General features: G+C 43.6%; 1 long non-coding RNA gene across 2 annotated transcripts; it reads left to right on the forward strand.

The window, feature by feature from the left end:
* The first annotated feature begins 81,451 nt into the window (after positions 1-81,451).
* LOC134340750 (uncharacterized) lies at positions 81,452-211,742 on the forward strand. Of its 2 annotated transcripts, XR_010016629.1 has the most exons (6): positions 81,452-82,054; positions 115,681-115,742; positions 119,325-132,235; positions 151,581-151,696; positions 152,640-153,541; positions 211,646-211,742. It is a non-coding gene; the product is annotated as an uncharacterized LOC134340750 (long non-coding RNA). The 2 variants fall into 2 exon arrangements; XR_010016628.1 differs by having other exon boundaries at positions 151,581-153,541.
* Positions 211,743-220,222: the final 8,480 nt, after the last annotated feature.

Here is a 220,222-nt window from a genome sequence, read left to right on the forward strand (position 1 = left end):
GGATGTAATTTTCACGGACATATTTTTTAAACTCATTATAAATATCCTCACCTCTCGTTCTCTCCTTTAATTGCAAAAGAGTGAGGAAGACCTCATTGCTGTAAAATCCTGGAATGCCATTCTGACAAATACAACAAGCTGAGCTGTTTGCATTACATCCAGGGATTCATCGAACTGTAGTGAAAAATATCCATGTCCTCTGACAATGACTCTACCCTCCTTGTCACTGTTGCAGGGCCAAGCGGTATATTATGTATTGCGGTTGTGATGTCCTTTTTGTTTTTAAAGTCATTAAAAACAGTCTCTGCGGTAATGGCTATTGCTTCCTTGAATAAAAATCGCCATCTGTAAAAGGCTTCTTGTGTTCCAGTGGTCCCCAACCTCTGGGCTGCTGACCGATACATTGCCACGAAGAATGCAGGGGTGCAGCGGTAGTCGGAACACACCCAGCACTTCTTTAAGAAATAAGCCAAAATAAAGATCATCTGGGCCGATATTAGGACATTAATTAAGGCGGCACTTAATTAATTAGCTTGTTTATTTTGGCTTTTTCTGGTGGTTGGTGTTGTGGTGCCGCTCCAGATTCCCTCTTTTAGTCAGTGCTTGTGTTTGGTGGCACAACATACATACACACTTGTCTTTCACCAAGGTAAATTGAAATTCCTCTTCCCATTCTGGATGGGATTTGTAAGTTGTTGCCTTCTTTCGCGTAGCCTCCGCCATGCTATCAGGATATCACCAGCTAGTGTTGTATATTGATGTTTGCGACAGTTTATACTCTTATCTAATCTAACTGGTCACTTTGATGCAGCACAAGCTACGCTGAAAATACGGTGCATGGTGGGGGAGCTACACACATGCACACTGGGGAGAAAAAACTCCACAACCTGGAAACAATCTCTCTTTACAAACAGCTTTCAGTAGTGAAAGGATTGCTATATTACCATTATCCTAATTAGTATTACTTATTTTTATAATGCTCACATTACAGCACTATTTGTGTATTTATTTTTGATCTTTTTCGGGACCGACTGGGAAAGTCTCAAAGATCGACCAGTCGATCACGATCGACGGGTTGGCGACCATTACTCTACACCTTCTTATCCTTTGTCATCCCTTTCTAATGATTTAATATTATTTCTTATAAACGTTTCCACACTCCCTCCTCTGTCTATTAACCTATCTTTCCAATACACTGTATATCCTTGGATGTTCAGCTCCTAATGGCAGACATTCTTTAGCCAAGTTTCAGAGATGGCCACAACGTCATACTTGCCACCCTGTAGATGAATTTCAAGATCGTCTATTATATTAGTGTCAAATATAACACTTTGACACAAATATAACACTTTCAGTCCAGCATTTGTTGCTTTCTGTTGTAAATCATTCCACCTACTGTGATTATGCCTCATTTCCTGCCTAGCCTTTCTATCATCTCTGCTGCACGCCATCTTTGATTTATTTATTTTCCCCTTCCTCAGCCCGATCACTCCAGTTCCCATCCCCATGCCAAATTAGTTTAAACCCTCCCTGACAGCTCTATTAAACCTGCGTGCTAGGATATTGGACCCCTTTGGGTTCAGGTATAACCCGTTCTTTTTGTACAGGTCATATTTCCCCCAGAAGAGGCCCCAATGATCCAGGAATCTGAAGCCCAGTCTCTCAGCCACGCATTAATATGCCTGATCATGCTATTCTTGCACTCATTAGCATGTGGCACAGGCAGCAATCCTGAGATTACTACCCTGGAGGTCCTGCTTTTCAGCTTCCTGAATTCTGTCTTCAGGAACTCCCTCCCTCTTTCTACCCATGTCATTGGTACCAATGTCTACCAAGACATCAGGCTGCACCCTCTCCCTTCAGATACGCTGCACCCGATCCGAGACATCCCATACCCTCGCGCCTGGGAGGTAACACACTATGTTACCAGCCAGCTATCTATCCTGGAAGGCAAGCTTTCACAATGCTGTGGAAGGACTAAGTCTTAAACTTAGTGAAGAGCTGGGCCTTCTCTGTAATTGGCTTGGCTTCCAACATGCCACAAGGGTTAAGGCAGTGTACACTGCTAATGCAGCTCTGGGTCTAAAAATGCTGGGGCAGAGGCTGGTCAATCGAAGAATGTCTTTTCAGCAGTCTCGACAACTTTCCAAACTCTCACACAGAACGGTGGGAGCTACTGGAACGTGCGGATCTGTCGTTGGAATTACAACCAACAAAAAATGAGGGTTACCTACCAGGACTGAATTTCTCAGATGCTGTAAGAGGAATGAACCCCACAGTGGAGAAGTGAAACAAGATGAAATTCATCTGCCGACACACAAACTTTGAAATTACCCTAGTTTTATCCGTTTAACTTCTGGCAACACCTCATTCAAAGAGAGGTCATCAGCAGAAAGACGGAAAACCAAAACCCCTATCACGATCAATAAAAAGAAATAGAAAACTCTGGCACAGACCATTACCCGTCCATAAGAAACTTCACTCCCTAAAGGAAATGCAGCGAAAAACCACTGGCAGCCTGGCAGCACTCAGTCTGTTTCACATGCTGTGCTTCAATGGGACACCAAAGGACGGAAAGGCTATCGTACACTGCACCGACAGCAACAGTGACCAGGACATATCAGTGCTACATTTAGGGCCAGCACCTTGGCTTCTACCGGTTCCAGCATACCCACAGCAGAGTACGGTGAGGAGCCGGATGATCGTCCGTCAGGTGTAGCTACTTCTCAGCCACAGAGGTATCTGGGACAGGGTTCCCAGCATCGCAGAAGCTCTAAAGCAGAGGTTCCCAACCTGGGTGTACAGACCCCTCAGTTAATGGTGGGGGTCCGTGGCATAAAACCCCTGATCTAAAGTGAATCCATGCACAGATCCAGGGCCGTCACGTGGACTGTCAAGGGCTGCACACACACAGTCATCCGGGACTCCAATACCCTCCCTGAGTTTCCACATTGCACAGGAGAAGCACGATACAGAACTGAGCTCATCTGCAATAACTAAAAAAGTTTTGAGGGTGGAAAGAAAGACAAAAAGAATGAACCTACCCTCACCTCAATGCTACTCATCTCCTCACCAAAGTCCACACTATGACAGCCATCAGGACTCAGATTAGAAATCAACCCTCTCCAATGGGCCACTGTGCGTGACCCTACTTCTTTTTATTGGCTGTTAGTACTTAGCCAATCATCTATTAATTGACAGGTGACATGGTAGCGTACCAGTTAGTACAAGGTTATGACAGCTCAGGGCATTGGAGTTCGGAGTTCATTTCTGGGCACATTCACCCCGTGAACTGCGGGCGGCTCCTCCCACAGTCCAAAGACGTACCGGATAGTAGGTTAATTGGTCATTGATAGTTGTCCTGTGATTAAGTTAGGGTTAAATAGGTGGGTTGCTGGGTGGTGCAGCATATTGGGCCGGAAGGGCCTGTTACGCACTGTATCTTTAAATAAATAAAATTAACAATTAGCTGACCCACCTCTTTTCCTGCGAGTGAAATTCTCGCACAAGCAACAAGAATCACTTCTTTTCAATTTTCCTGTTCTTGCTCTGTCCCGGGTCCTGCGAATGAAACTTAATAATAAAACAGAAAGAAGTTCACCTTAGCCTTGGCCTCGGAGCCAAAGCCTCAGCTCCCTCCTCTAACCCTGTCCACTCAGACTGCAGCTGCTCCCAGAATAGCTGTGCCACTTAATCCCAACTTTTTATTGGCCCTAGTGAAACACACAACCAAGGAGGCTTGTTCTTTTCAATGTTTTCCACTGCTATTCACAATCCTTCAAAGTCCTCAGGCAACATCTATGGGATGAGAAACAGAGTTAAAGTTTCAGGTGCAAGAACCTCTACCTCAACGAGAAAAGAGCAATAACAAAGAAAGTTAAGATGCAGAGAAGGCAGCAGGATGAATGAGAAGGACAAAGGTGAAGGTCTGTGAAAAAGGTGAAGCCAAGCTCAACCTGCCGCAAAGAGTCATAGAGCCCTTCAGCACACAGAAGATGAACATGGACCATCTAGTCCATGCCTAACTTAGAAACCATAGAAACTACAGCATAGAAACAGGCCTTTTGGCCCTTCTTGGCTGTGCCGAACCATTTTCTGCCTAGTCCCACTGACCTGCACACGGTTATATCCCTCCATACAACTCCCATCCATGCATCTGTCCAATTTATTCTTAAATGTTAAAAAAGAACCCGCATTTACCACCTCGTCTGGCAGCTCATTCCATACTCCCACCACTCTCTGTGTGAAGAAGCCCCCACTAATGTTCCCTTTAAACTTTTCCCCCTCACCCTTAACCCATGTCCTCTGGTTTTTTTCTCCCCTTGCCTCAGTGGAAAAAGCCTGTTTGCATTCTCTCTATCTATACCCATCATAATTTTATACACCTCTATCAAATCTCCCCTCATTCTTCTACGCTCCAGGGAATAAAGTCCTAACCTATTCAACTTTTCTCTGTAACTGAGTTTCTCAAGTCCTGGCAACATCCTTGTAAACCTTCTCTGCACTCTTTCAACCTTATTTATATCCTTCCTGTAATTTGGTGACCAAAACTGAACACAATACTCCAAATTCGGCCTCACCAATGCCTTATACAACCTCATCATAACATTCCAGTTCTTATACTCAATACTTTGATTAATAAAGGCCAATGTACCAAAAGCTCTCTTTACGACCCTTTTAGAGAATTTTGTATGTGTATTCCCAGATCCCTCTGTTCCACTGCACTCCTCAGTGCCTTACTATTAACCCTGTATGTTCTACCTTGGTTTGTCCTTCCAACGTGCAATACCTCACACTTGTCTGTATTAAACTCCATCTGCCATTTTTCAGCCCATTTTTCCAGCTGGTCCAAGTCCCTCTGCAGGCTCTGAAAACCTTCCTCACTGTCTACTACACTTCCAATCTTTGTATCATCAGCAGATTTGCTGATCCAATTTACCATATTATCATCCAGATCATTGATGTAGATGACAAATAACAATGGACCCAGCACTGATCCCTGTGGCACACCACTAGTCACAGGCCTCCACTCGGAGAAGCAATTCTCTACTACCACTCTTTGGCTTCTTCCATTGAGCCAATGTCTGATCCAGTTTACCACCTCTCCATGTATACCTAGCGACTGAATTTTTCTAACTAACCTCCCATGCGGGACCTTGTCAAAGGCCTTACTGAAGTCCATGTAGACAATATCCACTGCCTTCCCTTCATCCACTTTCCTGGTAACCTCCTCGAAAAACTCCAATCGATTGGTCAAACATGACCTACCACGCACAAAGCCATGTTGACTCTAATAAGTCCCTGTCTATCCAAATGCTTGTAGATTCTGTCTCTTAGTACTCCCTCCAATAACTTACCTACTACCAACGTTAAACTCACTGGCCTATAATTTCCCGGAATACTTTTCGATCCTTTTTTAAACAACGGAACAACATGAGCCACTCTCCAATCCTCCGGCACCTCACCTGTAGACAGCGATATTTTAAATATTTCTGCCAGGGCCTCCGCAATTTCAACACTAGTCTCCTTCAAGGTCCGGGGGAACACCCTGTCAGGTCCCGGGGATTTATCCACTTTAATTTTCCTCAAGACAGCAAGCACCTCCTCCTTTTCAATCTGTACAGTTTCTATGATCTCACGACTTGTTTCCCTTAATTCCATAGACTTCATGCCAGTTTCCTTAGTAAATACAGACGCAAAAATCCTATTTAAGATCTCCCCCATTTCCTTTGGTTCCGCACATAGCCGACCACTCTGATCTTCAAGAGGACCAATTTTATCCCTTACAATCCTTCTTATACTCCTCAAGCACTTTAATTACTCCCTGCTTCCTATACATGTCATACAACTCCCTCTTCTTCTTTATCAGAGTTGCAATATCCCTTGAGAACCCAAGGTTCCTTATTCCTATTCACTTTGCCTTTAATCCTGACAGGAACATACAAATTCTGCACTCTCAAAATTTCTCCTTTGAAGGCTTCCCAGCTACCGATCACATCTTTGCCAGAGGACAACCTGTCCCAATCCACGCTTTTTAGATCCTTTCTCATTTCTTCAAATTTGGCCTTCTTCCAGTTCAGAACCTCAACCCTAGGACCAGATCTATCTTTGTCCATGATCAACTTATTCTGCTTGGTCTCATCAACCCACACCTGGGCCATATCCCACCATATCTTTCCTTCCATGTACTTATCCAAACTTCTCGCGTGTTAAAATCAAGTAACACTCTGAGTGAAGAGGTTCTCCTGAAATATTTCACCTTTCACCCTTAGCCTATGACTAGAGCTCTAGTCTCACCCAACTTCAGTGGAAGGAGCCTGCTTGCATTTACCCTCTCTATACCCCTCATAATTTTGTATACCTTTATCACATCTCCCATCGTTCTCCACATTAACCTGAGAATTCCTAGTGTATTCTTACCATGTGGAGAAAGATATCAAGTTGACTTCATTCGAGATCGTTAAGCTAAGTATTGTACTGTGGTGCAAGATATGAACAAGACTCTTAATACTAAATACTGCGACTGTCCTCAAAAAAGGGGGCAGTAAATCATAAATACAAGAGACTGCTGGAAATCGAGAGCAACACATACAAAATGATGGAGGAACTCAGCAGGTCAGGCAGCATCTATGCAAATCAATAAACAGTTGACATTTTGGCCCGAGACCCTTCATCATGGTTGGAAAGGAAGGGGAAAGAAAAAAATGGGGGGAAGGGAATGAGTACAAGCCAGAAGGTAATACAGGTTTCCCCCGCCATCCGAAGGTAGAGCGTTCCTATGAAACGGTTCGTAAGCCGGAATGTCGTAAAGCGAAGAAGCAAATGCCATTTATTTATATGGGAAAATTTTGTGAGCATTCGCAGACCCAAAAATAACCTACCAAATCATGCCAAAAACCTAAAATAACAGTAACATCTAGTAAAAGCAGGAATGATATAATAAATACACAGCCTATATAAAGTAGAAATACTTTTCCACAATCATTGCCGGCACTGTTCCCCATAGCGAAGATCTCACGCAAGCACTCTTGGCAGAAAATCTCACGCAAGCGCTGTTGGCAAAAACACTCTCTCCAGTAACCTTTAAGCTATGAAGTTGCCAAATCATACCAAATAACACGTAAAAATACACAGCTGATATAAAGTAGAAATAATGTATGTACAGTGTAGTATCACTAACAGGAACCGTGAAGACATCGAGCACACTTATGTGTGTTAGACTGAGTCATTGGAGTTTGGGGTGGTGTAGTGGCCCCCACCCTCCGGGCCGCCGACCGATACCGATCTGCGAAGCATGCAGGGCTACAGTGGTAGCCGGGAGGCACCCAGCACATCTTTAAGAAAAAAGCAAAAAAAAACATGCCAATTAATTAGGTGCCGCCCGGCACGTAAATGTCGGCGCAGATCAGAGGCGACGCAATCGGCAATCCCCTCTGATCTGGACCGACATTTACGTGCCCGACGGCACTTAATTAATTAGCATGTTTATTTTGGCTTTTTTTTTAAGATGTGCTGTGTGCCTCTCGGCTACCGCTACATTCTCCGCGAATCAGTATCTGTCCGCGGCCTGGGGGTTGGGGTGATGGGACACTGGGGTGTCATCTCATCGTCGTCTGTTTCCATCAGGGCAGGCAGCTCATCTTCTCCTATGACTGCCCGCCTCGACGTCGAAAGTCGAGGTTCGTCGTCTGCTATGGCTGATGTGGAAGTCTTGCTTGACTGCTGAGCCTCGCGCATTTTTCTATCATACAGTTCTTTGTAAGGACTCAAACCATCTTGCAAATATGCCCTAAACGGGCGTATCCTTTCAAAATTAAAGTCGTACTTTATCATTGCAGCAAAAATCTCACACAGTTGCTTCATGTTCAGTTCCTGGACGACTTCACTTTCGCTGCTGAATTCGGTTTTGATTGTTATCCTTTCCTCTTGCAATTGCAGCAGCTCTTCATCTATCAGTTCTTGGTCATGGGGTGCCAAAACCTCTTCAACATCATCTTCGTCAGCTTCCACAAGCCAAACTCACTTTGTCCTTACTTCGTTCACCATGATCGAAACGCTTAATTATGTCTAGTTTTACACTAAGTGTACCACCCTTACGAGTTCTTTTAGGCTTTTCCGATACCTTAGAACTCATCTTGCTAACGGCTGCTCACAGGTACGTGTTTAAGCAATGCCAGCGAGAATGCCGTTCCGAATCCGGGGAGAGCGGCTGCTCGGGGTGCGCGCTGATTTTTTTCACCGCATGCTGATTTTTTTCGCGCGCTGATTTTTCTGCACGCTGCCTTTCTTCGTAACAGTGAAAACACCTTCTGTTAGCGAAAACAGGTAACTAATGTAGGCCTTTCGTAACAGTGAGGTTTCGTAAAGCAGAAGTTCAAAAAGCGGGGGACACCTGTAGGTGAAGCCAAGTGGGTGGGGGGGGGGGTGAAATAAGAAGCTGGAAGGTTATAGATAGGAAAGGCAAAGGTCCAGAGAAGTAATCTGATAGGAGAGATTGGATCATGGAAGAAAAAGAATGAGGAAGGGCCTGGGGGGAGGTGACAGGCAGGTGACGAGACTTGAATTGAATTGACTTTATTTCTTACATCCTTCACATACATGAGGAGTAAAGATCTTTACATTACATCTCTGTCTGAATGTGCAATGTGCAAATTAGAGTAATTTGTAATAAGTAATATGATTAACAACACAACATTAAGACATACAACAGAACAGTCAATATAGCTAAGAAATACGATTCTGTCAGTGTGAATTAGTCAGTGTGATTGCCTGGTGGAAGAAGCTTTTCTAGAACCTGTTGGTCCTGGCTTTAATGCTATGGTACCATTTTCCGGATGGCAGCAGCTGGAACAGTTTGTGGTTAGGATGACTCGGATCTCTAATGATCCTCTGGAACCTTCTTACACACCTGTCGCTGTAAATATCCTGAATCATGGGAAGTTCACATTCACAGATGTGCTGGGCTGTCCACACCACTCTGCAGAGTCCTGCGATAGAGGGAAGTACAGTTCCCATACCAGTCAGTGACACAGCCAGTCAGGATGCTCTCAATTGTGCCCCTGTAGAAAGTTCTTAGAATTTGGGGACTCATGCCAAACTTCGTCAACCGTCTGAGATGAAAGAGACGCTGTTGAGCTCTTTCTACCACACAGCAGGTTATGTACAGACCAAGTGAGCTTCTGGGTGAGGTGTATACTGAGGAAACACAGAAACATAGAACACCTACAGCACAATACAGGCCTTTCGGCCCACAATGCTGTGCCAAACATGTACTTACTTTAGAAATTACCTAGGCGTACCCTTAGCCCTCTATTTTTCTAAGCTCCATCTACCTATCCAGGAGTCTCTTAAAAGACCCTATTGTACCATCGCCGGCAGCCCATTCCACGCACTCACTACTCTCTGCATAAAAAACTTACCCCTGACATCTCCTCTGTACCTACTTCCAAGCACCTTAAAACTGTGCCCTCTCGTGCTAGCCATTTCAGCCCTGACTGAGGGAGGGAGGAGAAGATGGCAGCACGACATAGCTCGCAGCGGCCACTCCGGTGATGAATATCTGTTATCTGTCAAGTAGGGTGCCGTGCACAATTCTGATTTGATGGAGGCAGACGTGAGAGCACAGAGGAACATCTGGTGAAACTTTTGCCTGCTTTGCTGCCGCTGCTCCTGTGTGATCCAGAATCTCCGGAGGAGAAGGCCCCTAGTCCTCGGCTTTGCTTGATGCTCGGCGGCCGTGGCAGGGTCGAAGCGCTCAGCAGACGATGGTGCTCGGTGTCGGAGAGCTGGTCGGAGGCTCGAAGTTTTCGGACGGACTCAGAGTCCGCTGCGGTCGGGTGCTTCCAATGGCGCTGCATCGGCAAGTTTGCGGCGCTTGGAGGTTCAGGGCAGGGAGAGTTTCTCTCTTCTACCACCTGCGTGAGATGATGGGGCTATCAGGACTTGAGACTTTTTTTATCGTGCCCATGGTCTGCTCTTTATCAAATTACGGTATTGCTTTGCACTGTTATAATTATGTGGTTTTGTCAGTTTTAGGCTTGGTTTGTCCTGTGTTTCTGTGATATCATTCTGGAGGAACACTATCATTTTTTAATGCATGCATTTCAAAATGACAATAAACGAGGACTGAGTGTCCTCATAATCTAATCTATCCATGCAACCTATCATCATCTTATACACCTCTATCAGGTCACCTATCCTGCTCCATCGCTCCAAGGAGAAAGAACACTGATCATCTGGAGTGGTCAAAGAACACTGAGGCTGTCAACAAGAAGGGTCAAAGCCGTCTCTATTTCCTGAGGAGACTGAGGTCCTTTAACATCTGTTGGACGATGCTGAGGATGTTCTACGAGTCTGTGGTGGCCAGTGCTATCATGTTTGCTGTTGTGTGCTGGGGCAGCAGGCTGTGGGGAGCAGACACCAACAGAATCAACAAGCTCATTCATAAGGCCAGTGATGTTGTGGGGATGGAACTGGACTCTCTGACGGTGGTGTCTGAAAAGAGGATGCTGTCCAAGTTGCATGCCATCTTGGACAATGTCTCCCATCCACAACATAATGGACTAGTTGGGCACAGGAGTTCATTCAGCCAGAGACTCATTCCACCGAGATGCAACACAGAGCGTCATAGGAAGTCATTCCTGCCTGTGGCCATCAAACTTTACAACTCCTCCCTTGGAGGGTCAGACACCCTGAGCCAATAGGCTGCTCCTGGACTTATTTCCTGGCATAATTTACATATTACTAGTTAATTATTTATAGTTTTATATTTCTATATTTATACTCTATTCTTGGTTGGGGCAACTGTAACGAAAATCAGTTTCCCTCGGGATCAATAAAATATGACGATGACTATGACTAAAAGGCCAAGTTTACTCAACCTATTCTCATAAGGCATGCTCCCCAATCCAGGCAACATCCTTGTAAATCTCCTCTGCACCCTTTCTATAGTTTCCACATCCTTTCTGTAGCGAGGTGACCAGAACTGAGCACAGTACTCCAAGTGGGGTCTGACCAGAGTCTTATATAGCTGTAACCTTACCTCTCGGCTCATGAACTCAATCCCACAGTTGATGAAGGCCAATACACCGTATGCCCTCTTAACCACACAGTCAACCTGCGCAGCAACTTTGAGTGTCCAATGGACTCAGACCCCAAGAACCCTCTGATCTTCCACACTGCCAAGAGTCTTCCCATTAACATAATATTCTGCCATCATATTTGACCTATCAAAATGAACCACCTCACACTTATAGACAATTGACAATAGGTGCAGGAGTAAGCCATTCGGCCCTTCGAGCCAGCACCGCCATTCACTGTGATCATGGCTGATCATCCACTATCAGTATCCAGTTCCTGCCTTATCCCCATAATCTTTGATTCTGCTATCTTTAAGAGCTCTATCCATCTCTTTTTTGAAAGCATCCAGAGACTTGGCCTCCACAGCCTTCTGGGGCAGAGCATTCCATATATCCACCACTCTCTGGGTGGAAAAGTTTTTCTTCAACTCTGTTCGAAATCGCCTACCCCTAATTCTTAAACTGTGGCCTCTGGTTCTGGACTCACCCATCAGCGGGAACATGCTTCCTGCCTCCAGCGTGTCCAATCCCTTAATAATCTTATACATTTCAATAAGATCCCCTCTCAACCTTCTAAATTCCAGAGTATACAAGCCCAGTTGCTCCAATCTTTCGACATATGACAGTCCCGCCATCCCGGGAATTAACCTTGTGAACCTACGCTGCATTCCCTCAATAGCAAGAATATCCTTCCTCAAATTTGGAGACCAAAACTGCACACAGTACTCCAGGTGTGGGCTCACCAGGGCCCTGTACAGCTGCAGAAGGACCTCTTTGCTCTTATACTCAATTCCCCTTGTTATGAAGGCCAGCATGCCATTAGCTTTCTTCACTGCCTGCTGTACTTGCACGCTTGCTTTCAGTGACTGATGTACAAGAACACCTAGATCTCGTTGTGCTTCCCCTTTTCCTAACTTGACTCCATTTAGATAATAATCTGCCTTCCCGTTCTTACCACCAAAGTGGATAACCTCACATTTATCCACTTTAAACTGCATCTGCCATGCATCTGCCCACTCACCCAGCCTGTCCAAGTCACCCTGCATTCTCATAACATCCTCCTCACATTTCACACTGCCTCCCAGCTTTGTGTCATCAGCAAATTTGCTAATGTTACTTTTAATTCCCTCATCTAAATCATTAATATATATTGTAAACAGCTGCGGTCCCAGCACTGAACCCTGCAGTACCCCACTGGTCATCGCCTGCCATTCCGAAAGGGACCCGTTAATCGCTACTCTTTGTTTTCTGTCAGCCAGCCAATTTTCAATCTATGTCAGTACTCTGCCCCCAATACCATGTGCCCTAATTTTGCCCACTAATCTCCTATGTGGGACTTTATCAAAGGCTTTCTGAAAGTCCAAGTACACTACATCCACTGGCTCTCCCTTGTCCATTTTCATAGTTACATACATCCTCAAAAAATTCCAGAGGTTTAGTCAAGCACGATTTCCCCTTTGTAAATCCATGCTGACTTGGACCAATCCTGTTACGACTATCCAGATGTGTCGTAATTTCATCTTTTATAATTGACTCCAGCATCTTTCCCACCACCAACGTCAGGCTAACCGGTCTATAATTCTCTGTTTTCTCTCTTCCTCCCTTCTTGAAGAGAGGGAGAACATTAGCCACCCTCCAATCCACAGGAACCGATCCTGAATCTATAGAACATTGGAAAATGATTACCAATGCGTCCACAATTTCTAAAGCCACCTCCCTAGGTACCCTGGGATCCAGACCATCAGGTCCCGGGGACTTAGCCTTCAGACCCAACAGCCTATCCAACACCATTTCCTGCCTAATATAAATTTCCTTCAATTCATCCATTACCCTAGGTCCTTTGGCCACTATTACATCTGGGAGATTGTTTGTGTCTTCCCTAGTGAAGACAGATCCAAAGTACCTGTTCAACTCGTCTCCCATTTCCTTGTTCCCCATAATAAATTCACCCGCTTCTGTCCCAATTCAAGGGCCCAATTTTGGTCTTAACTATTTTTTCCCTTTTCACATACTTAAAGAAGCTTTTACTATCCTCCTTTATATTCTTGGCTAGTTTACCTTTGTACCTCATTTTGTTCTCCACGTATTGCCTTTTTAGTTACCTTCTGTTGCTCTTTAAAAGTTTCCCAATCCTCTGGCTTCCCACTCGTCTTTGCTATGTTATACTTCTTCTCTTTTATTTTTATACTGTCCATTACTTCCCTTGTCAGCCATGGCCTCCCCTTAGGATCGTTCTTCCTCTTTGGAACAAATTGATCCTGCACCTTCAGCATTATTCCCAGAAACACTTGTCATTGCTGTTCCACTTATCTGGGTTGAACTCCATCTGCCACTTCTCAGCCCAATTTTGCATCCTGTCAATGTCCCATTGTAACCTCTGACAGCCTTCCACACGGTCCAAAACACCTCCAACCTTTGTGTCATCAGCAAATTTACTAACCCATCCCTCCCCTTCCTCATCCAGGTCATTTATAAAAATCATGAAGAGTAGGGGTCTGAGGCACCACCGACCTCCATGCAGAATATGACCCGTCTACAACCACTCTTTGCCTTCGGTGGGCAAGCCAATTCTGGATTCACAAAGCAAGGTCCCCTTGGATCCCATGCCTCCTTACTTTCTCAATAAGCCTTGCATGGGGTACCTTATCAAATGCATTGCTGAAATCCGTATACACTACATCTACTGCTCTACCTTCATCACATCCTCAAAAAATTCAATCAGCTCGTAAAGCACGACCTGCCTTTGACAAAGCCATGCTGACTATTCCTAATCATATTATGCCCCTCCAAATGTTCATAAATCCTGCCTCCCAGGATCTTCTCCATCAACTGAAGTAAGACTCACTGGCCTATAATTTCCAGGGCTATCTCTACTCCCTTTCTTGAATAAGAGGACAACATCTGCAACCCTCCAATCCTCCGGAACCTCTCCCATCCCCATTGATGATGGTCTTTGCCAAAGCCTCAACAATCTCCTCCCTCGCCTTCCACAGTAGATTGGGGTAACCTCATCTGGTCCTGGCGACTTATCCAACTTGATGCTTTTCAAAAGCTCCAGCGCATCCTCTTTCTTAATATCTACATGCTCAAGCTTTTCAGTCCACTGTAAGTCATCCCTACAATCACCAAGATCCTTTTCTGTAGTGAATACTGAAGCAGAGTCTTCATTGAGTACTTCCGCTACCTCTTCCAGTTCCAGACACACTTTTCCACTGTCACACTTGATTGGGTTCTATTTCTCACGTCTTACCCTCTTGCTCTTCACATACTTGTAATCCTGCTTGACAAGGCCTTCTCCTGGCTCTCCTCATTTCATTCTTAAGCTCATTCCTGCTAGCCTTATAATTTTCTAGATCTTTAACATTAACTAGTTTTTTGAACCTTTCGTAAGCTTTTCTTTCCTTCTTGACGAGATTTACAACAGCCTTTGTACACCATAGTTCCTGTGTATTGGGGGTAAGGTATTGGTGTGGGTGGAGAATTGGTTAGCAGACAGGAAGCAAAGAGTGGGAATAAACGGGACCTTTTCAGAATGGCAGGCGGTGACTAGTGGGGTACCGCAAGGCTCAGTGCTGGGACCCCAGTTGTTTACAATATATATTAATGACTTGGATGAGGGAATTAAATGCAGCATCTCCAAGTCTGCGGATGACACGAAGCTGGGTGGCAGTGTTAGCAGTGAGGAGGATGCTAAGAGGATGCAGGGTGACTTGGATAGGTTGGGTGAGTGGGCAAACTCATGGCAGATGCAATTTAATGTGGATAAATGTGAAGTTATCCATTTTGGTGGCAAAAATAGGAAAACAGATTATTATCTGAATGGTGGCCGATTAGGAAAAGGGGAGGTGCAACGAGACCTGGGTGTCATTATACACCAGTCATTGAAAGTGGGCATGCAGGTACAGCAGGCGGTGAAAAAGGCGAATGGTATGCTGGCATTTATAGCGAGAGGATTCGAGTACAGGAGCAGGGAGGTACGACTGCAGTTGTACAAGGCCTTGGTGAGACCACACCTGGAGTATTGTGTGCAGTTTTGGTCCCCTAATCTGAGGAAAGACATCTTTGCCATAGAGGGAGTACAAAGAAGGTTCACCAGATTGATTCCTGGGATGGCAGGACTTTCATATGAAGAAAGACTGGATGAACTGGGCTTGTACTCGTTGGAATTTAGAAGATTGAGGGGGGATCTAATTGAAACGTATAAGATCGTAAAGGGATTGGACAGGCTAGATGCAGGAAGATTGTTCCCGATGGTGGGGAAGTCCAGAACGAGGGGTCACAGTTTGAGGATAGAGGGGAAGCCTTTTAGGACTGAGATTAGGAAAAACTTCTTCACACAGAGAGTGGTGAATCTGTGGAATTCTCTGCCACAGGAAACTGTTGAGGCCAGTTCATTGGCTATGTTTAAGAGGGAGTTAGATATGGCCCTTGTGGCTACGGGGGTCAGGGGGTATGGAGGGAAGGCTGGGGCGGGGTTCTGAGTTGGATGATCAGCCATGATCATAATAAATGGCGGTGCAGGCTCAAAGGGCCGAATGGCCTACTCCTGCACCTATTTTCTATACCATCCTTTCCCTGTCTCATTGGAATGTACCTATGCAAATATCCCAACATTTGCCACATTTCTTCCATGCATTTCTGAGACCATCTGCCCCCAGTTTATGCTTCCAAATTTCTGCCTGATAGCTTCATATTTCCTGACTCCAGTTAAACGTTTTCCTAACTTGTCTCTTCAAAGGAGATAAAATTGTGATTACTATCTCCAAAATGCTCTCCCACTGAGAGACCTGACACCTGACCAGGTTCATTTCCTAATACCAGATCAAGTACAGCCTCTCCTCTTGTAGGCTTATCTACATATAGTGTCAGGAAACCTTCCTGAACACACTTAACAAACTCCACCCCATCTAAACCCCTTGCTCTGGGGAGACACCAATCAATACTGGGGAAAATAAAATCTCCCATCACGACGACTCTGTTACTACTGCACCATTCCAGAATTGTCTCCCTATCTGCTCCTCGATGTCCTTCACCCTCTCAACTCCAGATCCGTTGATGTCAATAGGCCTGTCTCTATTTCTCCTGTAGCCCACAACCACCTTCTTTGTTTTTGCAACATTGAGGGAGAGGTTGTTTTCTTGACACCACTGTCAGGCTGATGGCTTCTCCTCTGGAGGCTGCCTCATTATTATTTGAGATAGGGCCAATCAATGTAGTATCATCTACAAATTTAATTAGCCAGTTGGAGCTGTGGATGCCAACACAGTCATGCGTGTACGGACAGTAAAGGAGGGGGCTTAGGACACAGCCCTGGGTGGCTCCTGTGTTGAGGGTCAGAGGGGCAGAGGTGAGAGAGCCCACTCTTACTACTTGCCAGCAATCTGACAGGAAGTCCAGGATCCAGCTGCACCAGGCAGGTGAAGGCCGAGGTCTCTGAGCTTCTTGTCAAGCCTGGAAGGTATTATGGTGTTGAATACTGAACTGTAGTCCAAGAACAGCGTTCTCACATAAGCATCCCTATTCTGCAGGAGTGTAAGGATGGTGTGTACAGCTGTGGCTATTGCGTCACCTGTCCATCGGTAGGGAAATTGTAGGGGGTCCAGTGTGGCTGGTAGCATGCTGCAGATGTAGCCCTTGATCGGCCTCTTAAAGAGATAAGAGACCAGAGTGGGGAATAGAAGAGGGAAGTGTAAAGGAAAAAATAAAAATCGCAGAAGGAGAACTCGATGTTCATGCCATCAGATTGGAGGATACCTAGACAGAATCTGAGGTGTTGCCTCTCCACCCGGAGGGGGTCTCATTGTGGCAGAAGAGGAGGCCGTGGGTCCACGTGTCAGAATGGGATCGGGGATAGGAATTCCAAAGGAAAGCTGGGAAATACTGACTGAGATAAACAATCTAAGAGAGAAAATACTGATGGTGTTTGAAGGCAGATAAATCACTGGGCCTGCATGAAATCTAACCCAGACAGCAGAGGGGCACGTTCCACAAGAGCAGAAGGACCTCTCCGGACCTGCCTGCCTCAGTTTTTTTTGCACTACCTTACTTCCCATTTTTCTATTTATGATTTATAATTTAAATATTTACTAATTTTAACTATGTTTAATACTTAATATGTGTAATCCAGGGAGTGTGAAACGCAGAACCAAATATCGCCGTGATGATTGTACGTTCGAGTACCAATTGTTTGGTGACAATAAAGTATCATGGGGTAAAGAAGGTGCGGACGGTCACAAGTTCAAGTTTATTGTCTTTCAACTGTCAGTATGTGTACCACCAAACAATGTGATGTCTGTGCAACATAGTACATATAACTCACACACCTAACACTTCAAATAACATTACCACAAATAAATTAACAAATAATAAGGTGCATATATGATACAAGTTAAAAAGTAAACAGTATAATGCTGCTGGCACTTCATATGTGAGGAAACCTGGGTGGTGACAGGGAGATCTGTAGTCCTACGGGTTGGGTGGAGGGAGATTTTCCCATCCTAATTCCAATGCTGTGGTATCTCCTGCCTGATGGTAGGTCGAAGAGATTGTTGGACAGATAGGAGACCAATGGCAATGCTAAGGGCCCTGCGTACACAGCGCTTCCGATAAATATCTCTGATGGGTGTCAGAAAGGCCCGGATGGTCTTTGATGACAGGGTGAAGTAGAGGAAAGGATGCCACGGGGCAAGGAGTGGGTTATTGAAGGACGGGCTGGAGGTCCATAGAGGGGAGGGTATCACAGTATGGGAGGGTCATAGATTGTAGGGGGTAGCCACAGGGTTGGAGGGAGAGGCAAGATTGGAAAAGGCTGTAGAAAGTGGTAAACTCAGCCAGTATTAACTGTAATTGTTTGTTATATTTTTCACCTATTACATTGTACTACTGACGTAAAATTAACAAATTTCACGGCATGTGCTGATTCTGCATTGTGATTCCAAAGGTGATGCCTCAGAAAGGCAGCATCTATCATTCAGACATGCCCTCTTCCCCAATGCCATGAATGGAGAATAAACTATCTCACTACTTTTCTTTCTCTTTTTGCAACGTATCGCAATGCACTGCTGCAGTAAGACAACACATGGCAGTGACATTAAACCTGATTCACGGAGAAGTGGATTAGGTTACTCAGAGAGTGAGAGGGTCACGGGTGAATGAAGTGATATCGGGGGTGAGAAAGTCACAGGTCGACGAAATCGGCAGCAGTAACCATGGCAACAAAGACTTGACTTTACAGGCACCGCCCACTCCTCTAAGGCGACATCCTCATCTTCATCCTTATCCTCTACTGCCGTCCAAAGCTCACCCTCCGACCGCCGTCCCTCTGATCCCGCACTCACTCTGCTCACTCCCTCAGGCGTCGCCACACTGAAACTTCCCGCCTTACGCCACCTCTCCCACTAACCTGATAGCTGGGTCTAGGTTCCGCCCACACCTCAAGACAATTGGCTCTGTCACCACAGCTCCACGAATAGGAAACCAGGGTGCTGCAGATCTATTGGTCCAACTCTCCCGTCAATCACCAGACGCCGGCGGCCGCTCGCGATCAAGTGTGGTTGACACCTTTAAAAGGACGAGCGACTTTCTTTTCAAACTGGCAGTGAGACGCTTTAAAACATATATGTTGTTTTGAATTTGCGTGACACAAAGCAAAACGCTGACGTTTATGTTTTATTGTGCTGCTCATTTGCATGAACAGCCACTGCTAAAGGCATTTTTGAATCATCTCGGCTGTAAATTATTAAACGTACCATTTAATTTTACTTAATAGCTCTTTAGAGGTTTGGTAAGCGGATTCTTGGCTGTTCTAAATTTGTAATAGCGACATCCAGTTCTCATTTGGGGGCCGGGGGCATTAACTGAAAGGCTGTCACAAACACACATATCCAAGGTACAAATACCATGACAAATGGTTTTTTTACAGCAGCAGCACGCTAGATTACAAACATAAATGTTGCATGAAATTATGGAATCCCTCCAAAAGTCTCTTTGAACCCCAACCATCAGGCAGGAGGTATTGGACAAGGGCTGTTTTTTTATATTTCAAAATAAACTTTATTCAAAAATAAAATTATATACAATAAACCATTCAATAACTTTCCATCCTTTACATACGTTTCCACTATAGTCAGTACATATCCATACTTATGGCCACCCACGTGGCACTCCAGTTATTCACCTTACCACATCCTTGTTGAGGGGTATACTCCCCACCACCCGACCCCTCCTACTCCAGCGGGTGTAGAAACCTATATCGTGGTCCTTCCCCACCGGGCCCTTGCGGTGGCTGCACCGAGTCTCTGTTAGGATGGGAAACAGGTTCTTCCTCCAAGCCATGAGACTACTGAACTCTCTACCACATCACATATAAATAAAGCACACGTACTTTTAAATTGCCTATACACATGCCCTATTGTTTGTTAATTTATTTGTGGTTGTGGAACTTCATGTGTGAATGATATGTATGGTGTTTTACAGTTTGGTCTGGAGGAATATGGTTTTATTTGTCGGTATACATGTGTACAGTTGAATAACAATAAACTGAAATTGAACTTAAATTTGAATTATGAAATTATGGATCTGGTGCTCCCAACATAGTGATACAATTATGAAGAAGAGTTGCAGGGGAATGGGAACCAGAGTGCCAGAACAGATAGGGGAGAGGTTGGGGAGACAGATGTTGATAATACATAAGTCTAAGTCAGGAATCAAAAGGTTGAGCAGAGTGCGACTACAATCCTAAACTGCACATATTTCAATGCAAGAAGTATCGTAGGAAAGGCAGATGAGCTCAGTGCATGGATCAACACATGGAATTATGACATTGTGGCCATTAGTGAGACTTGGTTACTGGTAGGGCAGGAATGGTGGCTCAATATTCCGGGGTTCACTTGTTTCAGATGCGACCGACAGGAGTGATTAAATGGGGAGTGGTAGCAGTCCTAGCCAGGGGAGATGTCACGGCAGTGCTCAGTCAGGACAGGCTGGAGAACTTGTCCAGTGAGGTGTCAGGGGTGGAAATGAGAAATCAGACAAGCATGACCATGTTAATAGGCTATATTACAGACCACCCAACAGTCCGAGGGATTTAGAAGAATGAATTTGTAAAGAGGTTGCAGACTTGCAAGAATAATAAGGTGATTTTAACTTTCCACATATTGACTGGGACTTCCATACTGTAAAGGACTGGATGGGATAGAGTTTGTTGTATGTGTTCAGGAACGTTTCCTTCCTCAGTACATAGAAGTCCCAATGAGCGTGTGCGATACTTGATCTGCTATTAGGGAATGACAGGGAGTTTGTGTAGGGGAACAGTTTGCATCTAATGATCACAATGCCATTCGTTTCAAAACAAATATGGAAAAAAATAGGTATGGTCCACAGGTGAGATTCTAACTTGGACAAAGGACAATTTTGGTGATATCAGGAAGGATCTGGTAAATGTGGATTAGGACAGGCTGTTTTCTGGCAAAGGTATACTTGGTAAGAGGGAGGCCTTCAACAGTGAAAATTTAAGACCACAAAACTTGTATGCTGTCAGAATAAAAAAGGGAACCTTGGTTTTCAAAAGATATTGAGGCCCTGGTTAAGAGACAAAAAGGGAGGTGCATTGCAGGTATAGGCAAGTCGGAACAAATGAGGTGCTTATGGAGTACTGGAAATACAAGAGAACACTTCAGGAAGAAATCGGGAAACTAATTCCTGATGAGGTTTCTGCCAGCAGCCAAAGTGAAGGAGAATCCTAAGAGATTCTACAGTTATGTTAAGAGCAAAAGGATTGCAAAGGACAGAATTGGTCCTCTGGAAGACCAGAATGGTAATCCATGTGTGGAGCCCAAAGAGATGGGGAGATCTTAAATGAATTTTTTTTGCATCTGTATTTACTCAGGAGTTGGAAACCCCCAAGTGAGGCAAAGTGACACCAGCTGCATGGAGTCCACAGAGGAGGAAATGTTCACAGGCAGATTAGGGTGGATAAATCCCCAGTGCCTGACAAAGTGTTCCCTCAGATCCTGCGGGAGAGAAATGCAGAAATTACCAGGACCCTAGCAGAGATATTTAAATCATTCTTAGTGACAGCTGTGGATCTGTCAGAGGATTGGAGGATAGCCATAGTTTAACAAAAGCTCTATAAATGAACCAGGAAATTATAGGCCAGTGAGTCTGACATCAGTTGCGAGAAAGTTACTGGAAGGCATTCCAGGGGACAAGATATACAGGTATTTGGATAGACGTGACTGATTAAGGGTAGTCGGGATGGCTTTGTGCACGGTAGTTCGTATCTAACTGATCTTACATTGTGTTTCATGGAAGTTATCAGGAAACTGGATGACAGCAAGGCAATGGATGTTGACTACATGGATTTTAGTAAGATACTTGACAAGTTCCCCCATGGGTGGTTGGTCAAGAAAGTTGAGTGTCTTGGCATTCAAGATGAGGTAGTAAATTGGATTAGACATCGGCTTCGCTGAAGGAGTCAGAGAGTGGCCAGAAGGGCTTACTCCATGCTGTATCTCTGAATAAATAAACTCTTTGCACATGTAACTGTCTGTGATGTTTCCTGGTGGTCATCATTGTACATGCCATTGTTCAGTGTGTGCCCCCTAGTGGTCATCATTGTACATGCCATTGTTCAGTGTGTCCCCCTAGTGGTCATCATTGTACACGCCATTGTTCAGCATTTCCCCTGGTGGTTACATTTCTTTGAATGATTCCGGAATCTACTCTGGTACCGAATTACAGTATTTGAACTTGGATTATCGGATTGATTAACTCTTATTTACAAATTTGAATGGAGTGTTTATCACCTCTGGGTGTAAGTAGGGCTGAACATGTTGGCCTGCCATCCTTTTCTCCTTTTTCTATTTAGGTCTTAGCTACCGTACTTTAACTCTCGACATTCCTGGTTCCCTTTGTTCTATCAGCACTTAATAAAATTATGAAGAAACAAGTTCAAAGTTCAAAGTAAATTTTTAATCAAAGTACGTATATGTCAGCATAAACCAATCTCCATATCCATTTTCTTGCAGGCAATCGCGATTTTATGCCTTTATCTTGAGAGAATGAGACATAAAACTTCGAAGAACCTTGAATGAGAAACATCAGAATCCAGCAACACGTATATCTAAAAATGAATAAATAAAAATAGAATAAAAATTGTTAAGACTACAGCTGGAGGTCATGGGTTAAGAGTGATAGGTAAAATGTTTAAGGGGAACATGAGGGGAAACGTCTTCACTCAGAAGGTCGTGAGAGTGTGGAATGGGCTGCCAGCACAAGTGGTGGTTTTGACTTCAATTTCAACATTTAGGAGGTTTAGATGGGTACATGGTTGGGAGGGGTATGGAGGCCAATGGTTCGAGTGTAGGTCAATGGGTCGAGGAAGTTTAAATGGTTCAGCATGGACTACATGGGCAGAAGGGCCTGTTTGTGTGCAGGTTTTCTATGACAATAAATGAATGTAGAAGTTGGCAGGATATGTTGCGATTGTACTTGGTGAGGTCTCACTTGGAATATAGTGTTCAGTTTTAGTCACCCTTTAATAGCAGATATCCCACTTCTCTTGGAAGTTCCGGGACTCTCCTGCACAGTGGCAGCGCCAGAGATTTTTTCTTGCTGGTGCTACGGAGGGGCTGAATTATTCAGTGATGGTGCTGAGGGATGCACTGTATGGTAATATGTATTCGCAAGGTCAGACGCGAGGCGTTAAAAAGCCAGTTTCAAGCATTATGTGCCTACTATAAATGCCTCTGTTGATTCACAAGCAACAACAATTGATAAATCTAATATAGAAGTGAACTATTACAGTGTCAACAGCATCGGAGACAACCTGGGCTACACAGAGCATAAACAAACAAACAAACAGAACATTCGAGCAACAGCAGACAACGTCAATCATGTACCAATTCCGCAATCAGCGTCAAATGCGTGCTTTTCAACTGAAAAACACAAAACGAACCCACTGCTATTCGCAGTACATAGACAGCAATGCCAAAAGATACACCGTTAATAAGGTGTACAAATAAGGCAAACAACAGATGCAAGGCTTTGCCAGGAGTTGGACAAATCGTACTCTGACCATGCAATACCTCAATTAATTCGGCTATTGAATTTAAAACAAAAATCAACAGAATCATCGCTTGGAAGTCTAAGCAAAACCAGTAGGCTTAATAGCAGTAAATGTAATATTTTAGGATTTGCAGGAAACATAAGGACTATGGAATATCCACCACAAAATAATAACAATAATCAGCATTAGTCTTGGCCTAAATTTTTAAAAAAAACCAACTGCACTCACCACTAATGTTTTCAGAGAAGCACAATCCGTCTGTTGTTGTGATTGGTGGTGAAAGCATCAATGATTTTCTGGATGGCAAGTGCCTGGTCCTCCGGCTGTTCATGGCCAACAGGGCCAAGCTGCTGTTCCGAGCATCGCCGCTGCTATTCCTTGGGTAGTTTTTGAGGCGTCTGAAGCAGGAGAAACTCTGTTCGCATGAGGCAGCTGTCACAGGTAGAGTCAGTGATATGCAGATTAGTTTGTATAAATCTATAAATGCATCGCGGTAGGGTCTCATTACAGCTAGAAATTCCACTGTGTCATTCACTGTCTGTCCTTGCTTTTGTTTTGTTTCCAGCAGTCACTGAACCTGATGTAGCTCTGCAGTCAGGTTCACTTCAGTCACTCCATAGTATTGGGCCATTGGCCAAAGACAATTCTTGTCTAGGAAGAACTTGTGTTTGGGACTCAATGCTGAGACTCCAGTCAGAACACCCCCAGTCTCAGTTGAGAACCGTCTTTTCATTTCAGTCAGAAGTCTGTCTATAACCGGATAGAAACAGTGATTGCGAAGGTCATCAGAGTATGTGACAGGTGTGCATTCAGTTTGGGCCTCAACAACAAAATCATGTAGGAGGTGGGGTGGCTGGGCCTGTCTCCTTTCATGTGGTCTGCTCTGTATACCGGCCTTGATGCACAGGTCCCTGGCTCTTGTCTGAATTTCACTCTATGATTCCTCTCCCCGTTTTGCTGAGATTGCATGGATAACAGACTGAGCCAAGACCACAGCGGATGAAAGCTCCAAACTGGGAGATTGTAGCTGGTCTGACATGAACTTGGTGACTCTGAATAAATCCTCAAACAGAGTGAGAAGTAAAGCAAACTGCTTGTCAATCAGTCTATTTACAGCTCTGGCCTCCATTTTCCTCTGTGCATTTGGTTGACCCATAATATCCTGTAGTGTAGTTAGAATGGCAGGGAGTGATTTCCTTATAGCCCACAAAGCTGTATACTGCCATGCCCAGCGTGTATCTGACAATTTCTTCAACTCCACGGGCTGTGCAGTTGATTCCAGTTCTCTCTGTTTCTTCATTAAAAGATCGCGAGCAACAGAGTTTGGAAAGAAGTTGTAAAGCAGCTGCACAGATTCAAAAAACTCACCCACTTGTGGTACATTGCTCACAACATCCACTAAAACAAGGTTAAGTCTGTGAGCATGGCAGGGTATATATAATGCTTGTGGGACCTCTTTCCTGAACCTCTCTTGTACCCTGTTATTGCACCCGGACATCACTGCCACCCCGTCATAACACTGACCTATACATGCGTTCTCATCAATAACACACTGGGCGAGTGTCTGTTCAATGCTTTTAAGAAGCGACTTTGTGTCCAACCCTTCTGCTGGAGTGAAGTGCAAGAATTCTTCAAGCACTGTTTGGTTATTCAAATACTGCACCACCACTGATATTTGCTCCTTTTTACTCAAGTCTTTACTTTCATCCACCATGATGGCAAAATATCCAGCCTCCTTGATTTCTGCACTTATTTGAAGTCTGACCATATCTGCCATAATACCCATGATTTCATTTTGGATATCGTGATGGGTGATTTTGCATTTCCAGGATTGTCCTGTTTTTTTTAGCTACAGTCTTATCAAACTTCCCAATTACACTGAGCAACTCAACAAAGTTTCCCCTATTGCCAGATCCATCATTCTCCCGGTGTCCCCGCTGGGCAATGCCTTGGGACGCAGTATAGCGTAGAGACTCAACCACTGCTCTCATATGCTCACGATTTTCTTGGACAGTCTTTGCATGTCCTTTATCAAGCATATTTCCCAATCTTCAACTGTCTTGTTTTCTCAATCTGAATTCGGTTCGTGCCTCCATCGCAAACTTATGAGCTGCACCTACATGGTGGGTTTTGAAAGCTGTTGTAGCTTTCCGCCAGTTACGGTAACCGGTGACAGTGAAGGTAGACTCAGAATGGAACCCATGTCCTCCACACAGGAAATGCCTGCATGCGAAGCAGAATGTAGCATCTTTTGTGATTGAATATTCCAGCCAGGAGTACAGGTCAAACCAGCCACGAATAAAACTCCTTTGCTGATTGCCAAATGGTTGCAAAGGGTACTTTTTCAATGCTGGCCGATGGAGTCATTCCTCAGGCTGCTGGCTATCATCGCTAACAGTATTCCCACTCGCACTAAGAGCAGCTTTTTCCACGTTCTCTTCCGAATCCCGCTCCATTTCTTGTTCCTCTACTTCGCCCTCACTCTCCTTCGATGAACTGCTGTCGTCCTCATCCCCACTTACTTCTTCCTGCATGTCACTTTCAATTAAGACAGGCTCAGGCTGATTCCTCTGGATGAAGTCGCTTTCTGACTAAAAATTGATCCATTTTTCACGCCGGCCAAAATAATGCACGTGCCAGGCCAACGCTAGCTTGTAAAAGCACAATGTGCGTGTGGCATCCGTTAGTCTCGCGAGACCACGGATCTGCGCCTGGATGTATACTATCAATCTCTCACGTGAGTGAGAGTGAGTGACATCACCACCTTGAGTGATCTTAGATCAGCTTAACTGATCTGAGGACAGCAATGGCAAGACATTGATAACGAATGAATAAGCAGAAGTGTAGAGTGGATCTGACAGAGTTTATAACTTTATTGCTGCGTGGGTGCTATGGTAATTGGGGGCACTGTTTCACTAGATCAGCTGGAGAAACAAGCTGTGTTCAAAACTATACAGAGAAAGCAAAGCAGCTGCAGTTAATTTCTTGGTGGTGCTATGGTGGGGCTACTGCAATTTCTGCTGGACCTTAGCGCCGCCCCTGCTCCTGCATATTGATAGTGGTTCCTTGACGCCCGCAAATTATACACAATATTCCCGAAATGATTTTTTTTGAGAGCGAGTGAGTGAGAGGGGGAGGGGGGTGGGGAGAGAGAGAGAGAGGGGGAGAGAGAGAGAGAGAGAGAGAGAGAGAGAGAGAGAGAGAGAGAGGAGGGGGAGGGAGAGAGGGGGAGAGAGAGGGGAGGGGGAAGAGAGGAGGGGAGAGGGGGAGAGGCGGGAGAGGGGTGGAGAGGGAGATGGGGGGAGAGAGGGAGACAGAGAGCGAATCATAGGGGTCGAAAATAATGACAGTGTTGATCGCTGCACTGTTTGCAACAGTGACTTTTCTGTTGCCCATGGTGGGTTAAGACTGTAAAAGACATGTTGAGGTGAGTTTAACAGGTGTCATTTGTTCATTAGTATAGCTAACGTTATTTAAACTAGCTGGCTAGCTGCTAAGGAGCTACTCTATTGATGTCCTACGTGATGAGGCCAAATTCCCTGTAGTTAGAGGAAGGAGGAATTCACCTCCCAGTTTCTCACTTCATCCACCCACCTACCTTACCCCTCACCTGGCTTCATCTGGTCGGCCAGCCTGTCCTCCTTCTCCTCCACCCACCTTATTATTCTGGCTTCTTTTTCCTTCCTTTCCAATGCTGATGAAGGGTCTTGGCCTGAAACACTGACTGTTTATTCCTCTCTGTAGATATTGCCTGACCTGCTGAGTTCCTGCAGCATCGTGTGTGTCATTATATCTACTACCTCTTGTATAACAAAGAAGTTTCCCCTCAGGTTCTTATTAAGCTTTTTACTCACCCCTGCACTATTTTTCCATTCCTCATTCTGGTTCCCCTCTCACCCATTCTATTCTCCTCACCTCCCTCTGGGTCCCCTCCTCCTTCCCTTTTTTCCATGGTCCACTCTCCTCTCCTATCAGATTCCTTCTTCTTCAGCCCTTTACCTTTTCCACCCATCTACTCATTTATTCTAGTTTCTTTCCCCTTCCTTTCCAGTCCTGATGAAAGGTCTCCACCTGAAACATCGGCTGTTTACTCCTCTCCATTGATGCTGCCTGACCCTGTGAGGTCCTGAGGTATTTTGTGTGTGTGAATATGATTTTGCAGAATCTCTTGTAGAGCCAGTTACCAGAGTCAGTGGATGAGGCAAACACATTAGATACATCTAAGAACGATGTGGACAGGTATATGGATGTCAGGAATTTAGAGGGATGTCGACTAGGTGTCGTGTTAGGGTAGCTAATAGCACAATGCCATTACCCCCTGGGGCACCGGAATTCAATCTCAGCATCCTCTGTAGTCCTCCACATGGAATTAATAAAAATTATTTATTTTATAAATATACTTTTAAAACATGGTGAGAAATGGGATTAGCTTGAATATATTCAAGGAAGGTTAGTTAGGAAGGTTCAATCATTAGGTATTAATATCAAAGTAGTAAAATGGATTCAGTAGTGACTGGATGGGAGACGCCAGAGAGTTGTGGTGGATAACCTTGTGTCAGATTGGAGATCGATGTCTAGCGGTGTGCCTCAGGGATCTGTACTGGCTCCAATGTTGTTTGTCATATATGTTAATGATCTGGATGATGGGGTGGTAAATTGGATTAGTAAGTATGCAGATGATACTAAGATAGGTGGAGTTGTGGATAATGAAGTAGGTTTTCAAAGCTTGCAGAGAGATTTAGGCCAGTTAGAAGAGTGGGCTGAAAGATGGCAGATGGAGTTTAATGCTGAAAAATGTGAGGTGCTACATTTTGGTAGGACTAATCAAAATAGGACATACGTGGTAAATGGTAGGGCATTGAAGAATGCAGTAGAACAGAGAGATCTAGGAATAATAGTGCATAGTTCCTTGAAGGTGGAATCTGATGTGGATAGGGTGGTGAAGAAAGCTTTTGGTTTGCTGGCCTTTGTTAATCAGTTCTGGTCACCGAATTATAGGAAAGATGTCAATAAAATTGAGGGAGTGCAGAGGAGATTACTAGGATGTTGCCTGGGTATCATTTCTTAATGCATGCATTACTAAATGACAATAAAAGAGGACTGCGTGTCTTCATAATCTAAACCTTCTACATTCCAAAGAACAAAGACCCAACTTGTTCAACCTTTCTTTGTAACTTAGGTGATGAAACCCAGGTAACATTCTAGTAAATCTGATCTGTACTCTCTCTATTTTGTTGACATCTTTCCTATAATTCGGTGACCAAAACTGAACACAATACTCCAAATCTGGCCTCACCAATGCCTTGTACAATTTCAACATTACATTCCAACTCCTATACTCAATGCTCTGATTTATAAAGGCCAACATACCAAAAGCTTTCTTCACCACCCTATCCACATAGAGTTGACATGGACTTCAACTACTGCACAGAGTTTTGTCATCTTCAGAAGTTTTCTGATGACTCTGCCATAGTTGGATGCATCAGCAAGGGAGATGAGGCTGAGTACAGGGCTACAGCAGGAAATTTTGTCACATAGTATGAGCAGAATTATCTGCAGCTTAATGTGAAAAAGACTAAGGAGCTGGTGGTAGACCTGAGGAGGGCTAAGGCACCGGTGACCCCTGTATCCATCCAGGGGGTCATTGTGGACATGGTGGAAGATTACAAATACCTGGGGATACGAATTGACAATAAACTGGACTGGTCAAAGAACACTGAGGCTGTCTACAAGAAGGGTCAGAGCCGTCTCTATTTCCTGAGGAGACTGAGGTCCTTTAACATCTGCCGGACGATGCTGAGGATGTTCTACGAGTCTGTGGTGGCCAGTGCGATCATGTTTGCTGTTGTGTGCTGGGGCAGCAGGCTGAGGGTTGCAGACACCAACAGAATCAACAAACTCATTTGTAAGGCCAGTGATGTTGTGGGGATGGAACTGGACTCTCTGATGGTGGTGTCTGAAAAGAGGATGCTGTCCAAGTTGCATGCTAGCTTGGACAATGTCTCCCACCCACTACATAATGAACTGGTTGGGCACAGGAGTACATTCAGCCAGAGACTCATTCCACCGAGATGCAACACTGAGCATCATAGGAAGTCATTCCTGCCTGTGGCCATCAAACTTTACAATTCCTCCCTTGGAGGGTCAGACACCCTGAGCCAATAGGCTGGTCCTGGACTTATTTCCTGGTATAATTTACATATTACTGAAATGCTGGAAGAATACAGGCCAGGCAGCATCTATAGAAAAGAATACTGTTGACGTTTCGGGTCGAGACCCTTCATCAGGATACTTTACTTTTTTCCTTTGATGCTGCCTGGCCTGCTGAGTTTCTCCAGCATTTAGTGTGTGTTGCTTGAATTTCCAGCATCTGCAGATTTTATCTAGTTTATGTATCTATGGGCAATGTTACGATAGTCATGGGGGATTTCAGTATGCAGGTGGACTGAGACAATCAGGTTGTTGTAGGATTGTAGGATCCCAAGAGAGGAAATTTGTAGAATGCCTACATGATGACTTTTTAGAGCAGATTGTGGTTGAGCCCACTAGGGGAAAGGCAATTCTAGTTTGGGTTTTGTGTATGTAATGAACCAGATTCGATTATGGAGTTTAAGGTAAAGGAACCCTTAGGAGACAGTGATCATAATATGATAGAATTTACCTTGCAGTTTGAGGGGGAGAAAATGGAATTAGAGGCATGAGAGAGGAGCTGGCCAAAGTTGACTGAATGGGATCACTAGGGATGTTTCTAGTGTTGAAGTGGCTGAAGTTTCTGGGGGCAATTCAGATGATGCAGGGTAATTAGAAACCAAAGATGAAAAAGTATTCTAAACGGAGAATGAGGTAACCGTAACTGACAAGGGAAGTCAAAGACAGCATAAAAAGAAAAGAGAGGGTACATAATCTAGCAAAAATTAGTGTGAAGTTAGAGGATTGGAAAGCTTTTAAACACCAAAAGAAGGCAACTAAAGAGGTCATAAGAGTGAAGATGAAATATGAAGGCATGTTTTATTCTTGTATATAAAAAGTAAGAGAGGCAAGAGTGGATATTGGACCACTGAAAAATGACGCTGAAGACATAGTAATGGGGGACACAAAATGGTGAATGAACTTAAGTATTTTGTTTCGGTGTTCATGGTGGAAGGTAATAACAGTTGAAAAGAGAAGTTGAAAGGGGAAGCTGTTAAGTAGATAAGTTTTCTGAACCAGATGGACAACACCCCTGGTTTCTGAAAGAGGTAGCTGAGGAGATTGTGGAGGCATTAGTAATGATCTTCCAAGAATCACTAGATTCTTGAATAGTTCTAGAGGGCTAGAAACTTAAAATGTCACCCCACTCTTCAAGAACAGAGGAAGGCAGAAGGAGGGAAATTATAGGCCAGTCAGCCTGACTTCAATGATTGGGAAGGTGTTAGAGACCATTATTAAGGATGTGGTTTCGGGTGCTTGGAAGAGCATGATAAAGTAGGCCAAAATCAGCATGGTTTCCTTGAGAGGAAAACTTGCTTGACAAATCAGTTTGAATTCTTTGAGGAAATAACAGGCATAATAGACAAAGGTGAGTCAGTGGGTGTTAGATTACTGACTGGCAGAAGGCAAAGAGTGGGAATAAAGGGGGCCTATTCTGGTTGGCTACTGCTGACTAGTGGTATTTTGCAGGTATTGGAACTGCTTCTTTTCACATTGTGTGTCAACAATTTGAACGATGGAGTTGATGCCTTTATGACAAAGCTTGCAGATGATACAAAGATAGGTGGAGGCTCAGGTAATATTGAGAAAGCAAGGAGTCTGCAGAAGGACTTGAACAGTTTGGGAGAATAGATAAAGAAGTGGTAGGTGGAACATGGGGAAGTGTTTGTTCATGCAATTTGGTAGAAGGAATAAAAGCGTAGACTATTTTCTAAACATGGAGAAAATTCAGAAGGCAAAGGTCCAAAGTGAGTCCTTGTGTAGAGTTCCCTAAAGGTTAACGTGCAGGTTGAGTCAGTGATAAATGCAATGTTAACATTCATTTTGAGAGGAATAGAATATACGAGGGATGATTGTGAGCAGTTTTGGGCCCTTTATCTAAGAAAAAATGTGCTGGCATTGGAGAGGGTCTAAAGGAGGCACATGAGGATGATTCTGGAAATGAAAAGATTAGCATATAGGGAGGGTTTGACGGCTCTGGGTCTGTACTTGCTGGAGTGTAGAAGAATGGGGAAGGGGGTGAAAGGTGGAGGGTTGCATTAAAACTCTTTGAATATTGTAAAGCCTAGATAAAGTGCACGTGGAGAGGATGTTTCCCATAATGGGTGAGTCTAGGACCGGAGAGCATGGCCTCAGAATAGAGGGCCATCCATTTGGAATGGAAATGAGGAATTTCTTTAGCCAGAGGTTAGTGAATCTGTGGAACTCATTGCAACAGACAGCTGAGGAGGTCAAGTCATTATGTACATTTAAAGTGGAGGTTGCTATGTTCCTGATTAGTCAGGACATCAAAGTTTATGTGGAGAAGGCAGGAGAATGGGGTTGACAGGGATAATAAATCAGCCATGATGGTATGTGGAGCCGACTCGATGGGCCAAATGGCCTAATTCTGCCCTTGGGTCTTATGGTCTAGTCGCCCAATTAAGCAGCATAGTATTTCAAATAAATGAAGGGAATTCCACTATTTTCTCAATTCATTTTCATTCTTTGTGTTGTCCCAAATAAATGGTTGTCCCGATTAACCAGTAGCCCAATTAATCGGAATCCAATATGTGTAACTTGGCATGCATCCTTATTTCACCTCTTTATTCTGTCCTTTTGTAGTTCATTGTTTGAATGGTCTGATGATTTTATAAATTTGAGTTTGAGCCATAAGCATCTGAAGGCATCACTGACTTTATACCCAATGAAAGATAATTGTGAGCTATTATTCCTCAGAAGAATCCTATCATTCTACACTTAGTGTAATCCCAAATTATGTACTTTGGTTTGACATTAGTACGGTAGACCCACACGTTACAGAGGAGTTGAATTTCTCCAAAGCAAACCCTTGCCATAATTTATCCCTTCTTTTACATTTTGTGATTTCATTATTTTTCTCAAATTCCATGATCAAATTTTATTCCATATCTCAGGGATTTATGCCTTCTGTAAGGGGGATCTTCCATTAATAAGGGGATCTTGTTGCTGATTGGTTACACGGTGAACTTTGTGTGTTGTGGTCTGGAATTTTGTGTGCATTGGCTCATAAATAGCATCAAGGTCTACATGCCTGTTTACAGAATTGTTCACAGAAAGCCATGTTTCAAAGGATTCTCTTACGTGCCACGTGTTTGTTCAGCATGCAACCAATCAGTGACAAGATACCCTCTCTACATCACAACTGAGTTTCCATAATGGCGACCAGTCAGCTGCTTGATAAGTATGTAAAGATCAAGTATTCGGAGGACACACTCCAATATGGTGACAATATGTTTGCGAATGAATTGCCAAGATGAGAGAACAACTCAACCCAACCATTAACCCCCTGATGTACACATTTTCCAAATTATTTCTAACTTGACTTTTAAGCATCATCAGAGACGTTAAGTGTATACAAATTGTCAGCTCTCAATGGTGAATTAGAGGGAGATTCTGTCCTGTGTTTAGAATGTGGGTACACTAGACAGAGAATGCCTGTGCTTTTGTCTGTATGTGACTGTTGCTTACAGTATAAAGAAATGTTTGTTACTACTGCTGCTATCATAAAACCATGCAAACAGTGCTGCTTTCTTTTGTAGAGTCAAAATAAAGGTAGTTTAAAATTTGTATTACTATTGAATCTGTCATTTAACCAAATGATGAATGAATTAAATGATGGTTTAATGATTAGGTATTAAACATTGACTTGTCAATATAAGCTGTCAGTACCAGTCATGTATTTGTATATTCTGAATATTAGCACATATTGGGTCAGTATCTAGTGTAATACACCCTGGTTAAGAACATGTTTTATTGTATTACTTCAGTTAGGCTGTTGAGTATTTTATTTCCTGCAGCTTTTCTGTAAAATGCAGTGTGTTCTGTTAATCAAACTTTGCAGTCCAGTATTTCGGTTTCTGTTAAGATAAGGAGTCATTTGATCCACTGCAGAATGTTGTGTCGGGTTTGTCTTTATAACATTCTGTCCCGTGGGAGCCATGGAACATTTGAGGGAGATTGGCGGCATCACATTTCAAGGAGAACGGGGGTTTCTTTTGTCTCTTTTGCCGGATTGGTGAAGAAGTGAGGTGTGGAGAGGAGCACAATTGGAAGATGTTCGTGGAACCCTCCCCACCATTATAAGAAGTTCCTGGTGCAAATAAATGGTTCCACGAAGGAAGTGCCAATACTTCTGAGTTAGCCAGTTAATTTGTAACGGGCATTGAGGAAAGTTTGAATTGTGGCTGGTGTCTTTCGCGCAGAACGTGGATTCAGTGCCGTGAGTAATTAAAGCGGAGCACCTGACCACCCAGCAATGAGCTCCTACGTTTTTGTGCACATTATAGACAGGTTTAACTGTAATGGGCCACTTTTCTTGTTAACTGGTAAAGTTGAAATAATTGTAAATACACTTACACTTTAAGTTTATGCTGGTGTGAGTTCCATTATTTCTAGGCAAATGATACTTGTACTTGTACAGCATTCACCATAACTTTTGTTCTCTTAACGGAATATTCCCACTTTCCTGTTTGGTTGAACCTGAACCTAGATGTATGTCACTTATTGGAGATGGCCATCTCACCATTACCCATCCGTTATTGAGTCACTTGGCTGTTAGCCAGAGACAGCTAACGAGCCTAATTTGTTAATAGTAATAATAGTGAGGGGGGTACACTAGTAATTCACAGATGGGAACTATCTTTGGTGAATCTCATTTATACAATAGGAACAGGAGTATGCCACCATGTCCTTCAAACCTCGCAGCATTCAATATAGTCATAGCTGAACTGCAACAAGTCTCTGTGCCTGTTCTCCATATCCTTCAAATTGCTCTTCTTTTGAAAAATTATCCACCACTTTAAATAATTGATGTCCTACCCCACAATCCTTCGGGGTAGAGAATTCCGAAAATTCCAGAGATTCAATACTGCCAAGAAGTTCCTATATGCCTTTGTTTACATGAACTCCTCCTTATTTTGTGACCGTCCTTTTGTTCCACTCGTGGAAACGTTCCCAGATTTTGTACACAAAATATTGGAGGAACTCAACAGGTCAGGCGGCATCTATGGAAAAGAGTACAGTCAACATTTCGGGCTGAGACCCTTTGGTAGGACTGGACAGAAAAATTCGAGGGGTGATGGATAAGTTTGTGGTTTAAGGTAGCAGGAGTCAATTTTAGAAAATCTAACACATTTATTTTCCTACATTTACACACTTAGTCCAGCGGTCGTGGAGCATATGGATCTTGGACCTCCAGAAAGTGTCCACAGCAGGGGTGATTGATAAGTTCGTGGACTAAGGAGATGAGTTATACAACTCTCATTACAAGCACATGCAGTTCAACTCTTTGAGTGATTATGCAGAAAGTTTGATTAATAACTCATCAGGGGTGATTGATAAGTTTGTGGCCTAAGGTAGAAGGAGATGAGTTATTAAGTTCAAACTTTCTGCAAAAACTTTCTCAAAGAGTTGAACTGCATGTGCATGTAACGAGAGCTGTATAACTCATCTCCTTCTGCCTTAGGTCACGAACCTATCCATCACCCCTGCTGTGGACACTTTCTGGAGGTCCAAGATCCGTATGCTCCACGACCGCTGGACTAAGAGTGGAAATGTAGGAGGGCACTATGACAAAAAATAAATGTGCTAGGATTTCTAAAATTGACTCCTTCTACCTTAGGCTACAAACTTATCAATCACCCCTCATAAAACTGAGGAGCAGATTTACCAATCTACATCAATTTCTTGAACATCTGGTAATGCCCCCCCTCACTATTTCCTATCCCTTTTCCCTCTCTCACCTTATCTCCTTGCCCATCTATCACTTCCCTCTGGTGTTCCTCCCCCTTTTCTTTCTTCCATCAGACTCGCCCTTCTCCAGCCCTGTATCGCTTTCACCAATCAACTTCCTGGCTCTTTATTTCACTCCTTCCCCTTCATATTTCACCTATCACCTTGTGTTTCTCTCTCCCCTCCCACCACCTTTTAAATCTAAGACCATAAGACAAAGGAGCAGGTCGGCCATTTGGCCCATCCAGTCTTCTCCGCCATTTTATCATGAGCTGATCCATTCTCCCATTTAGTCCTACTCCCCGGCCTTCTCACCATAACCTTTGATGCCCTGGCTACTCAGATACCTATCAATCTCTGCCTTAAATACACCCAATGACTTGACCTCCACTGCCACCTGTGACAACAAACAAATTCCATAGATTCACCACCCTCTGGCTAAAAAAATTTCTCTGCATCTCTGTTCTGAATGGGCACTCTTCAATCCTTAAGTCATGCCCTCTCATTACTAGACTCCCCCATCATGGGAAACAACTTTGCCACATCCACTCTGTCCATGCCTTTCAACATTCGAAATGTTTCTATGAGGTTTCCCCTCATTCTTCTAAACTCCAATGAGGACAGTCCAAGAGCGGACAAACGTTCCTCATATGTTAACCCTCTCATTCCTGGAATCATTCTAGTGAATCTTCTCTGAAACCTCTTGAATGTCAGCGCATCCTTTCTTAAGTAAGGAGGCCAAAACTGCACACAGTACTCCAAGTGAGGTCTCACCAGTGACCCTGCTCCTATACTCTATTCCTCTAGAAATGAATGCCAACATTGCATTCGCCTTCTTCACCACCGACTCAACCTGGAGGTTAACCTTAAGGGTATCCTGTACGAGGACTCCCAAGTCCCATTGCATCTCAGAACTTTGAATTCTCTCCCCATTTAAATAATAGTCTGCCCATTTATTTCTTCTACCAAAGTGCATAACCATACACTTTCCAGCATTGTATTTCATTTGCCACTTCTCTGCCCATTCTTCCAATCTATCCAAGTCTCTCTGCAGACTCTCCATTCCTCAGCACTACTGGCCCCTCCACCTATCTTCGTATCGTCAGCAAACTTAGCCACAAAGCCATCTATTCCATAATCCAAATCGTTGATGTAGAAAGTAAAAAGAAGCGGCCCCAACATGGACCCCTTTGGAACGCCACTGGTAACCAGCAGCCAACCAGAATAGGATCCTTTTATTCCCACTCTCTGCTTCCTGCCAATCAGCCAATGCTCTATCCACGTATGTAACTTTCCTGTAATTCCACGGGCTCTTATCCTGTTAAGTAGCCTCATGTGCGGCACCTTGTCAAAGGCCTTCTGAAAATCCAAATACACAACATCCACTGCATCTCCCTTGTCTAGCCTACTTGTAATTTCCTCAAAAAATTGCAATAGGTTTGTCAGGCAGGATTTTCCTTTAAGGAAACCATGCTGAGTTCTGCCTATCTTGTCATATGCCTCCAGGTACTCTATAATTTCATCCTTGACAATCGACTCCAACAACTTCCCAATCACTGATGTCAAGCTAACAGGTCTATAATTTCCTTTTTGCTTCCTTGTCCCCTTCTTAACTAGCGGAGTGACATTTGCAATCTTCCAGTCCTCTGGAACCATGCCAGAATCTATCGACTTTTGAAAGATCATCGCTAATGCCTCCACAATCTCCACAGCTATGTCCTTCAGTACACGAGGGTGCATTCCATCTGGTCCGGGAGATTTATCTACCTTTAGACTTTTCAGCTTCCCGAGTACTTTCTCTGTCGTAATTGTGACTGCGCACACTTCTCTTCCCTGTCACCCCTGAGTGTCCGGTACACTGCTGATATCTTCCTCAGTGAAGACTGATGCAAAATACTCATTCAGTTCCTCTGTCATTTCCTTATCTCCCATTACAATTTCTTCAGCATGATTTTCTATCGGTCCTATATCTACTCTCACCTGTCTTTTGCTCTTTATATACAGGTGTCCCCCGCTTTTCGAATGTTCGCTTTACGAAACCTCACTGTTACAAAAGACCTGCATTAGTACCCTGTTTTCGCTAACAGAAGGTGTTTTCACTGTTATGAAAAAAAATCAGCGCACGATAAAAGGCAGCGCGCGCCCCGAGCAGCTGCTCTTCCCCGGATTCGGAACTGCATTCTCACCGGCATTGCTTAAACACGTGCCTGTGAGCAGCCGTTTGCAAGATGAGTTCTAAGGTATCGGAAGGGCCTAAAACAGCTCGTAAGGGTGTTACACCTAGCGTAAAACTAGACATGATTAAGCGTTTCGATCGTGGTGAACGAAGTAAGGACAAAGTGAGTTTGGCTTGTGGAAGCTGACGAAGATGATGTTGAAGAGGTTCTGGCATCCCATGACCAAGAACTGATAGATGAAGAGCTGATGCAATTGGAAGAAGAAAGGATAACAAGCGAAACTGAATGCAGTAGTGAACTGTACGTGAAACAACTGCGTGAGATTTTCGCTGCAATGATAAAGTATGACTTTAATTTTGAAAGGGTACGTAGGTTTAGGGGATATTTGCAGGATGGTTTGAGTCCTTACAAAGAACTGTATGATAGAAAAATGCACGAGGCTCAGCAGTCAAACAGGCCTTGCACATCAGCCACAGCAAACGACGAACCTCGACCTTCAACATCGAGGCAGGCAGTCATAGGAGAAGATGAGCTGCCTGCTCTAATGGAAACAGACGACGAGATGACATCCCAGTGTCCCACCACCCCGCGATTCGTGGAGAATGCAGCGGTAGCCGGGAGGCACACAGCACATCTTTAAGAAAAAAGCTGAAATAAACCTGCTAATTAAGTAGGTGCCGCCCGACACGTAATTGTCGGCCCAGATCAGAGATGATGCAATCGGAAATCGGCACTGATCTGGGCCGACAATTACATACTGGGCGGCATCTAATTAATTAGCATGTTTATTTCGGCTTTTTTCTTATAGATGTGCTGTGTGCCTCCCGGCTACCACTGTACCCCTGCATGCTTCGTGGATCAGTATCGGTCAGTCGGCGGCCTGGAGGGTGGGGGCCACTGCACCACCCAAACCTCTGACGACTCAGTCTAACACACCATCATCAGTGTGCTCGACGCTGTCCCAATTCCGGTAAGTGATACTACACTGTACATACATTATTTCTACTTTATATAGGCTGTGTATTTTTACGTGTTATTTGGTATGATTTGGCAGCTTCATAGCTTAAAGGTTACTGGAGAGCGCTTGCGCCGTGTTTTTGCCAACAGCGCTTGCATGAGATTTTCTGCCAACGGCGCTTGCGTGAGATTTTCGCTACCGAGAACAGTGCAGTAATGATTGTGGAAAAGTATTTCTACTTTATATAGGCTGTGTATTTATCATATCATTCCTGCTTTTACTATATGTTACTGTTATTTTAGGTTTTATGTGTTATTTGGCATGATTTGGTAGGTTATTTTCGGGTCTGTGAACGCTCACAAATTTTTCCCACATAAATAAATGGTAATTGCTTCTTCGCTTTACAACATTTCGGCTTACGAACCATTTCATAGGAACGCTCTACCTTCGGATGGCGGGGGAAACCTGTACTTGAAACAGCTTTTAGTAACCTCTTTGATATTATTTGCTAGCTTCCTTTCATAGTTCATCTTTTCCCTCTTAATGACCTTCTTAGTTTCCTTTTTTAAGCTTTTAAAAACTTCCCAATCCTCTGTCTTCCCACTAATTTTTGCTTCCTTGTATGCCCTCTCCTTTGGCTTTGACTTCTCTTGTCAGCCATGGTTGCATCCTTTTTCCATTTAAAAATTTCTTCTTTTTTGGAATATATCTGTCTTGCACCTTCCTCACTACTCGCGTAAATTCCAGCCACTGCTGCTCTGCCGACCTTCTCGCTAGTGTTCCTTTCCAGTCAACTTTGGCCAGTTCCTCTCTCATGCCACTGTAATTTCCTTTACTCCACTGAAATACCGACACATTGGATTTCGGCTTCTCTTTCTCAAATTTCACAGTGAACTCAATCATGTTATGATCACTGCCTCCTAAGGGTTCTTTCACCTCAATCTCTCCAATCACCTCCGGTTCATTACACTATACCCAATCCAGTACAGCCGATCCCCTAGTGGGCTCAACAACAAGCTGTTCTAAAAAGCCATCTCGTAGACATTCTACAAATTCTCTCTCTTGAGATCCAGTGCCGATTTTCCCAATCCACTTGCATGTTAAAATCCCCCACAATTATCATAACACTGCCCTTCTGACAAGCCTTTTCTATTTCCAGTTGTAATTTGTAGTCCACATCCCTGCAGCTGTTTGGAGGCCTGTCTATAACTGCCATCAGGGTCCTTTTACCCCTGTGATTACTTAGCTCAACCCATAAAGATTTTGCACCTTCCAATCCTATGTCACCTCTTTTTAATGATTTAATATCATCTCTTACCAATAAAGCCATGCCACCCCCTCTGCCTACCTGCCTATCCTTCCGATACACAGTGTATCCTTGAATGTTCAACTCCCAGAGACATGCATCCATTAGCCATGTCTCAGTGATGGCCACAATATCATACCTGCCAATCTGTAGCTGTACGACAAGATCATCCACCTTATTCCTTATGCTGCATGCGTTTAACTATAACACCTTAAGTCCAGTATTTGCTTTGATTGCACTGCAACTCATCCCAGTGTCTGCACATTTGCCCCATCACCTGCCTGTCCTTCCTGACATCTTTGCTGCTCACTATCTTAGATATATTTCTGTTTTTCCCTTCCTCCGCTCTATCATTCCGGTTCCCATCCCCCTGCCAAATTAGTTTAAACCCTCCCTAACAGCTCTATTAAACCTTCCCGCTAGGATATAGGTCCCCTTCGGGTTCAGGTGTAATCCGTCCTTTTTGAACATGTCACACTTCCCCCAGAAGAGATCCCAATTATCCAAGAATCTGAAGCCCTGCCCCCTGCACCAGTCTCTCAGCCACACATTCACATGCCTGATCCTACTATTCTTGCCCTCGCTAGCATGTGGCACAGGTAGCAATCCTGAGATTACTACCCTGGAGGTCCTGCTTCTCAGCTTCCTTCCTAACTCCCGGAAATCTCTCTTCAGGACCTCCTCCCTTTTCCTATCAATGTCATTGGTACCGACATGTACCAAGACAGCTGGCTGCTCGCCTTCTCCCTTCAGAATATTCTGGACCCGATCCGAGACATCCTGTACCCTGGCACCTGGGAGGCAACACACCATGCAGGTATCTCTATCAGGCTCACAGAATTTCCTGTCTGTTCCCCTGACTATGCAATCCCCTATGACTACCGCACTCCTCTTCTCCCTCCTTCCCTCCTGCACAACAGCGCCAGGCTCAGTGCCAGAGACCCGGTCACTGTGGGCGTCCCCTGTCAGGTCGTCCCCCTCAACAGCATCCAGAACAAGATACTTGTTGCTGAGGGGGACAGCCACAGGGGCCATATTGTGGCCATCACTGAGATGTGGCTGATGGATGCATGTCTCTGGGAGCTGAACATCCGAGGATGCACAGTGTATCGGAAGGATGGGCAGGTAGGCAGAGGGGGTGGCATGACTTTATTGGTAAGAAATGATATTAAATCATTAGAAACGGGGATGGTGCCGGAGGATTGGCGTATGCTCATGTGGTTCCATTGTTTAAAAAGGGTTCTAAGAGTAAACCTGGCAATTATCGGCCTGTGAGTTTGACGTCAGTGGTGGGTAAATTGATGGAAAGTATTCTTAGAGATGGTATATATAATTATCTGGATAGACAGGGTCTGATTAGGAACAGTCAACATGGATTTGTGCATGGAAGGTCATGTTTGACAGATCTTATTGAATTTTTTGATGAGGTTACTAAGAAAGTTGATGAGGGTAAAGCGGTGGATGTTGTCTATATGGACTTCAGTAAGGCTTTTGACAAGGTTCCACACGGAAGGTTAGTTAGGTAGGTTCAATCATTAGGCATTAATATCGAAGTAGTAAAATGGATTCAGCAGTGGCTAGATGGGAAATGCCAGAGAGTAGTGGTGGATAACTGTGTGTCAGATTAGAGGACGCTGTGTAGCGGTGTGCCTCAGGGATCTGTTCTGGGTCCAATGTTGTTTGTCATATATATTAATGATCTGGATGATGGGGTGGTAAATTGGATTAGTAAGTATGCAGATGATACTAAGATAGGTGGCGTTGTGGATGATGAAATAGGTTTTCAAAGCTTGCAGAGAGATTTAGGCTAGTTAGTTGAGTGGGCTGAAAGATGGCAGATGGAGGTCAATGCTGAAAAATGTGAGGTGCCACATTTTGGTAGGACTAATCAAAATAGGACATACATGGTAAATGGTAGGGCATTGAAGAAAGCTGTGGAACAGAGGGATCTAGGAATAATGGTGCATAGTTCCTTGAAGGTGGAATCTCATGTGGATAGGGTGGTGAAGAAAGCTTTTGGTATGCTGGCCTTTATTAATCAGAACATTGAGTATAGGAGTTGGGATGTAATGTTGAAATTGTATAAAGCATTGGTAAGACCAAATTTGGAGTACTGTGTACAGTTCTGGTCACCGAATTATAGGAAAGATGTCAATAAAATTGAGAGAGTACAGAGGAGGTTTACTAAAATATTGCCTGGGTTTCATCTCCTAAGTTACAGAGAAAGGTTGAACAAGTTAGGTCTTTATTCTTTGGAGCATAGAAGGTTGAGGGGGGACTTGATAGAGGTGTTTAAAATTATGAGGGGGATTGATAGAGTTGACGTGGATAGGCATTTTCCATTGAGAGTGGGGGAGATTCGAACAAGAGGACATGAGTTTAGAGTTAAAGTACAAAAGTTTAGGGGTAACATGAGGGGGAACTTCTTTACTCAGAGAGTGGTAACTGTGTGGAATGAGCTTCCAGCAGAAGTGGTTGAGGCAGGTTCGATGTTGTCATTTAAAGTGAAATTGGATAGATATATGGACAGGAAAGGAATGGAGGGTTATGGGCTGAGTGCAGGTCGGTGGGACGAGGTGAGAGTAAGAGTTCGGCACGGACTAGAAGGACCGAGATGGCCTGTTTCCATGCTGTAATTGTTATATGGTGCTCTCCACTATCCGGGCATTTTCCTTCCCTCTCCTGATAGTCACCCAGTTTTCTGACCCTTGTAGCCTAGGGATGACTACCTCCTTGTTCCTATCTATCATCTCTTCACATTCCCTAATAAGCAGGAGGGAAATCTATTCCTCAGCTTTTTTTCTCCAGTTCTGCTGAAGGCTCTTGGCCGGAAACATCAATTGTACTCTTCTCCATAGATGCTGTCTGGCCTGCTGAGTTCCTCTAGCATTTTGTGTGTGTTGTTTGTATTTCCATCATCTGCAGATTTTTTGTTTATGTTTCCAGATTTATAATTTTCATGCATCCTTAGGATCTTCTGAACTCCAAAGAATGCTTTAGCTACTCGTGATTTGACAACCATCTCTTCCCAGAAAATAGCTTGGTAAATCTCTTGGACTGCCTCCAATAGAATCAGGTATATTATCACTATCCATTGTTTTGCAGCAATGGTACAATGTAAAGGGAAAATTACTGTAAATTGGGACACCACTCAATCAGCTAATCTGCCCTACTCTCTACATCTCTTTGTTGCCATATTACCAACATCAGTGTAGTCATTTACACATTTTTAGAAGGGCATTTGAGTTGTTCTTAGCCACGGACTCTTAAGTTCTAAGAAAATAGGTGCTGCTGTGCCGTCATTGTGATGACACTTGTGTACAGGTCCAGGACACATCCCCTGATATGGTAATACTTCAGGATTTAAATTGAAGATTATTTGTTTTTCAGTCCATTGGTACTCTCTTAGAACTCAAATCTATCCACTGAGCCCCGGTTGAGAACCCTTGGTTTAAAAGAAACCTGAGAGAGGCCTTTGCTCAGAGCATGGTGCAAGTGTGGAATGAGTTGCTGGCAGAAGTGATGGATTCAGGGTAAATGCATGGATGTGAGAGGTATGGAGGGCTATGGTGCATAAGACACAGGAGCAGAATTAGGCCATTCAGCCCATTTAAACTGCTCTGCCATTCCATCATGGCTGATCCCACTCAACTCCATATACCTGCTTTCTCGCCATATCCTTTGATGCTCTGACCAATCAGGAAACTATCAACTTTCGCTTTAAATATACCCATGGATTTCACCTCCACTGCAGTCTCTGGCAGAGGATTCCACAGATTCAATACTCCAGCTAAAACAAATCCTCCTCAACTCTGTTCTAAAGGGTCACCCCTCGACTTTGAGGCTGTGCCCTCTAGTTTTTGATACCCGCACCATAGGAAACATCATCTCCACATCCACCTTAGCCAGTCTTTTCAACAGTTGGTAGGTTTCAATGATCACCCCCACACCACTCCCCCCCCCCGCATTCTTCTAAATTCCAGTGAGTACAGGCCCAAAGCTGCCAAATACTCCTCATACGTTAACCCCTTCATTACTGGAATAATCCTCATGAACCTCCTCTGGACGCTTTCTAATGACAACATATCCTTGCTGAGATATGGAGCCCAAAACTGTTAACAATAATTCAAAGTGTGACCTAACTAATGTCTTATAAAGCCTCAGCATTATCTCCTTGCTTTATATTCTACTTCCCTTGAATAAATGCCAACATTGCATTTGTCTTCTTTACCACAGACTCAACCTGTAAATTAACCTTCTGGGAGTCTTGCACGAGGTCTCCTAAGTCTCTCTACACCTCTGATTGAACTTTCTCCCCATTTAGATAATAGTTTGCACTTCAGTTCCTTTCACCACAATGCATTAGTTTCCCAACCTTCTACCATCTGCCACTTTTTTGCCCATTTTTCCAATTTGTCCAAGTTCTGCTGTAATCGCATTGATTCCTCAGCACCACACAACCTCTCCACCTACCTTCGCATCATCCACACACTTTGCCACAAAGCCATCAATTCTACTACCCAAATAATTGACAATGTGGAAGGTAGTGGTTCCAATACTGACCCCTAAGAAACACCACTAGTCACTGGCAGCCATCCAGAAAAGGCCCCCTTTATTCCCACTTGCTGCCTCCTACCTGTCAGCTATTCCTCTATCCATGCTGGTATCTTTCCTGTTATGCCACAGCATATTATTTTACTAAGCAGCCACGTGTGGCAGTTTATGAAATGCCTCTGAAACGCCAAGTAAATGGACATCCACTGCCTTTCCTTTGTCCACCCTGCTTGTTACTTCCTTGAAGAACTCTAACAGATTTGTCAGGGAAGATTTCCCTTCACAGAAACCATGCTGACTTTGACTTATTTTATGTTTAAACTGCACTGTCTGTACTAATTCTTTTTGTATTAATATCTCTTGTAAATTTATATTGCAATTGTTTATCAGTGCTTATATGGTTTACCTTTTGTGTACTAATTCAATAAAAAGATTTAAAAAGAAAGACTTATTTTATCATTCGTCTCCAAGTATCTTGAAACCTTATCCTTATCCTTAATAGATTCCGACACTTTCCCAACCACTGCGGTTAGGCTAAGTGGCCTATAATTTCCTTTCTTTTTCCTTCCTCCCTTCTTGACATTTGCAATCTTCCAGTCCTCTGGGACCATGCCAGAATCAAGTGATTCTTGAAAGATCATGACCAATGCATCCATTATCTCTTCAGAAACCTCTCTCAGAGCTCTGGAATGTAGTCCATCTGGTCCAGGTGACATATCCACCTTAAGACCTATCAGTTTGCTGAGCACATTTTCCTTTGTAATAGCAATAGCACTCACTCCTGCTCCCTGACTCTCACAGATCTCTGGCTAGTGTCTTCCACAGTGAAGATTGATGCAAAGTACTCATTAAGTTCATCTGCCATTTCCTTGACCCCCATTACAACCTCACCAGCATCATTTTCCAGTGGTCCAAAGTCAACTCTCACCTCCCTTTTACTTTTTATATAACTGCAAAAACTGCTTTGTATGATTAGCTAGTTTGCCCTGAGTTTTGTTTTCCTTTCTTATAGCTTTTATAGTGGCCTTTAGTTGGATTTTAAAAGCTTCCCAATCACTTTAGCTATTTTAGATGTCCTTGGCTTTTATGCAGTCCTCAACTTCCCTTGTCAGCCACAGTCGCCTACCCCTGCCATTTGAAAACTACTACTGTACTTCTTTGAGACATATCTGCCCTGTGCCTTGTGAACTATTCCCTGAAACTTCAGCCATATCATTGCAGTGGGCCCGAGTCCTAATGGGAGGCATGATCCTGTGTTTGGCCAATTTAAAAGGTGACCTGGATAGACTGGAAAGGCAGGACGTTAGGACTGGAGGTGAGGGTTAGGCCCATTCCGCTTGCTCTCTTGCAATGTTCACTCCTCTGCTGTGCTTCATGTCTACGAGCTTAGCAGTGATTTCCCCACTAATATGATGAACTGAGACAGAGGTTTTGGCCCTACTATGGCTACTCCAGGGATTCAGATCTAAGGACTCAATGTGGTTTGGAGTGCTGTTGCTTGCTGCTATTGTTTGCATGATGTTTGTTTTTTCTCTTTCTCTGTGCATTGGGTGTTGTTTTTTTTTAAAAATTGGGTTATTTCGTGTTTCTTGCTTTGCGGGTGCCTGTAAGCAGACAAGTCTCAAGGATGTATAATTTGTACATATGTTGATAATAAATATACTTTGAATCCTTTGTTGCCCTTTGTACCTAGTACTGATAACTGGGAACAAACTGACTAGATCTGTGCCCTCTCATCACATTTTAAAAAATTGAACTATACTCTGTTCTTAGGCTTCCATTTAAAAAGAAAACTTATTTCCTGTGCATCAAACGTTGTTTTGTTCCGACACATTCAATTTTTAAATTAGCATACCTCATGATGGTTGTCAATGTTGGGATTATTCCCTTGCTACCTATAGAATGAGTTTAGGGTCATTTATGTCAGTCTAAAGATGAACAGCATAATGGTGATATCTTACCCAGAAGACCAACTCTGTGCATCACTCTCAGCCTACACTAATTTCCCTGGTTTGAGAAGACAATGCAAGTCTCTGTACTCCACGTTTCTCTTATAACACTTGTTATACAAAGCTGATACAAAATCAAGAGTTGCATAATCTGTTTGTAAGACAATTACTTTTTGGTATTCACTATTTGCATTTCCTTTCTTAAAGTAAAACAAACAACAGTGATGGGAAGTGCACACACAAATAAGATATGCTGAAAGCAACAGCCCAGCTGTTTGATTAACCACATATTTGCAATGCAAATTAGGACCAGGTTGCACCTGCAGCTATAAATTCAAAAAGCATTATTTAACATGTTGTAGCCTAAATTTATATTGAATATCTTCCAAATAAAGATTACAATACATGTGCAAACATTTAGTTTTTCAGTGGAATATGGTTAGTACTTTTCTAACCTCTTAAGTGTGTATAGGGGAACAGTGGTGAGCATAATTCCATTAGATTCAAGATAATTATGGAAGATAGAATCTCAACCTAAGGACCAGTCCCAAGTTGTTGAAAGGTCAATATTGATGGCATCAAAAGGGATTTGGCAGTTGTGGATTAGGATAGGTTGTTTTCTGGCAAAGGGATGCTTGGCAAGTAAGTGGTCTCCAGAAGTGAACTATTGAGAGTACAGAGTATATATGTTCCTGTTAGAGTAAAAGTCAAGGCTAACAGGTTTAGCATACTTTTGTTTTCTAGAGATATTGAGGCCCTGGTTAAGGCCAAAGTTAATTGGAAGGGGACAACAGCAGGGATGATCGTGGAACAGCACTGGCTAGAGTTTCCAGAAGCCATTTGGTGCAAGATAGATTCATCCAAAAAGTAGTATTCTGAAGATAGAATGAGGCAACTGTGGCTAACAAGGAAAGACAAAGACAGCATAAAAGCAAAAGAGAGGGCATAAAATATAGCAAAAAAGTGGCAGCTAGCCAGTAATATAAACTAGTTTAAGAGGGCGCTGGTGATGCTCAGTGACTACTTACCAGTGGCAAAATACAAAACTATACACTTTATTAATAACAGTCACTGCCAGCAATGGAGAGGCATGCAAAGGCAAGACTAAGTGAATGGAGTTGGCAGGAGGCAGGAGTGAGGGAAGTTCCAATGTCTGATTGACAATCGCTAGGCTGAATTGGAGAGTTCAGGTATGGGTGGAATTGTGACGGTGGGGTCCTGGCCCCAGAGCTGTCCAAAAGTGAGGAATGACTCAATGTTTGTACAATTTAAGCACTAGGCCAGATTGAAAAGGTTAGGATGTTGGGTGTTTGGTATTTTTTGTAAATGGGTTCTTTGGGTTTCTTTGTTTTGTGGCTGCCTGTAAGGAGATGAATCTCAAGATTGTATAATGTATTTCAAAATTTGAATAGCTTTTTCAAATGCACTAAAAAATAAAAGAGAGGCGAGAGTAGATATTGGACTGCTGATAAAATGATTGATGGAGAGGTAGTAATGGGGGACAAAGAAACAGCAGACTATTGTCGAGGTTGATGGGACTAAGCAGAATAGTTGGCATGGTTGAGATGGGTGGGAGGGCCTGCTTCTGTACTGTAGTGCTCCATAACTCTTCTATCAATTAGATTAGTGACTGTTTAGTAGAAACTTAGCAATTATATAAGGTGCAGATCAAACACTAAATATGAAGTAATAGTACAAGCTTGTTTTTCCCTATTTTGTGCTCTTACATTATAGTTAATTAGCAAACATAAACAAGTTACCAATTACAAATTGCAGGATAATATTCTATAAATTGTATTACCTCGTGAACTTAGTGTTCAATGCTTTTATATCTTGGAAATAAAAGTTATAGCAGTCCTCAACTCTGCCTCTCATGCAGAAAAACCACAAGTAAAGAAACACAATGTGCATTTATTTATCACTCACTACTGTGACAACAAACCAAGTTATCAGAAGATTGATGCTGATGAGAGACATAAGTGAGACAATGGAGAAACATTCAAAATGCTAATAAGAGAGAAGAGATAGATTAACGAGAAAGAAACACATTTCAGAATATTGACAGACCGGTTGCTTTAAACCTGAACTGTTTGAAGTCTGATGGACAGACAATACCCCAACAGGGGGATAAAAAGAACAGGTTCGCTAAGGCACGACACACACCATGAGATCACGAGATAACGAGACCCTGGAAGTGCAGTGTGCCCCCACAAGTAGGGGGGAGTTTGGAGGTCTGGTCGCGGGAACCGACCATAGACGCACAGGGTGAAAGGGTACGATCGGCGGGAACTTGGTGTGTGTGTCCGCCCTTGCCTGGGTGCCGGGTTCACCGCGGAAGAACGGTCGTATCCGGAGCGGAGGGGTCACAGTCGGTGACCACAGAAGACATAACAAAGGGTCCGCCCGAGAGCTAACTGCGAAGAACTTCAAAGGTCTGCTGAATCAGATTTGCATATCTCTATCTCTTTCTCCAACGGCACAACATCGATTACTGCGAACTGTACTAAGCTGAACTGAACTCTGCGTCACTTGAGACTGATCTTTTTACCCCTAGACCGCGATAGAGCTTGGTTGATTCCTATTACCCTAGTTCTGTGTACATGTGTGTTTTATCATTGCTAACCTGTTGCATTTATGTCCTTACGATTACAGTACTGTGTTACTTATTTCTTTAATAAAACTTTATTAGCTTCTGTTAAACCAGACTCCAACTAAGTGGTCCATTTCTGCTGGTTTGGCAACCCAGTTACGGGGTACGTAACACTACAAATACATTTTCAGACCGTGGCCCTTCAAAGTTCACTGCCACAGACCACAAGGAAATATCAACAGATCAGTGGTGTCTGGGCAGAAAGTACACCTGAACATTGAAATGCAGTGCTTCCATAAATAAGTCACAAGCACAACATAGTATGTGCAGCATTTTCTATAATAGTTTAAAATATGTAAGTCAAGTTACAATATCAGGAATGAACGCAGTGTATGTTTCACTAGTTTCTTTCTCAGCTACTGCAGTGCAAGCTTAGTGATAGGTCAGTGGTTTATGTCTCATGTTCAGTTAGTAAAGATGCTTCAGAATTTGATCTAAAGAAATTACCTCAAATCATCAAGTTTTAATATAAATTATTTTTAATTTGGAGACAAAACAAATGCAGTTGTAAAAAAAAAAATTAAGCATCCCAGCCCCAGACAATGCTCAAGTTTTCCTCGATCTACTGCTTTTAATTTGGGACTCACTGGTGTCAAGCATTCCTGCATCAGGAAACTCACAGATCATATGTTAAGCTCCTATACCAGTCCATCAAGCACAGTACAGATGTAGAATGTTTCTCAACAGTTATTCCATTCACCTCACTTTGCTCATCAATTTAGCTATATTAGTTTGAGAAATTGCTGATTGTCCTTCAATACAATGAATTTTCCATTTTCAAATGAATAAAGGTTTACATTGCAGTGCCATACTGGCAGATTAAAGTGCACCCACTAGATTAGGATAACTCCAAAAATTCTAAAGAAATTTAACATTTAAATCATTTAAGAATTAGTAAAATTACTTCACTGGACAGTTATACTGGCTACAAAGGAAATCAATTGCAGTTGTTGGGAGATCTCAGCTCCAGACATTGCTATAGGATATTATTAGGGACTTGATAGAATTTTAGCATCGATGAATAACAATTGTACCATTCCATGATTATTTTCATCCAAAACATCTGTAACCGTTGCCTGTCATTTGGTGGCATTTCATCAAGAATTTGTTGAAATGTAATGGAATGAATTTAGTTAAGTTAATTTAGCATTATCATTGTCCTTGAGAAAATCCAGGACATAGGAATATACAAACACTGCTAATTCAAGATACCTTTACTAGCACGTTGTTCTGACTTGAAAATACTTTTTTTATTATTCGGGTGGGGTCAGAATCACAAAAATTCTGTACCTAAAACTCTGGGAATTCCTTAATAACACAGATTGCAGCAATCAAGGCAGTAGCTGATAAACTTCAGAGCCAATTAGGAAGCAACAAAAAATATAGGCAACATACTGTGAATGAATTAAAAACAAATCCCCAAAATGTTAACTCAGACATATTTATTAAGCTATATGAAGCACAACTGGACCCTCTCAAGCTTCCCTGTTTATTAGCACCATCTCCTGTTTTAGTCTTTGCTCTTTTCATTCAGTGGTTTACTTCCATGTACAGCTAACCTGAAATGTTGGGAGTTGAAAGGTCATCTTTGTGTACATCCATTTATAGTGAGAATGTTGTGGTGCGATCCAAGAGAAATAGTTTACAACTGGAACTGATCCTTTGCCCAAAACCATTATACAAAAAAAAAGCATTTTCTGAGTTCTTGTCATGGTTCGGACGGTGAAGTCCGTATTCCGGTTCACGGTCCGGTTCATCGACCCTTGCTCCAGGTTTTCCTGTCTACCCTGTTTCTGTTCTTGTTGAGCTCTAATTGAGGCAGCTGATGCTCATTGGGGCTGGCTGCATAAATACCTTCAGAGGCCAGGGCGTGGCTGCTGGATTGTTCTTGTCCTTACTCCTTGTATCCCTTCCTCTGCCTTCTGTTTCCTCGCCTGAAGCCCTGCCTTGTCTTGCCGGTAACTCTCACCTCGCCTGACTTTCTCGTCTCGCTTTGCTTTGCCAGAAGCCTTGCCTTGTCTTGCCGGTAACTCTCATCTCACCTGAAGTTCTTGTCTCTCCTTGCATTGCCTGAACCCTCGCCTCGTCTCACCTGCAGTCTTGTCCTGGAGCCACCCTGTACCTAGCTCCCTTCCTGTCCCTTGCCTCCGCCCAGGTAAGCCAGGCCATCTTGCCGTTACCTGCAGTTGGTTCTGTCCCTTCCTGTCCCTTGCCTCCATCAGGTAAGCCAGGCCGTATTGCCGTTACCTACGGTTGGTTCTGTCCCTTCCTAACCCTTGCCTCCGTCAGGTAGCCAGGCCGTCTTGCTGTTACCTACGGTTGGTTCTGTCCCTTCCTAACCCTTGCCTCCGTCAGATGGTGTACTGCACCCTGCCCAGGAGGAGCCTCTGGCCTCAAGTCTCTAGCCCCCTGCCAAGCCTCGCCTCAAGTCTCTAGCCTCAAGCCTGAAGAGTCCAGCCTCGCCTCAAGCCTGAAGACTCCAGCCTCCTGCTAAGCCTCGCCTCGAGTCTCTAGCCTCAAGCCTGTGGACTCCAGCCTCCTCCTGCCTGCCAGCCAAGACTCGTCCTTGCCTAGTTCTGGGGTCCAAGCCAGAGGCAAGACCCAGGTACTGGGTCCTTGTCCAGTCTCTGGCTCGAAGTCCAAGCCTGGGCTCCTAGCTCTCTTGTCCAGTCCTGTTCCGGGTTCCCGGTTTTCGTGTCCATGTCCTTGCCCTCAGCCTGTATCCTAGTCCTGTCCCTAGTACTTCAGTGTCTGTGTCTTGCACTTGGGTCCGTTCCTAGCCACCTCCCTATGACAGTTCTATGCCCATCTGCCTCATCACTTAGCTAGTTATCCCATGGCTTTGATCTGGATGGTCTATTGGCAAGTGAATGAGAAAAAAAAATCACCCGAGGAAGTTATAAAGCTCTGTTGATTTAGCCTGAACCTAATGTTTATTTGACCACCTGTCTTCTACCTGGTTCAAAACAGTAACACCAGGTTCATTCTGTATAGAGAATAGTACAGGAAGTACTTCCCTAATAGACAAAGCCATTTAAAAAAAAATAGGTTACTTAAGAGCCTTTACTATTCAACACCATACTAAGTGCAACTTCAAGGTTAGGCTTATGAACTTGAATATATTAGGTGCTCACATTCAGGACTGAAGTGCAAAGTCAGAAAGAACAAGTATGTTTCTGTAGGATTATTATTAATATGAGGCAGTTTCTTTACTGTGAAGGTGCAGATATGGCCTGAGGCAATGATGTAGCATTCACTTCTTATTCCTGGGGTTCAAAAAGTTTCGTCCGCTCTTGCACCATGAGACCTTCTTTCAGACTCTGAAAAATAAAAGACATAGTTAATTGTTATTTCTGTTTTAAAATAAAAGGATGCTTGGGGCTTGGGTTTTTAATCTGTAACATAGGCGGGATTGTTGTTAATTGTGATTCATTGCTGCTGATGGAAGTGAACAGCCTTGAATGATAGAATTTGGGAATTAAACATTCATTGACAATTAATGCAAGAACCACACAACATGCACCAGTTTTTTCCCCATTACAAATTATTATATGAGCTACACATGAAGCAAGTCTATTGCTGGGGCATATTAATTACTGCAAAAACCATGTACAATGTAGTTCAGTCACTTAATGTCCATATTACAACAGCCATCTATGAATAGATTCAATGATTCCACTCCTATATATTAAGGTCTTAAATCAAATTACTGTGCAACAACTAACAGTGTAGCTTCTACACTGGTCTAATATTACAATAACTGCATTTGCCCCACTAAATCTATCATTGTTGTTTTTATGGCTTCATGCACCTATAAATATATCCAGATAAAAATTTGAATTAAAGCTCAAATTCTAGAATGTTGAACTCTTATCTGAGGGAACGACTTTGAATCACCACACTGTCTGAGATCAAGAAGATGTATAGTTACTCAAATGTTTAATTAACATGAGCACTGGCTCAACCATTCCTCATTGTATCCAAACCACATTCTGCAACAGTTGTTCACAACATACAGATAATTATTTTTCTCAATCACAAAAGTTTAAACTTAACAACAAGGGTTGATAAAAATAGTAGGTCCTATAGTCAGTTCGGCATCCTATCATTTATATTAGGGAGCTGAAGGTAAAAGAACCCTTGTATTGGTAGCCTGTTGTTTCTGATGATGGTGTAACCTGTGTGGGAGGATTTTTATAGTGAAAAAGCCATTGCACTGGGACAGTTCCACTCTTTAGGCCTCAAAAATCTTGGTCCAGTGGTACGAAAAATCATCACTAGTGGAGACTTCCTCGGCTGCAGTGCATGGCCATGACGCCTTCTGTGTCTTCGCTCTTCATGCCATTGGATCTTGTAGTTGATCTCATCTGCCAGTCCACTGGAACTAGCTTCACATGCTGGGATAGGCATATCCCTATCTCACTGGGGTCGGAGGTTCCCGGCTACCCTCACCTGGTCTAGCCCGCCTGTCAAGGCAGCGTACTAGGGTGTGGCCACTAATACATGCAAATAATTACTTGGAGCCACAGATGAGAACTGGGTGGCAAGTGGGTGGACAAGCTGCCCCTGGGTGGAACACAACAAACCTGCCGCCAGAGGAGCTACCCCTCCCTGGACAACCCCAAAAAAATCCCTTGGGGCAAATGGTCATAGTATGATAGAAGCCATCCTGAAATTTTGGAAGGAGAAGCAGATGAGAAGGGCTCTGGGAAACTCAAGACATTACAAAGCATTTGGACCAGGTGGTGTGAGCCCAAAGATCCTGAAGGAGTGTGCTGAGCAGCTGTGTGGAGTTCTCCAGCACATTTTCAATCTGAGTCTCAGTCTGGAAAGGGTCCTGTTTGGAAAATATCATTTGTGGTCCCATGACCTAAGAAGGGACAATGCAAAATCTTCAATGACTACCGTCCAGTGGCCCTGACTCACCTCTGATCCTTGGTCAGATCAGACACTGATAACCTGCAGTTTGCCTACCAAGAGAACAATGGAGTTGATGATGCTGTCATCTACCTGCTGAACAGAGCCTACTCCCACTTGGATAAGCAGGGCAGCCCGTTTGAGGATCATGTTTTTTGATTTCTTGAGTGCCTTCAACATCATACAACCCTCATTGCTGGGAAAAAGCTCCTGTATTCCGTGCAGGTTGGCACTTCCATTGTATCCTGGATAATGGACTACCTGACTAGCAGAACACAGTTTGTGTGGCTTCAGAGCTGTGTGTCAGACATAGCTATGAGCACAGGACTGTATTGGTTCCCTTCCTATTTACCCTGTATACCTCGGACTTCAGATATAACACCAAGTCACCTCATCTTATGACTCAATAATTAGGTGTATAAAGAGGGGACAAGAGAATGAATACAGGGCCTTGGTGGAGGATTTTATGGAGATGGACTTTAGGAAGACTAAGGCTGTACTGCTCCCTCTTACTATTGATGGTGAGGATGTGGATGTAGTGAAGGCCTTCAAGTACCTGGGGGTGCTGACAGAACCTACTCTTCTCAAGAAAGGTCTGTTTATGTGCACTATGCTTCAATCAACACATATTTCAGAGGACATTAGAAGAATTGTAGAGATGCATGAAGCTGGAAAAAGCCATAAACGCATTTCTAAAGACCTGGGTGTTCATCAGTTCAGAGTAAAAATTGACTACAAATGAAGGAAGATCACACCAAGAGCACAACGTACAATACTGAAGGAGGTGAAAAAGAACTCGAGTAATGGCAAAGGACCTGCAGAAACCTTGAGAACTTGCTAAAGTCTCTGTTCATGTGTCCACTATAAGAAAAACACTGAACAAGAATGGTGTTCATGGAAGGACATCATGGAGGAAATCACTGCTCTCCAAAAAAAAACACTGCTGCATGTCTCAAATTTGCAAAAGGCCACCTGGATGTTCTACAATGTTTCTGGAACAATGTTCTGCGGATAGATGAGACAAAAGTTGAACTTTTTTGCAGAAATGCACATTGCTATGTTTGGAGGAAAAAGGGCACAGCACACCAACACCCAATCCCAATTCATCCCAACTGCGAAGCATGGTGAAAGAGGCATCATGGTTTGGGACTGCTTTGCTGCCTCAGGCCCTGGACAGCTTGCAATCGTTTTGGGACTCAAAATTTGTATCATGACATTTTACAGAAGAATGTCAGTGTAGCAGTCCATTGCCTGAAGCTTAATAGAGGTTGGATAATGCAACAAGACAATGATCAGAAAGCCAACAGTAAATCAACAAAATGGTTTAAAGAGAAGAAAATTCGTGTTTTGGAATGACCGTGTCAGAGTCCTAACCTTAATCCTATACAAATGTTGTGGAAAGACATGAAGCAAGCAGTTCATGCAAGGAAGCCTACCAACATCACAGAGATGAAGCAGTTTTTTTTAAAGGAGGAATGGCCTAAAGGTTCTCCAAGCTGATGTGCAGGATTGATTAACAGTTTCTGGAAACATTTGGTTGAAGTTATTGCTGTACAAGGGGGTCACACCAGTTCACATACATTTTCCAACAAATAGTGGATAATTTTTCACAATAAATAAATAAATGAACAACTATAATGTTTTTGTATTATTTATTTTATTGGGTTCTCTTTATCTAGTTTTAAGACTTAAGTGAAGATCTGATCACATATTAAGGTCATATTAATGCAGAAATAGACAAAAATCTACAGGGTTCACATACTTTCTAGCACCACTGTATACTGCATATCCCAAAGAAGTATTCTAAAGGCAAGATGACACAACCATGGCTAACAAGAGAAGTCACAACCAACATAAAAGCCAAAGAGAAGGCATATAATAAAACAAACATTAGAGGCAAGTCAGAGGATTGGGAAGCCTTGAAAACCAATAGAAGGCAACTAAAATAGTCATTAAGGTAAAGATGGAATACAAAAGTAAGCTAGCCAGTAATATTAAAGAGGATACCAAGAGTTTCTTCAGGTACACAAGTGCAAAAGAGAGGTGAGAGTGGATATTGGACCACTGGAAAATGGTGCTGGAGAGGTAGCAATGGGGGGGGAAAGGAAATGGTGTACAAACTGATTTAAGTATTTTGCATCAGTCTTCACAGTGAACGTTACTAGCAGTATGGTGGAAGTTCCAGATTCTAGGGCACGAAGTGTGTGAAGTTACCATTATTAGAGAGAGGCTTAGACGAGTCACCTGGACCAGATAGTGTACACCCTAGGGTTCTGAAAGAGGTGGCTGAAGAGATTGTGGAGGCATTAGTAATAATCTTTCAAAAATCACTAGATTCTGGAATGGTTCCAGAGGACTGGAAAATTGCAAATGTCACTCCACTCTTCAAGAAGGGAGGGAGGCAGAAGGAAACAAAACTATAGGCCATTTAGTCTGACTTCAGTGTCTGAGTAGATGTTGGAGTCAATTATTAAAGATGAAGGATGCAGGAACATGATAAAATAGGCTGTAGTCAGCACGGTTTCCTCAAGGGACAATTTGCCTGACAAACCTGTCGGAATTCTTTGAAGAAATAACGATCAGGATAGATAAAGTAGAATTGGTTGATGTTGTGTACTTGGATATTCAGAGGGCCTTTGACAAGTTACAACACATGAGGCTGCTTAACAAGCTACGAGCCCATTGTATTACAGGAAAGATTCTAGCATGGATAAAGTAGTGGCTGATTTGCAAGAGGCAAAGAGTGGAAATAAAGCGAGCCTGTTCTGGCTGGCTGCTTGTGACTAATGATGTTCTGCAGGAGTCTGTTGGGACCAATTCCTTATATGTTATATGTCAATGATTTGGATGATGGAATTGATGGCTTTGTTGCAAAGTTTGCACAGCATATGAAGATAGGTGGAAGGGCAAGTAATTTTGAAGAAGTAGACAGGCTACAGAAGGGCTTAGACAGATTAGAAGAATGGGCAAAGAAATGGCAGATGGGATGCATTTGTATGGGAAGTGTATGGCCATGCACTTTGGTTCACTATTTTCTAAATGGAGGGAAAATACAAAAACTGAGACACAAAGGGACTTGGCAGAATTCCCTACAGGTTAATTTGCAGGTTGAATCTATGGTGAGGAAAGCAAATGCGATGTAGAACAGTTAAGGATGTAATGTTGAGGCTTTATAAGACACTGGTGGTGCCTCACTTTGAGTATTGTGAGCAGTTTTGGGTCCCTCATCTTTAAAAGAATATGCTGAAACTAGAGAGGGTTCAAAGGAGGTTCATGGAAAATGATTCCAGGATTGAATGGCTTGTCATATGAAGAGCGTTTGATGGCTCCAGGCTTGTATTCTCTAGAATTCAGAAGAATGAGGATTGACCTCATTGAAACCTACCAAATGATGAAAGGGCTTAATAGAGTGGATGTGGAGAGGATGTTTTCTTTGATGGAAGAGTCTAAGACTAGAGGACACAGCCTCAGAATAGAGGGGTGTCCGTTTAGAATGGAGATGAATAGGAATTTCTTTAGTCAGAGAGTGGTGAATCTGTAGAACTCTTTGTCACTGGCGGTTGTGGTTGTTAAGTCTTTATGCATATTTCAGGCAGAAGTTGATAGATTCTTGTATGGTCAGGGCATGAAGTGATACAGTGAGAAGGCAGGGGTTTGGGGCTGAGAGGAAAATTGGATCACCCATGAAAAAATGGCGGCGAAGACTTGATGGACCAAATAGCCTAATTCTGCTCTTATATCTTATGGTCTTATCTTGAATGTCTTTATGAAATTGTTGAAAGCATTGTGTGAAAGCAGTACATGATCTGATGTCAGTGCTGGTTTTGTTCAGTCACAGTCAAAAGAACACAACTCTTCAACTATTTCCATGACACGTCTGCTAATTGGGGCAGTTGCTTAATTGGTTCAAAATGTTATGGTCCCAATGTGTCCCAATGAATTGGAATCTACTGTATACTGAAAATAAGAAAGTAACCAGGGAAAGAGAAGACCCATTGGTCATACTTTATTGATCCCGGGGGAAATTGGTTTTCATTACAGTTGCACCATAAATAATTAAATAGTAATAAAACCATAAATAGTAATATGTAAATTATGCCAGGAAATAAGTCCAGGAGCAGCCTATTGGCTCAGGGTGTCTGACCCTCCAAGGGAGGAGTTATAAAGTTTGATGGCCACAGGCAGGAATGACTTCCTATGACGCTCTGTGTTGCATCTCGGTGGAATGAGTCTCTGGCTGAATGTACTCCTGTGCCCAACCAGTACATTATGTAGTGGATGGGAGACATTGTCCAAGACGGCATGCAACTTGGACAGCATTTTCTTTTCAGACACCACCGTCAGAGAGTCCAGTTCCATCCCCACAACTCACTGGCCTTACGAATGAGTTTGTTGATTCTGTTGGTGTCTGCAACCCTCAGCCTGCTGCCCCAGCACACAACAGCAAACATGATAGCACTGGCCACCACAGACTAAAAAGACAATCTGTACTTCTACTTCCAGTTTACAGGCAGAGAATGAGGAACGCAGCACCAGTGGTGAGGACCATGAAGGTATGGTCAAGGGAGGTAGAAGAGCACTTACAGGACTGCTTTGAATTGGTAGACTGGACAATATTCAGGGATTTATCCTTGAATCTGTATGCCATAGCTGTCTGTCATTGACTTCATCACGACCTATGTGGAGGAGTCTTTATACTGGATATACCCAAACCAAAATCTGTGGGTGATCCAGAAGATTTGCAGTCTGCTGAGGGCTAGATCTGTAGAATTCAAGAGTGGTAATCCCAAACTATACAAGAAGTCCAGGTATGATCTATGGAAGGCTACTTCAAGAGTGAAAAAACGGGGGGAGGGACGTCACGTGATGACATGGGATTGAGACGTGTAAATCCAGCTCTCCTGTAAAAAATCAGCAAAGTACCGTTTAAACAAAGCAAAGTTAATAAATACTTTCCAAAAACTACTTATAAATTTCGCAAGACTACTTTACGATATGCCTCATAAACCACAACAGAAGAAGTCTGTTGTTGTAAAGTAGCCGCAAGACGGGAAGAAAAAAGGGCCTACTGCAGCGATGGAGCCTCGGATTCAGGTTGGATCTCCTTCGGAGGAGACGCATTTTATCTCTGGCGTAGAAGAACAGGGAGCAATGGCGGCGGTAGCAGTCTCTAGGAAGAAGATGCCGGAAATGCGCATGCGCAAAGCGCGAGTCAGCTCTGCCATTCAATTATGGGCTGATCCAATTCTTCCAGTCACCCCCACTCCCCATGCCCTTTGATGCCCTAGCTAATCAAGAACCTATCTACCTCTGCCTTAAATGAACCCAGTGACTTGGCCTCCACAGCTGCTCGTGGCAACAAATTCCACAGATTTACCAGCCTCTGACTAAAGTAATTTCTCTTGATCTCTGTTCTAAATGCACGTCCTTCAATCCTGAAGTTGTGCCCTCTTGTCCTAGACTCCCCTACCAGTGCAGATTGGAAACAACATCTCCTCCTCATTGAGGACCAATATCGGCACACGTCAAGGATGTATGCTTAGCCCACTGCTCTACTCTCACCACACCCACAACTGTGTGGCTGGGCACAGCTCAAACAGCATCTATAAATTTGCCAAGACACAACTATTGTTGGAATAAATTCAAATGGTGGCAAGGAGGTGAGATAGGTCAGCTGGTTGAGTGGTGCTGCAACAACATTGCACTCATCATCAGTAAGACCAAGGAACTGATTGTGGACTTCAGGAAGGGTAAGTCGAAGGAACACAGACTAGTGGTCATTGAAGGATCATCTGTGGAAAGGGTGAACAGTTTCAAGTTTCTGAGTGTCAACATCTCCAAGATCTATTCTGAGCCCAACATACTGATGCACTTACAAATAAGTGGTTACACTTCATTAGGAGTTTCCAAAGACTAGCAAATTTCTATAGGTGTATTGGGGACAGCATTCTAACTGTCTGATATGGAGAGGCCACTGCAGATTGCAAAAGCTGCAGGAAGTTGCAAACTCAGCCAGCTCCATCATGGGCAAGAGCCTCCCCAGCATCGAGGACTTCTTTAAAATGCAATGCCTCAAAAAGGCATCCATCATTAAGGACCCCCATCACTACCATCAAGGAGGTGCCTGAAGACGCACACTCCGTGTCTTAGGAACAGCTTTGTTTTCTTATTTCTGAATGAACAATGAAGCCATATATACTACCTGACATTTTTTTGCTCTCTTTTTGCAATACTTGTTCAATTTAATTAATATATATCTATACATATATGTGTGTGTGTATGTATGTCTATATATTTTTTTGTAATTGAAAACTTTTTTTGTATTGTACTGCTGCCACAGAACAACAGGTTTCACAATATCTGCCAGTGATATTAAACCTGATTCTGATGCTGTGCATAGAAACAGAGAATGTGGGCAAGGTCTTAAATAAATTCTTCTTGTCTGTATTAAGAAAAATATTGTAGTTAGAATTCAGGAAGGGCGAAGATGGAATTCTCAAATTAGTTCCCATTAAGCAGAATGAGTTAGATGCATTAGTGGACTTAATGAGATGGAAACTAGGCCGTACAGGAGGCAAGGAAGACATTGCCGTGGCTTGATATCTAAGTATCTCAAGCCATAATGAGGGACAGATAACTAAAGGATAGCAGGTATAGTATCTTTATTCAAGAAGAGTAGTAGGAATAAGCCAGATGTCTGTGTGTCAAAATTGAGCAGTACAGAAATTATTGGACAAAATTCTGAGATATTGGAAAGGGAGGGCTTAATCAAAGATAGTCAAATAAGGTAACCTGAGGAACTTGAGTGAATTTTTCAGAGGTAAAAAAATATATTGATGAGGGTACTGTGGTTGCTGTAGTCTGAATGGACTTTACTCAGGCCATTTACAAAGTACCACATATGGGTTTTAAGGTAAGTTGGATCCAGACTGCTTTAGTAATAGAGGATTGCTTTTCTGATTGTATCAGCATGCAATCGAGATTCATCAGAAATGGAGAGCTTTAGTTATGAGGAGAGAATGAGTTTGTTTTTCTTGGAACAGAGGACTTAAGGTTGATTTATCCTTCTGCGTAGTAGCCTACGCAAGTGGCCTACGCTGTCGTGAGCATTTATACTTGTGCATTGGAGTGTCTGCATCACTCTGCAATTCACCGCCAAAATGCTAGTTGGCAGTGGGGTTTCTATGCCACTGTGTTGAATTCCTTCGTGTCGAAACTCAACAAGAAGAAACTCAAACTTCAAACAATGGCAACTGAAACTAAAGGAGGGTGAATTTTCTGTGCTTGTCCGGCCATTGAGAGACATGGATGAGGAAATGCATTTCAAATATTTTCGGATGTCGGCAGGTAGCTTTGTCGATTTGGTTTATCATCTCTAACCATTTATTTTGCATCAGTGTATGCACAGTATACTCAGAGACTGGCAATCACCATTCGAGTTTTAGCTTCAGGTGGAAGTCAACAGGCTGTAGCAGCTAGCTACAAAATGGCGTCAAGCACAGGGTCCTCCATAATTTCAGAGGTCTGTAAAGCTTTATGGAAAGCATTGCAGCCAGAGTTCCTTCCCTGCCCCTCAGTCGCCCAATGGCAAGCTATTGCAGCGTAGGAGGAAATGCAATGCTACCAAGCGGACCAATCACAGTTGTCGCGGTCTGCGTCCTCGCGACACGTAGTTACTATTTTGTGGAGGTGTGTGTCAGGCTACGGCGTAGGGTACGTAGCTATGCCATACCTATGGCGTAGATTTGATGCAGAAGTATAAATTGACCTTAAGGGGGAAACAATGGAGGTATATAAAATTATGAGGGGCATAGTAAGAAACTTATTCTCCCATAGCAGAAGTACCTAGAAATAGAGGGCATAGCTTTAGTGTAAGGGGTAAGAGGATAGAAGGGATCTGAAGAAGAATTCTTCATAGCCAGGAGGTGCTTGAATCTGGAACATGCTAACTGGGAGGGTGATAGATGCAGGTACAGTACTCTCAGACATTTAGCAAGTATTGAGACAAACAATGAATTGCCATGGCACAGAGGGAAATTGCCCAAGTACTAGTAAATATGATTACTATGGATAGGTACTTGATGGTTGGAATATATATGGTTGGCAGATAGGCCTGTTTCCATGCTGTTTGACTCTTCCCATTATGATATATTTACCATCTATGACAGAAAACTCTGAAATGGAACATAATCTTGTCAGGGGTCTATGATCAACCCTCTCCCCCATCACTTTCAATTCTGGACACACCTTATAACAACACACACAAAATGCTGGTGGAATGCAGCAGGCCAGGCAGCGTCTATAGGAAGAAGTACAGTCGACGTTTCGGGTCAAGACCCTTCGTCAGGACCAACTGAAAGAGGAGATTTGAGAGGGGGAGGCCCGAAATTATAGGAGAAGACAGGAGGGAAGTTGATTGGCAAAAGGGATACAAGGCTGGAGAAGGGGGAGTATCATGAGACGGAAGGCTTCGCTGAACACCTATGCTCTGTCCGCCAGAGAAAGCAGGATCTCCCAGTGGCCACACATTTTAATTCCACGTCCCATTCCGATATGTCAATCCATGGCCTCCTCTACTGTCGAGATGAAGCTACACTCAGGTTGGAGGAACAACACCTTATATTCCGTCTGGGTAGCCTCCAACCTGATGGCATGAACATTGATTTCGCGATCTTCTGTTAATGCCCCTCCTCCCCTTCTTACCCTAGCTGTTATTTATTTATTTATTTATTTTTCTCTCTCTTTCCCTCTCACAATAACTCCTTGCCTGTTCTCCATCTTCCTCTGGTGCTCCCCTCCCCCTTTCTTTCTTCCAAGGCCTTCCATCCCATGATACTCCCCCTTCTCCAGCCTTGTATCCCTTTTGCCAATCAACCTCCCAGCTCTTGGCTCCATCCCTCCCCCTCCTGTCTTCTCCTATCATTTCGGATCTCCCCCTCCCCCTTTCAAATCTCTTACTAGCTCTTCTTTCAGTTAGTCCTGACGAAGAGTCTCGGCCCGAAGCGTCGACTGTACCTCTTCCTAGAGATGCTGCCTGGCCTGCTGCGTTCCCTCAGCAACTTTGATGTGTGTTGCTTGAGTTTCCAGCATCTGCAGATTTTCTCGTGTTTGCGGTTTTAAACACCTCATAACAGGCCATTCTACCTGCGTGCCAGTTATGAAGCAGGCTAGACAGGAACATCTGTTGGCATGTGGCCCATGTTAACTGTTAATAAATGCCTATATACAGTGCCTTTAAAAAGTATTCCCCTCCCCCTAGGAAGTTTTCATGTTTTATTGTTTTTCAACATTGAATCACAGTGGATTTAATTTGTTTTTTTTTGACACTGATAAACAGAAAAAAATTCTTCTGTGTTAAAGTGAAAACAAATCTCTACTAAGCGATCTAAATTAATTACAAATATAAAACACAAAATAATTGATTGCATAAGTATTTACCCCCTTTAATATGACACACCAAATCATCACTGGTGCAGCCAATTAGTTTTAGAAGTCACATAATTAGTTAAATGGAGATTACCGTGTGCAGACAAGGTGTTTCAATTGACTGTAGTAAAAATACACAGGTATCTGGAAGGTCAAACTGCTGGTAAATCAGTACCCTGGCAAAAACTACACCCTGAAGACAAAAGAACACTCCAAGCAACTCTGGAAAAGGTTATTGAAAATCTCAAGCCAGGAGGTAGATACAGGAAAATTTCCAAGTCACTGAATATCCCTTGGAGTACAATTAAGTCAATCCTTGAGAAACCGAAAGAGTATTCTGAAGGGAGAGGGTGAACAGCCAGAGGTCTTGGTACATGTTGGTATCAATGACATAGGTAGAAAAAGGGAGGAGGTCCTGAAGAGAGAATTCAGGGATTTGGGTAGGAAGCTGAAAACCAGGACCTCCAGGGTGAATATTTCAGGATTGTTGCCTGTGCCACGTGCTAACAAGCGCGAGAAGAGCATCATCAGGCGTATTAATGCGTGGCTGAGAGACTGGTGTAGGGGGCAGGGTTGCGGGTTCCTGGATCATTGGGGCCTCTTCTGGGGGAAGTATGACTTGTACAAAAAGGACAGGTTACCCCTGAACCTAAAGGGGTTCAATATCCTAGCATGCAGGTTTAATAGAGCTGTTAGGGAGGGTTTAAACTAATTTTGCAGGGTGATGGGAAATGGGAGTGATAGGGCTGAGGAAGGGGAAAACAGAAATAAATCAAAGATAGCGTGCAACAGAGATGATAGGAAGGACAGGCAGAGATGAGGCATAATCACAGCTAGTGGGATGAGTTACAACAGAAAGCAACAAATACTGGACTGAAAGTGTTATATTTTAATGCACGCAGCATAAGAAATAAAATGGACAATATTGAATTCAGCTATAGATTGGCAAGTATGACATTGTGGCCATCTCTGAAACTTGGCTAAAGGATGGCTGCCATTGGGAGCTGAACATCCAAGAGAAAACGGTGTATTGTTAAGATAGGTTAGTAGGCAGAGGTGGTGGTGTGGCCCTGTGTATAAGAAATAATATTAAATTATTAGAAAGGGATGACATAGGATTGGAAGGTGTAGAGTCTCTATGGGTTGAGTTAAGAAATGGCGAGGGTAAAAGGACCTTAATGGCAGTTGTATACTGGCCTCCAAACAGCAGCCAGGATGAGGGTTACCAATTACAGCAGGAGACAGAAAAGGTGTGTCAGAAGGGCAATGTCATGATAATAATTGGGGATTTTAACATGAAAGTGGATTGGGAAAACCAGGCCAGTACTGAACCTCAAGAGAATTTGGAGAATGTTTTTTGGGATGGCTTTTTAGAGCAGCTTGTTGTTGAGCCCACTAGGGGATTGGCTGTGCTGTATTGGGTGTTGTACAATGATCCGGAGCTGATGAGAGAGCTTAAGGTTAAGGAGCCCTCAGGGAACAGTGATCACAATATGATCGAGTTCATTTAGAAATTTGAGAAAGAGAAACTAAATTCCAATGTGTCGGTATTTCAGTGGAATAAAAGAAATTACAGTGGCATGAGAGGGGACTGGCCAAAGTTGACTGGAAAGGGACACTAGCAGGGAGGACAGCAGAGCAGCAATGGCTGGATTTTCTGTGAAAAATGAGGGAAGCGCAAGACAGATATATTCCAAATAAGAAATTTTCGAATGGAAAACGGACACTACTGTGGCTGACAAATGAAGTCAGAGCCAAAGTAAAAGCAAAAGAGAGGGCATACAAGGAAGCCAAAGCTAGTGGGAAGATAGGGAAACTTTTTAAAACTAGCAAAATGAAACTAAGAAGATCATTAGGAAGGAAAAAATGAATTATGAAAGGAAGCTGGCGACTAATATCAAAGAAGATACTAAAAGCTTTTTTAAGTATATAAGGGGTAAAAGAGAGTCGAGGGTAGATATTGGACCAACACAAAATGATGCTGGAGATATTGTAATGAGAGGTGCAGAGATGGTAGAGGAACTGAATGCGTATTTTGCAACAGTCTTCACAGTGGAAGACACCTGCAGTACCAGAAATTCAAGAGTGTCAGGGAAGTGAAGTATGTGCAATGAAAATTATGACTGAGAAGGTGCTCAGGAAGCTTAATGGTCTGAGGGTGGATAAATCTCCTGGACCTGATGGAATGCACCCTCGGGTTCTGAAGGAAGTAGCTGGAGAGATTGCGGAGGCATTAACAATGATCTTTCAAGAATCGATAGATTCTGGCATTGTACTGGATGACTGGAAAATTGTGAATGTTACTCTGCTATTTAAGAAGGATGGGAGGCAGCAGAAAGGAAACTATAGACCTGTTAGCCTGATATCAGTGGTTGGGAAGTTGTTGGAATCGATTGTTAGGGATGAGGTAAGGGAGTACCTGGAGGCACATGACAAGATAGGCCAAAGCCAGCAAGGTTTCCTGAAAGGAAAATCCTGCCTGACTAACCTACTGCAACTTTTTGAGGAATTACAAGCAGGGTAGACAAAGGAGATGCAGTAGACGTGCTGTACTTGGATTTTCAGAAGGCCTTTGACAAGGTGCCACACATGAGGCTGCTTAGCAAGATAAAAGCCCATGGAATTACAGGGAATTTGCAAGCATGGGTGGAACATTGGCTGATTGGCAGAAAACAGAGAGTGGGAATAAAGGGATCCTCTTGTGGCTGGCTGCTGGTTACCAGTGGAGTTCCACAGAGGTCGGTGTTGGGACCGCTGCTTTTTACAATGAATGTCAATGATTTGGAGTATGATATTAATGGATTTGTGGCTAAATTTGCCAATGATACAAAGATAGGTGGAGGAGCAGGCAGTGCTGAGGAAACAGAGAGCCTGCAGAGACTTAGATAGTTTAGGGGAATGGGCAAAGAAGTGGCAAATCAAATATAATGTTGGAAGGTGTATGGCCATGCACTTTGGTGGAAGAAATAAACGGGCAGACTATTATTTAGATGGGGAGAGAATTCAAAATGCAGAGATGCAAAGGGACTTGGGAGTCCTTGTGCAGGATACTCTAAAGGTTAACCTCCAGGTTGAGTCCGTGGTGAAGAAGGCAAATGCAATGTTGGCATTCATTTCTAGGGTATAGAATATAAGAGCAGGGATGTGAGGTTTTTTTTTTATATAATTTTTATTGAATTTTCAAAAAGAATACATGAAAAGATAAAATCTACCCACCTCCCCTCCCCTTAACCCTCCCCCCCCCATTTATGTAGTCTACCTAAAAGAAAGAAGAGAAAAAAAAGAAGAGCCGCCTGGGTATTGGAAGGTTTCCACATGCTCCATGGGATTCAAAATAAATTTGGTATAATTATTCGTTACTTTCCCCAAGTAACCAAATTCCTTGTCGGAGCACTTAAATATGACACCCTATCTTTTGTAAATAAGGGCGCCAAATATTCAAGAATGTTAGATAATTATCTCTTAAATTATAAGTAATTTTTTCGAGTGGAATAGAACTAGCCATTTCATTATTCCAACGATCCATACTTAAATACAAATCAGATTTCCAAGTAACTGCTATAGTCTTCTTAGCTACTGCCAATGCAATTTTTATAAATTCTTTCTGATATTTATTCAATTTAAGTTTCGGTTTTATCCCTTCAATATCACCTAATAGAAATAATACAGGGTTATGTGGAAGTTGAATTGCAGTAATTTGTTCCAATAAGACTCTTAAATTTATCCAAAAGGGTTGAATTTTAAAACAAGACGAAGTAGAATGTAAAAAAGTACCAATTTCTTGATTACACCGAAAACATTTATCAGATAGATTTGAATTTAATCTATTTATTTTTTGTGGTGTAATATATAATTGGTGTAAAAAATTATATTGTACTAATCTAAGTCGAACATTTATTGTATTTGTCATACTGTCCAGACAAAGTCTTGACCAATTTATTTCATCAATATTAATATTCAGATGTTTCCCATTTTTGCTTTGACTTATGGGTTCCTTGTTTAATTGTCTGTTCTTGAATCAAATTATACATACAAGAAATAAATTTTTTAATTTTCCCTTTTTGAATTAAAATTTCAATTTCATTAGGTTTTGGCAAAAACATTGTTTGACCCAACTTACCTATTAAGTAAGCCCTTAACTGAAAGTAGCAAAAGAAAGTATTATTAGATATTTTATATTTATCCTTTAATTGTTCAAATGACATCAATATACCTCGCTCAAAACAATCTCCTATAAATTTAATCCCTTTTTGGTACCAATTATATAAAAGTTGATTGTCCATTGTAAAAGGAATAAGTCTGTTTTGGAACAAAGGTCTCCTTGCTAATAGAGATTTCTGTGTTTCCTTATCAACATTCATCTTATTCCATAGATCAATCAAGTGTGTTAATATAGGAGATTCTTTCTAGGGATGTGAGGTTGAGGCTCTATAAGGCACTCGTGGGTATTGTGTTCAGTTTTGGGCTTCTTGTTTTAGAAAGGATATACTGACATTGGAGAGGGTTCTGAGAAGGTTCACAAGAATGATTCTGGGAATGAAAGGGTTACCATATGAGGAACATCTGGCAGCTCTTGGGCTGTATTCCCTGGAGTTCAGGAGAATGAGGGGGGATATCATAGAAACATTCCAAATGTTAAAAGGCCTGAACAGACCAGATATGGCAAAGTTATTTCTCATGGTAGGGGAGTCTAGGACAAGAGAGCATGACTTCAGGATTGAAGGGCATGCATTTAGAACAGAGATGCAGAGAAATTACTTTAGTCAGAGGGTGGTAAATCTGTGGAATTGGTTGCCACGAGTGGCTGTGGAGGCCAAGTCATTGGGTGCATTTAAGGCAGAGATAGATAGGTTCTTGATTAGCCAGGGCATCAAAGGGCTACTTATGCTCCTATGTCTTATGGTCTTAATATGGCATAGCTGTAAATCTGCCTAGAGCAGGCTGTCCTCAAAGACTGAGTGACCAGGCAAGAAGGGAACTAGTGAGGGAGGCCACCAAAAGACCTATGACAACTCTGGAGGAGTTACAAGCTTCAGTGGATGAGATGGGAGAGTCTGCACATACAAAAACCACTGCCCAGTTGCTTCTCTAGTCGCAGCTTTATGGGAGAGTGGCAAAGAGAAACACAGTGTTCAATAGAGCTCACATGAAATCTCGGCTAGAGTTGTCCAGTAGGCAAATGGGAGATTCTGAAGTCAGCTGGAAGAAGGTTCTATAGTCTGATGAAACCAAAACTGAGCTTTTTGGCCATCAGATTAAACACTACTCATCATCAAAAACACACCATCCCTACTGTGAAGCATGGTGGTGGCTGCATCATGCTGTGGGGATGCTTCACTGCAGCAGGCCCTGGAAGTGTTGTGAAGGTAGAGGGTAAAATGAATACAGCAAAATACAGGGAAATCCTGGAGGAAAACCTGATGCAGTCTGCTAGAGAATTGCGACTTGGGAGAAGATTTGTTTTGTAACAAGACAAAGACCAAAGCATAAAGCCAAAGCCACAAAGGAATGGCTTAAAAACAAAGTTAATGTCCTGGAGTGGCCAAGGCAGAGTCAGACCTCAATCCAATTGAGGATCTGTGGCTGGGATTGAAAAGGGCTATTCACTCACAATCCCCTGCAATCTGATAGAGTTTTTGTAAAGAAGAGTGTGGAAAATTGTGGTGTCCAGATATGCAAAGCCGATAGAGACCTATCCACAGAGACTCTAGGTTGTAATTGCTACCAAAGGTGCATCTATTAAATACTGACATGACGGGGGTGAGTAATTATGCAATTAATTATTTAGTGTTTAATAACTGTAATAAGTTTAGGCCAATTTGTAGAAATTTGTTTTCACTTTTGAAACGAGAGTCTATTCTGATGATCAGTGTCAAAAAAGCTAAATTAAATCCATTGTGATTCAAAGTTGTAAAACAATAAAACATGAAAACTTCCAAGGGATTAAATACTTCTTATAGGCACTGTAAACGCACAGCACATCTTATAATTAATTAATCCTACTAATGTCAGCAAAACAGAAGAGTTGGTCACTGACTTCCGGAAGCGGGGCAGAACACAAGCCCCTGTACGTATCAATATTGCTGAGGCGGGAAATATTGAGAGCTTCAAATATCACCAGTAGTTTGCTCTGGTCCAACCAGACACTATAGCCAAGAAAGTATACCAGTGCCTCTGCTTCCTCAGAAGGCTAAGGAAAGCTGGCATGACCCCATTGTCCCTTACCAATTTTTATAGATTCATCACAGATATCACCCTATACAGATATATCACAATTTGATATGGAAACTGCATTGCTCAAGACCGCAAGAAATCACAGAGTAGTGGACATGACTCAGTACATCACAATCACCTCTATGAACTCTGTGTACAGCTCCCCGCTGCCTTGCGAAAGCAGCCAACATAACTAAAGACCCCTGTACCCTGATAATTCTCAAGGTAACATGTCTGATCAACTGGTGTCCTGTCGCACTCACCTCAATAATGAGCAAATGCTTTGAGAGGCTGGTCAAGGACTACAACTGCAGCATGTTACCACCCACACCGGTTCCCTACAATTTGCCTACCGACACAACTGATCGACAGATGATGCAATTGCCACAGCTCTACACACCTGGAGAGGAAGGATGCTTACGTGAGAATGCTGTTCTTGGACGACAGTTCAGCATTAACACCATAATTTCCTCCCAGGGCTGTGTCCTAAGCCCTCTCCATTACTCTATGTACATCCATGACTGTGTCGCCACCCAGAGCTCCAATCTGTTAATTAACTTTGCAGATGATACTACATTGATTGGCCTTACCTCAAATAATAACAAGGCGGCCTACAGAGAAGTCATCACCCTGGCACAGTGGTGTCAAGAAAACAACCTCTCCCGCAATATTGCAAAAGCAAAAGCAAGGGAGTTAGTTGTGGACCAAAGCAGGAACAGAGACAGACACACCCATATTGACATCAATGCATCTGGGGTTGAGAGGATGAACAGCTTTAAGTTCCTAGGTATACACATCACTGAAGAACTCACATGGTGTGTAAGTACTGTCTGTGCGATGAAAAAAGCACAACAGCACCTCTTTCACCTCAGACAGTTGAAGAAATTTGGCAGGAGTCCCCAGATCCTAAGGACTTACTACAGAGGCACAATTGGGAGCATTCTGACTGGCTGCATCACTGCCCGGTATGGGATTTCCAGCATCTGCAGATTTTTTTCGTGCTGGTATGGGAACTGTACTTCCCTTAATCGCAGGATTCTGCAGAGAGTCCCAGCGCATCTCTAGATGTGAACTTCCCACTATTCAGGACATTTACAGTGACAAGTGCACAAAAAGGGCCTGAAGGATCATCGGGGACCCATGTCACCCCAACCACAAAGTGTTCCAGCTGCTACCATCTGGGAAATGGTACCGCAGCATTAAAGCCAGGACCAACAGGCTCTGGGACAGCTTCTTCCATCAGGCCATCAGACTGATTAACTCACACTGACATCATTGTATTTCTGTGCTATATTGACAAATTAGTATAAATTGCACATTCAGACGGAGAAGTAACATAAAGATTTTTTACTCCTCATGTATGTGAAGGATGTAAGAAATAAAGACAATTCAATTCAATTCTCCTCCCCCCCCCCCCTTGTCCCCAACCCTTCCAAAAGATACAAAAGCTTGAAAGCACATAGCACCAGGCTCAGGGACAAATTTGATCCTGCTGTTGTAAATATTACATATGTGCAGTGCAAGAATGATAATGGAGTAGGAAAGGAAAGGTACGTCGCATCCGGAATTTCTCCGGTTAGCGGACGATTTCCCTCCACGCCTCTCTGACGTAATGGGGAACCGCGTACGAGGCAAGTTACAGCAGTGGTTTGCCATTGCCTTCTGCCAGGTGAGTTTCCAAAAAGATCACCAGCTCATAACCCAGCACGGATGGAAAGCATGCAGGGGAGCCGGCTGGCTGGATTCGAACTCGGGACCTTTCGTCCTGAAGTCTGGTGCTGATGCCACTACTCCACCAGCCGGGTTGATAATGGAGTAGCAGCATACCTTTAAACAACTCACAAGAGTTTATATGCCGGAAAACATTAAAAGCGTTAAAATATCAAGCAGTAGTAAATCAAGGCAACTGGACACGTTATGTTGTCTAGAAGACTTTTCACCACTCATCTGAGAGGCTCCTTCAGATCTGATCCATGGGTGGGGGGGGGCGGGTAGTTTTCTGGTTTATAAACTCTGTGAGTTGTTTATAACAATCACAAGGGCCCTTAAGAGTCATAGAGGTAATAAGAGGGTCATTAGTCTTATCTTTGCATGAATGGAGGTGTGAGCTGTTGTGGAGATGCTGGGGTAAGTATGGTAGGACTGTATTGTAAGTAGGTGATAGGTGTTGTTGTACCCCATCCCCTCTGAGGGTTCAGGTGTGGGTTTTCCAATTTGACAAAGATGGCTTCTTTAACCTCTTATTCAAACCACCTGTCCTCCCCGTCCAAAATGTGCACATTGTTATCATAAAAGGAGTGTCCTTTGTCCTATAGGTGTAGATATAGAGCTGAGTCTTGACCTGAGGTGTTACCCCAAATATGTTGGGCCATCCATTTGTGAAGTGGTTGTTTTGTCTCGCTGATATACAGATCTGTGTAGTTCTTATTGCATTGGATAGCATTAAAAATATTGCTCTGTTTATGTTACAAACATACTCAGACAGAAACTCGTCCACACCAAGGATCCTACACCCAAACATAAACAGAGCAATATCGTACATGCTATTTAATGCAATGAGAACTGCACAGATCTGTACATCAGCAAGACAAAACAACCACTTCACAAACAATTACATTGTGTTATAAACAGGTAAAATTGCAAGTATTGTTTCTAACAATATTCTCTGTGATATTTCCACAAGATTGGTAGCTGAATAGCAGGTGATAGAGTGTGGACAAACACCAGACAGTGAAAGTAGATATTGAAAATAGAGCGAGGCTTCTGAACAGAATCTGGGAGAGAGTTGCAGAATAATGGTACGGTTGAACTTCACTAATCCGACTACCTGTAATTCAGTTCCTTCAATAATCTGGCACTGATTTCAAATTTTCCCACGCAACTGTAATTACAAATTTCCCGGGCTACCGTACCAATCTGCTGCGCATTGTTTTGGTTGCGCCAGATCTGTTCACGTATTAGCGCGCTTTTGTAAGCACTGACAGGCGATTCCTACTTGTTTTCCTGCACTTACTAATATCATTGGCTCTTTTTTAGCCCCAATTATGGGCCCAGTGAGTAAAGGAAATGCACCTCGTGCTGTGAAGCAAAAACACCGCACATTATCCATTAAAGATAAGGTTGAACTCTTGAAAAAAAACTGGACAGTGGTGTATCGGTGAAAAGCTTGTGCGAGTGTTACAACATTGGCTCTTCCACAGTGTACGATATAAAGAAACAAAGAAAAACTGCTACATTTTTTTGCTCAAAGAAACAGATGTGCGTAAGAAAATCAATGAAAGACAGAAGTAGTTCAGGACTAGATAAAGTGTTGATAACGTGGTTTAATCTTCCTGTAAGTGAAGGTGTTGAACTATCTAGAGATATGGGGAAGGAACAAGCAGAAGTATTTCATGAAGAACTAGGACTAGATTATGAGTGTAACTAGCATGAAGGCTGGCTTCATCGGTTCAAGCAGCGTCATGGCTTACAGTTTCGTGCAGTGTGTGGTGAAAAACATTCAGCAGACAAGGAAGCAGCAGCAGAGTTTGTTGACGAGTTCACCAAGTTAGTCTCTGATGGAAAATTAAGCCCCGAGCAGGTGTACAATGCTGATGAGACTGCTTTGTATTGGAGATGTACACCAAGAAGAACAGCAGATACGGAATTGCCAACAGGGTATAATGTTGAAGAATGGATGAATATAGATGAAGATGAGCCTACTGTTCATCATTATACTGACTCGGAAATCATGCAGATGGTTGTACATCCAGAGAAGGAAGATATTGGAGGGGAAAGCAATGATGAAGATGAGGAAGTTGCAGCAGAGAGACTATTGAAGGCTAAGTTAACAGGTGAATTGCTGAAAGGATTAGAGCAACGATGTTTTATAATTGAGCAAGAAATAATGAGTGTTTATACGCTGCAGGATCAGCTAATCAAACAGAGACCAAAATATATGAAACAACTTACCTTGGAAGATATGTTCAAGAAAATTGCCAGAAAAAGTGCAACAGGGGAGCTAACGCTTCAAAATCCAGTGCCATCAACTTCTGCTCACCCAGATGTGCTGCCACCAACATCAACAGTTTTTGAAGAAACTGTTGTGCCAGTTTCAGCACCAGTTCCTGATGCTTCACTCATTTTTCAAGATGAAGATACTGATGATCCTGACAATCCCACACTTGCAGACTTTGCCTGAAGGTATATTAAACACCTGTAGTCACACTGATACGCTACGAGTGAAAACAACACAGAGTCGAGCAGGGTCGGGTTGACTGTTTGAATCCGCACGCACTTAAGTACCCGCTCCCAGCAACCCCCGCTCTCTGCGGGGTAGAAGCGACGTCGGCCTCTGGGCCAGGGTCTGCCCCGCACTCAGCTTCCTCTCGGTTGCCACTGGCTGTGGGTTCGCCGGCGACTGCTGGAGCCAGTTCGATTGCTACGTGGGTGAGCCGCCACACGCCTCACTTTAGAAGCAGAACTGCTCAACTTTTCTATATAAGTTAATTCCTGTACATTTACCTGTACCTTTTATTTTATCTGTGCCTGTACAGTATATCACTTTATTAAAATTTCACTTGCTACTCATTTAATATTTCTGTTTCATTATTATCTAACTTGTACTGATTTACATGATATTTTAAAGGTATGATGAGGCAGTTAGCTATTGCTTAATGTAGCGGTCCCCAACCACCAGGCCGTGGACCAGTACCGGGCCACAAAGCATGTGCTACCGGGCCGCGAGGAAATGATATGATTTGACGATATGAGTCAGCTGCACCTTTCCTCATTCTCTGTCACGGCCACTGTTGAGCCATTACGCATGCGAGGTCATTACCCGCGCGTCGTCCATTTCAGCGCGGGAAGAAGATCAACTCCTCGAGCTTGCAAATGACGGCCGGCTGAAAAGTAAGTTTGACATAATATCTCTGCTGGCATTCTGGATCAAAGTCAAGGCTAAATATCCTGAGATAGCCACGAAAGCACTGAAAACATTGCTTTCATTTCCAACATATCTCTGCGAAGCCGAGTTTTCTGCAATGAATGCAACGAAAACTAAATTACGGAATAGACTGGACATAAGGAACCCCCTTCCAGTGTCGCTGTCTCCCATCACCCCTCCATGGCACCATCTTGTTGCAGGGAAACAAGCCCAGGGCTCCCACTGATTCAGTGATATTGGTGTGTTGCAATGATTTTATATGTTCATACGGAAAAAATATGTGCCATGTGTTTAATATCCAAACGTTACTTAAAATGTTATGATGCTATTGACTTACTTATATAACCATATAACAATTACAGCACGGAAACAGCCCATCTTGGCCCTTCTAGTCCGTGCCGAACGCTACTCTCACCTTGTCCCACCGATCTGCACTCAGCCCATAATCCTCCATTCCTTTCCTGTCCATATACCTATCCAATTTTTTATTAAATGATAATATCGAACCTGCCTCTACCACTTCTACTGGAAGTTGGTTCAACACTTACTTCAAGCTCCCCTGTCCTCCCCTGATAATTGACCTACCACTATATTCATGCGAGGAAAATATGCGCTGTGTGTTTAATATTAAATTTGTTAGATTAACCCTTTTAGAAAGGAAATTGAGTGTATTAGCCACTTATCACCTATATTCCGGTCGTGATTAACAGCCCCCCCACCCCCCGAACAGAATTGCCAAAAATGATTTAACGATTTGCAGGGAAAAAAAAAAATCGGCAGGTATACGTATGCTCACTGGTGCCCACAGAAGGCTTCATGGTCATTGTAGTCTTTCCTGGGGTAAGCTCATCGTATTTGACTGCTACTCTTGTCCGTTAGTAATCCCCCTCCTCCCCCCCCCCCCCCCCGGTCAAGAATATTGTCAATATGGGGGGGCGTCACGTGATGACGTGGGATTGAGACGTGTAGATCCAGCTCTCCCGCAACAAGTCAGTAAAGTACCGTTTAAACAAAACAAAGTTAGTAAATATTTTCTGAAAACTATTTATAAACTTTGTAAGATTACTTTACGATATGCCTCCTAAACCGCAACAAAAGAAGTCTGCTGTTGCGAAGCAGCCGCGAGACGGGAAGAAAAAAGGGCCTACTGCAACGATGGAGCCTCGGACTCAGGTTGGATCTCCTTCGGTAGAACAGGGAGCAACGGCGGTGGCAACGGCTTCTTCGAAGAAGACACCGGTAATGCGCATGCGCAAAGAAGAGCGCATGATAAAATCGACACAACGCAAACTACAAGAACCGTCAGCCACTGCAATTGAAAATGACTCAGAATCAGAATTGGATTCTGCAGAGAACATAGATGAAGAAGAGGAGGAAGAACTGGAAGCGATTGGAAGTAAAGGATAAGATAGTGATATGAGAGAAGCTATATTGCAATTAACGGCTGAATTAAGAAAAGTAAGAGAAGAACTTAGAGATACGAAGATGTGCTATGATGAAGTTATGGCAAGACAGGACAAAATGGATAAGAAGCTTCAGAAGATGGAAAGAGCAATGGGGCATATGAATGATAGAGTGGAAAAAACAGAAAATGATTTGCTTGTCTGGAATTCGGAAAGAAACCGACTCTTGGAGAAAGTGGACATGTTGGAAAATTTTAGTAGACGTAATAATATTAAAATTGCTGGTCTTAAAGAAGGTATGGAGGGAGATAAACCAATAGAATTTTTTCAAAGATGGATCCCAGATGTTTTGCAAATGGAAGAGGAGGTTCGATCAATTGAAATTGAGCGGGCACATAGAGCTTTAAGACCAAAACCAAAAGATGACCAATATCCATGATCGATTTTAATAAAATTCTTAAGATTTCAAGACAAGGAAAGGATTCTACAGGCAGCTGCTCGAGCTGCCAAAGATAGAAAAGGGCCATTGATAATTGGAGAGAACAAAGTTTTTTTCTATCCTGATATAAGTTACGAACTTTTGAAGAGAAGGAAGAAATTTAATCCAGTGAAAAAAAACCCTATGGGAGCATGGTTATCAATTTACACTGCGTTATCCTGCAACTTTGAAGATTTTTTTGTCTGGTGGAGAAAAAAGATTTTTTGATGATTATCAGAAAGCAGAGCAGTTTGTGCGAGATTCTCTGAAAACTCACCAGACACAAGAACAAACCCAGGAGAGCGAGACAGATGAAGATGAAGATTGGGTTAAAGAATGGACTTGATGGATTTTTGAAGCTGGATGAATGTATAAATATATTATTAATTATACGAGGGGGGTAAGAAAGGTTAAAACTGGAGGAATATTAGTTGGGAATAGTAATACTAATTTTGTTTATATATATAAAAAATGTTTTTTTTTGTTGCGGGGGAGCTGGAAGAAGCACTGATCGATTGTTACGCTAGTCATGTGTGCAAGCGTGGCTTTTTCCACGACCCGCAAAATGGAGGGGGTTAGTGTTGTGTATCCTTTCATTCACAACATTAGTGGGGGGGGGTATTTTGTTTTTTCTTTTTTTGTACTTTTTCTTTCTTCTTTTTTCTTTCTGCCTGGAAGGTTGGGAGGGAGACACATAGCAACATGGTGAAGTTTAAAGAGATTCCCCAAGGAACTATGAAAGTTGAGAAGATAAATAATGTTTTAGATTGGAGTAACTTTGTGAAGAATAATGACTAATTTATTGAATTTTTTGAGTTTTAATGTTAACGGGCTTAATGGACCAGTGAAAAGAAAAAGAATCTTAACACATATTTAAAAAATGAAGATAGATTTAGCTTTTTTTACAGGAAACGCACCGAACGGAAACAGAACATCAGAAACTAAAGAGAGATTGGGTGGGTAGTGTTGTTGCGGCTTCATTTAATTCAAAAGCGAGGGGAGTAGCAATTTTGATCAATAAAACGTTACCAATTAGAATACAAAATGTAATAATTGATTCTGCGGGGAGATACGTGATTATACATTGTCAACTTTTCTCTGAATTATGGACTTTTATGAACATTTATGCACCAAATGAAAATGATGCAAAATTCATACAAGAAGCTTTTCTGAATTTGGCGGATGCGCATGAAAAAATATTAATTGGAGGAGACTTTAATTTTTGCTTAGACCCAGTCTTAGATAGATCAACCAAGACTGTTATAAAATCGAAGGTAGTAAATTTAACTTTATCATTGATGAAGGATTTAAATCTGATTGATATATGGAGAAGAATCAATCCCAAAGAAAGAGACTATTCGTTCTACTCCCACAGACATAAAACTTTTTCAAGGATAGATTTGTTTCTATTATCAGTGCATATTCAACACAGAGTGAAAAATATGGAATATAAAGCAAGAATATTATCAGATCATTCCCCTTTATTAATGACAATAATAATGGCTGATAAGGAAGAAGTGGCTTATAGATGGAGATTTAATTCAACATTATTAAAACATCAAGATTTTTGTGATTTTATGAAAAAGCAGATTCAATTTTTTTTGGATACAAATTTTCATTCAGTGGATGATAAATTTATATTATGGGATGCGATGAAAGCATATCTTAGGGGCCAGATAATAAGTTATACGTCTAAAATTAAGAAAGAATATATGGCAGAACTAGATCAATTGGAAAAAGAGATTACAAAAATAGAAAAAGAATCTCAAAGATATATGTCAGAAGAAAAACGAAAACAACTTGTCAATAAGAAGTTACAATACAATACGCTTCAGACATATAGAACAGAAAAAGCAATTATAAGAACTAAACAAAGGTATTATGAGTTAGGTGAGAAAGCACATAAAATTCTTGCCTGGCAGTTGAAAACAGAACAAGCTTCCAAAACAATAAATGCAATTAGAACAAGGGCAAATAAAATATCTTATAAACCTCTTGAACTAAATGAAACTTTTAAAAATTTCTATTCTGAATTATATCAATCAGAATCCCAAAATGATGTCAATGAGATAGAAAGGTTTTTATCACAAGTTTCTCTTCCAAAATTGAATTTGGAAGAACAGAAGGGATTAGATATGCCTTTTACATTAAAAGAAGTTGAAGAAGCTTTGGGATCACTCCAAAGTAATAAATCTCCAGGAGAAGATGGTTTTCCACCTGAATTTTATAAAAAATTTAAAGATTTATTATTTCCTCTTTTTATGGAACTAATACGTCAAGCAGAAAAAATACATAAACTTCCAGAATCTTTTTCAACAGCGATTGTAATAGTATTGCCAAAAAAAGACAGAGATCCTATGAAACCAGCATCATATAGGCCTATTTCTTTATTGAATACGGATTATAAAATAATAGCAAAAATTTTTATCGAATAGATTATCTAAATATTTACCAAAATTGATACATATGGATCAAACAGGATTTATTAAAAATAGACAATTGGCAGATAATGTAACTCGGCTACTCAGTATAATTCATTTGGCACAAAAAAGGGATGAGAAGAGTATAGTAGTAGCTTTGGATGCAGAAAAAGCATTTGATAGATTAGAATGGGATTTTTTATTTAAAGTACTAGAAAAATATGGGTTAGGAACATCTTTTATAAATTGGATTAAAACTTTAAATTCTAACCCTAAAGCTAAAGTGGTGACAAACTCTCAAATTTCAACACCATTCCAGTTAAAAAGGTCAACTAGACAAGGTTGTCCACTATCACCTGCTTTATTTGTATTGGCGATAGAGCCATTAGCAGAGCTAATTGAAATTGATCCAGATATTATGGGTTTTAGAGTTAATCAGGAGGAATATAAAATTAATCTTTTTGCCGATGATGTTTTGATCTATTTAATAAATCCACAATATTCGTTACATAAATTATCTTCTAGATTGGATGAATATGGGAAGGTATCAGGTTACAAAATAAATCGGGATAAAAGTGAAATTTTACCTCTTACTAAAGGAGACTATAGTCAATGTCGATTAGTAACCCAATTTAGATGGCCGGTAAATGGTATAAAATATTTAGGTATAAGACTTGATAATGATCTAAAGAATTTATATAAATTTAATTATTTACCACTATTGAAAAAAATTCAAGAAGATCTTGACAAATGGATGATATTACCAATAACATTAGTAGGTAGTCAATGTTGTAAAAATGAATATATTTCCTAGATTACACTATCTGTTTCAAACATTACCAATACAATTGCCACAGAAATTTTTTCAAGAGTTAAATAAATGTGTGAGAAAATTTCTTTGGAAAGGTAAAATGTCAAGAATATCATTGGAAAAATTGACATGTAAATTTGGGTTAGGAGGGTTACAACTTCCAAACTTTAAAAACTATTATAAAGCAAATCAACTTAGATTTATTGCATCTTTCTTCGATGATCGAAAACCAGCATGGATTAAAATAGAACTAGACAAGATAGGAGAAAATAGCCCTAAAGATTTTATATATAAATGGGAATCTAAATTGATACGGGAAAAGAAAGAATCTCCTATATTAACACATTTGATTGATCTATGGAATAAGATAAATGTTGATAATGAAACACAGAAATCTCTATTAGCAAGGAGACCTTTGTTTCAAAACAGACTTATTCCTTTTACAATGGACAATCAACTTTTATATAATTGGTACCAAAAAGGGATTAAATTTATAGGAGATTGTTTTGAACAAGGTATATTGATGTCATTTGAACAATTAAAGGATAAATATAAAATATCTAATAATACTTTCTTCTGTTACTTTCAATTAAGGGCTTACTTAAAAGGTAAGCTGGGTCAAACAATGTTTTTGCCAAAACCTAATGAAATTGAAACTTTAATTCAAAAAGGGAAAATTAAAAAATTTATTTCTTGTATGTATAATTTGATTCAAGAACAGACAATTAAACAAGGAAACCATAAGTCAAAGCAAAAATGGGAAACAGATCTGAATATTATTATTGATGAAACAAATTGGTCAAGACTTTGTCTTGACAGTATGACAAATACAATAAATGTTCGACTTAGATTAGTACAATATAATTTTTTACATCAATTATATATTACACCGCAAAAAATAAATAGATTAAATTCAAATTTTTCTGATAAATGTTTTCGGTGTAATCAAGAAATTGGTACTTTTTTACATTCTACTTGGTCTTGTTTTAAAATTCAACCCTTTTGGATAAATTTAAGAATCTTATTGGAACAAATTACTGCAATTCAACTTCCACATAACCCTGTATTATTTTTATTAGGTGATATTGAAGGGATAAAACCGAAACTTAAATTGAATGAATATCAGAAAGAATTTATAAAAATTGCATTGGCAGTAGCTAAGACTATAGCAGTTACTTGGAAATCTGATTCGTATTTAAGTATGGATCGTTGGAATAATGAAATGGCTAGTTCTATTCCACTTGAAAAAATTACTTATAATTTAAGAGATAAATATATAACATTTTTGAATATTTGGCGCCCTTATTTATAAAAGATAGGATGGCATATTTAAGTGCTCCGATAAAGAATTTGGTCACTTGGGGAAAGTAACGAATAATTATACCAAATTCATTTTGAATCCCATGGAGCATGTGGAAACCTTCCAATAACCAGGCAGTTCTTTTTTTTCTTTTTCTTCTTTTTTAGGTAGGACTATATATGGGGGGGGGGAGGGTTAAGGGGAGGGGGGAGGGTAGATTCTTTTTTTTCATGTATTCTTTTTGAAAATTCAATCAAAATTATATTACATAAAAAAAAGAATATTGTCAATATTAAACCAGTCCACAGTGCAAAAATGGTTGGGGACCCCTGGCTTAATGTGATCCTTCTGTAATTCGGCATTTTCACTAATCCGGCACTCCTCAGGTCCCAATGGTGCCAGATTAGTGAAGGTCGACCTGTACTTTGTTCTTTATTATAGCAATAATAAAAAAGTCTTTCTTGGGAAATATAAGCTAAGGGAAACAGTTGGATCCCTAAAAATGATGGTAAATCTATTAAAATGATAATGAGACTGCCACACCTATAAAGCAAATGTAGTAGATATAGAAAAGTATGGCCAAAGTTAAGACATCTACCAGAAGGTTGAAGAAGCTATTTAGATTAGCCAGAGGCTCAGGAGATATTAATCAAATTTCTTAACAGAATTGATCAGTTTAACTCTACAGATGAAGTCTGCAGGATTCGGAGCAAGAAGACTGCAAATGAACAGCTGATTTTTCAGAGCAATGGGAGTTTTTTACTACTCAGGGTAAAAGAGAGGCGAGATTGCACAGGCGCAAAACGTCAGCCAGTAGAGCGCAAAAGGCTTAAGAAGGCAAGGAATCTTCAACGGTTTTTGATTCAGAGCAAGAAGGCTGCGAGTGGGGAGTTCCGCCTGCTGCTCAATGGAGTAACATACAAATTCTGTGGCTGCCTTTAATTCTTCCTTTTCCCCAGTTTAATCCTTGAATTATTCAACTTTTATTTTCTGGATCTTGGAGGGAAATAGCGGTTATTATGTCGTATCCTTTAAGAAGTGGAAAACAGCCTTTTGAACTCAGCAATGGAAAGGGAAAAACTTCGAAAGAAAAATCAGAAGACATGCCCTGTCTGGGCTGAGCGTTTGGAACGCATGTTGATGGATCTTGATAATAAAATGGATAATAACACTTCTGAGTTGAAGTAGTTCCGACTGAGTTTACAGACTATTGAGGAAAATATTCTTTCCCTGAATACTGAGCTTAAAGAATCGAAATGTCAGATTGCGGATATTTCAACCCGACTTGAACAGGCTCAACGCAAAATTGTCGATTTAGAGACAAAGTCTCGGAGAAACAACATTCATATTTTAGGTCTTCCGGAAGGTTCAGAATCTGGAGATCTATTGGATTATTTTGCCAATATGTTTCAATCTCTGTTCCCGGATATTCTATCTCAGCCTCTCGATATTGAAAGAGTGCACAGAATTTTCACTGCGTCAGGTAAAGCTCGACCAATTTTAGTCAACTTTCTTGAAGACTGTTTAGTACACGGAGTGAATTAATACAGCGGATAGATTGTGAACTGGTTTGATTATCTGTTTCTATTTTGCTTTTTCTTTATTAATTAAGTGATAGGTTGCTTGCAGTTTATATAGTGCTTTTTTATTTTTTGGAGTGTTTAGTAATAGACAATTAGCTTTAATTCTTTTGTTAAATAAGGTAGTAAGTTAAAGAATAATGGCACGGCTTTTCTCTCTTTAGAGATTAAACTGTTTGGGTTAATAGTATTGTTTTGGCGCCTTTGGAGACTGTCGTTGCATTCTTTTAGCTTATGTTTACTGATTAAGTATAAATATTTTTTCCTTTGCTGGGCTTTTTTTTTAAATCTTATTTTACGTATTTACGTATTTTCTTTGTAAGGGGGAGGGGGGAATTGGAAGAAAAAACTTTTAATCATTATTTAAACTGAGCGGCACGCGGAACCCCGTTCTTATGTCTTTTTTCTTGGGGATGCGTTCCAGCTCTTTCTTTCTTTCACTGGATTTTCTTCCTTGGGGATGATGGGATGTCTGGGGGTATTTTTGTATCTTGGGGTTTATTGTGGGATTTTTGTTTCACACACAACTTTTGTATTTTGTCCCATTATGGAGTTCCGGAGCATGTGCATTTTCTACTGGGTTATGTTCATCAACGCCATCTTTGATTAGCCCGAGATGGTATGCATGTATTGTCATGTTCAGAATAATATCCAATGGTAGTTAAACAGATAAACGTTATTAGTTGGAATGTATGTGGCTGGAATCACCCTATTAAACGAAGGAAGACTTTTAAAGTTATTGATCGATTCCAGCCCGATATAATTTTTGGTCAAGAAACGCATATCAGAACGGGCGATCAAAATAGGTTTTTTAAAACATGGAAGGGCCTTCAGTATCATGCTACTTGTCAAAATAAAACAAAGGGAGTATCTATTTTTATTAAATCTAATATTTTATTTATTCAAGAAGACATTGTTTCAGATAATAATGGTAGATTTTTAATTATTAAAGGAACTACTTGTAATAAAAAAATGGTCCTGGTTAATCTATATGGACCTAATATAGATGACCCTTCTTTTTTTAAAAATGTATTTGGTTTATTACCAGACTTAAATGAATATATGCTGCTAATGGGAGGTGACTTCAACTGTTGCTTAAATCCTTTGATTGACAAAAGTTCAACCAATCAGCAGTTTCTGAGTCGTTCGGCAACACTTATTAATTCCTTTTTAACTGATTATGGTTTGATAGAAATCTGGAGGAATTTACATCCTAATGACAGAGATTATTCTTTTTATTCACATGTTCATAATAAATATTCGAGAATTGATTATTTTATAGCTGATTTCCGATTTTTGTCCGAAGTTCAGAAATGTGAATATGATGCGATTGCAGTCTCAGATCATGCGCCTTTAAGTTTAACTTTTGAGTTAAATGATGTTAGTAATGTAAACTTGCCTTGGCACTTTCCAGAAAATTTATTACAAAGCTCAGACTTTGTTAAATTTATAGAGATTCAGATAAAAGATTTCTTTCTTTTCAATAATACGGGAGATGTTTCGAAATTGATTATATGGAATACACTCAAAGCATATTTGCGAGGTCAGATAATATCTTATTTGGCTAAACTTAAGAAACAGACAAAAATAGAATTGGATAAAATTTCCAAACTAATTAAAGATCTAGATAGTACTTATGCAGTTTCTCCTAATGTTGATCTATTTAAACAAAGGGTTGAACTTCAATCTCAATATAATTTACTATTAACTTATCCGATTGAAAGAAATTTGCTTAAATTAAAAAGTCAATTTTATATGTCTGGAGATAAAAGTAACAAGCTATTAGCATCTCAACTTAAAGCAGTTAGAGGTAAAAGACAAATTTTAAAAATTCGTAAGAGAGATGGTAGTTTAGCTTCTAATTATGAAGATATTAATAAAATTTTTCAAGACTATTACAGTGAACTTTATAAATCTCAGTTTCCAGCTGACCCTTCTAATATGTGTGCCTTTTTACAAAAGATTGATTTTCCTAGAATATCTGTTGAAGATCAGCAAATTCTTGATGCTCCTTTTACTGAAAGAGAAATTCAGAAAGCTATTCTTTCAATGCAATCTGGTAAAGCTCCTGGATTGGATGGTTTTACTGTAGAATTTTATAAAAAATTTGAACATTTGCTTACTCCTTATATGTTAGAAATGCTTAAAGATTCTTTTATGTCAGGAGAGTTACCTTCCACATTTTATGAAGCTTCTATTTCCTTAATCCTTAAGATAGATAAAGATCCTACTGATTGTGCTTCATATAGACCTATCTCATTATTAAATGTGGATGCCAAAATTCTTTCAAAAATAATGGCTAATTGGATGGAGAATATATTAGCAAAAATAATCTCTCAGGATCAAATAGGTTTTATAAAAGGCCGTTATTCTTTTCCTAATACTCGGAGATTGTTAAATATTATATACTCATCCCTCTCTAAGACTCCCCAATGTGTTGTTTCTCTAGATGCTGAAAAGGCATTTGATAGAGTTGAATGGAAATATCTATTTAAAGTTTTAGAGAAATTTAGCTTTGGTACTAATTTTAATAAATGGATTAGATTGATATATAAAAGCCCTATTGCCACTGTTATCACTAATAACTGTTATCCCTTTTTCCAACTTTCTCGGGGTACGAGACAAGGATGTCTGTTAAGCCCTCTGTTATTTAACTTGATGTTGGAACCCTTGGCTATTGCACTTCGTGAAGCTAAAAATATTCAAGGAATTTCTATAAATGGGACTATTCATAAGATCTCCCTTTATGCAGATGATCTTTTGGTTTATATTCCGAAGAATCTATTCCTAGTTTATTGAAATTATTAAATGAATTTGGATTGTTTTCAGGATATAAATTAAACTTGCATAAAAGTGAATTATTTCCTTTAAATGATTCCGCTTCTATATAACATTCCTTTAAAAGTTACGAATTCTTTTAAATATTTAGGTATTACCATTACTAAAAATTATGGAGACCTTTATAGAGCTAATTTAGTTCCCTTAGTGGATTTTATGAAGCAATTTTTTTCTAGATGGAATCCACTTACACTTTCCTTAGTAGGTCGAATTCATGCAGTTAAAATGATGATTTTACCAAAATTTTTATATGTATTTCAAAACATTCCTATTTTTCTGACTAAGAAGTTTTTTTGATCAAGTTGACTCTATTATTTCATCTTTTGTTTGGAATAATAAAAGACCAAGAATTGGAAAATGTCAATGACAAAAATTAAAAAAGGATGGAGGTCTTACTTTGCCTAATTTAAGAATGTATTATTGGGTGGTTAATATACGTTATGCGTGTTCTTGGTTGTGTTGGACCGATAAGAACAACCATCCTGGGTTGACTTGGATTGAAAACTGTGAAACAATTTCATTTAGCTTCGTTATTAGGAGCTCCTTTACCTGTACAATTAGCCAAAATTTCTATTCTAAATATAAATTCTATGATCAATCATTACGAATTTGGTATCAATTTCGTAAGTTTTTTAATCTTAAAAAAATTAACCTTCTTAGTTTAATTTATCGAAACTATTTATTTAAACCTTCACTTAATGATCCTACCTTTTCTCTTTGGAGGAATAAAGGAATTTTTTCCTTTATGGACTTGTTTCAAGAAGGTCGATTGATATCCTTTAAGAAATTAGTAACTGAATACTCTCTCTCATATTCACATGTTTTGCAATATCTTCAGGTCAGACATTTTTTACAAGAATATTTAAGTAATTTTCCATATATACAAGATTCTGACCTGTTAGACATTATTTTAAAAATGAACCCTTTAGTGAAAGGCTTTATTGGGAAAATTTACAACTTACTATTACAACAGGACAATTATCCTTTACTTAAGATCAAGCAGGATTGGGAAAGAGAGCTTAATATGACCTTGATAACAGAGGATTGGTTGCGAACTTTGAAGCTGGTTAACTCTTCTTCAATTTGTGCCAGTCATTCTCTAATTCAATTTAAAATTGTACATCGTTATTATTTGACAGAGGAGAGATGGTCTAAAATTTTTCCTAATGTAAATAATCAGTGTGATAGATGCAAAACTGAGATAGCTACATGGACACATGTGTTTTGGTCATGTTCTGTATTGAAACAATTTTGGAAATCTATTTTTTCTATAATCTCTAAAGCTTTAAGTATCAATTTACAACCTAATAAATTGACAGCTTTGTTTGGTATAATTCCTCAACACATTCACGGTATTTCTATATCTGACCAATATGTAATTGTATTAGTCACATTATTGGCTAGAAGGGCTATTTTATTAAAATGGAAAGATGCCTCTGCTCCCACTTTGATACAATGGTTCTCTCAGGTGATATTATGTCTTAGTTTGGAAAAAAATTAGAAGTCGAACTTTTGATCCTAAATATGACTTTGAGAAAAGGTGGGGCTCTTTTGCCCGTTATTACTATTTGACTTGAGTTAATTAAGAAGGTCCTTTTCTGATGCTTGGTTATATGAATTTGGTTGGTGGTTTGATGTCTTTTTTACTATGGAAGCTTGTATGGCGCATAGCTCCGGGTTTGTGCTCCAAATGGGTTTTTTTCCCCTTTTTTTTAAGTTATTAGGGGGTTTTCTCTGTTTTAGTTAGTAGGGGTTCTTTTTTTTCCTTCTTTTTTTTCCATTAAAAAAAAAGCTTAAATACTTTGTTTTTTGATTATTATTGATATACTGTTTAGCCTGGTTGATAGTTTAACTTTTACTCTACATATGGATATGTTATCTTGATTATTTTGATGTATTTTTCTCTGTTGTTGATTTTCAATAATAATTAATAAAAAGATTTAAAAAGAAAAGAAATGAATAGCTGGTTTTACTACTCGGGGTAAAAGAGAGCTGAGACTGCGCAGGTGCGTGACGTCAGCCGGTAGAGAGCGAAAGATTTAAAAAGGCCACCATATCCAGTGGGCAGGGTTCGGAGCGGGCAGTGGAGTGAGAGATGGCAGAGTGATAGGGCTTTGGCTCAACAGGCTTAGGCGGTAACGGGAAGAGGCGAGGTAGGTTTACCTGTGTTAATTGCAGAAAGGAAGTAGTATGAATGTGAGGCCAGTTTTCTGTGCTTGGTGTCAGATGTGGGAGGTCCTGGATTCTCCCAGCCTCCCGGATGGCCGTATCTGCACCAGGTGTGTCGAGCTGCAGCTCCTAAGGGACCGAGTTAAGGAACTGGAGATGCAGCTCGATGACCTTCGCTTGGTTAGGGACAGCGAGGAGGTGATAGAAAGGAGTTATAGGCAGGTGGTCACACCGGGGCCACGGGAGACAGACAAGTGGGTCACAGTCAGGAGGGGGAAGGGGAAGAGTCAGGTACTAGAGAGTACCCCTGTGGCTGTACCCCTTGACAATAAGTACTCCTGTTTGAGTACTGTTGGGGGGGACAGCCTACCTGGGGGAAGCAACAGTGGCCATGCCTCTGGCACAGAGTCTGGCCCTGTAGCTCAGAAGGGTAGGGAAAGGAAGAGGATGACAGCAGTGACAGGGGACTCTATAGTTAGGGGGTCAGACAGGCGATTCTGTGGACGCAGGAAAGAAACTCAGATGGTAGTTTCCCTCCCAGGTGCCAGGGTCCGGGATGTTTTAGAATGCGTCCAAGATAACCTGCAGTGGGAGAGAGAACAGCCAGAGGTCGTGGTACATATTGGTGGCAATGACATAGGTAGGAAAAGGGAAGAGGTCCCGAAAACCGACTACAGCGATTTAGGAAGGAAGTTGAGAAACAGGACCGCAAAGTTAGTAATCTCGGGATTATTGCCTGTGCCACGCGACAGTGAGAATAGGAATAGAATGAGGTGGAAGATAAATGCGTGGCTGAGGTATTGGAGCAGGGGGCAGGGATTCAGCTTTCTGGATCATTGGGACCTCTTTTGGGGCAGGTGTTACATGTACAAAAAGGATGGGTTGCACTTGAATCCCAGAGGGGACCAATATCCTGGTGGGGAGGTTTGCCAAGGCTACTGGGGAGAGTTTAAACTAGAATTGTTGGGGGGTGGGAACTGAACCGAAGAGACTGGGGAAGAGGAAGCTGGCTCACAAATAGAGAAAGCTTGTAGACAGTGCAAGAGGGAGGATAGGCAGGTGATAGAGAAGGGACGCGCTCAGACCGAAGGTTTGAGTTGCGTCTATTTTAACGCAAGGAATGTTGTGAACAAAGCGGTTGAGCTTAGAGCACGGAACAGGACTTGGAGCCATTTATTCCTAACTCTTTTTTTGATTCTTTAGATTCGATTCTTTCTTCCTATATATGGAAGAACAGAAAACCCCGATTAAATAAAGCCCACATCAAAAAATTTAAAAGAATGGAGGCCTTGCTCTACCCAATTTTAGGTTTATATTATTGGGCAATTAACATACGAAATCTTACATTCTGGTTATATTATAGTAATTGTGAGGACTGTCCAATATGGGTCTTTTTGGAAGCCAATTCTGTTAAGAAATTTTCTATTATTTCTCTTCTTGGATCCTCTCTTCCTTTATCTTTAAATAAATTAACTGACAGTTTGGTGGTTAAACACACAGTGAGGATCTGGCTACAGTTTAGAAAACACTTCGGTTTATTGAGATTTTCCCCTTCTAGTCCTATTTTTTCTAATTTTTTTTTAAACCATCTACGACCGATCTGTTTTTTAGAGAATGGGATAGATTAGGCATTAAACGATTTCAGGATCTGTTTGTTGGAGGCAGTCTTTCTTCTTTAGAGCAGCTCTCAGTGAAATATAACTTATCAAATACCCACTTTTTTTGATATCTACAGATTAGAGATTTTTTTTAAGATCTAAACCGCATATATTTCCTACCAGCCTGGATAAGAACATAATAGGTGTAATTTTTAATTTGAAACATTTTGATAATGGTCCAATATCTTATATTTATGGTCTGTTGTTGGGACTGAGAATGGCTCCTTTAGACAAAATTAAAAAAAGATTGGGAAAAGGATTTACAGACTTCATTATCTGATGAGGCCTGGAGGGCTGTTTTCAAAATGGTTAATTCTTCATCATTATTGTGCTCGTCATTCCCTCCTACAATTTAAAGTGGTACATAGGACTCATATGTCTAAAGACAAGCTCTCTAGTTTTATTGCAGATATATCTCCTAATTGTGACAGATGTAATAATAGAGAGGCTTCATTAATTCATATCTTTTGGTCATGTTCGAGCCTTGAAAAATATTGGAAAGATGTATTCCAAATTTTTTCTGTACTTTTTAAAGTTAATTTTAAGCCCAATCGTTTGACTGCCTTATTTGGTATTGTTGAGGAAAGAAAGAGCTACAATTTTGGACAACACACATAAAAATTGCTGGTGAACGCAGCAGGCCAGGCAGCATCTATAAGAAGAGGTACAGTCGATGTTTCGGGCCGAGACCCTTCGTCAGGACTAAATGAAAGAAGAGATAGTAAGAGATAATTTTGGAGCCTTCTCATTTGTGGGTATTGACTTTTATTTCTCTTATGGCTAGGAGGGCGATCTTGCTTAAATATTAGGAGGTTGCCCCTCCCCCACACATGCTCAATGGTTATGCAATGTTGTGTCATGTTTAAATTCAGAGAGGATTTGTTGTTCGATTTCTGATTCTAATCAAGATTTTCAAATGCTATGGGGACCCTTTCTGAACTACTTTAAAAATCTTCGAATTGTTATTGTTATTAAAATATAGATCTGGGCTATTATTATAAAACACAATAAGGTAAAGTACTCTTTTTTTCTTTTGTTTTTTTACCAACCAGCTTTGTCTTGGTAGTGGGTGTAGATTTTTTAAATAATGTAATTAACCATATTATTGTATTTAATAATTCAATTTATTTTATTTGATTAATCATTAATATGGGATACCATGATTGTATCTGTGTGATTTATATATAGTGCATTTTGTGCTACCTTATTTTGATTTATAATAAGTATCCTTATGAATTCTGTATTTGTGTATATGAAATTTAATAAAAATGTTGGAAAATGTACTTGGAGCCATAACCTTGTGGCCATTACTAAGACTTGGGTGGCTGAAGGACAGGAACAGTTACTTCAAGTGCCGGGATTTAGATGTTTCAGAAAGGACAGGGAGGGAGGCAAATGAAGTGGGGCGTGGCACTGTTGATCAGAGATAGTGTCATGGCTGCAGAAAAGGTGGACGCCATGGAGGGATTGTTGATGGAGTCTCTGTGGGTGGAAGTTAGGAATGATGTGCACTGGCAAACCATCCATGTTTCTTCCTGGGGCCCCGCTTCCTGTGTTCTCTTCAAACTCACCAATTCACTGGAAAATGTATTTTTCCACTGTGTAACACCTTAAAATAAAGTGAATGAAGAATGTGTTGAAATATTAATGGATAAAGTCCAAGAGTCCAGAAAATCTGCAAATCCAGTGCCACCTGGTCCACTGCATGCTAGATTAGTTGGTTTTTACTGCAAAGCAAATATCAATAATTTCTGACTAATTTCTTACTCCTCAAGCTGATCTTGGCTGATCTCAACTGGTTTAGTTTTAAAATCACAAGACTGTCGATAATTGAGCAGTCGCGGTGCTCCCTTAGGAGGGATGGAGCACTTAACAGCAAGAGATTTTGCAGAAGTTGGAAATCCAGAAAAATGCTGCGGGAACTCAGCAGGTCAGACAGCATCTATGGAAATGAATAAACAGTCAGCACTTTGCAGTCCCAGTAATATTTCTGCTTCTGTTGATAGGGAGTACCACAGCTTCTCTCAGCAGTGAAGGGACAGTGGTGGACTTTCAAATGAGCTGATCATGTGTGTTGGGTGACTGGTGTATATCTGGATGGCTGCTGAGCTTCTAGGTTTGGGAAGTGATGGTGAAGAACACTTGACCACAAAAAGTTTTTAAGGTTGTTCATTGACGACAGCAATCAAATGGTTTGGATGGTGTCAAATTTCTTGAATGTTGTTAGAGTTGCACCTCTCTAGACATTTGGCGAATATTCTGTCAATGACCACCTGACACAAGTCTCTGACTTGCTGGGTCAGACAGTGTGTGTAGCTAATAGAATTGGGTTTCTGATCAGTGGTGAGCACCCACCCTCGTCTCATCCAGGATGGACTGGGAATCCCATTTCAGATTTTCTGAGGGAGCTTGAGTTACCAACAATTGACAAGTCATTAGGACAGAGCTCCAAATACAGCCAGCTAAGAGCTAGAGGAAATTTGCATGTCTTTGATACATGGAATAGTCGCTGTGGTGGAACTGCTGCAAGGGCCAGACCTTGTGCCCCATGTTCAGAGAAATGTCCCGCCGTGGTGGAAAAGAGTACCATCAGAATCCTGACTAATACGTCTGCAGAAAAGAGAGTGTTTCCATTTGGTTTGGAGTCCATCATTGAAGGCTCAATATTCCACACTGCCAGCTTGATCTGCACTCCCAGTATAATCCCAGGAACTGGATATACTGGATCAGAATTAATATTTCCCACTGCTGGCAAACAGCCAATCTGTGTAGCTGGATTAATATGGAGTGAAGAATATGGTTCCACGATCTATCCGCGTTGGTCCCAGTGGAAGTTGATGTAACCAGTGAATCACTGGTGGGACCTGATAACTGGAGGGGTCTGCAGCAGGTGTCAGAGGTGGCAAAGAGGAAACAAACTGTATGGTCCCTGCTGTGGGATTGTGCAGGTATCTGGTCTCCACCAGGAACTCATTCTGCATTGGCAGCAACGTCTGGTGAAATAAAAACATTCCTTGTTAATATTAAACAGTACACACTATTACACACTTGTAGACCCTGTCAGACACAAGTTCAGTCCCACTGGGCCACACATTTTTGAAAAAGCATTCAGTCCTTGAAGGAAATGCAAACGAAACATTTACTGGAGTGACACTTGGGCAAAGCTGCTTTGTTTTAAGTTCCCCTCAATGTAGTCTTAGAGTCAGAGAGAAGTACAGCACAGAAACAGGCCCTTTGGTCCTTCTAATCCTTGCCAAAACCATTTAAGTTGCCTACTCCCAATGACCTGCACCGGAACCATCGCCCTCCATACCCCTACTATCCCTGTACCTATCCAAACTTCTCTTGAACATTGAAATCAAGCTCACACACACCACTTGTGCTGGCAGCTCGTTCCACAGTCTCACAACCCTCTGGGTGAAGAAGGTTCCCCTCATGTTCCCCTTAAACTTCTTACCCATCACCTTTAACCTATGACCTCTGGTTGTAGTCCCACCAACCTCAGTGAAAACAGTCTTCCTAAAACGCACAAAATGCTGCAGGAACTCAGTAGGCCAGGCAGCATCTATGGAAACGAATACACAGTCGCTGTTTCAGGCCGAGACCCTTCATCATAATCCGACAATCTCTTAACATGTGAATGTGAGTAGGTGCATCAACAATGTCCCTGATAATCTTGGCAGCTCAGGATAGCCTTACATTTTCTGTCAGGTAAAACATCCCAGGTTTAACTGAATTGTGGGAAAAACAGGCCAGGAGGGACTTTGTTCAGGAACACATCCTACACACCATGTGAATCAGCACAGGAAGGTTTAAGCTTGATAACCCCATGTTAAATGGAAACCAGGTTTGACATTTCAATAATGCCATCCACATGCTGCACATGTTCCTGTCTACATCAATGGCGCTGAGGTTGAGAAGGTGAAGAGATTCGAGCTGTAGAAATGAACATCGCCAATCACCTGTGCTGGTCTAACCATGTTAATACCAAGAAAACTCATCAACACCTCTACTTCCTCAGGAGGATAAAGAAATTTAGCAACTTTTCATCAACCCTTATTATTGCATTTTGTGTGTGCTGTTCACGTTTCTTCAACCTTTGCTTGTAGTACGTACCCTCTAATTCAGGCAACACTGCATGCTCTCCAAAGCCTCCACATCCTTCCTGCAATGAGGTGACTACAACTGAAGGTGATACTCCAGATGCAGCCAAACCGGCATTTATAAAGCTGCAACATAAATTCCCGAGTCTTGAACTCAATACCTCGGCTAACAAAGGCAAGCAGGGTACATGCTTTCTTTCCCACCCTATCTACCTGTGCAGCCACATTCAGGGAGCCAAAGACATGAATCCCTGATCCATCTGTATATCAACTGTGAAGGTCTTTTCACTGACAGTGTACTGCCCTTTTACAAAGATGGTGTGTTGCCTCCTGGGTGCTAGGGTCAAGGGTGTCTCAGAGTACCTGCAGAATGCTTTCAAGGGATTGAGTAAGGAGCCATAGATCATGCAGAACTACCTAACGACATAGGTAGAAAGGGGTAAGAAATCATGTGTCCTCTTGTCCTAGACTCTTCCACCATGGGAAACATCCTTTCCACATCTACTCTGTCTTGGCCTTTCAATATTCAAAAGGTTTCAATGAGATCCCCCCTCATCCTTTTGAATTCCAGCGAGTACAGACCCAGAGCCATCAAACATTCCTCATATGATAACCCTTTCATTCCTGTAATTCATCCTTGTGAACCTCCTCTGGACCCCCTCCAATGCCAGCACATTTTTCTAAGATGAGGGGCCCAAAACTGTTCACAATACTCAAGGTGAGGCCTTGCCAGTGCCTTATAAAGCCTCAGCATCACATCCCTACTCTTGTATTCTAGACCTCTTGAAATGAGTGCTAACATGGCATTTGCCTTCCTCACCACCAACTCAACCTGCAAGTTAACCTTTAGAGTGTTCTGCACAAGGACTCCCAAGTCCCTCTGCATCTCAGATTCTTGGATTTTCTCCCTGTTTAGAAAATAGTCTACACATTTATTTCTACTACCAAAGTGCATGACTATGCATTTTCCAACATTGTATTTCATTTGCCACTTTCTTGCCCATTCTCCTAATCTGTCTAAGTCCTTCTGCATCCTACCTGTTTCCTCAACGCTATCTGCCCCTCCACCAATCTTTGTATTATCTGCAAACTTGGCAACAAAGCTATCTATTCCATAGGTGGCTTTATTCCATAGAGGAGGTGATAGAAAGGAGTTATAGGCAGGTGGTCACACCGGGGTCACAGGAGACAGACAAGTGGCTAACAGTCAGGAGGGGGAAGGGGAAGAATCAGGTACTGGAGAGTACCCCTGTGGCTGTACCCCTTGACAATAAGTACTCCTGTTTGAGTACTGTTGGCGGGGACAGCCTACCTGGGGGAAGCAACAGTGGCCAAGCCTCTGGCACAGAGTCCGGCCCCGTGGCTCAGAAAGACAGGGAAAGGAAGAAGAAGGCAGTAGTGTAGGGGACTCTATAGTTAGGGGGTCAGACAGGTGATTTTGTGGATGCAGGAAAGAAACTCGGATGGTAGGTTGCCTCCCAGGTGCCAGGGGCCGGGATGCTTCAGATCGCGTCCAAGATACCCTGCAGTGGGAGGGAGAACAGCCAGAGGTCGTGGTACATATTGGTACCAATGACATAGGTAGGAAAAGGGAAGAGGTTCTGAAAACAGACTACAGGGAGTTAGGAAGGAAGTTGAGAAGCAGGACCACAAAGGTAGTAATCTCGGGATTACTGCCTGTCCCACACGACAGTGAAGATAGAAATAGAATGAGGTGGAGGATAAATATGTGGCTGAGGGATTGGAGCAGGGGGCAGGGATTCAGATTTCTGGATCATTGGGACCTCCTTTGGGGCAGGTGTGACCTCTACAAAAAGGACAGGTTGCACTTGAATCCCAGGGGGACCAATATCCTGGCGGGGAGGTTTGCTAAGGCTATTGGGGAGAATTTCAACTAGAATTGTTGGGGGGTGGGAACCAAACTGAAGAGACTGGGAAAGAGGTGGTTGGCTCACAGATAGAGAAAGCTTGGAGACAGTGTGTGAGGGAGGATAGGCAGGTGATAGAGAAGAGACGCGCTCAGACCAACGGTTTGAGATGTGTCTATTTTAACGCAAGGAGTATTGTGAACAAAGCGGATGAGCTTAGAGCGTGGATCAGTACTTGGAACTATGATGTGGTGGCCATTACAGAGACTTGAATGGCTCAGGGACAGGAATGGTTACTTCAAGTGCCGAGTTTTAGATGTTTCAGAAAGGACAAGGAGGGAGGCATAAGAGGTGGGGGCATGGCACTGTTGATCAGAGATAGTGTCATGGCTGCAGAAAAGGTGGATGTCTATGGAGTCTCTATGGGTGGAGGTTAGGAACAGGAAGGGGTCAATAACTTTACTGGGTGCTTTTTATAGGCCGCCCAATAGTAACAAAGATATCAAGGAGCAATTAGGGAAACAGATCCTGGAAAGGTGTAATCATAACAGAGTTGTCGTGATGGGAGATTTTAATTTCCAAAATATCGATTGGCATGTCCCTGGATCAAGGGGTTTAGATGGGGTAGAGTTTGTTAGGTGTATTCAGGAAGGTTTTTTGACACAATACGTAGATAAGCCTACAAGAGGAGAGACTACTTGATTTGGTATTGGGAAATTAACCTCAGATCTCTCCGTGGGAGAACATTTTGGAGAAAGTGATCATAATTCTATCTCCTTTACAATAGCATTGGAGAGAGATAGGAACAGACAAGTTAGAAAAGCATTTAATTGGAGTAAGGGGAATTATGAGGCTATCAGGCAGGAAATTAGAAGCTTAAATTGGGAACAGATGTCCTCAGGGAAAAGTGCGGTAGAAATGTGGCAAATGTTCAGGGGATATTTGTGTGGAGTTCTGCATAGATACGTTCCAATAAGACAGGGAATTTATGGTAGGATACAGGAACCGTGGTGTACAAAGGCTGTAATAAATCTAGTTAAGAAGAAAAGAAAAGCTTACAAAATGTTCAGAGAGCTAGGTAATGTTAGAGATCTAGAAGATTATAAGGCTAACAAGAAGGAGCTTAAGAAGGAAATTAGGAGAGCCAGAAGGGGCCATGAGAAGGCCCTGGCAGGCAGGATTAAGGAAAACCCCAAGGCATTCTACAAGTATGTGAAGAGCAAGAGGATAAGACCTGAAAGAATAGGACCAATCAAGTATGACAGTGGGAAAGTGTGTATGGAACCAGAGGAAATAACAGAGGTACTTAATCAATACTTCAGTATTCACTACAGAAGAGGATCTTGGTGATTGTAGTGATGACTTGCAGCGGACTGAAAAGCTTGAGCATGTAGATATTAAGAAAGAGGATGTGCTGGATCTTTTGGAAAGCATCAAGTTGGATAAGTCGCTGGGACCGGATGAGATGTACCCCAGGCTACTGTGGGAGGCAAGGAAAGAGATTGCTGAGCCTCTGGCAATGATCTTTGCATCATCAATGGGGACGGGAGAGGTTCTGGAGGATTGGAGGGTTGCGAATGTTGTTCCCTTATTCAAGAAAGGGAGTAGAGGTAGCCCAGGAAATTATAGACCAATGAGTCTTACTTCAGTGGTTGGTAAGTTGATGGAGAAGATCCTGAGAGGCAGGATTTATGAACATTTGGAAAGGTATTATATGATTAGGAATAGTCAGCATGGCTTTGTCAAGGGCAGGTTGTGCCTTACGAGCCTGATTGAATTTTTTGAGGATGTGAGTAAATGCATTGATGAAGGTAGAGCAGTAGATGTAGTGGAAATGGATTTTAGCAAAGCATTTGATAAGGTACACCATGCAAGGCCTATTGAGAAAGTGAGGAGGCATGGGATCCAAGGGGACATTGCTTTGTGGATCCAGAACTGGCTTGCCCACAGAAGGCAAAGAGTGGTTGTAGATAGGTCATATTTTGCATGGAGGTTGGTGACCAGTGGTGTGCCTCAGGGATCTGTTCTGGGACCCTTACTCTTCGTGATTTTTATAAATGACCTGGCTGAGGAAGTGAAGGGATGGATTAGTAAGTTTGCTGATGACACGAAGGTTTGGGGGTGTTGTGGATAGTGTGGAGGGCTATGGGTAAGCCTAGTAATTTCTAAGGTAGCGACATGTTCAGCATGACTTTGTGGGCCGAAGGGCCTGTATTGTGCTGTAGGTTTTCTATGTTTCTATCATCTGAATAATTGATATACAATGTAAAAAGCCATCCCAATACTGACCCCTGCTGAACACCACTAGTCACACGCAGCCAACCAGAAAAGCATCCTTTTATTCCCACTCGTTGCCTCCTACCAGTCAGCCAATGCTCTAACCATGTCAGTAACTTTCCTGTAATACCATGGGCTCTTAACTTGGTAAGCAGCCTCATGTGTGGCACCTTGAAAAAGGCCATCTGAAAGTCCAAATATACAACTTCCACTACATCTCCTTTATCTATCATACTTGTAATCTCCTCAAAGAATTCCAACAGGTTCGTCAGGCAGGATTTTCCCTGAAGGAAACCATGCCCGTTGCATTCACCAGCATTGTTTATGTGTCATGCTGACTTTGTACTATCTTGTTCTGTGTCACCAAGTACTCCATCACCTCATCCTTAACAATTGACCCCAACATCTTCCCAGGCACTGAGGTCAGGCTAACTGGTCTGCAATTTCCTTTCTGCTGCCTTCCTCCTTTCACCATGTCAGAGTCCAATGATTTTTGAAAGATCATTTCTAATGCCACCACAATCTCTAACACTATCCCTTTCAGAACCCTAGGGTGCAGTTCCTCTGGTCAGAGTGACTTATGTACCTTTGGGTCTTTAGGTATAGGGGTGACCTGTACGAGAACACTTCAACAGCAGGGGATTTAAAACCTTAGCCAGAAGGTTTGTGGGTGTTACTCAGGAGAGTCTAAAGTAGTTTGTAGTGGGAACCAGTGCGCAAGTCAGAAAGTGGAGCGATTGAGAGGAACATAGATGTCACGGCCAGTAAGTCTGAAAGGAAGGACAGGCAGGAGTAACGTCACAGGAAAGGTGGACTTAAGTGTCTATTTTAATGCCAGGAGTATTAAGTATAAGGGTGATTAATTCAGAACATGGATCAGTACACGGAACTATGATTTTGTGGCCATTATAGAGACTTGGTGGAGAGAGGTCTCTATCAAGATCACAGCTTTAACTTAGTTGTTTCTTAAGCTCACAGGGATGGTTCTGGGTTCAGGAGTGAAGTTAGGGGTCACGTTAGGGTTTAAGGACAGGGGTGTTGGGGAGTTAGAGGTGAGATTAGGGTTTAGAGATAGGGATGTGAAAGAGTTAGAAATCAGGCTGGAGTCTCAGCTTTCACTGGAAAGCTGACAGCGTGGGTGTGTGACAAAGGACATCCATTGATGTTGGGCTGGCAAACGCTGTGGATGAGGACCAGCAAGAATGAGGACTGGTAGCCCTCCCAGATCAGCGGGACCATCTAAGTCAGCAAGTCCCAGGACTGGATGTCTGTGTGAGCAGGTGGCACGAGGGCAGTTGACCCCTCGGTACGTGAGTCAGCGAGTCCAGAGTTTGCGGCCTGGAGTCGAGGATCCTGTCACCAGCTAGACCTGGGGTTAACACCAAAGATCAAAGCCCGGAGATTAGTCAGAAGTCCAGAAGCCCTGGGACTACGACTCTCAGACGACTGGGGAAGTTGGAGGGTTGTTGCCTGCAAGGATGCAATTCTGCCAGAGACTCAGAAGCCTATCCTGGGGTAGGTAATTGTGTGTGTGTGTGTTTGTATGTGTACATGTAAGTGGGTGGTTGGAAGGGAAGAAAGGGGCTTGTTTTGCTATAACCAGTGTTACGTACCCCGTAACTGGGTTGCCAAACCAGCAGAAATGGATCACTCAGTTGGAGTCTGGATTACTAGAACTAAGAAAGTTTTATTAAAGAAACAAGCAACACAGTAATCGAAAGGATAATAAATGCAACAGTTCAGCAATGTTAACCACACATGTGCACAGAATTAAGATAACAGCATCAATCAAGCTCTATCGTTGTCTAGGGGTAAATGACCAAATTTAAAAGTGACTCAAAGTTCAGTCCAGTTTAGTAGTTCAGTTCGCAGTAATCGTGGCCATGGCGATGGACAAGGTGGGGGAAGAGAGACAGAGAATAGGAACGACTGATCATTCAGCACAGCTTCACTCACAGACCGGCAAGATGGCTCACAAGCAGCTTTTGGGCGGGTCCTTGGTGATGTCACCTGAGGTCACCGACTGTGATCCCTCCTCCAGATGCGGTCGATCCTCTGCAGTGAACCCGGAACCCAGGCAAGGGCGGACACACACCGGGTTCCCGCTGATCGTACCTTTCCACCCTGGTCGTTGTCTGGTACTTCTCACCCACTCGTGAGAGGCGCACCGCTTCCAGGGTCTCGTTACCTCGGGTGGCGTGTGTGTCCTGCCTTAGCGAACCTGTCCCTTTTTATCCCCCTGCTGGGGTATCGCCTGTCCATCACTTCAAACAGTTCAGGGTTCAAAGGGGGGAGCCGCTCCAGACAGCTCTCTCTCCCCCGTCCCTTCATTACACATCTCCAGACGCTGCTCCATTGTTCCTTATCTCTCCTTCCCCTGAGGGCAGGTGGCAGACCAACTGCTGATGTCACTGATGCTAACCCAGGCCAGCAAACATCTTAATTTTATGTGTATTCTTGTCACACCAGGGACAATATCACAGTTGCACTCAGAGGGCTCTGCCACTGATTATGTGCGGGAGGAACTCAAAAATAAGAAAGGTGCAATCACTCTGATGGGATTATACTGCAGAATTTGCAATAGCCACTGGGACATTGAGGAACAGATATGTAGGCAGATTAAGGAAATGTATAAAACAAGCTCCCCAACGTAGAATGAGACCTTCTTACTGCAAGAGGCTTCTATGGAAGTTGCCCTGCAAGCTACACACCATCCTGACCTGGAAATACCTCATCATTCCTTCCCTGTCACTGGGTCTACATCCTGGAAAACCATCCCACATCAGAAGAACTGTTGTGGTTCAAGGAGGCAGCTCACCCCCACCTCCTGAGGGCAATGTGCGGCCAGCAGTCCTTGAATAAGTCAAATAAATCAACTGACTGAATAGCTGGGACCCAGGGCTGATCTAGCGACTACTAATCCTGAAACTGACTCTCCATTCCTAATCTCTGTTTTCTGTCCATAAATGAAATTTGATTTCATGCCGGTATAATACTTCAAATAATCCTTTGTCTGGCACCTGTCAAAACCCTCCCGAGAGACAAGAGACAGGATATCCCTGTAAAGGCTATTCTGACCATCCCCATTCAGTTGCTGTCTTTCCAAGTGAACATAAATCAGGTCCCATAGGATTTTCTCCAGGATTTCCCTACACTGATGTAAGATGCACTGTCCTGTAGTTAATAAATAGTTTGGAACAGATACTGCGGAATCTAGGTCTGAGTTTCCTTGAGCAGAGGACATTAAGTGTGGATTTAAAAAGGATGGTGAATAATAGGGTAGGCTACAGGAAAGTTTCTCCCTTGTCAGAGATAGATAAAACTAGAGGACATAGATCTGGAGTAAGAGGGGTACCATTTTCACCCAGAGAGTGGTGAGTACCAGAAACACTTTGCTACAGGGAGAGAGGTGGAGGCAGGGTCACTGACAGCAATTAAGATGAGAACCTGAATCATCTGGGCATGGGTAGGTGATGGACCAAGTACTGGGAGATGGGGTTAATACAGAATGTTGCACACAATGGACAAGTTGTGCCAAATGACCTGTTTCCATGCTGTTGACTCCGTGTACGCTGTATCAACCGGCTCTTGCTGATCCATTACGAACTCAAAGATCTCCAACAGACTTGGAAAACATTCCTTTAATCCTCTAAATGATTAGAAAGTCTGCTGATGACACAAAAGTTGGAGGTGATGCAGCTTGGAAAGACAAATAGGGAGGAGTAGGACATACAGAGTAAATAGTCAACAACTGCATTGGTGCTGCTTCCTGCACCCATGCAGAGCTCATTGACTTCATCAACTTTGCCTCCAACTTCCACCCAGCCCTCAAGTTTACGTGCTCCATTTCCGACACCTCCCTCCCCATCTCGATCTCTCTGGAGACAGTTTATCTACTGATATCTTTTATAAACTCACTGATTCTCACAGCTACCTGGACTATACCTCTTCTCACCCTGTCACCTGTAAAAATGCCATCCCCTTCTCTCAATTCCTCCACCTCTGCCACATCTGCTCTCAGGATGAGGCTTTTCACTCCAGAACCAATGAGATGTCCTCCTTCTTCAAAGACAGGGGCTTTCCTTCCTACACCATCAATGCTGCCCTCACCCACATCTCTTCCATTTCACACACATCTGCCCTCACCCCACCAGAGATAGGGTTCCTCTTGTCCTCACCTACTACCCCACTAGCCTCCATGTCTAGCACATAATTCACCACAACTTCTGCCATCTCTAACAGGATCCCACCACCAAGCACATCTTTCCCTCCCCGCAACTTTCCACAGGGATCATTTCCTACACAATTCTCTTGTCGATTCGTCCCTTCTCACTGATCTCCCTCCTGGCACTTATCCTTGCAAGCGGAACAAGTGCTACACCTGCCCCTACATCCCTTCCCTCACTACCGTTCAGGGCCCTAAACAGTCCTTCCAGGTGAGGCAACACTTCACCTGTGAGTCTGTTGGGGTCTTATACTATGTCCAGTGCTTCCAGTATGGCCTCCTATATATCGGTGAGACCCGACATAGATTGGGAGACAGCTTCGCCAAGCACCTACGTTCCATCTGCCAGAAAAAGCGGGATGTCCCAGTGCCACCCACTTTAATTCCACTTCCCATTCCCATTCTGATATGTCCATTCATGACTTCCTCTACTGCCGCAATGAGGCCTCACTCAGGTTGGAGGGGCAACACCTTATATTCCAGCTGAGTAGCCTCCAACCTGATGGCGTGACCATCAATTTCTCAAACTTCTGATAATTGTCCCCCCCCTTCACCATTCCCCATTCCTATTTCCCTCTCTCATCTTATCTCCTTATCTGCCTATCACCTCCCTCTGGTGCTCCTCCCACTTCCTTTTCTTCCATGGTCTTCCATCCTCTCCTATTAGATTCTCCCTTCTCCAGCCCTGTGTCTCTTTCACCAGTCAACTTCCCAGCTCTTTACTTCACTTCACCCCCTCTCCTGGTTTCACCTATTACCTATCACCTACCACCTTGTACTTCTTCCTCCCCTCCTCCCGCCTTCTTACTCTGACCTCTCATCTTTTTTTCTCCAGTTCTGATGAAGGGTCTCGGCCCAAAACATCAACTGTTTACGCTTTTCCATAGAAGTTGGCTGGCCTGCTGAGTTCCTTCAGCATTGTGTGTATTACTTTGATTTCCAGTATCTGCAGATTTTCTCTTGTTTGAGATACTAAGGAATGTTGGGATTTGTATGAAATGACAATATTGGTAGATCAGGCTATGAGGAAGACAGCTGGTGTTTAGAAACATAGAAAATTTACAGCACAATACAGGCCCTTCAGCCCACAAAGCTGAGTCAAACATGTCCTTACCTGAGAAATTACCTAGGGTTACCCATAGCCCTCTATTTTTCTAAGCTCGTTTCCGCCTCCACCACCGTCGCCAGCAGCCCATTCCATACACTCACCACTCTCTGCTTTAAAAACTTACCCCTGACCTCTCCTCTGTACCTACTCCCCAGCACCTTAAAACTGTGCCTTCTTGTGCTAGACATTTCAGCCCAAGGAAAAAGCCTCTAACTATCCACATTATCAAATGGCTCTCATCAGCTTATACACCTCTATCAGGTCACCTCTCACCCTCTGTCGCTCCAAGGAGAAAAGGTCAACCTTTTCTCACAAGGCATGCTCCCCAATCCAGGTAACATCCTTGTAAATCTCCTCTGCACCCTTTTTATGGTTTCCACATCCTTCCTGTAGTGAGGCAACCAGAACCGAGCACAGTACTCCAAGTGGGGTCTGACCAGGGTCCTATATAGCTGCAACATTATCTCTCTGCTCCTAAATAGAATCCCACGATTGATGAAGGCCAGTGCACCTTATGCCTTCTTAACCACAGAGTCAAACTGCGTAGCAGCTTTGAGTATCCTATGGACTCTCATCCCAAGATCCCTCTGATCCTCCACACTGCCAAGAGTCTTACCATTAGTACTATATTTTGCCATATTTGACCTACCAAAACGAACCACCTCACACTTACCTGGGTTGAATCCCATCTGCCACTTCTCAGCCCAGTTTTGCATCTTATCAATGTCCCGTTGTAACCTCTGACAGCCCTCCACACTATTCACAACACCCCCAACCTTTGTGTCATCAGCAAATTTATTAACCCATCCCTTCACTTCCTTATCCAGGCCATTTATAAAAATCACGAAGAGTAGAGATCCCAGAACAGATCCCTGAGACATACCACTGGTCATCGACCTCCATACAGAATATGACCCGTCCACAACCACTCTTTGCCTTCTGTGGACAAGTCAGTTCTGGATCCACAAAGCAATGTCCCCTTGGATCCCATGCCCCCTTACTTTCTCAATAAGCTTTGCATGAGGTACCTTGTCAAATGCCTTGCAGAAATCCATATACACCACATCTACTGCTCTACCTTCATCAATGTGTTTAGTCACATCCTCAAAAAATTCAATCAGGCTCATCAAGCACGACCTGACTTTCACAAAGCCATGCTGACTATTCCTAATCATATTATGTCTTTCCAAATGTTCATAAATCCTGCCTCTCAGGATCTTCTCCATCAACTTACCAACCACTGAAGTAAGACTCACTGGTCAATAATTTCCTGGGCTATCTCTACTCCCTTTCTTGAATAAGGGAACAACATTCACAACCCTCCAATCCTCCAGAACCTCTCCCGTCCCCATTGATGATGCAAAGATCATTGCCAGAGGCTCAGCAATCTCCTCCCTTGCCTCCCACAGTAGCCTGGGGTACATCTCCTCCAGTCCCGGTGACTTATCCAACTTGATGCTTTCAAAAGCTCCAGCACATCCTCTTTCTTAATATCTACATGCACAAGCTTTTCAGTCCACTGTAAGTCATCCCTACAATCGCCAAGATCCTTTTCTGTAGTGAATACTGAAGCAAAGTACTCGTTAAGTACCTCTGATATCTCCTCCGGTTCCATACACACTTTTCCACCATCACACCTGATTGGTCCTATTCTTTCAGGTCTTATCCTCTTGCTCTTCACATACTTGTAGAATGCCTTGGGGTTTTCCTTAATCCTGTCCACCAAAGCCGGCTCACAGCCCCTTCTGGCTCTCCTAATTTCATTCTTATGCTCATAGTTCAGGCACAGAATAAAAAGATTGGGATGTCATGGCCAAACATTAGTTAGACTGCACCCAGAATACTGTGTGTAGTTCGGGTCAGGTAATAAGAGAGACGTGGTTCTGCTGAAGAGAGTGCAGAGGAGATCCACAAGCATGTTACCTGGATTGGAGGGTTGAGTTATGGGGCAAGAGAGGACATGCTCGTCTTGTTTTCCCTAGAGCGAAGGATGCTGAGGTGACCTGACAGAGGTATATAAAATTATAAGAGGGTAGTAATCAGAATTTTTCCCATGATGGGATATCAAAAGCAAGAGGGCATAGGTTTAAGGTGGGAGGGAGGTGATTTAAAGGGAAAGTTTTATTTCAAACATGGAGTGGCTGATACCTACAATACTCCACTGGGGAAAGAGTGGATACAACCTGATACAATCACTGTGTTTAAAGGCCATTAAACAGAATTTCAATAGGCAAGGCACAGAATGTTACAGACCCAGTGCAGGCAAGGGGTGAGGCAAAGGGCGTGTCTGTGCTGTACAACTTGAGTCTACGACTCGAAATCCATCCATGTTTGCTCTGCCAATCCTACTATTATTTTCGACATCGGGTCCCACATTATCTCCGCTGTTGATGTCAGGCTAACAGTCTCTAGTTCCCTGTTTGCCCTCTCCCTCCTGTAGTAAAGAGTGGAGCTGCATTTGCGCCTGCAGAGTCCTGCTCCTACACTCTAATCTCCTTACAGGCACACTTCAGAAGGAAGGCTTCTGTGTACAGATGTCATACACAAGACCTCTGGATTTTGAATGTGGTAGAATATTGCACCCCAGGGTCCTCACATCTGTGCACAGCTACTTTTACATAATTTTAACTGTAGAACTTTAGGCCCAGAACACATGAAGTATTTCAGGGGAGAATGATATCAGATGTTTTGGCTTTTGTGTATCCATGGAGTCACAGATTCTGACAGCACAAGAAACAGGCCCTTCAGCCCATCATGCCTATGTAGTACCCTGATATACGAATCATATTTACTAGTACGTGGTCTGGAGCTTTTTATTTGTATAGAGGCAGCTTCACCTTGTATATTACCTACAAATGCAACAAAGAGCTAGGAGATAGAAGCACAAAGCTGTTTACATTTTTCTATAGTTTAGTTGATTTCTGAGACTCACTGCTTGTGCTGGGACGTTGTGCAGATTCTCGTCGAACTTTGACTTTGGAAACTTTCCAGCAATTCTTTCCCTGTGCTTCCGACTACATATATGCTACAGAAAGAACAATATGTCACAATACCAACAGCATATCAGAACATATAAATTTCATTACACACTTGTGCAGTGTCACTGCATGGTGGGTATGGTGCAGGGAATTGAGGTGGTGCACCATGAACCTTGGTTGAAGATCAGGTCATAGCAGCAAAATATCCTTTCTCCATACTCAGATCCTCTTATAATAAAGGCCAGCAAGTTCCCAGAAATTCCAGCCATTGCTTCTCTGCTGTCATCCCGGCTAGTGTTCTCTCACAATCAATTTTGGCCAGCGCCTCTCTCATGCCTCTGTAATTCCTTTTACTCCACTAATACATCTGACTTTAGTTTATCCTTCTCAAATTGCAGGGTGAATTCTATCGTATTTGATCACTGCCGCCTAAGGTTTCCTTTACCTTAAGTTCTCTAATCAATTCTGTTTCATTGCACAACACCCAGTCCAGAATAGCTGATTTCCTAGTGGATTCTCCTACAAGCTGTTCTAAAAAACCATCTCATATACATTCTACAAATTCCCCCTCCTGGGATTCAGCATCAACCTGATTTTCCTTTGTGCATTGTCACTGCATATTGAAATCCACCATGACTATCGTAACATTGCCCTCTTGGCATGCATTTCCCATCTCCCGTTATAATTTGTAGATCACTTTTCAGAGGCCTGTATACGACTCCCATCAGGGTCTTTTTACCTTGACCCACAATGATTCTGCACCTTCCAGTCCTAGTCACTTCTTTCTGAGGATTTAATTTTATATTTTACCAGCAGAGCCACCCCAGCCCCTCTGCCTACCTTCCAGTCTTTCCGATACAATGTGTACCCTTGGATGTTAAGTTCCTAGGTATAATCTTCTTTCAGCCACGACTCAGTGATGCCCACAACTTCATACCTCCCCATCTCTAAATGTGGTACAAGTTGATCGACCTTATTCCGTATACTGCATGCATTCAAATACAACACGGTCAGACCTGCATTCATCACCCTTATCGACTGTGTCGCCTTTTTACATTGCAGCTCATCCCATTCACTATAATTTTTCCCTATCATCAGCCTGTGTTTGCAAGCAGTCTCGTTACACACTGCCTCTGTTTGTAAGGCAACTACTCCATCCTCAGCCCTATCATTCCTGTTCCCATTCCCCTGCCAAATTACTTTAAATTGTTGGAAGGGTATTAAAAGCGGCACAGTAATGGAGAGGTTAGCACAATGCTTTACAGTACAGGCGACATGGGTTCAATGGCCGCCACTGCCTGTAAGGAATTTGTACGTATCCACGTGGGTTTCCTCTAGGTGCTCCGGTGTCCTCCCACATTCCAAAGACGTATCAACAATAATAATATATAAGTATTTGGATAGATAGGGCTTGATTAAGATAGTCATCATGGTAGGTTGTGTGTAACCAATCTTATGGTTTTTTGAAGACCCTAATGAAGGAAAGGCAGTGGATGCCGTTTATATGGACTTTTGTAAGGCCTTTGACAAGGTCATGCATGGGATGTTGGTCAAGAAGTTCAGTTGCTTATCATTCAGGATGATGTAGTAAATTAGATTAGACATTGGCTTCATTGGAGAAACCAGAGAGCGGTAGTAGATGGTTACCTCTCTGACTGGAGGCCTGTGACTGGTGCCAGGTCTGCTGTTGTCTGTCATCTGTATTAATGATCTGGATGATAATGTAGTCAACTGGAACAGCAAACTTGTGGATGACACCAAGATTGGGAGTGTAGCAGACAGTGAAGAAGGCTATCATGGCTTGCAGAGGGATCTGGATCAGCTGTACAAATGGGCTGAAAGATGGCAGATGGAATTTAATGCAGACAAGTGTGAGCTGTTGTGCTTTGGTAGGACCAACCAAGGTAGGTCTTGCACAGTGAACTGAGGAGTGTGGTAGAACAAAGGGATCTGGGAATACAGGTCCATAATTCGTTGAAAGTGGTGTCACAGGCAGATAGGCTTATAAAGAAAGGTAAGTACTGAGTACAGGAGATGGGATGTGATGTTGCAGTTATATAAGACTTTGGTGAGGCCTAATTTGGAGTATTGTGTGCAGTTTTGGTCACCTACCTACAGGAAAAATGTAAATAAGGTTGAAAGAGAACTGAGGAAAATTTACAAGGTTGTTGCCAGGTCTGGAGGACCTGAGTTATAAGGAAAGTTTGAATAGCTTTGGACTTAATTCCGTCGAACATCAGCTGCCATTACAGCTGAATTTACATCTCTGAATCAGGAGCTTCTGATCTGAGCCACTCAGCTGTGGAGGAACACCTTAATACCATACCTGTTTAAGCTTCACTTCAGAGTTAACTGAAACATCACACAGATGACAATGGAATATCTTTTCTTGTAATCCAGAATCTGTCTTCTTTTGTGTGTGGCAATTAGATGGTTGTCTTGGGTAAGCCTTTATTGGGCCCAGCCCACTCTGAGCATCCACCATTGCCTGGTGTTTGGTGCCTGGGTTGGAAACAGATAGACAAACATTACCTCTTCATCCCTTCAAATCCTGCACTGAATATTTTCACATTTGGCCTATCACAGAGGGGTGCTCTTGCAGTTAGTCCAGTTAGTCTTTTACAAGTGTGGTCAATAGATGTCAATTATTAACACAAGAAGGTCTGCAGATGCTGGAACTCACACAAAATGCTGGAGGAACTCTGCAGGTTAGGCAGCACCTATGGAAATGAATAAACAGTTGAGGTTTTGGGCTGAGATCCTTCATCAGGACCAATGTGAATTATTGCCTTGGTGGTTTTCCAGCTGACCATCAATACTTATATTCACCTAAGGCCCTCAGATTGGATCATCATATTGTTAATGCACTAAAGTTGAGATCACCTACACTGTCACATCCACATTGTAACACAATAATCATAATAATTATCTGCATTCCTATGAGCCTCAATGTACATAATCCATTTCTGAGATCACCACACTATCCCTTCAAATATATTTCATCTCTCTAGACAAAAGCCGGACCTCCAGAGTAATAATATCAGGATTGCTGCCTGAGCTGCATGCTAATGATGGTAAGAATAGCAAAATTAAGCGGATGAATGTCTGGCTAAGTAACTGGTGCAGGGGGCAGGGTTTCAAATCCTTGAATCATTGGGATCTATTTTGGGGAAGGTATGACTTGTACAAAAAAGATGGATTACACCTGAACTCAAAAGGTACTAATATCCTAGCGGGATTGTTTAATATAGCTGTTAGGGAGGGTTTAAACTAAGTTGGCAAGGGGAAGGAAACCAAGGTGTTAGGATCAAGGAAGAGGAAAATAGAAATAAGTCAACAATACTGTGCAGCAAAGATGGTAAGAAGGACAGGCCGGTGAATATACAGGATAATTTGCTGCAAAATAGATATATAGCACAAGTGGCAACAGGTACCGATCTAAGTGTACTGTACTTAAATGCACGCAGCATTAGAAATAAAGTGGATGACCTTGCTGCACAGCTGCAGGTTAAAAGGTATGACATTGTGGCCATCACCGAGTCATGGCTAAATGATGGATGTGATTGGGAGCTGAATATCCCAGGATACACAGTGTACAGGAAGGATAGGAAGGTAGGTAAAGGGGGTGGCGTGGCCCTGATGGTAAGTAACGATATCAAATCAATAGAAAGAAGGGACATAAGATCAGAAGAGGTATAATCCTTATGGGTAGAATTAAGAAATGGCAAGGGTAAAAAGACACTAATAGCAGTTATATACAGGCCTCCAAACAGCAGTCGGGATGTGGACTACAAGTTGCAGCTGGAAATAGAAAAAGCGTGTCAGAAGGACAATGTCAAGATAATTGTGGAGGATTTTAATATGAAAGTGGATTGGGAAAGTCGGGAAGGTAATGGATCTCAGGAGAGGGAGTTTGTAGAATGCCTACAGGATGGCTTTTTGGAGCAACTTGTCCAGAAGCCCACCAGGGGACTAGCTGTTTTGGATTGGGTGCTTTGTAACGAACCTGAGGCGATTAGGGAGCTGGAGGTAAAGGAACCTCTTGGAAGTAGTGATCATAATATGATTGAGTTCAGTTTCAAATTTGAAAAGGAGAAGCTGGTATCAGGTGTATCGATATTTCAGTGGAACAGGGGAAATTACAGTGGTATGAGAGAGGAACTGGCCCAAGTCAATTGGAAAAGTAAACTAAATGGAGGGACGGCGGAGCAGAATTGGATGAAATTCCTACAAGAAATAAGGAAAATGCAGGAAAAATATATTCCAAGAAAAAAGAAAATCATGAATGGAAAAATGGCACAAATGTGGCTAACGAGAGAGGTTAAGGCTAAAATAAAAGCAAAAGAAACGGCGTACAAGGAAGCAAAAATTAGTGGGAAAAATGAGGACTGGAAGACCTTTAAAAACTTACAGAAAGAAACTAAGAAAGTCATTAGGAAAGAAAAGATGAATTATGAAAGGAAGTTGGCAATTAACATAAAAAAGGATACTAAGAGTTTTTTTAAATATATGAAGAGTAAAAGAGTGACAAGGATAGATATGGGACCGACTGAAAATGGTGCTGGAGTAATTATAATGGATAACAAAGAGACGGCGGAGGAACTGAATGAGTATTTTGCATCAGTCTTCACAGTGGAAGACATGAGCAATATACCTGATTGCCAGAGGTATCAGGAAATAGAATTATGTACAGTCAAGATAACTAGAGAGAAAGTGCTTGGGAAGCTAAGTGGACTAAGAATAGATAAGTCTCCCGGCCCAGATGAGGTGCACCCAAGGGTTCTGAAGGAGGTGGCTTTGGAGATTGTGGAAGCATTGGAAATGATCTTTCAGGAATCAATAGACTCTGGCATGGTTCCAGAGGACTGGAAGGTCGCAAATGTAGTTCCGCTATTTAGGAAAGGAAGGAGGCAGCAAAAAGAAAATTACAGACCTATTAGTCTGACATCGGTGGTTGGAAAGATATTGGAGTCAATCCTCAAGGACGAGGTTATGAAATACCTCGAGGTGCATGACAAAATAGGCTGAAGCCAGCATGGTTTCATGAAGGGAAGAACTTGCCTTACCAACTTATTGGAATTTTTTGAGGTAATCTCGAATAAGATTGACAAGGGAGAGGCTGTGGATGTTGTGTATTTGGATTTTCAAAAGGCCTTCGATAAGGTGCCGCATATGAGGCTGCTTAATAAGATGAGAGCCCATGGAATTATAGGAAAGATATTTGAATGGGTGGAGCATTGGCTGATAGGCAGAAAGCAAAGGGTGGGAATAAAGGGATCCTATTCTGATTGCTTGCCGGTTACTAGTGGTGTTCCGCAGGGGTCGGTGTTGGGGCCGCTTCTTTTTACAATGTATATCGATGATTTGGATTATGGATTAAATGGTTTTGTGGCCAGGTTTGCGGATGACACCAAGTTAGGTGGAGGAGCAGGAAATGTTGAAGAAACTGAAAGGTTGCAGAGAGACTTAGTCAGTTTAGGAGAGTGGGCAAAGAAATGGCAGATGAGATACAACGTTGACAAATGTACGGTTGTACATTTCGGAAGAAGAAATAATCGGGCAGGTTATTATTTAGATGGGGAGATAATTCAAAACTCGGAAGTGCAAAGGGACTTGGGGGTCCTCATGCAGGATACCCTAAAGGTTAACCACCAAGTTGGATTGGCGGTAAGGAAAGCGAATGTTATGTTGGCATTCATTTCAAGAGGAATAGTGTACAAGAGTAAGGAGGTGTTGATGAGGCTCTATGGGGCATTAGTGAGACCTCATTTGGAATACTGAGTGCAGTTTTGGGCCCCCTATCTTAGAAAGGATATACTGATGTTGGAGAGAGTTCAGAGAAGACTTACGAGGATGATTCCTGGAATGCAGGGGCTAACATATGAGGAGCGTCTGTCGGCTCTTGGATTGTATTCATTAGAGTATAGAAGAATGAGAGGAGATCTCATAGAAACGTTTTGAATGTTGAAAGGGTTGGACAGAGTAGATGTGGAAAGGTTGTTTCCCTTGGTGGGTGAGTCCAGGACAAGAGGCCATAATCTTAGAATTAGAGGGTACCCAGTTAAAACAGAGATGAGGAGAAATTTTTTTAGCCAGAGGGTCGTGGATTTGTGGAATTCGTTGCCACATATGTCTGTGGAGGCCTGATCATTGAGGGTGTTTAAGGAGGAGATTGACAGGTATCTAGTTCGTCAGGGTATCAAGGGATATGGGGAAAAAGCCGGAAATTGGAACTAGATGGGTGAATAGTTTAACTCATGGGGGAGCTGTGGAGCAGACGCAATCGGCCAAATGGCCTTCTTCTGCTCCTTTATCTTGTGATCTTGTGAACATTCCATACTGTCAAAAAACTGTGGGTCAATTGTTTAAGAAAAATAACAAGATGGCTTGAGTTGCAGAACTAGATTGAGGTGCTTTTATTTACCTGAAAACAAGACAAAAACTGGACAAAACAATATATATAGCCACCCTCAGACTAAACACAAAAGAAAACTAAAAACCCCAAAGCCTGTCTGTCTGTCTGTATCTTGTTTTACGGCGGTTGGCATCCAGCTTAATGGTGCATTACCGCCACCCTCTGCTCCAGAATGTGCACTAGACATACATCCTAAATCCCTTCACCCAATCGCACGCACACACACACACACACACACACACCCCTACACTTCACCCTCCCATCTTTGACCATCCTAGTATCCTATTCCTGTTCATTCGTCATATTCTATAAAAAACCCCTGTACCCCTTAAAAACGCTAAAAATACCCGGACTTGTGCTCTCTCACCCATGCCCAGCAACCCTTTTAATGTGAATTCCTGCATCGCCAACTCCCTTAATTTATTTCTCATCATCTCTCTCTGTATCCCATACTTCCTGCAACACAAAACTACATGCTCTACTGACTCCTCTTCCTGACATTCCTCAAACAATCCTGTCTGGTGTTTCCCTATCATTTTCAATGTTTTGTTTAATGCACAATGCCCCAGCCTTAACCTAGTCCACACAATTTCCTCTCTTCTGTTTCCATAAACCCCAAAGCCTTGGTAACCTGAGGCTTATAACAGCTAAGCCCCTCCCCCTAGACTAACTTTGATGCTAATTAACTCAATTATCCAATTAAAGATGTATCCTCCACCATCAGCACACCTGTGCAGGTTGCTGCTGCCTCTACATGAGACAGCTCCATGCAGCAGCTCTGTTTCAGACCCAGTCACTATTACTGCTGGGGATGAATGTTTTACCGAGTGCGCCATGTGCCGTCCGTAGTCAGTGACGGGCCTTCGTCACACATACTCAATATCAAATTCAACAATCTAAAGTAAACGCTTTTGTTGTTGTATCAGAATTGGCCCATACTGCTGTAATTTTTTCCAACCGTAACATTAACTCTTTTAAAGGAATAAGATTTATGAGCATTTGGAAAACCATGGCCTAATTACGGAGAGCCAGCATGAGTTTTTCGAGGAAGTGAGAAAGGTGATTGAAGGTAGAGCTGTGAATGTTGTCAACATGAATTTTAATCAGGCATTTGACAAGATCCCTCATGGAAGGCTGATCCAGAAAATCAAGATGCATGGGATCCAAAGTTAATTAGCTTTTTGTACATAGTAGTCGTAGTCATAGTCATACTTTATTGATCCCGGGGGAAATTGTTTTCGTTACAGTTGCACCATAAATAATAAATAGTAATAGAACCATAAATAGTTAAATAGTAATATGTAAATTATGCCAGTAAATTATGAAATAAGTCCAGGACCAGCCTATTGGCTCAGGGTGTCTGACCCTCCAAGGGAGGAGTTGTAAAGTTTGATGGCCATAGGCAGGAATGACTTCCTATGACGCTCTGTGTTGCATCTCGGTGGAATGAGTCTCTGGCTGAATGTACTCTTGTGCCCACCCAGTACATTATGTAGTGGATGGGAGACATTGTACAAGATGGCATGCAACTTGGACAGCATCCTCTTTTCAGACACCACCGTCAGAGAGTCCAGTTCCATCCCCACAACATCACTGGCCTTACAAATGAGTTTATTGATTCTGTTGGTGTCTGCTACCCTCAGCCTGCTGCCCCAGCACACAACAGCAAACATGATAGCACTGGCCACCACAGACTCGTAGAATATCCTCAGCATCATCTGGCAGATGTTAAAGGACCTCAGTCTCCTCAGGAAATAGAGACGGCTCTGACCCTCCTTGTAGACAGCCTCAGTGTTCTTTGAACAGTCTAGTTAATTGTCAATTCGTATCCCCAGGTATTTGTAATCCTCCACCATGTCCACACTGACCCCCGGATGGAAACAGGGGTCACCGGTACCTTAGCTCTCCTCAGGTCTACCACCAGCTCCTTAGTCTCTTTCACATTAAGCTGCAGATAATTCTGCTCACACCATGTGACAAAGTTTCCTACCGTAGCCCTCATCTCCCTTGCTGATGCATCCAACTATGGCAGAGTCATCAGAAAACTTCTGAAGATGACAAGACTCTGTGCAGTAGTTGAATTCCAAGGTGTAAATGGTGAAGAGAAAGGGAGACAAGACAGTCCCCTGTGGAGCCCCAGTGCTGCTGATCACTCTGTCGGACACAGTGTTGCAAGCACACGTACTGTGGTCTGCCAGTCAGGTAATCAAGAATCCATGATACCAGGGAAGCATCCACCTGCATCGCTGTCAGCTTCTTCCCCAGCAGAGCAGGACGGATGGTGTTGAATGCACTGGAGAAGTCAAAAAACATGATCCTCACAGTGCTCGCTGGCTTGTCCAGGTGGGCGTAGACACGGTTCAGCAGGTAGACGATGGCATGCTCAACTCCTAGTCGGGGCTGGTAGGCGAACTGGAGGGGATCTAAGTGTGGCCTGACCATAGGCCGGAGCAGCTCCAGAACAAGTCTCTCCAGGGTCTTCATGATGTGGGAGGTCAATGCCACCAGTCTGTTGTCATTGAGGCCGCTGGGGCACGACGTCTTCGGCACAGGGACGAGGCAGGACATCTTCCACAGTACAGGAACCCTCCTGAGCCTCAGGCTCAGGTTGAATACATGGCGAAGTACTCCACATAGCTGAGGGGCACAGGCTTTGAGCACCCTGGTATTGACACCATCCGGTCCTGCAGCCTTGCTTGGGTTGAGACGTTTCAGCTGTCTTCTCACCTGTTCAGCTGTGAAGCCCACCGTGGTGGTTTCGTGTGGGGAAGGGGTATAGTCATGAGAGCAGAGTGGGGGACTGTGAGGAGGGGTAGGAGGGGAGAGTGGAACATGATTAGCTTGCCCGTAGATGACAGAGAGTACTGTTTGATGGGGCTTATTCTGGCTGGAAGTCTGTGCAGGGATTCATTCTGGGACATCAGCTGTCTCTGACATATATACGGATGAAAATGTGTCAGGGCTGGATAGTAATTATGCCAATTACATAAATATTGGTGGTGTCGTGGATTGTGTAGGAGATTACCAGAGGATTTAATGGGATACAAATCACTTACAGATATGAACAGAAAATGGGAGAATGTGAGATGTTGCACTTTGGGAAATCAAATGTTTTCACAGTTAATGGCAAGACCCTAAACAACACTGACGTACTGTGGGATTTTGGGGCCCAAATCCTTAACTCCCTAAAAATGGACGCACAGGTTGATAAGGTGGTTTATTAGTCAAGGCAATTAATTGAAAGGCAGCAGATTGTCTCAGCATTTTAAAACTCTGGTTAGGCCGCATCTGAAGTACTGCATTCAGTTTCAGTTGCTTCATTAAAGAAAGGATGTGGAGACGTTAAGGAGGTGCAGAAGAGGTTATCTGGATGCTGCCGGGATTAGAGGGTATGTGCTATAACGAGAGTTTGGACAAACTCGGCTTTTGCTTTCGCTGAAGCACCAGAGGCTAAGGAAAGAACTGATCAAAGATGATAAAATGTTGAAAGACATAGAGAGAGTAGGCAATCATACTAACTTTTTCCCAGGGTAGAAATGTCTAATACTAAATGACATGTATTTAAGGTGGGGAGGGGGGGCAAGTTTGAAGGCAATGAATGGGACAGATTTTTAACACAGAGTGGTGGGTACCTAGAATATGCTGTCGGGGGGTGGTGATTTTGGAGGGATATATGATGGAGGAGTTTTAAAGAGTATTAGATCAGCAGATGAATGTGCAGAGAATGGAGGGAGATGGACATTGTATAGGCAGAAAGCATTAGGTGCCACTAGCTTAATTAGTTGGTTACAACATTTATGTTCTGTGTTTTTTTGTTGTGTTCATTGTTCTGTGTTCTTCGATCTATATTCTGTGCTCTGATTCTTTATTCTATGTTCTGTGTTCCACAGGCATCGCTGGACCTGCTGGGCATTTCGAATATCCTCATATTGGTTTGAGGTTCCAGTAACAGGTATTTCTTGCAGTTCATATCTGTTGTCCTTCCTGGTATTTCCAGAATATTCTGTCAGGTCAGTCTCACTTACTGAGACAGAACCTACTCACTCTCAATAATAACTAATCGTCACGCCTGTGAAGCTCGACATACAGTAAAGGAATTGTTAATTCCTCTGTAATCGGTGAGATTGTTGCTTCACACAGACTCAGTCCCACCTCACTGTCTGGGAATGATTATCCCTGGCTCACTCACCAACTGCCGGCCAGCAGACTTCTCTCAGCTCCATCCACATTGCGCTGCCAAAGGATTCACTGCTCTGTCCAGTCACAGCATCAGTCCGCTGGGCACACGCTCAGAGCGGCTTCACCTCGCCCTATTGAGCCTGAGTGTCCTGGTGTACAGACTGAGACTGCACTACCCGCTCTGTCACAGGGACAGTGATTAGTCAAACCACCCCATCACCAAGTGAAAAGTTCACTTGTATTTACAGTATCTGAGATCAGCCTCATTCTCCATTCACACAAGTGACAGTGGCCTTAGTTCCGATTATACTGCCTGACATTAACTTCATTCCCCCGAGCGTCAGTGTCCCAGTGACTGAGATAAGTTACACTGCCCCGTCACGCTGTGTGAAATCAACTACATGAGGCTGCACACATACTTCTGTCATAATCAGCTTCGATGTCCCATCACACGAACTGGAATAGACTCACAGTCATGTTCCCTTTGTTGCCTCCATCCACACTGGTCATCTCCCTGACCTTTCCATTATGCTCGTAGATTTGCCCCCACTGTCCCCCTGAAATGGCTAAAAACACCTTCACTGTCCCATCACTTCAGATTAGTAACCAGGCACACTGAGGTCATTCCCACCACCCACCCCCCGTCACCCAGAGAGAGATCTCCCTCACCAAACCACCACACGGAAACAGATACACCACACAGACATGCACCCTCACATGGACAGGAACCCACCCGACAGTCTGGGATCCACCACCCAGATTCACCCACCCACACCCTTACACACCACATGGAGAGGCACCTATAGTACCTCACGAGCACAGACGTACCATACAGACACTCAGACCCACCACATAAACTCATGGACCCACAACACAAACATGCCCACCTACCACATGGACACAGGACACACCACACAGACTCATCCATCTATTAGGTGGACACAGGCCCACCACACGGTCTCCCCAACCCATGACATTATCACATGGACTCACCGACCCACCACATGGACACAGGCTGAATACAGAAACTCACAGGCCCATTACTGCTCCAGCTGAGCCTGTGTGAACCCTCTTGCCTCTCCTCCTGATCTGAGCACCAGGGACACAGATTGTTTAAATGAAGAGTTGATTACAGGGCCATCAGAGACACGTGAGTTCCCTGCAGAGAGAGCTCAACTATTATCCTGGACAATTAGGGGCTCAGAGACCACCCCTGCCTCTCTTCAATTACCAGAAATGGTGTCTCATATTAGAAAATCTAGAATTGGTTTCTAAGGACTGGAGAAACCAGTTTTTAATAAACTGAGAAACAACACCAGTCTATAAATGGGCTTACAACTGTTGTGTGCTTCCAGTTGAGAAACTGAATTGACATCCACCTTGCACACTTGGCAGGAGAGCCTTTTCGTAGCCTCCACATCAGGCTGACTGTAGGCCATCTCTGCATCCGTGGATGTGGCTCCAGGAGGTCCTGCAGCCGTGGTTTCCCTGACCACTGTACTGTCAGCTGTTGAAAGGAGATTGGAGAGGAGTTGAAATGGGGGGGGGAGGGGGAGCAGATCAAGGCTATTTTCAAATAAATATAAGTTGTTGTTGGCTCCACACAGACTGTTATTTCAAAAGCAAGATGTTAGGCTGTTGAAGTACAAAGGGAAGACATCCCACCCCTCCTTGATTCATAGAAGGATAGAATCGTGAATTTCTGCCGGACTTCTGATCAAACACCTGATACTGTTTATGCTCTTGGAGAAGTGGCATAAAAAGGGCATTTTCCACAGTTCCCCCAAATTCTCTGTGAAACATAGAAAATAGGTGCAGGAGTAGGCCATTCAGCCCTTCGAGCCAGCAACGCCATTCAGTATGATCATGGCTGATCATCCAACTCAGAACCCTGTACCAGCCTTCCCTCCGTACCCCCGATCCCTTTAGCCTCAAGGGCCATATCTAACTCCCTCTTAAATATAGCCAATGAACTGGCCTCAACTGTTTCCTGTGGCAGAGAATTCCACAGATTCACCACTCTCTGTGTGAAGAAGTTTTTCCTAATCTCAGTCCTAAAAGGCTTCCCCTTTATCCTCAAACTGTGACCCCTCGTTCTGGACTTCCCCAACATCGGGAACAATCTTCCTGCATCTAGCCTGTCCAATCCCTTTAGGATTTTATACGTTTCAGTAAGATCCCCCCTCAATCTTCTAAATTCCAACGAGTATAAGCCTAGTCAATCCAGTCTTTCATCATATGAAAGTCCTGCCATCCCAGGAATCAATCTGGTGAACCTTCTTTGTACTCCCTCTATGGCAAGAATGTCTTTCCTCAGATTAGGGGACCAAAACTGCACACAATACTCCAGGTGTGGTCTCATCAAGGCCTTGTACAACTGCAGTAGTACCTCCCTGCTCCTGTATTTGAATCCTCTTGCTATGAATGCCAGCATACCATTTGCCTTTTTCACCGCCTGCTGTACCTGCATGCCCACTTTCAATGACTGGTGTACAATGACACCCAGGTCTCGTTGCACCTCCCCTTTTCCTAATCGGCCACCATTCAAATAATAATCTGTTTTCCTGTTTTGCCACCAAAGTGGATAACCTCACATTTATCCACATTAAATTGCATCTGCCATGAATTTGCCCACTCACCTAACCTATCCAAGTCACCCTGCATCCTCTTCGCATCCTCCTCACAGCTAACACTGCCGCCCAGCTTCATGTCATCCGCAAACTTGGAGATGCTGCATTTAATTCCCTCGTCTAAGTCATTAATATATATTGTAAACAACTGGGGTCCCAGCACTGAGCCTTGCGGTACCCCACTGCCATTCTGAAAAGGTCCCGTTTATTCCCACTCTTTGCTTCCTGTCTGCCAACCAATCAATACCATACCCCCAATACCGTGTGCTTTAAGTTTGCACACTAATCTCCTGTGTGGGACCTTGTCAAAAGCCTTTTGAAAATCCAAATATACCACATCCACTGGTTCTCCCCCATCCACTCTACTAGTTACATCCTCAAAAAATTCTATCAGATTCGTCAGACATGATTTTCCTTTCACAAATCCATGCTGACTTTGTCCGATGATTTCACTGCTTTCCAAATGTGCTGTTATCACATCTTTGATAACTGACTCTAGCATTTTCCCCACCACCGATGTTAGGCTAACCGGTCTATAATTCCCCAGTTTCTCTCTCCCTCCTTTTTTAAAAAGCAGGGTTACATTAGCCACCCTCCAATCCTCAGAACTGGTCCAGAATCTACAGGATGATGCTACAGGAAATTAGACAACCAACTGTTTATTTTTTAAATAACAGATTGATCTGGAAATTGTCAGGAAGAGAATCAGTACTTTATGTTTGCAGGTAACTTTCCCCTCAGCCTACACCACTCCAGAGGAAAAGGACATCAGAGGTTTGTCCAGCCTCGGTTCCAGGAGCAGATATCTGGTCAAGATGGCGCCAGCCAACAATGATTCCTCGGGCAACATCTTCCAGATAGCCGATATCTTCATTTATTTCACTTTCTCTACATCTCCTGCTTGTTCTTTTTATCTTGATTGTGTTTCGGAAACTGTTGGAGCCTGTGACGTGCAGTTTGGAATTCAATCAATTGATCTAGCGCTCTGCTGTCACCAGAGAGGACCAAAAGCATGAACATGAGCTGCTTCGTGCAGAAGTCAAAGATAGGGTCCCAGAGAGGACCAAGAGCACAAGCTGCCTCATGCAGAAGACCAGAGGCTGGCGAAGGTCATTTCGAAGTATAGAGGAAGATTGAGGCATTGAGGCAGATGCGGAGGAGGTCGGCAGTCGTTCTCCATGGAGGCCATGGTGTCGATGGCAGTTGGTATCTAGGTCAGCAGTGTTCAGACCCGACGTGGCAATCGGTCTTCATGGAAGGACTGAGTACGTGCAGTCGCACTTCTCGATGCTGACGGGAAGATATTTTCCAAATTCTGAGACTTATGTGTTTATTAGACTGTAGTTTATATTCGTCTCCTTCAGTTTTTTTGTGTTTTCTTTCTTGTTACCACTCTGGATAATTTAAACTAGAGTGGCAGGATGTGGGGCCCTGAGTAATGGAGTGGATGATGTGTACTGTAGCCAATGAGAGCAAGTTTAGTCATCAGGATACACAGGAGGAATGGGAGAGCAAAGACCATTAGTTAAAACTTCATTTCTTTCGATGCAAGTGGCTTAACAGGTGAGGTGGGTGAACTCAGTGTGGATTGGCTCTGGGGACTGGAATATCAGAGCACTAACCGGAAATGGCAGGACTGGTAGCTCAATATTCCAGGATACAGATGCTACAGGCATGACAGTAGTGCAGGGAAGAGAGGGGAGGAGTTTCCTTCCTGACGAAATGAATCTCCAGGTAGCATATACATACTTTGATAATAAATTTACTTTGAACTTTGATGAAAGAGAATATAACAATGGTTCTTGGAGAAATATTCTTGAAGAGTCATCCATCAGGCCATGTGGGTAGAACTTAGAAACGAAAAGAGGACGGTCATTCTGATGGGATTGTATGATAGGCGTCTAGTATTCATTGGGAATTGGAGGAGCAGATCTGTGGAGAGAGTACAGCTTGTTCTAAACATAATAGGGCAGATTATTGGGAGATTTTACCTTCCCTGACATTGACTAGGCCAAAACCAGTGTAAGAAGTTTGGATGGAGTAGAATTTGTTACATGCGTCCTTAATTAGGATTAAGGTGAATCCCAAGGCATTCTATACCTACATCAAGAACAAGAGCATAACTAGGGAAAGGGTAGGACCACTCAAGGATAAAGTGGGGGGCATTTGTGTGGGTGCAGAGAATGTTATGAGGTAGTTAATGAGTACTTTGCTGCAGTATTTACCAAGGAAAAGGATACGGAGGACCAAGAGATCAGTGCTGAGTGTATAAATATGTCAGGGCATTTAGAAGTCAAGGAAGATGATGTATTGTGCCTCCTAATAAACATTAAGGTGGATAAGTCCCCGGAGCTGATGGGATTCACCCCAGGTTATTGAAGGAGGCAAGAGACAAGATTTCAGGGGCTTTGACCATATCTTCATGTCTTTAGCCACAGGTGAGGTCCCAGAGGGCTGGCGAGTGGCTAATGTTGTACCTCTATGAAGGGAACAAGGGAAAATCCTGGGAACTATAGACTGGTGGGTGCCATGTCAGTTGGAGGGAAATTGCTGGAGAAAATCCTTAGGGATAGGATATATGAGCATTTGGAAACCCGTAGCCTAATTCGGGAGAGCCAGCATGGTTTTATACGTGGTAGGTTGTGCCTTACCAACTTGACTGAGTTTTTTGAAAACATGTTGGGAAAGATTGATGAGGGTAGGGCTACATGGATTTTAGTAAGGCATTTGATAAAGTCCCTCATCCAAGGCTAATGCAGAAGATTAAGATGCATGGGATCTGTGGCAAATTGGCTGTTTGGATTCAGAAATGGCTTGCACATAGAAGACATAGGGTAATGGTTGAAGGGGCTTATTTGAGCTGGAGGTCTGTAATTACTGGAGTTCCACAGGAATCTGTGCTGGGACCTCTGATGTTTGTGATGTATATAAATGACCTGGATGAAAATATAAATGGGTGGGTTAGTAAGTTTGTAGATGTTACCAAGACTGATGGAGTTGTGGATAATGTAGAAAACTGGCAAAGAATACAGAGTGATGTAGATCAGTTGCAGATATGGGCAGAGAAATGGCAGATGGAGCTTAACCCAGATAAATGTGAGGTGTTGTACCTCGGTAGCGCAAATGCAATGAGACAGTATACTGTTAAGGACAAGATCCTTAATAGTATGACCAGGGAACCAAGTTAAGAAGGCATACGGAATGTTTGCTTTTATTAGTTGAGGTATTGAGTTCAAAAGTCAGGAAGTTATGTTGCAAGTTTATAAAACTCTGGTTAGGGCACATCTGGAGTATTGCATATGGTTCTGATCACCCCACTATAGGAAGGATGTTAAGGCTTTGGAGAAGGTGCAGAAGAGTTTCACCAGGATGCTGTTTGGTTTAGAGGGCATGTCCCATCGCCAGAGGCTGGATAAACTTGGGTTGTTTTCTCGAGGGTACCAGAGGCTAGGGGAAGATCTGATAGAGGTTTACAAGATTATGAGAGTCATAGAGAGAGTGGACAGAGAGTATCTGTTTCCCAGTGTTGAAATGTCTAATACCAGAGGGTATGCACTGAAGGTGAGAGGGGTAGGTTCAAGGGAGGTAAGAGGGGTAAGTATTTTACTCAGAGAGTGGTGGATGTCTGGAATGTGCTGCCTGGTTTGGTGGTCCAGGCAAATACATTGGAGGCTTTTAAGGGATATTTGGATAGGCACATGGATGTAAGGAAAATGGAGGGATACGGACATGGTGCAGGTAGGAGGGATTAGCGTTTGGTGTTTTTGATTTGCTTTTTAGTGGTTCACCACAACATTGTGGGATGAATGGCCTGTTTCTGTGCTGTACTGTTCTATGTGTCCAAGATATCAAAGCTCGAACTGGAGAGGGTGCAACGCTGGACATCCTCCTGCAGAGTGAGGTAGGGCAAGTGGCAGAAGTGTTTGTCAGTTCACACGCTGGGCCCGGTGACCATCATTCTTTTAGTTTTAACATAGTTATGGAGAAGGATACGGTCAGTTTACAGGTTAAGGTCTTGAACTGCGGCAGAGCAAATTTTGGCGCCATTTAGCAGGATCTTGCACAGGTTGACTGGGTGAGATTGCAGTGAAAAGAGCAGCTGTCAAGTGGGAGGCTTTTTAAAATATTATATTGAGAGGTGGGGTCTCATCTTCTTGTTAGGGTCTTACTCCAGGTCACCCAACCCCTTATACCTTGGCCCCTTTACATCAGGGATATTCCATTCCTGTATTGCTTTTATTGCAAGATCCTGCCAGCTTTCTGGCTAGCAAAGATGCTGCTGTGTTTCATGATGCTTTTGGTGTCCGTTTTGTTCTTGATGTTTATGAAACTGCTAACCAAAGATCTTGGAAGCCTGCAGGACTCTGACTCTGCAGTGAAGTATTTAACAAAAGTTAAAATTCATCTGTATTTATTGTGAGAAGCTTCAGCCAGAAGGAACAAAATGTTGTAGACTCTGCAATGGCTGCATGGAGAACTGCAATCACCACTGCCTCCTCCTAATGAAATGTGCAGCAAAAAGGAATCAGAGACTCTTTGTTCTGTTCCTCCTGGAGATCCCCACCTCACACTTAACCCTCATTACATTGACTCTATATTCCTTACAACTTCAGTACAGCCTGAACTTTGAGGTGTTCCCAAAAGTCTTCAGTGGCCAGCCTTAGGTGATGGGACTGACGCTGATGAATGTCACCATGGTCTTGTTCGAGCTTGTCTTGCTAAAGAGTCATCTGGTGGCAATCACTGTGAACTCCACAACAACACACAGGGGCAGGGTGGACACCATTTGGGAAACATCACAGTCCACCTCATCTTGCAGAAGAGGCCCCAGCGCAGCTGTAGGAATCTCATCCTAGTTTTAAACAGCTGAACTGAAAAGTGTTCGAAATCCAAGCACATCTTAAGGGGGAAGGATAGAGAGATCAAAGATGATGGGGTGGAAACCAAGACTGAATGATACAAGTGATGGTGCTGGCTAAGAGAGGGAAGTGAATCACAGCTGATCTGCCTGAGGAAGGTCTAAAGGAGAAAGCAGATGAAAGAAAGGGAAAGGCAGTGAAAATTTGCTGGAACACTCTCTTATAAAGAAATGAAAGGGTTAATATATGAGGAGTGTTTGATGGCTCTGAGCCTGTACTTTCTGACATTTAGTAAAATGAGGGGGAATCTCTTTGAAACCTATCAAATATTGAAAGTCCGAGATAGACCGGACATGGAGAGGATGGTTTCTGTAGTGGGGAGTCTAGGACCAGAGGGCACGGCCTCAGAAGAGAATAGGAGGAGGAATTTCTTCAGCCAGAGGATGAAATTCATTGCAACAGATGGCTGTGGAGGACCAGTCGTTGGATGTACTTACAGCTGAGGTTGAGAGACTCTTGATTAGTCAGGACATCGAAGGTTACAGGAAGTAGGCAGGAGAATGAGGTTGAGAGCGATAATAAATCAGCCATGATGGAATGGCACAGCAGTCTCAATGGGCTGAATGGCCTGATTCTGCTCATATGTCTTATAATCTTATAGGGTGAAGGACAAGGCTGGCAGGTTTCAGAAACCCTGAATGACTCCAGTATTGGGACTCTGGTTAAGAAGAAATGGGAGGCATAACTAGTGAATCACTTGATGCCTAAAAGAAGAGAAAGAGTACACTTGAAATGAGAGTTGCAGCAGGATGGGGACCAGAGTACCAGGGCAAATAGTAGAGTGCTTGTGAGGAACTATGTTATTAAGCCTTGATACAAAGACAGGAATTGAAAGGTTGGGCATGGTGGGAATAACGTTCTGAGTTGCATCTACTTCAATGCAAGGAATATTGTAGGTAAAGTGGATGAGCTTAGGGCATGGATCAGCACATGGCATTGTAGCCATTAGTGAGACTTGGTTGCAGGAGGAGCAGGACTGGCAGGTCAATGTTTTGGGGTTCCATTGTTTTAGACATGATGGGAGAGGTGGTACTACTAGTCTGGGAAAATGTCATAGCAGTGCTGAGACAGGACAGACTGGAGAACTTGTCTCGTGAGGCTTTATGGATGGAACTGAGGAATAAGAAAGGGATGACCATGTTAATGGGATTATATTATACACCACCCAATAGTCAGCAAGATTTAGTGGATCAAAGTCGTAGAGAAATCACAGACAACCTGGTGGTAGGGTTCCCTGATGATGGATGCTGCTTTCCTGCGACAGAGTTTCATGTAGATGTGTCAGTTGTTGGGAAGGCTTTACCCATAATGGACTGGGTCACATCCACTACTTTTTGTAGGATTTTCCATTCAAAGGCTTGCTTTTTCCATACCAGACTGTGATACAGCCAGTCAATATACATCTATAGAAGTTTTCAAAGTTTTGGATATCATGCCAAATCTCCACAAACCTTGGAATTTAAAGTTGCTAATGCTCTCCTCTGATGAGGACTGGCTCATGGACCTCTGGTTTCCTTCTCCTGAAATCTAGAACCATCTCCTTGGTCTTGCTGACATTGAGTGAGAGGTTGGTGTTGTGGCACCACTCAGCCAGGTTTTCAATCTCTTTCCTATATGCTGATTCTTCATTCCCTTTGATTCGGCCTACAACAGTGGTGTCGACAGGTTAACGAAGACATGGATGTTGAAAGTCCCGAATCACTGATGATGTGTCACAGCGCACACCAGGTTAATAAAGGCAAGTAATGTTGGACCAGGTAAGTGAAGGTCTGGGCCAGATCAAAGTGGCAGCGTCAAGGGATACTGAATCTCCAATAATGAGGTTAAGAAAGAAAGGCAGGATAATTTTCCCACTGGCTACATAATTACATTCAAACCAAAAGTGACATGCTTTTCATTATCACGAAACACCAATAATAAAATGAGGTACCAAGACGGCAAGAAAGACCCAGAAAGTTAAACCCACGCTGGGACCACATAAAACACGTCACCACTAAACTACACACAGGGTCTCTAAGCAATGGGCTGCAATAATCCAACCTCCCTCACAACCCCTTAGCATATTCATAACCCAAAACCTTAAAACAGATGTAAGAAGGAGAAAGATCCCAATAAAGGCAAGTGGTGTTGGGCCAGATTAGTGAAGGTGTGGGCCAGATCAAAGTGGCAGGGTCGACTGATACTGAATCTCCAGCAACAAGATGAAGAAACACAGGAGGGATAATTTTCCCACTGCCTGCATAATTACATGCAAAAAACAGAAACATCCAGTGAGCAGCAGTTCTGCAGGCAAAAATGCCTAGTTAATGAGAGAGAACAGAAGAGAACTCTGAAAACTTGTGCCAACCAACTGGCGGGAGTATTCAAGAACATTTTCAACCTCTCACTGCTACGGGCGGAAGTTCTCACTTGCTTCGAAAAGGCAACAATTATACCAGTGCCTCAGAAGAATAATGTGAGCTGCCTTAATGACTATTGCCCGGTAGCACTCCCATCTACAGTGATGAAATGCTTTGAGAGGTTGGTCATGACTAGACTGAACTCTTGCCTCAGCCATTGGACCCATTGCCATTTGCCTATCACCACAATAACTCAACGGCAGACGCTATCTCAATGGCTCTTCACATGGCTTTAGACCAACTGGACAACACAAACACCCATGTCAGGATGCTGTTCATTGACTATAGCTCAGCATTTAATACCATCATTCCCACAATCCTGATTGAAAAGTTGCAGAACCTGGGCCTCTGTACCTCCCTCTGCAATTGGATCCTCAACTTCCTAACCGGAAGACCACAATCTGTGCAGATTGGTGATAATATCTCCTCCTCGCTGACGATCAACACTGGTGCACCTCAAGGATGTGAGCTTAGCCCACTACTCTGCTCTCTCTATACCCATGACTGTGTGTCTAGGCATATCTCAAATACCATCTATAAATTTGCTGATGATACAACTATTGTTGGTAGAACATCCAATGAAGATGGGAGGACATACCGGAGTGAGATATGCCAACTAGTGGAGTGGTGTTGCAGCAAACAACCTTGCACTCCTTGTCAGCAAGATGAAAGAGCTGATTGTGGACTTCAGGAAGGGTAAGATGAAGGAACACATATCAATCCTCATAGAGGGATCAGAAGTGGAGAGAGTGAGCAGTTTCAAGTTCCTGGGTCTCAAGATCTCTGAGGACCTAACCTGGTCCCAACATATCAATGCAGCTATAAAGAAGGCAAAACAGTGACTATACTTCATTAGGAGTTTGAAGGGATTTGGTATGTCAACAAATACACTCAAAAACCTTTACAGATGTACTGTGGAGAGCATTCTGATAGGCTGCATCACTCTCTGGTATGGGGGAGCTACTGCACAGGACCAAAAGAAGCTGCAGAGGGTTGTAAGTTTAGTCATCTCCATCTTGGGTACTAGCCTACAAAGTACCCAGGACATCTTCAAGGAGCAGTGTTTCAGAAAGGCATTGTCCATTATTAAGGACCTCCAGCACACAGGGCATGCCCTTTTCTCACTGTTACCATCAGGTAGGAGGTACAGAAGCCTGAAGGCACACACTCAGCGATTCAGGAACAGCTTCTTCCCCTCTGCCATCCGATTCCTAAATAGACATTGAACCCATGAATATATATTTTTTTAATATATATTATTTGTTTTTGCATGATTTTTAATCAATTTAATATACAAATACTGTAATTGATATATTTTTTTTAATTCTATATTACATATTGCATTGAACTGCTGCTGCTAAGTTAACAAATTTCACAACACATGCCGGTGATAATAAACCTGATTCTGAATGGCCAGACTGGTTCTCGCTGACAGGAAGTTAACAGCGTATCAAATAACCACGTATTGCAACAGTGGTGTGCAGAAGAGTATCTCTGAATGCACAACACATCAAATCTTAAAGTGGATGGGCTACAGTGACAGAAGACTACGAACATACAGAAGTACTTTCAATGACTGCTTTATTAGGTCTCTTCTGTACCCAATAAAGTGGCCACTGAGTGTATATCCCGTCCCTTAGAGTATCCTCCAACGACCTGCCAACTGCTGACATCAGGCTAACTTAAACAACGGAACAATCCTCCAGCACCTCATTTTAAATACCTCTGCAGCTTCCACATTAGCCTTCCTCAAGGTCTGAAGGAACACCTTGTCAGGACCTGTGGATTAATCCACTCTAATTTTCCTAAAAACAACAAGCATCTCCTCCTCTGTAGTCAGTACATGGCCCATGGTTTGCCTCAGTTTAATAGATTCTGTGTCTCTCTCCCAACTAAGTACAGATGCAAAAGATCCACTGAAGATCTCCCCCAACTCTTTCAGCTGCATGCACAGATGACCACACTGATCTTCATAAGGACCAATTTTGTCTCATTCACATTGTCTGCCAGAGCAACCTAATGTCTTCTTTTAGTCCTCCTCATTTCCCTCATTTCTTATACTCCTCAAGCACCTCATATGTTCCTTGCTACCTGTGCCTGCTATGCTCCTCCTTCTGTCATGATAGTTTGATTTTTTTTTGTTGTTGGCTAGAAAGTGCGGCAGTCTACAAATCAGTGAATTCAAATGAATCAAGGACAGTGGAAAGCAGACAGACCAATTGTCTTTGTTCTTGCCGTGTGCTTGGGGATGGAGGCTGCCATTTTCTGAAGACACTCTTTTCTCCATTTTCGAGCTTGACATGCTGGGCTTGATCAATGTTTTAAAGAAGACACAATGATACTTAAGGTAATCTGCTGGACTGGAGATCATTTCCAAATATGAAGTTATTTGTGAGATGTTCTTTGGTTGGATATAATACAGGTTTGTGAATGTTGGGGTTGATGCTTGTTGCTGATTGAGGGGTTTCTTCTTTTATGTTAACTGCATAGGCTAATTAAAATGGCTTCTTTGTTATGTTATAATTAAACTGGCTTCTTTGTTATGTTAAATGTTGAGAAAGTCCTTCCGCTAGCACTTTGTTTTGGATTATCTATTGATAAGAGAACGAATGATCCAATTGTGATAGTTGTTATGCTTTCGTGTGTGTCTGTAAGATATTGTGATGCGCGGGCTTTTTAGGGGAGAAGGCGGGAGAGAGAGACAGAGGATGGACCAGGTGCTGTGAGTCCGCTAACGGGGTCGGACGCCGAGCAGGAGTCTGAGGTCCAGGGTGTTCGGCAAGGAGAGGAGACGGACTCGTGTGGAGCGTCTGGTCGACCACCATTGTTGGTCCCAGGCGGCAGGTGGAGGTGGTCCGAGCGGTCGCAGGGTGAAGAAGGGTCCTGAGCTCCAACTGTTTGTGCACGAAGAGATTGAACTTGGATAAGTGTGGCGCCTTTTATTTTCCTTTTATATTTTATTCCCTATTAATTATATAGTTCCAGTAATATCTATAAACTGTAAATCATTTAATTGTATCTGGTGTATTGTCTGTTATTTGGGCGGGGTGGGGTACATCACACAGCATCCACACAAACTAATTACCCAGTTTGGCGGGGCCGAGGGCTGTTTCCCTAGACGACAGCGAGCCGAGAGACCCTGAGGCTGGCCAGGGGTCTACATTTGGAGGCTTTTGTCCAGGATTGGATCTAGTGGTATGCTGTGTGGCTTCCCTGTTTAAATCAGTAACTTGTGTCTCTGTGGGTTATTTGCTGGTTATTGCTGCATGCATGGTGGGTGAGGTCTTTGTTCGAGTTCAGACTAGCGTTGACGAGTTGGGGGTGGGACTCGGGGCTGTCCATGCTGTTGGGAGAGAGAGGAAAGAGTGGTCTGATTTGGAGGTAGTGTCTGCGAATAAATGTTCTAGCTCTGGCAGGCTCTGCCTGGCATTTGAGATAGTGTCCACCCTAAGGGGGGGGCGGAGGCGTGCGAGACATGGGTGGAGCGGATCTCTCAGTTGTTAGATGAGTGGCAGTGCTCGGTTGAGGGAGAGCGACAGGGATTGGTTGAAAGTTTAAGTAGGCCGGCTGGTGATGGTGTTAGCACTGTCAGGTTCAATTACACCGTAGTGACAGCTGTCAGTTATTTGAAAGAGGGGGGAAAGTTTTCAGGGGATCAGCTCCTCTTTCAGTTGTTCAGCTGATCAGAGAGGTGTCGGGAAACTTAGTGGAGGCCTAGTGGGGGAACGGCTTGGGGTCTCTGGAGGAGCACATTCCCAGCAATGTACCAATGAACTTCCAAAAGGAGAAGACCCTATTCCTGAAGGCTTAGAGGGTCCACACCCCAGGGTGTCGTTATGGATAGATGGAAGCGATGTTAAAGCCATCCTTGACCCCAGGGCGCAGGTCAAGTTGTTGTACAGTTCGTTTTACAACCAGTATCTGAAGCATTTACCCTTGACAACTGCAAGGGCACTGGAGATTTTGGGTACCAGTGCCAGTAATTATCCAGAAGAGGATGATTGATTAATGACCCTGGAGTTCACGGGAGCATTGACTGGGCACCCAGCGTGTCGAGTTGCTTCTGAGGACGTGTGTAGCAGCCTTGAGCTGGTACCGAATTTATACGAGACCCAGCTGCGGTACGGCCTGGGGGAAGTAGCAGAGGGTGAGACCCTCTTAGTAGGCGCTCTGAACTACCACAAGGAAGGGGAGTCGACCACTGAAGACACCTCAGAGAGAGAGAGAGGTCGTGGTGACTGGACCCTGGCGCCGTGGAAGACGGAGGCAGCGTGTGTGCGGATTATGTGACTTGGTTTAATGTGCTGGGTCTGAGGAGTGGATGTTGCCAGATCCCGAGGAGCGCAGCTGTCGAGCCAAAGACGGCCGTTATTAGTTCCCCAGGATTCTTCCAATCCGAACAGATGCCCAAGGGCATATCTGGAGCCCCTGCATCCTTCCCGCGGGGCATGAGGAAGACCATGGGGGACGTGAAGGTGTGTGGAGTTTTAGCGTATATGGATGACTGCCTAGAGCTTGGATTCGCCTGGGGGGACTATGAGGCGAGGCCAGTGGCTGAGCCTGGGCGACAGAAGCAAAGTGTCAAATGTGGAGGAGTTTTTGGCCGGAGGAGTTTGGTGCAATGTGAGAAAATTGACCTGACATACCAGTTGAACTTCCTGGTATTGGAACAGACGGCGGTGGACATGGGGATGGAAACCCAAGTCGTCAATCGGAATGCGACACGGGAGAGAGGGGATTTGCTCCGCTGAACTGAAAGCTCAGAAATGCAGGCCGGAGACAGAGTGCCGCTCTTGCGGGACGACAATTGCAGACCTGGAATTCACGCTCGTCAAACTGGAGAAGGAGAAACGGAATTCCGAGTCAACACTGCGGTCATGTACTGATGAATTAATCCAGAAAAGATTGGAAGACTTACAAGTTGGGGAAGATCAAGGAAGCGTTCTGACTAAGGCCAACAGAAAACCGAGAGCCCAGGGAGGGGAGTTCGACTACACTCCTGAGGAGGTGAAGAAATGGAGGACAGATCTCGGAAAAGGGAGGCGGACGCTTGAAAGGGACCTGAAGATGAATATCGACAGTTTAAATGAAGTGAAAAAACTGAAAGTTGACCTGGAAGAAGTCATCAGGAGGAAACAACCGGAGGCTGAACACCCTTTAACTGCTGCTTTTCAGGTCAGGGTGGAAGAAGCTGGTGGGGTAACTGCGTCCCAGATTGAGATGGCCAAGAACCGTGAGTCAGAACTGCTGAGGCTGTGGCGAGAGTTGAAGGAGTCCCCGAAGAAGCTGATGTCTCGACTGCAGGAGGCTGAAGGGGTAAGCTCCGGCTAAGTGCTTCAGTTTGAAGAAACTCAAACAGCAGCTGCCGAGCGAGGGAATGAGGAAGAATACGGATTCGAAGGATGATGTGCTGGACATGTGGTACATGCTACCTTTCGCTAACTTCCCTGTGATTGAGGAAGAGACCTTTGGCCCTTCTCCCACTGAATCAGGTATAGCGGGGAGGGCTAGCTGTGGGCAGTCTGGGTTACAGCAGGACCAGGAAGGAAAAGAAGCGGGGCCCCGGACACGGGACAGGGGGCTCCAAGTTGTAGTGGTGGCATGAGTGAGAGAGGAGTTGGCAAGCAGACCAGAGGTATCCCTAGTAGTGTCTGAGCCTTTAGGGTTTAGGTGTGGGAGTACGAAGGACTCGGAGTATTAGGAAGCTCCCAGATAGGTTGGCCTATGTTGCTCCCGTGGACGGGCGGAAGGTCCACTGTTTGGAGAGAACAATGTCGCTGTGGGTTTTTGTGTCTGTAGGACTGGTTGGGGAGTTATTTAGAAGTCATGAGGGCATGACTGTTGTTTGGTCGGGGGGGGAAAGAGTGTAAGAGGTGTCTTCTTTTATGTTAACTTTGTAGGCTAATTAAACTGGCTTCTTTGTTATGTTAAATGCTGAGAAAATCCTTGCGCTAGCAATTAGTTTTGGATTATCTATTGATAAGAGAACGAATGAACCAATTGCAATAGTTGTTATGCTTTCTGTGTGTCTGTAAGATATTGTGATGCGCGGGTTTTTTTAGGGGAGAAGGCAGGACAGAGAGACAGAGGATGGACCAGGTGCTGTGAGTCCGCTAACAGGGTCGGACTCTGAGCAGGAGTCCGAGGTCCAGGGTGTTCGGTGAGGAGAGGAGACAGAGACGGACTCACGTGGAGTTTCTGGTCGACCACCGTTGTTGGTCCCAGGCGGCAGGTGGAGGTGGTCCGAGGGGTCGCAGGGTGAAGAAGAAGGGTCCTGAGCTCCAACTGTTTGTGCACGAAGAGATTGAACTTGGATAAGTATGGCGCCTTTTATTTTCCTTTTATATTTTATTCTCTATTAATTATATAGTTCCAGTAATATCTATAAACTGTAAATCATTTAATCGTATCTGGTGTATTGTCTGTTATTTGGGCGGGGTGGGGTACATCACACAGCATCCACACAAACTAATTACCCAGTTTGGCAGGGCCGAGGACTGTTTCTCTAGACGACAGCGAGCTGAGAGACCCTGAGGCTGGCCAGGGGGGCTACAGAACAAAGAGCCATAAATGATTGACTGTCACTTGATGGGAAGAGGGCAATAAATGGATGCTGGCTTGGAGCAGGGCCAATAACAAGGTGCTAAAGTACAGGTACATGACCTGTGGCCAATGACACTGGAATACGATATTTGCATTGGATATAAAAGTGGATGCTTCGTGTGTGCTGGTAGCGGTAACTTAGAAGAATAACCATCTCAGATACAAGCATGAGCAACCTTGTGGGAAACATGTGGCGAGTGAATTGGGACAACGAGGAACGCCTGGCCAGCGTAAACTCCTTTGTCCGGGGAATACCTTTGCTATTCTTTGACTATTCGGGAGAGTCAGGGATACTTAGCAGGTGTGCACACAAGGTATTTAGTATATGAATTCATGTACTTGTTAGTTTAAACAATAAAGGTACTTGTCAGTAAACACAGATCTCTCTGTGCCTCACTAATCATTGTTCTAAGAGGTATTTCTGACAACACTGTTTCAAGTTGAAACAAAATTGTGCTTATAACAACCCGCAGAATGTACAGAGACTGGTTGAAGCATCTGTGAAGACCCAGCTGCAACAGTCATTCCCATTAGCCTGAAAAGTTTTGAATAGGAGCATTGGTGTTAATTCAGCAGAGTCATTCAGAATAAGGCTTCCCCTTTGGCCTTGGTCACCCTCGAGTTCCTTCTGATTCCCTGTGATGAAAATTCCCTTCCACAGTCACAGTTTCCCCTCTCACTGTGATTTCTCTCTTTAGATCCATTTAGAACAGCAAAGAAAAATCTGATGAAGCACACACAAAATAGATCAGCTAACCTCCTGTGTCAATGGCCGGTTCAGTGGAAGCTGTCGCTGAGCTGTAGGTAGTCACACAGGCAGTTGACATTATGTCGTCCCTAATTACAGGCACTGCCTGGCTCAGTCTAATGGCCTCTCGTCCCTTGCTCATCCTGGCGTGCTTGTTGCCTTTGTAGTGTGCCTCAGCTTGACTCTACAAAGGAAAACAAATGGACCCTGCAATCAGGCTCATTCATAGAACATACAGCATAGAACACAGCACAGGTTCAACATTTTCAGCCCATGGTGTCTGTGTCGAGCATGCTGCCGAATTAAACTAATCCCTTCTGCCTGCACATGACCCACCTCTCTTCACTCCTTGCATCTTCATGTGCCTATTTGAAAGCCTTTTGAATGCCATAATCACATCTGCCACCACCACTGCCCCTGACAGCACATTCCAGGCACCCGCCGCTCCTAATTCTTAAATCTATGTCCTCTGGTATATGGAAAAACAGCCTTTTCCAAAACCTCTCGCTGGAAAACGCTATAGAGCTATTACAACAAAAATTTCATGCCATCTTGAAAGTTTCTTCCCCCAGGCGGTTAATCTGATGAACTATTCTAGTCACCATCCCAGCCCCCACCCCACCCCGCCACCACCATCTATTACCTTAGCCACTGCACTGTAAACACTTTAAACCACTTTTTACAATTCTGTTCACAGTGTAAACACCTGCTGGTATTCATGTACTTATGCACATTTTATTCCATATTCATATGTTAAACTCTAACTTTATTTTTATATACTGTAGTTCTTTATAATTGTTAAAGATTGTTGTTTTTTGTTGCACCAATACACCACAGAAAATTCCTAATACTTGTAACTATAGATGCCGAATATAGTTGATTCTTGATCCTTGAACATTTTTACCCAGCGAGAAGGGTTCTGGCTGCGTACTCTTCCTATGCTTCTTATTATTTTACAAACTCCTCTCAGGTCTCCCCTTAATTTTCCAAATCTGCAGAGAAAACAATCCAAGTTTGTCCAAATTCTCCTTCTTGTTATCACTCTCCAATCGGGACAGCATTCATGTAAACCTCTTCTGAATCCTCCACATCCTTCCTGTAATTGGGCAACCAGAAACGCACACAATGCTCCAAGTACGGCCTGACCAGAGTTTTATACAACTGCAACATATAACCATATAACAATTACAGCACAGAAACAGGCCATCTCGGCCCTTCTAGTCCGTGCCGAACTCCTACTCTCACCTAGTCCCACCGACCGGCACTCGATCCATCACCCTCCACTCCCTTCCTGTCCATATATCTATCCAATTTCACTTTAAACGACAACATCGAACCTGCCTCAACCACTTCTGCTGGAAGCTCATTCCACACAGATACCATTCTCTGAGTAAAGAAATTCCCCCTCATGTTACCCGTAAACTTTTGCCCTTTAACTCTCAACTCATGTCCTCTTGTTTGAATCTCCCCCACTCTCAATGGAAAAAGCCTATCCACATCACTCTATCTATCCCCCTCATAATTTTAAACACCTCTATCAAGTCCCTCCTCAGCCTTCTACGCTCCAAAGAATAAAGACCCAACTTGTTCAACCTTTTTCTGTACTTACTGACTCTTACTGATTCTTTTACTTCATGCTGCTAGTGGCAAACATGCCACATGCCTTCTTTATCACACTGTCTACTTTTTTGCCACTTTCAGGACCTGTGCACTTGGTCCTGAAGATCCCTGTGTTTATCACAGCTGTGAAATGTCTTGTATACTTTCCCTTTACATTCGACCTCCTCACACTTGCCTGAATTAAACTCCATCTGCCATTTCTCCATCCTTAACTGATGTATATCCCGCTGTATCCTTTGACGATCTTCCACGCTGTCTGTAACTTCAATTTTTGTGTTACCTGCAAATTTACTAACTAACCAAGGATCTGCTCTGGTACCTCTGCTCTCTGCTGTTTTATATATATGAAGGTCTCTGTTGACAGCACCAGCTTCTCTGCCTTCATCAGTCACCTTTATACCTCCTCAGAAAAACCCAGTTGTAAAGATATGACCTACCCCACACAAACCCATGCTGTCTGTGCCTATTAGTCCACGTTCTTCCAAATACACATGAATCTCATCCCTAGGAATCCTCTCCAGTAGCTTCCCTACCAATGATGTGAAGTTCACTGGCCTATAATTTCCCAGTTTATCCCTATTTCCTTTCATAAGCAAGGACATAACATTTGCTATTCATCAGTTCTCCAGAACTGCACCTGTGGCTAGCCAGGACACAGAGATTTATGTCAAAGCCCCAGCAATCACATCTCTTGCTTCTCTTAATAACCTAGGATAGATCCCAAGAGGTCCCAGGCAATTTAATATTCTGCAAGAGACCCAACATGATCTCCTTCTTGCCCAAAATATGCCCTAGGATTTTAGAACACCCACTGTCCTCTATGAAATTGCCTATATTCTTCCCATTCCTTAAGCCATGTTCTGTCTATTTCCAGATCTGTATTAAGTTTAATCGAGTCCTACAGCAATACAGCACAGATAAATACCCTGCAGTCCAACCAGTCCATGCTGACCGTTGGTGCCCAACCAGCTGGTCACAATTTCCTGCGGGACAAAGATCAGTTACAGATATGAATAGAGAAATGGCAGATGTCGTTTAATCTGGCCAAATGTGAGGTGTTGCATTTTGGGAGAACAAATGTAAATTTGACCACTACTCTTCCTTCTATGGGCAAGTCAATTCTGAATCTAGACAGCCAATTCACCGTGTCCTATCCATCTTAATCTTCTGGATGAGTCTACCATGAGGCACCTTGTCAAATGCCTTACTAAAATCTGTGTAGACAATATTCACAGCTTTACCTACTTCAATCACCTTCATCACCTCCTCAAAAACCACAGTCAAGTTAGGAAGATATGAGTTACCCCACACAAAGCCATATTGACTGTCACTATTTAGCCACAATTGTTGTTGCTGTTCAGTCGTTAAGTCGAGTCCAACTCTTCGTGACCTCGTGGACCATAGGGTCCATAGGGTTTTCATGGCAAGATACGGAAGTAGATTGCCAGGCCTTTCTTCCGCACAGATACTGCTGCTGCCCAGGGTGGGACCCGGCTGGGTTTGAACTCAGGACCATCTGCTTTGATCTCCAGTGCTGATGCCACGACACCACCAGCCGGCCTAAATTTCCTAAATACTTATAATTCCTATCTCAAAGAATCCTCTCCAGTGGTGGTGATGGTGGCATCCTTTAGTCTCGTGAGACCATGGATCTGCGCCTGGAAAGTCTTGCTTCAGTCTGTGTTGGTAGAGCAGCGTCTGTTGTGGCTGCAGAGGCCCACATGGGAGTGACAGTCTCGGCTTCAGCGACTGCATTTGAAGGCGCTGTCCTCCAGTGTTGTCTTGGTGCTGTTTTTCCGACGAGTGCGCTTTTCTTCAGCAGCAAGCCTCAGCTTCTCTTCTCCTCTTTTTAGGCCTCTGCGTAGTTCCAGCCTCCAGCAAGAGCAATCACTTGCGATGTCCTCCCACCTCTCGGCATTCATGTTCAGTGACTTCACGTCTCTCTTGCAGACATCTTTGAAACGAAGGTGGGGCCACCCTTGTGCTCTCTTGCTGGAGACCAGTTCCCCGTACAGCAGGTCTTTCGGGATCCTCCCGTCTGACATGCGGTGTACCTGGCCCAGCCAGCAGAGACGGTGTTGTTGGAGCAGGGTGAAGAGGCTGGGTATCTGGGCACGGGCCAGGACCTCATTGTTGGTGATTCGGTCAGTCCACGTGATGTCCAGGATGCGTGTCAGGCTGCGAAGGTGGAAGGCGTTGAGATGCCGCTCTTGTCTGTAGTAGAGGCTCCAGGTCTCGCTGTCGTAAGGCAGTGTGCTGAGGACACAGGCCCTGTAGACTGCAACCTTGGTGTGCGTCATCAGCTTTCTCTTCTCCCAGACTCTCTTTGTCAGCCTGGCGAATGTTGAGGCTGCTCGTCCAATCCGTCTGTTGATCTCGGGGTCTTGGGAGAGGCTGTCCGTGATGGTGGAGCCAAGGTATGTAAACTCGTGAACTACCTCCAGCTCGTAGTTCTTGATGGTAATGGCAAGGGGGTGCTCAACACCTTGGCCCAACACGTTGGTTTTCTTCAGGCTGATGGTCAAGCTGAAGTCCTGGCAGGCCCTTGAGAAGCTGTCCATGAGGCGTTGCAGTTGCTCTTCAGAGTGTGTTGCCAGTGCTGCATCATCTGCAAACAACATGTTCCTGATGAGTATTTCACGAACCTTGGTTTTCACCCTCATCCGGGACAGACTGAACGGCCTCCCGTCCGATCTGGTGTGGAGGTAGACACCATCAGTAGATGTTCCAAAGGTGTGCTTCAGCATGACTACGTAGAAGATGCTCAACAGGGTGGGGGCAAGCACACAGCCCTGCTTCACACCACTGCGGATGTTGAAGGCCTCCGAAGAAGAGCCGTTGACGCCCTTCATTTCTGTGTGGAATGACTGAACTATCCCGAGGAGCCTCGGGGGACAACCAATCCTGGCAACGATTTTGAACATGCTGTGCCTGCTCACAAGGTCGAAGGCCTTCGTAAGGTCAATGAAAGCGACGTAGAGTGGTTGTTTTTGCTCTCTGCATTCCTCTCGTAGCTGTCGAAGGGTGAAGATCATGTTGATTGTGGAGCATTCTGAGGTGAGCAAAGGCGAAGCTGATTCGAGGGATGAGCCATGCTGGTGTATTGCAAAGTTGGAGCATAACGTGTTCAAGATGGTGTTGGAGTCACCGGAGGTGGTGTTGAAGATGGAGTTAGAGCAAGCAATTCAGAGAGGTGTCATGGTCAAGGAGTTTCGGTGCCCATCCACCTAAACTGGGAGCGAGGTTGGATCAGCGCTGAGCCGATTGCGGTGAGGTGAGGCCTGGGAGCATAATGCTGCAACACGGCCCAGGTCCTAGTGCACAGCATGACCCGGTGTTTGGACGATTTAAATACCAGCCCAGATAGACTGGAAAGGCAGGGTGTTGAGACCGGAGGGAAGTGTTGGGCCAATTCCGCTTGCTCTTCCACAGTGTTCCCTTCGTTCTCCATGGCCCAGAGACTGCTCTGGGTGACATGCGCTTCGTGACTGCGAGCTTCACGGCGATTTGTCATGCTATGTGACGTACTGAGACCAAGGCTATGGACTTGCTGCAGCTGCTCCGGGATTTGGTTCGGTACGCTGTTGCTTGCTTTTATTGTTTCCATGACTTGCGTTTTTCTTTTCTTTCTCTGTGCATTTGGTGTTGGTCTTTTCTTAATTGGGTTCTTTTGGGTTTCTTGTTTTGTGGCTGCCTGTTAGGAGACAAATGTCCAGGTTGTATAATTTATACACACTTTGATAATAAATGTACTTTGACTTTTCTATTTGGCCTGCAAATCCTCTCTTGCGTTCATTACTAGTGTGGATCTGTCTGGCATTCTGGCTAAATATGTTGATCTTCTTAAGGTATTCAGGAAATGAGGTCATCTCCCTGCCTCCTCACCAGCCATATGACTGCACCATTGACCTCTTAACCAGTACTCATCCTCCCCAAAGCCGGCTCTTTTCCCTCTCTTGTTCAAAAGGGATGGCCATGAAGAGTATATCAAGGAGACATTGGCCTTTGGGTTCATCCATCTGTCAACCTCGGCAGCAGGGGCGGGCTTCTCTCTTGTGAGCAAGAAGAATGGCAATCTCCGCCCCTGCATTGATTATCGGCCCCTAAACAATATCACCGTGAAGAACTGCTACCCCCTTCTCCTGCTTGCCTCAGTGTTTGAACATCTAATCCGGAGCCCATCCTTCCTTGCTCGTGTATTGCTGCTCCAGTAATTTGGGAATAGAGGTGGAGGTGAGGATCGTCCAACAGTCAGATCCAGGCCCAGTTGAGAGACCTCCCAACCAGCTGTTTATCCCTGCCACAGTGCACCCCAAAGTGTTTAAATGGGGTCACTCCTCTCTCATCTGGCTGGCAGCCAGGAATTCAATGGACTTGAGAGTTTATCAAGAGATGATTTTGGTAGCCATCTCTGTCCCGAGACGTCCATAACTTTGTCTCTGCCTGTCCCACTTGCGGGTCTGTTATGTCCGTTGCCTGTGCCTCATCGCCCCAGGTCCCACCTCTCAGTGATTTCCTCACTGGGCTGCCCCCATCTAATAGAACACTACCATTTTGGTCGTTGTGTTTCAATTCTCCAAGGCTGCCCACTTCACTGCCCTCCCTAAGCTCCCGTCAGCTCATGAGAACATTACCCTCGTGGTTCAACATGTGTTCAGGATGCACGGCTTTCCTCAGGTCATTGTGTCTGATGGAGAACTATAGCTCACATCCTGTTTTTGGAAGGGGTTCTGACCTCTTGTGGGAGCCACAGCCAGTCTCTCATCAGGTTTCCACCTCCAATCTGCCAACCAGTCTGAGAGAGTGAATCAGGACTTGGAGACAAACCTGCACAGACTTCTCTTTTCCAACCCTATGTCCTGGAGCTCTCAATTGGTTAGGGCAGTGACTGCCCATAATAACCTCCAGATGTCCTCCACTGGCATGTCCCCCTTTGAATGCCAGAAGGGATTCCGGCCAATCTTCTTCCCTGACCAAGACATTGATAGGGAGTTCCTGCTGCTGAACAGTCGGCCCAATGCTACAGTGCACTTAGAGACGAGCCAGGGCTTCCTGCTGCGCGCCCAGAAACAACATGACTGGCAGGTTGATCAGCTCTGCTGACCGGTGAGACATCTCAGGCTACGAGAGAAGGTCTGGCTGGCACCATAAAGTCAAGACCCGCAATTTGGCCCCACACTATGTGGAACCATTCATAGTGGAAAAGGCTGTCAACAAGGTCTCATATAGATTGTGCCTACCAGCATCACTGAAGATCCACCCAGTGTTCCACGTTTTCCAGCTGAAGCAGGTGACTACCTTCCCCTTAGCTCCAGTCACCTCATCCATCCACCCTGACCCCACCACTTGGTGGATGCTCCCCTGGTCTGTACTATGTGGTGCTTCCTGGCACCTTACCAGGTGCGGGTTAAGGTCCAGTACCTCATGAATTGGGAGTGGTATGCTCCTGAGGAATGCTCTTGGATCCCGGCCAAAGAAATCTTGGAGAAATCTCTCATCCAGGACTTCCAATGGGCACAGGTTTGTGGCTCCTTGGGAGCTGCGCTGAGGGAGGGGGGCGGGGGGTGCCCTGTCACAACCACGGACTCTGCTACAAGGTCTATGCACCTGCGCAGGCGTGCTGCAGAATAGGTTTGGCAATCATGAGTATGTATGTGCCAGCTCATTCGTACTTCATTATGATGGTATTTAACTCCCTTCTTTTTGTTCTGGTCTTGATGAGACTTGACCAAAAGCACAGCAACATTTACACTCCCTGCTTACCCTCATTCTTGTTCGAGAGAGAAGACTACCGTTTCGATTGATGCTGTAAAGTGCAGCAATCATTTAGTATCTAGTTATTGGCTTCTAGCTGCAGTGTTGGCATTATCTTTCAGTTTGAGACTGCTAGTTAACTACCCTGTTGGCCTAGCTTTCATTGTTTTCCATTTCCTTTAAATTCTGCAGCAATTTGCCTTAAAGTCAGTGAACTGTTGATCTCTCTCTCTCTCTCTCTACCGCCCCCCACCCCCAACCATTTGAGCCATATCTGAACCAATTTGACACCTTGAATGTAAAGGATGTGAGTGAGGTGCTTAAAGATCACTTTACATCAGTGTTTACCAAGGAGAAGGATGTGGAGGCCCGTGAGGTCATTTTGGAGAATCCTAACATGCTAGAGCACTTTGAGATAAAAAAAATAAGAAGTGGGGCTCTTGAAGAACATTAAGGTGGATTAGTCTCAAGGCCCTGATGGATGTACCCCAGGTTATTGAAAGGCAGGTGATAAGATTCCTGGGGCCTTGACCTTTGTGTCATCTCTGGCCAGAGACAATGTCCTGGATGACTGGTGAGTAGCTAATTTTGTTCCATTATTTAAGAGGGGAAATAGGGATAATCCTGGAAAGATAGACAGGTGATTTTCACATCAGTGGTAGGGAAAGTAAGGGAAAGGAGTTTTTAGGGATATGATTAATGAGCTTTCAGAAAACCATGGCCTAATTTGGGACAGTCAGTATGCCTTTGTGTAGGGCAAATCATGTTGTATGAACTTGATTTGAGTTTTTCAAAGTGGAGACAAAGGTGATTGATGAAAGTAGAGCTGTGGATCTTGCCTAGATCGATTTTAGTATGACGTTTGACAAGGTCCATCCTGGGAGGCTCTTTGATGTTTGGTGACTTGGCTGCTTGGATTCAGAATTAGATACCCACAGAAGACAGGGGATAAGTGGGACTTATGGGACTTATTCTAACTAGAGCCTGTGACAACTCTGCTGTTTGGATGAAAATGTGCATGGGTGGGTTAGTAAGTTTGGATTCAATATGAAGATTGGTGGTGTTCTGGATAGTGTAGAAGTTTGTCAAAGAACATAACAGGATTTAGATCAGCTGCAGCCACGGTCACTATTACACCTTGGGGTGTCAGAGTTCGGAGTTCAATTCCAACCTGTTCTGTAAGAACGTTAGTACATCCCTCCCATATGCGCATGGGTTTTCTCTGCATGTTCCAGTGTCCTCCAGCAGTCCAAAGATGTACCAGTTAGCAGGTTAACTGGTCATTTTCAGTTGTCCTGTGATAGACTAGGGTTAAATCAATGGGTTGCTGTGGGCACAGATCAGTGGGACCTAGTGTATCACTAAATAAATAAAAATGGATGGAGAAGTAGCAGATGTGATTTAATCCAGCCAGATGTCGGGTGTTGCATTTCGGGAGATCTAATGTGAAGAGGCAGCACACTGATAGTGACAAGATCTTAACAGCATCGACATAGAGAGGGATACTGGGGTTCAAGTTTTTAGCTGACTAAAAGTGGCTGCACAGGTTGATCGGGTGGTAAAGAAGGTGTCTGGCCTTTATTTGTCAAGGTATTGAGTCAAGAGTCAGGAAGTTGCAGTATGTTGCCGATTTATAAACCTCGAGTCTAACCACGTTCAGTTCTGGTCGCCCCGTTATAGGAAGGATGCAGAGGCTTTGAAGAGGGTGCAGAAGAGGTTTATCGTGAACACACACAAAATGCTGGAAGAACTCAGCAGGCCAGGCAGGAGAGATACATAAGGTCCATATCCTTCCATTCTCTGCACATCTATGTGCCTATCATAAATACCTGATATTTTAAGTGCCTCCGATTTGAATTTCCTAGATGGGCCTAGTGTGTATTGCTCAGATTTACAGAATCTGCGGATTTTCTCTTGTTTGAGGTTTATCAGGGTGCTGACTGGATAAGAGAGCATGTGCTACAAGGAGAGTTGGACAAACTTGGCTTGTTTTCTCTGGAGCAGCAGAGACAAAGGGGAGACCAGATAGAGCCTTATAAGATGATGAGAGGCACAGACAGAGTAAACAGCTGGTATCTTTTTCCCAGGTTTGAAATGCCTAATTCTATAGGGCATGCATTTAATGTGATAAAGGGTAAGTTCAGAAATGATGAGCAGGACAAATTTTTTTCACACAGAGAATGGTGGGTGCCTGGAATGCAGTGCCAGGGGTGACAGTGGAAGCAAATATGAAAGAGGCATTTAAAACACATGTTATTTATGATAGGCACCTGAATGTGTAGAGAATGGAAGGACATGGACTTTACGTAGGCAGAAGAGATTCATTTAATTACCAGTTTAATTAGCTCAACATCATGGGCTGAAAAGCCTGTTCCTATTCCGTACTTCTCTATGTTCTATCTTCAAAAGCCTGCCAAAACATATTCCACTCCCCCCTCCTACCCCTCCTCACAGTTCCCCACCCTGCTCTCATGACTATATCCCTTCCCCACATGAAACCATCATGGTGGGCTTCACAGCTGAACAGGTGAGAAGACAGCTGAAACGTCTCAACCCAAACAAGGCTGCAGGACCAGATGGTGTCAGTACCAGGGTGCTCAAAGCCTGTGCCCCTCAGCTATGTGGAGTACTTCGCCATGTATTCAACCTGAACCTGAGGCTCTGGAGGGTTCCTGTACTGTGGAAGATGTCCTGCCTCGTCCCTGTGCCGAAGACGCCGCGTCCCAGCGGCCTCAATGACTACAGACTGATGGCATTGACCTCCCACATCATGAAGACCCTGGAGGGACTTGTTCTGGAGCTGCTCCGGCCTATGGTCAGGCCACACTTAGATCCCCTCCAGTTCGCCTACCAGCCCCGACTAGGAGTTGAGGTTGCCATCATCTACCTGCTGAACTGTGTCTACGCCCACCTGGACAAGCCAGTGAGCACTGTGAGGGTCATGTTTTTTGACTTCTCCAGTATGTTCAACACCATCCACCCTGCTCTGCTGGGGGAGAAGCTGACAGCGATACAGGTGGATGCTTTCCTGGTGTCATGGATTCTTGATTACCTGACTGGCAGACCACAGTACATGTGCTTGCAACACTGTGTGTCTGACCGAGTGATCAGCAGCACTGGGGCTCCACAGGGGACTGTCTTGTCTCCCTTTCTCTTCACCACAGACTTCAACTACTGCACAGAGTCTTGTCATCTTCAGAAGTTTTCTGATGACTCTACCATAGTTGGATGCATCAGCAAGGGAGATGAGGCCGAGTACAGGGCTACGGTAGGAAGCTTTGTCACATGGTGTGACAAAGTTTCTGCAGCTTAATGTGAAAAAGACTAAGGAGCTGGTGGTAGACCTGAGGAGAGCTAAGGCACTGGTGACCCCTGTTTCCATCCAGGGAGTCAGTGTGGACGTGGTGGAGGATTACAAATACCTGGGGATACAAACTGACAATAAACTGGACTGGTCAAAGAACACTGAGGCTGCCTACGAGAAGGGTCAGAGCCGTCTCTATTTCCTGAGGAGACTAAGGTCCTTTAACATCTGCCGGACGATGCTGAGAATGTTCTACGAGTCTGTGGTGGCCAGTGCTATCATGTTTGCTGTTGTGTGCTGGGGCAGCAGGCTGAGGGTAGCAGACACCAACAGAATCAACAAACTCATTCATAAGGCCAGTGATGTTGTGGGGATGGAACTGGACTCTCTGACGGTGGTGTCTGAAAAGAGAATGCTGTCCAAGTTGAATGCCGTCTTGGACAATGTCTCCCATCCACTACATAATGTACTGGGTGGGCACAGGAGTACATTCAGCCAGAGACTCATTCCACCGAGATGCAACACTGAGCATCATAGAAAGTCAGTCCTGCCTGTGGCCATCAAACTTTACAACTCTTCCCTTGGAGGGTCAGACACCCTGAGCCAATAGGCTGGTCCTGGACTTATTTCCTGGCATAATTTACATATTACTATTTAATTATTTATGGTTTTATTGCTATTTAATTATTTATGGTGCAACTGTAACGAAAACCAATTTCCCTTGGGATCAATAAAGTATGACTATGACTACTAAATGTCCAAACGCTGAAATGTTAATTCTGTGTAACTCTCCACAGATGCTGCCTGATCTGCCCAGAAGTTCGGTTTTATTTCAAATATCTAGCATTTATGTTGCTTCGTGCTTGGCCAATAAATACCGCTCACTGTTCCAATCTGCTCTCCACCAACTCCTGCTCATCAGGTCAGGAATGACCTGAAACGTAGGACACTTGCCTGGGAGTTGAACCGCCGGTGACAAATGTTGCAGGAAATGATATGCTTCTTACTGGGAGGTAGAGGAATCTTGAACAGAGGACTGATGACCACCCTCTGCACGACATCGATCTAGGTGGAGTCAAAGTACAGAACAACATCAGAACCAAGACATCACCCACAAGCTCCAATAGTAATCAGGAGCAATAGTGTGCTGGGAAAACTCAGCATCTGTGGGAGGAAGGAAATTGTCAACAGTTTGGGTCAAAACCCTACATTAGGATTTCAGATGTCAACAGTTTCTTTCCTACGACACATGCCGCTCGACCCATTGACTTCCTCCAGCAGACATGGGGTGCTTTAGATCTCTTCTACTTCCTGTGGTAATAAGTTGGCTTGGCCCAAAAAATTAATAAGAAAATACATAAGATCATCACAAGTAAATGTTTGAACAAACAGTGAGCAAGATGGCACCAGCAAACAATGTGGTATCCTTCAGACAGTCCATGAAGCCATTTATTTTACTTATTTCAAATATGACTCTACTACTAAGCTATATGCGATTGGAACCTGTGATTTACATGTTGATGATGTGTATTTCAGCTGACTGAGTGATCTAGTGCTTTGCTGTCTCTGCAAACCTCTCTGTTCAGTGAGGTTTGGAGAGGAGTGCGCAGCCTGGAGGCAAAGAAGATGGGATGCGAGCCCATGATCGCCTCCATTTTTCACCAATCTCGCTGATTAAAGCACCGAGCATGATTGAAATTAATGAGGCTGAGAGGGGAAGGGGAACGGGTGTTCACTGCCATCAGCCCGCATTCGATCAATTTCCCTCTCCCTCTCTGCTGCCGGAGCAAAGTGCCAGAGTCTTGGGCCTTGTGCAAGGTTTGATCAGTGCACTTTGTGGATTGGACTCATTTTTACAGGATTCTAAACTTCATGTTACATACATTCCTGATTTCTGGCTACTCTTTTTTTTTTTAATTGCTATTTTGCACAATTATGATTGTGGCAGACCAACTGTGTGGCCTGCAGTCAACAGCACTAAATAGATCTGAACTGAACTACACTGAACGTTCCTGGACTGTTTCATGGACTCTGCGGTTTGATGTTTAATATTCTGTGTGCTATTCGCTCATAGTTTGCTATTTGCACCAGATGTTCTCTTTTTGTGCTTTCGGCGTTTCATGTTTTCTTTGAACGGGTTCCATGGTGTTTCTTTGTTTGGTGGCTGTCTGTGAGGAAGACGATCTCAGGGTTGTATACTGCATACATACTTTGATAACAAAAGGGGACAGCTACAGTCATTTAAGGACTCTGTTATATTGCTATTTCTTGCTCATTACTTATTGCTATTGATTTATACCTGCATTTGCAGTGTGTTTACAGTCACTATTCAATTCTCGTGGTCATGCTCTCTCTCTCTCTCTCTGTGAGGACTCTGCTATATTGTTATTTCATGCTCGTTACTTATTGCTATTGATTTATACCTGCATTTACATAGTTTGTTTACAGTCACTATTCAATTCTCGTGGTCATGCTCTCTCTCTCTCTTTCTCTCTCTCTCTCTCTCTGTGAGGACTCTGCTATATTGTTATTTCATGCTTGTTACTTATTGCTATTGATTTATACCTGCATTTGCACAGTGTGTTTACAGTCACTATTCAATTCTTGTGGTCATGCTCTCTCTCTCTCTGTCTCTCTCTGTGAGGACTCTGCTATATTGTTATTTCATGCTCGTTACTTATTGCTATTGATTTATACCTGCATTTACACACTGTGTTTACAGTCACTATTCAATTCTCGTGGTCATGCTCTCTCTCTCTCTCTGTGAGGACTCTGTTATATTGTTATTTCATGCTCGTTACTTATTGCTATTGATTTATACCTGCATTTACATCGTTTGTTTACAGTCACTATTCAATTCTCGTGGTCATGCTCTCTCTCTCTCTCTGTGAGGACTCTGCTATATTGTTATTTCATGCTTGTTACTTATTGCTATTGATTTATACCTGCATTTGCACAGTGTGTTTACAGTCACTATTCAATTCTTGTGGTCATGCTCTCACTCTCTCTCTCTCTCTCTCTGTGAGGACTCTGCTATATTGTTATTTCATGCTCGTTATTATTGCTATTGATTTATACCTGCATTTGCACAGTGTGTTTACAGTCACTATTCAATTCTCGTGGTCATGCTCTCTCTCTCTCTCTCTGTGAGGACTCGGCTATATTGTTATTACATGCTCGTTACTTATTGCTATTGATTTATACCTGCATTTGCACAGTGTGTTTACAGTCACTATTCAATTCTCGTGGTCATGTTCTCTCTCTCTCTGTGAGGACTCTGCTATATTGTTATTTCATGCTCGTTACTTATTGCTATTGATTTATACCTGCATTTACACAGTGTGTTTACAGTCACTATTCAATTCTCGTGGTCATGCTCTCTCTCTCTCTCTGTGAGGACTCTGCTATATTGTTATTTCATGCTCGTTACTTATTGCTATTGATTTATACCTGCATTTACATAGTTTGTTTACAGTCACTATTCAATTCTCGTGGTCATGCTCTCTCTCTCTCTCTCTCTCTCTGTGAGTACTCTGCTATATTGTTATTTCATGCTTGTTACTTATTGCTATTGATTTATACCTGCATTTGCACAGTGTGTTTACAGTCACTATTCAATTCTCATGGTCATGCTCTCTCTCTCTCTCTGTGAGGACTCTGCTATATTGTTATTTCTTGCTTGTTACTTATTGCTATTGATTTATACCTGCATTTACATAGTTTCTTTACTGTCACTGTTCTATAGGTTTGCTGAGCACGCCCACAGAAAAAGAATCTCGGGGTTGGATGTGGCGACCTATGTACTCTGATAATATTCACTGGCACCTCCTTAGTGCTAAAGGTTTCGAGGGGATGGGATTTGTTAGGTGTATTCAGGAAGAATATGTGTACAGGCTGATTACAGAAGAGGCCATACCAGATCTACTATTGGGAAATTAAGCTGATCAGGTGTCAGATTGTAATAAGGGATGTAGTCGGTCAGTCAATGCACAATGGAAATGTGGAGGTTGTGTATGGAACACCTGAATGGGGTTCTGGATAGGACTGAGGCAGGGAAAGGGTAGTAGGGTGAAGGAACCATGGTTGACACATCTAGTAAAGAGGAAGAAAGAAGCTTATTTAAGGTTTAGGAAGCAAGGATCAGACAGGGTCCTAGAGAGTTAAAAGGTAACCAGGAAGGAGTTTAAGAATGAACACAGGCACTGTAATGCCAGGATTTTCTGGAGGGTCCTTTGTTCTACCACAGCCTCAGGTATGTCCAGTTTAGCTCCCATAATAGAGACAACCTTTCTAATCAGCTTGTTGAGCCTGTTGGCATCACCCATGTTGATGCCATTGCCCCAGCACACCACCACATACTGGTGACAACAGACTGGTAGAACATCTTGCCATTAACCCGGTATTCTGCCTTGAAATTCAACCTCCAAAATGAATCAATTCACACCTTTCCAGGTTAAACTTACTAACCCAACCTTCTAATTCCTCAACCTATTAACTTATAAAAATCACAAAGAGCAGGACTTCCGGAACAGATCCCTGCAGGGCTCTACTGTGGGTATTTAAAGCTGCCCATGCATCGCCAGTGCCAACCTGTCCACCATCAAGGACATTGTTTTCAGAAAGATGCTGGAAGAAGCCCAGCAATATTCTGAAGAATCCCACCCACCCTGCTTATGGACTGTCTGTCCCACTCCCATCAGAGAAGAGACTGCGCAGCATCCATGCCAGGACAGCAGTGTTAGCTGTGAGGAGGATGCTAAGAGGATGCAGGGTGACTTGGATAGGTTAGGTATTGGGCAAATTCATGGCAGATGCAATTTAATGTGGATAAATGTGAGGTTATCCACTTCAGTGGCAAGAACAGGAAAACAGATTATTATCTGAATGGTGGCCGATTAGGAAAAGGGGAGGTGCAACGAGACCTGGGTGTCATTGTACACCAGTCATTGAAAGTGGGCATGCAGGTACAGCAGGCGGTGAAAAAGGCGAACGGTATGCTGGCATTCGTAGCAACAGGATTCAAGTACAGGAGCGGGGAGGTACTACTGCAGTTGTACAAGGCCTTGGTGAGACTACACCTGGAGTATTGTGTGCAGTTTTGGTCCCCCAATATGAGGAAAGACATTCTTGCCATAGAGGGAATACAAAGAAGGTTCACCAGATTGATTCCTGGGATGGCAGGACTTTCATATGATGAAAGACTGGATCGACTAGGCTTATACTCTCTGGAATTTAGAAGATTGAGGGGGGATCTTATTGAAACGTATAAAATTCTGAAGGGATTAGACAGGCTAGATGCAGGAAGATTGTTCCCGATGTTGGGGAAGTCCAGAACGAGGGGTCACAGTTTGAGGATAAAGGGGAAGCCTTTTAGGATTAAGATGAGGAAAAACTTCTTCACACAGAGAGTGGTGAATGTGTGGAATTCTCTGCCACAGGAAACAGTTGAGGCCAGTTCATTGGCTATATTTAAGAGGGAGTTAGATGTGGCCCTTGTGGCTAAAGGGATCGGGGGTATGGAGTGAAGGCAGGTACAGGGTTCTGAGTTGGATGATCAGCCATGATCATACTGAATGGCAGTGCAGGCTCGAAGGGCCAAGTGGCCTACTCCTGCACCTATTTTCTATGTTTCTAGGACCATTAGAGTCAAAAACAGTTACTTCTCCCAAGCCCATCAGGCTGATCAACACCTCCACCTATTAACCAACCCCACCAGCACCACCACCTGGTCTTCTGGGAGGCGTCCCAGATTCTGGGATGACTGACTTCCAACCAGTAGAACATCTGCCCTTGAAGCCCATTGACTTCAGTTTCATTGGGTGTCTTGATGTCAAGAATTACCACACTCTGCAATTCAGTTCTTTTATCTGTGTTTGAGCCAAGGCTTTAATAAGGCCTGATGGTGTGGAGCAGGCTGATTGGGACTGGGACTGTGATATGACTGGAGACTGTGTACTTCTTTGATGATGTGTGTTAGTGATAGTCATCCAGGGGGTGCATTTGTCTGCCCACTTCACTTCATTTACACAACTTTCTAGGAAATTACAGGACATTTACTAGTTTATATTCCAGCTTCTCTTTAAATTTTTCAATTCATCTTACAGTTTTGATTTTGGAAGAAATGTTGCAGTGTTTTGTGGCTCCTTGTGTTACTGTTCTCCACACTCCTAATTATCACACCAGTCTCTAGCTGATTGACAGCAGAATGTTGATTTTCTGTAATTCAGCCTTGACTTTACTCACTGTGCGGTTGTTAATGAGCCTGTTTTGAGAACACAGATCAAATGGGATAGAGACAACTGGCTTCACCATCCGCTGTCCTGCAGTACTGTGGGGCCCTGGGATTGCTGGGATTATATTGTATTGATTAATGGTTCCTGCAAACACAAACAAAAATCCAAACCATTACTGAAGAGCAGTGATTATTAGTCCAGAAAAATAACAATATTGAATTGAATTGAAATGATCTTTATTGCCATTATACATAGGTACAATGAAACTCTATTTGGCTTCCTCTCTGGCAATTAAATAAAGCGGTAAATAAAAGCAAGACAGCAATAGAAAAACAGTATTAAATAGATAAGCAGCAGAAAATAGGTTGCAGCAGCACCAGAATATCACAGTAATGCACAAAGTGCCGTTAGTGCAAGTATTTGAGTCCTTGTGTGTTCATGTGTGTGCTCACAGTTTCAGTCATTCTTGGTGCCGATCGGCTTAAGACGGAACGTGTGTGACAGCTTCTGGTAGTCAAAAAGATAAGAAATCCAACCAAAAAGATGACCAAAAGAACATTTTCTGTGGTAAATTGTGTTAAATTATCGCCACAAACAGTGAACAGGCAAGGATGGCGAGGGGAGTTCGGGGGTTGTGCCGAGATGGTGTGTTGCAGAATCGTTGTAGATGGAGTTTCCGATGCCCGTGTAGCTGCCCTGAGTGCAAGGTCTGATTGCTCTGTGTGACAAAAGAGGAAGTCAGAGCCCGGGCAGAGGAGTTTCGGTGCCCGTACAACTGGCTCGGGTGCGGGGTTGAATCGCTCTGGCGCCGAGCTGATCGGAAGAGCTTGACAGTGGCTTCGGGCTGAGCAGTAGTATCTGGGCCAGGAGCGAGTCACTAGGCAGCGTGGTCTAGGCCCGGTACCTGGGTCCTACTGCGAGGTACAATATGCTGTCCAGACAGTTTAAACACTGGACCAGATCTGTGGCAAGAGTCAATTTCACTCACTCTCCGCAATGTTCACTCCTCTCTCCAGGGTGCCGGAACCTCTTGCTGTTCCGTCATTGGGGCAATTTAAACACCAGCCCAAGTAAACTAAAAAGACAGGGTGGCGGGATCCGAGGCGAGAGCCATTCTCCACGATGGTCACTCCTCTCTTAATGGCGCTGAGGATATGAAGATTGCCCCAGCCGCTGTGCTCCGTGCTAATACGATGAACTAATACGATGAACTGATAAGTGAAGCTTTGGGCCTACTCCGGGCTGATCCGGGGTTCAGATCTGAGGACTCCATTTTGGTTCAGAATGCTGTTGGTCACGTCAATCGTTTGCACGATTTGTATTTTTTTTCTTTCTCTTGCGCATCAAGTGTTGGTCTTATTTTTATTTTTATTCTTTTTTCCTTTAATTGGGTTTTTTCAGGTTTCACGCTTTGTGGCTACCTGTGAGCAAGCAAACCTCAAGGGTGTATAATTTATACATTCTTTGATAGTAAATGAACCCTGATCACAACTCAACCTTCAACACCATAATATCAAGTAAGTTCATTACTAAGCTCTTGAATTTTGGACTTGCCTGCTCCATCTACAACTGGCTTCGTGACTTCCTGATCAGTAGACCTGAGTCAGCCCAAATTGGTCACAACGTTTCATCCACCCTGATCCTTGTGTGCCTGCTCCCCTGCTCTCCTCCCTGTGTGCTGGTGACCATTTGGCCAGGTGCTGCACCAACTCGATGACACCACTTTTATAGGCTGGATCAGCAACAACAGGAAAGAGATTGAAAACCTTGTGTCCTGGTGTCAGCCACCAATCTAGTACTTCATGTTCCTGGGTACCCATGTCACCAGCAACTTCTCCTAGTCCCTCCATACTGATGAGTGATCAAGAAAGCACATCAGTGTGTGTTCTTTCTTAGCTGTCCAAGCAGATTTAGCTTTTCCACGAGGAGTCTCTCAAATGTCCATTTCTGCGCAATAGAAAGTACCTCTCAGTCTGGTGTGGAAACTGTTCTGCTCTGAACCATTGGAACATGCAGGGAGTGGTGAACACTGCCCAGCTATCAAAGGCTCGACACTTACTTCCATCCGGCCTGTTTTTCCAGTGCATTGCTTCAGGAAGGCTGACAATGATGCCTGCTTCCCTGGCCATTCCCTTTTCTCTCTTCTACCTTCTGGCAGAGAATACCAGAGTACCAGAGTCAAAAACACTTTGGGGCTCAGACTTCAGGCTTCGGAACCAATGATATCCCTTTGATATAAATCTCATCCCTTTCCCTGTGGTGCTCCCACCTTCTCGGGGTCTTAACTTCAACTCTCTTGGTTATTCTGTTATTGTCATTTAAACATTCCCTTTTCCACTACTTCACGTTACATTGCCATTGTTCCACCACTCTGTTGCTTTGTGCTTGTCATTGTATTTATTGTGATCATGTGTACTGTTTACTCTGTAAGCTTCACATGAGCAATATATTTCTTTACAGGCTGATGTACAAGACAAACTACTCTGAAACGGTGTAGGATTAGTGGAAGTGGGTGCTTGATGGATGGCACAGACTTGATGGGCTGAAGGGCCTATTTCCATGCTATGAGGCTCTATGATTCTATCAAGTTTCCTATTACCATTGCTGAGCCTTACTGCCAGCCACTGTGCCATTGACCTGGCTATTACAGCTGTGCCCTGATAGGACATGCCCCCCCACCCCGACAGAGCTATCCAAAGGGATAGAATTGCTGCTAAGGGAAATGGCACTGTCAAGGAGCTGCAGATGGAGTCGGAAGCAGTCCAGGTCATCCAACTCACATCTACTGTGATGAAGTGCCTTGAGAGGCTGGTCACGGCCAGAATCAACTGCTGCCTAAGCAAGGACCTGGATCCACTGCAATTTGCCGATGGTCTAGAGCAGATGAAATCTCACTGGCTCTCCACTCAGCCTGGAGCACCTGGACAATAGCAATATCTATGTCAGGCTGCTGCTTATTGACTACAGCTCAGTGTTCAACACAATCATACCCTTAGTACCAATCAACAAGCTCCAAAACCTGGGCCTCTGTACCTCCCTCTACAGCTGGATCCCTGGCTTCACCTTCGGGAGACCACAGTCAGTGTGGACCGGCAATAACATCTTCTCCTCGCTGACAATTAACACCGCAGCACCTCAAGGATGTGTGCTTAACCCACTGCTCTACTCTCTCTATACCCGTGACTGTGTGGTTAGGCAGAGCTCAAATTACATATATAAATTTGCCGATGAAATGAGAATTTCATGTGGGGACGAGGAAGCTTATGGGAGTGAGATAAACCAAAGAACTGATTGTGGACTTCAGGAAAGGGGAGCCGAGGGAACACACACTCGTCCTCATCGAAGAATCAGCAGTGGAAAGGGTGAGCAATTTCCAGTTCCTAAGTGTCAACATCTCTGAATATCTGTCTTGGGCCCAACATATTGTAGTAATTACTAAAAAGGCACAACAGTGGCTATATTTCATTCGGGGTTTGAGGAGATTTGGTACATCACCAAAGACACTCAAAAATTTCTACAGAGGCACGGTGCAGAGCATTCTAACTAGTTACATCTCCATCTGGGATGCAGGGGTCACTGCACAAGATCGGAAAAACCTGCAGAAAGTTACAAAAACAGCCACTTCTATAACCCATCCCATAAAAACCCAGTGCTACAGAAATGCCAACAGAAGCTCTTTCAGTCCAAACACAGGACCAAAAGAAGCTGCAGAAGGTTGTAAATCCAGTTAGCTCCATCTTGGGTACTAGCCTACAAAGTATGCAGGACATCTTTAGGGAGCGGTGTCTCAGAAAGGCAGCGTCCATTATTAAGGACCTCCAGCACCCAGGGCATGCCCTTTCCTCACTGTTACCATCAGGTAGGAGGGACAGAAGCCTGAAGGCACACACTCGGCGATTCAGGAACAGCTTCTTCCCCTCTGCCATCCGATTCCTAAATGGACATTGAAGCATTGGACACTACCTCACTTTTTTTAATATACAGTATTTCTGTTTTTGCACATTTTTAAAATCTATTCAATATACATAATTAATTTACATGTTTATTTATTATTATTTTCCTCTCTGCTAGATTATATATTGCATTGAACTGCTGCTGCTAAGTTAACAAATTTCATGTCACATGCCGGTGGTAATACACCTGATTCTGATAGCTCCATCATGGGCACTAGCCTCCCCAGCATCGAGGATATCTTCCAAAGGCAATGCCTCAGAAAAGGAGGCATCTGTCAATACCAAGACATGTTCTCTTCTCATTGCTACCATCAAGGAGGAGCCTGAAGACACTCACTCAACATTTTAGGAGCAACTTCCTCCCTTCCGACATCAGATTTCTGAATGGACAATGAATCCATGTGCACTTCTCCTTCAGCCCATTACCCCTGACGGGGCATAGGCTGTCGTCAGTAGCTTGCCAGTGTCCTGGGCCAGTCTTTCAAGTTCTTTCAGGCGTAGCCCATCTTCTTGGTGTATCCTTCCTCTTCCAGGAAAGAGGCCTTTGGAGCCCCTGTTGGCATTTCTGTAGCGCTGGGTTTTTAATGGGAGGGGTTGCTTACCCCGTGTCCAACCCTCCTCCTTTCGCAGTCAGGCTTGGGACCATCCATGGAGGAATTACATGTTTTGTTGCTATCTTCTTACAATACTTATTTAATTCTATTTTATGTGTATTATATATTTCTTATTGTAGTTTTTATTATGTATTGCAATGTACTGCTGCCACAAAACAACAAGTTTCATAATATACGTCTGTGATATTAAACCTGATTCTGATTCAAGATGCTGAGGCTATTGAAGACAAAAATGTCAGTAAGGGGGTCACAACTGAGGTGCAGGCTGCAGGTAAAAGTTGGTGACTATCAGGAAAGGGAGAAAGGCTGGATAGGTAGTCTCCTAAAAAACAAGTATACTGTTTTAGATACTGTTGGGGGCTGTTCATTCAGGAGTAAGCACCACAGTACTCAGGTCTGTGACACCTGGACCAATTTTGAGGCATAGTTGGCATCAAGGTGGACAGGACTATAGTGACAAGGGACTCTATAGTTGTGGGGGGTGATGGCAGAAAACAAATTCCATGGCCACAGGAGAGAGGACAAGTTGGTGTCAGGGTCAAGGCCATCTCTGAGTGGCTGCAGAACATCTCCAAGGTAGAGGGTGAGCAGCCAGAGGTCGTGGTGAACATTGGTACAAATAACATACTGTAGATAGAGAAAGGTTTCAGGTCCTGCAGCGTGAATATAGGGAGTATGAAAAGAGATTAAATGGCAGGATTTCAAGGTCAGTGATCTCTAGATTACTCCCAGTGCCATGAGCTAGTGAGAGCAAAAATAGGAAGATATGGCAGATGAATGTATGGCTGAAGAGTTGGTGCATGGGCAAAGATTGGTTTTATGGACCATTAGGATGTCTCGAAGCACTCAAAAGCTTCTACAGATATACTTTGGAGAGCATCCTGACTGGCTGTATCACTGTCTGCTATGGGAGGGGTCTACTGCACAGGATTGAAGTAAGTTATAAAGTTAGTCAGCTCCATCATGGGCACTAGCCTCCATCTTCAAGGAGCAGTGCTTCAGAAAGCCGGTTTCCATCATCAATGACCCCCACAACCCAGTACATGCCCTCTTCTCATTACTACCGACAGGAAGGAGGTACAGAAACCTGAAGGCACACAATCAGTGATTCAGCTTCTTTCCTTCCGCCATCTGATTTCTGAATGGACATTGAACCCGTGAGCACTACCTCACCACTTCTTTTTCATTTCTGTTTTTGCACTACTTATCTTAATTTAACTATTTAATATACATTTATATATTGTTACATGCTCAAGGAGATCTGTTTTTTTGTGAGAACACCTGATGTGATTTTCCCGCCAATGAGAGGCCACATGATGACATGTGCACCATGGGTATATAAGGGTCGACCCCAGATGACGCAGTTAGTTTTTAGTTTGTAGATTTCCAGGTAGAACATGCTGTGTCTCCATTTCTGTTGCGTGTTTGTTTTTGTGACGCAGTTTCATTTTTAAAACGGAGTTTTGCGTTCTGTTGCAAGATACAATATTATTGGACTGGAAATTTTTGGCTAGATGTGCTGATTTACCAATTCCAGCAGTAGAAGGGAGAGTGAAGAATTTATCGAAGTACAGGATTGAAAGATTGAGAGGAGTCAGCATCGTTTGGCAGTTTAATAAAGGATAGACCTTATTGAGTCTTTGTTGAAGGAGCAGCGACCTGCATCGAGATAACTCTTGCCAAGACAGCAAAGAGTTCATGCAAGGTTGGCTCTCTCTCTCTCTATCTGAAAGGAAATTAAGGTCAGTTGTTTTAAACTGTTAAATTACTGCATCGTGAATCCTTTGGACAGAACCAGCAGGAAAGTCGCGTCAATGAAGAAATCCTTCTCCAGAGAAGTCTTTCCCAATTGAACGTATAAATCTGTTGGACTTTGGAACTTACCATTTTAAGAACTCTATCTGACTTTATCACTTTAAGAACTGATTTTGCATTTAACGCTTTAAGAACCAGTGCCGAGTGACAATTTGTTGAACGGCTGCATAACGGTTAACTTCCAGTTAAAGTTTTCGTTTGCTTTTTCCTTATCGTTTATCGGTGCTTAATAAATGTTTGGTTGTTTTTATATAACCTGTCTCGATTGATATTCATTGTTGCCGGTTACATAACAATATATTTTTTGTAATTTAGTTTTTTTTGTATATTTATCATTGTAGTGCTGCTGCAAAGTTATCAAGTTTCATGACGAATGCCAGTAATATTAAACCTGATTCTGATTCTCATTCTGGGACAGAGATGACCTGTACAAGAGGGACGGGTTACACCTGAGAGTAGATTTGCTACTGCTACTCGGGAGGTTTGTAACTTGATTTGCAGGGGATGAGATCCAGGGACATCTCGGACTGGGTCCACAGCATTCTGAAAGAGGAGGGTGAACAGCTGGAAGTCATGGTACATATTTGTACCAACAACATAGGTAGGAAAAGAGAGGAGATCCTGAAGAGAGAATATAGGGAACTAGGTATAAAGCTGAAAAGCAGGACCTCCAGGATAGTAATTTCTTGATTGCTGCCTGTTCCACGTGCCAATGAGGGCAAGAAAAGGGTGGTTCAGCAGATGAATGTGTGGCTGAAGAATTGGCACAACAGGCAGATGGCTGGATCATTGGGATCTCTCCTGGGGAAGGTATGACCTGTACAAAAAGGGCAGGTTACACCTGAACACAAGGGGACCAATGTAATTGTGAGCAGGGTTGCTACAATCTCTTGGCAAGGGTTTAAACTAATTTGGCAGGGGGTTGGGAAGCAGAGTGACAGGGCTGAGGATGGGGCAGTCGGTATACAAGTTTCCTGCACTGTGTAGTGAGACAGCAAGGAAGGCCAGGCAGATGATTGGGCAAAATTTCAGTCAATAAGATGAGTTAAAGTGAAAAAGGGGACCAAAATCAAAAAGGGTGATGAATTACAGGACTGAAGCTGTCATAACTGAATGCCCACAATACAGGGAATAAGGTAGATGATCTTGTAGTTAGAGATTGGCAGCTATGACATTGAGGGGATCACTGAGTCATGGCTGAAAGAAGATTATATTTGGGAGTTTAACACCCAAGGATACACATTAGATCAAAAGGACAGGAAGGTAGACAGAGGGGATGAGGTGGTTCCGTTGGTAAAAATTGAAATAAAAAGTGAAATAAAATGACCTAGGATCAGAAGATGTAGAGTCCTTATACGCAGAGTTCAGAAACTGTAAGAGTAAAATAACCCTGATGGGAGTTACTGTATACACAGCCCTCCAAATGCTACACAGGGTGTGGGCTGCAAGTTACAATACGAGATAGGAAAGGCATGTGTAAAGGCAATGTTGAGATAGTCATGGGGGATTTCAACAAGCAGGCAGATTGGGAAAATCAGGGTGGCGCTGGATCCCAAGAGAGGGAATTTGTAGAATGTCTACAAGATGGGTTTTTTTTTTTTTTTTTAAGAGCAGCTTGTGGTGAAGTCCACTAGGGGAAAAGGCAATTCTGGTTTGTGTGTTGTATAATGAACCATATTTGATTAGGAAGCTTAAGGTAAAGGAACCCTAAGGGGCCAGTCATCATATGATAGAATTCACCCTGTAGTTTGAGAAGGAGAAGATTAAAATCAAATGTATCAGTATTACAGTGTAGTAAAGGGGTTTACAGAGGCACGAGAGAGGAGCTGGGCAAAGTAGATCGGAAAGGGACATTAGTGGGGATGACAGCAGAGTAGAAATCGCTGGTATTTATGGGGGAAGTTTGGAAGGCACAGGAACAATACATCCCAAAGATGAAAAAGTATTCTAAAGTGAGGATGAGGCAGTTGTGGCTGACAAGTCAAAAAAAGCATAAAAGCAAAATAGAGGGGATATAATATAGCAAAAATTAGTGGGAAGGCAGAGGATTGGGAAGCTTTTAAAAGCCAACAGAAGGCAACGAAAAAGGCAATAAAGAGAGAAAAGGTGAAATATGAAACATAGAAAAAACAAAGAAACATAGAAACATGAAGGTAAGCTAGCCAATAATATGAAAGATAACAACTTTTTTTCAGATATCCAAAGAGTGAAAGAGAGATGAGAGTAGATATTGGACCACTGGAAACTGATGCTGGAGTAGTAGTAATGGGGACAAAGAAATGGCGGACAAACTTAAACAAGTACTTTGCGTATGAGCCTTCACTGTGGAAGACACTAGCAGCATGCCAGGAATGCGAAAATGTCAGGGAGCAGTTGCTTTTATGAGGGAGAAGGTAGTTGGGAAGCTAAAATGTATGAAGGTCGATAAGTCACCTGAACTAGATGGACTATACCCCAGGATTCTTAAAGAGGTAGCTGAAGAGATTGTGGAGGCATTAGTAATGATCTTTCAGGAATCACCAGATTCTGTAATGGTTCTAGAGGACTGGAAAATTGGAAACATTGCTCCACTCTTTAAGAAGGGAGGGAGACAGAAGAAAGGAAATTAAACGCTGACTTCAGTGGTTGGAAAGAAGCTGGAGATTATTATTAAGGATTACGTTTCAGGGTACTTGGAGGCACATAATAGGCCAAAGTCAGCATGGCTTTCTAAAGGGGAAATCTTACCTGACAAATCTGTTGGAATTCCTTAAAGAAATAACAAGCAGTATTGACAAAGGAGAGCCAGTGGATGTTGTTTATTTGGATTTTTGAAGGCCTTTGACAAGGCACCACACATGAGGCTGCTTAACAAGATAAGAACCCATGGTATTACAGGAGAGATATGAGTATGGATAGAAGTTTGGCTGACTGGCAGGAATAAAGAGGGCTTATTCTGGTTGGCTGCTGGAGACTAGTGGTGTTCCGCCAAGGTCATTGTCAGAACCACTTCTTTTCTTGTTGTATGCCAATGATTTGGATGAAGGAATTGGTGGCTTTGTGGCCAGGTTTTCAGATGATATGAAGATAGGTGAAGGCGCAATTAGTGTTGAGGAAGCAGGGTGTCTGCTGAAGGACAAAATGGGAGAATGGGGAAAGAAGTGGCAGATGGAATATAATGCAGGGAAGTGTATGGTCATGCACTTTGGTAGGAGGAATAAGGCATAAACTATTTTCTAAATGGGGAAAAGTGCAAAAATCAAAGGAATTTGGCAGTCTTCGTGCAGGAATCCCTAAAGGTTAATTTACAGGCTGAGTTAGTGGTAAGGAAGGCAAATGCAATATTAGCATTCATACTGAGAGGACTAGAATACAAAAACAATAATGTAATGTTGAGACTTTATTGGGAATTGGTCCTGCACTTGAAGTATTGTGAGCAGTTTTGGGCTACTTACCAAAGAAAAGGTGTACTGGCATTGGAGATGGTCCAGAGTAGGTTCACGGGAATGAAAGGGTTAATGTATGAGGAGCATTTGATGGCTCTGGGCCTGTACTCACTGGAGTTCAGAAGAATGAGGGAGAATCTCACTGAAACCTCTTGAAAATCAAAAGGCCTGGATTGAGTGGATCTGGAGAGGTTGTTTCCTGTAATGGGCAAGTCTAGGACCACAGTGCACAGCCTCAGAATCCACCTAGGACAGGGATGAGGGAAAATTTCATTCGCCATAGGGTGGTGAATCTGTGGAATTCACTGGCACGGACGGCTGTGGAGGCCAAGTCACTGGGCGTATTTAAGGCATCAAAGGCTACGTGGAGAAGGGAGGAGAATGGGGTTGAGAGGGATAATAAATCAGCCATGATGGAATAGCGGAGCAGACTCGATAGGCCGTGTGGACTAATTCTGCTCCTATGTCTTGTGGTCTTATGATCTGGGTGTTGTTAGCTTAATTAGTTTGCTACAACATCATGGGCCTGTTCCTGTGCTCTGTATTCACAGAATCTATGTGAAGGCCAAGCCATTAAGTATACTCAGGAACTATTTACTTTATTTTATTGAGAGAGATAGCACGGTAACAGGCCCTCCTGGCCCAAAGGCCCCGTGTGGCCCAATTACACCCATGTGACCAATTAACCTGTACGTCTTTGGAACGTGGGAAGAAACCGGACACGGGGAGAACGTAAAAACTCGCTACAGACAGTGGCAGTAATCAAACCCAGCCTGGTAGTGCTGTAATAATGTTACGCTAACCACTACGCTGCCGTGTCTGTTGCCCTAAGTATGTCGAGATACTTCCAAATGTTGAAGGCATTTCCTATGAAGGAGGTTGGGGCTGGCAGGAATGTGCTGACATACGCAATGCACACAGACTCTGTCTCCCTCGTTTCCCCCCTCCCCCTCTCCCCTTCTCTTTCTATCTCCCTCCCTCGTGCGCACATGCTCACTCTGACTGATACACACAGTATCACAAGATTACCTCACGGACACATTGTTTTACACGCACATACTCACACATGTTATTCACACTCATACATTGCTTACAGTGTGATCATACACACACACAGCCGAGGAATATGTTTCCCCTTCTGTATTTTACACAGCAGTCGATGTACGTGCTGTGCATACTAACAGATAAATACACAGAACACTCAAGCAAATGCATAACCAGATAAAAAGGTGCACAATTTCATTCACAGAAAATGGACAGAAACGCAAGTACACAGCAGGGCGTACATGTAAATGCACCATCTAGCAAGCAAGCAGACAGTATATCTGACAGCATATTGAGTGTAAATCACTCAAATAAAGGACCATGTTAACAGTCAATAAGCAAGTAAACTAGAAAATAGACACAAATCTACTGACACAAACAGTTGATAAAGAAATATATTCACTGTCACCAGAAACAACAAATGATTGGAAACATGGCAACCAGTTCAGTAAATAGCAACGTAGATACTTATAGACCAATGGATCACTCCACTTGGGGATAGTACTCTTAAACAAACACAATGACCTTGACTCTTGACTCCAAATTTCTTCAGTTAATTGATCTTGTGATGATATGGAAGTATATTTCCTTGACAAATTGTATTGTTTTGTTAAAGTATTAATTTCCTGACCTTGAAGACTGATGACAACTTGCTCATGAAATCATAAAATTGAAAGCACAGAAGGAGGGGACTCACTTTCAAAGACTAGTCCCCTGCTCATATACTATAGTCCATGGTTTCTATTTTTCAAGCCTTTATCCAGTTTAAGGCTGGTACTGAGCCAGCCTCCTCTCTATTTACTGCCATTCTACTCCTCACCAAAGCACAGTGGCCTGAGACAGGTTTGCCACTGATAAAAAGATTATCGCTAAAGCCAATTTGGAATTTCCACGCTTGGATCACTAAAACATTTCCAATAAACAGGCTGACAGTAAAATATTTCTTTCCAATTTTAAACTGATAGAAGAAAAGCTCTGTCTGTCTTCTGAGTAGCATAGGAAGGGCATCAAGCAATGAGTACAGTGAAACAACGGCATTGCACAGTGTAAACTTACCCATCAACATGCTGATAAAGCTGGGCTCTGAGTGAGCTGGACACCAGGGCAGAGTGTGAATGGAGCAGGACACAGTAATATCAGGCAGGTGGTATTCAGCTGCATCTAAACTACTTCATAAATGCTGATAGGCCACACCCCTCGGGCAGAAGCAATTGACTAAAGGACTTGAAAGAACGAGACAAAAGCAGGACTGACAGCAGATCAGCAAACTCCTGCAGCAACCAGCAGCTTTTTCAGTTACTGAACCCTTCCACACTCTCACACACATATTTCAATCGATTCTCTGATCATTTATGGCACAAATGTGCCAACAAGCTCTGAAAGTGAGGGCGAGCTCTGGCCACCCAGACTGCTCCTCACTGGTGCACGATATCACCTGTATTGTGCAGTGTTGAACAATGTCAGCAAATACAAACCAACCAAGTAACCAGATGAGGTGATCCCCATCACAATTTAAAAATTACTTAAAGGAAACACCAAAAAAAAATTCAAATTGGTGTTTTGTTGAAAATAGAGGATGACTGGTTTACCCTCTCTCCCACCAGATTTATCCTCTCGTTACATGGTTTTCCATAAGATACAGGTGCAGAATTAGGCCATTTGGCCCATCGAATCTGCTCCAAAATTTCATCATGGCTGATCCATTTCCCTCTCAGCCCCAGTTTCCTGCCTTCTGCCCGGATCCCTTATGCCCTGACTAATCAAGAATCTATCAACCTCTGCCTTAAATATACCCAACAACAGTCCCCTGTGGCAACAAACTCCACAGATTCACCGCTCTTTGGCTAAAGAAATGCCTCCGCATCTCTGTTCTAAAAGGATACGCCTCTATTCTGAGGCCGTGTCCTCTGGTCTTAGACTGCCCCACCATAGGAAACAACCTCTCCACATCACCTCTATCAGGGCCTTTCAACATTGGATAGATTTCAGTGAGGTCACCCTTCATTCTTCTGAATTTCATCGAGTATAGGCCCAGAGCCATCAAACGTTCTTCATGTGACAAGCCATTCAATCCTGGAATCATTTTCATGAACCTCCTTTGAACCCTCTCCAATGTCAGCACATCCTGATACAGGGCCCAAAGCTGCTGACAATACTCCAAGTGAGGCCTCACCGGTGGCTATAAAGCCTCAACATTACATCCTTGCTTTTATATCTAGTCCTCTCCAAATGAATGCATTTGCCTTCCTTGCCACAGGCTTATTCTGCAAATTAACCTTTAGGGAATCCTGCACAAGGACTCCCAAGTCCCTTTGCACCTCAGATTTTTGAATTTTCTCCCCATTTAGAAAATTGTCAACCCTTTTATTTCTTCTAACAAAGTGCATGATGATACACTTCCCAACACTGTATTCCATCTGCCACTTCTTTGCCCATTCTTCTAATCTGTCTAAGTCCCTCTACTTCCTCAAAACTACCCACCTTTCCATCTCTCTGTGTATTGTCTGCAAACTTTGCAACAAAGCCATCAACTCTGTCATCCAAATCAGGTTCAACACAGATCCCTGTGGAACACCACTAGTCACTGGCAGCCAAACAGAAAAGGCTCCCCTTACTCCTACTCTTTGCCTCCTGCCAATCGCCAATGCTCTATCCGTGGGCTCTTAACTTGTTCAGCAGCCTCGTGTGTGGCACCTTGTCAAAGGTCTTCTGAAAAACCAAGTACACAATATCCACAGATTCCCCTTTGTCTATCCTGCTTGTAATTTCTTCAAAGAATTCTAACAGATTTGTCAGACAAGATTTCCCCCAAAGGAAACCATGCTGACTACGGCCTATTTTATCATGTGCCTCCAAGTACCCTGGGACTTCATCCTTAACAATTGACTCCAACATCTCCCCAACCACTGAGGTCCAACTAACTGACCTTTTTTTTTGCAACACTCACAACATGCTGGAGGAATTCAGCAGGTCAGGCAGCATCCGTGGAAAAAATCGGTCCACGTTTCGGGCCGGAACCCTTCGTCAGCACTGAAGAGGGAAGGGGCAGAGGCCCTATAAAGAAGGTGGGGGGAGGGTGGGAAGATGAAGGCTGGTAGGTTCCAGGTGAAAAACCAGTAAGGGGAAAGATAAAGGGGTGGGGGAGGGGAAGCAGGGAGGTGAGCGAAATACATGTTAGTAGGGAAGTGGTGTTAGGTAAATTGAAGGGATTGAAGGCAGATAAATCCCCAGGGCCAGATGGTCTGCATCCCAGAGTGCTTAAGGAAGTAGCCCAAGAAATAGTGGATGCATTAGTGATAATTTTTCAAAACTCGTTAGATTCTGGACTAGTTCCTGAGGATTGGAGGGTGGCTAATGTAACTCCACTTTTTAAAAAAGGAGGGAGAGAGAAACCGGGGAATTATAGACCGCCTAACGTCGGTGGTGGGGAAACTGCTGGAGTCAGTTATCAAGGATGTGATAACAGCACATTTGGAAAGTGGTGAAATGATCGGACAAAGTCAGCATGGATTTGTGAAAGGAAAATCATGTCTGACGAATCTCATAGAATTTTTTGAGGATGTAACTAGTAGAGTGGATAGGGGAGAACCAGTGGATGTGGTATATTTGGATTTTCAAAAGGCTTTTGACAAGGTCCCACACAGGAGATTAGTGTGCAAACTTAAAGCACACAGTATTGGGGGTAAGGTATTGGTGTGGGTGGAGAATTGGTTAGCAGACAGGAAGCAAAGAGTGGGAATAAACGGGACCTTTTCAGAATGGCAGGCGGTGACTAGTGGGGTACCGCAAGGCTCAGTACTGGGACCCCAGTTGTTTACAATATATATTAATGACTTGGATGAGGGAATTAAATGCAGCATCTCCAAGTTTGCCGATGACACGAAGCTGGGTGGCAGTGTTAGCTGTGAGGAGGATGCTAAGAGGATGCAGGGTGACTTGGATAGGTTGGGTGAGTGGGCAAATTCATGGCAGATGCAATTTAATGTGGATAAATGTGAAGTTATCCACTTTGGTGGCAAAAATAGGAAAACAGATTATTATCTGAATGGTGGCCGATTAAGAAAAGGGGAGGTGCAACGAGACCTGGGTGTCATTATACACCAGTCATTGAAAGTGGGGATGCAGGTACAGCAGGCGGTGAAAAAGGCGAATGGTATGCTGGCATTTATAGCGAGAGGATTTGAGTACAGGAGCAGGGAGGTACTACTGCAGTTGTACAAGGCCTTGGTGAGACCACACCTGGAGTATTGTGTGCAGTTTTGGTCCCCTAATCTGAGGAAAGACATCCTTGCCATAGAGGGAGTACAAAGAAGGTTCACCAGATTGATTCCTGGGATGGCAGGACTTTCATATGAAGAAAGACTGGATGAACTGGGCTTGTACTCGTTAGAATTTAGAAGATTGAGGGGGGATCTGATTGAAACGTATAAGATCCTAAAGGGATTGGACAGGCTAGATGCAGAAAGATTGTTCCCGATGTTGGGGAAGTCCAGAACGAGGGGCCACAGTTTGAGGATAGAGGGGAAGCCTTTTAGGACCGAGATTAGGAAAAAGTTCTTCACACAGAGAGTGGTGAATCTGTGGAATTCTCTGCCACAGGAAACAGTTGAGGCCAGTTCATCGGCTATATTTAAGAGGGAGTTGGATATGGCCCTTGTGGCTACGGGGGTCAGGGGGTATGGAGGGAAGGCTGGGGCGGGTTCTGAGTTGGTGGATCAGCCATGATCATAATAAATGGCGGTGCAGGCTCGAAGGGCCGAATGGCCTACTCCTGCACCTATTTTCTATGTTTCTATGTGATAGGCAGGAAGGGTGAAAATGGAATAGGGGAAAACTCAATGGGTAGTAGAAGCAGGTGGAACCATGAGGGAGGTGATAGGCAGCTGGGGGAGGGGGCAGAGTGACATAGGGATAGGGGAAGGGAGGGGGAGGGAATTACCAGAAGTTGGAGAATTCTATGTTCATACCAAGGGGCTGGAGACTACCTAGACGGTATATGAGGTGTTGCTCCTCCAACCTGAGTTTAGCCTCATCATGATGGTAGAAGAGGCCATGTATGGACATATTCGAATGGGAATAACTCAGAAGCAGAGTTGAAGTGGTTGGCTACTGGGAGATCCTGTCTGTTGTGACGGACAGAGCGGAAGTGCTCGACGAAGTGGTCCCCCAATCTGCGTCGGGTTTCACCGATGTAGAGGAGGCCGCACTGGGAGCACCGGATGCAATAGATGACCCCAACAGACTCAGAAGTGAAGTGTTGCCTCACCTGGAAGGACTGTTTGGGGCCCTGAATGGTGGCAAGAGAGGAGGTGTGAGGACAAATGTAGCACTTGCGCTTACAGGGATAAATGCCAGGTGGGAGATCCGTGGGGAGGGACATGTGGATCAGGGAGTTGCAGAGGGATCGATCCCTGTGGAAGGCGGAGAGGGGTGGAGAGAGAAAGATGTGCTTAGTGGTGGGGTCCTGTTGAAGACTCCAACATCTGCAGAGTATTTTGTGTTGACCTTTTTTTCTGCCTCTTTTCCTTCTTGAAGAGTGGAATTTTGTAAAATTTGCAATTTTCCAATCCTCCAGAACCATACCACAGTCAATTGATTCTTGAAAGATCATTACTAATGCCTCCACAATCTCTTCAGCCACCTCTTTCAGAACCCTGGGGTGTAGACCATCTGGTCCAGGTGACTTATCTACCTTCTGGCCTTTCAGTTTCCCAACAACCTTCTTCCTAGTAATAGCAACTTCATACACTTCTGCCTTCTCCTCACCTGTTTTATCCTCTTTCTTGGAGATCTAATGTAAAGGAACAATACACTATTAATAGCAGGACCCTTAACAGACTTGATGTATAGAGGAATCTTGGGATCCAAGCCCATAACTCTATGAAAGTGGCTGCACAGCTTGATTGGATGCTAAAGAAGGTACATAGCATGCTTGCCTTTATTGGTCAAGGCAGTGAGTTCAAGAGTCAGGGACTTAAGTTACACTTCATAAAACTCTAGTTAGGCTGCATTTGGGGTACTGAATCCAGTTCTGGTCACCCCATTACAGGAAGGATGTGGAGGCTTTGGAGAAGATGCAGAAAAGGTTTACCAGGTTGTTGCCTGGATTAGAGGGCATTTGCCATAAGGGGAGGTTGGACAAACTTGGGTTATTTTTTTTCTGGAGGTGTCAGAGGCTGAGGGGAGACCTGATAGAAGCACATAAGATTATGAGACATAGATAGAGCAGACAGTCACTATCTTTTTTCCAAGGTTGAGATGTCTAATACTAGAAGGCATGCATTTAAAGTGAGAGGGAGCAAGTTCAAAAGTGAATTTAAAAATGCAAACATGAGGAAATCTGCAGATGCTGGAAATTCAAGCAACACACATCAAAGTTGCTGGTGAATGCAGCAGGCCAGGCAGCATCTCTAGGAAGAGGTACAGTCAACGTTTCGGGCCGAGACCCTTCATCAGGACTAACTGAAAGAAGAGCTAGTAAGAGATTTGAGAGGGAGAGGGGGAAGGGGAGATCCAAAATGATAGGGGAAGACAGGAGGGGGAGGGATGGAGCCAGGAGCTGGACAGGTGATTGGCAAAGGGGATATGAGAGGATCATGAGACAGGAGGTCCAGGGAGAAAGACAAGGCGGTGGGGGGGAACCCAGAGGATGGGCAAGGGGTATAGTCAGAGGGACAGAGGGAGAAAAAGGAGAGTGAGAGAAAGACTGTGTGTATAAAAATAAATAACGGATGGGGTACGAGGGGGAGGTGGGGCATTAGCGGAAGTTAGAGAAGTCAATGTTCATGCCATCAGGTTGGAGGCTACCCAGACGGAATATAAGGTGTTGTTCCTCCAACCTGAGTGTGGCTTCATCTTTACGGTAGAGGAGGCCGTGGATAGACATATCAGAATGGGAATGGGACGTGGAATTAAAATGTGGCCACTGGGAGATCTTGCTTTCTCTGGCGGACAGAGAGTAGGTGTTCAGCGAAACGATCTCCCAGTCTGTGTCGGGTCTCACCAATATATAGAAGGCCACATTGGGAGCACTGGACGCAGTATATCACCCCAGCCGACTCACAGGTGAAGTGTCGCCTCACCTGGAAGGACTGTCTGGAGCCCTGAATGGTGGTAAGGGAGGAAGTGTAAGGGCATGTGTAGCACTTGTTCCGCTTACAAGGATAAGTGCCAGGAGGGAGATCAGTGGGGAGGGATGGGGGGGGACGAATGGACAAAAGTGAGTTCAAAAGCGAGTTATTTTTTACACAGAGTGTGGTGAGTGTCTAGAATACGTGCTTCCAGGCTTTTAGTAACTTCTGCCCAATGGGAGAGGGGAGAAAAGAGAGTATCATGGTGGGTGGAGTGTTTGATTATACAGGCTGCTTTACTGAGGCAGTGAGAAGTATAGACAGCTCTGGTCAACAGACCTGACCAGTTTCCCTCCACAACTACCTTCCTCTGTCAGGTGGAACTGGTTCTCACACCAACAATTTCTCTTTCGGCTCTTCCACTTTCTCCAAACTCAAGACGTGGCCATGGGCACCTGCATGGGCTCCAGCGATGCCTGGCTTTTCTTCGACTATGTGGAACAGTCCATTTTCCAAGCCTGCACTGGTAACACTCACCATCTCTTTCCACACCACATCAGTGATTGCTACATGGTGCTGTTTCCTACACCCATATGCTGAGCTCGTCAACCTTTCTTCCAGTCCACCCTGCTCTCAAATTTACTTGGTCCATTTCTGACACCTCTGTCTCTTTTCTCGATCTCTCTGTCTCTATCTCTGGATACAGACTGTCTGGTGATATCTTTTATAAATCTAGTGACTCGCTCAGCTATCGTAACTATATCTCTTCCCACCCTGTCACTTGTAAAAATGCCATTTCCTTTGCTCAGATGCTCTGTCTCTGCTGCATCTGTTCTTAGGATAAGGTTTTCCATTCCAGACCATCCGAGGTATCCTCTTTTCTTCAAAAAATGGGTTTTCTGTTCCACCACCATCAATGCTGCTGTAGAAGATGTGGCAAAGCTACAAGGGTTAATTAATTTCCAGGCAAGGATAGATTGTAGATATAGTGCAGACAGCCCAGGCAAGAAAGGTCTTTGAAGACCATAGCTTCCCTTTTTACAGCTGTGAACCAAATCAGAGCTACTTTGGCACATGGAGATGAGATAGGAATACGACACAAGGATTCAAGGAATACAAACCAACAAAGGGACAATTATTTTACTGACTTCAAAGTATCATCAGTTGTCAGCTTGTAGTTTCTATTGACTTTCAACAGCTGTATGGTGAATGGTGATAGATCTTGCAAGTAAGGAATTCAAACACACACAGTTTACCAAGTGGTGAATATCCATAACTTCTAGCCAATTCTGTATTAAAATACATTTCTCTGTTCAAATTTCAGAAGAGTGTCGTGACTGGGGCGGTCTGTTCTCCTTGTGCACAAGTAAATAAGGTGCGATTGAGGAATGAGTGTGAGTTAATCAGCAATGACACTGCCCTCACCTGCATCTCCTTCATTTCCCGCACATCCGCCGTCACTCCATCCTCCTACTACAATATTAGCGACAGGGTTCACCGTGCTGTATCTCCAAGTAAATATAAATAAAAGAAGACTCTATTGGCCGCACACCACTCTGTTTTGCCCATGCACCTGCTCCTCGATCTCCCATGAACTGTGGAAGGCCTGCAGATTTCCTCTAGCAGAGAGATGGCCCTCTCTTAGAGCGCTGAAAGGGATGACCATGGACATGGTGGGTGCTCTGTTATCACCTTGCAAACTTGCACAGGTTCTGGAATGCTTCCTGTAGAATGGAGAGTAGCAGACGTGATCCCACTCCTTCACGCAGGCAGAGGAGAAAGCTACCTGATCATTGGTATTTGGGAGACACAAGAGACTGGAGATGCTGAGATCTGGTGCAGACAAATATCCTGCTGGAGGAACTCAGTGGGTTGAGCAGCACTGATGGGAGGAAAGAGGCTGTTAATATTTTAGGTTGAAACCCTGCATCAGGACTGAGGGCAAAGGGGCAGATAGCCAGCACAGAGAGGAGAAGGGGAGTGGGGAGAAGGGATGATTGGTGGAGGATGACAGGCAGGTGGTGCCAGGGAGAAGGGGGAGGTGGAGTTGGAAGACTGTGGCAGGTGGATCAGTAATGGAGGCTGACAGAGAGCGGGAAAAGATAAAACAGCGGATGGAGTGAGGTAGGGAGGGGAGCGGAGGGTGAAGACAGGAGCTGCTGGAGGAAGATAAACAGGAACACAAAGCACTACCAGAGCTGGATTGAGTTAAATAAACGAAGTGAGAATGGGAACCATTAGAGGAGAAGGGAGAGGAAATTTGGAACCAGAAGGCCGGTGGGGGGTGGGTGCGCAGGGCGAGGATGGGACCTGTGTGTGAAGTGGGTGGATGGAGCTACGACCTGATGAGGAGGTACAGAGGCCCAAATGTTTGAGCTTGTTACTAGAACTGAGAGTATGACTGTGTTGAACACTGAGCTGGAATCAACACACATCAGCCAGACATGGGTATTGCTATTGTCCAGGTCATCCAAGGCCAAGTGAGGAACCAGTGAGATTGCATCCACTGTAGACCTATTGTGGTGACATGCAGATTACAGCAGGTCCAGGTCCTTGCTTAGGCAGGAGCTGATTCTGCCCATTACCAGCCTCTCAAAGCAATTTTTCACTGAACTGGGCAACTGGGCAATAGTCTTTGAAGCAGCTCACCCCGCTCTTCTTGGGCACTGGTATGAATGTCATCCTTTTGAAGCCATTGGGAATCTCCGACTGCAGCACTGAAAGATTGAAGATGTCCTTGAACACTCCCACTGGCTGGTTGGCACAGGTTTCCAGTGCCCTACCAGGTACACCATCAGGGCCTGATGCCTTGTGAAGGTTCACCCTCTGGAGAAGTGTTCTGACATCGGCCTCTGAGACAGATCACAGGATCACCCGATGCAGCAGGGATTTGCACAGGGATGGTTTTATTCTCCCATTCAAAGCGTGCATGAAAGGCATTGAGCTCATTTGGGAGTGAAGCATCACAGACATTCATCATGCTAGATTTTGGCTTGTAGGAAGTAATGGCCTGCAAACCTGCCAGAGTTGATATGCGTCTAATTCTCTCTCCAACTTAAATCAGAATTGTTTTTTTGCTTTTAAAATAGCCTTCCATAGATAGCCTTCTTGTATAGTTCTGGATCACTGATCTTGAATACCACACAACAAGCCATCAGCAGACTATGAATCTCCTGGTTCAACCACCGTTTTTGGCTCAGGTTTGGTTTGCTCTCGAAGGTGCACACTCATACACACAGGTCTTGATGAAGTCGGTGACAACTATGGCGTATTCATTCGTATTCGAAGATAAATTCCTGAATATTGTCCAGTCCACCAACTCAAAGAGTCCTGTCAGTGCTCCGTGATCTCCCTCGACCATACCTTCTCTAGACTCTGTCTATACGCTGGGAGCAGAAGTGCAACCAGGTGATCGGACTTTCGGGTGTGGGATGGCATGGTAAGCATTTTTGATGGTGGTGTAACAGTGGTCAAGTGTGTTGCCTCCTCCTCTGGTTCCACAGGTAGTATGTTAGTGATAGTTGTTCAGAGACTTCCTCAAATCGGCCTGGTTGAAATCTCCCTCACGGATAGGGAAGGCATCCGGGTGTGCTGTTTTGTGACTGCTGATCACGTTGTCCAGAGGTGAAATGTACACCGCTACCAGGGTGATAGATGGTGGGGGGGGGGGGGGTGATGCTTTTGCTGCTGCTTGTGTGTGGGAGGGAGGAGAGCGTCTGTGAGGTTCCTGTCCTTCATTCTTTGGGTTTTTTCTTCTGTTTTGTGGATGTCTGCAAAGATTAAGAATTTCAGGTTATATACTGTGTACATTCTGATATATTAAACTGGACCATTGAGAGAGACTCCCTCAGCAGATAAAATGGATGCTAGAATGGTTCAGGTCAGGTGAGCAGGATTCAGACAGAACTGCCATATCTATGCACCATGATGAGTTAATCAAAAAGCATACTCCACCTCCTTTACCTTTAACAGACTCAGTTGTCCTGTCTTTGTGGAGAATGATGAAGCTATCTGACATTGCATCTGAAATGGTGGGGGTGAGCCATGCTTCCGTGAGGCAAAGTACACAGCAGTCCCTGATGCTCTTCCAGTACTCCAATCTTGCTCTAAAGTCTTCAATTTTATTTTGCAAAGACGGTACATTCACCAGCAAGACAGTTGAGAGTAGGGTTCTATGACCTCTGCATTTCAATTGTACCTCCAGACCAGTTCATTTTCCATGATTCTATTTTCTTAAAGGGAAACTGCACTTGTGAACCAAGTCTGCAGTCCGGGATCCATTGCCTTTGAGGGTTGATAGATTTTTTTAAATTCATATGACAATGTTGCTTAGGGAAATACCCATGGCTGTGACTGTGAATTTCAGCTGCAGTAGTCCTAAATGGGAATATTTAAAGACTCCCTTCAGAGCTGCATGCAAAGAGCCGCCATTTCTCAGCGTCATCTTGCATCACTCATCTTGACGGGGTGGGGAGAGGCACTTTACAGGGTCTGAGCAGCCTGGGATTTCACATGCAGGCATCACTGAAAATGGCAGGAACTCTAAAAGAATATATGTGGGGGTCTTAGGACTAATATGTTGGGGTATCGGGTACAAAGACAGAGAAGCTGAGCCTTTATTAAGCCCTGGTTTGGCCAAGAATAACATTTCTTGATGGCATGCAGAGGAGAAAGATCCCAGCAATAAGGGATTTTAGCTGTAAGATTAGACTGAGATACAGAAGACCATACAGAAGAACAGAATTAGGCTATTTGGCCCATCAAATCTGCTCTGCCATTTCATTATGGCTGATCCATTTCCCTCTCAACTCCATTCTCCTACCTTCTCCCCATGTCATTTTATGCCCTGACCAATCAAGAATCTATCAACCTCTGCCTTAAATATTCCCAGTGACTTGACCTCTACAGCCACCTGTTGCAATGAAATCTACAGATTCACCGTGCTCTGGCTAAAGAAATTCCTCCTCATCTCTGTTCTAAATGGACGTCCCTTTACTCTGAGGCTGTGTCCTCTGTTCCTCGACTCCCCCACCATAGAAAACATCCTCTTTAGATCCACTCTGTTGAGGCCTTTCAACATTCGACAGTTATCAATGAGATCCCCTCTCATTCTTCTGAACTCCAGCGAGTTGGGGACCACAGCCAACAAACACTCTTCATAAGACAAGCCTCTCAATCCCGGAATCATTTTTGTGAACCTCTTTTGAACCCTCTCCAATGTCAACACATCCTTTCATAGGTAAGGGGCCCAAATCTGCTGACAATACTCCAAGTGAGGCCTCACCAGTGCCTTATAAAGCCTCAGCATTACATCATTGCTTTTACATTCCAGCCCTCTCAAAATGAATGCTAATATTCTATTTGTCTTCCTCACCACTGACTCAAACTGCAAATTAACCTTTAGTTATGCTCCAAATGGCAAAGCGCTTTAAGGGAAGATTTGATCGAGTTGTCAGTGGTTCTGGCAGAAGATTAGACAAAGGAATGCAATTTCTGTCAGCTGACGTTACAAGGACCTAGTGCAGATTTGAGGCTACAGGCTAGAGATACCGGTTGTGTGAAGACGAACTGCTTACACAGTAAGTGGTGCTGATCTGGAACTGTCTGTGGACAAAAGTGCTGGAAGTGGAAACAATCAAACCTTTCTAAAGGAAATTGGATGAGTCTACGAAGGAAAGGGGCTATGGGCCACAATTAGGCAGAAAGCCATTGCCTTCCAGGAAGTGTGACCCACATTGGGTATAAATGGTTTCTCCCGGAAGGTGCTGACAACACATTGGAGAGTTTCAACAAAAGCAGCTTCTGCTCAGTGCAAAGGTGAGCAACTTAGGAAGTTCTAATATTAGTCCTCTCATTATATTAATATTAGACCGAAATAAGCTGCAGAAGATCGTGAACATGGCACAGCACATCACACAAACCAATCTTCCGTCCTTGGACTCACTTTACAGCACACGCTGTCGGAGCAGTGCTGCCAGGATAATCAAGGACACGACCCACCCAGCCAACACACTTTTCGTCCCTCTTCCCTCCGGGAGAAGGCTCAGGAGCTTGAAGACTCTTACGGCCAGATTTGGGAACAGCTTCTTTCCAACTGTGATAAGACCGCTGAACGGATCCTGACCCGGATATCCGGACCTGCCTCTCGGTTTTTTTGCACTACCTTGTTTTCCATTTTCCTATTTTCTATTTATAAATTAAATTTTTAATATTTACTAATTTTAACTAATTTTAATATTTTTAATATTTAATATTTGTAATCAAGGGAGCAGGAAGCGCAGAATCAAATAACGCTGTGATGATTGTACGTTCTAGTATCAATTGTCTGGCGACAATAAAGTATAATGTATAAAGTATAAAGTATTCCAAAATGTAGTTAGGAGCTGCTGTTACAGTTTCTGTAGTTCTGTAATTCAACCTGTAGTTCTATTTTCACCCTGCATCAGTGGTAAACAAAGTTATTTTCCAGTGGCGGTGCTTGGTAAATGGCCAGCTTGATCTGTTTATTTGTTAAATACCATTACCTGAATAAGAAATTGAGATGGCAAGTGACCTTAGATGAGTACACCCATGGAGTGATACAGCATGGAAATGGCCTTCCACCCAACTGGTCCAGCAAACTAATCCCATTTGCCAGGCTTTTGACAAGGTCCCACACAGGAGATTAGTGTGCAAACTTAAAGCACACAGTATTGGGGGTAAGGTATTGATGTGGATAGAGAATTGGTTAGCAGACAGGAAGCAAAGAGTGGGAATAAACGGGACCTTTTCAGAATAGCAGGCGGTGACTAGTGGGGTACCGCAAGGCTCAGTGCTGGGACCCCAGTTGTTTACAATATATATTAATGACTTGGATGAGGGAATTAAATGCAGCATCTCCAAGTTTGCGGATGACACGAAGCTGGGCGGCAGTGTTAGCTGTGAGGAGGATGCTAAGAGGATGCAGGGTGACTTGGATAGGTTGGGTGAGTGGGCAAATTCATGGCAGATGCAATTTAATGTGGATAAATGTGAAGTTATCCACTTTGGTGGCAAAAATAGGAAAACAGATTATTATCTAAATGGTGGCCGATTAGGAAAAGGGGAGGTGCAACGAGACCTGGGTGTCATTATACACCAGTCATTGAAAGTGGGGATGCAGGTACAGCAGGCGGTGAAAAAGGCGAATGGTATGCTGGCATTTATAGCGAGAGGATTTGAGTACAGGAGCAGGGAGGTACTACTGCAGTTGTACAAGGCCTTGGTGAGACCACACCTGGAGTATTGTGTGCAGTTTTGGTCCCCTAATCTGAGGAAAGACATCCTTGCCATAGAGGGAGTACAAAGAAGGTTCACCAGATTGATTCCTGGGATGGCAGGACTTTCATATGAAGAAAGACTGGATGAACTGGGCTTGTACTCATTGGAATTTAGAAGATTGAGGGGGGATCTGATTGAAACGTATAAAATCCTAAAGGGATTGGACAGGCTAGATGCAGGAAGATTGTTCCCGATGTTGGGGAAGTCCAGAATGAGGGGTCACAGTTTGAGGATAAAGGGGAAGCCTTTTAGGACCGAGATTAGGAAAAACTTCTTCACACAGAGAGTGGTGAATCTGTGGAATTCTCTGCCACAGGAAACAGTTGAGGCCAGTTCATTGGCTATATTTAAGAGGGAGTTAGATATGGCCCTTGTGGCTGCGGGGATCAGGGGTATGGAGGGAAGGCTGGTGCAGGGTTCTGAGTTGGATGATCAGCCATAATCATAATAAATGGCGGTGCAGGCTCGAAGGGCCGAATGGCCTACTCCTGCACCTATTTTCTATGTTTCTATGCTAAGGAGAGAACTTAACATAGAATGTAGAACATAGAACAGTACAGTACAGGTCTATTGGCCCACGATGTTGTGCCAGCCTTTTAACCTACACTAAGATCAATACATCCTTTCCTCTCACATAGCCTTCCATTTTTCTGTCATCCATCTGCTTACCTAAGAGTTTTGTAAATGCGTACAATGTATCTGGATGTCCCACACACCCACCACTCTCTGTGTAAAGAATTTACCTCTGGAAAATTTAATTCTGCTCCTATGTCTCGTAGTCTTATAGTCTTGTGTACATCCCCCTTATACTTTCTTCTGATCACCTTAAAATATTGCCATTTCCGTTCTGGAAAAGAGTCCCTGGCTGTCCATTTGATCTATGCCACTTACCATCTTGTACATCTCTATCAAGTCACCTTTCACCCTTCTTCACTCAAAAGACCTAACATGCTCAGCCTATCCTCATAAGGTGTGTTCTCTAGTCCAGGCAGTGTCATGGTCAATCTTCTCTGCACCACCTCTAAATCTTCTACATTCTTCCCGTAATGAGGTACCCAGAACTAAACACAATATTACAAGTGTGGTCAAACCAGGATTTTATAGAGCTGCAACTTTACCTCATGGCTATTGAACTCAATCCCCTGACACATCATACATCTTCTTAACAACCCTATTAACTTGAGCAGCAACTTTGAGTGATCTATGAACGTAGCCCCTGAAGATCCTTATGTTCCTCCACACTGCCAAGAATCCTGCCACTGGTCCTATGTTCTGCCTTCATATTTGACCTTCCAAAATGAATTGCTTCATACTTTTCCAAGTTTGAACTCCATCTGCCACTTCTCAGCCCTGCATTCTGTCAATATCTCACTGTAAACTACAACCTTCTAAACTATCCATAACATCAAGAACATTCATGTCATCTGAAAACTTACTAGCCCTTCCTTCCCTTCCTCATCCAAGTCATTTATAAAGATCGCTAAGAGCAAAGGTCACAGAACACACCCCTGTGGAACACCACTGGTCACTGACCTCCAGGCAGAATATGCTCCATCTACAACCATCCTCCGACTTCTATGAGTATGCCAACTCTGTATCCACACAGCTAAGTTTCCTGGATCCCACGCCTCCTGACTTTCTGAATGAGCCTACCATGCGGAACCTTATCAAACACATTACTAAAATTCAATTACACCACATCCACTCTCTTCCTTCATCCATGTGTTCTGTCACACCCTCAAAGAATTCAGTCAGGCTCATGAGGCACAATCGGCCCCTCACAAAGCTATGCTGGCTATCCTTAATCAAACTTCTCCAAATGCTCATAATTCTTTTCTTTAAGAATCCTATCTAATAATTTGCCCACCACCGAGGAAAGACACGCTGGTCTATAATTCCCAGGGATTTTCCTACTCCAGTTCTTGATCAAAGGAATAACATTTGCCACCCTCCAATCATCTGTTACTACACCTTTGGCCAGATAGGTTGCTTTCTATTGTGTACTGATAAAAATTGGTGAGGGTCAAAATGCGCATGGCAAATTTCTTTAGCCTCCTGATGAAGTAGAGGTATTGGTAAGCTTCCTTTGCTGTGATGTCTACATAATTGGACTAGGACAGGCTATTGTTGATGTCCATGCTTAGACAATGGTTCCACCTCTGGGACCACCGCCTTTTGTTACTTTACATTCTGAACGTGGATGTGCTGATGAAATGTGAAAATTTGCAGCCGATGCCAGACCTGAGACTGTACTTGTTCCTCAGTATGGACAGAGACATGGCAGAACAAGGGTGAAATGATTCATCTGGCAGTTCAAATGAAGGGAGACAATATAGTAAATAGTACTGTAGGGACTGATGTATGTGTGTGTGTGTAGTGGGATCTCTCGAGGGATTTTGCTATCTGACCTGCAGACCCATTTGTTTTGCACCTGTTGTATCAAATTGCACATTGAATTATACCAGTTATTATTAATTCAGCAGAGGCAGTGTTGTGTTCAATGGTCGATGTGCTAATTGGCTATCCAGCCCTATTGTAAACTCAGTGAGCATGGTTTTAATGGATGTAATGATGATGGGAAGAAACTTAAACCCACTTATTTCAGCAGCTGCACACCTACTTTCACAAGTAGATTTCAATCCCATCTACCATAAAGACAAATACTCCCCCACAGGTACTCACAGACAGATGACTTCCTACAACCCACAGCTTTGTGTGCAGGATGCAGCAACAAATTTACAATGGCCCAAAACATCCTTCAGACAAAGAAGTCATTTAAAGTTCAAAGTAAATTTATTATCAAAGTATCAATATGTATACTACCTGGAGATTCATTTTCCTTCAGGTATTTACAGTAAAATAAAGAAATCCAATAGAATTTATGAAATACTATAATACTAAACAAAGACTGACAAACAACCAATTTGCAAAAGGAGACAAAGTGATACTGAGAATGAGTGACATAGAGTCCTTGACAGTGAGTCAGATGGAATTTAATGCAGACAAGTGTGAGGTGCTGCACTTTGGGAGGACAAACCGGGTTAGGAATAACATGGTGAGTGGGAGGACACAGAGGAGTGCAGTATTGATGGGACGAGGCAGAATAGTTCGCCATGGACGAGACGAACTGAAGAGGCAGCTTCTGTGCCGTAGTGTTTTACGACTCTATACCACAGGTTAGACACATTTACAATACTGGCTGCCGTTCCTGTCACCACATTAAAAATGTGATGCGCTGGAGTGAGTGCTGAGGAGCTTCACCAGGACGATGCCTGGATTAGAGGAAGTTTGTTATGCGGAGACTGGACTCTTTTTCACAGGAGTCTGTAAGGTTATTTCAAAGAAATATGTAAAATTATAAGAGACAGAGAGAGAGGAGATAGTCCAAATCTTTATTCCGTGGTACAGGTATCAGAAAACAGGAGGGCATTGGTTTAATGTGAGAGGGAGGACATTTAAGACTATAAGACCTCGGAGCAGAATTAAGCCATTTGGCACATCGGTTCTGCTCTGCCATTTCATCATGGTTGATCCACTTTCCCTCTTAGCCCCAATCTCCTGCCTTCTTCCTATATCTCTTCATGCCACATCTGGCAATGAATTCCACAGATTCACCATTCTCTGGCTAAAGAAGTTCCTCCTCATTTCCATTCTAAAAGGATATCCCGCTATTCTGAGGCTGTGTCCTCTGGTCTTAGACTCCCCCACCAGAGGAAACATTCTCTGCACAGCCACTCTATCGAGGCGTTTCAACATTCGATAGCTTTCAATGAGATCACCCCTCTTTCTTCTGATTTCCAGTGAGAAGAAGCCCAGAGCCATCCAATGCTCCTCATATGACAAATCTTTCAATCTCAGAATCATTTTCATAAACAACATTTAAAGGCTATTGGAGGACAACTTTTTTTACACACGATATCTGGAACTCACTGTCAGAAGAGAGCTGATGGAATCTGGTGCAACCACTACATGTAAAGAACATTTTGACAGACACTTAAATAGGGAAAGCAAAGGAGATTCTGTGGATGTGAAAGAGAATGCCAGATGGGAGTCTTTTTTTTTCTTATTTAACTCTTGAGGGAATAGGGGGTATGTCTACAGGGCCAGTGTTCTGGGTGTCTGATGTGGGATTTCCAGAATACCAGCCTCCCCAATTACCACATCTGCACCAGGTGCATCGAGATACAGCTCCTTAGAGACTGTGTTAAGGAACTGGAGCTCTAAAAAGGTGCACGGATGGTAGTTTGCCTCCCAGGTGCCAGGGTCCGTGATGTTCCTGAACACATCCACAGCATCCAGAAAAGGGAGGATCAGCAGCCAGAAGTCGTGGTACACGTTGGTACCAATGACATAGGTAGAAAAAGGGAGGAGGTCCTGGAAACAGAATACAGGGAGTTAGGAAGGAAGCTGAGAAGCAGGACCTCAAGGGTAGTAATCTCAGGATTGCTGCCGGTGCCACACGACAGTGAGGATAAGAATAGAATGAGGTGGGCAAATAAATGTGTGGCTGATGAATTGGAGAAGGGGACAGGAAATCAGATTTCTGGTAATTGGGACCTCTTCTGGGGAAGGTGGGAACTGTCAAAAGGGACAGAATGCACTTGAATCCGAGGGGGACCTACAGTATATTCTTAAGGGCAGGTTTATTAGAGCTGTTGGGAGTGGTTTAAACTAATATGGCAGGGAGATGGGAATCAGTATGATAGAGCTGAGGATGAGCCAGCAGGCTTAAAAGTAGATGGTGGATGTAACATGAACGTAAGGAAGGACTAGCCAATGATTGGGTACAAATGTGGACAAAGCAAAGAGTTAAATTGTACCACAGAGGCAAAATTCAAAAGGGCAAATAAGGTAGCCGAACTATGTTGTGGGAATCCCTGAATCGTGGCTGAAGGAAAGCCATTGTTGGAGTTTAGCATCAAAGGATATACTTGGTATCAAAAGGACAGGCAGGAAGGCATAGGCGGTGGTGTGGCTCTATTGGTAAGAGATGGAATTACATCTTGAGAAGAGGTAAAACAGGGTCAGAAGATGTTGACTCTTTGTGGGTGGAGTTAAGAAACTGCAAGGATAAAAGAACTATTATGGGAATCATATATAGGCCTCCAAATAGTAGTCAAGATGTGGGATTGAGATCACAAAGGAAGCTGGAAAAGGCATGTAGTAAGGGTAATGTCACAACTGCAATAGGGGACTTCAAATTGCAGGGGGGTTTGAGAAAATCAGGTTGGTGCTGGATCGCAAGGGAGTTTATTGAATGCCTACGAGATGGCTTTTTAGAGCAGCTTATGCTTGAGCCAACTCAGGAAAAGGCTCTTAGATTGAGTGTTGTGTAATAACCTAGATCATATTAAGCAGCTTAACGTAAAGGCAGTGAGCATAATATGATTGAATTCATACTGCAGTTTGAGAAGAAGCACAACTCACATGGGTCAGTATCACAATGGAATAAAGGGAACTACAGGGCATGAGAGAGGAGTCTGCCCAGGTGAATTGGAGGAGGATACTGGTGGGGATGACAGCAGAGCAGAAATGGCTGAAGTTTCTGGAAATTGTTCACAAGACACGGGATAGATATGTCCCACAGAAGGAGTTCCCAAATGGCAGGGGTAGGTAACCATGGCTGACAAAGTAAGTTAATGATGCATAAAAGCCAAGGAAAGGGCATATAAGGTAGCAAAAGTGAGTGGGAAGTTGAGTGATTGGGAAGCTTTTAAAATCCAACAAAACTCAACTAAAAAAGCTATAAAAAGGGAAAAGATGAAATATGAGGGAATCTAGCTAATCATATAAAGCAGGATACTAAAAGTTTTTTCAGTTAGATGAAGAGTAAAAGGGAGGTGAGAGTTGATATTGGATCACTGGAAAATGATGCTGGTGAGGTAGCAATGGAGGACAAAGAAATGACAGATGAACTTAATGGGTACTTTGCATCAGTCTTCACTGTGGAAGACACTAGCAGTGTGCCAGAGGTCCATGAGTGTCAGGGAGCAGGAGTGAGTGCCATTGCTATTACAAAAGAAAAAGTGCTAGGCAAACTCAGAGGTCTTAAGGTGGATAAATCACCTGGACTACATCTCAGAGTCCTGAGAGAGGTTGCTGAAGAGATAACAGATAAATTGGTCATAATTTTTCAAGAATTACTTGATTCTGGCATGGTCCAGGAAGACTGGAAGATTGCAAATCTCATTCCACTTTTTAAGAAGGGAGGAAGGCAAAAGAAAGGAAATTATAGGCCAGTTAGCCTAACCTTAGCGGTTGGGAAAGTGTTGGAGACTATTATTAAAAATGAGGTTTCAGGGTACTTGGAGACTAATGATAAAATAAGTCAAAGTCAGCATGGTTTCTGTTAAGGGAGATCTTGCCTGACAAATCTGTTAGAGTTCTTCAAGGAAGTAACAAGCAGGGTGTTACTTAAGAACGTAAGAAATAGGAGCAGGAGTAGGACATCAAGCCTGCTCCGCCATTCAATAAGATCATGGCCGATCTGGCCATGGACTCATCTCTACCTACCTTGCCTTTTCCCCATAACCCATAATTTTCCTACTCTGCAAAAATCTATCCAACCTTGTCTTAAGTATATTTACTGAGGTAGCCTCCACTGCTGGGAATAAAGGGATCCTATTCTGGCTGGCTGCCAGTTACCAGTGGAGTTCCACAGGGGTCGGTGTTGGTACTGTTACTTTTTACGATGTACATCAATGATTTGGACTACGGTATTAAGGGATCTGTGGCTAAATTTGCCGATAATATGAAGATAGGTGGAAGAGCAGGTAGTGTTGAGGAAACAGAGAGCCTGCAGAGAGATTTCGATAGTTTAGGGGAATGGGCAAAGAAGTGGCAGATGAAATACAATGTTGGAAAGTGTATGGTCATGCACTTTGGTGGAAGAAATAAATGGGCAGACTATTATTTAGATGGGGAGAGAATTCAAAATGCAGAGATGCAAAGGGACTTGAGAGTCCTTGTGCAAGATACTCTAAAGGTTAACCTGCAGGTTCAGTCAGTTGTGAAGAAGACAAATGCAATGTTGGCATTCATTTCTAGAGATATGGAATATAAGAGCCGGGATGTGATGTTGAGGCTCTATAAGGACCACACTTGGGGTACTGTGTGCAGTTTTGGGCTCCTTATTTTAGAAAGGATATACTGACGTTGGAAAGGGTTCAGAGAAGATTCACGAGAATGATTCGAGGAAGGAGAGAGTTACCATATGAAGAACGTCTGGCAGCTCTTGGGCTGTATTCCCTGGAGTTCAGGAGAATGAGGGGAGATCTCATAGAAATATTCCAAATGTTAAAAGGCCTGAACAGATCAGATATGGCAAAGTTATTTCCCATGGTAGGGGATTCTAGGACAAGAGGGCACAACTTCAGGATTGAAGGACATCCTTTTAGAACTGAGATGCGGAGAAATTACTTTAGTCAGAGGGTGGTAAATCTGTGGAATTTGTTGCCACGAGTGGCTGTGGAGGCCAGGTCATTGGGTGTATTTAAGGCAGAGAAATATAGGTTCTTGATTAGCCAGGGCATTAAAGGGTATGGGGTGAAAGCAGGGGAGTGGAGATGACTGGATGAAGTGGATCAGCCCATGATTGAATGGTGGAGCAGACTCAATGGGCCGAATGGCCTACTTCTACTCCTATATCTTATGGTCTTATGCTTCATTGGGTAGAGAATTCCACAGATTCACCACTCTCTGGGAAAAGCAGTTCCTCATCTCCACCCTAAATCTACTCCCCAAATCTTGAGGCTATGTTCCCTAGTTCTAGTCTCACCAACCAGTGGAAACAACTTTCCTGCCTGTAGCTTATCTATCCCTTTCATAATTTTATATGTTTCTATAAGATCTCCTCGCATTCTTCTGAACTCCAGCAAGTATAGTCCCAGGTGACTCAATCTCTCCTCATTTCTGGAATCAACCTGGTGAACCTCCTCTGCACCACCTCCAAAGCCAGTACATCCTCAAGTAGGAGACCAGAACTGCAGGCAATACTCCAGGTGCAGCCTCACCAGTACCCTGTACAGTTGCAGCATAACCTCCCTGTTCTTCAATTCAAACCCTCTAGTAATGAAGTCCAACATTCCATTCGCCTTCTTGATAGCCTGCTGCACCTGCAAACCAACCTTTTGTGATTCATGCACAAGCACTCCCAAGTTCCACTGCACAACAGCATGCTGCAATTTTTTACTATTTAAATAATAATCTGCTCTTTCATTTTTCCTTCCAAAGTGGATGACCTCACATTTATCAACATTGTATTCCATCTGCCAGAACCTTGCCCACTCACTTAACCTATTTCTGCAGACCTCCTCTGCACAATTTGCATTTCCACTCAATTTAGTGTCATCAGCAAATTTAGACACATTACATTCGGTCCCCTCTCCCAGATCGTTAATGTATATGGTGAACAGCTGCGGGTCCAGCACCGACCCCTGCGGCACACCACTCACCACTGATTGCCAACCAGAGTAACACCCATGTATCCCAACTCTCTGCTTTCTATTGGTTAGCCAATCCTCTATCCATGTGAATACATCACCCCTAACTCTGTGCATCCTTATCTTACGGATAAGTCTTTTATGTGGCACCTTATCAACGCCTTCCGGAAATGAAAGTAAATAATGTCTATCTGTTCCCCTCTATCCACTGTGCTTGTTATATCCTCAAAGATCTTCAGTAAGTTTGTCAAACAGGGCCTGCCTTTGCTGAATCCATTTCTTTATAGATGCCTCGCTATTTCTTCTTTAATGATAGCTTCAAGCATTTTCCCAACTACAGATGTTAAACTAACTGGCCAATAGTTACCTGCCTTTTGCCTACATCCTTTTTTGAACAGTGGCGTGATATTCGCATTCTCTCAATCTGCCGGGACCTGCCCAGAGCCCAGCGAATTTTGGTAAATTATCACCAAATCCTCTACTATAACTTCTGTAATTTCTTTCAGCACCCTGGGATGCATTCCATCAGGACCAGGGGACGGATTTATCTTCAGGCCCACAGATTTGCTCAGCACTACCTCTTTAGTGATAGCTATCGTATCAAAGTCCTCACGGGCCATTGTATCCATAACATCTCCCTTTGGCATGTTAGATGTGTCCTCCACTGTGAAGACCGACACAAAATAGTCATTCAAAGCTTCTGCCATTTCCTTGTTACCCAATATCGATTCCCCCCTCTCATCTTCCTGGGGACCTACATTCACTTTAGTCACCCTTTTCCACTTTATATAATTATAAAAACTTTTACTATCCATTTTCATATTTTGTGCCAGTTTATTTTCATAATCTATCTTCCCTTTCTTTATTGCTCGCTTAGTGGTACTTCGTTGCTTTTTAAATTTTTCCCAGTCTTCTGATTTCCCACTACTCTTGACACAAGCTTCTAGTTCGATGCCTTCTTTTATTTCCTTAGTTATCCAAGGCTGGCTCTCCCCATCCTTACTGTCCTTGCTTTTAACTGGAATATACTTTTGGTAAGCACCGTGAAAAATCTCTTTGAAAGTCTTCCGGTGTTTCTCATCTGTCCCACCATATAGCCTGTGTTCCCAGTCTACACTAGCCAAATCCTTCCTCATCCCATTGTAGTCTCCATTGTTTAGGCATAATAACTGGTTTTAGATCAAACTATTGCACCCACCATTTGTATGAGAAATCAGTCATACTGTGATAATTCTTTCCAAGAGGATCCCTAACTACAAAATCACTAATTTTACCTGTCTCATTGCACAAGACCAGATCTAAGGTAGCACTTCCCCTTGTAGGTTCAGTAACATGCTGTTCAAGAAAGCCATCATGGATGCATTCTATGAAGTCCTCCTCAAGATTGCCTACCCAATCTACGTGCATGTTAAAGTCCCCCATGCTAACTGCTGTTCCATTCTTCATGTCTCAGATATTTCTCTGTTTATTGCCTGTGCCACTGTAATGTTATTATTCGGTGACCAATTGACAACTCCCACCAGTGATTTTTTTCCCTTTACTATTCCTATTCTCTACCCAGATGGATTCAACATCCTATTCCTTCCATCTTATATCGTCTCTCACTATCACCTTCATCTCAGCTTTAGTTAAGATTGCTACCCACCTCCCTTACCTTCCTGCCTATCCTTCTGTATTACCTGATATCCTTGGATATTTAATTTCCAATCCTCTCCACCCTGCAACCACATCTCAGTAATGACCACCAAATTATACCTCTTGCAGAGGGAGGTACAGAGGCCCAGCTTCTGGAGCCTTTCCATCAGAATGTAGAAATGATGGCATTAAACATTGAGCTGTAGTCAATAAACAGCATCCTGACATAAATCTTTATAGTGCCCAAGTGATCCAGGGCCCCATGGACAGCCAATGAGATTGCGTCTGCCGTGGATCTATTGTGGCAATAGGCAAACTGCAGTGGGTCCAGGTTCTTGCTGAGGCAGGAGTTGATTCTAGCCATAACCAACTTCTCAAAGCACTTCTTCACCATACATGTGAGTGCTACTGGATGATAGTCATTAAGGCAGCTCACCTTGCTCTTCCTGGGCACTTTTGTTGCCCTTTAAAGCAGGTAGGAATTTCCAACTGTAGCAATGAGAGATTGAAAATGTCTTTGAAAACCCCCGCCAGTTGGTTGGCACAGGTTTTCAGAGCCCTACTAGGTACTCCATCAGGGCCTCGCCTTGCGAAGGATCGCCCTCTCGAAAGACAGCCTGACATCGGCCTCCAATATATCACTAGCGTCAGTGACTTCAATCACAGTCTCAACAGTATCAATGGCATAGGGAGGAAAAGTGAAGAGATCCTAAAGAGAGAATGGAGGCAGTTAGCTAGGAAGCTGAAAAGCAGGACTTCAAAGGCAGTAATCTCTGGATTGCTGCCTCTTCCACATGCCAGTGAGGGTGAGAATAGGATAAGTTAGTGTGGCTGAGGAACTGGTGCAGGAGGCAGGGGTTCAGATTTGTGGAACTTTTATCTGGGGAAGGAATGACCTGTACAGAAAAGACAGCTACACCGGAACATGATGGGGACCAATATCCTTGCGGGCAGATTTGCTAGAGCTGTTGGGGTGTGCTTAAACTAGTTTGGTAGGGGATGCAAACCAGAGTGATGGGTTAGAGAAATGGACAGTTGATGTACAGATAGACGCCACCTGTAGAGAGACTGTGAGAAAGGATAGGAAGTTGACAGGGCAAAATTACAGTTAGTTGGATGTAAACACGAGGAATTCTGCAGATGCTGGAAATTCAAGCAACACAGATCAAAGTTGCTGGTGAATGCAGAAGGCCAGGCAGCATCTCCAGGAAGAGGTACAGTCGACGTTTCGGGCCGAGACCCTTCGTCAGGACTAACTGAAGGAAGAGCTAGTAAGAGATTTGAAAGTGGGAGAGGGAGGGGAGATCCAAAATGATAGGAGAAGACAGGAGGGGGAGGGATGGAGCCAAGAGCTGGACAATTGATTGGCAAAAGGGATATGAGAGGGTCATGGGACAGGAGGCCCAGGGAGAAGGAAAAGGGGGAGGGGGGGGAAAAGCCAGAGGATGGGCAAGGGGTATAGTCAGAGGGACAGAGGGAGAAAAAGGAGAGAGAGAGAAAGAATGTGTGTATATTGATAAATAACGGATAGGGTACGAGGGGGAGGTGGGGCATTAGCAGAAGTTAGAGAAGTCAATGTTCATGCCATCAGGTTGGAGGCTACCCAGACGGAATATAAGGTGTTGTTCCTCTAACCTGAGTTAGTTGGATGTGTTGAGGTGTGTCTATTTTAATGCAAAAGTATCAGGAACAAGGGTGATGAACTTAGAGCATGGATTCAGTACATGGAACTGTGACATTGTGGCCATTACAGAGACCTGGCTATCACAAGGGCAGGAGTGTCTACCAAATGTTCTGGGGTTTCAATGTTTCAAAAGGAACAGGGAGGGAGGTATAAGAGGAGGGGAGTGGCATTGCCGATCAGGGATAGTATCACAGCTGCAGAAAGGGAGAACCTCCTGGAGGAATCGTTCGCTGAGTCAGTGGGGGTGGAAGTCAGAAACAGGAAGGGATCAATCACTCTATTGGGAATAATCTATAGATCCATCAATAGCAACAGAGACACAGAGGAACAGATTGGGAGGCAGATTTTGGAAAGATGCAAATAAAACAGGGTTGTTGTCAGGGGTGATTTTCAACTTCCCAAATATTCATTGGCACCTACTTAGTGGAAAAGGTTTAGGTGGAGCGGAATTTGTAAGAATTCCTGATACGATATGTAGACAGGCAGACTAGAAAAGTGGCCACTCTGGATTTGGTCCTCGCAATAACCTGGTCAGGTGTCAGATCACTTGGTGGGTGAGCATTTGAGAAACAGCGTCACAACTCCCTGATCTTTACCGTAGCCTTGGAGAGGGATAGGAGCAGATGGAATGGGAAAGTATTTCATTGGGGGAGGGGGAAATTATGATGCCATTAGGCAAGAACTTGGCAAAGTAAATTGGGAACAGATGTTCTCGGGGAAATGCACAACAGAAATGTGGGTATTGTTTAGGGAGTACTTGCACAGAGTTCTGGATAGGTTTGTCCTATTGAGGCAGGGAAAGGATGGTAGGATGAAGGAACCATGATTGACAAGAAATGTGGAACATCTGGTCATGAAGAAGAAAGAAGCTTACTTAAGGTTTTGGAAGCAAGGATCAGACAGGGCTCGACAGAGCTACACAGTACCATGAAGGAGCTTAAGAATGGACTGAGGAGAGATAGATGGGATCACTAGAATGCCTTAGTGAGTAGCATTAAGAAAAGCATAAATGGGTTCTTCATGTATGTGAAGAACAGGAGGACCAATCAGGGATAGAAGAGGAAACATGTGCCTGAAGTCAGAGGAGGTAAGCGAGGTTCTCAATGAATATTGTGCTTCAGTATTCACCAATGAGAGGGACCTTCATGTTTGTGAGAACAACCTAAATCATCATCAAAGACCTCTCGACTTCACCGCACCTTGTCCACATTCCAACGTCACTCCTTCGGAACGCTCTGCTCTCCACTCCCTCCGCACTAATCCTAACATTATTATTAAACCCGCTGATAAAGGGGGTGCTGTTGTAGTCTGGCGTACTGACCTCTACCTTGCCGAGGCACAGCGACAACTCGCGGATACCTCCTCTTATTTACCCCTCGATCGTGACCCCACTAAGGAGCACCAGGCCATTGTCTCCCACACTATCAACGACTTTATCCGCTCAGGGGATCTCCCATCCACTGCTACCAACCTTATAGTTCCCACACCCCGCACTTCCCGTTTCTACCTCCTACCCAAGATCCACAAACCTGCCTGTCCTGGCCGACCTATTGTCTCAGCTTGCTCCTGCCCCACCGAACTCGTTTCTGCATACCTCGACACTGTTTTATCACCCCTTGTTCAATCCCTTCCGACCTATGTTCGTGACACTTCTCACGCTCTTAAACTTTTCGATGATTTTAAGTTCCCTGGCCCCCACCGCTTTATTTTCACCATGGATGTCCAGTCCTTATATACTTCCATCCCCCATCAGGAAGGTCTCAAAGCTCTACGCTTCTTTTTGGATTCCAGACCTAATCAGTTCCCCTCTACCACCACTCTGCTCCGTCTAGCGGAATTAGTCCTTACTCTTAATAATTTCTCCTTTTGCTCCTCCCATTTCCTCCAAACTAAAGGTGTAGCTATGGGCACCCGTATGGGTCCTAGCTATGCCTGCCTTTTTGTTGGGTTTGTGGAACAATCTATGTTCCGTGCCTATTCTGGTATCTGTCCCCCACTTTTCCTTCGCTACATCGATGACTGCATTGGCGCTGCTTCCTGCACGCATGCAGAACTCGTTGACTTTATTAACTTTGCCTCCAACTTTCACCCTGCCCTCAAGTTTACCTGGTCCATTTCCGACACCTCCCTCCCCTTTCTAGATCTTTCTGTCTCTGTCTCTGGAGACAGCTTATCCACTGATGTCTACTATAAGCCTACTGACTCTCACAGCTATCTGGACTATTCCTCTTCTCACCCTGTCTCTTGCAAAAACGCCATCCCCTTCTCGCAATTCCTCCGTCTCCGCCGCATCTGCTCTCAGGATGAGGCTTTTCATTCTAGGACGAGGGAGATGTCTTCATTTTTTAAAGAAAGGGGCTTCCCTTCCTCCACTATCAACTCTGCTCTTAAACGCATCTCCCCCATTTCATGTACATCTGCTCTCACTCCATCCTCCCACCACCCCACTAGGAATAGGGTTCCCCTGGTCCTCACCTACCACCCCACCAGCCTCCGGGTCCAACATATTATTCTCCGTAACTTCCGCCACCTCCAACGGGATCCCACCACTAAGCACATCTTTCCCTCCCCCCCCCCTGCATTCCGCAGGGATCGCTCCCTACACAACTCCCTTGTCCATTCGTCCCCCCCATCCCTCCCCACTGATCTCCCTCCTGGCACTTATCCGTGTAAGCGGAACAAGTGCTACACATGCCCTTACACTTCCTCCCTTACCACCATTCAGGGCCCCAAACAGTCCTTCCAGGTGAGGCATCACTTCACCTGTGAGTCGACTGGGGTGATATACTGCGTCCGGTGCTCCCGATGTGGCCTTTTATATATTGGTGAGACCCGACGCAGACTGGGAGACCGCTTTGCTGAACATCTACGCTCTGTCCGCCAGAGAAAGCAGGATCTCCCAGTGGCCACACATTTTAATTCCACATCCCATTCCCATTCTGACATGTCTATCCACGGCCTCCTCTACTGTAAAGATGAAGCCACACTCAGGTTGGAGGAACAACACCTTATATTCCGTCTGGGTAGCCTCCAACCTGATGGCATGAACATTGACTTCTCTAACTTCCGCTAGGCCCCACCTCCCCCTCATACCCCATCTGTTACTCATTTTTATGCACACATTCTTTCTCTCACTCTCCTTTTTCTCCCTCTGTCCCTCTGAATATACCTCTTGCCCATCCTCTGGGTCACCCCCCCCCTGTCTTTCTTCCCGGACCTCCTGTCCCATGATCCTCTCGTATCCCCTTTTGCCTATCACCTGTCCAGCTCTCGGCTCTATCCCTCCCCCTCCTGTCTTCTCCTATCATTTTGCATCTCCCCCTCCCCCTCCAGCTTTCAAATCCCTTACTCACTCTTCCTTCAGTTAGTCCTGACGAAGGGTCTCGGCCTGAAACGTCGACTGTGCCTCTTCCTATAGATGCTGCTTGGCCTGCTGCGTTCACCAGCAACTTTGATGTGTGTTGATCAAAGACCTCTACCATCCAGACCATGCTCCCTTCTCACTACTACAATTAGGTAGGAGATACAGGAGCATTAGGTTCCACACCAGGAGCTTCAGGAACAGTTATTACCCCACAATCATCATGAACCAGCATGGATATCTTCACTCACCACAACTCTGAACTGATTCCACATCCTACAGACTCACTTTCAACGACTCATGTTCTCAGTATTTATATATATTCTTTTGTACAATTTGTCTTCTTTTGCACATTGTTTGTCTGTCTTTATTTATGTATAGTTTTTCATAAATGGTGTTGTCCCTGGAGCATTGGTTTTTACAAGTGAGGGAAGAGATTGCTGTGCCTTTGAGGGTTGGATAACCTAGCATCTCTGGCACTGAGTCTGACTCTGTGACTCAGCAGGGAAGGTGGGGAGTAGAGGGGAGCAGTAATGATAGGGGATTCATTGGCTAGGGGAACGTACAGAAGGTTCTGTGGAAGTGAACAAGATTGCTGGGAATGGGATGTCGCCTTCCAAGTGTCAGGGACACCTCAGATCAAGTCCATAGCATTCTTATGTGGGAGGATGAATAGCCAGAGGTTGTGGTTCATGTCAGTACCAATGACAAAGGCAAAAAGGGTTACAAGGTCCTGCAAAGTGAGTCGGAGAGTTAGGAGCTAAGTTAAAGGACAAGACCTCCAGGGCTGTGATCTCCTGAATGCTATCCTTGTCATCTGCTAGTGAGACCAGAAATAGGAAGGTAATACCATTTTACACATGGCTAAGGAGATGGTGCAGGAGGGAGGGCTTCGGATTTTTGGATCATTGGGCACTTTTTCAGGGAAGGTTGGACCTGTACAGATGGGATGGTTTACACCTGAACTGGGGGGTGGGGAGAGGGGGGAGCTAATATCCTTGTAGGAAGGTTTGCTAGTGCTGCACTGGTGGTGGTGGTGGTGGTGGTGGGGGGGTGTTGAAATTAGAGTTGCAGGGGGATGGGAACCAGAGCACCAGAGCAGATAGTGGAGTGGGAGTGGGTGTGGGAGAAGTTGTTGTTAAGCCTACATACAAAGTCAGGAATCAAAAGGTTGAGCATAGTGCGAATAATATTCTGAGTTGTGCATATTTCAATGCAAGAGTATTGTAGGAAAGGCGGATGTGCTTAGGACATGGATAAACATGTGGAATTGTGACATTGTGGTCAGCAGTGAGACTTGGTTGCAGGAGGGGCAGGGCTGGCAGTTCAATATTCCGAAGCTTCATTGTTTTAGACATGATAGAGCAGCAGGGATTAAAGAGGAAGATGTGACATTACTAGTCAGGGAAAATGTCATGGCAGTGCTGAGATAGGACAGACTGAAGACTCATCTCGTGAGGATATATGGGTGAAACTCAGGAATAAGAAAGTGTGGACACATTAATGTGCCACAATAAAAGGCAAGGATAACAGGTTTAGGGAATCTTAGTTTTCCAGGAATATTGAGGTACAGGTTAAGAAGAAGGATGTGCATAGCAGGTACAGGTAGGTAGGAACTAATGAGGCACTTGAACAGTATAAGAAATGCAAAAGAACATTAAGGAAGGTATCAGGAGGGCTAAAAGTAGGCGTGAGGTTGCTCTAGCAGGCCAGGTGAAGAAGAATCCCAAAGGATTCTACAGATATGTTAAGAGAAAAAGGATTGCAAGGGACAAACTTGGTCCTCTGGAAGATCAGAATGTTAATTCCATAAGTGGAGCTGAAAGAGATGGAGAAGATCTTAAATGGAATATTTTGTATCTGTATTTACTCAGGAGACAGACATATAGTCTATAGAACTGAGACAAAATAACTGTGAGGTTATTAGCCATATACAGATTACAGAAGAAGAGGTTCTTGCTGTTTTGATGCAAGTTAGGGTGGCTAAGTCCCCAAGGCCTGACAAGGTGTCCCCTCAGACCTTGTAGCAGGCGAGTTCAGAAATTGCAGAGGACCTAACAGAGATATATAAAACATCCTTAGCCATTGTTAAGCAATTTTGCAGATGACACTGAGATTGGGGATAGATTGAGATAGAGATTGAAGATATAGAGGATAGCAAGGAAGGTTATCAATGCTTGCGTGGAATCTGGAGCAGCTAGAAAAATGGGCTGAAAATGGCAGGTGGAATTTAATGCAGATAATTGTGAGGTGTTGCACTTTGGGAGGACAAACCTGGGTAGGACTTACACAGTTATGGCAAAGGGGCCTGTTCCTGTACTTTAATGCTTGATGGCTCTATGGCTGGGGTCCCCAAACTTTCTTGCAACATGGACCGGTTTATTATTGACAATATTCTTGCGGACCGGCCGACCGGAGGGGGGTGGGGTAGGGTTGCCAACGGACAAGAGTAGCCATCAAATATGTTGTGTTTACCCCGAGAAAGACTACCATAACCACGAAGCCTTGCACGGGCACCTGTGCGCACATGCGTGACTTGCGCATGCGTGGACATGCCGATTTTTTTGGCGATTCTGTTCGGGGTGGGGGGGGGTGTTGATCACGACCGGAATATAGGTGATAAGTGGCTCATACACTCAATTTTGTTTCTAAAAGGGTTTATCTAATGAATTTAATATTAAACACACAGCACATATTTTCCTCGCATGAATATAGTGATAAGTCAATTATCAGGGGAGGGCAGGGGAGCTTGAAGTAAGTGTTGAACGAACTTCCAGTAGAAGTGGTAGGGGCAGGTTCGATATTATCATTTAGAGAAAAATTGGATAGGTATATGGACAGGAAAGGAATGGAGGGTTATGGGCTGACTGCAGGTCTGTGGGACTAGGTGAGAGTAGCGTTCGGCACGGACTAGAAGGGCAGAGATGGCCTGTTTCCGTGCTGTAATTGTTATATGGTTATATAAGTCACTTATAAGTCAATAGCATCATAACATTTTAAGTAACATTTGGATATTAAACACACAGCACATATTTTCCCTGTATGAACATATAAAATCATTGCAACACACCAATATCGCTGAATCAGTGGGAGCCCTGGGCTTGTTTCCCTGCAACAAGACGGTACCAACGAAGGGTAATGAGAGACAGCGATACTCGAAGGGAGTTCCTTATGTCCAGTCTATTCCATAATTTAGTTTTTGTTGTATTCATTGCAGAGATATGTTGGAAATGGAAGCAATGTTTTTAGTGCTTTCGTGGCTATCTCAGGATATTTAGCCTTGACTTTGATCCAGAATGCCAGCAGAGATGTTATGTCAAACATAATTTTCAGCCCGCCGTCATTTGCAAGCTCGAGGAGTTGATCTTCTTCCCACGCTGACATGGATGACGCGTGTGTAATGACCTCGTGTGCGTTCAAGCTCAACAGTGCGTGACAGGGAATGAGGAAAGGTGCAGCTGACTCATATCGTTTCCTCGTGGCCCGGTGGTTGGGGACTGCTGCTCTATGGCTATGTGGGAGGGGTTAGATTAATCTTAGGTTAAAAGGTTGCAATATTCTATATTCTATGCTCAATCTTAAATAAAGCTACAGAACTACTCTGGGCAAATCTGATTGATATGGATGGGAGAACAGTCAGGTGGCCTGCTTCTGTGATGTACTGCTCCGAGACTATAAAATATTCCAGCTGCTGCCCAGCCAAAGTTTAAACAACCTGCACCATCATCTCCACCACATGTCTCAGCTAAAGAAAATAAGTACCTCACAACTGTATCTACCTCTGCTGCCACCTTTTGGAATGTATGGACTTATACACTAAGTCTCACTGTCCTTCCATTCTCATAGGGCCCTACCATTCATAAGTTCCATCTCCATTTTCCACTCAATTTCCAATTTTCAAATATGGGAATATTTCAAATTCCCAGGTGGACAATGCTGTTCTGTAGTTTTAAGACTATCCTATCAACAACACCTCCAATTTTTGAGTCATTGAAAAATTACTGTATTTATCACACCTCATACATTCACACCCAAGTCATTAATACACTGTATATAAAAATAAAAAGGTCCCAGCACTGATATCTGGTCACAGACTTCTGATCACTGAAACAATTCTTCACCCTCTCTCCTATTGCCAAGCCAACTTAAGATCCAATTTGCCAAACGTCTTGAATCCCAGGTCCTCTCACCTTTTGGAGACTTTATTAAAGGTCTCACTGACGTCTCTGTAGCTATCAAACTCACTACCCTCATCACTATGTTGCTACTTCTTCGAAACAACCAAGCAAATTAGACAGACAGGATCACCATCCAACAAAGCAAACTGCTGGTAGAGCCGTTGTCTCAGCTCAAGTTCAAGTTGCATCCTGAGCTCAGGATGTTCTATATTACTGTGTCTGCTTCCTCTGGGTGCTTCAATTTCCACCCCTGGCCCAATGCTGCCTGATTGATAGGTTAATTGGCCATTATACATTGTCCCTAATATGGGATGAGTGATAGAATCTAGGGGGCACAAGAGATTCTGCAGATGCTGGAAATATTGAGCAACACACACACAGAGTGCAGTTGACATTTTGGGTCGAGTCCCTTAAGCATAACAGTCATCAAGACTATCATAGAGACAGTAAGAAGGCTATTAGTGCAGCCAGCTGCTTGCCAGCCATGGTGAACTCATGAGCTGAAGAACATCTTTTCACATAGAATGATTCTATGACACACTCATGCTGACAATTCTTGATCAATCCCTGCCTTTTCAAGTATAAATTTATCCTGTGCCTCAGAATTTTTTCCAAAAGCTTCCCTACAGGTGTGAGGTGTGCACTTTGGTTGGTCAAATCTAAGAGAAATATATACAGTAAATGGTAGGTCTCTTAGGAGGCACAAGCTGAAGGTTTTCCTATGGCCCTCATAGTCCCCTGACCTAAATATCATCGAGAATCTGTGGATAGACCTCAAAAGAGCAGTGCATGCAAGACGGCCCAAGAATCTCACAGAACTAGAAGCCTTTTGTAAGGAAGAATGGGCGAAAATCCCCCAAACAAGAATTGGAAGACTCTTGGCTGGCTACGGAAAGCGTTTACAAGCTGTGATACTCGTCAAAGGGGGTGTTACTAATTACTGCCATGCAGGGTGCCCAAACTTTTGCTTCAGGCCCTTTTCCTTTTTTGTTATTTTGAAACTGTAAAAGATGGAAATAAAAAAGTTTTCTTGCTTAAAATATTAAAGAAATGTGTCATCTTTAACTTTATGCTTTTTGGAAATCAGTTCATCTTTTACTCGCTTTGCTCTTCACAGAATAACAAAATTTTTGACCAGGGTGCCCAAACTTTTGCATGCCACTGTATGTGATTATGAGCATAAGCCAGTAAAGAGCACTCAACCTTGTGTACCTGCTCTGCTGTTCAGTAATATCAGAGCTGATCTTACAGCCCAGCACCATTTTTTATACAAACCTAGTATCCCTTCATTCAATAAATATCTAAAAATCTATGAATACACTGTGACTGAGATTCCACAGCCCCATTGAGTATAGAATTCCAAAGATTTCCCACCATAGGGATGAAGAAATCTCTTCTCATTCCAGTCCTGGAAGCCAGCCCCTGGCTTTGTGAGTGTGCTCTCTGGCCTACATAACATCCCATCTTCTGTACTCACTACATTGATTTACGAAGGCCAATGTGCCAAAAGCTTTCTTCACGACCTTATCTACCTGTGACACCACTTTCAATGAATTATATACCTGTATTCCCAGAGCCCTCAATCTGTTCATTGTGTAAGACCTTCCCTGGTTGGTCCAACTGAAGTGCAACACCTCGCACTTGTCTGCATTAAATTCCATCTGCTATTTTTCAGCTGATGCAGATCCTTCTGCAAGCCATGATAGCCTTCCTCACTGTCCACTACCCCGCCCCCCCAATCTTGGTGTCATCCACAGATTTATTGATACAGTTAACCACATTATCATCCAGATCATTGATTTGGATGACAAACAACAAAGGACCCTGCAACACTAGTCACAGGCCTCCGGTCAGAGAGGCAACCCTCTACAACCATTCTGTGGCTTCTACCACAAAGCCAATGCCTAATCCAATTTACTACTTCATCCTGATTGCCGAGCGACTGAACTTCCTTGACCAGCCTCCCATGTGGGATCTTGTCAAATGCTTACTGAAGTCCACATAGCTTTGCCTTCATCCACATTCCTGGTAACTTCCTCAAAAACCTCTAAGATTGGTTAGACAGTGTTGTTTCAGAGCACATCCACCTAAACCGGAGCAAGGTTGGATTGATCTAAGTGCCAGGCCGATTTGGAAATGTTGAGTACGGGGAGGCCCATACTTGGACAATTTAAATGCCAGACCAGATGGACTGAAAAGGCAGGGTGGCAGGACCAGAGACTAAGGCTGGGGCCGGTTCTGCTCCATAATGTTTTACTGTGCTCTCTGCAGCATTGCCACTGAGGCTGTGTCGTGCTCTGGGCTCAGTATCTGCAAGCTTCACAGTGATTTGAGATAGACTGAGGCTATGGGCCTCCTCCAGCTGCTCTGAGCTTTGGATTTATGGACTCAATTGCATTCCGAATGCTGATGTTTGCTTTGTTGTTTGCATGATGTGATTTGAATTGATTTGCTTTCTCTCTCTCTATGCATTGGGTGTTGGTCTTTTATTTTAAATTGGGTTCTTTTGGGTTTCTTGTTTTGTGGCTGCCTGTAAACTGATGAATCATGTATAATTTATACATACTTTCATCATAAATGTTCTTTGAACTTTTACCCGTGCCTTTCAATGAAACAGAGATGAACTGTTTCTTTAATTGGTCCAAGCCCTCTGACCTGCAGATGTTGGTACAATGGTGATGGGACTCAGAAACATAGACCCTCTTCCTCCCCTTATCGGTACAATCAGAATGTCACTGGGGGGAGATGGGGATAAAAATTTGGAAACAACAAGCGTTTCAGAGGTTGCTATATACTTCCGTAAGACAGCGCTAACTCCAGAGTAAAAGGACTGAGTGTTGTCCCCAGGGAAGGTAACACTGGCCTATGGAACTGGTGAACACAGGAACTGATTAACATGGCATCAGCACTGTAAATTTAGCAAATGAAACTGCAAACCCAACAAGCAATATCTAAATTGTTGGCAAAGTTGTTGGTGGTCTGATAAGTAGGATTGCAAACCTGAATAGTTGGGGACTTTGTTTTATCCAAAAAAGGAGAGGCATATGTGTCCTGACTGGACAAGAATGCTGCAATTACATACCAGATGAATCCTAACTCATTTTTTGGATCATATCCAAGAGGCCACCGAAAGGATTAAGAAAATAGGAGATTGGTTTCACAATTATAACACTCCAGGAAGAGGATAGTGGGTGGCTATCCTACATTGAGGTATAACCATTGGTATCATAATAACTGTTATTCTTTTGTGATTTATGTGTGGCATAGTAGGACTAAGAAGGAGAGGATATTGAAAATGGGTACCTATCGATCCAGACTAGCAAAAGAGGTGTTTGCTTAACTAAAGTTCTGAGACTTTATCATTAAATGAATGCTTGAAATCACTTTGATTACTGTACTCATACCTTACCAATTATATTTTGAAGATAATGGTGTTGTCATGAAATGACAAAAAGGAGGGAATGTGGAAATATATCTGTAACCCAAAGTTGATATGAATTTATAATTTTTGTAAAATGTAATGTGACAAAATGGAACCTGTGAGATACCAGAGTGCTTCACTGACTTGGATGCAGGCTTATAGGAAGACGTGTGTCTTATGACAGGGGGTGCATGTGTTTTAGGATGGCAGGGAGCAATGTTGTGATAAGAGAGAAAAACAGGACACAACTTCTAAAGACAAATCAAAGAACAGATGTCAGGAACTAGAGTCAGATGCAGATAATGGAGGAATATTATGGTATGGAACAGCCTAACTACTGGTTTCCGTGAAACATATGAAAGTGGTTTATTTGAGCTATAAGATTGAAGTTATTCTCCAACGATAATGCATAGAGAGCTTCCCTTGCAAATGAATAAAATATGCATATAATTTGATTCACTCTGAATTTGTTGTAGTTTGTTTCTATCTATTAGAAGATCTAGCTGAACAGTACACGGCAGTTATTCCCCACTCTGGCCTCATACCTATTCTCCTCACCTGCCTATCATCTCACCTTGGTGCCCCTCTTTCTTTCCTTTCTTCTGCAATTGACTCTCCTCTCCTATCAGATTCCTATTCTCCAGCCCTTCACCTCTCCCAGCCATCCAGCTTCACCTTCTAGCTTGTCCTCCTTCCCCTCCCCCACCTTTTTATTATGGTGTCTTCCCCCTTCTTTTCCAATCCTGATGAATAGCTTTGGCCATAAATGTCAACTGTTTATTTATTTCTGTAGATGCTGCTTGATCTGCTGAGTTCCTCCAGCTTTTTGTGTGTTGCTCTGAATTTCCAGCATCTGCAGAATCACTTGTCTATATAAATAAATCTTGGACAAGTACATGGATAGGAAAAGATTAAAATGTTCTAAGTAAATTTATTATCAAAGTATGTATATGTCACCATATACTACTTTGAGATGTTTCCTTGCAGGCATTCACAGTAGAACAAGAAATACAATACAAGAAAAACCACACACATTCAGACAACCAATGTGTAAAAGAAGACCAACTAAACAACTACACAAATAAATAATGAGAATAGACAATAGGTGCAGGAGTAGGCCATTCAGCCCTTCGAGCCAGCACCGCCATTCACTGTGATCATGGCTGATCATCCACTATCAGTATCCAGTTCCTGCCTTATCCCCATGACCTTTGATTCCGCTATCTTTAAGAGCTCTATCCATCGCTTTCTTGAAAGCATCCAGAGACTTGGCCTCCACAGCCTTCTGGGGCAGAGCATTCCATATATCCACCACTCTCTGGATGAAAAAGTTTTTCCTCAACTCTGTTCTAAATGGCCTACCCCTAATTCTTAAACTGTGGCCTCTGGTTCTGGACTCGCCCATCAGCGGGAACATGCTTCCTGCCTGCAGCGTGTCCAATCCCTTAATAATCTTATATGTTTCAATAAGATCCCCTCTCAGCCTTCTAAATTCCAGAGTATACAAGCCCAGTCGCTCCAATCTTTCGACATATGACAGTCCCGCCATCCCGAGAATTAACCTTGTGAACCTACGCTGCACTCCCTCAATAGCAAGAATGTCCTTCCTCAAATTTGGAGACCAAAACTGCACACAGTACTCCAGGTGTGGTCTCACCAGGGCCCTGTACAACTGCAGAAGGACCTCTTTGCTCTTATATTCAATTCCCTTGATATGAAGGCCAACATGCCATTAGCTTTTTTCACTGCCTGCTGTACTTGCACGCTTGCTTTCAGTGACTGATGTACAAGAACTCCTAGATCTTGTTGTGCTTCCCCTTTTCCTAACTTGACTCCATTTAGATAATAATCTGCCTTCCCGTTCTTACCACCAAAGTAGATAACCTCACATTTATCCACATTAAACTGCATCTGCCATGCATCTGCCCACTCACCCAGCCCTGTCCAAGTCACCCTGCATTCTCATAACATCCTCCTCACATTTCACACTGCCTCCCAGCTTTGTGTCATCAGCAAATTTGCTAATGTTACTTTTAATTCCCTCATCTAAATCATTAATATATATTGTAAACAGCTGCGGTCCCAGCACTGAACCCTGCGGTACCCCACTAGTCACCGCCTGCCATTCCGAAAGGGACCCGTTAATCGCTACTCTTTGTTTTCTGTCAGCCAGCCAATTTTCAATCCATGTCAGTACTCTGCCCCCAATACCATGTGCCCTAATTTTGCCCACGAATCTCCTATGTGGGACTTTATCAAAGGCTTTCTCAAAGTCCGGGTACATAATTTGTTCCCCATAATAAATTCACCCGCTTCTGTCTTCAAGGGCCCAGTTTTGGTCTTACCTATTTTTTTCCTTTTCACATACCTAAAGAAGCTTTTACTATCCTCCTTTATATTCTTGGCTAGTTTACCTTCGTACCTCTTTTTTTTCTCCGCGTATTGCCTTTTTAGTTGTCTTCTGTTGCTCTTTAAAAGATTCCCAATCCTCCGGCTTCCCACTCATCTTTGCTATGTTATACTTCTTCCCTTTAATTTTTATGCTGTCCATTACTTTTCTTGTCAGCCATGGCCTCCCCTTACTCCCCTTAGGATCTTTCTTCCTCTTTGGAATGAAATGATCCTGCACCTTCTGCATTATTCCCAGAAACACTTGCCATTGCTTTTCCACTGTCATCCCTGCTAGGGTATTGTTCCATTGAACTTTGGCCAGCTCCTCCCTCATAGCACCATAGTTCCCTTTGTTCAATTGTAATACTGACACTTCCAAGTTTCCCTTCTCCCTCTCAAATTGTAGATTAAAACTTATCATATTATGGTCACTACCTCCTAATGGCTCCTTTACCTCAAAGTCCCTGATCAAATCCAATTCATTGCACAACACTGAAGCTAGAATTGCATTCTCTCTGGTAGGCTCCAGTACAAGCTGTTCTAAGAATCCATCTCGGAGGGACTCCACAAACTCCCTTTCTTGGGGTCCAGTACCAACCTGATTCCTCCAGTCCACCTGCATGTTGAAGTCCCCCATAACAACTGTAGTATTACCTTTGCGACATGTCAATTTTAACTCTTGATTCAACTTACACCCTACATCCAGACTACTGTTTGGGGGCCTGTTGATAACTCCCATTAGGGTCTTTCTACCCTTAGAATTTCTCAGTTCTATCCATACTGACTCCACGTCTCCTGATTCTATGTCCCCCCTCGCAAGGGACTGAATATCATTCCTCACCAACTCTGTCCTTTCGATAGGACGTATACCCTTGAATATTCATTTCCCAGGCCCTGTCCACTTGAGGCCATGAGAACACAAATTGTAGAGTCCTTGAAAGTTTTGGAATCAGTTTAGTGTTGAGGTGAGTGAAGTTATTCACTCTGGTTCAAGAGCCTGATGGTTGAAGGGTAATAACTGTTCCTGAACCTGGTGGTGTGGAACCCAAGGCTCTTATACCCCCTTCCTGATACTAGTAGTGAGAAAAGAGCACGGTTTGAATGGGGGGAGTTCTTGATGATGGATGCTGCTTTCCTGTGTCTGTGCTCCTTGTTGATGTGCTCAATGTACTTGTAGGGGTAAGGAGGGCTATGATCCCAGTGCAGGTCAATGAGAGTAAGCAGTTTAAATGGTTTTGGTGTGGACTAGATGGGCCAAAGGGTCTGTTTTTGTGCTATACTTTTCTATGACTCTAATGGTGAGGAGGGCTTTTTCTGTAATGATTGGGCTGCATCCACTGTTTTTTTGAAGGCTTTTCCATTCTTGGGCATTGATGTTTCCATACCCGGTCATGATGCAACCAGCCTGGATACTCTACAGAGTTTAGAGGGATATGAGCCAAATATTGGCAGATGAGATTAGCTTTGTTCCATGTGTGGAAAATGATGAAATTAGATCTGCAGGTATGTGTCCTTGAGAAACTCAACCACGTGAGGAAATTATAAGAGATCATTGTGATTGTTGGTGCCCCACTTCAATGACACTGGTGCTTCTTCAAGGCTATGCCCAAGGCTCCACTTTTACATTTGCTTCCTCTATGACCTTCCGTCCATTATTAGATCAGAGGCAGGCTTGCTGCAGATAATTGCACAATGCTCATTCAGCAACTCCTCAGCAAATACAAATTCAGCAGGTACGATTATAATGTTTAAAGAACACTTAGACAGTTACATAGATAGGAGACATTTAAAGAGAAATGGGCTAAATGGGATTAGCTGAGACAGGCACATTGGTTACTATGGATGAGTTGGGCTGAAGGGCCTGCTTCTGTGCTGTATAACATGATGACACTCTGAAATGAAGTGGCCATTGCCTGCTTGCTCCAAGACCCAAACAACATTTACATGAAAGATGTTTGTGTACAAATGCGAGGTACCGGCAAGCTCCAAGTTTAAGATCTAACAACCTAACTTTCATTGAAAATATCTCAAGTGGAAAAGGTAAATCCAGCTGTTACAAGAGCAGGTCAGAGACCGGGCATCCCATGGTAAAAGGGAGCCCACAGCCTCAGTCAACTACAAGGAACAATATTCCCCCCTTGTCTACTTGACTACAACTCCAGTATTCACTTGACATGATTCCAGACCAAGAAGCAGACTACTCTAACAGTAATGATTGAACCTGTGGCCTTTACCTCAATGAAGGGCAAGGGCGTCATGTTTCCATCTAAGTCGCACACACCATCCTGACTTGGAAATCAACTTGGAAAATGGATTCAGATTTAGTGCCTGAAGGAAACTGGATTCAGATTTAGTGTCTGCTGTGAAGAGAGTGTGCAGCATCCAGGTTAGTTGGTTAACTTTTCCAAGTGCCAACATAAATATGCCTTATGGTTTCTTTCTCTGTGTGTTTATTGTTACGTACCCTATAACTGGGTTGCCAAACCAGCAGAAATGGACCACTTTGTTGGAGTCTGGATTACTGGAACTAAGAAAGTTTTATTAAAGAAATAAGTAACACAGTACTCTAATAGTAAGGATATAAATGCAACAGGTTAGCAATGATAAAACACACATGTACACAGAACTAGGATAATAGGATCAGTCAAGCTCTATCGCAGTCTAGGGGTAAAATGATCAGTCTCAAGTGACGCAGAGTTCAGTTCAGTTCACAGTAATCGCTGTTGTGCCGTTGTGTGTGTGTGTGTGTGGGGGGGGAGAGAGAGAGAGAGAAAGAAAGAATAATGATATTCAAATCGGATTCAAACAGACCTTTGATATTCCTCGCAGTTAGCTTTCGGGCGAGCCCTTTGTAATGTTTTCTGAGGTCACCGACTGTGACCCCTCCGTATGATCGTTCTTTTGCGGTGAACCCGGCACCCAGGCAAGGGCGGACACACACATCAGGTTCCCGCCGATCGTACCTTTTCACCCTGTGCCTCGATGGTCGGTCCCGCAACCAGACCTCCAAAACTCCCACCAAGCACACCGCACTTCCAGGGTCTCGTTATCTCATGGTGTCGTGGTGTCCCTTGCCTTAGCGAACCTGTTCCTTTTATCCCCCTGCTGGGGTATTGCCTGTCCATCAAACTTCAAACAGTTCAGGTTCAAAGCAACCGGTCTGACAATACTCGGAACTGTGTCTCTTTTCGTTAATCTCTCTCGTCTCTCATATTAGCATTTTGAACGTTTCCCCATTGTCTCTCTTATTGGCATCAATCTTCTGATAACTTGGTCTTATGTCACATCATGCTTAAACAATATTGTAGCATTCAACACTAAAAGTATTAGGTTTATTTGAAACAACAAAAAGCACTCTGGTTCAATTTTTAAAAATCAAATTCCAAAGGAACTTTGGTTATTCTCAAATAGGCAATTTCTTCTCTGTGGTGGAAGAGTAAAATCAGTAATTGTACAGCTCGTGTATGCCTGTGCTACACAGTTCTATAAATTACAAACCAAAGGCAGAGCATTCTGCTCACTACTCCAATGCTGTCTACCCTGTCATTTTCAATTACACTCACCCATGCACTCCTTGGTCTTGTTTTCCTTCATCTAAGCAGTCAATATAATCAGGTATGCTGCATGCTTTTTGTTTCAGCTACTAGTCCTGGGAGTGAAGTTTATAGTCACAAATCTCCATGTGAAGGACTTTCTCCTGTCTGCATTATTGCACCTTCATTCCAATCTTCTCTAAAGTAAGAAAAATGCAGCCACTGATGGGATTGTACTACAGACTTCCCAAAAGCCACTGGCACATTGAGAAACAGACAGATGTAAAGCCAACAGGGTTGTTGTCATGGGTGACTCCAACTTCCCTAATGTAGACTGGGACCTCCTTAATACAAGAGGTTTAGATAAGGCAGAATGAGTTAGGTGCATCTAGGAGGGTTTCTTAAATCAGTATGTACATATTCCAATGAGGAAAAGAGTCACACTGGACCTGTGCTGGGTGGTAAGCCTGGCCAGGTAACTAAACTTTCAGTGAGAGCACATTGAAGAAACAGTGATCACAAGTTAAGTTTTAAGATAGCTATAGGTAAGTATGGACCTTGTGGGAGAGTATTAAATTGGAGGAGGGCAAATAACAGGAGTACAGGGCAGGACCTAGGGAGAGTTAATTAGGAGCAGCTGTTTTTAGACAAGTCATCGAGTTCGACCCATGGATGAGCTCTCCTTCCTGAGCGCAGCCCCAATTAATATTGCAACTCCCCACTGTTGTAGCGTGGATGATGTATCATCGTAGATAAGAAGCAGCTTCTTTATTCAACACAACAAGGTACAGCAGGCATCTTACGGATGGAGACGCTTTCCGCAGAAAGGACCGCTAGCTCAATATGGGCTCGATATTTATATGCTAAACACAAAGGCAATTGCTACTTAAAAAGTTACAGACAATGCATAGACAATGCTTCCTTTTGAAGCTACATACAAAATATCACACCATCCTTTCCTTCCGACGCCAACAAGTCTGGGTTAGTATCCACAGCCTTTAGGGTCTACTTGGCATTTTTCGTGCTAACATAGGAGACAATTAATATTTACAATGTATAGATAATACTGTCTTTGAAACAACGGCGCCAGAAGCACCTGGTATTCACACCTTTTTAGGAAGCCCATTGTGGTGGACCCAATCCCCAATACTTTGTCAAATAGAAGTCTGGTGGCCAAAGTCATTTAAGTGTAAACAAATCACCTATCCAAAAAAAAACTCATTCTAACAGTCCCTCCTCTTGGCCTTCCTGGACAAAAATTAAATTTGTATCAGGAAAGGGCAACCTAGGAGGATCTGCTCAAATAGGGCTACAAAAATGCCCTGTCTCGAAATTTCCCCCCAATTTTATGTACCTCGATATCTATCCTAGCATTACCTAATCGCTACCTACCAAATGTTAAGCAGAGAGGCTGTTCCAAGTCTTTAGAAATGTGGTTCCTTTGGTGTGCCTGCTCTTTCCCTACAGGCTGACTGCAGCTTAATTACATTCCTTTGTCTTCAGACCTTTATCCTCTGGTCGCTGAAACTCTCCTTCCAGGAGCTCCCACAGGCTCTCTCATTGATGTACAGGAAGGGGTTGGGGTGGCCTCTACATAAATGTCTGCAAGGACCTCTCCCCGGTGGCACCCCCTTCCAAACTGTCCGGTCGATCACTGGCCCAACTGCTGAAAAGGGCCAAGCTCCTCAGACTCGGGGTGCCTGCTTTCAGATGTCGAGAGCAGTCTGAAATGCCGTCAAAGTGGTGGAACTTGCCCTCTCTGCTTTAACTCAAAAATCCCTCCCCGTCTATTTCCTAATAAATGTCTATACTATGCTATAAAATTAATTGTCTACCTTCAGCAACCAGCCTTCTTTACAGAGTACCATCATCATCACACTTTAGCAGGCTATTCATGATTTTCCAACACGTTCTCAGTGTCTTCTGCCACGCTCTTGGCGTTTTCTGTCTTTGCGTTTTCTCCGGGTATGTTTTCATCAGCTGTGGTCAGGTCTGGCATGGCCAGCTGGTGTTCCTCTCTTAGGTTCTCTGTAATTACATGGTTACTGAGTACACTTGGTTCCCCACTCTGTCTGTGGGAGCAACAAGAGGGTGAGTTGTATGCTTTAACCTGAGTCCAGTGTTTCCACTGGCTGCCTCGCTGAGTCTGTACACAGACACACGTATCATTGGTTAAGAGTACTGTCTGTGGTCCTATCCACCTGGGGGCAAACCCGGCCTTTCTGGCAGCACCCTCACCATAACTTGGTCGCCGGGCTGTGGAAGGACTATCCCCTTTCCCTCTGGCTCTTTCTGATCAGTGATTTGCTGTTGTTGTTTCGCTCGGTCAAGGTGGGAAGGTGGGACCTGGACAGATTGGATGGGTTGCACCTGAACTCGAGGGGGAGCAATATCCTTGCAGGTAAGTTTGCTAGCATGGTTCGGGAGGGTTTAAACTAATTTGCGAGGGGGATGGGACCCAGAGCGATAGAGCAGTGAAAGAAGTGCATGGAGTAAAGCCAGATCTAACATACAGAGAGGCTTTGAGGAAAGAGAAGCAGAATAAACGGTGTAAAGACAGTAAGGTAGAAGGGCTGAAATGTGTGTACCTCAATGCAAGAAGCATCAGGAACAAAGGTGATGAACTGAGAGCTTGGGTACATACATGGAATTATGATGTAGTGGCCATTACAGAGACTTGGCTGGCACCAGGGCAGGAATGGATTCTCAATATTCTTGGATTTCAGTGCTTTAAAAGGGATAGAGAGGGCGGAAAAAGGGGAGGAGGGGTGGCATTACTGGTCAGGGATACTATTACAGCTACAGAAAGGGTGGGTAATGTAGCAGGAGCCTCTTTTGAGTCAATATGGGTGGAAGTCAGGAACAGGAAGGGAGCAGTTACTCTATTGGGGGTATTCTATAGGCCCCCTGGTAGCAGCAGAGATACAGAGGAGCAGATTGGGAGGCAGATTTTGGAAAGGTGCAAAAATAACAGGGTTGTTATCATGGGTGACTTTAACTTCCCTAATATTGATTGGCACCTGATTAGTTCCAAGGGTTCAGATGGGGCAGAGTTTGTTAAGTGTGTCCAGGACGGATTCCTGTCACAGTATGTGGACAGGCCGACCAGGGGGAATGCCAGACTAGATCTTGTACTAGGTAATGAACCGGGTCAGGTCACAGATCTCTCAGTGGGTGAGCATCTGGGGGACAGTGATCACCGCTCCCTGGCCTTTAGCATTATCAAGGAAAAGGATAGAATCAGAGAGGACAGGAAAATTTTTAATTGGGGAAAGGCAAATTATGAGGCTAAAAGGCTGGAACTTGCGGGTGTGAATTGGGATGATGCTTTTGCAGGGAAATGTACTATGGACATGTGGTCGATGTTTAGAGATCTCTTGCGGGATGTTAGGGATAAATTTGTCCCGGTGAGGAAGATAAAGAATGGTAGGGTGAAGGAACCATGGGTGACAAGTGAAGTGGAAAATCTAGTCAGGTGGAAGAAGGCAGCATACATGAGGTTTAGGAAGCAAGGATCAGATGGGTCTATTGAGGAATATAGGGAAGCAAGAAAGGAGCTTAAGAAGGGGCTGAGAAGAGCAAGAAGGGAGCATGAGAAGACCTTGGCGAGTAGGGTAAAGGAAAACCCCAAGGCATTCTTCAATTATGTGAAGAAAAAAAGGATGACAGGAGTGAAGGTAGGATCGATTAGAGATAAAGGTGGGAAGATGTGCCTGGAGGCTGTGGAAGTGAGCGAGGTCCTCAATGAATACTTCTCTTCGGTATTCACCAATGAGAGGGGACTTGATGATGGTGAGGACAATATGAGTGAGGTTGACGTTCTGGAGCATGTTGATATTAAGGGAGAGAAGGTGTTGGAGTTGTTAAAATACATTAGGACAGGTAAGTCCTCGGGGCCTGACGGAATATTCCCCAGGCTGCTCCACGAGGCGAGAGAAGAGATTGCTGAGCCTCTGGCTAGGATCTTTATGTCCTCGTTGTCCACGGGAATGGTAGCGGAGGATTGGAGGGAGGTGAATGTTGTCCCCTTGTTCAAAAAAGGTAGTAGGGATATCCTGGGTAATTATAGACCAGTGAGCCTTACGTCTGTGGTGGGAAAACTGTTGGAAAAGATTCTTAGGGATAGGATCTATAGGCATTTAGAGAATCATAGTCTGATCAGGGACAGTCAGCATGGCTTTGTGAAGGGGAGATCGTGTCTACCTGATAGAGTTCTTTGAGGAGGTGACCAGGCATATAGATGAGGGTAGTGCAGTGGATGTGATCTATATGGATTTTAGTAAGGCATTTGACAAGGTTCCACACAGTAGGCTTATTCAGAAAGTTAGAATGCATGGGATCCAGGGAAGTTTGGCCAGGTGGATTCAGAATTGGCTTGCCTGCAGAAGGCAGAGGGTGGTGGTGAGGGAGTACATTCAGATTGGAGGATTGTGACTAGTGGTGTCCCACAAGGATCTGTTCTGGGACCTCTACTTTTCATGATTTTTATTAACGACCTGGATGTAAGGGTAGAAGGGTGGGTTGGCAAATTTGCAGACGACACAAAGGTTGGTGGTGTTGTGGATAGTGTAGAGGATTGTCGAAGATTGCAGAGAGATATTGATAGGATGCAGAAGTGGGCTGAGTAGTGGCAGATGGAGTTCAACCCAGAGAAGTGTGTGGTGGTACACTTTGGAAGGGCAAACTCCAAGGCAGAGTACAAAGTAAATGGCAGGATACTTCGTATTGTGGAGGAGCAGAGGGATCTGGGGGTACATGTCCATAGATCCCTGAAAGTTGCCTCACAGGAAGATAGGGTAGTTAAGAAAGCTTATGAAGTGTTAGCTTTCATAAATAGAGAAGTTGAGGGATAGAGTTTAAGAGTCGCAAGGTAATGCTCTATAAAACTCTGGTGAGGCCACACTTGGAGTACTGTGTCCAGTTCTGGTCGCCTCACTATAGGAAGGATGTGGAAGCATTGGAAAGGGTACAGAGGAGATTTACCAGGATGCTGCCTGGTTTACAGAGTATGGATTATGATCAGAGATTAAGGGAGCTAGGGCTTTACTCTCTGGAAAGGAGGAGGATGAGCAGCGACATGATAGAGTTATACAAGATATTAAGAGGAATAGATAGAGTGGACAGCCAGCGCCTCTTCCCCAGGGCACCACTACTCAGTACAAGAGGACATGGCTTTAAGGTAAGGGGTGGGAAATTCAAGGGGGATATTAGAGGAAGGTTTTTCACTCAGAGAGTGGTTGGTGTGTGGAATGCACTGCCTGAGTCAGTGGTGGAGGCAGATACACTTGTGAAATTTAACAGATGACTAGACAGGTATATGGAAGAATTTAACGTGGGGGGTTATATGGGAGGCAGGGTTTAAGGGTTGGCACAACATTGTGGGCCGAAGGGCCTGTACTGTGCTGTACTATTCTGTGTTCTATGATAACTTTGAGGTCATTGTTGCAGCTTTCACCTTGTCTGCATTTTTTATAATTGTTCTGTTCATCAATGTAGCCAATTTCAAAGAGGCGCCAACATCAACCTGGCGCTCACCAACTTCCAAACACCATATCACTTGCAGTTTCATATCCACGCTTTTCCTGGACATCTTAAGTGTACTACCCTCACTGGAAGTTGCAGGCAGTTTTCCAGAGATTATGGGTGAAAAAATGGAATAAATTAGCGAGGGAGCAAGAACACTTACACACACAGGGAAGGCAAAGCATACTACGTAATTGGCTGAGTGGCTCAGAGCCTACATAAAACGCACTCATTGGCTGATTGAATGTTTACTGTCAGGAACCTTTAAGTGTTGTTTAGCATGGATTTTTGCTGTTTTTAAAAATTTCAATAAAGGCACAGACTAGAAGGGCTGAGATGGCTTGTTTCCATGCTGTAATTGTTATATGGTTATAACTGAACCACCGCATTGTAACGAATCAGTGCTTTGTGGGATCTAAGTGTATTAGATGTCACTGCAATCAACCTGGAAACAGTGAGAACAAGAGCAGTCGAATCATTAGAAGGGGTATCTTTGAATGTTATTCTAAGGAACAGTAATATACATAACAAATAGGGAGGAAGCATAGCTCTTTGATAACTTTGTAGGCAATAGGGACAAAATGCATTGCAGATGATTCCCTTAATATGACAGTTTAGGTCAAATGAAACATAATCAAGAGGGTTGGATTAGGGTAGTTTGATCAATTGCATCAAAAAATAGGCTCAGAAGCCTATTATTTGATATGCAGCCTCATTATCATAGACTTTATTTGCAATACCTCATCAACATTAGCTTTTTCACTGCCTTGCAAAATTGCTGTTCTGACTTTAGTGTCCTGTTAACTTTGGGCTGAAAACACCACTGTTCCAGTGCCCTTGAATGTATTTTGTATTGATGTATTTTTCACTGTTGAAAACATTTCTAGCTGGCACTAAGTTTACATTGCCAATATTTAATTTTTTACCTAATTTTATTTAATTTGTAACCTTCTTTAGCTTATTAAGGAATAAAGTAGCCCCAGTATTAACCGCAAATTTCAAAAGAACACGCAGACTCCAATGCCAAATAATTTTGCAGAGCTCAAAACTGAGGGACTACATTAACCAGCACCCAAAATATAATTTGTTCCAAATGCTGTACACTGTACCTGCCTATTCACCTCCTCCCTTACCTCCATTCAGGGTCCTAAACAGCCCTTCTAGGTGAATCTGTTGGCATCGTCTGTTGAATCCAGTGCTCCACATTAGTGAGACCTGACATAAGATAGAGGTCTGCTTTGTCGAGCACCTCCAAAAGCGGAATTTCCTAGTGGCCAACCATATGAATTCCTATCCTTCACTTCGAGCCATCCCCCTTCCTCTCCCACCTTTGTATTCCGGCACCTTCCCCCCTGCCTTTCTGGTCCCGAGGAAGAGTCTCGGCCCAAAATGTCGACTGTTTATTCAATTTTCCATAGATGCTGAGTTCCTCCAGCATTTTATATGCGCTGCTCCAAATCTATTTTATTTTCTGATATTTCGCATTAACCCCTACCTCATTACCAACACATCCACTCTATCTACTGCCTTTGCTCATCTGTTATCTGTGCCATTGCCCCCACACCCTTCAACCGACACTCCTCTCCCTGCCCACTTATTACGCAAGATACTCAGAATTACAGGCCACTGAAAGCCACAGAGGCCCAACACGGATGCTTTTGACCATTACCAGGCTGATTAAATACAGGGGTAAACCCACAGCTACAGCCAAAGCTGCAGCAGAGGGTCAGTGCTCAACAGCAGGACTGATACGTTGGCCTGAACGCCTGTCTATTTCCCACTTTGGCTGCTCACTCTTCTCCTCGCCTGCCTTTCCCTTTCTCTCATGGTCCACTCTCCACCCGAACAGATTCCCTCCCCCCACCTGACAACAGCTCACTTCTGTTGCTAGAAGACCTCTAGCACTGAATATCCCATCAGAAGTTAGTAAAAAAAAAATGCACAGGAAGCTTTTGGTTTCTAACATACAAAATGCCCTCTGTTTCAATGTTCAATCTTGTCTCACCATCAGCACATCCCCGCTTTCCTGCAGAGATAATACGAAGTGGAACTCTGGATTATGTTTTCCTCTCTCAACAGATATTAATTGCAGTGCACAAGCATGGAACAAGTAATCCAGCCAGACCAAACCGGCGGGAACCTGAAGATCAGCCAGCTGAGACAAGAACTCAAATCTCTGAAGCGCCAATTTAAGTTGGCCAAGGAGGAGGAGAAAACTGCCCTGTCAGACCTCACAGATATCATAAGGAGGAGGCTCATCACACTCAGGCGGGCTGAGTGGCACCGAAGGAAGGGTAAGAGAGGGCCCGAAACTGCAGTGCTTTCATTACCAATTCCTTCCGCTTCACCAAGAGGATACCAGGACAGAAGCCAAGCGGCCACCTCACTTCTTCTGTAGAGGAGATCAACCACAATCTCAGTATCCCTTTCAGTGACACCTCAAGAGAGCAGGACCTCGGCCTGTGTGAGGCACTGGTGACACCTGCAATACCAGTGACCCAATTCAACATCTCTGAGCCCACCCTGAAGGAGGTCAAACAAGCAGTCAAAGCAGCGAGAGAAAGTTCCGCCCCTGGCCCCAGTGGAGTGCCTTACAAAGTCTACAAGCAGTGGATACGAGAAGGGTCAACTGGCTCAGAACGAGATACGAGCAGAACTGGAGGAAGAAAGGTACAGCAAGATGGTCGGCATGTACAAACAAGGCGCCTGGACTAGATGGGAGCATGCGGAACCTCGCAAGCTCACCTGGACAGAGATCTGGATAGCCGAAACATTGTGCATCAAGTTTCTCATCAAATCAGTCTATGACGTTCTCCCAAGCCCGGCCAACCTGCACAGGTGGGGCCTAGCGAACACTCCAGCAAGTTAACTGCAAACATAAGGAAATATATAGATGCTGGAAATTCAAGCAACACACACAGAATGCTGGTGGAATGCAGCAGGCCAGACAGCATCCATAGGAAGAAGCACAGTCGAATTTTCGGGCCTGCTGCGTTCCACCAGCACCTTTTGAGCTGCCTAAATTGCTGCCTGAAGGCGTTGGGGGAAGGGCGATACCGCTAGCGCCATGACCAAGTCCTAAGGTCTATGGCAGACACAATCAGCACAGCGATTCAAGACAGCAAAAATCAGCACACTCCCAAACAGTCCATCACCTTTATTAGAGCAGGGGAGAAGGCTCAACATCGGCCTAGCTCCTCGGGAGGGCTTCTTGCCACTGCACGAGACGGGCAGCTCCAAGTCGACCTACGGAGGCTGCTCAAGTTCCCAGAGAACATCGCAGCCACTCCGCTCTGCCCAGACATGGTGTTAATATCGGAGCCTACAAAGCAAATGGTCATGCTGGAACTTAATGTCCCCTGGGAAGACCGGATTGAAGAGGCCAATGAGCACAAGAGGGCTAGATACACAGATCTTGTTACAGAATGCTGGAGCAATGGCTGGAGAGCTCGCTGTGAGCCAGTCGAAGTTGTGTGCTGGGGCTTTGCTGGCCATTCATTACAGTGGACTCTAAAGCTCCTGGGAGTTAAAGGACTGCAGTGCAGAAGAGCCACCAAGAACATTCTGGAAGCAGCAGAAAAGGCCTCGCGGTGGCTGTGGACCCAGAGAGGGATCTGTGGATTAGTGCGCCACTTGGACACAAGTCGGGGGCTGATCACCCCCGGCTGGGTCGCCTAGTCGAGTTTGTCTGATGATTGAAGTCCCGAAACACCCTATGACCCCAGGTTCATCGCTGAAGACATGTCCAAGTAGCACCAGAAGGTGAATTCTACAACTGTTCTTCTGCTGGCTCAGCACCATAATGAGAGTTACTAACATCCAATAGAGCAGCAACTTGATATTTGCTTGCAGCATACTTCTACAATACTTCTGTCCACACTTGCCAAGTTTTCTGAAGAAATAATTAAATAGAACAAGTAGGGTGCCTTCTCCTGGGCTAATACCAAGCAGTGATATAAGAGTGGGGTGGCAACCTACACAATGACAGAAATATGTTCTGTTGGTCAGAAGAAACTGCAGTCTGATCAAGGACAGGGGACACAGACAAGCCAGTTGTCTTTGTTTTCCCCTTTTTGTGGACTCTAAATTTACTCTTGCTCTTGGATAATCTAATCGGACCAATGGAATGTGGACACAGGAAGCTTCAGGTAATGATCTGCTAAACCTGAGACCATTCTCAAACAAGTAGCCATTTGTTATGTAAAGGGAGTGGACTCTGACCTGATCCTTGACTCTGGGACGATCTAATCAAAGCAATAAACCTGAGACCATTCTCAGAGGAGTACCTACTTAGAAATATAGAAAACCTACAGCACAATACAGGCCCTTCGGCCCACAATGCTGTGCCGAACATGGACTTACTTTAGAAATTACTTCAGGTTACCCATAGCCCTCTATTTTTCTCAGCTCCATGTACCTATCCAGGAGTCTCTTAAAGGAACCTATTGAATCTGGCACCACCACCACAGTTGCCCTCAGCCCATTCCATGCACTCACAACTCTCTGTGTAAAATACCACTCACCACTCTCCAACATCCCCTCTGTACCCATTTCCAAGCACCTTAAAACTGTGCCCTCTCGTGCTAGCCATTTCAGCCCTGGGAAAAAGCCTCTAACTATCCATACAATCAATGCCTCTCATCATCTTATACACCCCGATCAGGTCACCTCTCATCCTCCGCCGCTCCAAGGAGAAAACGCCGAGTTCATTCAACCTATTCTCATAAGTGAAGCACCTTCAATAACTCCAAAAGACTGAGGTTTGGTAAAATACTGCAAGGCTTTTATTCGCTGTACAATACGACCTCCACAGTGAGTGTCTGCCCCCCGGACTGAGGGGGAGGGGCAAGGCGAACACCTTTATACAGGATTCTGTGGGAGGAGCCACAGGGGCAGTCAGCAGAGGGGTGTGTCCAGACAGGTAACCGAGTTACAACATATATACATGGTTTATCACAATAAGGCATGCTCCCCGATCCTTGTAAATCTCCTCTGCACCCTTTCTAGTTTCCACATCCTTCCTGTAGTGAGGTGACCAGAACTGAGTACAGTACTCCAAGTGGGGTCTAACCAGGGTTCTATATAGCTGTAACATTACCTCTCGACTCTTAAACTCAGTCCCACAATTGATGAAGGCCAATGCACCGTATGCCTTAACCACACAATCAACCTGCATAGTACCTTTAAGTGTCCTATGGACATGGACCCCAAGATCCCTCTGATCCTCCACACTGTCAAAAGTCTTACCATTAATACTATATTCTGCCTCATATTTGACCTACCAAAATGAACCACCTCACACTTATCTGGGATGAACTCCATCTGCCACTTCTCAGCCCAGTTTTGTATCCTATCAATGTCCTGCTGTAACCTCTGACAGCCCTTCATACTATCAACACCCCCAACCTTTGTGTCATCAGCAAATTTACTAACCTATCCCTCCAGTTCCTCATCCAGGTCATTTATAAAAATCACAAAAAGGTCCCAGAACAGATCCCTGAGACACACCACTGGTCACCAACTTCCTTGCAGAATATGACCCGTCTACAACCACTCTTTGCCTTCTGTGGGCAAGCCAATTCTGGATCCACAAAGCAAGATCCCCTTGGATCCCATACCTCCTTACTTTCTCAATAAGCCATGTATGGGGTACCTTATCGAATGCCTTGCTGAAAACCATATACACTACATCTACTGCTCTACTTGTTCTGTAAAATGCCAGACCTGCAATCTGTAATCTCGTTAGACTCTGTCTGGATTGCCTCATTTAACTGGTTTGGACCAGTCAGAGTGTAAAGACACAAATACACAAGGCTGGGGTAGGCAGAGCTATGGAACAATGTTAGTTTGTAGCCCTGTACAATGACTAGTAAGAAGGTGACCCAGGTAGGTCAGGTGACCTTGAGCCAATGGGATGGAGATCCAATGGTTCAAATGATGAGGAACAGTATAAGAGTCAGGAGCTCCAAAAACATAGGAGCAATAATTCTCCAGCAGCCAGAGACCAAACATTGTGGATAAGGAGGACCCCACGGACACGTGGAGATCGGGATCACGAGGAACGCCTGGCCAATGTACACTCCTTTTCCGGGTAATACCTTTTCTCTTCGTTGCCTGTTCATGGAGTGTCAGGGGTTCTAGTAGGGAGTGCACAGGTGGATCAGGTATGAACCCATGTTCTTTTTAGTTGAAATAATAAGTTACTTGTCGATAAATACAGATTCTCTGTGCCTCACTGATCATTATTACAAGGGGTGAGATTCTTGTAACAGTTCTGTAATGGGGAAAAAGACAGGAAAGTTCCACATACAAGCTGTACATTCTGGAAAAGATAAAAAGAGTAACACATACTTTATCATGGAGACATTGATGCACACAGTCTATAATGGAGGATAACATGTTTTGTCTTGGAGACGATAAGGTCCATAATAGAATAAGAGAAATCCATGTAACATAATTTGGTGAAATGCTGAAGTTCTATAAATGTTGTCAATACCCATTGTCAAATGCACACTGCATTTTAAAGTGATCTTCTACTGCCATTCCAGGGTCAACCTCCAGTTTGTTTAGAGAGGAGGTGCAGGATAATCAAAATGGCTTCTTCTTCAGCCCAAATACTGCGATCACGAGGACAATTTCAGTACATGCTGGGAACACGCTGAAAAATAAGCAGACAGACCATGGAATATCAGAATATGAAGTTTCCACAGCTGAAAATGGGCATGCGTAAAAAGTTAGCAGAGTGAATGGTGCAATAATAACACCATGGGTTACGTGACAGTTGCTGGAAGAATTCCCTATAAAATGCGCCTAGTTGGAAGTTATTCCAGGGTGCACAGTATGTGTTTGGTTTCGACTACATTCACTGATGTCAGTTTTGGAATTATAGAGCAGTACAGAATTATACAGATGTATGGGTCTGCAGATTCTGAGATATGGAGCAAAAAACTAGTTGCTGGAAGTACTCAGTGGTCAGGCAGCATCTGTGGAGGCGAGGGGACGGTCAATGATTTAGGTCAAGATCCTGCATCAGGAGAGAAGAGAGTATAGTGGGAGGCAGTTGCTAACAAGCAATTGTGGATAGGAGAGTGTCCCTCTTCTATGGAAGGGGTAGTGTGATTAGTCAAGAAGAAAAAGGAAATGTATGTAAGGTTTAGGATGCTGCGATCAAACAGAGCCCTTGAGAGTTATACAGAAGTTACAAGAGAATTAGGAGAGCCAGGAGGGGCCATGAAAAGTCCTTGACAAGTAGGATGAAGGAGAATTCCAAGGTATACATCAGGAGCAAGAGGAAAACTAGGGAGAGGGTAGGACCTTGCAAGGATAATGGAGAGAACATGTACTTGGAGGTGGAAGATGTGGGTGATGTCCTAAATGTGTCAACATTACCCAGGGAGATGAATGTGGAGCATAATGAGATCAGGGTGGAGTGTGCTAGTTTGCTAGGTCATTTTGAGATAAAGATAGCGTTGGGCCTCTTGAAAAAAAATTAAGGTGAACAAGTCCCCAAGGCCCAGTGGGATACATCCAGGAAATTAAGAGAGATGAGATTGCTGAGATCTTGATCAAGATCTTTGTGTCCTCTCTTGCCACTGGTGAGATCCCAGAAGACTGGTGAATAGTTAATGGTACTCCAGCATTCAAAAACAGAAATAGGGAGAATCATGAAAACTAGAGACAGACGAGTCTCACGTCAATGGTAGGGAAGTTGTAGGGATAGAATTTATTGACATTTGGGAAAGCATAGCCTAATTTGGGACAGTCAGCACGGCTTTATATGGGGCAGATCGAGAGTCCTTTGAGGAGGTGACAAAGGTGATTGAGGAAAGCAGAGCTTTGAAGTTGCAGTAAGGTGTTAGACAATGGAGACTCATTCAGCTGATTAAGGTGCACGGGATCCACAGTAACCTGGCCATTTGGATTGAGAATTGGCTTGTACACAGAAGACAAAAGGTAGTGGCCAATGGTCTTGCTCTAGTTGAAGGAAGAATCCATAATAGGACCTCTGTTTGTGATATACGGCATATGAATAAGCTGGATGAAAATGCAAATGTGTGGGTTAGTAAGTCCACATATAATACATGGGTGACACTGTGGTTAGCATAGCAAGTTGCCAAATGATACAGCATGATACAGATCAGTTGCAGATATGGGCAGAAAAATAGCAGATGAGAGTTTAATCAGGCCATGTGGAAGATGTTGAAATTTAAGAGATCAAATATAAAGCTAATGGCAGAATCCCTAACAGGGTCAATGTAAAGAGGGATCTTGATGTCCAAATCTACACCTGACTGAAAGTGGCTGTTCATGGCTGATAAAGAAGGCATATGACATGTTTGCCTTTATTGGTCGAGTCACTGAGTTCAAGAGTCAGGACGTTCTACTAGAGCACTATATAACTCCAGTTAAGCCACACCAATTCTGGTCGCCCCATTATAGGAAGGATGAGAACGCTGTGGAGAGGATGCAGAAGAGGTTCACTAGGATACTTCCAGGATTAGAGAGAATGTACTATGAGGAGAGGCTGGACAAATTTGGGTTATTTTCTTTGAAGCATTTGAGGCTGAGGGGAAACCTAATAGAAGTCTGTAAGATTATGAGAGGCATAGACAGAGTGGAGAACTGGTATCTTCTCCTTAGAGGTAAAATCTATAATACCTGAAGGCATATGTTGAAGTGAGATGAGGCAAGTTCCAAGGAGATACGTGGCACAAGTTTTTCTCCACACAGACTGTGATGGGTGCCTGGAATGCACTGCTGTGCACGGTGGTGGAGGCAAAACAATACAGTTCTTATCCGCAAGTTTCGCATGCGCGAATTCAACCAACCGCGAATCGAGAAAACCCGGAAGTGCTCTTCCAGCACTTGATGTTCAAACATGTACAGACTTTTTTTTCTTGTCATTATTCCCTAAACAATGCAGTATAACAACTATTTTACATAACATTTACATTGTATTAGGTATTATAAGTAATCTACAACTGATTTAAAGTATACGGGAGGATGTGCGTAGGTTATCGGGATCGAAAAAAAAACGTAAGTTCTCTTACTAAGTAAGTCGGAACAGGTACATCCGGTATTATTTAGCGTCAGTTAGTCAAACGTTTGTCTTAGTATATAGTATATAACATTCCACATACTAACTGGGATTCCCATACTGTAAAAGGACGAGATGGGACAGTTTGTGAAGTGTGTTCAGGAAAGTTTCCTAATAAGTAGGTAGAAGTCCCACCCAGAGAGTGTGTGATACTTGATCTTCTATTAAGGCATGAAGGAGGGTGGATGACAGAAGTTTGTGCAGGGGAAAATTTTGCATCCAGTGATCATAATGCCATTAATTTCAAAGTAAATATAGAAAAAGATAGGTCTGGTCCACAGGCTGGAATTCTAAATTGGAGAAAGGCCAGTTTTGATGGTATCAGAAAGGATCTGGCAAGTGTGGATTGAAACTGGCTATTCTATGGCAAAGATGTACTTCGTAAGTGGGAGGCCTTCAAAAGTGAAATTTTGAGAGTACAAAGTTTGATGTGCTCGTCATAATAAAATGTAAAGGTAACAGGTTTAAGGAACCTTGGTTTTCAAGAGATAGTGAGGACCCGGATTATTGATTTACTTATTGAGATGCAGAGTGGAGTAGGCCCTTCTGGCACTTCAAGCCATGTCGCTCAGCAACCTACAAACTTAACGCTAGCCTAATTACATGACAATTAACAATGATCAACCTATTAAACTACCAACCCATACACCTTTGGACTGTGGGAGGAAACCAGAACACCTGGAGGAAACCCACGCAGTCATGGAGAGAACGTAAAAACTCCTTACAGGCAATGTCAGGAACTGATCCCGGGTCACCTGTACTGTAAAACGTTGTGCTAACCACTACACTACCGTGCTACCCCAAAGAAAAAAAAATAAGGTGCTATAAGAAGGTATGAGATTGTCCTAGCAGACAAGGTGAAGGAGAATCCCTAGGGATTCTACAGATATGTTAAGAGCAAAAGGATTGCAAGGGACAATATTGGTCCTCTGGAAGATCAGAATGGTAATCTATGCCTGGAACCAAAAGGGATAGGGGAGATCTTAAATCCATTTTTTTTGCATCTGTATTTACTCATGAAATGGACATAGAAGTGAGAAAAAGCAGCAGTGAGGTTATGGACCCTATACAGATTATAGAGGAGGAGGTATTTGCTGTCTTGAGGCAAATTAGGGTGGATAACTCCCCAGGGCCCATCAAGGTGTTCTCTTGGACCCTGTAGGGGGAAAGTGCAGAAATTGCAAGGGCCGAAGCAGAGATATTTAAATCATCCTTAGCGACAGTCTGAAGTACCGGAGGATTGGAGGATGACTAATGTGGCTCCGCTGTTTAAGAAAGGCTCTAAGAATACACCAGGAATTTATAGGCCGGTGAGCCTGACATCAGTAGTGGGACTGTTATTGAAAGGTATTCTAAGGGACCAGATAGATGAGTATCTGGATAGACAGGGGCTGATTAGGGATAGTCAGCATGGTTTTTGGAGAATGTTACCAGGAAAGTTGATGAAGGCAAGGCAGTGGATGTCCAGGACTTCAGCAAGGCCTTTGACAACGTCCTTTATGGGAGGCTGGACAAGAAGTTTCAGTTGCTCAGCATTCAAGATGAGGTAGTAAATCCGA

This window comes from Mobula hypostoma, chromosome X2 (assembly GCF_963921235.1).
Source record: "Mobula hypostoma chromosome X2, sMobHyp1.1, whole genome shotgun sequence".
NCBI lineage: Eukaryota > Metazoa > Chordata > Chondrichthyes > Myliobatiformes > Myliobatidae > Mobula > Mobula hypostoma.